Below are 288,358 nucleotides of genomic sequence, written 5' to 3' on the forward strand. Positions count from 1 at the left end.
TATCGCCAGCAGAGCTGAACTCAATGGTGACTACTTATCCTAAAATGAGGACCTTCAGTAGTTTTGGCTTAACATAGCAGTCATGCTTCAGCTCATGCTTTCTGTGCTTCTGATACCCAACTCAAACTGGTGTCAGGCCAGGGGCAGAGGCATTCATTCCTGTGGGTACCTGAAAGCCTAGGAGGTATCCGCCAAGTCCCAGCAGGTAAGGGAGAGGTTTCAGGAGCTGCTGACTGTCAGGTCTGTTCCCTGGGATAATGCTGGCAGCGCACCTCCCTCCTGCAGGTTGCACGATCATCCAAGCCCCTTGACAAGCTTTGCATTCGCTTGAAAACACCGCTTTGTCGTTGACAATCTCCTCAATGCAGTCGCCCAACATCTGAAGCAGTGTGAAGCTGGCTGACAGCGGGGAACGCGCAGACCGAGTTCCTCAGCTGACTGTACGCCTCGTTTGAAACCTCCTGCCTTAAAGCCGAGCGCCCATCAGCTTCGCTACCTGCTTTGCCATTGGCTTACAGGCGGAGGGGTCGCTGAGGCCCGGCCTTGCCCCGCGCCCGGACCCTCCGTCCCTTCACCCTTCGGGGCCCGGAACCTCTGCCGCGGCACGCGGGGCCGCCGCTCCGCCCTCAGTCGCCGGGCGCGGCCGCTGCCCCTGGGGCAGCCCACCAGCCCTGTGGGCAGCCCAACAGCCCGGCGGGGCTGCGCGGCGCCGCCGGGGGGCGGGCGTGGGGGTGTCCGAGCCACTCGCTCCCCGCCTTGGCCCCACCTCCGCCGGGCAGCCAGCACCGCCCGCCTCCCGCGGAGCCAGGGGCGCTGCTGCCGGTGTCCCACACTGGCTGTCGTGTCACGCCGAGCACGGGTTTCGCCGGCTCTGAGGGTGAGTTCCCCCCGGCCAGGTCAGAGGGAGTCCCTGCGGGGCGAGGAGGGAAAGGGGCCCAGAGCACAGGGGGGTGAGAGGCGGGAAGGGAGGGCGGGCCGGCTCCTTGCTGCGGGTCCTCTCGGCCCGGTGTCTTCCTCCCCGGGTGGGCGCAGAGCCCGGCCGTTATCCGGGAGCAGGAGACTCGGTGTAAGCCTCCTCATTCGGGGCGGCAGATGCAGTGACACTTGCGGGGAAGAGCGAGGCTGTGAGAAGTGGAAGGTGCTCAGCGTCAAGTGCCTCAGATCCAAAATATAGAGTGTGTTTTATAGGTATGTCGTAAAATAGCAGTTATTACAACATTGCTCTTCGTGATTATATAGCTGTAAAAAGAAACAGCTCCCCTTGATTCACAGTATGTCAGCAAAGTTTTCGCTCTTTCAGAAGTGCATTAGGCTTCTTTGTAGAAAATGACAAAATACTAAAATACATATGTTATGGAGCAAATACAAGTAAGTAAATGATATAAGTAAGTAAAAACATATGTGGAAATGCATTGGCAGGTGCTGGTCCCATGCTGGCAGGTTGTAGGAGTGCATCCCTTTGCCTGGCGTTCCTTCTGAGAACAACTGTGGGTTTCTTGTGTGTTTCCTATGAGTGTATGTTCATACGTTGAGGTAGGCTGTGAGGTTCCCGGAACAGTGTTTGGCAGTGTTTGTGTGGTACTGAGGGCTTGGTTCTTGTGAGGCCTATGGGTGCTCTAGTAATACGGTTAATGAAAACAGTCCCAGGGTTGATGAGTGTACATGGTTCATGCAGATAGAACTGGTTTGCAAGACTCAGCTGGTTGATTCCTAAGGGCAATCTAAGGAAAATAGGTTCTTATGATTTCCCGTCTGTCAGAGGGTAATGCGGGTAGAGCCTGGAACCGCAGATGCAAAGATCAGAGCAATTGCAGGGAGCCATGTACTGCACCTCTTTCATAAATACAGTACTGGTAATCCCAGATGCTCAGATAATGAGTCAAGTTTCCCTCCCTCAATAAACATGTTTTTGTTTAAAATAATAAAATATTTAATGCTGAGATTGCTGTTTCTCAGTTTGGTTTTGGATCGTTAAGTCTAAAGTTTTTGGGCTTCCTCTATGAACTTCCCTATTGCAGCACCCCATTCTGCCTCTCCTTGGATGAGTTTTTAAGAAAAGGACAAAAACCTAAAGGTTTACAGTGGCAAAGAGTCAAGTCCTCCCTTGCATTTGAGGACATATACACCAGCTTGGAGAAAGAGATTTCAAATCTGAAAGGGTACATCCTCATTCTGGTGAAGCTGCCTTGCCTTGGCAGTGCCAGTAGGACTCCACCAAGTATGACCAGGCCATGTACCAGCGGTACAGTCCTGCAGGTGAATTCCAGAGGTAATTGTGGATGGATGTTTTATAGCAGGGATGAAAGGAGTTGTCCTGTTCGTTACAGCGGGCACGTCTTGGTGATTCATCAATCTCTGCATAGTAATACTTTTGCTCTTCTAGTCAATCCACAATTAACTTTGCTACCATTGTTGCTGATGAGAGCTTTGCCCTCTGCTCATCGTGCATTACTTGCTTTAAGACAATTAGCATTTCCCAGTGTGATAATTGCAGTGCTCTGTTCACAGCCAGCCACATCCTCTCAGTGACATCCCTTCCAGAGCAGATAATCTTAGGACTTTTTGCCTTAGCCTGGTTTTGTTAGAGCTGTATCTCCAATGCTTGACATTCAGGATTCTGGTTATGTGATGTTAACTGTCAGGAGTCAGTAAATCCTGTAATCAGCTTATATAGGACGGATCCCATGTGTTGATCCTCGAAACACTTCTGATGAGTTCCATCCTCTAGCTGGCACCAGGTGCTGGATGCTTTATCTGGCAGAAAGAAGAGGGTTAGCATAGCCAAGGAGACAGTAGATACGGTTTCTTTGTCAGGGAGGCGTGCAGTTGGCAAGTACTAGGTGCTGCAGGGGAAAGAATTTGTGTTACAAGAATGGGCACCTTTTCCTGCACCCTTGGGAGCTCTGAGGAAGAGACATCTGTACCTTGCTAACTCATATGCTGATTCATGCCACACAGTTTGCCACAATCTCTTCTTGCCTTATTTTCCATTTGACCAAACTTGAAAGATAAAGTTGTCATCATCCAGCTTTATTCAGCACCTGTCAGGCCACACCTCGAGTACTTGTTGAGTTTTGGTCTCCACTGTACAAGAAAGATGTGGACAGGCTGGAGAGGGTCCAGAGAACGGCCACATAGTTGATCCAAGGGCTGGGAAGCTGTGTGCGGAAAGGCTGAGAAAGCTGGGCTTGCTCAGCCTGGAGAAAAAAAGGCTCAGAGGAGACCTTATCAGCATGTTCCAGGATTTAAAGGGTGTCTACAAAGAAGATAGAGACTCCCTTTTCACAAAGAGTCACATGGAAAAGATATGGGGTAATGGGTACAAGTTTCTCCTGTGGAGATTCTGACTGGCCACAACAGGAAAATTTTTCACCATGGGAACAATCAGCCATTAGAATAATCTCCTCAGGGAAGCAATGGACTGTCCAGCACTGGGCACATAAGATTCGGCTGGACATGGTACTAGGCCATCTACAGGTCATGCTTGGCCTAGAAAGGTTGGGCCATAGGTAATGTTTTCTTTTACCCTGTTGATACAAGCTGTGTCAGTTTTGTTGGAGAGCCCCATCTGAAATCAGGAGTTGCAAACTTGGGTTTCAGACGAGATGTCACTTGAACTGTTGGGCGAGCTGTAGTACAGCGTGTCCCACCCCTTCCTGCCAGACACCTCCAGTGCAGGCAGCAGGTACGGCACATGGCAGCAGAAGTGAGGGAAGGAGAACTGAGTATTAAGGGTGCTTAATGCCTCTCCAGGAGAACAGGGTAGTTGAAGGGTGAGGAATTTTCCAAAGCTGTTATTTCTCAGTCCAAATGGGCCCTACACTGCACCCAAAAAAACAAACAAGAGAAACCCAAAACACTTCCCCTCTACCTTTCTATCTTTGTAGAGGGGTGATTTAGAACAAAAGTCCTCAATCTGGAAACAGATTCTGGTGCATGAATTCTGATACAGGTTCTCCTTCTTTTTTTTTTTTCTCCCCAAGTCTAAATTCCTCAATATTTTCTTCTCTTTCTTCATGTCTAGGAGCTGGATATTGTGAACTCAGAGGAAAGGAATGCTTCAGTTATTCACATGTGTGACTCAAAGGACTTCTGGATGAGGTGCATGTCTAACAGTTCAGAAGTGGTGGAAAGGTACATACAGTAGGGCCACACCAATAAACTTCAGAAGGAATTTCAGATTACAGCCTTCCTTAAGGATTGAGTTATATTGTATGATGCATGTGTTGCTGACAGTTATTTTTCCATTAATTGCTGTGAGAATCTTTTAGTCTAAGTAAGAGGCTTCATCCTCTAGCCTTTGCATGTGCTTGCAGCAGACATCTGATTACTGGGCTGGTTATTCTGAGTGCCAAATGCTGAAAGGAGGGTTCAGTATAACTGTTTGCATTTGTTGCTTTTCTTGCTCAGAACCTAGTCCCTGTGAGAAGCCAGAACACAAGGCACAAGCTACAGTCAAGTTTCCATGGTTCTACTCTAGTTATGCCAACAAAACTAGATTGGGGTTTCTTGCCTGAAGCTTGGGGCTTTTTGATGTGCCCAGTTTGAACTACAGGCTTTGGCGAGGTACCAAATGAGGGTAAAATGGCATTCATGTGGTCTAGATTTAGCTTTGATATTTAAACAAATCTGAACTGTTGTGTGAAACCTGTTTGAAATAAAATTATAATATCACTTTACAGATCTGGAAATGGGACGGTAAAGGGTTAGAACATGAGACTTAGTGAAAAGGTCTAGGCTCTAGCTATATTCTGACTTGCTGAATGGTTCTAGACAAGTCCATCTTTTTTCTACCTATTTCTTGTCTTGTTACTGGTAATAATGATGACTTTTCTATTTCCAGGGGTTGCTGTGAAAATTGATCAGTTTGTAAAGAATTTTCAGTGCAAACAGCACTGCAGTGATAGCATTATTAAGGGTGTGGGTTTCACTCCAAGGAATTAAAGTACATTGAGCTTTCCGATGTTCCAGTCTAACCATGTACTGCAGTACATATGGGATGTGGAATTCTCTCCTATTGAAGATGGCAGTAGGTCAGGTGGGGTGGTGGGAATGTCTGGGATGAAGGTGTCTACTTGAAAGTTTCTGTAAAGCCTATAGCATGGCTAGAAAAAGTTATTTTCAGTGTCAGATCATCCAGCTTTAAATTGCCAGAGCATTTAAAAAATCCTGCGAACTCTATTTCCTTTTCTGTTTCTTCTCACAGTCCATAAAATAGTTTAATAACAAATCCCATCTCTCAAGAGTGTGGTGGGAAACAGCTGTCTGCCTATTTGAAATGTTGAGATTAAAAAACCCCACATTGTACTGTTTGTTAATCAGTCACTCAGGTGTGGACTGGGACCTCACTAACAGTCACAAAAGTTATTCTGAGGTTTATACATGTGTCATGCAGACTGCTGGTTGAAACCCATCCTGCCCTCAGTGCTCTTGATGAGAATTGTGGACTTTTAGGTCTAATGGCAAGGCTGCGCTTTGTAAATGTTTCCTACACCCTTGCAATCTAAATGTGCCAGTTTGTCCAAGACCTCCTTAAACTGGCATAGCTTGTTTGAACCTCACTGACTTGCAGATCAATCAGGTTGTCACCTCTGCGGTGACCATCTGAGCTGGGGAAGGAGGAGATTGCTGCTCCTGATGGGAAGGCTGGATGGGGCTTGGGGTGTTTCCAGTGACAGCTCCCAAGCCAGAGGAAGGTCCACTGTATCCTTCAGAATGTATCTGGCTAGCTTCATGGAAAGAAGTCCTCATCCTTCATTTTTTAAAATAGGAGTACATGCTGATAAGCAAAATGAGCAGAGTGGCTTGCAGTAAGTATTAGAAAAGTCATGTGTACAAATAGATTGAACTTCTTACTCAAAATTCTGAAATACAATTGGTGTCACACTCTTAATTTGTTTTGCTCATAAATTAGTGTCTGTGAAAAACATTTTCTTTCCTATGTTAAAGTGGCCTTGCGTCTCTATAAAGAAATGTGTCTACCTTCCCTGTAGCCTAAGAAGGCTACACAAGTATTTCCAAATGATAGAGAAGCTAAGACTGAATCCGTAGGCCTGTCTAGGTTTCTGTAGATTGAAAGTTAATACCACTTATAGGAGCGATACTTGGTTTGTACCTATGTATTTGCCCTAGGTTTAGATGCAGGATATTGTAATTTCTGACTGTCATTTAAATGGAAATGTGACAAACATAAAAAAAACCCTCCATAAAATACTCACTCTCTTTAGCGGTTTCTAGGCCCTTGATATAATAATAATCCCTCCCAAAATTGCTCCATAAAATCTTGTGGCATACTTGTAGATTATCACTTATTTATACCTGAAATACAATGTCATATTCAAGCTCTGGACCTCAGAGTGCATTTCAGAGTTTGAAAGAACAGGTTGCCATACTAGACTGGCTCATAATCTTGGATCTGCAAAGTTGCCTCTAGCAGTGATGAATAACTTATGCTTCAGGGAAGACTTATATCCTCTATTATGCACCTACCAAATTGGGCAATGTCAAAAACAGAAAGATGTGCGTAAGATTATCTTTCTGACCCCTGCAGATCATGCCCTGAAGTGTGGTGATTACCCTTCTGAGAGTCTAAACACGCATAAGTGCAGATGGTAGCAGTTACAGTCATCTAATCCTTTTTTTGAAAAATGCTGCCCCAGCTTTGTCTTGATGTGAATAAACCTGTTGTGGCAAATTGCACTAATTCAGAGCTCAACTTAATACACAGAAATGGAGCTAAAAGCTTATGAAGTAGAGAGAAATACAGGCATACATACCTTATATGGCTAAGTTGTAAGCATCAGGCGTATCCTCTCAGTGCTTAAAACCTTTGTTACAGGTATTGTTAGACTTAAACTTCATTTCAGGCCAAATATGAAGACTTTTGGTGCCTACGTAAGGAAAACATGTTAGATGTGAGCTCGAAGAGCTGATACTCCTTTCAACTGGTAACTAAGAAAATCCATTTTGGGTGTAGTTTCTCATGGCCATGTTTCCTTTAGCTCATGGTTTTGTGGCTGCAGCACATCAGGTGAGTGTTCAGGTCCTGACACTGTTCTCTGGCTGGGGTCATCATTTTTCCTTGAAGTCCACTGTCTCCATCTTTTTTGCCTGAGTCAAGTAATGTAACATTTTCCTTAGACCCTTCATTACAGTTGTTTCGGTAGTTCCCAGCTCTCTGTAGCTGCAGGACTGTAGGATAATCTTCTGGTGTTTCATCCAAGAGTGGTGGGACAGAGAACATTGTCAGTTGCTTGATCTTGGCTATCCAGGGTAATGTGGCTGCAACAAAATTTGAGTCTACTCAAAGGGCAAGTCCTGTGTCCGTACTTTAAGCCTACAGGTCAAACATTTAAAGAAACCCCAAGATTACTGTGGTTCTTCCTTCTTTTGGGGGTGTTCAAGAACAGTCTGGTTTTTGGACACTAGTGCACTGGGATTATAGAGTAAATGGTGAATTTTCAGGTATAGCTGAAGACATGACTCTTTCTTAGTCTCTGTTTAGTACATGTCCGTTTAACATTCCACTTGTAGGCACAGGTTCAAGGTGGTGGTATCTGATATGCCTTACAAGGTTTGTAGAATCAAATTAGAGGATGTTTATATAAACATACTATTTTCAAGCATATAAAAAAGCAACAGCACAGACTACAGAAGTCAGGAAAGCAGTTTGTCCAAACAAGCTAGACGTGAGAGATACTGGCACAGCAGCTGTTCCTCTGGGATATCAGTTATTAAAACACCATGTGGTTGTAAGGGCTGGGGAATCTCCCTGTGCACAGCTAATTCTGGGTGTTAATTTCAGTTTTGGGCTGCATTCTGTTCCTCTTAATTGTTTTCTTTTTAAGAATACTACAACATTGCCTGATATCCATGAGATAAGGGAAAGATTACTGCATTTTCAGGAAAACCTTCCTGTGGTGGTGGTTGTTGGTGGTTTGGCTTTTTGGACAGTCCTTTTTCCCTTCAGAACTTCTACCAAGGAGGCTGAACACTCTCCCCACTTCATGCCCACTATCTCCCACATTAGCCTATCATCTTACTGAAAACTTGCTTCTGTTGTCATTTCTAACAGACGATAACCTGTCCTTAGTCCAGTACTTGCCAATAGTGGTTTGAATAGTGCTTTTCTAATAGCACCTCACTGAGGCTACAGTAATGAGTACCAGTCACTGAGCAGCTGCATTCTGATAATTATCATTTTTTTTAATGTCTGGCTGCTGGATTTTGCCTGTTCTGGGGTGGTTTTGGTTTTTTTTTGTTTGTTTTTTTTCTTTTTAATAAGGAATTTTCTTTGGTCAGATGCCATGAAATCAATGCTCTGTGCCTCAATAATTATGTTTCCGATCAATTTATGTATATTTACCAAAATATTGCTTTAAATATGTGTGAGTTATTACCAAAACACAAATTAAACTAAGTATAATGATATTCATTGAGGTATATGCTATAATTTTACAGGAGTTATTGTTACATAGTAGAACAGGATTTGAAAATTCTCATTTGTTAACAGCAAAGCTGAAAAGGGTAATGAATTGTTAGGCTTAAAAACAGTATCACCATTAAGTTCAGAAGGACTTGCTTGCCTCCTTCCTTATAATATTTCAGAATTGGCTGTTTAGCTTCACTGGTATTAGAGGAAGAAGGTAGAAATACGTCACTGGCTATTATCCTTGGAGGATGGTTCACCAAAGGGAACGAGGAGCTGTGAATTGTGTCAAGACAGTAAAAAAACCCCAAACACTCCTGTTCAGAGGACGTGCTGTTTACATTGTTTCGCTACTTCTTCCCTTTCAGCCTACTCACATCCACTAATGTTACAGTTTCTGCACTTTCTGGGTACTAAACGTTTTGTTTAGTACTACTAAACTACTACTACTACTCAGGTATTTAAACTAAAGGTTTAGTTTAGTTTAGTACCTTTAGTTTAAATACCTGAGTAGTCAGACCAGGCTCTGCTACCGACAGCCCTGTGCCAGCAACATTTGTGGGAGAGAGGGTGTGTATGCATACCTAAAGCTGTTTTGTGGTTCTCACCTGCCTCTGGTCTGTTGATTCAGTACAGTTCTTTTGCAAACTGGTTTGTTGAAATGATCCAAATTTGAAACAATCCTATTCAGGAACAAAACTTCCCACCTTTCCTTTCCCTCCCTGAAATAAATCTCACATTTGGAGAGATCACCAGATGTATGAGATTATGGCTGAAAAGAATTTACACTGGCAGAAATTTATGTCTAGCGTGGACAAACTTAAAATAGGGGGTTTTACCTATTAATGAGGTACAGAAGAGCTGCAGATTTACAGCTAATGTGCACAGACTCAAAAATGTCTCCTCTGTGAAGAAACAAAATTAAGTTAATAATTACAGTATAATTAGACAAGAAGAAAGATTTGTCAAGTGAAGTAGGATTTCTACTTCACTGGTTACAGGAAATGAGATATTTGCTGTGCAGAACAGATTCATACCTTTTCTGCCAGAATTATGTGTAGGACTGAGAGTATCATTTGAACTGTACACTGTAATACAGGTACTGGGTTATACTCAAGAGTGAAAACTTTTTGTTTGAACCAGCCTGCTAATTTAACTAGCATCTGCATGGCTTTTTTTCCCTTTTAGAGACAGAGATTAAGGCTATCACTGTCTACTTCAAGTGCCTCCAGGCACCATGAACTCTGAGCTAAATCAAACTGGAATTCAGGGCATCTGGTCTTCAGGCTCAAAACATTTTTCTCCTCACTTGAAACTGAAAATAACCAGTTTTTTGAAAGGATTGGGTATTAGGACTTTGGGCTAATAAACATTTCCTAAGACTACTATACTATCTTAATCTCTGGATATGTAGTGTATATACTCAAGATGGTGTCATCTCGATGAGGACTTGTCATTGAAGTGTATCTAATGTGAACATAATGAAGTGGAATACTTCTCAGAAACAGAACATCTGTTTATACATAGGTATTTAATTTGTGTTATCCCAGCTATCTTCCTTGTGTCCAAGTTAATGAGTTATGATCATGTTATCATGGAATCAGAATGGTTTGGTTTGGAAAGGACATTAAAGATCACCTTGTTCCAACCCCCCTGCCACTGGCTAGGACACCTTCCACTAGACCAGGTTGCCCCATCCAGCCTGGCCTTGAACACTGCCAGGGATGGGACAGCCACAGCTTCTGTGGGCAACCTGTGCCAGGGCCTCACCCTCACAGGGAATAATTTCTTCCTAATAATTGATATAAATCTCCCCTCTGTCAGTTTAAAGCCATTCCCCTTTGTTGTATCCCTCCATGTCCTTGTAAAAAAACCCTCTCCAGCTTTCTTGTTGGCCCCTTAAAGTACTGGAGCCTGCTCTAAGGTTTCCCTGGAGCCTTCTCTTCTCCAGACTGAACAAGCCCAACTCTCTCAGCCTGTCTCCACAGAAGAGGTGCTTCAGGCCTTGGAGCATCTCCGTGGCATCCTCTGGACTCACTCAACAGGTCCATGTCTTTCTTATGTTGGGACCCCAGAGCTGGACACAGCACTGCTGGGAGTGTCTCACAAGAGCGGAGCAGAGGAGAAAAGTTCCCTCCCTTCACTAAAATGGTCCTTTTAGTTCTGTCATGGTTTGGGCAATAGCATTTCACCATGATGAATTCCTTAGTGATACTTGCCAACTGTAATCATTACAAAAATTAGCAGGGCTACTTTCAGTTGGTTTTAAGGGTTGTTCAGTCTTGAAAAATGTCCTGTGGTTTCTAAACACTGGAAAATGTCATTGGACACATGAATTTATTTATGAACAGTCTTTGTATTTCACTGTCATGCTAGAGGAAGTACAACTAGAGATAGATCCTGGGATTTTGAAGGCTGAGTGAATGCATTGTGTGTAGTCCTGATAGTCACAGAGATGCACATAGGATAATTTTAGGCAGTGCAGAAAGAGAAGTATTTAATTCCTTTACTTTGGGCAGCCTTGCATTATTGCTGGGGATAGCTCAGATTTGAGCATTTATAAATGATTGAGTGAAAATGGTTTTAGGCTTGACTTCAAGGTCTGGTGGTCTTGGGAAGGATGCACTCGGAGTCTGGTTTGGTTGCTTATCAGTGAAATAGTCATATGGTTATTATAAACAATGAAACCGGGCAGATGGTGCCTGTAGTTCAAACTGATGGACAGCCGTGAGATCATGGTGGTTCCTCTGGCTGGTGGCCAGAGCAGAGTACAAAGACTTGTTCAAAGTAAGAATCAGGATATTGCTGGCCTTCTCTGGATGTGTACTCAAGAAAATAAGTAGTGCTGACAGAGTTGTTGTACTGGCGTAGTATTTCCAGATTGGTTTTTTTCTGATTTTATTATGTTAACATTCTATCTGGGTATGTTTAATTGTGCAATTCTGTGTACGCTTGAAGACTTTTGATCTTTTAAAGCATAGATCAGTTAATTCTCTGTCTATTTCTGGGGTTTGGAGGTTTGAACAATATTCCTATCTTCTTTAATATTCTCAAGAATGCGGCATTGCTTCTGTAACAATGAGAAAGTCTAATTTGTCTTACTCTTCTTGCTGAGGATTTAATTTATTCTCTGTGGATATAAACCATATTTTTTCCTCTGGTTATAACCAGAGGTGGAAGGTAAACATTTATTGTTTACTTCTGTATGTGGCTTTGTGTGTTCTGAGTGTAGTTTGACCACCACAGTGAAGTAATTATGTGGTAAATTCTTTTAAGAAGAATGTGTAATTGCAAAAGCAATCTTTGCTTGCATACTTAGTTGCCAAAATAAAGGGAATTGAGATCTGCTCTGGATTGTCAGAATGTACTTTTAACTAGTTAAATCCATGTTTACAACTTTGCCTGTGGTTAACCGCCACTAGATAAGATCATGGACTGTCTTATTGTGAGTGCTAACATGTAACAGACTGATAATACAATTCACATTTAAATTCCTTTTCTTTGTGTTTTATTTTTTTTAATTGTCTTTGGCTTTGAGAGGAGCTTTATGGGCTGTGAGGAATGTTATCAGTTTAGTAAGTGGCTGTTTCTCAGAATAATCCACTGCAGCTGGAAAGGTAATGATTTGCCTTCTGCAATACTTGACTACGATGTTTTCCTGCAGTGCTTCCATAGAAGAAACTTCAGTGGTTAAGACTGCTCTGGTAATGTGCTGAATTGCATGTCTGGACATACACAATATATGAAATTTGAAACTTGGCAGTATGTACACTTTCAAGTCAACAAAACTAAAAGCAGTTGCAGTGCATCTCCTTAACTGTTGTTCCTGCTTCTTAGTTATCACAGAAAAGTGAAGAGAATTTATTTCAAGTACTAGTTTAATCTGGGCCTTGTCTGAGCTACTCATAAGAATCTCCTTCAATTTTCACTAAAGTTTATCAGGTAAAGTAATCTTTGAGATAGAGCATTTGGGGAATGCATAGGGCCATCATATTTTAGTGATACTAGTTATTTCACCAGAGTAATCAGTGTGTACATGTATGTGTGTGTGTTCATATATTTAAAAAAATGTATAAAACTTACACATAAATATAATATAAAATCTGTTAAGAAATGCATGAACAGCATTCAGTCAAATCAGCTAGGCAGGTGAGTAGGTTGTCCTCTACCTGACTGTAGCCTGCTGCAGAATTGTTCTGCAGAACATATCTGAAAAATAATGATCTTTGCAGCTAAGTTTCTAGGTAATCTTTTGTGGAGTATATTTCTTAAGTATTTCCATTTGAAACTGGCTGTTTAAATGAAGTATTTTGTTATGAACACCATGAGCATTTGATTGTTCCCCAAAACAGAGGTAGTGATAGGAATTTTGTGGTTTGTGGCAAGTATCTTTCATTTTCATCTGTCTACTTGGTTATAGCTTTTTTTATCTCTTCTTGTACTTTGCCATGCCAGATACTTTGGTTGGTACTGTGTGTAAGCTTACAGTTCTTTGGTCAGTCTCACCACTACTGCTCCTTTGGCTGAAGTGAACGATACATGTTACATGGAGTGCCTTACAGTTCTGTACCTTCTGTTATCAGCGTTATTGATGAGTAATTTTAATGTCAACACTGTGGTTGGAGTAGGATGTGGGCATCAGGGAAAGACAAGCTTTCTGCATGGGAGTAAGTATTGTGCATGCAATTATTATGGAACAGCTCACAGTCCAACTGTTTCTACTCCATCTGGAAATAAAGTACTGTGTGATGGGTATAACAGTATGATTGTTTTTATTTTTAAAGATGTCTGCTGGAATTTTACCCATTGGAAATCAGAGGTTTACACCTGCAGAGAACTTACATGCTTATAGCTTCCGCTTTGCTAGATGGAGGATGTTCAACTTTTCTGGCACTTAGACACAGCCTGGTTTAAGCTTTATTTATTAATATGAGATAATGCAGTCCAGTCTGTATTTCAGATTACTTTAAAAATGGCTGTTGGTGAGATTTGGTTTTCTAGAATGCCTTTTGCTTGGTGGCTTCTGTCTCTGTGTCTTATTCATGTTACCTTTTGTTTCTCTCCATAATGGACTTTGTGCCAAAGTGCACATGCTGCAGAAAGTCTTCGTGACACTCTGTGGGATTTGGCATTCTGCTGTGAAGTTTACTGATGGGTGATGCCTGGATAGTTCCCAGAGCATGCTGTTCCCACGGACAACCTGGAAATGGGTGTGGTTGACTTGAGTAGCAGGAACAAAGGTATGAAGCTAAGATTGCCTTCTGGAATGGCAGTGCATCAAAGGGCTAGGAAAATCTATAAAATGAGCAATAAAGTCACTTTGAAAGTTTCAGGTTTACTCGTTTTACTACTGCAGGAAGATGCTTGTAACACATTGGTTTATATTGTGAATATAGTACATATTCTTTAAGAAAGTAGATAAGGGGAAATCCTGCGAGAACTCTTCTAATAACTGTGCTCCTATAAATGGGTTATTTTCTTCTGGGAGAATCTTAAACCCTGCTTATTCAGGTTTCTTTAACTAAATTCTTTCCTTTCTGTATAAAGAATGAAGTAGTTAATCAACTTCTAAGTCTGCTTGGAAGGGGCTTAATTGTTAATAACTATCACCAATACTCAGAAGTGTCTGAACTAATTTGGTGAAATGCATTTTCCCTGCAGCAAGTGCTGTGTGTTTTCAATAGACTTCTATAACAGCTGTATTGATTACAGCTTTGCCATGTGGCTAAATCCATTAAAACCCTGATAAGGTTTTCAAAAATAGCCCTTAAAATGGTACTGAAATTAAGCAAATGCTGTGTTGGAACCCTAACTTAAGTGTTCACTGTGCCTTACTAACATAAGAGAATTCACAGTAGCTGTCAAGGGCCTGTGTTCTTCCTGTGGGAAGATGCCTGAAGGTATGCAGAAGAGGGAGGCTAGGGAAATACAGGTTTTTAAACCATGACTCTCTTGGAAGTAGGGAGCTTTATTCTGGTTTACTGCAGGTGTTTATCTTCACTAAAAAATCAGATGTTTTATGTGCCAAAGTCATTGGGTAAAGAGTTGATAACTGAAACAAAGACTGGAATGCAGATCTTCCTCCTCCCAGGTGATCATCTGCTCTGTGTGTATGTAGTCTTTCTGTCTGCAGGATGGACCTTTGATGTTCTTGCAAGGTGTATCAGTTTCAACAAGAGAGATCAAGAGCTTCCTGCTATAAATGAACAGATTGGCTGTTTATAGGATACTTTCTTGGAGAAAGGGTTGTCTGAATCCTAGCAAGAATTAAACCAGATCTCCCACATCTGAGGCAAGTATGCCACTTAACTTCTGTTGAATGGAGCTATGGAGTGGGGCAAAACAGCTCTACCTCCAACTACTTCCCCCCCTCACTCCTGACAAGTGAAGGAATCTGGTGTGAGTGCCATCTGGATCAAACCCCTCAGATAAAACCCTCAAGAAGGGCTTGTGAATACAAGTGTAAGACTAAGCTGCAAGATAGGGTGGTAAGCTGCTCAGGCCTGCCAAAATAGGGTGTGCCTGAAAACAAAATTTCGTGTGATTAGGGAATGGAAAACTTTGAGGTGCCTGAGGAATCCTGGTAGTATCTGAGGGGTGAATGTGAAGATTGCAGTTTCTCATTCATGTCAAACTGATTTTTAACTTTTTTTTAACATAAATTCTTTATGTGGTTTAAGACTGAGGTGCTTGAAAAAACTGCTCTTCAAGCTCTGCCAAAAAAAAACCCCAAAATCACATCAGTCTGTCTCATCCGAATCAGCTCAGCTCTAAAGTATAGCTGCAGAAATAATTTCTCATGGTGGATTTATGTATATGAATGCCATGTAGTTCATGAGTAGTATCAGTTCTAACACAGGAATGGTTTGACTGGAGTTTGGTTTAGTTTTTTTTCTGATCTCTGTTGGTGAAGACTTAAAGGATTAGCAGGTTGTACTTGGAAGGGTTTTCACATCCTGAGTATCAACAAATCACCCAAATATTGCTCTCTGCCCGATGACCTGTTGGTACAGTGACCAGTGGTTTACAAACCTAGAATTATCTTCTGTTTTAATGGGAAAGCCTGAGGCTGTGAATATGTATCACAATACAATGCTCAATAGTGTACCAGACACAGCAAAAATTCACTGTGCCTGTAGCTATATTAGTATATTAAATAACAGGGTTATTAATCTTTCCTCACCTCAGAAACTTGTAGTCCATGTGTTAATGTGTTTTTGTATGAAATTTAATTGCTCAGACTTGTAACAACTCAAAACTTAAGATCCTGTTTCCCACTGCAACTGGAGTCTTGAGAAATCAGTTTTATTTAAAAGCAGAATAATATTGTTTTATGTTACATTTTCAGTGGCATATGGAGGTTCATGCGTGGTTGCTCGGAAGGTTAGTTTTTAAGGACAGGTATTAGGTAGCAGAAAACAGATACAAGTTGCAGTTAGGAATCCCCAAAGCCTGGTGGTCCCCACATCTGTGTCTCTCATGTGATAATGGTGTTAATCATATAATGAATGTCAAAGTCTCCCTATTGAAATGGACAGTTTATTTGGATTCTGTGTTCTTTTTCCATAATGGTAGATGTGTCCTTGGAGTTTTCTTCTTTTCTTTGATAATAAAATGAGCATTATTCTATGAGAAGAAATTACTGTTTTCTGTAAAACCAATAGAGCATTTTGACATCACCCCATGCAGTAATACTAGTGAGCTGAGGAAGACATGCACCAGTGCTGGTCCCAGCAGCAGCAAAGCAGTCACAGCCCAGCTTCCTCTTCTAGAGACAGCTTGCCAGGTGCTCTATGGCAGCACGCTTCCAGTCCATGCAACCTTCCCTTGAACTCATTTGAAAGAGTTTTAGAGCTTAGAATACATGTGAGGGTGGTGAGGCCCTGGCACAGGGTACCCAGAGAAGCTGTGGCTGCCCCATCCCTGGTAGTGTTCAAAGCCAGGCTGGATGGGGCTTTTAGCAACCTGGTCTAGGGGAAGGTGTCCCTGCCTGTGGCAGTGGGATTTGGAGCTAGAAGATCCAAGGACAAGGGATAATGGGTTAAAACTTAAACAGGGTAAGTTTAGATTGGATATAAGGAGGAAATTCTTTCCTGTTAGGGTGGTGAGGCACTGGAATGGGTTGCCCAGGGAGCTTATGAATGCTCCATCCCTGGCAGTGTTCAAGGCCAGGTTGGATGAAACCCTGGGTGACATGGTTTATTATGAGGTGTCCCTGCCTGTGGCAGGGGGGTTGGAAGTAGATGGTTTTAAGGTCCTTTCCAACCCTAACTACTCTATGGTTCTATTCTATGATTCTGTGATCTTTAAGGTATCTTCTAACCCAGACCATTCTAGGATTTTATGATATCTCTGCTATAGCTCTACTAGATCTGGAATCACACTGTGGACTAATCTAGCTTATTTTTTTATTGCTCTGATAGAGCCAAGTATCTAATTACATGAATAAATCTGTTGAAGTAAATGAGAAATCCCATGGCAGAGGGCTTTGCTGGTCTGGGATCTGAGTAAGGTTGACTAAAGAACATCCGTGGAAAATTACACTTTAGATGTTTTGGTTGATCAGCGTTTGTTTCTATAACATACACCAGCAGCAGCCCTGAAGGTAAGATGTTTTATAGGTGAGCCGAGACGAAGACTCGGGGTGGTGGTTATCCAAAAGTAAATAGCAGCCAGGAGTGATGTGGGAAGAGAATTCCAGAGTTATGGCTTCCTGCACTTATCTTGAAGCATGTCAGCACCATATTCACTATCTTAAAGAAATTACCACAATAAAACACCTTAATATTTATCTTAACATAACAAAGAAATGTGTTTCTTAAAATAAAATCTGATTAGACCTGTGGAAGAAATAATAGGTTATAAATTAGCTTCAAATGAAGATAAAATGTACCTTTTATTACATGGTTTTGGCTTTCGTATTGTGTAAGCTCAAAGTAACAATGCTTATTTTCAAGAGTTAAAAAAAAAATTAAAGATCAGATTTTTTTAAAAGGTTTTGACATTCAATCTGTCATCACTGTCTTCTCAAAAATGCATGCAGTATTTGGGGAAAAAAAAAAGGCAAAAGGAGAGGGTTTTGTTGAATGACATTGATCTTCTTTGGAGTTCTTGTTTGGTTTTCTGATCATTAAGCTCCTCACATGGAAACAGAGTTGAAAAGGCTGACAACTATGACTTTAGATGTAGCTTTTAGGCATGGCACCAGGTCTAGTAGTAATACAATACAAATTGGACTTTTAACAGCAAGGATCAGTGTTTGAAAGTCATGCTTTTCTTTTGTGCTTCTCTTCACTTTAATGTGCAACACCCAGTATAGCTTCAGAAGATTTATTGAATAGATTTGTTGCAATGTTTAATTGTAATCTTTGAAAATTAGTGTTAGTTCTTCTAGCCTTTACTAAAAACATTTTTGTGGCTCAGTGCATAGTGTTAGAAATGGCACAGGGCAGGAATACATTAAAAAAAAAAAAAAAAAGGAATAGAAATTTGTACTTGAAAAACAAACTGGTGGATATAAGCCCAAGTTTTCATATTGAGTGTCAAAACCAAAAGACCTTAGTACTGCAGGGGTAGAGAGGAGGTGATAGAAGAAACAGTGTAGGAGATGTAATTAATATAGAATCATCATCATAAAATCATCATAAAATGGTTTGGGTTGGAAGGGACCTTAAAGTTCATCCAGTTGCAACCCCCTCCACAGGCAGGGACACCTTCCACTAGATCAGGTTGCTCAAAGTGCCGCCCAACCTGGCCTTGAGCACTGCCAGGGATGGGGCAGCCACAGCTTCTCTGGGCACCCTGTGCCAGGGCCTCAGCACCCTCACAAGGGAAGAACTTCTGCCTAAAGTCTAATCCCAATATACCCTGTGTCAGTTTAAAGCAATTCCCCCTTGTCTTATCCCTACAAGCCCTTGTTGAAAGCCGCTCTCTAGCTTTCTTGTTGTTCCCCTTAGGTACTGGAACCTGCCCTAAGGTCTCCCTGGACCCTTCTCCAGGGTGAAAATGCCCAGGTCCAGAAACACCACTAGATAATATGGGGGGGGGGGGGCAGGGGGGCAGGTGAAAGGGCTCTTCATTTACTTTTTTCTCGTAGTGTGTCAGAAACAGCTAAATGGCATCAGCATAGGAGAGCAGCTGATGTAGGCTAGGACACCGGCACTGACCAGTGCTTCTTTGTGGTGGTTTTTGGAAGTTTCTGTGCCATATTTGGCACGGTTTGTTGCCTCTCAGCCGCGTGGCCTGTTAACAGGGTGTAGTTATTCGTTTATGTGGTGCCTATGGTGGTGAAAATGTTTTGCATATGTACAAAAACTGTCTAGTGGGCGGGATTTGAGGTTTTTTTCTTTATTTGATGTTATGCCGAGGTTACTTAGAAATATTTAGAATACTTGGCTCTTACACAACTATCCTTTTCTTTCTCCTGTTCCCCCTCTTTTTAGCACTGTTTTCTGGTACATATCTATACCCATCCCAGAAGAAACCTCACTGCCTTTTTGTATAGACTTTAATACCTTGTTTTTACAGTTGAGTGTCTGATAGTATTCTGCCTACTACTGAACTGCTGGCACTGATGAAAGCTGCTAGTTGTTACCAAGTTCCCTGTGACCTTCACAGGCCTCTTACAAGGCCATATTGGAAGTATTTTGCATGGTTGTTGGGTTACTATTCATGAATCCTCTCAGTATTCCATGTTTTAATTTGTATTATGGGCATCGAAGTGAATTGGGACAATTAAAGTACTTTAAATATCTGCCTGCTTGTCTTTTTGTGGGGAAAACAAAACAAACAAAACCCAAATAACCAAACCAACAACCTTTTTGTTTTGAAAAGCTAGCAAATCTTTCCCAGAAATTAAATTCTGTTTTTATTTTGTTGTAACACAGCGTCTAGAGCCAGGCAACATGTTTGTAGTGAAACTCATTTTAGAGCAAACTAGGGACCAGAAGGTTTCACTGGAGCTTGCCAAGGGTAAATGGGCTGCATCAAGTGTCTGGATGGAGACTGTGAAATTAGAAGAGGTATCTGAGATTGCGCTGAAGCCTCCTTTGTAAACTAACATACACTGACTGCAAGACTTCAGAATGTGTTTGAAGTAGAATTGTAGCCTCTTCCGAAAGAAGCTAAGCAACCTGTGCCAGTCCCTCACCACCCTCACAAGTGAAGAACTTCTTTCTAGTATCTTATCTCCCCTGTGTCAGTTTAAAGCCATTCCTCCTTATCCTATCCCTACTTGTCCTTGTAAAAAGTTCCTCTCCAGCTTTCTTGTTCCCCCTTCAGGCACTGGAAGGTGCTCTAAGTTCTCCCTGGACCCTTCTCCAGGCTGAACCAGGCCAGCTCTCTCAGCCTGCCTCCATAGGAGAGGTGCTCCAGCCCTGGGAGCATCTTCATGGCCTCCCCTGGACTTATTCCAACAGGTCCATGTCTTTCTTATGTTGGGTCCCCAGAGCTGGACACAGCACTGCAGGTGGGGTCTCATGGAGCAGAGTATAAGGGGGAATCGTATCCCTCGACCTGCTGATCAGGCTGTTCGTGATGCAGCCCGTTTCTGTACACCCAGTACAAACAAGACACTGATGATGTGCAAGCAAGTCCAGCAGAGGTGTTCAGGGTGACCAGGGGGGTTGGAGCACAGAAGAGGCTGAGACCCCTGGGTTTGTTCATCCAGGAGCAGGGCAGGCTGCAGGGGGTGTTACAGCATCTATTCCCTAAGCTGGAATCACTAAATTATTAATGCTTACATTGACAGTGAAACTCTGGAGAAAACTCAGTGATCTAGGAAACGTATCCAAGTGACTGACAGAACAAGAGGAGGTTATGCTAGCTGGTCTGGCAGGCTGTACAGCAGGTTGTCCAAGGGTGTGATCACAAAGTGGGGCAGGGGAGAGTCTTTGTGCTAGGAATATGTCTGTGCAGTTGAGCAGCTGATACACCCTATAGTTTCTCCTAAGTGCATGGGATTGTCCTAAGTGCATGTAGATTGTTCTCTCTTCTGGGAAATGACATGTAACTTGCGCCTTTCCTGATCAGTGATGCAGAGCACTTTGCATCCATAGTCACTCTCTGGTGCTGCAAATAACATTTTTAAATTTATGGAGTGCATATTTTCTTTAATGAATTATGAATGCAAGAAAAGCAAAATGAGGAATTCATTCACTGTTTCCCATCAGCAGGCAGGTGTTTAGCCATCTCCAGGAAAGCAGGGCTCCATCATACCTAACAGTAACTTGGGAGGACAAACAACATCACTCCAGAAATCTCCCCCCATCTTTCCTTTGTGTTCCCCCAACTTTATATGTTGAGCATGAGATCACAGGGTATGAGATATCCCTTGGGTTAGTTGGGTCAGCTGTCCCCGCAGTGTCCTCTTACAGCTTCTTGTGCACCCCCAGCCTCCTTGCCGGTGGATGGTGTGAGGAGCAGAAAAGGCCTTGGCTCTGTGCAGTACCTAAAACATCCCTGAGTTATCAAGGCTATTTTGGTCATAAAACCATAGCACCCTATGAGCTACTATGAAAAAAAATCAACTGTACCAGCCAACACCAGTGCAGTGCATCTAGTGATGTTTTCTGTTAATTTCAATGTATTTTACATAGTTTGTGCTTTTATCACTTAAGAAATCAAACAAATGTTTATTCCTTCTGTGAGGTAACTGCATGCAGTGCTACTTTGGGCAGAAGGCGTTTTTGGTCTTTTCCTCCTCCCATTGTCTACTTCGAAATAGGGTTCCAGATTGCAAAAACAAAGAGGTCTTTCCCTAGGGATTAGTTATCCTGCAAAGACTTCAGATTCTGTAGTGTGTAGTTTTAACTCTCTTGAAGTGTCAGGAAGAGATGTAAATGTGTGCTTGTCTTCTTTTCTTTGTATTAATTTTACAAGTCATAGAGAAATGGAGAAGTTGATTATTTAAATGTGTAGAGTATTTCTCCAAGCCTAAGGAACTGTTTGCCTTAAATGAGCATTAGATACTGTGTTTTACTTCACATAAAGCAAGTAATGCGGTCTCTTTTGTTGCACAAAAGTGTTCCTGAATTCTCATTAAATTCTCCTTGTTTCTAAATTAAGAAAAAAAAAAAGCAGCAATCGTTTAAATAATAACCAGTTAAAAGGTGTGCTTGAAATAAAATGGGATTTGTGTGACTGGAAAAGAGGGTCCTTATGCTTGACATGTTTTAAGTGCAAAGTGTGTGACCTACAGGTATTGAATATGCAGCAATTCTGCTTGGCTTTAGTCCATTAAATTAGCCACCCTGCTTTCTTTAGCTTGCTGGGAAAACTGCAGATGCATTGGTTTGTGGCTCCTTAGCAGTTTGGAGATCAGCACAACAATGATTCTTAGTGGACTTCCAGACAGAGTCCCATTGTTCATCATCAAACTCTGCCAAGAACTTATCAGATGCTGTGTAATGAGCCCCTCCTTTTAGAGATACTCCAGAAAAAAGAAACTGCTAACAAGTATTGATTTTCATTTCGTGATAGTCATTTTAAATGAGAAAAGCTTATTCTATTTTAACTTTTTTTAATGGTTTCATTTGGTATGTTGGAGGACACTTGTTAAATGGGATTTTTCATGGCATTTTAAGCATGGTATGTGGCAGGTATTGATTTGTATTACATTTCTCTGGTGTGGTGTGGTTTAGGGATTGTTGCTTTCTCTACATCAGTGTGCCAGCTCTGTAGATGTGAACTTGGTAAGGAAAGTGATTTAATTAAAACAACCCAGAGGAAAAATCCCCAAATGCAACCAAAATGGTACGTGACACTGTGTGCTCTGTTCCCGTCTGTGATAACTGACAAGGTAAATTAAAGGCTTGTTGCTGTCAAAAGGGGCTCTACAGTTTCCTTGCTCCCTGATTCCCTGGTCATTTTCTGCCAGCCTGTCTGCGGAAACGGGGTGGGGGGGGAATTTGGGTGCTTCTGCGACTGCTTGTGCAACTGCGTAAATCCTTGGAGCAATCCCTGTGATGAGGTGGGAAGGCTTTCTGCTGAGAAGGGGAGCAATCCCTGTGATGAGGTGGAAAGGCTTTACTCTGAGAGCAGCAGATGGTGGCCCGGAGATCCTTGGGGCTTTTGCTGACTTCATGGCCTGTTTCAGCTCTCTCCTACTTGAAGTCCTCAGCCCTGGTGGCAGCTTGACAATGGCATGACTCTGGCACTGCTGCTAAAAGAGCAGCGTTGGTGTGGCATGGTTTAGGTTTGGTGCTTGCGGAGTCTGAGCAGGGAGGTCATTGGGGTTATAGCCAGCCAGTTCAGGCAATAAAAAAAAAACAGTTGAGAACAGGCTGCTGAAGGCTGGGAAAGGCCTCCATCTTTTCAACACAAACACTACCTTAAAAAGTGCTCCTCAGGCTGTGGTGTGAGTGTTTGCTTGTAATACTCTTTCAGATGTCAATTTCTAGCATTTCTGCCTGACTGCCCAGGGTGTTCTGATTTTAGAAATTAGGTATTTCATCAACTTTAAAATATTATTCTCACTGACACTATTGCCAAGTGATATCTAGTGGAAATAAGACTGCAAGTGAATTAGACACCTCTTCTTTCCTTTCCTCTTGGTGTGATAGACCATACTGGATATATTCAGTGTGTGTTTTAAGTGCATCATTTCTGTTTTCTCAATTATAAAATGCAGGAGAAGAGGCTATCAAGTTCCCATTTTTTAAGTTTTTAAAGCCCATCTTAACAGTTATTAATGGCTGTCCTAGAAGAAGCATCATGTTAGAAGTCCTAGAAGATGCTGTATTTTGCTGCAAAACTTCACAGGTGTTTTTATTCAAAGGATGTAAGAGGGGCTTACAGATGACACAATGCAACCGAGCAAACTTTCTTTCCATTTAGAAAAATATTTGACCTGCTACTTCCTTTCAGTGAAAGAGTGATGAATGATCACAGAGCAAAGAAAATTGATCTGTAAGGATAAAAAGCTTCATTGGTCACATCACCTGATTTCAATCCCTCTTAATAAAACAGTACTGCATGGGAATCAGCAAGGCAGGATTCATGTATTGAGAGCCATGCTTCAATGGATAATTTAAGTTCAAATATACTTGCTGCATATTTCAGTGGTGACTACCATCATCACCTGTGACTCCTCGAATGCTTTCATCAGCGCTGCCTCCGTACAATTCTAAACAGCCATTGGACTGACTATGTGTCCAATGTCACTGTCCTCGAACAGGCAGGGGTCACCAGCATCGAGGCCATATTGCTGAAACTGCAGCTGCGCTGGGCAGGGCACGTCTCTAGGATGAAGGATCACTGCCTCCCTAAGATTGTGGTTTACGGTGAACTTGCCACCGGTAGCCGCAAGAGAGGTGCCCCAAAGAAGAGATATATGAAACAATACCTTAGCCTTGGCCATATTGACTACCATCAGTGGTCCACCTTGGCCTCCAATCGGGAGACTTGAAGGCACACCATACATAATGCCGTTGACTCCTTTGAGAGTTCACGAAGAACTAGTCTCGAGGAGAAAAGACAATGTAGAAAGAATCACGCCCCGCCTATACCACCCAAGGAGACCTTTCACTGTGCTTTTTGCATCTGGATTTGCCTATCTCACATTGGCCTTTTTAATCATCAGCGCACTTGTAGTAAGCGTGGGTAAAGCCCTTCCCAAATCTTTGTTCGCGAAGTCAAGCCATGAATGAATGAATGGAATGAAAACATACTTGATCACTATATGCTTTACTGAATCCTGTTATAGCTTTTTCAGTATTGTTCTGTCCCCAGCTGTCACTTGGATTAGCTGTTTGGATGGCATGATGTTCTCGCAACAGATCTGTACCAACTAAAAACTCCCTCTTTGTATCCACCTGCAGACTATGTATTTGATCTAACAGCTGCGTACCTACAAAGCCAAAGAGCAGCTGCAGTGCTAAGTGGACCAGAAGTGAGAAGACTGATCTTTGCATTTGGATAATCAAATGTAAGCTATTCTGGTATGGTTCAGCCATATGTAAATGCATCTCTTCTTTCAGTACAGGCTGTCTTGTCTTTTCTTCTTACTTGTTTCTCCAGCTGTGCTTTCACAGCCACTCGCTGATTTGGTTCCCTCACCGTTTGTTTCCTCCTTAGTCTTACAAGTTGTTGATGAGTTATATCATCTCCCATATATCAAGGGAGATTCATCTTCATTTAATTTAAAATTGTGCCCAATAATATTTCTGTTTTTTCATCCCTTTTTTTGGACTCCAAATTTATGGAAAAGTGCTGACATCCTCAAAAAGGAATCTCAACTGTAATTCTGTGCCCAGATGCTAATCTGGTCCATGAGAAACAGTTTCAGTTTTGTTGTTTGCTTGCTTGTTTCCTACCTCACATCTTTTGCAATATAATAGGCTCGTAACATGCTTGGGCATTTAAAGTTCTTTAAGCTAATTGTGAAAATGCTGTTCATAATTTTATCTCTTTCGAAGTTATCTTTCTACTTTAAATCATCTTTTGATGGTAGCTTACAGCCTTTCTCCTCTATTGTAGGAATACTTCTTCCACACTTTTTTGTTGAGTAACATGGAAAAATTAAGATGAAGATATTATCTGTAATATAAGAATAAAAAAAAGAGTGATCAGAATGACTTAATCTTACCTTCTGTATCAGCATTTAGTTAGATGTATCCCATTCTATAGAATTTCTTTTTCTGAGGTTAAATTCTGGCCCTACAGAGGTCAGTGGGAAGTTTTGATATTACTTTCAATGAACAGGATTATTTTACAGCTCTGGAGTTTTTTGTTGTTCTTACCATAGAGCAAAAATTAGATTTTAATTTTTTTTTTTTTCACTCCACCTTCTCTTTTCCAAAATATTTTGGGGTTTATTTCTTAACCATTTTCTGCTCAACTTTCATTTTAGTTCCAAAGTAGAAACAAACAATATGCCATTAAAGAGTTTACTTTTTTAAGCCTCAAATAAAGTATTTTAGTAAGGTATTATAAAAAATAAAATAAGAAAAAAATAATGCTCCTTTTGAAATCCAGCCCCTGGATTTGTGAAGAAAACTTTATTGTTTTTTTTAAAGCTCCATTTTTTTTGACTGAAGCACATTTTCTTGTGCTCCTGGGATGCTTTATTTTGGGCTAAGCAGATTTCCAGAGGATGGCACAGCCAAAGCAATGCATCCCTGAGGCTGCACAGTGGTTGGGCTGGGGCAGTGAGTGCAGGCATCCTCCTGTGCCACTGCTGAGCACCTTGCAGAGACAGTGTCCTGATGGGGAAAAACACTCACCCCTTTGCCCTTGGATGGGTACAAACTGTATTGCTGGAAGCTTTGTGCTTAGGAGCACAGAGAGCAAAGTGCAGCATCTTGGCTGTGCTAATTAGTATACATAATCTTCAGTTTAATAAGGTGATTTAATTATTAACTTTTTTTTTAGTGTAATTTATGTGTAAATTCTATGTTTGGTTGTTGTTTTTTTTTTTCAAATGGTGCAAGAGTACCCAGGATGGCATATTAGTAACAAGCATTGGAGTGTGAGTTTGCAAGTGCCTCTTCTGTCAAATTAAGACCACTTCAAAATAGCTTCTGCTGCAAGAGGAAATATTTTGCCTGATATTTCCCCTTACAGAGGGAGAGAGAGAAGCATACTCATAGCATGTGCCTACTGACTCTGTCCATGTTATCTTTAATGCACGCATCCGTGGAGAGCCAAGACAAAGTTCATCACTTCTCTGTGAGCACTTGATTTCTTTTTTGAATGACCTTCATGGGCAAGTCCCATTTAATTTTATTTAAAAATTTTATTTAAATTTAATTTTATTTAAACATATTTTATTTAAAAATAAAACGGTTGCTCTAGATATCATGTCTCTAAAAAAATAGTGAGAAGATTGTTCCCTGGGCTTAGTAGCTGACTAAACAAAATAGGAGCAGAGTGGACTATTTAGGTGTTGGCAGATATCAGTGCAGCAGAACAAAGGAGGCAAACACCAATGGAGATTCTAATATAGTCTTCAAGTTATTTAGACTAAATAATAAGTCTCCTAGTCATTTAGACCTAAGTCTAGACCAAGCCATTTCAGTGTGATTAATGGTGTAGAAACTTACTCTGCCAAAATGTTCTCTCTTTGTGCTGAGTGTGGGGTGAGGTGGGTGTGGGGATGATGACAAGGAGGGCATGAGGCTCCTCTCGTTGCTGTGGGTTGTGCAATCAGCTACTTAACCCATGATTGATTGTTTATTTATTCACTTTTTACACTAGGGCTTCTCTACATGATCCCTTCTGATGAAAATGGAAGGCAGCTGATAGCCCAGCACTCACATGGGTTTAGCTGTGCAGCCATCAAATCTTTGGAACACTTTATTTGGGTGTATTTTACTGTGTGTGAACCCTAGAATGCATGATCAGCTACTTCCCAATTTTCAGTTCTTCATGCACTGCAGCTTCTGAGTGTAAAACTGTGCCTTTGTCTTCTGACTAACCCCTCAAGAAATACATTAAGGCAGCACGGCAGTACGTTAAACATTAAAATACTTGCCTTACATGGTTCAGCGACATGATGGTGTTTGGTTGGCAGGTTGTGAATGTCAGCTTCCCTTAATTGCCTAGTCCTTGCAGTGAACTGTTCCTTTTTCTTCCTGAGTTACCTTCTGAGTTGCCACTTCTCTCAGGTTTTTATGTCTTTACCAAATCTTTGTATTACTGAATTGCCATTAAACTGGTGGTCTAGTTTTTGCACTGTGTCCTTTGCTGGCTTCTGCTTTTTTTGTTTGGCTAAATAGCCTATATACTTTCTTGCATATGGACTAATGATAATAACCGTGCACAGCAAAAACTAATGACAATAACCATGCTCAACAATGTCTACAGTATAATCAGGTCAAAATCACAAGCCTGTGCATCACAAAACTGTTTGACTGGGAGTAGTCACATAGCCTTCCATAAATCTGCAGTCATAACCCTGTGGGCTGTTGCAGAGTGCAATTTGCATTCACCTGTGTCTAGTATTTATATCACCTAGGTGTCTAAATACAGGCATACCTGCTGGGTGTTTATTGATCTATTACCAAAGCACGTGAGGAATGCAAACCAGCGACCCAGGAACCGGATCAGAGCAGTGGTGAAAGACCATAGTTTATTTTAAGACAAACTGCTTGGGGGGTGAGGTTCATAGGTAGCTTTCTGACAGCATAAAACAGTAACCACGTTGTCTGTTCCTGCTCATTCCTGTGCTGTGTTTGCATAGGCATTTATACAGCTGCAAAGTGAATGGAGCCAGGAAGAGGAACGTGGCTGAAAAGCAATCTTCTGTGGGTTTATTTTAACCTGGAGCAATTCCTTGGTTTCTCAGGGTGGCCACACACGCCTGCTGGGGGACAAGTCAGAAGTGGGAATGAGCAGTTGGGCACCGGCAGGTGACTGCTGCTTAAGCTCATTTAAGAAGTAATACCTCCCAGTGCCTGACCTGTGATCTCAGGAGGGGGTATTGCCATGCTGCTGGCTGCAGTCAGCTCCCAGAGCATAGCTGCCTTTCCCCACCTACCTCCTCGGCCTCCCAGCTGTCCGTCTGGCCATGGAACACGTCTGACCCAAGCACAAGGCACTTCAGAGTGCTTGATGGCCATATTAGTACTTAGATTCTGCAAAGTGTGGGTCATGCTAAATAGTTCTTAATCGAGGCATTTTTTAGGCAAAAATTCATTATGCTAATCTTTAGGAATCTGTGCAGTTTGGTTCTTACAATTTCTGTAAGAAAGATACGTTTTTTTCCCTTGCATTGTGCAAATGCTGTTAAGAACATGGTGTAAGTGCAGAGAACAAAATTTTGGTTTTTTTTTTTCCTATTTTCTGCCGAGTTTATATTTTGTTTTGTTAGATTATGCAAAACGAGAACCATTTGGTGTTTTCTAAAATGAAATAAAAAACAAAAACCAGAATAGTATGAATATGTTTGTAGGCTGATTATTTAGAAGTAGGTGATATGGAAGAAATTTTTATACTGGAGACAGGACAAAAAAAAACCCTTGTCAGCAACATAATGGGAGAAAATGTCACAGTTGTATAAAATACACAGCACAAAGTGTTAGTTTTTTAGCAGCTGTGACAGTTACCATGATAGCTAAAGCCTTGAAACTTCTGTTCAGTGTTTTTACAAGCAAAACACCAGTAGAGACTCTGCCAAGAGTCATACTTTTGTAAGGGAAGGGATTAGGAAACTTAACCATTTGGATGTTGATTTTCATATTGTCTATCAGGCTTGAATAAGCAGAGACTGATGAGGTATAGCCATTTTTATGCCCCAGATTAAGTTTAGGCTGACATTTAGAATGGAAGGTATGCAGGGTATGTTTCTAAAAAGAAAATTTTAAGAAACCCTCACAACATTTAGTATTCAACAGCAGCTGTTGGGCAGAAATTTCTAGCTGTTGAAACTGGTGTCTTGGGAGGAATTAGATCTATACTGTCTCAATAAACTGAGAATACTCTTTCTGTGTCTGGTATACTATTTTGATAATGAATTTTAAAACAAGAAAAAGATTTTAGCCTTAAAAAGTATCATATCTGTATTCTGTCAACCCAGAACACAAGCCCAGCACAGGCAAGGGCAGTATCTGTGTTTCCACCCTGCAGTGCCATCATTTCTGGTCTAGGACCCAATAATTACTGCTCTGCACAGCGACTTGCAGTGGCTTTGTAGATGGAGCACAGGCAGTACAGGCTGAAGTGGTAGAATCATAGAACCATAGAATAGTTAGGGTTGGAAAGGACCTTAAGATCATCTAGTTCCAACCCCCCTGCCATGGGCAGGGGCACCTCACATTAAACCGTCTCACCCAGGTCTTCATCCAACCTGGTCTTGAGCACTGCCAGGGATGGAGCATTCACAACTTCCCTGGGCAACCCATTCCAGTGCCTCACCACCCTAACAGGAAAGAATTTCCTCCTTACATCCAATCTAAACTTCCCCTGTTTAAGTTTTAACCCATTACCCCTTGTCCTATCACTACAGTCCCTAGTGAAGAGTCCCTCCCCAGCATCCCTACAGGCCCCCTTCAGATACTGGGAGGCTGCTATGAGGTCTCCACGCAGCCTTCTCTTCTCCAGGATGAACAGCCCCAACTTTCTCAGCCTATCTTCATACTGGAGGTGCTCCAGTCCCCTGATCATCCTCGTGGCCCTCCTCTGGACTTGTTCCAACAGTTCCATGTCCTTTTTATGTTGAGGACACCAGAACTGCACACAATACTCCAAGTGAGGTCTCACGAGAGCAGAGTAGAGGGGCAGGATCACCTCCTTCGACCTGCTGGTCACATTCCTTTTGATGCAGCCCAGGTGGTGATGAGCTCTGTAGCGTTTAGTGGGAGCACTGCTGTAAGGACTACCCATGCTGCAGCTGGTTTTGCCCCACTAGCCCCAGCGCCACGGTGGTGTTCCCTCCTTGGCTTTTGTACCCTGAAACTAGGGAGGGGAGCAACGGGGCCAGGGTTATAGTACCAGGATTATGAAGAAATTCAGATGGTGCCTAACGTACCTGGTCCATTTTTAAACTTTTAGTGGGGTTTTCACAAAAAAGATTATGTGAAAATTAATGTAATTTTTCTGTTTGCGCATGTTAATGCTCTGCAAATAATAAGCTCTTTGGAAACATTGAGAGCGTCTACAGCCTTTGTAGGTGTCATGGAGTTATTGAAGACATTTTTGCTATCCCTTATTACCTAAGTAGATGTGTTGGATGATGTTGGTAGCATGCCTCTATAGTGACAAGTGTTGAAAGGGAGATGAAGAAGCAGAGTAAATAGTTCCAGGGCTTGTGATCTTTGTCTTGTCCAATTTGTGAATTTTGGAGAACTCCAGTTGTTGCACTTTGTCTTTGTAATTCAGAAGTGCCCAAATGCTTACTAAAGGGCTACTGTGTCTTCCCTCATGTAACACTTGCTCTCAATTCAAGAAAAAATGTCTAATAAAGCATTGGTTTGGGTTCATGTACAGTTACATCACCGTTAGTTGGAGGCTTTGTACTGTATTGGTAAAATTTACAATACTTTTTGATTTTGAAGGAGCAGTTGAGATTTCAAGGACTAGTTTCATCTGTTTTTTAGCCAATGCATGTTTATATAGCACCTTGAGCAATTTCCTTGATTGGTACAGAGTGCTAAGGTCACCTTTGCTTGCTATCTGTTAAATGTTAGGTTTATCAGTATTTTCTTTCTCTGCTGATATGTCAGTGGTTACATTTGAATCTGAGGGATGCATTTTAAATTAGTTGACATAGAGAATTATAAAATTGTATTTCCTTGCTTATTACACAGATAGGCCAAGGAAAGAAGTAACAGAATTTGGTCTCTATTTGCAGGGAAATGTAAGAGAGCTTTCTATTTAGCAAGTGGAATGAGCTCTCGAAGTATTCATGACACTGTTCCAGTTGGAAGGTATTTCTCAGGATGCCATGATTTATACTTTCCTGAGTGTCATCTTATGTCTTCTTCCACCCCTGACTGCTGCTCCTTCCTCTTACTTAGTCATCACAGGAGTGGCTAAAAACAGTTGAACCTGAAAATAGTAATGTCTGACTGTGAAGGGAGAGCAGGAAGAATAGGGAGAAGAGATGAATTATACAAAAAAGCACAGGCAGCTTGATGTCAGGGTCAAGTAAGAAGGGGAAGAAAGCTTTTGGACATTGGGAGAGTATAGCCATGAAATGGTTTATGGGTCATTCACCAAGATTGCCAGCTGTGGAACCCATATGCTGGTACAGCTTGTGACCCTCCAACTTGGAGCAAAATAACAAAGGATTCTACTAGTTTTTTGAAGGAGCACTTACTGAGGAATATTACCTTGTCCTCTTCACGTGTATTACCACTTAAGAGCCACTCACAAGAGACTCTTTCCAAGTGTTTCCTGTTCAAAGCAGTTTTCTGAGCCCTGGAGGTATTCATGATACAAAGCAGGAGAACTTCCACGCGGATGGGATTCTTAAGCTGTATTTATAATTAAGTTAGGATTATTTTTTTCACTCCACCCCTGTTTTCCCCACCCTACATTTTCAAGCCTTTGAAGAAAAGCCTGCCGTCTGGCATGTCTTTCGTAGTTCGTCTGTTTCTGGAGTGCTTCCAGTGTCAGGGATTTCTGGCAGTTTACAGAATTTTATCGAATAGGAACCATGAGATGATCACACCAGCAGAGCTGTTGCATCCCTGTGTTACAAGAATAGAGCAGAGAGGCAAACTCACATAGTTTCCAACCTGGAAGATGGAACCAAAAATCTCTAGGATGAGCAGTCTTCCCGAGGTGTGTATGTGTGAACGTGGATGTATTGTGTGAATGTGGATGTATTGTTTGAATGTGACAGTAAGCACTTCCGCTTTCTCCTGGTCCTGTACTAAGGCTGTTGAATGCTCTCCATCTGTTACAGCTGAGGAAACCTAGTGGAGCTAGTGGAGACTGATCCTAGCTTTGGACCAGCTCTGTACCAGTTTCTGACTAGCTGTACATCCCAGCCCTAAATGAATTGAAGTGCATATTAGTTACCAACATGGGTCCTTGTGATCATCAACTGCATGCTTTTGCTTCTATTCTTCCAATCTTGATACTTATTTTTCTTGTAGTTAAACTGTGAACAAAATAATCCTCTTTCCTTTGATTCAATGTGTGCCAGCACTGGTGAACAAAATCCTGGCTATTTCTGTTCTTCAAGGAATAGAAGTAGTAACACTAAATTGAATATTAGATTTGTTGAAGGTTTGACTGGGGGTTTCAACAAACTTGCTTCCTTTGAGATTATTTAGTGAAAAATTGAATTCATATTTAAAGAATACAGCATTTATGGCTGTCAACAAATACCTCCCAGTCTGTCACTGATTGGTGTAAGATTAAAAATGTTTAATGTACGCTGTTATTCATTAAATCTTAAATCTTATTATGAATAACTTTTGAAACCAATGGTAATTTCTCATGATCTTTTGTTTTTGGAATCAATTCTGGAGAGTATTGTACAACGCTTAATTTTTATGTCTCTAGTTATTGATTACTGAGATTGCTTTGAGGAAACTGTTCTTGGTTCAGCTTAGCTGGTCCTTTACATGCCTTATCTCATCTTTGACTGGCTGAGTCTCTTACTTGCAAAGTATTTTTTTTCCTCCAAATAGATGGTAATGTGGCTTCATTCTTAAGGGCTTTAGCTATAAAAACCTCGTGCATAAGCTGGGTGAGTTAACTTTTGACCCTCTTCTGGCTAACAGTAGCAACCATCAGCAGATGGAGAACTTTATCTTTCCATGGCACTTTATAGTGTTTACACAGAGTCAGATAAGAGCTGGAGGAATTCTGCTCCCTATTATAGCATCACTTCACCGTGCTCAATGCAAAATTGTTTTGTGGGGAAAAAAAATACTTAGATTGCTGCAAAAGTCAAAATATGCAATTACACTTTTTCTCCCAGATTCGGACTTTACCCTTCATGGAAAACTAGAATCTCTTATGTTCTCTTCTTAGCTAATGAGTTTATTTTTTACCTAAAAATACTTCCACCATACTTTTTACAGTGGTAGTTTGTTGTTGTGATGCAGTTGTCTGACTGTATTTTAAGATCTTTGGAATAGACTAGCGAGTATTTAAACTGGGTTTTTCTTTTAAGGACTGTGTTCTAGATCTGATAGATGAGCTAAAGACCCCAAATAGGCTGCATCCTATAGGTTTTATCTCCACCATTGATAGGGAGAACAGAAGGATGGATGTGGAGTTGGTACTCCGCAATTATTCTGTGGTTTTGTGTTTTAATTTTGTGAATTGGTGTTTGTCTTCTGCATAAGACATGGTAAAAGCATGTGATTTGCATGGTGAATGGGCAGTGTGAATGCATTGCCACTTCCTTGTACCTGTGATGAGCACAGCAGCAATGAGATGTCCTTGATAGGAGAAGTCAGAGATCTGCTGGTGGTAGAAACTCTCGTAGTTCTGTCCCCAGGCCTGTGGGTTGAGATGTGGATGTGTGCAGTGGTTACGTCTGTTGCAAGTGTTTTCCTAACTAGGTCCTTGAAATCATCTGACTGGATTTCCTACCTGCAGTCCACTCTTCAAGGCCATAATATATAGTTCAAATTAAAGGTCAGACACAGACACACATTCTTTGCGGTGGAATTACAGGATGAAGTGAGTGGGGTGATGCACTGCTGAACTTAAAGCTACAAAACATCAAAGAGATAATTCACACTGGTGTGGCAAGTGTGGGAAGTGACATATAGATAATAATTGCAAATTAGCATAGTGCTCTTAGGCATTTCAGTTGAAGCCTCTTCTTGCACCCTTCTGTTTATCAGCAGGTCTGACCGGATCAGCAGTCCTCCCTGCAACTGGGAGGATCTAAGGATCATTTAAACATTTTACAAAAGATTTTGTTGTTGTATTTAACTTCCAATTTTGTTTTGCATTCAAAACATCATCATACTTTATATTCTGGGTATTTTGGTGGAAGGATGTTTTGGGCGGTAAAAACATGATGCTGGAGAAATTCGGTTACCACTAAAGCGTAACACAACTTCTTTCTGGCTTGTGGGAGTTTAGTGATGAGGAAATAGGTCTCTCCTTTTCTGCTCTGTATTATTCTGCAGCAAACTAGGGAAGCACTTGAACTCTGGTGGATAACTGAAGGCACCGACATGATGTTAAGGTGCTGCTCTGTCACCTTAACAACACACGGGGAGCCAGACCCACAGAACTTTAGTTTAAAAGGTTAAACTTTAGCACAGTTACCAGATGAACATGATGAGTTTTCTGGTCATCAAGCAATGATGGTTTAGAGACATTTCCTTTTGTTCTAAGCTGTGTTCCCTTCTGATGTATCCACATCTTGGTAGATATTGCAGTGTTTTTCAGGTAATGTATAAAGATACTTCTTGAAAACAGTGAGGAGGTTTTGCTGATGCAGCATCTCTTTATACTGTTCATACAATTGATAAAAGCATCAGCTGAGAGCTGTTCAGGAATGTTGTCTCTTTTTTCTTTTCCCTGATGCTGGTTTTCAATCACTGAAGCTTATTCATGGCAGATAAGTGAGAGCACAGAACTGCATCAAGAAAGTTCTCTTATTTCAAAAGACTGTTGAACTTCTTTATTTTCCTGTAATAAAGTTTATTGCTTCCTATGTATTTGCCTGGTATTGTGGAAGGGATAGCTTTCCACTTGCTGGGTAATTTAGTTCTGTAGAATTCTCCAGCTTATACCTAAAGCTCGAAGATCTGCTGATTCAGCTCACTTTCTAGATTCTTTGCTAATTAACTTGTCCTGTCCCTTCTGTCCGTATTTTTATTTAATTGTCTTTGTAAGGTTTGTGGATGCAGTCCATTCTGCATTTCTTTTCCCTGCTTTCCCTCCCCCTGTCACCACACAGTGAAGGCTTCTTGCTAACCTTTAGTTTTTAGTGCAGTGATAATTAAGAGTCTGAAAGGATGTTCTTTTTGAACCTTCCCATGTTTGGGGGATTTAATACTATAGCTCAGACATAAAATATTGCTCTAGGCTGACACTTGGAATTGAAGATCTGAATCTGAAAATGTTTTAGTTATGTTCTTATTTTGTTTGTACACAGCTGTAAATCCTTCAAGTAGATAACTAGTTTTCTGTTTGTATCAACTTCTGCATAATCCATACATCATATTAAAGGTACTGGAATGAAAGGAATAAGCTACAAGTTACCATCTGAAACTCTATTTGTCTGTTGATGTTCTCAGAACACATTTTGAGGAATTGTTTGATGCGCACTTAGGACTTACTTTTAATTGACAATTTCTGGAAGTCATTTAACCTCTAAAAAAGTGTATTCCTAACCTATGAATAATTGGTGTATTGCATGATCTACTTTGTGAAAATTAATATAGTTAATGAAAGGAAATTTAGTATACCATTAGCAGTAATGAAAATTTAATTTTTCCTTCAGTTTAGGTATGAAGTCTGTTTAGGTTAGAGTGAAGGGCTTATGAATGTGTATATGTGTATATATATATATCCCCTTCCCTTGTAATAAGTACCCCCACTTTGTTTAGTGGCTGCCTTTCCCTTGATTTCAGAATATATACTATCAACCAAAAAATAAAAATAAAAATTCAGGTCTTCATTTGAGGAAAATGGTTTACATTGTTCAGCTTAGAAGAGGAGACAAACATATCAGGGATGTGAGAGATAACAAATTGTGGCAAGTGTGGAGAAAGGAAGCCTAGAGTGGTCACTTACGGTTTTTCATAGGAGGCAAGGATGAGATGCCATAAAATGAAACACTCAGTTGGGTCTAAACAAAAAGAAGGAAGTGCTTTTTTAAAAGGTATGTGTTTGTACTTTGCAGTTTATTGCCATGGGATGTTGTTACCATCTCTAGACGGATTCAGCAACTGACAGCAATAACCCATGGACAGTTCAATTAACCAAGCCATGGACAGACAACTAAGCACCAACATATGTACATTGTTTCTGCCCCTGGAAGTCCCTGAATTGCAAATTCTCAAGAAGGGTGTGGAGGGTGAATATATACAGGAGAAATTATAGCTGTGAGATGAGATGTTTGTATATTCTTCCCTAAAACAACTCATTGCTTGGCTGTTTTGGAGAGAAGAGAGCTTCAGAGATGTTGTGCAACACAGTTCAGAGCCATCTCCCAAACAAACAAAGCTTCCTTTTCTACAGGGAAGAAGCCTAACAGAAAAAAAAACTTTGAAAAATATAGTCTCTAATGGGAGAAAATCAAGTGAAAAATCTCCTTCTCTCATCCATTAACTGAGAGTATTGAAAGACATTTGGAAATACGTATTGTCAGTCCAAAGAAACAATCAACTTAAACCCTACAAATCCTCCAGAATGAAATGACCTAACAGCTGTGTTTCCTTATACTTCTTTTAGCCCTTTTCATATGTTTGCAAGTGCTGAGGGAAAACTGTGGAGCCTGGTGAAAGAATGTAAACCTAAAGAGACTAGCAATAATAGTAAATAAAGGTATGCAACAGTTTTTGTTATGAAAGACTGTGGTGGTTTCTTACTAGTGTTTATTTTCTTACCAATCTTTGGGGTTTTTTTCCATTTTTAGTGGTTTGTTTTGGTTTTCATACCTTTTTTTTTTTTTCCTTGTGTCTTTCGTTCCAGTTTATCCTGGTGCTAATTTGGTAACGACCTATCTGCCTAAAATACACCCAAGGTTATACAAAGGATTTCTGCAAGGCTCCGAGGAACCTTATGAAAAAGCACATGGTGCCTTTGATTGTGAAGAGTTAGAATGTGAGCTCCTGTACACAAAAGGAATAAGATTTCTTCTTTTCCCTAGTGAATTGCTTTCTGTTTAGAGGGGAATAGTAGTAAGGCAAGTTTTCATCTGTGTTCATTTATACGGATAGCTTACTCAAATGGCATCTGATAGTTCTTGGAACTGGCGTATAGCACATGAAAAGCACAATAAAGAGAAACAGATACAATGAACTATGTATTCACCCTTTATGTTGAGTTGTGCACCTGTTTTGAAATGCAGCATGCAGATATTGCATGGTTTACTCATAGTATTTTATGTGTGTTCTAGCTGGTAAACTGTATCAATAGTCACAATTAGTTTGCTGCAAATGGATGGAGCGTTGAATGTCTGCACCTCTTAGAAAGCTAGAGTTACCAGGCTATGTGAAAATGCATGAGAGGATCTGAAACTGGGGTACGGGAAGAAAAAAATTAAAAGGCAGATGAATCATTTGGCTCTTGAGTTTGCATTTAGTCCTCTCATACCAGTTCATAAATCTTGGAGGAAATTCTGCTGCAAAAAACCTGATGACATTTCATATGCAAAAATTAACATTCACTTCTAAAATACAGTGCTTAATTTTATGTTTTTTTAGTCAGCATTGCCTTACCTTCCAGAGATTTATTGCTTTTAGTAAAGTAGGATTTATTTTTTCACTTGTAGTGCTTTTCAGTTTAGCGTAACTCTTGATTTTGAACAGGAAATGAAGGAAATGGAAAATATGCCAACTTTAATTTGTCAAATTAAACCTTGCACATTGCAGGCAATATGTATAGTAAACAAATCTCCCCCACCCAGAGGCATTCCTATTGTTACTTGTTGTGGCGCTGCCAGTTTATTTAAGAAGGTGGCATTGTCTTGTGAGCAGATAAGGGCAGAGGTGGAGTGTGCATTTTGTCTCTTTCTATTGCTTTTCTAATAGAATGAAAACTACTTTTTAGGTCAGATTATAAATTACTTCCTATGTTTTGCTATATTATTCTATTGACTTGACTGAAAAGAGTAAGTCATGGGATTTCATCAAGTGTTAGACTTTGAGAAATAGAAGCCAGTTTCTGCTCTGCAGAAATACCCAGAAGTTGAAAATTATTTCTTCTCAGAGAGCACCTAAGAGATGGGAAGGTAGGAAAGACTATGAAGTGTAAATAGTCTTACTGTGCTTGGAAAATATCGCAAAGAGCTAGGATGGTACTGAATATAAACAGTTCTGTCACTTTAATTATGAAACTCTTATGTAGCTTCCTCTAGCAAGTGAGAAAATTGCACTGCCTTGATACCATCAAACTAAAGAGATAAGGGGGAAAAAAAGTAAAAGGAAACAGCTGAGAAATGGGAAATGTGTGTCAGGGGAAGGGAAGGTTTGTCCTAGACAAAAACAAGATGCTTAGTTGCTTTCTTTAGGACAAAGACCACAAAACATACCCAGAATCATCGTATCTTTTACAGTGTGAAGACATACCCCTGTCCCTTTGGTGGTAGTAAAAAGGTATCAGGATGGGATTTTTTTCAAGAAATAGACATTTACCCATTTCCTTCCAATATATGCTACTAAGTTGAGGAGGGGACGGACCATTCCAAATAGTTAGGATTTGTAAGATAGCCAGTGCTATTATTGAATTTCTGCAGGAACTGCCAGGGAGATAAGTGGGGGCTAAAGCTGCAAGAAGCAAAGGGACTGTCTGGATGCTGCTGCAACACAAATGGCTGATACTGGAAATGGTTGCCTCCCTGTTTTCTTTGCAGTTTAGATTCAAGCTTTTTGTTTGTTTATTAAAAAAAAAACACTTTAGTGAAAAATATTACAAAAAAAGTGCTATGAAATGCTATAAAATGTTGTGTATCTGTCCTGGACAATGAGGAAAAGACCGGAAATGATGGATGTTTGTTTTTTTCTGAATCCTGCAAATGTTACCTTAATAATAATATTCAAGGTTCAGCCTCTAGCAAATCAAGCAAGTAACTGCAGGATGATGGAAGTGTGATTTTCTTTCAGCTTCTATATATAGTGATGTGATTCCAGTCCTAGAGTACAGATGTTTATTGTGAAGGGCAATGAGAGAAACTGTACAAACCAAGTTATTTTCTAATAACTTTAATTAAATATTATAATCAGTTATTAATGCTTAATACTGTGTCTATAGACATGGAAGCTATGTGCCTCTGTCCCGGAAATTTGAGCCTTAGACGAAGAAAAACAGTGCAGCATTTGAGTTTTGTAGTTGAAGATATGGCATATATGTCAACACAGCTTTTGTTAACGTGTGAAAGGGAGGTTTTTATGTTTGTATTGTCCCTCCTCTTGAAATGAGGGCAAATCACTTTTCTCTCACAATGCAACAGAAGGCCGACTGAAGCTGTTCAAATAACAAATTGTGCCAAATATTGCTTGTGTGTAGGAGTTGTCAGCTAGTAAAAACTAAAATCAGCTTTTTGCTGTTTTCAGCTGTCTGGATTAGCATGTTGATTGGAAGTAAATGCCATCTTGCACTAAGTCAGACTGGCTGGGTCCTCAATTTATTAAGCATAGTTAATTTAAAGCATTTCAAAACAAACAACTCTTAAGCCTTTTTATGTTTGTAACTTCATAAAGAATTGAAACAGACTTTGTTAGTACTTTTAGAAAAATAAAGCCTTTTTCTCCTTACTTCCTTTCATCTCTTGCTTTTGCAGAGTTCATGTACCTCTGGACTTATCTTCCAAGTAAATTTTTCCTTTTACACTGCTGTAAAATATGTGTGTAGATGTATTCTGTCATGTGTATTAAGATTTTCCCAAAAGACATAATCCAAATCGCTCACATCAGTGCTAGCTTCTCAACCTTTGGTGGCAAATAATAGGAGTGAACAGCTCAGCTAGAAGGGGTTGTAGAAACAAGAGTACTGCAGACAGAAACTTGGCCAGGAGATGGGATTTTCACCATTTATTCTCCATTAGTGGTTGAATGAGGTAGAAAAATCTTCCTCTGTAATTTAGGAAGCCACATGTGAAGTATTCACTGCTTCAGAGTGGAGCAGTCTGAAATTTCAGGGATGAAACTGTGTGGAAATGAACAATTTGGGTTCATCTCCTGGGAACTACCTCTGCCATACTATTTCTTCTAGATGTTATAGCAGCTCGTGTAGGGCAAGGCAGAATAATAGGAATTTCTCAAATACTTCTTCAGTTTTCAGTGACGGAAAGTACGTGCCTCAGAAAGAGTAATCATGTGAATGAGGCGGAATTTTGTGCACAAAACATTTTTCAGAAGTGTAATCAGTGACACTATGATAAATTTTCTGCTCAAAATTAGTTCTGTTGCAGTGCTAGTGATGTTATTTGTGATGTATGACACCGAGTGCAGGGCAGCTCTGTAGGCAAAGTGATTTCAAGGAAGGTACTTTTCATGTCAGTTGGAGTGTTACTCCTGTAGTACATCCTGTGTTGACTTTACAGTCAGAATTTCACTCTTTCCCTGCCTCCAGCACATGTGCAATGCAAATCATTCCTTTTAATAAACATAAACAACATGTAGGCTATGCAAATACAACCTGTAAAAGATTTTTGCCTTTAAAGTTACATTTTCAATAAGAAGGTTAATTCAGATATGTGTATTTCTTAGAAATAGGACTTCCTGCCTCTTGAGATGAGTTCAGGTGCTTCTCAACAAAAGATTCTTCTCAAGGAATTCAGTATGAAGTCAGGTTGTTAGTTCTTCACAACTGATTTTTCTGACCTAAATTCATTCAATGGCACAAGTTTATTGTTGCAGTTCCCTGGAAATAGTGTAACAGAACATGGAACTGCTGGTGTTTCTCCAGAAGCATTTGCAGTCATTCCTGGTGCATTTAAGGCTATTATATTCTTTATGATTTCAAGGATTGCATAGTAACAAAAGCTTGATAGGAGGCAAAAAGAGTATCGGACATGTACCAGTGCTATAAAATTTTGCACATTAAACCCTGCCAGTACGAACCAGTAATTGACTTAGTGTGGTGTTTTTTTTTTTTTCTATTGCAATTCAGGTTAAGTTTTTGCTTCTATCGTAAACTGACATAAACTGATGGTGACCATTTTCTGTAAGGTATCCGTGAAGCCTCTTCTTCAGACTGAACAAGCCCAGCTCTCTCAGCCTGTCTTCACAGGAGAGGTGCTCCAGCCCTCTGAGCATATTTGTGGCCTACTCTGGTCTAAGTCCAGCAGGTCCATGTCCTTCTTATTATGGGGTTCCCAGAACTCGATGTGGGACTGGGGCAGGGGGAGAGTTTCACCAGAGTGGAGCAGAGGGGGAGAATTCCTACCCTCTACCTGCTGGTCACGCTGCTGGTGATGCAGTCCAGGACACATTTGGCTTTCTGGGCTGCAAGTGCACACTGCCAGGTCACGATGAGCTTCCCATCAACCAACACCACCAAGTCTTTTTCCTCAGGGCTGCTCTCAATCCATTCTCTGCCTGTATTTGTGCTTGGGGTTGCCATGACTCAGGTGTAGGACTTTGCACTTGGTCTTGTTAAACTGCATGAGGTTTGCACAGACTACCTCTCACGCCTGTCCAGGTCCCTTTGGATGGCATTCCTTCCCTCCAGCTTGTTGTTGAGTCCCTCTAGTGTTGTGTTATTGTAGAAAACTGGGGGTTTAGTAAAGCGACCTGCTATAGAAAGTCAAAGGACATTTTGCCATGAGAGCTTGGACCCTGACACTTACTACAGTAAAACTAGACAAAGTGACCTTACCTTTTCTTCTTATTCTTTCAGTGCAAATCCGTGCATTTGCACACACAATACCAAACCTTTTGTGACTTGGCAAAATTTTGCAACTAAGGCTCAAGGAAGGAGCAGCAGAACAGGTTTATTTTGAACCCATTATTCTTTCTGAAGTGAAGGCTGATGTCAGTGAATTCACTCCAGAAATCAATGTTGGGTAAAACAGCACACTTTTCAGGTTTATGAATTCAACTGGTGCATAACTTAAATCTTAGTTTTGAAATACAACTGAATGTGAAGCTTTTAGAAAATGTTCTTTGTGATGCAGAAGCTGTCAAACCTTCTAATTTTTCTGATCCCATAGGGCCATTCTAGGTTCAAACAGATTTTGGTGTATTGAAGATTTGAAGTAGGTCTGCAAGCAAACATTCTTTTCTCCTAGCAAGCCTTTTTCATGTATATCTTTGCTTTGACATACTAGTTTTAATGGGAATATATTTATTTCACAAATGGAAATCATGTAGGTTTTCATTCTTTTGTCTAGAATGTCCTGTTTTATTGTCTAGAGTGGTATATGTAACTTTATAGCATGCTAACTATGTATGTTGGGCATAGTTTGTTAGAAATGGGATTTCACTTGGAAATGTAGGCATGAAAACCATGGCATATTTCTGAGGCTGAATTTTACTGGCTTAAAGACCTTCATTTTTCATTTAATAATAATTAGTGGATGGTATATGTATTTATATACACAGTGTGTATATATAAACACACACAGAGATGTCTCTTGATTTCATTGGAGCAACGTTGTTGTCCTCCCTTTCTCGTGTTCTAAAATAGGTCTTGAAGAACGTCATTCTTGTGCAACATGCAGTAGTGTTACCTTATAGTCTTGCTGAGTATGGGTATCTTTAGCTTGGCAGGAAAAAAGTCTTTTAAATATTGACTGTGGTCTGGAGCTAAACTTGTAGAAGGATGCTGAAAATCAGAATTTTGTCTTTATTCTCAGCTGACTCGGTGTTCACTGGGGCCTTTAGCTCCTGTAAACTGTGGTCTCAGTAACTTGTGTATGGAGAGCTAGGTCTGCTGAAGTTCTATCCCACCATTTGTAGTAAGGTCTACCTAGTTAATAATGGTCTGATCCACTGGGGTATTTAACAAAATACTCTGTAAAATTAACGTCATTAAACTGATTTTTACAGAGATGCTCTGATGAGCTCAAGGAAAGAAAAAAAGTTGCTTATTCCTATAATCTCTTTTCTCTAGAGTAATATTGAGTTCCTATTTCCAGTCTTGCAGATGAATGGGGGAGAGAGATTTAAAACACTTGCATATGTGATATATAGATGCTGTTGAAAGCTGAAGAGCAAAATTTGGTTTGACAAAGTGCAGTTCTTGGAGGGAATTATATTCTTGCAGAAGGGAATAAGAAATTTATCTCTCATTAGTGTATTCTTAGATAGAATAAATTATTTTCCAAAGATGTTCAGGGATTCTGAATTTTAAAATAAAGACTACTTTTGCTGAGCAGTTTTGGCTATGAAAGGAATGAGATTTAATACTGTTTTCATTCCATGGATCTTTTTTGTATGAGCTTAAAAACAAATGCATGTTTTATCCTTGCAGATACTTCAGTGGTACTGCTCAGATTTATCACAATAGTCATACCTTGTTTTCTTTTTGAAATAATTGCAGTTGTATGCATTGTGTAGTCAGACACCTCTGTGTCTCGCTATCGGCTTGCATCACAACTTCCCATGCCAGCATTATACCCCAAGCCAGATGGTGTTGTCATTACGAGATCTGTATGTTTTATAAGATCATAGATAAAGAGCTCAATAATTTCTTATAATTAAGACCAAATTTAATTCTAGGCATGGTTAAGTGTGCTGTGGGTGAAAATAAAGAAATGTGTTGTATTTAAAAATAATGTTGATAACTTGAATTTTATTCTGTTGTATTACTACTTGTAGATGTCTGTCAAAGTAATGTAAAATCTGTTTTCCTATGTATTGTATACTAATGATAACATGCTGCAAGGCAAAAAATCAGAAAATAGACATTTCAGCTCGGTAGGTAAGGAAAGGTAGAACTTGTATAGCTTGTAGTTTGGATCTGTGGATCAGTAATAGTATTTTGAGATTTTTAATCCTTCATAAGTTTTTCTCTCCTTATCTCCCCTTTTTTTACTTTAAACATACTCTGCCTATTTCCCAAGGAAAATGAAGGTTTTCTTTTATTTGTTCCATCCACTTATTCACTCACTGAGTTTTGAAGGGGAGTAAGTGGTGGCTTATAGATCAAGTTAAATGGTCTCCAGAGAAAAACATAAGAATGGCAGTATTTGTCTAAGAAATGGGAAAACCAAGGAGCTATTTTTGTCCTTTTAGATAAGTTGAAGTGTCAGTTTTGGACTTCCTGATTTGTTGTAGGGAACACCTGATGATGTCAGGTATTGGTTTTAACTTTCTCAGCCCTTAACATACATACCTTTCCACCTATGTATTTCTAACTCTTATGTCCTGAAGTGGTATTTAACAAGCTTAACATAAGCATTTGCAATTATCTAATAGCACCTGAAAATTACTTACTAAATGACAGGAGGAAGTTTCATTTGCATTCCGTATCTCATGTTAAATCTGCTAATCCTCCAGGGAGTCTGCCAGGAAAAACAATGTAGACAGACTCGAATTTTATTAAAATCAGAAATCAAGCATACAGCTTCCTCCTATTCTGTTACACACTGCAAGATAAATCTTAAAACCTCCTGGAATATATTAATTATTTCAGCCATTATATACCTCATTGTTTTCTTGATATGTGCTTCAGTTACAAGTTCGTTATAGAGCATATATTAACAGCCCTTCCCTCTTGGGTCTTCTTCCCTCACCCCAGGAAAGCTATGTCTCCATGTTTGCTCTTGTTTATCTTCTGTGTTGTGACAGTTTTTTCATTCATTAATGAGAGTTCCTAATTGGTCCTAATGAAATGTTTATTCATACTACTAGATAATATTATATGAAAGTACAACAGAGATAAGAGACTATGAAGGAAATAAGCATTTTAAAGATTTTTAGATATGAACAGCATTTTTTTTGCCAATATTTTCCTATTTTATTTAAGAATGACTGCTGGTGCAGCTGTGTAACTAAGACCATGTCGCACAGCATCCATTATTTATTGGCCTGGTTAGCAAACAAGGACACCTTTGACTACATCAAATCGTGAGATCAATTTACTGTGCTTTACACCAACTAAAGACTAGCTTTTTTGTATTTATATTACCTAAAATTTTCCATTTGGCATGAGCTTCTCTGGGGAAACAAGGACAGGAAAGCAATAGGACCTTAGGGGAGGGGAGCAGGAGAGAGCTTGAATTTGTAGAAAGCTGGACCAAGTGTAATTGTGGCTTTTATTTGCTACCCAGGTGCATCAGATCAAGTTACAGGCCAGTCTCCCCATAAAGGCAAATTTTCCTCAATCTAGTAAAAACTGCAGAAAACATGTAAAGGAGAATAATTTTGCAACTATTATGCTTTGAAAAGATACAATGCTTTATCTTCCCACAAAGTAAAATTGAAAAAAAAAAAATTATATTGAGCTGCCCAAAATACACTACAGTATTTGCTACTTGATTAAAACTGGCTTGCCAATTTGAAAGTAACTTGCTTGAGGCATAGTTTATGCCCTTTCAAAGGACATAAATAGAGCTGTTTTGCAGGGGACCTATGAAGAAAGATGTTGGCATTAAAGACACAAAAAAGGTTCTTCTCACACCTTTGCCAGCAACACTTAGGCAGCCTGTGTGCTTTAAGGGCCTGATACTACCCCACTGAAGCTAGTGCGAACTGGATCCCTGATTGCCCACAGATGTAAAAGAAAGTTGACTGGGATCAGGAACTTAAAATTGGCACCTACTTGTGCTGGAGTCACTGGAGTTATGTGCTACTGGACCTCCTGTTGAAGCACGTCCAGAGGAGGCCACAAAGATGCTCTGAGGGCTGGAGCACCTCTGCTATGGGTACAGGCTGAGAGAGCTGGGCTTGTTCAGCCTGCAGAAGAGAAGGCTCCAGGAGACTTCAGAGAAGCTTCCAGTGCCTTAATGGACTGTCAAGAAAGCTGAAGAGGGACATTTTGGGATAGGATGGAGGGAAATGGCCTTAAGCTAACAGAAGGGAGATTTAGATTAGATATTAGGAAGTTCTTCCCTGTGAGGGTGGTGAGGCACTGGCACAGGCTGCTCAGAGAAGCTGTGGCTGCCCCATCCCTGGCAGTGTTCAAGGCCAGGTTGGACGGGGCTTGGAGCAACCTGGTCTAGTGGAAGGTGTTCCTGCCTGTGGCAGAAGTGTTGGAAATGGATGGTTGTTAAGGCCCGTTCCAACCCACACTATTCCATGATTCTACTGTATTTTTAACTTCACATTTTGGCATCAGTTTCTGTAATTTTTTTTAAATAAAATTATTTTTTTAATAAAATTAAATTTGTAGTACTTCTGATTTTCAGCTGGTGAAGACTATGGTGTCTCTGTGTTTGAACTCCAGTAACGGATGACAGGAGAGGCTTATGGGAAAGAATAGCAAAGTACAAGCTGCAAATAGAGTTACAGTGATACTGATGCCAACAGGAGAGACCTAGCTTCTACATCAGAAAGAGGGGACAATACTGAAGAGTTGGCCAACTCAGTTATGCATAATTGCATTTCATATGCTGTGCTTTGGGGTGGTTTTGTTTTTAAATCACCAAGTAAGAATTCTCCTCTGTGTGGGAAACAAAGATCCCTTAAGTTAGACTTCAGTTGTTGCCTTTTTATCAGATTGGCTATTTTCATGGAAAGTATAATTTTATAGAAGTTACGTTAATGTATTTTGCTTCCGGTACTTATGAAATTTTGTTAATACATTGACTTTAAATCTTCAACTGATTCAGAATAATAGTTATGGTATTAATGAAGGGGTTTGGTACACTGTTTTTTATTCTCTTGGTTGTATCATGTAAGCCTGATCCAAAATACCCTAAAGTAGAAGAGCGGGATTGAATAACAGGGGGAATTATTGTCTATGAAGAAAAAAAGAAATTTGTCAGCTGAAGTAGAAATTCCACCATCTCTTGACACTGGGATAAAAGGTCATTTTGTAAGAAAAAGTTTGATTTGAAGAATCTTAAATACTGATGGCAAAGGACGGAATTTTAAAGCACTGATTTGAACTGTATGAAACAAAAGGAGACTTGAAGAAGAGCTGGTGTCTCCAGTTTAAACTGGTAGAGCTAAGAATGCTAGAGAAAGGAGAAATTAGGTTGGAAGGTATTTGGGTCATTCATGAAGTTACTGTAGTGACAGGACAAGGGATAACGGGTTAAAACTTAAACAGGGGAAGTTTAGATTGGATATAGGGAGGAAATTCTTTCCCGTGAGGGTGGTGAGGCACCGGAATGGGTTGTCCAGGGAGGTTGTGAATGCTCCATCCCTGGTGGTGTTCAAGGCCAGGTTGGGCGAAGCCTTGGGTGACATGGTTTAGTGTGAGGTGTCCCTGCCCATGGCAGGGGGGTTGGAACTTGATGATCTTAAGGTCCTTTCCAACCCTAACTATTCTATGATTCTATGATTCTAAGTGTAGTAGCAGCACTGTCTCCTCTTTTCCCTTTCTCCTATCATGTGTAATGCCACATTTCAATGATCTGTTTTGGAAGACATTAAGGGTCATGAAATAGACTTTGCAGGCAACAGCTAATGGCAGAATATGGTGTGGGTTGATTTGTTAGCAGAAAAGCATCGAGTCATGACGTAGAATCATGGAATAGTTAGGGTTGGAAAGGACCTTAAGATCATCAAGTTCCAACCCCCGTGCCATGGGCAGCGACACCTCACACTAAACCATGATACACAGGTTTGTCTCCTGACAAATTAAAAGAAGAGTCAACCACTAAAAATAAGTGTACATTTGAAATGTGCACCTCGAGTGTGTGGTAGTGAGTCAAGTCAAGAGGGTTATAAACAGCCTGTCTTTGATGCTGCAGAATATCACTGTGCAAATAGTGTGTGCTTAATTGGAAAGAGCTGTAACTTTGTTTTAGATTTATTTGGGATTTTGCAGTGGTATTAGGGGTTTGGCCAACATTTTTGTGTTTCTGTTTCAGTGAGGAATGAACTGTGGGGGACCTGTTTACTTTACAGTTTGCTAATAACCTCTAACCTTTAGGTTACCTCGCTGCTGATGAGTGCTTCTATTTTGGTCAAAGCATGTGTTGAAAGTTTTAATATCTCTAGAGTGTGAAATATTTATTCATCTGGTATTGTGTAGTCCCGCCTAGGTCATTGCCTGAGTAATGTTTTTCTCTTGCAAGAGAAATAAACTCATCCTTATGGAAGGACAGAGTAGTCTCATTGCTTCACTTTTTGTCTGTCATTTGTCTTTCAAGACTTCGGAGTACCACAGGAAGGAGGGAATCTATTTCTGCAGTAGGATACACTCCATAAGATAGAGCCATATTTTGTAGTTCAGGCGCTTCTTTGTGTATTTTGTTATGAAAACCACCACACTTCCAGGTTTCTTTCTTAATTCTCAATTTAAATAAGGACACACAGTGTTTCAGTTAATTAGTTCCTTCAGAACAGAATTATGACGATCAGTTGCTATTTGTTTCCCACACATTCTTCTTAATCCTTCCTTAGATCCTGGGCTACAATCAGAAGAAACCTTGAGCGTCCACAGAAAATAGTCTTGGAGGTGCACTGAAACGAGAGGTATGCCACGGCTTTCTCAATATCTACTGAAATATATTCATATTTGCAAAACAAAACTTAAGTTAAGCCCCCAGTGTATAAAGTTGAACTTGCTGTTGATAGGTTTGTTGTTAAAACCATCTTTCAAATAATTCCCACCTGTGTCAATTGCAAAACCCAAATCAACCAACCAAGCAAACAAAAAAAAGAACAAGGAAAAGAAGGAAATCCTTTGACTTCTCTGCCATGGTATGAGTACCATTTTCATTTCAGTGCTTGGATTCATTTGGAGCTTCCTGCACAGGTGTAGTGTGCATCTACACAGGCCTTTGCAGGGGTATGCAGAGAGATTTCTGAATGAATGCATTTGGCAGCTCAAAGTAACATCTCTGGTTTGGCAGGAGCCTCCACTCAAGCTGGTTTCTCCTGCTGGGAATTTGCATGGGCGGGGTGCCATTTAAGCTGATTCTGCCTTTTAATACCTGAACGAGGTCTCCAGTATTATTGCTATTTGCCATACATACGTCTCTGTGTGTATGTGTGTACATCTAAATATCAAACTGACCAAAATGTTCATCAGTTAGTTCTTCGTCTCCACAAAGCCCTTATCGAAGTACCTAGGAGGACCCAAATAAACGTGCCCAAAACCTCTATCACATCCTCCAAACGTGCTGCTTTGCAATTCTCCAAGACTTGTGTACCATCATCAGGTGTCTTCCTTAGCATCTCCGTAGTATGCACTTTAAGAAGAAATAATTTGAATTTACACTTGCGATTTTTAACACTGTGCCACTGGAAAGCACACTTACAATTCAGACGATGTAGCTTATCTGAAAGCAATAGGCATACACTGATCAGTGTCAGATAAGGAATTTGACTTGAGTTCTAGGCTGTTGGTGTTAAAAATGGCATTTGTCTGTGTTTTGCTTTCTTTAATGGTATTGTAGTCTGTCTGTTTCAAGTAAGATATAAAGGAGTTCAGTTTGCATGTTGATTTTTAGGAACTCTCATAAGAATTCTGTGAGATTGACATTCCTTAGAAGGGTAAATGGATTAAAGAGATATTATTAGCTTTTTTGAGTTTGTGGAAGTTTAAAGACTCTGTACAGGATCCTGGCCAGCAGAAGGCAGTAACTGCTCAGCTTTGCATTGATCATCATTACATGTTCACTTGCATTAGCCGTCTTCATAGTACAGACCTACGGACTGAATTTTCAATATTTTAGGAATATGTAATAGGAAATTTCTTGTTCTACACACTCAGTTCTTTATGATTCTAAATAATGTGTTTTCTTTCTTAGGCCCAAGAGTTTTACTTTTCATGTACAATGATACTCAGCATGTTGTTATTCTATCCCGTGCTGGCCGGAGCCTTTCTTCCGTTCTTCATCCTTTCAGGAAATAGGATTTCAGCTGAGAACATCAACTTTTACAATGTGAGACCTCCACTAGACCGTAAGTAGACAGTTAACGCTTTTTTTGTGTATGCAATTGTAGCTTAGCATTTTAGCTACCATATTCTTTCAATCCTTTGGTTTTTAGCTGTTTGTCTTCTTCAAATATGAAGAATAAAAAGTTTAAAATAAAACTGCTTTTCAACCCACAGCAGTTTAGTTTACTTCTAAGATTTTAGAAGTAGATTGAAAGAAAACAAACAATTGCATGCATTGCTTAATTAAAAGAGTGCGTGAGGGCTTTCACATTTTAAGTGCTTTTATTCTTTTTTTTTCTGTCTCTGAAATGTCTTCCTACAGAGCAATTATGCAGTGGATTTCTCAGAAATAATGCAGAACAGATATTTTTGTCTTTTATCTTGTTGGGGATTTTGTAAGGGAAAGAATAGGTGTGCTGCAAGCAATTAATTCAAACTGAAGGTAATTAAAAACCTTGTGAGACCTGTGAAGCCAGTTGTCACTAATAGCATCATTTTTTTTTTTGCCTCTTATCTAGCATCAGAATCATTCTATCCTTCACTTAAGGAGAGAAGATTTTCATTATACATATCATTAAAACAGTCAGGACAGCTAGATATAATAGGTATATATGTGCATCTAGGGAACTGTACACCTTAAAATCATTTATATATTTGTATAATGTAAATAAGGTTTTAAAATAGTCCTCTTCAGAGCTGGAGATTAAGATCTGAAGCTGGTTTTGAAGATGTAGTTTTTTTTCATCAAATGAATCTGTAGACAGTGTTTGTGTATGTGTATTAACATACATGTGGATTTAGTATCATGGGCATACATCTAAGGTGTTCTCTTTTTCCTGTTCTTCCACCATTACTTAAACGGTATTTTGGATTGTGACAGAATGAAAACAAGAGAAGGTGTTTTAAAGTTCAGGCAGGCATAGCAAAACCAGTTAAAAATGTAAAAGTTTTCTACAAAACTTGTTGCATGAGTGTCCAACAGTGATGTATCATTGAAAATATGTATGTAATATGTTTCTGTAAGCAATGTGTGTACAAGCACAGTATTATTTTGAATATTTTTTTTATTAATACACACAAACTTACTATATTTTAATACTTTTAAAGCCACTCCATTTCCAAACAGTTTTAAGTGCTTTACTTGTGATAATGCAGTGGACAATTACGACTGTAACAGATGGGCTGAAGATAGATGGTGTCCTGAAAGTAAGTGCATTTGTACTAAGGAGATTCTTTGTGGTAGTTATATTTCCTTCTCCCTGACTCAGCCATCTTGTAGAAGTTGAATTGAATAGGATTAACCTGACAACACAGTGGTGTCCTAGGTTACATTGTTAGTAATACTGAATCATACGTTTCTGCTGAGGTGAATGTTTTGACCATTTCAGAATGCAAAGCTACAGTGAAAAATTATTTATATCTATATTTATGTATAGAACATTTAATAAAATAGATAACAATACATTATATATGGTATATATAGAGTAGATATATTAACAATATATCAATAATAAATCAACTACATGTGTGGATATATACATATCAGTGTGATTCCTAGGAATTAAAGATGTTTAAAAAAATTCTAGAATTGCCTTTGCAGGCTTATTCCCTTCTTTCTGGATATCATCCCAACGTGAAATAGTCTCCCTATGCTGTAGGCTTGCTTGTAAAGCAGCAAGGCCTGAATGACTGGGGATCGTACTTGTATGAGAGAATAATAGATATGTAGAAAAGAATGGAAATATGCTTCCTCATTTTTCTTTGCAGTCATATTCACAGTAACAGTGGGAAAGTGGAAGAAACAAGCTAGAGGAATGAGGAAACGTGTCCAAAACAAAGCAAGCAAGAATGGGCTGCAAGCAAGTGTAGAGAATGGAAGATAAATGTGTAGATTTTAGTGCTAAAAAGTAGTTTAAGTGATAGCAGCCTTTCTGGAGGTTTGAAGGATTCATTAAGCTGAAGATTTCATCATTAATTAATTTCTTGCTAAATGATATTATAGTTAAGTTGCACAATGGCTTTATATAGCCAAAATAAGTATTTTTATGAGAATATTTTTCTAATTAGTGTGAAGTTTTTAAACCCTTTAACAGAATGCATATTTTGCCTAACAAAACATTTTAAATTTTATTTTGTAGGTACTCGGTACTGTTTGACAGTTCATCTCTTCACGGACCATGGGAAGAGTACATCAGTCACCAAAAAGTGTGCCACTGGAGAGGAATGCCATTTCGTAGGCTGCCACCGTCACAGGGAAAGTGGCCACACAGTAAGCACTGCTCTTTATGCCAGAGCAGCACATTGGTTTTGAGGTTTGCATTTCAGTACTTGTTTTTCCTGCTGAGCTGAAGAGGATGTGCCAAGATACACTCTTCAGTATTTAACAATAGACATCAGATTCCTGCAACAGAAGCATGACTACCCCAGTCTTCCTCCTTTCCTGTTTGTGTTGCTGTATGACAGGATGTAATAACAATTTCTAACTTAACATCTGAGCTTTCTGGGGCACTGTTAGTGTGTACCAAATGCATGAGCCTTGCTTTCTGAGTAAGGTGCCCAGGTAGGCTATGCAACCTGTGCCGATACTTGTGGTGCTGCAGCTGTGTCACCATCAGCACCTTAGCAAACCAGACTGGGAGTAAGGTACTCCAGTCATCTCTCTGCTTGGACAACACTGCCCAGCACACAAAGTGAGACTGTACTTGTCCATGAGGGCCATACTCTTAAGCAAGATACAACTTGAGTTTTTGTTACATGACAAAAAGCTTGAACTGCTGCCTTCTCTCATGCTTTGGATCCTAGGTAAAAGTTTATTCTTAATAATCAGATATACCCTACCAAAGTGTTATTCACTGCAGTAAGTCAAGTCCTGTTGGAGGAAGTCCAGAGGAGGCCATGAGGATGCTCAGAGGGCTGGAGCACCTCTCCTATGTAGACAGGCTGAGATGCTGGGCTTGTTCAGCCTGCAGAAAAGGAGGCTCCAGGAGACTTTAGAAAAGCTTCCAGTTCCTAAAGGGACCTACAAGAATGCTGGAGAGGAGCTGTTTCCAAGGGATAAGATGAGGGGGAATGGCCTTAAGCTGACAGAAGGGAAACTTAGATTAGATGTTAGAAAGAAGTTCTTCCCTGTGAGGGTGGTGAGGTCCTGGCACAGGTTACCCAGAGAAGCTGTGGCTGCCCCATCCCTGGTAGTGTTCAGGGCCAGGCTGGACAGAGCTTTGAGCAACCTGTTCTACTGGAAGGTGTCCCTGCCCTTGATAGGGGGCTTGGAACTGGATGATCCTTAAAGGTCCCTTCCAAACCAAACCAAACCTTGATTATCCACTAATTCTTTAACAGTTGTGAAACTTAGTTATTTTTAACATGAAAGATTTCAGACAATAAAACTGAATTTGTCAGTACAGTTGACATGGCTGTATTACATCACATCGTAGTTCTGAAGCCTGGTGAGAGCACTAGCTGATGAGTTACTTTAGGAAGGCTGTGCTGCATGATTTGGAAGAAGAGTTGTAGTATATATGCTCCATCTGCTGCTTTTGGTCAGGCTGCCAGGCAGAAATGATGAGTCTGTTTAGCTGTAACCTTTGCAACCTGTTGATAGAACATACATCTTTAAAAGCTAACTGCTGAATTAGCCTATGTCAAATGATCTCCTTTTTCTCCACAGGAATGCATTTCTTGCTGTGAAGGGATGATTTGCAATGTAGAAATACCAACAAACCACACAAATGCAGTATTTGCTGTATTGCATGCCCGAAGAACATCAGATGGCAGCAAGTGGACAGTCAACATTGCAGTGCTTGTGTTGGTCATGATGACCATGCTGTTGTGATGCAACACCCTGTTAGATCTGCTTGAGAGGGTCTGCCTGTCTGTGTGCTGTCAGAAACTGTAAGAAGATTGGTTTAGTATGTGCAAGGAGAAATCATTAATACTTCTTAATTATGGAAAATGTAAGGGGACAGTGGAAAGGAAAGGGTACATGATGAAGTCCTTGGATATTTTAGTGAAGATACTTCACATGGCCTGCAGTATTCAAAAAAAAGCTAAACACAACCACCCACTGATTGGGATGAACTCATGTTATTATAATTCACTATTTTATGATAAAAATGCACATGTGCTTGGCATGTTTTTTGAACAGAGAAAGGTAGCTGTAAGTAATCACAAGATAAAAAAGAACTTTCAGTGGATGATGTACCAACAAGTATCTCAACGGCAACTCTTTTAAAACTGGTTTTCATTGTGCATAAATAACAAGGAGTTTCTTGTCTTGATCAACATAAGTATTTAAGCTTATTTTCAGTTATGGTTTTCATGGAGAACATGTATGGTTTTCATAGAGAACATATATGATAAATTTATTTTTCCGTTTTGACCAGAGCTGTTGTTTCTACTTGAAATAATACAAAATAATTCTTTTTATCTTTCCTTCCTGTAAAATGTCTCACACTCAGATTTTAAACCAGTGTGAAATCATGTAGAATTTCTGTCTAAAAATGATGAATTGTTTGAGCACCTAAATCAGAATTCCTTCCCCGTGCTAAAGGGATCATCTTCTTTCAGTAGTGTCTCACCTCAGCTGAATCTCTGTCATATTGTTCAAAGTGGTGGTAGTACCATGACTCTGAAATTGGAGGTACAGTCAAGCAGCTGTGTTTTCATCAAAATTGTGAGCACTTGGTGTAAACAAAGAGAGAAGTCTACCATGTTCTGTATCAATTTGCAGAAGGTTCTCCCATAAATATTACTGTCTTTGATGTTTCTTCGACTTGTAAGTCTGTGCTATTGGATATCCCGGGCTTCCGGACATCGTTCTTACATAGCTTTGGCACCCTCATTTGAAACATTTGGGTCGAGATTCTATTTTTCAGTACAGCTAAGGATTTTACCTGCCTAGCACTTCGCTGTTTTCTTTTTCTAAACTATTTTATTCATTTATTAATATACTGATTTGATTACGAATAAAAGAGATTGTTCTGATCTTTCCCTGTTTTAAATTTCTCATTTCATAAATGAGATGGTTCAAATTATGATTAACTGTTGAAATAATTTTCAGGAAGGACACATTATTAAAACTTACTCTCAAAAAGAGAGTCCAAACTGTTCTCTGAAAAATTCAAGTATCTATAAATTGGATTTTTTTTTTACATAAATGTTGGCTTGAGTGTTTGCTGGTTTATGTCACTAAATTTATGTAGACATTTAGCACTTGAAAAAGAGATTCTGAACCATTTTTGATTTTGTTTATATTCTAAAAATGCTTACACAATATTTTTAGAATATCTGAATATGTCTAAAAACCCATGATTTGTTGACAGCCAATGGTGTAGCTACAAAAACTGGGTGAGAACACTTTTTCCTTGCTAGTACAAAATAGTTCTTGCTGTCTAAAGCCAGGTTTTCCAAGCTGTGGGTTCTCATGACTGTTGCCATGCCATCCCACAGGCAGACATGATGAGGAAGTTCTGAGGAAATTTTTACTTTGTTCAGGGATCACCCCTAGGTAATGTACCTGTAGTATTAGTCGTGGTGTCAGACACAGTGACAAGCACATTAAATATTTTTCATCATTAAACATCATGTTTTTGCTGTATGATCTATGATCCTTGAATTTCTTTGCTTGTGAGAAATTCATTCCAGGTTTGCTCTCTGCTCAAAGTTGTCTTCACGTTTCAGGTCATGGTATTTCTTCTGGGTTTGCCTCTAAGCACTAGATGCTCCCATAATTCAGTTTCTGGGAATAATTACTGCAGTCTTAACAAGGCCTTAAAGTATCCTATAGTCTTCTATGACTTTACTGTAAGTAATTTACAGTAATCTAAGTGCTGACAATTGTTTACACTGCAAATGCCACTCCAGAACATTTGAGAGTGACGGGGAAACTCTGGAAGCTGTCCAGAGAGAGGGCTCAGGGGCAAACAAAATGGGCTGCAAGTTCTCTACAACTGCCAAGAGACCTTTGGGAGGGGATGTCTCCAGGTGTTTGTTTTTCTTGGTTAAACCGAATTATTTTTTTCCCCATTTGCCAGTCTGAAAAGTTAAGAAATTTACTCATAATTTAAATACTTAACGCATTTGGTAAATAATTGCTTGGAATTAAAAAATAAAAATAAAAATGAAGAATTCCACTGACATGACAAAATAGTATGCTTGATTTTAACTGTCATCTTTTTAAAACTAACAATGAAGACAGCAACCTGTCTGAAATATATGAAAGCATTTGGTGATGCCAAAAGTTTATTTTTTAGCATAATAGAATTCCAGTAGTGGAGGATATTAAGGATGAGTTCTAGTCATCTTGATACATCAATACATTTGTTATTGCAAAGATTAGGAATATTGTTTCTAGAAAAAATGAATATGCAAAAGCTGTTAATGCAATATTAATGCTGCACAAATAGGCACTTGGATGAACAAATATAGAATTTAAGAGTGAGTATTAATTTTATCCTTTGCTGTGTTTTATGTATGTAAAAAACTATGCTTCTGCTCACATTTGATTTTAGCCCAATATTAAATGCTAACATTGTAGAAAAGCAGTATGTGCTGATTGTTAGAGGAAATAACCAGAGCACATATTTTTGGCATGGCTAAGGGTTGACTGCATAGACAAACTTAACATTAATTTATGGTAGAATTTTTATATTTTATTAAATAGATTCAAGTATCAGCTGTATTTTCTCTTTGGATATTTGTCTGAAGTACTCATGGAAAAACTTAAAAGAGTTGTGAAAAAAAATCATTGTCAGGTGTTCCATAATGTATGTATTTCATACATCTCAATTTTGGTTCACAGATGTCATCACTATATGACTTGTTAGTGCCTATATTAGCCCCACAGCTTTGGAAAGGACATTTCTGTAAATGCACATCCGTAACTTAATATGTAGAAATGTGTTTGCTCATATTTCTGTGTACATCCAGCTTCCAACAGTAACATGTTAAATACTGTATTGCCTCTCAGTAATGGCGCAAGGTGTTTATCTCTGGAGATAACAGGCACTGGGTAAAATCAGTGGGTGCCAAACTCATGTGCTTTCATGGGCAAAGTGGTCCCCTTGTGTTACCCTTAGAAACTGAAAAGAATTTATGAGTAATGGCAAGTAAATCAATTTGTGCAGTTGAGGGAAGTGTCATTTTATGATATATGTGTAATGATTATTTTTGTTTTACCTTGCACTGGACAGTCTGTAGAAGATTTATTTTTAAAAGCTTAAATATTCTTCACTCTTCAGTGTTGGTTTGTGTGATGCTTTCTCATTGCTGCATTACTGTTGTAAAACTTCTCCAGAAATGTCACTTTTAATTAAAAATATTAAAATGTTTGCTGTTGGAAAATGTTTGTGATGAAAAAGGTAAGAATCCTTTTGCTGCTTAAGACCGGTTGCTTGTTGAACAGAAGTTGCACTGAGGGCAGATTCTGTGGATTTTTTCACTTAAGATTTATGCTAGAAATTCATGGAGGGGCAGGCTAGGAGGGATACAGAGTGTACAGCAAGGTAGGAGGGATGCACAGCCAGCCAAAGATGTGGGAATCAGCAGGCCTGGACAGGAGAGAGCACTTGAGCCCTGGGGTGAAGGGGGGGAACAGATGGTTATTTTGACTTTCCTAGCTGATGTAATTGTTTCCAGGGACATCTGATTTTCCATTGAGTGGAGATTTGCTTTTCCCCAGGCCACATAAGGCAGAACCCTTTCAGTGATGTGAAAGAGCTCTGCCACTTCAGAAAATGGAAATAGTGAGAAACCGTTCATCTCAGCTTGAGCCAGCTGAGAGAGGAGCACCTTCCCATCAGTTTGTCACAGATATATGAGGCTAAACAAGCGTGGTGCATATCAGCAGATGCACATTTAATTCTGGTTTCTAGATGAGAGTCACCCTTTTTTCCTGGCTTTACACTGTGAGGTGTGGTAATGTAAACTGTGTAGCTCTATTGAAGGAAAGATCACTAGTACAAATAATCTATATGTGTAGGTCTGCGTATCCTGGGGAGACTGCTTGTTAAATAAACTCCTGCTACAGGTAAGGAAATGCTGGCAGAATTAATTCAGTATAGTTTATAATTTCATCTGCTTTGATTTTTACTAGCAGTGACTTCAGGAATCTTTAGGGAGGATTATTATTACGCTAGAGGAGTTTATCCTGATAATCATGCTACCCAGAGGCATTGAAAAGGCATGAAGAATACTAGAGCTAATTCGCATGTCTGAAGATGTGATTACTGTGATCATTACTGAAATAATTTTAGGTATAGCTTTATCGTATTTAAGTGGAAATAAGCTTTTACTATTACATTTAATCAGAAAAATTTCAGAGAGATATGTGTTTCTGCACTGGCCACTTATCAGAAAAAGTGAACTGTAGGTGCAGGTTAAAATTCCAGATTAAGAAAACGAGCAGTACACAGTCAGCTCATTTAAACAGGTCAAAATGCGGATGTCAGATTTTTGTAGCAAATGCCATCAAAAGAAGATTAAGATATTAAAAACAAACAAAAAAAACAACAACCAACCCTGGCTATTTCAAAGCACAAAGCCATTTCTGTAGGAAAATACTTGTTTGTTTACCATCTCTAGACTCTGAAAGTCTCCCTAGAAGACACACATGGTTTTACAGTGCTTGCTATGTGCAGGTGCTTCAAATTAGGTAAACAAGGCCAGCAGCCATCTCTTAAAAGAAGCAGGACAACGGTTGGCCCTAGTAATACTGATCCTGGGTTTTAGCTCATGTATCTGGGCAGGATAACCTGGAGGAAGAGCAGTTTCTTCAGTGCTTGAGCCTCTTTCTGGTCCTTGTATTTCAGCTAAGAAGGAAAATTTTCAGCTTTGGAGCTCAGAGGAAAAGGTAGAAATATTGTTGCTCACTGTAGGTTTAGGATTTGCAGTTATACAGATCCGTGTGACCTTGATGGGGAAACTGTCAGATTCTCAGCTGGGGCAAATTTAACCTCCTGTAGGAGTAAGGCAGGCACCAGGTGACTAATTAGTCTGTATTGTCTCTCTGGAGAAAGCATGTCTGGTGTTTTGTATTAACTTTTAGTATCATCTGTTCTAATCTTGTCTTCAAGTAGTCAAGAAGATGCAATAAAAATGGCTGTAAGCTTGGAGGAGAGGATTGGGGAACACTGAGTGTATTTAGTATTCATAATTCATTATTTTAGATTGTTTAGATTTTGTGGTGGTTTGGTAAGGTCATTTTTAACATCATCCTCAGTAGTGTACTAAGCTGCTCTTAAAGGAGGGAAAACTAGATATTTGATATTTGAATAGATTTATGCAAAAAGAAAAGCAATATTGTTATATAGGGGTTTAAAGGTCACATTGCACAGCTCATTTGTGTTAATTTGTTGCAGTCTTATCATTTATTGTTGGGTTTTTTTTAATCTGCCCTTTTGTCTGTGTCACTGTAACCAGGGTTATGTGATGGTGTTCTGGAATGGGAATGTTGTGGCCAAATTAACTGTGTTAAGTAGAAAATACATACGTGAGTGCAGGTAGGATAAACAGAATATTAAATAAGGTGAAAAATAGGTGAATGGCAAGTTCACTTACAATTATTTTCACTGAATTTTTACAAGATCTAGCTCATGTCATTTGAGAAAATGGGCGTTCAGGTCTTGCGTCTTCGTCATGGCTTCTGTTTTGCAGATTCTGTTGTATATTTCCTCCAAAAAAAAAGAAGAAAATCTGTGTAGACTACATAGCACAGATTTGTTACTAACATCACTTTCTGACTGGTGTCTGGTTTTGGCTAGTCTTTGAAGAATTTGTTAACAGAGTCCGCACAATGCACCCGCATTTTGAGTCTGAGTTTGTATCAAAAAGCAAGCTGCATCTGATTTTCTTTTCTATCCATCTGCCTATTTGGTTAATGTTCAAGTGTGTGTTAAGAGGAAATACTGCCAAAGAACTGTATGATACATAAATGATTTCATGAGTTATGTTTGGAAAAGCATTTATTTTCATGACCTGGGTGTCTTAAAGACACTGAATGAGTGTCTTGGTCTGTTGAAGTTGAGGGGTATTTTATCATGATAGGACTGGAATTTAACCAGTTGCCATTGCTCACATGTAGTTGTTGCTGTGCAATTGATTAAATAAGAGAAATCTATATATTGGCCTGTGGTAAATTGTGCTGGAGCATAGTCATGGGGATGTGTTCATTAGGAAAAACTTCTTAAAAGACCAAATGACTTTAAATAACATTGGTTGCAGTTGATATATGTGCTCATTTAATTGGTTCTTGCAGCTGGAAAGATTTATTTGGAAGTTGGGCCTGTGAATTGATAGCAAAAGTGACAAAATAAAGCCTTTTTAAAAAAGTAAGACTAAATTGTCTTCAGTGCTGAAACGCTGCGTGGATCTGACTAGGTAGAGTTTTAAGAAATAACAAGAATCAAACATATGGCTTACTCTAATGCTAATAAGATTAATGGTGCAGGAAACCTTCAGAAGTTTAAAAATTGTCTTGATTTCAGGAAAGAAAATGAAGTAATCTGAAGGCAGACATTTCTAGAAAATATGATCAAAATTGCGTTATTCTTTGAGGTTAGTTTGAAGCTCTTTCTCAACATCTCCAGCTTGTAGCTGTCATCTCTTGGGCTGTGCTTCTTGCCAGCTCTGTCATTGCCAGGTCCTTGTTGTCATTTACATTAAGTTTGGACCCTGTCATTTCAATGATGCCAAGGAGGTCTTTCTCCAAAGTGTATACTCTGGGTGTGTTCTGGAATCTTTGGAAGATAAACTTTCAGTTTAATGAGCTTTTTAATTTGTGGAGCACATGAGGATGTGTGCTTATCAGCTCTTGTGTTTCACAGACTTGTCAGCCCTCTCCTCCCACGCTCCTTTTGGGATGTCATTTATATGCTGTGCAAAGTGCTCTCTCCTGTCCTTTGACTTTCCGAATGAAGTACACAGAGGAAAGCATATTAAGGAAAAAAAAGCCAAACAAACCCCAAACAAAAACCCCACCACAACAACAACAACAAAAAAAACCAAACCAGCAGCATTCTGGGTTTTTCTTTTTTGTTGTGGTGGTTGGTTGGTCTTGAGCTACTTGGTGATAGCAGATGTGAAAAGCAGTGGGTGCCTCTGCCTCTGCCTGGGTAAGCTGGTTAGGGAGACAAAATATAAAAATCTAAGCAGCCAGGGCAGATGACAGTCATGAAAAAGACAAAATCTCTGTTGAAGGGGATAGGCTTTGCAGATATTTTGGGTCTGCAGATGTTTTCATTAGAGTTTGACCTGCAGCTGGGGGTCATTATGCAGATTTTACTGGAAATTCAGGAGCACTTGGTCTTGAGAAAGACCAAATACAATCCTGTTTGGAAGATTACGGTGAGATTTGTAATAAAAAGTCATGTAGTCAAAGTAAAGTAGCCAAACAAAAAGCAGTTACAGATGCTGCATCTGGGGGCTTGGGGGTTGGGTTTGGTGGTTGTTTTTTTTTTGGTTGTTGTTTTTTGCTAGGCTTATTCCATAAGTATATACATGCCATTGTTACACCTGGACTGGAATTTAAGCCACTGCTGTATACGTCACCTTATAACTAATAAGCTCGGAGGTGCTTTGTCAGGGAACATGCAGCGTGCTCAGCATTTTATTAGACCTCAGTGACACAAATCAGTCCAATGTAGTCGTTTCTTACAGCATGCTCTTTGTCAGGGCTCATCTACATTTAAAAATTAATGCTGATATAGGGAAGCTGTCAGCCTACAGCAGCTCTACCCAAATAATCTTGTGGTAATCTTGTTTACTGTAGTCCTTTTACTAGATAGAGGTAAATTATACAAGAATAGTGCAATGTGTCCCCACCTGATATTAATCAGCAATGACTAATGATGAAATCCTGTGGAGGCAAGTTTGTAGCCTCACTGGAAATGATTCCCAGTTATTCCCTGATGAAAGTGTTCTCCATTGCTGCATTTCTTAAAGTACCTTTTTTTTCTTACTCTTTTTTAGGCATAAGAACAGTTTTCTAGAAATCATGAAGATACGTGAATACAGTTACTCTCTACTCTTGCTTTTATTGTCTGCCAACAAGCACTTTGTAAATGCTTCTCCTGGAGTAGTAACACATCCTGAAGGCCACATGCACGGGGAAGCATGTACTTTTCAAACAAGTAGAACTCCATTCAGATATATAGTCTTGGGTGACATGGTTTAGTGTGTGGTGTCCCTGAGCATGGCAAGGGGGTTGAAACTAGATGATCTTACAGTCTTTTCCAACCCAAACCACTCTATGATTCTATACAACCTCTCATAGCATCTTTGCTGTTTTCAAACTCCTTTACCACCTGAGTCACATAAAATGGATTTTCAGTATAAGGCTTTGTGGCATCTATTGAATGGTGAGGTGATTCAAACACAAGGATGCAAAGATATGCAGATGTTTAAAATTCAGGAATTAAAGTCGTTGTATTATTTTCTCTGTAAAGGGTAAATACTTTTAAAGGGCTTGCCTCCAGTGTTAAATATCTGATGTATTTCTTCTATTACTGAATTCACTTCACACTTCATTTATTCAGCACTGAAAGAAAAATACCCAAACCACCCCACCCTGGAATAAAGCCTGTTCACTTACTTTGCCTGTTATATCTTCTGATGCAGGTAGATCATAATAAGATTTTACTTTGCTAAACTCAGCAATGGAGATAATACAGAAGTAGTCTTGCAACTGTGCATTTTTTTCCATTCATGCATGCCAATAACCTTGCAGTGGACAGGAGATGTGCCTTTCATGGAACCTGGGAAGGTGTCCTAGAGTTCAGTCCTGAATGCTTGAAAGTAGGAGATTCATTGCTATAATTGATTAAGAACTGTGCTGAGTGCAAATGCTTTCATTCAGATTGAGAGCGCAGTTGTCACACATAGTTAGCTACCTCATATTGGCAGTAAATCAAATGTTTTAGAAATGCCTCATGGAGAACATCAACATAATGAATTTTCCCTGCAGAACCCCTAAACTGGGACATCATTCCTCTAGTATGGAAAGCAGCCCATGGAATACATCAGTAAAAAGGAATTCCTGGAATTAATATTTATCTCTTTGTTCTTGTGTCAGAACAGAAATGGGTTTTTTGGTGGTTGGTTTTTCATTTGTGTTTTTTGTTTGTTTTTTTTTTTTTTGGGGGGGGTGTTACTGGTTTTGTGTTTTGTTTTTTTTTTCTTTTGGGTGGGTGTGAGGAGTTTGGGGGAAGAAATGCGGATATGCAAAGGTTTCTAATATATTCCTAAATAAGATACTGAAGAAGGAAAGTTATGCTCTCTCCTCCCGTAATTAATACTTTACATAAAGAAAGCCAGCTCTAGAACTGCAGTCCCCTTGTACCTTTAGAAGTTGACAAGTAAGGGTTTAGGTCCAGCTTAATTGGTGCCTTGGGACTTTTACTGCCTGAATTTCTGGGTGAATGAGTATGCAAATACATAACACGCAGCCATTTGTGGATCATGTTTGGTTCAAGAGGGCAGTTGCCTTTCCTAGATACTGTGTGCTATTGGCACTTATTCAAGTTTGTTAACAAAATAAAAATCCTTCTCACGGAAAATGTATTTTACTAATGAGCTTTTCTATTGTGTCATTGTTCGTGATTGCTTACCAGCTCATCTTCAGTCTTTAGGAAACATCATCAGGAAGTTTTCTGCTACTTTACTCTAGAGTAAATAGAAAGACTAAACTGGAATGTGACTATGGAAAGCCCCATCAGGATATCAGGAGTTGATAATTACTTACTTTTTAAAACCAAAATACCCTCTCTACTCTTTGTACTTCAGCTGCTCCCAGGATATTTTTTACTAAATTGTTTAGAGCTACAAGTAACAAGTGTTCAAATGAAAAGCCGTTTTGTTTTTAAAGAAATACTATTTTGTTATAATCCTGTGCCTAAACTAATCTGTGCAGGCAAGTTTCAGAGAGCTTACTTGAACCTAATGTGTTTTCCTTCTGCTGATCACTAGATAGTTTTCTTCTGTCTCTTCTGAAAATGTAAATAAGTGAATTCATGCCATAAAACCCCAATAAATTATGCTTGAATAAAATGCCTCCCCCCTTGGTTTTTAATGCATTGATACCTTTGGTCCTTAAAGCCTTGTAGAATAAACCATTAGACTCTTATCTTGCCACTTACAGAATAGCATAGCAGGCTTGGTAAGAGTTCTGTCTGTTCTACTGTAAAATGAGAGAACGTTGAACATTCTTATTGATATGATTCTCTATTTGAAAATGAGTTTCAAGTCTAAGTAGCCTGCTGGAATCCATTAGTGCAGGCAGTTTTAATAGAGATAAATCAAAACACATATCTATCTTGTTTCACTTTTGATGTACAAATATTTTTGTTAGGCTATCTTCTTGTATCACTAAAACTTTTTTCTTTTTTACTATAATATCCTATGCCAGACTCATGTGTGTTATAGAATCCAAGAATGGTTTGGGTTGGAAGAGACATTAAAGATCATCAGGCTTCAGGGACACCTTCCACTAGACAGGGTTGATCAGAGCCCTGCCCAGCCTGGCCTCAAACACTGCTAGGGATGGGGCAGCCACAGCTTCTCTGGGCAGCCTCTGCCAGGGCCTTACCGCCCTCACAGGGAAGAACTTCTTCCTAAAACCTAATCTAAATCTTCCCTCTGTCAGTTTAGAGCCATTCCCCCTTGTCCTATCCCTACATACCCATGTAAAAAATACATATACGTATGCTTTTCTCTTTTATGTGATGTTGTAATGGCTGGATCCTGCCTAAATGGAATTATCTGGTGTTTATGAACTTAAGGTGATTCTAATATTACTTTAACCCTGTATTTGAAGAGTTAGTATAATTAAAAGTAATAAGATTCACCAGATTAAAAGAATCTGGTGAATACCTGATCATAGAACTTTCCAGGGGTTTCAGCATTTGAAACTTCATATGGAAATTTGTCTTGCTGCAGACAGTGCAAGACTTGGTTTCAGTTAGTGGTTTGGTAATATTTTTTTGCTTTTGCTTTTGCTAACAGTTGTGTGTTTAATTGGCTTGGTCAACATGCATATAGCCACTTGGGGAATTGCAGTGTCAAAACCATGTTTGTGGTTGATACCTGTCTGGAGTTGGAATTGCTGTTAGTGTTGGAATTGCTGTTAGTGTTGTCTCCTAAATATATATACATATATAAATAAAATGAGAATACCTTGTTTTCTGTGTTGCTGCAAGTGGATTTCATCTCCACATGAGAGAAATCTTCAGCTCTCTGCAACTTCCTTCTATTCACTCAGAAAATGCCTTGACTATTCTAAGTTTAAAAGTTTCTTTTTTTGAAGTAATACACACCTAATACAGCTTCTGCCCTACGCGTCAGAAATCAGCAGTGCTAGGGGGGTTAGTTGAGTGACGTTTGATTCATAATTTACTCCTTTCTCTTTGTGAATTATTTCCAGAACTAGGGTTTTTTTTCCTATTCCTGCAGCTATAAATAACCATTCCATTTATATACGTAAGTCATGTCAAAAAATCCCAGACTTAGTCTTGGCATGCAGTCACTCTCCTTTTCTTCACATATACTGATAATAGTTACTAATGGTGGAAGGTTCTAAACCTCATTTGTTCGCTGCTGACCCTCAGGATTTTCAGCAGCTGAAATTTTATGTCCCCTTAAATTCAGTTCTGGAAGTTAAATCTGGATGAGCATGAAGTCAGTTGAGGGCTGGCTGAGTCTTTGTGCTTTGGTCTGCTGCATGCCTGGCATGATTTAAAAATGTGCACATGCAGTCATGCACACCTGGAAGTGTTTGGCAGCTCTACAGCACTGATTTCAGATTTACCTTTTCTCAGTTGAAGTATCCTTTGTACCCCTAATTTTAAGGACATGCAAAATGTGAAGGGATTTTACAATATTACTAGTACAGCTTGCATATAAGTCAGACCATCATGTTTCTGTGCCTGTGTCTGTCAGCAGCTATTTGAACTTACAAAAGCTCCTGGGATTGCAACTTGGTAAAGTTCCTTCTAAACTCTATGAATATTCCTGGAAAGTTCTGAGTTTGTATGAAATGTGGTGATCAATGACCTTTGTCATCTCATTTAATGGGCTTCTTTTTTTTTTTTTTCTTTTAATTCAAATGTTCCCTTATCTTATAATCGGGTTTCTATTTCACCATTCTATTGAACTTCTTTTGAGGCCAGATAGGAAATCTAACAAACCTCCAGAAAAACGTTGGATCAACATTTTAGAATCAAAGGTTGGTCTCAGCCTGTGGCTGTATAGGAAAAAAAAATGGGAGATCTCTGGATTCTCTAAAGGATCCATGGAAAGGTAACATTTTGTAATGGGGAGGAGGGAAGCGAAGATTATTTTTGGTAGGCTCAAATTAGGCCAAGAGGTGGTCCTCTTTCAGGAAACTGTAAGGGATGTATGGATTAGAAGAGGTTAAAGAATGCACCTCCCTCTTCACTTAACGCCTTTTCTCAGCCAGTCTGTGGGACAAGAACTAACGTTTTCAAGGTGACATTCTTTGGATTAGCTCCAAGATAAGGTCTGATCACTGGAATTTATTAAGGATTCTGCATAAAAATGAAGGTGTTCTCCCTCTGTTGTCATGGACACTCAATTTTTGCAAGTTGCCTTTCTGCAGTCTCATTGCTCTTATTATTAGTTAATGTGTATTTCATAATAATGAAATAATTCATGTCCTAAAGGCTGTGTAAAGCAGGAATGTTTCTGTTGTACACATCTCAGTATTTCAGAGTGCAGTCATGGTGATCCTCTTAACATCCCACACATGCATAGACTTAGTTAAGATTTTAGGGTGGCTCTGGATCCTCAGGAAATGGACACTATAGAGATAACACTGTGCAGCCTTGCTTGCTGAGGTAGCATGCCTTTATGTGTGCCTTTACACAAGTCCCCTTTTAAACTTTGGATAAAATCCTTTAGCCCTTCTTTGGCTGTTTAATTTTCTGAAAGATGCTTATCTCTTTATTTATATTCTCCCTTTCTTCACTGAAGGAGTCTCTGCTCCCCTAAGAAGTGGGCATTTAATTTATTTATCTTTATTTTTCTCATGGCCTCATCCTAAGGAGGTCCTATTTAATTCCACCAGAGTGGAAATCTCTCGTTCTCGTCTTTCCTCCTTTGCGTTGTCTTGTGAGCGTAACATGCCTTTTTCATTCTATCATAAAATTGTATTCTGTATGTATAGTCTATTATCTTTTAAAGTAATTAGTAGCCTTACAAAATTGCTAGGTGGCTGTGGGCAAAGGAAAGCTATGGAGAATACTGTTCTGTCTGGGGGTGGGAATGTATTTTTGGCTATAAAAATCAAAAGCAAATTAAAGACAACACAAGAACTTACAGTGCTAGCCATTTTATAGTAGATGCTTCCAAAAGGCTTAATATAAGCTTATTAAACTTAGAATAATCTATCTGTAAAATATTTCACACTTTCTTGTGTTGGTTGGAAACATAGAGCGATTATGTGGTTCTATAGGAAATGAACTACTGATTTTTAAAACATAAAGTCAGTGTTAAACCTTTTCCGCCATCCTTCTCTATATTTGTTGGTACAAAAAGGGTAAGGTCTGCTGTGGGGAGTGAAATAGGATGGTTTAAGTAAGGGATTGTGGTGTTTGGCAAGGTTGGTACTCCATGGTGCATCATAGAGTGTCAGGTATCATCCTAAGCCTAATCATCTCCTGGATCCTCAGAGAGAGCCAGCAAGACCTTTTACTGGGGAGCACTGTTTCACTGCCTTCCTCACTGAGAAATAATCTAAAGTAGGTATGGAGAAGTCCTGCTGAAGTGCACGGGTTAGGAGAGAGCAGAAAAGAGAAGTAGTGAGGAAGCATGGTGAGACTGCAGCTGCTGAGCTATTCCTGCATAGCTTGCCGCAGGGGTAGGAAGGGGCAGCCACACTTGAAAAGCCAGTTACAGAGAAATCTGAGTTAAGTTGGGAAGGAAAGGCAAAAAACCAGTAGTAGCATGAGCAAACTTGACTTATGGAAATCTTCTGTATAGAGAAGGATGAAAGTGTGATCTTGGTTACTGAAATTGCAGTAGCTCAGCACTTCATTGTATAACTGCAGGCTATCAGTTTGATTTGAAACCTAAAACCATTTCGGCTAGGACAGAGGGATAAAGCTAGTATTAAGATAGTTTGTAGATCCCAGTTGCAACAGTGGTTGCACTGACACTGCACTTTTGATTCAGATTTGAACAGAGTGCAATTAACGATGCTTCTTGAGACACCTTCATTCAAGAAAGTAAGCTATCAAAAGGAAAATTAGACCATATGCAAGGACACTGGTGCTGCGTGTGTAACAGAACTTTTATCCATCTGTCATCACCACATTCAAAGCAGTCATTATGCCTGTGCTTTGCTGCGACTGCTGTGGAATTTGCTATCCTAAGGCAAGTAATTTCAGAGCTTCCTTAACTGACCTCCAGCCCTTGCTGCCATTAAGTCCTGTAAATCTCTCTGGTATGAATCCAGCCCAGGTAGATGATTTTGGAGATAGTAACAGCGGCTGGATTGCAGTGGGGTTTTGGGTTTTTCTCTGTTATTTATTTTGGAAAAGAAGCTGAGGGAGTGTCCTTCTCCAAAGACGGTAGCGATGTGGATGGGACAGTAATACAGTGGAATAAGAACCGGGAAGGATTCAGAAGCTAGTGCACTGAATTATTTCTTTCAGGCCTTGTAACTGAGATGAAAATATTCGGATATGTTTAGCTTAGCTAAATTAGTCACAGATCACACCCAGATAACAAAGGTACAAAGTGTTTATGTGGCCCTATTAAGGTCAAGTGCTCTTGTACTGGTTTTGATAAGGATGCAAAAGGCTCATGTCTAGGCATGGTACTGGGATGTGAGCAACACCTGCGTGTGTTCCTTACTTGACTTTCTGTTCCATTTGTGTAATGTGGGGATAAAAGCCTCTGCATCGCTCTACATGCATTTGGGGAGCAAAACCTGTTTGACCTTAATGATCGTGAAGAACATGCTCCCTTTATGTTTCAGTCTTACTGAAGGTATTTAGCTTCTGCTTTCAATATTCATTTAGTAATTATTACACGCTAATCTTAACCTTTACAGAGTATATTGTAAAATTGGTGCTCAGACCAAAGGCTCTGTGCGTGCTGAAAGTACTTATCTAACATTTCCCCATGTAACATCTATTTCTTCCTTCTTACCTTGTTGCAAACTGCCTTAGGTGTTTTTGAGACACGTTATTAGTCTTGCTTTAGAGAAGAATCTTCCATTAAAAGCTAAGCTGATGATGACTGAAATGGAGCCCAAATACCATGCAGAGTATCACTTGTTCATCTGACCTGCCTGCACTGTCTTGTTGCCCTGTTCCAGACTAGCTGCGTGCTTCTCCTCCCCATGTGTGTGATGGCCTGGACAGCCAGTGACTGTGATATCAAAGCTGTGGTACCCCTTTAGCAACCCATGCTTATCTGAGATATAGGGGTCTAGAACTGGTGTAGAGAGACAGAGTTATTGCTCTTCACTTCTAAACCTCATTTGCATATACTGATTGATTAGTTCTAATTTTTATAATATTTGTTTTCCTTGTGATGAACCTTGAGGGAGCCTGCAGCCTCTGTCTGCTTAAACTTTAAATGAAACCCACAGAAGTCTTTGTAGGATGTCATCTGCAGGCACTATTTCCATGACATCTGTCATGGGCCATCTATGATAGCAAGGACCAAGGGACAGGTGAACTTCGTTTGTGGGTTTTTTTTTCCTGTGCAAAAGTTGGAGGTAAACATCTATCAAGGAGAGAAGAATTTATGTGGGGCCTTAGGCTAGAAATACTCAAGTTTCCCTGGCAGTTGCAAAGTGAAACAAAAGGATCCGTCTGGGAAAATAAAAACTTCAGAAAATAAACTGTAGATGGGTGCTGTGCAAGAAATACCCTTTGGTTTTAAAAGAAGAAAAAAATATACATTTTTGGGTTTTTTTTCTCATTACTTTAACCATGAAGTATCTCTATACAACACATGTATGTGTGGTATTAAAATAGCAATAATCTTTGTATTGCATTTATTTTTCCAAACTACAAGTCATAGTATCATTTTTTGTGCCACTGACTTTTATGAAACATTATGAGTTGGTTATTGGTCAGTTTAGCCAGATTACACAGTATATGTGCACCAGAGCTAATGGCATGTAGCCTCGCCTTGCACAGATACCCTCCAGAACTGTGTACATCAGCAGCTGCTTAAACCCCTATACTCCCTAGAATTAACTAGTAATCAGACTTCTGGCCATGGCTAATAAAATAACACTGAAAAGGTTTGCCCATCATAAAGATCTGAGGGGAAAACCCCCCCACAAAACCAAGTGTTTTGAATATTTGGGTAATTCCTAGGGTTTTTTCACGATTGCACTCTGTAATTCTGTCTTTGCTCTTCTGTAAAGTACACAATTCCTGCGTCAGAGGTGTTATGGGGGTGTATCAGAAGGCACCTAGGCTGCCAAAGCTTTATCATTTAATTGTGTAAACAGCCTTGGCCTGAATTTTTGACCATCAAAAGCAGTGTTGAGGGAATCCATTCCAGGGTGTTCAATAAGCTGGACGTACTTGTCATCCCAGCCAACGTTGTGCTACCATACAGGCGAGGCTACTCATGGTGTTAAGAATCTAACTTCTGGGATAACAAAGTACCAATGTCTTTTCCAATCAAGAGATGGGAGGTGGTGGCTAAAGTTCTCTCGCTGTCAGTGAAAGACAGGCTCCTTAGGAGCAGATTTCCAAGTGGCTACATAGCAGTGTTTTTAAAGCCACCTACATTCCAAAGGAATTTACAATACTGTTAAAAGCCCTGGCTAACATGTCAAAGCCAGATTTTCAGACTGGTCAATAGGCTGTAAGTCAGTACATATGCTTGAAAATATTATCCATGGAGAATAAAGATCATAATCATTTATATTGCTAATAAATCCCTGTAGTTTTATTGCTAAAGCTGCCAGAAATGCATTAAGAACGGATTTTTGTGTTTTAATCATATGACTAATCCTAGCTGAATTCAAATAGGAGAACTAGCATGAACATGTATTTCTCAGTGCAAATAAAAACTGAGTAATTTGTCTCCCATGAAAAGCAGCTTTGCTAGTTTTGTACTCCTCCCTCTGATGAGCTGGTTGTCACCAGCCATAATGCAGTAACATGAGTTTTGCCTGAAGATCCAGTGAAGTGTGATGGTAAGAATTTCTGTGGACTGTTTTTTTTCTGCCTTTTTTTCTTTTCTGGATATTATAACTGAAGGTCAAATAATGCTGCATGACTGGTACAGAGGCCTTGAGATTGTCCTGGCAGTTAGATAAGGTGGATGCAGGTGACAATGCACTGTACTTTGGGCCTGTGCCTTGTAAAGTAACTAAATGTGAAATGCAGTCTCCTCTGAAGCTCTTAAGTGCACAGCAATTACATAAAATTTGCTCAACTCTTTCTGGTATCCGTTGAAATCTAAGCGAGGAAGAATGTGGCATTAGACATTAAGATTGATAGAATCCTTGATAGGCCATAGCAGCTCAATAGCTCTGTGTTTGCTTGAAGGATTTCTTCAGTATTCCCATTGTTAGTTTAAACTTGATAAATGCAAGGAGATAGTGCAAATGGAAGGCTGGGCTATTTTGTTTAAGTGGAGGAAAGATAGTATTTTACTTGTTTGCTAGCTAGTCAAAATTGTATTTTTTTATTCTGAATATAAGCTGAAGTGTTGCAGCATTCATTTTCTAGTGTTTGCTTGGTGTGCTGTTATGCCTTTTAAATAACCAAACATGATACTTGACGGGGAGGGGCAATCCAAAGGCTACTTATTTCCAAAGGCAGTGTAACCCTAGTGTTGGGCGCTGATATGTGTGCAACAATGGTGTTATTCATGCTGGTCTTCAGAGATTGAAAATGAGTGATTAGATAGGCTGTCCTTCTTGGTTTGAGAAAATCGGGACTGTGCTCTTGTCCACATTTATACAGGAAAAGGTTTTGGGAGGGTGGTGTGGGTGGGAATTAGCATTTTTCAGTTCCCAGAGAGAGAAGCAAGGTCCGCTGCTGGATGTTAAATGATTTCCTAAGTGCTGGCAATACTGAAAACCAGTTGCAGAAACTGCATCTAATGTATCTAGTAATGCGCTGGACCAAAATACTGATTCTGCTGATCCGATCTAAGCTGCACATTGGTGTTAATTCTTTGTGCTTCTAAAGGGCTCCCTTTGTTCCCCTATCCCCAACACCTCCATCCCCACCCCCTGTTTTGACATCTTATTCTCTAAGGTGGCAAAGCAAGTACAGACGATTTCGGTCTGGGTGAAGTCTGGGTGCTAGGGCTCCATCTCTGACATTCCTCACACTGTGGGTTTGAAATCTGGGCTGACCCCTGAACACATGAAATAGACCCATCTCTGTTTCCCCAAATCCAGCAAATAATGGTGACATCAAACTAAGATATCCTTCCTCAAAAAAAGTACTTCATCGCTTACTACACAGAGAGGGATGGCTAAAGTTTGCTTACACAGCGTTAAAGTAAGTTTTGCAGAAGCATTTCAAAGCTGATTCTTTATGAAAATTCTCATTAAAAATTATGTTTAGATTTGCAGTTTCTCCCTGTATCTGTCTTTTCAGGGATAAAATCATAGATTCATGGAATGGTTTGGGTTGGAAGGGACCTTAAAGCTCATCCAGTTCCAAACCCCTGCAACAAAAAGGGACACTTTGCACTGAACCAGGTTGCTCAAAGTCCCATCCAACCTGACCTTGAACACTGCTAGGGATGGGGCAGCCACAGCTTCTCTGGGCACCCTCTGCCAGTGCCTCATCACCCTCACAGGGAAGAACTTCTTCCTCATCTCCCCTCTGTCAGTTTAAAGCCATTCTCCGTTGTCCTACCTCTGTCTGCCCATGTCAAAAGTCCCTCTCCAGCTTTCTTTTTGGCCCCTTTAGGCACTGGAAGCTGCTCTAAGGTCTCCCTGGAGTCTTCTCCAGGCTGACCTATCCCATCTCTCCCAGCCTATGTCTATAAGAGAGGTGCTCCAGCCCTCTGATCATTTTTGTTGACTTCTCTGGACTTGCTCCATCTCCAATATGGTGTGGCTTTGAGACGTTTCAAATGGTGTTCGGCATGTTCTGCTTGGTTTGGTCCTGCCTGATGTTTGCTCATATTGCCTTTAGACTCTGCTCTTCATGCATAGTTTTCCTGTGCTCTTCACATAGTATATACCTGCCCAGGCCCATGTGTACACACCTGAGGGGATTAGCTTTGCTGTCTTTGATTTTGCTCCCATTCACATGTAACTAATCTGTTAATGCTACAACTTTATGTATATGAAAGAGGAAGAATTCCCTTACTGATCTTCTTATACTGAGAATATGGCTTTTATAAGCGTTGCCCTTCAAAATACTCAGCCAGGTATGAATGACTGCCTGTTTCACAGTCAGGATAACGTAGGACGTATCTGTGACAGGCTGTGTAAAGTTTGGGAACAAAAAGCAGGCGTTTGCTTCCTGTCTGTTGTGCCTTTTTCTCACTGTATTTAAAAACAGGCTTTTGTTTTAAGAAAACTGCTGTGGATTCTTGTATTTACGGCCAGTTAAAATCCATAAAGGGCAGCTCTGGGCTTCAGCCCAGGTAGACCTGGCTTCCACAGCTGATAACATGGCCTGTGTGAGAGAATTTTGCTGATTTAGAAAAGCAAAAGAAGGATGAAATTGCATTCAGGAATGTCAGAAAACCTCTTTCTAGAGATGCAGAAGAGTAAAGGCACTGAGCTGATGTGTGTACATACGGCATGTGGGAGTCACACATTGCCAGTGACAAAACAAGCACTGCAGGAGAAGAGAAATACAGGCTTGGGTTTTCAGGAGAGTACTGAATGAAGAACATTATGAACCCCTGTCTTCAAATTACACACTGAAGATTTTGGATAAATTGGATCCAATGTCTTCATCGGAGCAAGCTAACTTTGGGAAAAGAATAGTTAAAGAGAAAAATCTGTGCTTAGAGGAACAAAGTTTGGCAGCCTGGAAGCAAATAGTCTGAGTCAACAGAAACATCGTCAGGATGCTGCTGGAGAGCACAGGAGTGTCACAGGAGCCAGCACATATCAGAGCCAGCACAGCCAGAAAATGTGGCTTTTATATGAGCTGGGCATGGAGGACAAAAGATCTGGTGATCTGGAGGGGTAAAGCACCATCACTGAAAGGAGCAGAGATCCTAAATTAAAGCTCTGGCTTAGGTAGAGGGTTGAGCACTGGTGTCTGTCCTACTGAAGCTGAGAAAACATAGTGAATTGGGTTTTTTTTTCACTACACTACTTGGAAAAAAAATTAAACAAAATCTATACATGCAGCCCATTGGAGAGGACACTATTCTGAACCATCAAAATCCCTTGGCTACTTTGCACTTGCACAGACTGCCAACTATTGTGTAGTTCAAAATGGTAGAGGATGATTTGCAAGAGGGACAACCTGCCTGCAGGAGAGGTCAGAACTGGGGATTTTCTATACCTGAACAAAAGCTCCTCTGCAGCTGTCTGAGGGTAACAGGAAGGGCAACAGCAAGAGGGGTGTTATTAGGGATAACTGAAGGTGTCCTTCAGATGTTTGAAATGCATAATCCTAAACTACCTCTGTGCTTGAATCTCCATTGTCCATGGAAAGGCCAGCTGGCTATGCTTTGTTCTTGAAGTCTGGGAAAATGTCCGTTAACTTGTAGTCCAGGAGAATGGCAATAATTGTGAAATCTTGAAAGTGGACATTAATAGATTTGCCATTAATATAATATCACCCTTGTCATTAATCATGCTGCACTAGCAGAATATGCTCTTGACTTGAAGGAATTTTGTTTCACTCATCCTACCCCCATTATTAAAGACTGTTGTTGCTTTTCAGGTTAACAAGATAAAATATTCATTAATGAATTGGAAAACCAAGTTAAAGCTCACAAACACTATTTGCAGTGTTCCACCCTTTTGGAAAGGGGCTAGGACAGCTGGTTGTCGTACAGTTTAGCACTGTCCAAGCAACAAGAGATGGAGTAAATGTTCCCCATGGTGTGCAGAGATGTGCTGTTTTCAGAGGATGTTCCAAAGTCTAGAGAACTCTATGGCCATGAATGAGGCATCCCCATCCTTGTTCAGATGCAGCCTTGATTAATGTGTTTGGCTTTCCCAATGCTGAACCAAGGCTGATGCTGTTTTTCAGAGCATTAATTATTCTTGAACAGGGAGTTTTGTGGCAGTTATTTTTTGTGTGAAATGAAGGGATATTGGCGATGAAAATACCTGTGATGAAAATTGTCTGGACACGGTCAGTTGTCATTGTGCTACTTTAAGAACAGAATCATTGAAGTGATAGCTAATGAGCTTGAAAAATATGGAAAAAAAAAAAACCCTAAACAAAACCAACAAAGAACTGTCTCCCAAATAAAAATATTCCATCTTTGGTACTCATAACCAAGATTTCAAGAAAAAAAAACCCTGAATTTTCAAGACTTGAAGAAGCACACAAGCACGTTTAATATTATGAAAAATATCCATGTGTGCCAATGGATCTGAAAGTATTTGGACAGCAGCACTTGGCAGCCTGATTGCAAACATTTTGCACACCCATGGGGAGGGGGCTGGATTTCGGTTGTGGTTTCCTGGGTTTTGCAGCCTAGGGAGCGTTCACATGTTGCCCAGTTACTATCGTTGTGGCGTTTGTGGTAGATCTCATCTTACATTCTTTTCTGCTCGCTGTGGATCCCTGTCTCTCCCAGGTGAGAGCATTTATCTTTACACTGATGCAATTTTACAGCTCCTCTGATTTCTCTGGAGAAGCAGACTGCTTGGCTCCATGGCTGTTAGCATACGCTGGTTACTGAGAAATAAACAGATGGGAGAAGTTGTGTTTGTTTTTCAGGTTCATTATAGATCCTTTAAAATACTGCCTGTTCACCCACTAGATATGAAGACACCTAGGTACAGTCCTAATCCCATGACCTAATTTTAATATTGGCTAGAAAATGCTATTATTAACTGAGTACAGAAAAGCTAAGTTATTTAACAATTGACAGGGGCATCTGGTAGTATTTTTGGATGGTTTTACATGCGTGTCAAAAGCCAGAGTGTGTGAGCATTTTGAAGTAGCTGACACTCGGTCCTTAATTGTGTGTGAAAATCACTAAATCCAAGTGTTTGAGTTCTGCAGTGAGTATTCAGAAATGTTTCAGGCTTGGGCTTTCAAGAGGGAGTAGGTTGCAATCTACCATTTTCAATTCTACTCAGAAATTAGTATCTGAATGTTCCCTCCAGTTTAGTTCAATCTTAGCTCCAGAAGTGAAAGTAGCTTGCAGAAAACAGTCATAGCTCTCTGCATGTCATGGCTCTTGGCAGGTATGTGCAGTATTGAACTCATTATTGAAAATAAGGCATGCATATGTGATGCTGTTATTGGGTCCCTTGGATCTGAGTGGAAAAATGGGGATGACTGGGTGGTCTGGGGTATAACTGTGCTGGTGAGGTTCGTTGTCCCCTGGGAACACTACTGGTGTGTTAGTAGTTTGGAGACTGAAGGGAGAGGAAGGGCACAGAGCGAGTCCTGTGGGTTGGGACCACCTGGGCAAAGAGCTGCACTTTCGAAAGAACAAGCTGCACAAGAACAAATGGGACCTACTGGAGTCATGCGTAGGCAAAGGCATGCTGCCTTGGTCTCTTAGAAGAAGTGCAAGAAATAACTTCAATAACCCGCTTGAACAACATCACAGCATACAATGAATTACAGTGCTAGCAGTCTGGTGCAGACTGCTGTAATAACACCAAGAATGGTGACGGCTGCAAGAGTGGAGCCAGCACACCCATGAAGCCACTGGACAAACAGTGTAGCATTATTTATACCTTTGTTTGGCATTTATTTTTAATTCATATCTAAAGTTGTATGTATTTGTAAGTAGGCACTTAACACAAAGGTACTAGAGCTTATCAGTTAATCAGCAGCTGTAGCAGTGGCTTCCCACTGCACACCAAACTCTTCTTTTGGTTATCTTTCTGATATTCATCTGACAGGTTTTTCTGTGCCCACTTAGAAAATGGCTTCTCTTCAAAGGATTTTTCTTAATCACATGAAAATATCATGAAAAGAAATAATTTGTTACTAGTGATGAAGCAATTATCCCAACTATGTCAACTCATTTCAGTCTTCCATTTAAGAAAGAGGTAGATGGCTCTGTGAAGCAGCTCACTGAGCAAACCAGCTGTGGCCAGTGGGAACAGTCTTGCAGGTAACCCATACAATTACAGCTGCTGCTCAGGATCACCTAGTAAATAATTCGGAATAATGATTGAGATCCTGGGGGGGGGGGGGGGGGGGGGGGGGAGAAAATCCCAAACAGAAGAGAGGATAAATTTGTACAAATGTGCACAGTATTGTAAATAACCAGAAACACTGTACTCAGCCCCAAAAGATGCTGGTAGAGTGGAAGAAAAATACAGCTGTGGTTTTATAGCTCTGTCGACAGCCTCTGTTCTCAGTGACTTGTAGGCTGATTCACTCCAGCTCACTGCAAGAATGAAATAACTGGATCAAATCTGGACTGGCCATCTTTGCATTCAACATTTATCTCATCCTCTCTCTCATAAAGAATCTTTTTAGCCAGCTTGGGAGCAGCTTAAAAGAAAATTAGGGAAACAAAGATGCAATCTTGGAGTGACATATCGTAATGAGACCTCTCAGTCTCTCAAACTTTCTCATTAACTTGCACCAAATGCAGGCTTCAAAAATTACAAAAGGATTTTCTCTCATAGCCCATAAATAGTCTGTGCTTAGAGTATACCACGTTGTCTCAGTCTTCTTGGCTTATTCCCAAAGCAGCTTCTTTTGGCATGCTACGGTTGATGGGAATGATATTGTAGGAAGAACAAAGTACAGTTTTTCCAAAGGAAATAATAAATCTGCTGTGGGCTTTCAAAGCAAGCTAACATAATCAGAAAGTGATATATTTTATGTTTTTTTAAGAATGTAGGAAGAACACAGATGTTACTTCAGACCATTAGCATCTTCACTATAAAGACGTGAAATATTTCCTGTGGCTTTTTCCCTTTCTTTTGTTTGTCACCTATTTTTATTAAAATCAAAGCTTTTTTTCCATCCTGTATATTAAACTTGGCAACATCACAGTTCTGCCAATGCCAGTATGGAAGGGTGAGCAATTACAGCTGAGCATTTTTAAAACTTTCATTAAATCTGCTTGTCATTCCACCATTTCATATTTTATCTCTTTAACATATAAGCCCAAAGAAGACATGTAGCTGGAAAGCAACTCCATCTATAAAACAATGGCAGCAGGCAACATGGTTAGGCTGCTGGCATTAGCTACCCAGTAAGTTTGACCTGAAAGTGAGAGACAAACCGAAGACGATGTTCATAACTAAAAAAATATTAATCTATTGATGGAGTTAACTGGGGAGGGGGGAATAGAGACATTTGAGTTTTTGTTTGGATGGGTTTTTTGTTTGGTTGGTTTCATTGTTTTTTTGGTTTTGTTTTTTTTGTTATGGTTTTGGTTTTTTGCTGTTTGTTTGGGGTTTCTTTTATAGTGTAATGAAGACTGAAGCTGGTGGGAGACTTGCATTAATTCAGCTTCAGTGGGCTTTAGATCAGGTGCTTAATAACATTAGGTGCCCAGTTTTTATCTAAGCAAGGGCTCTTTGCTTTGGGATACTGGGCACTCAGATGGTCCTAATGAAGGCTGGAACTGTCTCTGAACTAAAAAGTCATGTGTGTGATGCTGGGCGTGGGGTTCGGAGATCTTTTCCATTCCCAGAACCTTGCAGAATGCTTTAGGGTTAAAAATGGCACAAGTCTCTTTCAGAGTCCAAGAGGAAGAGTTGAAGCAAATGTGTGTACACATCCTCAGAGCTTTCTGACCAGGGATCAGTTGAATAATTACTGTGATATTTTAGTAACACAGACTGATGTTTGGTCAAAGGAAGATGCTACAGTTCAATTTGTGTGGATGGTATTTTGGGGTTATGGCATTGCTTTCTTTGCCCAGCTTGTTTATGCAGTCTGACACCATTTCCATAGGAAGGAGATGCAACTGCATTTGCATGTGACTTTGGCTCTTTCTTCACTGTCATGTTTGCACCACTCTGTTGTACCTTTTGCTGCTTATCTCTGCACCTGCTTAAAGACTTCTTCCCTGAGGGAAGAATACAGAATTTGTCAGTTGAGCCCCCTTTGGTATTTACTTTTAATTTTTTTTATTTTTTTATTTTCTGTGCTGGAAAACTGAGAGCTGAAACCCAGGTATTTCCCTTGTACTTAGTTAAGGATCTGCCCATTATAAATACCCAGCTAAGACTATCAGAAATTATAGGGAACCTTCTTCAGGCGATCTTTTCTCCTGTGAAATCGGAAGGGGTCATCTCCAGCAATGCTCAGAAGTTTTGCATCTGAATGTTTCAGTGCGTTTGCAAGCAGAGAGATGCTCCTCATGTAACTTCAGCCCAGAGAGACTGCAGTTGGTTAGCAGTGGTTTTGCTTTCTGCTCTAGAAGGAATGGTGAAAAAACCTACCAACCAAAGTGATATAGTTTGGTAATTTTGTGAAAATGCAGGGTTATTTATTACACAGCCTAGATGCTTCCTAGTGTGTGGTGTACAAACACAGACTTGTATGAACGGGATCTGCAATGAGATACTCTAGCAAATCTGCTCTTTTCTTAAATTCAAGGAAGAAACAGAAACACATGGGTAGGAGGGATAAAGAGTGCTGTTTTAACAATGATTCAAGTAAGTATTAATTCCCAAAACAGAGTTCTGGGTTTTCTATTTACCGAACCCCGCAAGAAATGAAAACATCAAGCAGTAAAAAGACTTTGGAGCACTGTCAGAGATGATGGATGCACAAGGATGCAGCACATGGGGAGAAGTAGATGTGTTGTCCACCTTCTGTAAATGTATAGTTCCTTGCAAAAGAAATGACCTTACTGTTAAGCCACTTAAAATAGTTTTATTGTTTATATCAACCTAAACTGTAGTAAATCTTATCTGCTTGATTCCTCTTTTTTAATGTATCCATGAAAATTGTTTAGAATCTTTTAGTTTCTTTGTGCAATGCTATTTCTATATTCACTCACACTGGAGTTTCTAAGATACTTATCAGGCAAACGCAATGAAGTTGATTTTCTTGCCCGATCCCAGCAAATACTGCATTTTGCTTTCTATCTTCTCCCGATCTCTTATTGCAGATAGCATTCATCATTACCGAGCAGGTTACTGAGGGAATTAACATTTACTTGTGCCATGCTGGGGAGGAATGACACTGCTATATCCCACTACTGACCTCAGGAGTAATGGGAGGCTTAATTAATTACATTTTGTGCCGTGCTTTGACAGACCCAAATCAAAGGCATGGCAGGCATAGCAACTATTATTGTGTTAATGGTAAATGAATTTTAATGTTGTAATATTGCAGTGCGAGGCATAAAGAGAAAAAATGGCAAGAAGTTGTCTTCTGGGGTGGTTAAAGTTGTCAGAAAAATTACTAGAAAGTCTCTTTGCAAATACAGGCATGTGTGTTTGCATTTTCACACAGGTCTGAGAGAAAGAGTTAATGGTCTACAGAGCTATCAGGTTCATTTCCAATTTTCCACCAGACTGTAATGAAATGCCACAATGCCTCAAACCAAACCTCTCATTAGTCTCCTTATTAGTTTTCACTCTAGTAAATAAAATAATGGTGCTACTAGCAGTTAATAATAGGCAATCAGGATCTCTTTCATGCCTGTCACTTTTCTCCCTGCTCTTAGGAAAAAAAACAACCCGTGTGTGTGAGAAAAAAAAAAAAATTAACCCCTTTTTAATTCTACTGACTCTCTTTCCATGCACCCCTCCTTTTATTTTAATCCTTTATGATTCTGTGCTTTTTTATGGCTGCCACTGATCCAGAAGTACACTTTCTATGAGGCATCCTTGTTTGTCAGAAAAGCTCCTGACTAAGTTTCTGCAGTTGATACCCACCTCTGGAATTCTCTTCCTGGCACTGAGATGTCTCCTGCCAAAACCTGGCAGCAAAGGAAAAACACACCGCAAGCAATTTGCTGAAATATTGTTCTTGATGCGTCCAATGGGCACGCTGAAACAGTAGTTTATAAATTGTGAAGCACATTGTTAAAACGTGCCACACATGTTTAATACTTCTGCTAGGAAACAGAGTTATGTAGCTGCATGAGGGTATCTTGGAGGTTGGTGCATGGCCAGAGCTTCTGTCTTGTTCCTTACTGACTTGGCCACTTTTTTTATAGCCTAAAACCTTAGAAATTGATTTTGGCCTTGTCCGTGCTTCTCCTGTGGCACAGAACTCTGCACTGGCTAGTTAATCTATTTCTTGTCAGTCAAACGATAGCAGGTCTTCAAGGATACAGGGATTTCCCTTGTCACCTAACCTTGGATTGTCTTAAATCTTCCATTCCCCTTCCTCACGTGTTTATTTCTCCATGTTCTGTTACACCCTTGCCCTTGAAGCATTCCTACTTTTTCCTTCCAACTTTTCTATAGCTGCATATCTTTCTGTAAACCCTACCTTATCCTTTCCAATAATTTATTCTTTATTTGAGGTATAAAGGCTTTTTCTTATACTGGGTAGGTGTTATATGTTGTTCTATTAAGCCATACTTTCTCAAAGGAATGTCCAAAGGGAATTGTATCTGAAAGTTACCAGTGTGAGTTAAGGGATACTGAACTGATACGAAATCCTATTCTTTTGAGGTTGCTTTGGTGATGAAGGTTTATGACTTGATACAGTTAAAAGAAATAATTGATGAGAGATTTTGCTCTTTTCAAGTGATCCAGGCAAAGTTAAATGAAGGATTTAAGAATGCTCTGCATGTCCTGTTCTTCATAAAATGTTATGATTTAATACTGTGTTCCCAGTTTTACCACTGGAAAGTAATTTCCAAATGCTAGAGACCAGTAACTCCATAATTCTCTTTGTAGAATTGGAAAATTCAGTATTGCTGCTATTGCAGAAAGGCACCCATTTAGACTGCTCATTCAGTCTTCTGTCTCTGAGTATCTGTTGAATATTATTAAATGTTGTTAAGTATACCACTAATTCCATATGAAACAAAGGACTGTTGGGGCATGCAGGAACCTAAGTCTAACATCTGTATTATGATTATAAAACACCGATAGCTTGGAATATGTCACCAAGGTATTGCCCTTGAATCTACCACCAAATAAGACAATTTGGTAGAATCTTGTCAGCAACTGAATTTGAAGCTTTAAAGCTCAATACATTCAATCATGTTCCTTTGATGTGACGCTTAATATCATTTCACTGATTTTGAACTTCTTCCCCCTGAGACTCATGGTTTGGAGTTGTGCTTTCTGGGGTTAGCACACAAACACCACAGTTCCCTGAGGTTTGTGGGAAGCAGAAGATAGGTGGAGGTTTGGACAACGTCTTTGTATCAAGACTCTCTCCTATGTCTCTGAAGATGTGAAGATTCTGTTCCCACCAACAAGCAAAATAATCATTATAGCATGTCCAGACTTGAGATATGTGGAAGCACCATCACGTTTCACCATCTTCTTGGAGTCTTTTTGCCCCAGATGGTGAACAGCCAGAAGAAGAAGGGCTGGTAGGCCTGCTCAGAGGTGTTAAGTGTGTGAGCATCTCTGCCATGCCCTGGCTTTTGTACAGCCTGATCATGGATGCCTGGCCCTAATTCCACCAAGCCTAAAGGTTAATGATTTACACTTCCTCTTCCAATACCCTGGCCTTAATCAGGAGGTTATAGAAAACAGGCGGTGTGCTTTCTGGGAGCTATCTGCTACTGCAGTAACTGAGTTGTTCTTTCGAAAACACCAAATGCTGGGTGCTCTTGGCAAAGACATAAAGGTGACTAAAACTGGCAGAAAGCTTTTTAAAAAGGGCATAGCAAAATTTAATTTAGACAGACATGTTATCTTTGATGTGGAGAACTATAAATAGTAATAATGAGGTATACTTCCTAGGAGAGGTACTGTTCTGAGATACAGATGCAAAGAAGTTCAGCCTTGTGCCTCAACTAGATTAGGTCATGATGGACACAGAGAATGAAATTATAGTAGTACCAGTTTAGTTATTTTCCTACTATTTATGGAGAATCTCAGGAATCCAATCTAACAGTGTTAAGAGCCACAGATGCACACTGCTGCTTGTACAAGCTATATGCAGCTAAAGAAATGGCTTTCATGTTCCCCAGCTATAAAGTGATCATTCATAAACCATTGCAAACAAGTGGATGAATAAAATGCATTGAATGTTGGCACAGAAACCAAGGGCTGTACTGAAGATGCTGTTAAATAGTAATGTGTTTTCATGCCTGACCAATTAGGAAGTGTCTGAAGATATGTGAAAATTTAAATCTATTTTTACACAAGTGCACAAAAGCAGAGTCATAGCACTGACGCTCCTCAAAAGCCTCCAACCATTTCTGAAGGACCAGATGTCACTCATTCATTCACCATAAGAACAAAACTAGGATTTGCTATCAACAAAACTAGTGATGCCAGCTGGTTTTGTTCACAATTGTTAATTCTTTCACGTAATCTTTTAAACTAATGAATTAATCATAGCTATTAATAGCTGGCCTTTGATGCTTCAGGATTCCTTAATTTAACTTGGTGTGAGACACCATAGCACTTACTTGGACCTTTGTGGTTAATTACTGCTCATGAACTTGTCTTAAATATCACATCAGTGCTCTGACTCTGAAAGGGGTGCAGATGATGCTTGTCTGTAGTGAGCAATCCTCCTTAGGAGAAGAAATAAATGTCTTTCACAGTACATTACTTAGCTTTTTATGGTTAACATAAACTATTTCTTTAATACTCTTAAAATGCTTTATGATATATTTAATAACTTAAATCATTTTACAAGTTATTTTAATGATGGTTTTATGTATGAAGTTTCCAGGCTGTTTGAAATAACTATGCTTGCGCATACAATCAGGTAGATATACCTTCTAACAGATACCAGTGGAGTGAGTTGGCATAAATTGATTCATATAAAACCCTTTTTAATTAGACTTTTCAACCTCATAATCTCCCTACAGAAAAACAAGGCTTTTATAACCTTCACAAGATTTACAGCCCTTATAATCCTGATACTGTTGCTGGATTTCTTGCCTGTCCTTTTAAGCTTTTCATCTTCAAGATGCAGCCTCATAACCTTGCTGCTTGTTTTGTCTTCCTTTCAGTAAGATCCTTGTCTGTACTGTTACAGTGGATGGGATGATTCACAACCACTGAAAGCTCCAACCAGGTGACTCTGTTCCTAGTAATGGTATTTGTAGGAATAAATATGAAAATAATTACTTACATATTATTAAATTCTGTGTATCAGGCTAAGCTTTTTTTCTTCTGAAGCTTGATATTTGAGCTGAGTTATGAACACTGTCCCAGTGTCCCAGAATCACTGTCCACCTTCTGTTAGCAGTGCTCACTGTTCCACCCTTCTAACCTTGTTTTCTCATTAGCTCCCCTAAAAAGGAGATTTCTTTTTTTACCCACTTATTTTTGGGAGTAAGGCTGGCTATCATCTCAATCCATAGAGGACCATTGAATGCTCGGTCTGCTGCATCCAGTTTTACGGCCACCACCTGATACAATCTGTGAACCAAGGAGTAAAGGTTATCAGATGCCTTTCCTTGGTCCAAGCAATGCCCTGTATCCAATGGGGCTGCCATAGCTGCCTTCTTGCAGCTCCTGATTTCTGGCTCCTGTAGTCTCCATCTAAGCACTGCCAGCTCAGGACCAGTTTCTGCCTCCACACCCAGCCTTGACTAAGGTTTTATGCCCAGAGCTGGCATATGCCTTTCAAATTACCTGCCTAAGCAGTTCATCAGCCAGAAATACGCAGCCGCTCTGGTTCTGCAGCATGGCAAGGAAGGAGATCTTGTCCTGCTCACACAAAGTTTGTTCCTCAGTCCCCTAAAGGCTTTTCTGGACCCCTTTATTGCCTGTTCTTTCCCTGTCACTTCTTTAAGTCCTCCTTCAGCGTTTATCTGACTTGTGGGATACAGTGGTCAGCCTCAGGAGGTCTGTCCTTGATCCTGGGTCTCAGTGATCCATTACATGTATCCATTTTTCATGCAAACCCTAAGGAATCTTTAAAATTAATGTTTATACTATAGTAATCCTAAGAGGAAAACACAGACCTCAGCAAGATGCTGTGTAGGTAAGTTATAAGCAGATAATTCATAGAATCACAGAATGGTTTGAGTTGGAAGGGACTGTAAAGACAACCTAGTTCCAGCCCCCCTACCACAGGCAGGGACAACTTCCACCAGATCAGGTTGCTCAGAGCCCTGTCCAACCTGGCCTTGAACACTCTCAGGGATGGGGCAACCACAGCTTCTCTGGGCACCCTGTGCCAGGGCCTCATCACTCTCACAGTGAGGAACTTCTTCCTAATATCTAATCTAAATCTCCCCTCTGTCATTTTAAAGCCATTTCCCTTTGTCCTATCCCTACAGGCCCTTGTAAAAACCCCTCTCCAGCTTTCTTGTTGGCCCCTTTAGGCACTGGAAGCTGCTCTAAGGTTTCCCCAGAGCCTTCTCCTCTGCAGGCTGAACAAGCCCAGCTCTCTCAGCTTCTCTCTGTAGAAGAAATACTCCAGTATTTTCATGGCCTCCTCTGGACTTGCTCCGACAGTTCCATGCCCTTCTTATGTTGGGGGCCCATGCAATTGGATGCAGTACTGCAAGTGGAGCTTCACCAGAGCAGAGTGGGAGATTCAGTTCAGTTCAAGGGCTGGGCTTGACTTTGCAGCCTTTCCAGTGAGTGTGCAATGGTTATAGCAACAGAGCAACTCTTAAAAAAATAAGTTAGCCATAGGAGTGCACACGCAGCAGTGCTCAAAACCCAGAGGACAAAAACATCTTTGGCTGTGCTGGAGATCTGTTTGAGTGAGCTTATGTTTTGTAGATGATATTCCCATAAACTTTGCAAAAGGAAAAGAGGAAACAGGAGCAGCATGGAACAGGAAAGACTGGTGGTGTCATGCCGGGCTCCTGCTGGAGCCCCTGCCCTGATTTGTGTATGGGGAGCGCAGGATGGGAGAGGGAGACAGGTTGTGTAGCTTCTCCCATCAGCAAGAGCATTCCTGGCTTGATTAGCAGCTTTCAGCTGGCAGCCAGTGCTGATTTAATACTAATGCTTTTTTTATGAATTGTTGTTTAGTCTGTTTTGAATGTTTTCTGCATGACTAATTAATGTACCAAAATGAATTAAAATGTGTTGCTAAACTTTACAGCAGTATGCAAACAAATGGCTGGAAGTCTCAGCTCCTCTTCAATATTTTATCTAAACTTTATGTTCTCAGGGACAGGGCATTACTTGTTATCTAAAATCCACTTAACTGAGCTAAAATGTGATGTCATGCTTCTCTAAATACGCATAGGTATTTATGTTCAGCCTGTTGAGAAACAGACTTGAATATGGTGAGATATATGTAATTACTTTCTTTTAATGATAACAGAACCCACTTAAAATTGGCAGGAGATCAAAACCTGCAGCCACATATATGGGGTTTTGCTTGAGTAAAGCATTCTGTAACATTATGCTGGGGAAAACCGGCATGATTCATCACCGGGAAGACACTCCCAGCTGGAGCAGATAGTTAGAAATCTCTCGCTATTGACCCTTGTGAAGAGCGGTGTCAGCCCCTCCGAGCGGAAAAGCTGCCAGGAAGAAGGTAACCCTGCAGCCGGGGTGTTTGTGTTTCATATTTGAGCAGTGCTGGTGAGGCGCTCGGTTTGCTTTTCACTGTGGAGGGCAGAGCTGTGCCACGCTACAGTTCCTCTCCCCTTTTGGCTGCTAATTCGCTGTGTTTCTGAATTTACGCTCTATTGTCCATAGATAATTTTCTCTCTGAAACAAAGACGATTTGTGTAAGAGAATAGAATAACAGCATACGTGTTTGATATGTGTCTGTCTATGCTTGAAATAATCCAGCATCTAATTTTTAATGAAGCATGAAAGAAAGCTAGAGCTCAGCACAATCCGTGCCCAGTGAAGATCCTAATCTTCCAACAGCGGAGAGCTGCAGCGGGCACATCTGTTCCATGACCGAGCAGCGTGGCTGCCGCTGGCCCCGGGAGGGAGGTGCGCTGAGCCGGCAGCCTGAGGTCCCTCTGCTGGGCGATGGGAACCGGGCAGTGGTAGAAGGCAGCGACCGGCCGGGGAGCGCAGCCGGGGGGACGGCCTTGGGGTCCCCCAGCTGCTGGCTCTGCTGAGGGTGTGATGGAAACCCCCTGAACGACAAGCCGGGAAAGACTTGCTGCAAAGGTACATATCTCTCTCTATATATTCTACAAAATCTCTTCTTTCTAACTCTTTTCTCTATTACAGAAAAAAAAGTGAGTTTCTTGTCTAAAAGTCACATGCTCTTAGGAAAACACACTGTGTGTTTTGCAAGGGAAACCTGTACATTTCCCGTTCATTTAGCTATCTGTTGCGTTATTTCAGTACTGAGTATGGCTTAGTCACTTCGATAAAGGAGCAGAACTGGACCCTGTATTTGCTGGGGGAGACTTGGGGGGAATCTGGTGAGACCCTTCTGCCCACCCTTTTTGGGGTAAGAGCACCAACCCACCCCCCCACCCCCCCACACACACACTGCCCTACAGCAGGCTCATTTATCAGGGAGGGTTCACTTGGGTGCAGAGCTGCAGGAGCGGTTTGTCCGGGTGCTTTTTGTAAGGTGGGGTGATGGAGCGGGCAAGACGTGGTTATCTGTCTGTCTGCTCCTGCCCTGCTCCCCAGTGGGGATGTTTGCATTTGGCAGAAAATGTGGGTGTGATTAATTTTTTTATTCATTTTTTTGAGAGACTGCTTGTGAATACATAGTTCTTTACACATTGTTTTCCAAGCAGAAACAAATGGAATCATTATCTGTGTTGTGAGTCTGCGAAAGAGAACTGCATCACTGGTGCAAAAGAGTTTCCCACTCTTCCTTGTTACTTAAAAAAAATCACTGTGTAAATAATTAATTTCTTACGGAAACAGTTGTGTTTCCAATTGCAGCTAGTGCGCGAGCTCTTTTCTGCTAAAGCACCCTTTCTTTGGAGGGAATATTAACAGTTTCTTGGTTAAAATTACATTTCATAGCTCATGTGATGGCAAACACTACATCGCTTGCCACTACAAGAGCAGGCGGTATAATTATTTCGTATTTCCACCTGATTTCTTTTATATTTACTTGGTAATGGATATTGACAGGCATGAGAACCTGCCAAATTGTGGGACTACCTGCAGCAGTATCTGTTGTGTGTAATAGTGGACGTTGTTAGGTGTGTATTTGCTGCACAGAGGGGCTGTGAATTGTCTTTTTTGCCTGTATGAGATTTACTGTAAGTCCATGCCAGAGCACAGGGCTGATTGTTATTGTGGGTTGTGAACTTTCTATGGGTAGAACTGACACAGCATCATATTCCCTCTCTCAAAAAATCCCAAACCAACCAAAACCCAAAAACCCCTGAACCAACCCAAACCAACAAAAAAAAACCAACAACCCAAACCCCAGTGTGTTGCTTTGGCCACCTTGTTCTGTGGAAATTAGTAGTAAATAACAAAGATCTCAGTGTGAACTGGGTGGAGATCCCCAGCGTGACTGTTAACATACCTTTAAAATGACCTTTGTTGATTTTACTTTTTTTTATTGCCATGGAAACCCTATTTTGCACAGAGATAGGACTATCTCTATTAACCAGAGCTTGGGGCTGCTGCTAGACAGTGGTGCCAGGAGCTCAGACTGGCTCCTGCATCCTGCTCCAGCTTCGTGCCTGCAGAGCCTCAAAGGATTTCAGACCTGCACATTTGATTTTCTGGCATGGAAATGTAATGGAGCCATCCGCTCTGTAACAAGTGCTTAAAGAAAGGTAACTGAAATAAAAACATAGATATTTCCCCTTTAGTAAACTATGAACTTGTGGGCTCCATGCATTGGTAGAGGGGAGGTGTCGGGATGAGGTTTCTTCACTAGATCAGTGTTTGCTTTACTGTGGAACAAGGTAAAAGTAAATCATTGGTGAGGAGCTTATAGGTGAGTGATCACTGCGATAATAATGGTGATTTAGCTTATTAGGACTACTCAGATAAAATGATTCCCAGCACTTAACTGATAAGTTATGCAAGCACGGAGGACAGGCTTTTAATCGGGCTGGTCTTTGGGTCTAACCCCCGGAGGTGCCAGCATGGAGGGAATCTGACCCTCTGGGTTTCCACTGGATTTTTTTAGGCCAGTACTCATAGAAAAACATTTGAAAATTCATCCTGATGGTTTTATAGTAGAAGAATTTTGTTGTAAATCCAAAACTTTATTTATGTGTCATTGATCTGCTTGCTTAATTATCTGGCATTTGTGTGACTGATCTTGAGTCTGATTTCCTCTTCTGCTCTGGTGTAAAAGGTAAGGTATAAGTTACAATGTCGTTTGGAAACAGAATAAATTAAATTGTTTTTTTGCTCATGTGTAGGATTGGGGTTTTCCAAAGAAAACCCAAATCCAAATTGTTTGATTTGTCCAGGTTTCCCACTACCATTAGAAATTGGATTGATCAGCAAGTATAGGGGATTAAGGAGTGCTAAAATAATTGCTCTACATCCTTCAAAATGTTGTTTAGTCATGTATGAAGCTGACTGGAGTAAGCTGTAACCCCCACCCCTTCCTTTTTCTTGCTTCCACGTTGCACCTGATGTCTATCAAGTTGATGCGATGGATAGATAGAACAACATGTAAGGGTCAAGTGATACAACAGCTAGGCTTGGGTGATGGTGAATTCTCCAGTAGAGATCGAAGTATATGTCATTGCAGGTGGTGGTTTGATTTGCTAAAGCTCAGTAAGATGTATTTAGTTAAAATGGACTCATTTCCCTTGAAAACAAACTCTCATTTCAATCCTAGGGTTGCTGATATGGTCTCTGGGTAAAACATGGCATACCTTGGTTGCTGATAGGTATCTTCCTTTTATAAGAAGATATTTACTAAGTAACAATAGCACAGGGTAGGCATTAAGGTAGAATTGTCAGTACTTCTTTGGCGCACTATAGATTTTTTTGGGGGTGAGGAAGCACATGAGCACAAATGTATCCCATGTTGGTGTTTTTTGGGGTTTGGGTTTTTTTGGGTGGTTTTTTTTTTTTGTTGTTGTTGTTGATGGTGGTGGTGTTTTTTAATTCTTTTGGATTCTATGAATTTTTTGGGAGGACAGATTAGTTCAGAGGAGGAAACTGCTTGTTGGAAAGCCTTCTTTCTCTTATAAAGTGAATAACTGGTCGTAGTTTTCCTGGTTGCCATGTATTAAAATAGCTGTAGTAGACCTTAGAGGCTCATTTTTGTCCTGTGAATTTTTGTTGTGTGGTGTGACCTACTCAGAGAGGAGCGTCTATCTTACCCCTCAGTCACCATATGTTCACAGCAATAATCCTTGTTTTCCATAAGTATCCATATTAGTTCTGTGTACTTTATAGTTTCTGATGTAGTTTTTATAAAGAGCTGTGGTGGAAATTGTGAGGGTTTTACAGTAGGGATGTATGTACACAGGCAGGACTGCTTCATCACAGGCTGCATATCACTGTTAGCTGCTTAAATATTTACATTGGTACACTGAATAAAATCTCCGTTTATCATTTGGCATTTGTTAAAAAGGGAAAAGTTCTCTATAAATGGTGCTGTCATTTGAGTGTTACACAGCTCTGTGCCTACGTGATCCCCACTTCAGACCCTTCTTCAGTGCTGCAGAGTGCGATTCAGTCTGAATCCACAATATTGCTATTTATTTGGCTCACAGCAGTGCCAAGGCAGGCGTTAAGACTGGGTCTCAGAAGGGATGCTGCAGATGCACACAACAGGAGCAGCCCCCCATGCCAGGACTTTACTTTGCTTTAATACTCAGAAAATTCTCCGTGGAAACCTTGAAGTTGGCTATTAGTGTGTACTTCGGATGAGGACATAAAATATCCTGCGTGCTCGTCCACCGGCATGTATTTCTGAGTAAGCTGCTGTGGGGGGCTTGTCTGGCTTTATAGAAAAAGCTAAATATGCTATATAAACTGCTAAACCTGGTAGGCAGGGATGGGAGGAATAGAGTCAATTATAATTAAAAGTTTTATTGTGTCCTTTTTCCTTTTATGTGTTCATAATATATAAAATTCCTCTTGCATTCTATTTAAATTCTGGGGCTTTCATCTGACCTTTCATTCTCTTCCTATACAACTGCCTTTCCTGTAATAGAATAACATAAATTACTGTCATCGAATTCTGCCTCCAATTACTTTGTATCAGTCAACCTACTGCTTTTGTGTGTATCTGCTTTCATCTCATTAGCTGTTGTACAGACGAATTATGACTTGTACGTAGTTGACTGACTAGCTGTTGGATGATTCTTTTGAGTACTGAAGGTATTTGGCTGGCAAAATGTTGATGTAGATATTTCAGCATTAGGCAGGTTACAAAATGTTTGGGGTTTGCACTGACAAGGGAGTTTCCGTACTAAGGCATACGCTGTGCAAATATGTAAATGGTTAACAGAGCAGATTATTTGGATTCAGAAACTGGTTTATAGTGCAGTGAATGAAATAATTCTGGAAACTGGAAGTCATGCAAACAGGGTATTTTCATGGTGATTTGTATTCAGAAATGCTGAAGGCTCGTAACCCTGCCTAATTTTGAGCTTATTTGATACAGCTATTAAGTGCCCAGGGCACTTAAAAAAATCCTTAAAAAAAACAAACCTTCTTTCAATGAGGAGTTTTATGAACTGCTGGTGTGTTTGGGGGGGGTGGGGGTGGGTGTAAATTATTGTTTATTTGTATATTTATTTTAACCTTCCAACTCAAATAGTCAGAAATTGCTAACTCCAGTCCCCATTCCCTTGCACTGTTATCATTCCTTTATTCATGCAGAGATTTTCAGATGCAGTCACTTCGCAGTGTGAGTCCATGCTATTTTCCAGCATTCGTGCTGAATCACAGTCTTGGTCACTGCAACTCGTGTTTTTATGCCACGATATTCACATTACTGTTATGGAAAAGATTTACTTTTTTTTTTCTTTTTTAAATTATAATAAAGTATGAGTAAATAATGTTTGTCTACAGTTGTGCTTTGGAAGAGAAAGTAAAGCTATATCATAAAGATGCATATTTATGTATGTATGATCAAGACAAAATATTCTTCACTTAAACCACTGGATTTCTGTTTTCTAGCTCCAAGATTTCATGTGCATATTTTCATTTGTTATTTCCTATTGATGTGGGTAACTTTGTAAGTAAATGAAGTAGATTGAGTTAGGTGACTATTTCAGATGTTATTTTTGAAAAATTGAATAAAACGCAGTTTGGACAATTGTGTGAATAGTCATTTTCCCAAAATACCACTGATGTGAGTGGAAACAATAGCTTGTGTCTCCAGAATAATGGAAGTCCTTGATAAAATGTTAGCGTCTTAAGATATCACTCCGAACATCTGTTGCTAAAGTCATACAGTCTCATGGGCTTCAACTGACCAAAGTAGCAGCAGTTTAATTCCAGCATTCTAAATAAATGTGAACCCTTTCAACTGGTGAATTCTGGTGAGTGCATGCACTTTATTTGAATGCTATAAGCACAAACAATATCTGCCCAGGTGGTAGCTGATATGTTGTGATTTAACTGTTTCTCATGCACATTGGAAGGGTTGAAACATGAAATGCTTTTGTTTGTCTTGGAAAGGTTTCCCTAAATTACAGCAATGCTCACTTAGTTGAGTTGACTGGCAGGATAATCAGTTTGATAGTTCTGATGTGCATGGGCAGTTGATTTAGATTTGATTCATATATACTGTATAAATACACATCTCGTATTTGCTTGAGTGTTGCCATGTAAGGTTTGTGGCACTTCTGTAGGTCTAAATACATGAAATACAATAGACTGAATTTTCATAAACTAGGAAACCTTCAGATAAAGATGGCTTTGACACGAGCATTAGTGGGTTTTCATGACCAATTTGCTAATACTATTATTGTGGTATTTTGTATGCTTAAATATTTAATGGAGTTTAAGTTGCTTTTACATATTTTTACTACAGCTATTGAGCTGTTGATTTTTTTTATGCTAGTGATTAAAGGCATTCCCAAACTTTTCTGGCCTTAAATATTTAGCCAAGGGAGCTTGTTTTGCTGGGATTCTTGTGTTAATATAACCATAGTCTCAAGCTAAAGCAGTACAGGGATGGATTTTGCAGAAATCCCTATTAGTTTTAGAGCACAGTTTCCAGACAAACATTTGAGGCTAAACTGCTGAGGAAGCAGATGCCAGTCTGTAGATACTAAGAGTTAATATCTCTTGAGATGTGTTCATTCTCTTAAGAAGCTTCCAGCCTCAGCAAGGCTTTTCAACAGTGAGAACAGAGGAGCTGGTGGCCAGTGTCTTTGGTCAAATGTTGAGTGGTGCTGGAGGAGCGGGTGAGTGTAGGGTAGGGATAGATCTTTTGGAGCCAACTGTAAATACTGAACTTGAACCCTGCATCACTGGGATAACGGCTGTGACTTTGGGTAGGTTTACATGGCTTCCAAAGAAGTTAATTTGGTGGGTAATAATAGTGGTGCTTCAGAGCATCCAAGAGAATCAACAACAAAGAGCGGCTTGGGAGAAGTGAAAACGTTATTGATTCCCCCCAACACAAGAAAAGACTGAGTGTACTTGTTCTTGTTTTACCTTGTGTCTCTGCTGAATGATGAGTGTGTGCGCATGCATATATATACATGTGTGTGTATACGTATTGTATACGTATGTACGTACTTGTATACATATAATTTGTTGGTTTCATATATAAGTATGTATTTGTTGGTATTCAAGATTTTAAAGTCGTTTTATCAGTATCAGGGAAGCAGCTAAGTGTGAAAGTTTCATTGCTATTAAGTTCTTTTCAACAAGAGTTTGGCTTGTGTAAACGGTACACTATTATAAGATATTATAAGGTACAGAGGGGTTTGTGGTTTGAAAATGTTTTAATAATTCATAATATAGTTTTCTTTTTCCCACATAAAAGAAGTTTTAAACAGCTTCTACCTGAGTATACCTTTGTTCTAGATCTGATATTCAAGTGGTAAAAAGGAAAAAAGCCTTTCTCATTGTATTTTGTTCCCATGAGTATTTTTCTGTGGTACTGCTTTATTGAGCAAATTTCAGTTGAGGCAGCCAAGAGCACTGTTAAACAAAGAAGTATCTGCTTAACAAAGGTAGACCTTTAAATACACTAAAATATTTTATCTGGAAATAACATCTGGTGTTATTTCGTTTGGTGTTCTGACAACAATCTTTGTTGCTTGTTTTTGAAGCTCTGGCTTTCTGGAACTGATGAAATAGAAATCTTTGAGTACAACCCAGCTTGACAGCAAACTAGCTGGTGGTGCACCTTGCTCTGAGCAGACCATGAGGTCTGATGAAGCCCTCTTTCTTACAGCTTTCTCTCTTATGCTGGTTTGTGGTTTGCAATTCGTTTTTTTTTTTTTTTCCCCATGATTGGGATACCTGATTTTTTTCTCTTTCATTCTCTGTTGGGTTTGGGTATTGTTTGTTCTGGGGAGAGTGGTAGTTGTTTCTTTGGTTTGGGTTTGTTTTTCTTTTGTCCAATGAGGTACTAATACAAGCTGCAGTATTTCCTCAACTAAGGCACTTGAAAGGATGGTTCGGTATGTGTGTTCACTAATTTCCCAGCCTCTACCTTCATGTCCAGCCTGCCAAAATACCACCAATGACACAGAGTATTGCTTTGGTTGGGGAAGGGAGCAGAAAGGTACACAATTGCCCATGCTCTGGTATGATAGCAAAATCCTTCTTTCCCTAAGAAATCATGTTGAAGGTAGGATCAGAAGAAGGAGGATGAAAAATGGAGAAAGAAGCAGTAACACAGGCTGAATCAGGTTGCTTTTTCACTCATCTCCAGTGAAAGGGTACAGAAATGCTGGGGTGACCCACTTCGCTGACTGGTGGTGGGATTCATGGCGGGAAGCCATCACATATGGATCTGGATGTTGTTCAGCTCACCATGAGAGTCTGATATCATTAAAACTTTTTAGCACTTTCAATAATAGAAATATATTTATTTCTGAGCTCGATCTTAAATGCTTTTTAGTTGATGTGATTCAAACTAATCCACTAAGAACTTGATCATCTGCCAGCCGCTAGAGTTGGGCCAAAGCTCTGTAAGTTAATGAGCTCAGGGTGATTAGTACAGGTTTTGGTGCATTGGACAGTGTACCAAATTGGTGCCACGCAAGGTAGATGTCTGTCACTTTATTTCCTTTAAAATTTTTATGCTTTGAGGATGTTTTCCTGGCTTGACAGTCAAAATAAACATGAAGGGTTCTGTCTGATACCAGTGAATGAAAATTATATTATGGTTCCAAAAAAGTAGGATCAATGTTTTAACCACTGCTATGTTACAGAGACACTTACTGCTGAGATAATCCTAATCCAATCTCAGTTGAAGACCATTGTGTATTTAGCATGTTTGTATCTGGTATCCATTCACAGGACATGTTATGGGAAGAGGTTAAGTCTTGCAGCAACAGTTCTGCATTGTTTTTGTAATTGGAAGAAGTATTGTGTACTGGTGCATCTATTGTATGAAGCTGTGGAGGCTACAGAGAGCTCCTGTGGACATCAGGTTCATCTTTCTGATTAACTGTTGACTGGTAGCGGGTCAAGGAGAGGAAATGAGCCATTGCAAATTTTAGTGACTGCTTAAGCACACATGTTATCCGTAGATTTAAAAAAAAAACCATGGTAACTTCTGGTAAAATGTCGCTTGCTTTGTAGGCAGAAAAGACTCTTGCATTTCATGAGCATTCAAACAGCTTCAGATGATGGAAGAATGATGTGTGATTCACTCTGGCATTTGACAGAGGGTTCAATGACAGTTTAATGGATTTGGCAGTGGAAGCTCACATTTCTGAGGCCAGTCCCATACCTGTCTGCTGGCTTATACTGAGCATCTTCAGCAGTAGAGGGCACTTCCAAGACATTTGGCTGAGTTTTGTCCAATTTGATCTAGAATACTTGATAACTGTGTGGATATCAGTCTTTGTCTTCATTCCGTTTTTATTCTCTGATTAGTATTCATACTATAAAATCGCTTTTTCAAAATCTTTACAGTCCTCTTCTTTCCACAGATGTCTGAAAATGGTTTACATTTGTTGGATATCATGAGCTTTCTTGAGGGAGGATTATTTTCAAGGTGATTTGCCTTGAAATGATTGCATGTGCTGTCAGCAGCTGTCAAGAGCATGTGGCAGGGCTGGACCACCAGTTAGCAGTCTTAGCTAGATCTGTCTAAGCACCATTCACTTGTTGCATTGTTTGCATTATTCTCAAGCATTTCAAGTAAGACTTTAATATCTGCTTGTTATTTTCAATTCCAAAATACCTGTAAATCTGTGTCAGTTAACTTGTTAGTTCTATTGAAGTTGGTTCATTAATTAAAAGTGAGGCTGTAACTGTGGTCTCCAGTGGGGCACCAAGTCTCCTTGTACCTCTGGGAAGTTTAAGTATCTTTATTTTGTTAGTCTTTATGCCCCATCTCCTGGGGTTTGGGTCCATCTGGTTGGACTCCTTGAACATGGGACACATTTGTGGTCCCTGCATGACTGTGCATACAGCAGCTGTCTTGTGCTGCTGGGTGGCTGGAAGAGCAGTTAGGTTCTGTTGAAGTACTGGTAATGTCACATCCCATGGACAGACCTTGCAAGACATGAGAATTGACTGTATAATACAGCACTTTGTGTCATGTGGAATTTTTGGTCCTTTGACACAATTAAGCACTGAGATTGCTTAAATATCTTTGGCCGTTGTTCACTATTGTTGCTGAGCTCAGCTCAGGCTGTGTGAGCTAAACCTGTTGATCCCCATCATTCATGGGTGGCATCCTCCATGGCTGGGGCATGGGTGCATTTTGGGTGCATTTGTGTAGGTAAAATGATGATAAAGCTATGCAGCCATTGGCTTTAGTCTGAGTTGTAACATCTACTTTACAAATTCTCTCCAATTCTGACCCGTAATCATACTTTTGACTTAACTGTGGTTAAAACTGCCAGGTGTCTACAGCTATCAGGATTGGTTGGCAGTAGTGCTAAATTAAGTTCTAAATGATTCCTCATAATTCAAAATAAACAGTAACGCTTCTGTCTCCAGTTGGGGTTTGAGGTTACATCTTGTACTCCATGCTCTATACTCCATGTCTGGCAAATGAGCAGCAGGGCAGGAATGTCCTGGGGTGGGCAGATCCAAGCTGGTGGTTTGCTGCCTGCAGCTGTTTTGAAGTCTCTCTCTGACTTAAATATAGCCACATTATGTTAAATCCCACACTGTATTTTTGTTCTGTGTGTGTAGAAGCTGATAGTGTGATAAGATGGTAGCTGTGCCTGGAGTTGAACATATATATTACTATTAGCCCTGAGGGTAGTGTTGGAAAAGTGCTCTTTTGTTTCTAGTTTAGCACAGGAAGCTCATTTTGGCTTCATTTAGTATCACTGCTCAAACTGGCGAGGAATCAGAAATGTAGTTACATGACATCATATCTCTGGCACAGCAGCATGGCTTGGAGCTTCATAGAAACCAGCCCCCTGATAATAAATAAAAAATTGAAACATTTCTGCAGTCTGTCATAGCAAGAGAAGGTTGCATGGCACATTTTTTACTACTTCTCTTCCATTCCCAGAAGAGACACAGTTTTCTGAACTGTTAGAGTGACCTTGATACTGGTGTATATAAACAAGTACAGGGGGTGAAGTTATGGGCTTTGTGCTCTGGGGATGCGTGCCTGACCTGTCCCCCTCTGCTGCTGCTGGGACTCAAAATCCACCTGCTCTCCCAGTGCCATGCCTCCACTTTGGCCTGGGTTTGCTTATATATGGCAGACTTGTACTTATGAGGATTACACATTATTCCAGTTACCCTAAAAGATACTAAATCTATGCTGGCAGAGGTTTTCTTGTGTAAAGTTGATTTTACTTTTATTTTTGTTATTTATATTTTATTTGTATAGCTGAAAGAATACAAAGCAAAGACTTAAACCACTGTTTGGTGAATAATTTTCATGTCTACAGTGTGCAAAGTTTTAGGATTTATAGTGAGTGAGTCTGGAAGGAACAAATCACTTGTGGAGTGATGAGACCTTTTCTGCTTTCCTGTTAACTGCATAGCGGAGAAGGCATGGGTGTGCACAGGGAGTAAATACAAGACAAACTCTATAAACTTCTGTCCACTATTTTTTTTTCTTTATTTCTCTAACATTTTTTATCTTGACCCATGTGTTTTTGTGGGTTTTTTTCGGGGGGTGGGGGTTGGTTTCTGTTTTTTTTTGAGGGGGGGCATTGGGATTTTTTTTCTTTTGTTTTTTTTTGTGTCTTCTGGAGTGTGCATAGAGCAATAGGTGTCAGGAGGAGTCGGGTCTGGTGCCCATTTTCCTTGTAAACAAAGCTGTAGCAGAAAGAGCAGACACCTGATCAGACGTGGAAACCTGTTTTCTAATTAATTCCTGATGCTTCTCACGCTGCTGTATAACTTTATAAGGAGTTCAGAGAGATACTGTTCCGCTGGTTTAGGAGGCTTGGTTACTGCACACCTTATCCTGCCACATCTCAGCAGGCCTAGATTTCTTTGGTTACCTGTCCCTTCTCTGCAGAAAGGTATATTTTATAAAGTGCTTGTTGTATTCTGAGGGGGTTTTATGCTGCAGATGAGGGACCTGGCTGATTGTGGGTCAGAGTGGGATGATTTCCTGGTGCCTGACTTTGTGGCATGAGGCGCTAGAGCAGCACTGTTTTGGCTCCAGTGCTTGGGAGAGTTTTGGCATGAGCAAACTATTTTTATTATGCATTTGTAATTGTGATGCTCAGATTATCAGTGTCTGCAATTATGGGCTTACGTGTAAAGGTACCGTTGGTGTAGGAGGGCCAGGTCTGGGTGGGTGCCGTAGCTCTTTGCAGGAGCTTGGCTGTGCTGGCATTGGTCTTCATTCAGCCTTTGCAGGAGGATGTTCATCTTGTCATGACCACTTATTGGAAGTATAGAAACATGTGAGACTGCTCTATTTACATTTTGAGATAAGCAGTATTTTATATATATACATTTTTTGATGATAATTTAGGGAGAACAGTTACTGGAAATGGGATCTACCAGTCAAGGAGTCATGGATAATAAACTCCTTTGCACAGGAAAAAAAGAAGGAAACAAATAGGAAAGGGGAGCAGGGATGGGTTGACTCTTCAAAAATTATATGAAAATATTGAAGGTACTAAAGGGAAACCTTCTCTGCTCATGGATCTCTTGTCTCTTTGGAGGTAGCAGATGCTGGGATGAATGGGCAGACAATGGTGAACCTTGCTGGCTTGGCACTGCTTCTTCTAGTTTCTGTGGTCCAGGCCCAGGATTCTAGTAGATAATTACTGCAAACAGCAACGCTGTGTCTTTGTTTCTGAGTATCACCAGGGTTGATTTCACTTATAAGTTGGGTGGAAATGGTCAGCGCCTGGAGCTTGCAGAAAAATTCCCAGTGCTGTAATTTCATTGCAGTGCTGCAGAAACTGGGGGACATAATGGATTTATAGCACTGTTTTGCTCCATGATACAGTCTCACTTTCTATAGTTCTTTTTAAAAGTCTTTCTTGCATTGGTGGTTTGAAATATTGACAGCTAGTGCATGTCTTACTTAAAAAGAGGACAGAAACGTCATCAGTTTTTTTAGAACGCAAAGAGGATTTAAGCACATAGGTGGTTTTATAGCCAGTGACTTGTGACATAACTAGACGCTTTGGAAATTGAATCAGTCTTTCAGTTGCAAAATATGTATCTGCTGGTGACTGTTGTGTTTATGATCACAGATGTTATCCAAAAGGCTGTCATTCCCAATAAGAACTTTGGCCTGATTAACTTTTCATGAGGTCTCAATTATGTTTATAAGAGAAATTAACTAAACTAATGCTGTAAAAAGCAATTTGGAATTCCTCTCATCAGACATGTTCTCAGGTATCCTTCACGACCTGAAGGTCTGATTTTTTTTTAATTTTCAACCCATTAGCTATAATTAGCCTTTCTGTCAACTTTAGAGAGTGAACTTCTATCTTACTTTAGTCTAGGCTGATTTAATTGTTTTACCAGGCTTTTAATAATCTGTAAAATCTTTCAAATAAGCAGTTCTTACTAGTGCCTGACTTACTGTCTGGGCTTTTTTATGTTTGTTTGGTTTTTTCTTTCTTTCCAAATAATAATGTGTTGTGCTGCCAGCTATGTATCTTGCACTGTCTCTGCTGACCCATGGGTAATGCCTTGTTATTGCAAAGGAGCCTTCAGCCTTTTGGAGGTGGTTTCTAAATGCTTAGGGAGGTCTTTGCTAGGAAAGAAGTATAATGAAATATATTAGTGCTTAAGTTGGAAAGCAAAACTGTACAAAGTTTCAGTTCATTTTTCTTTAATAAAATGGTGTTATTTTTGTCTTGAATATTCCTCTATTGTGGAAAAAATATAGCAGTGTCATGGCTAGGATTGTGAAGTGTCTTTGCTAGAAGCCTGTTTTCTCCCAGGGCTGGAGTAAGAGGTGTCCCCCAGAGTCATTGTTTACAGTGGTATATGCTTACTGTCAGCATTGGAAGTAACTGTCAGAAAACATCAATTTTAGAGAAATTAGTAGATGAAGAGCAGTGTATTTTCAAGTCAGATTAATATTTCACTGATCAGACACAGATTTCTCGACAAGTTTTGGGGGTAGGACTGAGGGTGAAGATCAGGTCTAATGAAAACCAGTAAATCACGGTCTTCCAGCAGTGAAAATGTCAGTGGTGACATAATGAAAGCTATATATTGTGGCCTGTGGAATGCCAGATGATTCATGTGTGAAAATTAAGCAACTGGTTAAATAGGGGGGCACACATTCTGAAAACTATGTCTCCTTTTAGTATGTTCTGTAGGTGAGCATTTAAGTCTGATGAGTTGGAGCATGATTTTGAGGTATTCTTCAGCTATGCTAGAGATAACATCTCTTACCTGGCAGACGTCTGAATTACTGATGATACTCCATAAACACTCTGTACCTTGGGAAAGTGGACTTTCTAATGCCAAGATGATGAGGCATTTGGATCCAGCAACAGGCACAGCAGATGAAGAGATAAACGAAGGAGCAGAGGAGTCTGAAGTGAAGCTTGATCTCTGGGAGGTGAGCGTTTTAGTGGAGCAGATTGAAGATGGAGCAGGAGGAGGTCTGCCTTAGCTCTTAGTTACTGATATCAATTATACTATTTAATATCATATATAATATTTGCCATCTGGTGAACTAGTGATATTAAAGCATCTTAACTGAATGAAATGGACAGTGACAGAGATTACAGTGCATGGAAAGGTGGTCAATGGAAGGTGTTAGGGCAAATGCATGAGACATTAGGGTGTGGGGCTGGTTACAGCTGAAGGCAAAGGGGAGATGAGGATGTCAAAACCCCACAGGGGCTGCCTGATCACCATGATGGGTGCTTGTCCCAGCTAGGCTTATCTGAGGGACAAGACTGAAGGAGTGACAACTCCTACATTGCAGAGATGTTCTAGGGTGGAGAGAGAAATTACTTTTTGAAGTTTAAAGCTTGGCTAATACAGAGTAGGGGTTATGTTTTAATTTGTGTACTGGAGATTGGTAGAATTGCCAGGCAATACATGACCCAATGTGACCAGCTGCAAAATGATTTATGGAGGGGCATGCCTCAGTTTACCTCCCATGAGGGAAGTCAAGTGAACCCGTACCTGTTTGTCCAGGTGTGTCTGTGTGTGAGCAGGACTACAGAGACAGGAGAGCAGACCCATGAGCTTCTGTGGTTTCCTCGTTTTCTTGTGGGTTGAAGTGTGAGGAGATGTGGTAACATTGTTCAGTGACTGTGGTTTTCTCTCTTTCCTGGACAACCTAATCTCTCCACATTTCAGCTCCTGTTCCTTTTCTCTGCTGATGTCAGGCAACGACCAGCCCTTGTACTGGCTCCTAGGCTCCTGATTTTTGTTCACTGCTTTTATTACCAGAACCAGAGTTTACCTGTTATGATGGGCACTGGATAGTGGTCCCCTGACTCTCAGGATACAGTCCACTGAATCTTCCTATAAGGTCCCCAGTGACTTCCTGCCCCACTTTTCCTCTTAGCCCTCATTTCTGCCATGAAACCAAACAAATGTGCAAATATAATATTGTTATTCTGGGAAAATACCAGCTAGCCAGGCACTGTAATTTCAGGGAGATTCACATTTTCTATCTTTGTGCACTGTTCTTGGTTGAAACTTACCATGAATCAACACCGTAAATAATTGATGAGCTCCAGGTAATTATTTCTGGTGGGGCAACTGGGATAAAAATAACCATGAGACAAACAAACAAAAACTCAAACCCCAAACCAACAAAACCCAACATAAAAACCGTTACTGACATTACTTACAGATTAATAGGTCTGGTTTTGTGCAAAATCCAGGAGGATGAGAGCCTGGTTTTGTGCTTGCAGTGATTCTAGTGCAAGTGTTTACTTCTGTGCAGTATCTTGATTTACTGTTACTTAAAAAGAACAAATATAAATACACATATGAGCTTTATGCCATGTTAGCAGACAATCAATGATCCCGAATGTCCTCCTGGTTAACTGGGTCCTGTAACAACAGTATTTTTGATGAGAATGTTGTGTTATGCTCATACCCTTGCTTATGTAATTTGTACACAGTAAAATGGAGGAATGAGTGACAGTGATTAGCTACAAGGGAAATGTAGGCAGGGTCAAAGCTTGTATGAAACTGAATGAAAAATGAAATGCTCAAGGAAACTGGTACAAGGGAATGAATATTTCTCTGCTTTAGTCCTGGTGTTTTCTGTCTACAGTTAATTCACTTTATAAGCAGTTGCCTCCAAACTGAACTCTGAACAGCAAAGTGGTTCAGATCACTTTAGCTTCAGAAGGATGAATTCAAGCTAGCATTAATTCAGCTATTCAGTGAATAGTGTATGCCAAGCTGCAGCAGACTGCACAGCTTTAGCAGTTTCAGTTTGAGTCAGGTTGCAGGGCGACTATTCTGTCCATCTACGAATTGTAATGGCATTAACAAGAGTGGGTGACTATTGCAGAGAAGCTTTCTGTAGAAGCAAAGGGTAAAGATCTTTATGTGGAAGGCACATGTAACTTTGCAGGCCATGTATGTGTGGTTAAGTACCAGCAAACATGCCGAGGTCTCCATATCAGACTTCCACTGGGACCCAATGGTGCAGTGTTGGAAGCTTGAAACAGTCACAGTAGTGGTGGCTAAAATGAGAAGGGTATTTTATAGCTTCCTATCATGATGGAGAAGATAATTGTCTTTTAATTGGCGCTGCACCCCACCCCCCTATCAACAAGTTATAAAAATAAAGCAATTAAATAGCTTTTTCTGGGAGGACAAGTGCCAAATAATTAACTAGCTGTTGAATACAAATAACACTTGCAAGTCCTATGAGGCACGGGGGGGGGGGGAGGTTTGTTTGTTTGGGGTTATGGTGGGGTGGATATTTTTTGGTGTTTTTTATTTATTTTTCTTTTTTTAAGCTGTTGAAAATTAAATGAGTTAATGATGGTAGTGTTTGTTTTCTCCATTAATTAACCAGACAGCTGGAAGAACACTAATTGGTCACTTCTAATTTGAGTTTCTTTTATGTGACTTTAATGATATATAGCTTTTCTACCATGGTAGAAAACACAAAATCAGATTAATTTTGCTCTTTTAATGTGACTGATTATGGACATTTTTGCAAAGAAAGCTTTCCTACAAAGTTTGTTACAGTCCTTGTGGAGTGAAGGCTGGCAGTGCATATAATGAAACAGTGCAAGAGAAGAGTCTTATTTTGATTCACAAAACCAGTTTTGGATGCCACCTCTGACTCTGCTAGATGTGAATGCACACAAACCTGAGCTACTTTTTTCTATCAAGAGAAAATGACAATGAGATACATACTTTAAAGGATCACTAAGCAAAGCTCAGGTCATTGTTCATTAAACTTTGTGTAGGTGCCAAAAGCGTATTTCTGGGAATGGTCAGCCCATTCCCAATTATTTCCCTGAGGGTTAGCTGCCGACATTTTTGTGGCATCTTCTGCAGCCTCGTTTGAGATGCCCTCTTTGGAAATGAGCAACAGCAAACCTGTTATCCTCATATGTGTCCTCTCCCTTTGTGGCTTGCCTATATTTTCGATGCCTTTTGTCAATGGGAATTCACATGTGGGTTGGCAAATAAAAAATAGCATGAACTCTGGGTGAACTGCCAGGGGATGAGAGCCATTCTGCAGCCTAGTCTATGCATGTCTGGGGCTGAAACAATACCACCTGGTATTCATTAACTACCATATAAATATGTTAAATTGTTTTGGGGAGGAAACATGGATATGGCATGACAGTGTGAATAGGCAAAGCAAAGGAGTTCATTAATATCCTGTCTGTTGTGAGGAATAGTAATGGCCCAATGCAGTTTGTATTGACTTTGGTGACAAAACTCTCTTCAGTGGGGGGAAAGCTCAAGTTTTGAATTAATTCATAATAATAAAATCTCATTCAATACACAATATTGTGTATTTGTGACTGATCTCTGAACTTCTACAGAGCCCTCTTTGGGTTGATGCTGAGCAGTCTGTGACTCTGTGCCTAATCTAGCATGTCAAATGTGTGGGGTGATGTCCGAGAAGAACTGTCACAAATCACTCTGGAGAGCTAAGGGGGAAGGCATCAGGAGACTGAGGGCACAATGGTGCAGATTGATGTATGGTTTTATTAAAGCACAGTTTGTTGCATGACAGACAAGCAATTTGGCTCACTCTTTAATGTCTTCATTGGTGTTTAATACAAAAAGTTTCTTGTTGTCAATATTTCTGGTATAAAAATTCTGAACATAGCCTTGCAGTAAAGTGGAGGGGGAAAAAATAAGTATTTTCTCTTGAAGATGTCCCTTTTCACCAATTAGACTTTGAGATGTCACTAAACTGTTTTGTTATGTTTTTTTTTTTTGTTTGGCCCAATCATGCTTGGTTAAATGGGTAGAAATCATTTTTGTAATCAGAAGGGTTTGGTGCTTTGGCGCTCTGCTTTGGTCTCTCCCCAATTATTCTGTGTAACAGTCTCCTTTCACAGCCAGAGATGTAATCCTGCCCATTTGAAAATGATGGTTTTATTTGGAGATCTATTTTTGCCCCAAATCCTACCAATCCTTCCAGCAATTTTTCACAACTTGAAATGTTTGTTGCTGCAGCACAAATAAACTGTTCTGTGAGTTTGCCCAGGACTGACTTCGGGCTAAGCCGTTGCTCCTTTGATCCTTTAAAAATACCGAGTTTGTGCTGATGATCCTCCTGGTCTCTAGATTTTTTTAAAGTGGTCCCAATTTTCTAGACTTAATGAAAATATAACCTTAAAAGCTCAGTGGGATCATCTCATTGTTTTAAAACTGCAATGTGCATGTGTGGGCAGGGGGATTGGAACTGGGTGATCTTTAAGATCCCTTCCAACCCCAACCATTCAATGATTCTATGATCTGCTAGCCTGGTACATGGACTAGAAAACTGCTTTCTTAAAAAGCTTCATGTCTTGGTTGCAGATCAGATCATTTGCCAGCTATCTCTTTGTAAGCATGGGATACATTTTCTTGTTTTGTTTGATTTCACTTGTTTTTAGCAACTCTTATTCTTTGGCTACATGGTAATATGCTGCAATTTTTTCCCCTTTTTCCTAGCAGATTTGTTGCACAGTCATATTGTCAGTGCTTTCCCATGTTTTAACTGGAATGCTCTTGCTTTTTGGGTTAAATGTAAGTAGGAAAGATGGTTCAGGATGATCCAAATAGCTGTTGCCATACCAAGCATCACTGAAATTTAACTTAATAAGCAGCTAAGCACAAGCTTGAGACCTCGTTTCACTTTTCCCTGGGAGAGCATGTCCACCCTGCCCACGGCCAGTGCTGTTTCATGGTGTGGCCACCAACCCTGGCCTGGCAGACACAGGCTCCCTGCTCTGAAACACCCTTCCCCAGATGTCTTGGGGCTGCCTGAATGGAGCCTTGCTCTCCTTTTTCTACAAGACATTAAAGAGGAGCAGAAAGTAGATGTATGTAATGTGTAGTCCACAGAAATAGCATCCCTGCCTTGGGGAGAAGAGCCTTTTCATTTGCGCCAGTGAACTTCAAGGTTTATTTAGCAAATTGTTTAACCTCCCATCCTTCCCCTTTGCAGAGGTGCCTGGCCACTGGAACTCAATGACTGGGGTTTTGGCCTCTTATTAGCAGGAAAATCCCAGGATTTCTGTGCTCACGCATGGTTTCCTTATCCTGCATCTTCATGGAGCCGGTCTGTCTGTGCATTGAGGTCAGCCCTTGAGCTGTGGGACACAGAAGGAGTTGAGCACTGGCTTCCAAAATTCCCAAACTTAGCCAGAACCTGATCTTACACATCCCGTTGAGTTCAAGGCTTGCTGCCTGCTGCTTCTATTGCATGCCATGCAAATACCTGGCAGACAGGTCTTGAAATGATTTCTTAGTTCATCCATGCCCATTTTGCAGCTAATTCATAAGTGTTCATAGCATTACATTTTCTGTATAACTAAAAAACCACCAACAAACGAGTGGTGTCACTGCACCACTGTGTGTTATGTATGGTGGAGTGAAATCAGAATGAATTATGTCCAACTTTTAACACCTCACCTTCTTAGTTAGACAATTAATTTGCATACATTGTATTTTCCCATATGAACATTGTGACCTGCCTGATTTTTAAGGTTTTTTTTCTGTCCTTCACACCAAATACTACATGTCTGAAATACCCAAGTGAAATATCTCTGTTTCATCTCTCCTCTGCATTTATCTGCAGCCAAACTATCCTCTGGGGATGAATGAATGGAAGTGACATTTTACTACGACTCATTAGAAGATGAGGGGTTTGTACATGACCTAAGAAAAGTTAAGCTTTTGCCAGTTGGACTGAAAATATAAGTTGTACAAGTTGAAAATAGAAGCAGTGTGCTACTTTTAAAATAATCTTGAAACCTCATCTTGTTAAAGATTAAATTGTATCTGAAGGAAGACGGCATGAGAGATAACATATTGTACCCCCCTTCACTTCCCCAGGATGTGGGCTTTTAGCTCAATGGACTACAGGCTTTGTAATTAGCAGCAAGGCGATTAGATTGTCCGTGTTTCTGGGAGTAATTTGTGCACTAATTGTTTGATTATTTAATTGCTATTGCTTACTGCAACTGAGGAGAGGTAGGGAACCCTTTTGCAAGAGCTCCTAGAGGTTCCTTAGAAGTTGCATGTACTTCACTACATCCCCTATTATCAGGAGGGTAATATATATTTAAACATTTTAAGGGCCAAACTGCAAAGAAAAATCTCTAAATAGGAAGCAGAAAGAAGAATTCTGTAAATGGCAAGTGGCAGTTAATGTGATTAACTACATATTCTGTAGTTGCAGTAGTGCAAATTCCAACCTATAGCTTTAAGGATGAAGGGCAGAAGGCAAATCTAAAGAACAGTAACTTTTTATATTGTTTGGGAAGGTGATGTGCATAAGGGGGAATTACTGTTGGGTAGACTTTGTATCCAGGAACAGATCTTCCAGCACTGTCACAATGGCTGTAGTTCCTTTGACTTCATTTATCACTGGCGAGTAATCATCATAACATAATTGAATGATAGACCAGGTGACCTTGCACAGTGGAATTCACAAAAGCAAATTACTCATGCTCTGGTTTCTGCAGTTTCTCACAGATATTGCTGCTTTGACATGCTGTGCTTTATACTTTAGGTCTGATAGGTCTACTGCCTGCTAAGAGGGAGTTTTGCTATTTTTCTGAAGGAAGTGTTGCTTTAGGGTGTACTGAGGTGGAGGCTTTTCCAAGTGAAAAGATAAGAGAAAATATCTTCAAGATGAAAAGAGGTAATAACCTATAAAACTTGAAGATACGGCCCAGGCAGTAAGGAGGAGATGTAGGAGGAAAGTGGAGGTGAGAGAGCAGCAGAAGCATCAACCTCCTGTGAGACTAGGCAACCTCTTTCTGCATTGGATGTCCAGAAAGAGCAAGGCAAGGTTTCATCTCACATGGGAGTGGGCACTGACCACCACAGCATGTGCTGTCCTTGCACAAGGAGGACTACAACAGAAATGTCCACAAACTAGGAATTCCTTCATTCATTTTTTCCTCCTGAAATGCTGCAACATTTTCTGCAGCCCAGCAGCTAGTAGCAGCCCAGCTCGTACTGGTACTCAGTACTAATCAGCTAGCAAATATCTATTAAACTTGTGAGAGGGACAAGAAGGAGAAATACATCCTCACAGATAACTCCTTTCCAACAATGTGTCTCTCTCCCAGAACTGGAGATGTGATGGTCAGCAGTGCCTCTGCTCAAGGGCTCCCTGGCCCTTCCTTGGAGGATGGGGACCTTCCCATTTGTCCCCAGCACTGGTGACAGTGAGGATGATATGTTGCTGCCCTAATAAGACCTGACAAATGGGCAATTGGGCTGTGGCTTAGGGAATTTAACGGTTAATTTCCATAGCGCTGTGTCAGGGCAAAGGGCAGGAAGAAGTAATTCTGCTGCAGAGCAGCAATGGGGATGCCTTTCCGTCTGAAAGGTGCTGGTGAAGCTGGAAAGATTGAGTTAACTAGGATTTCTGTGTCGGCGCCCAAGACCTTTTATATACAGACTGTATGATCTAAATACCATGTGACTATTTCCCCTAACTGCAATCTGGTCTCAAACTCGGAGTGGGCCATGCCATTTTATATATGGTTGGTGCACACATTCTGCAATGCAAGAGAGGCTACTATGCCTGTAAAGGAGAGAAGTTAGTTCAGAAACAAAAACTGTGTGCCTGTACACTGGAGAACAAGTCTGCTGCATGAACAGAGGTTTAGCCCTGTAGTAACTGATATGTCAGAAATAACTGTTTGAAAAAAATATTTTTGCACAGCATTTGGCAGTTTTGGCTGAAAACCTTGAACTAAAAGGGGCTTGTGAGTAAAAGAAAAAGCCTTCATGCCCTTGGTGAAGCTTCTGTTAGGGCTTATAGGCTTTGTGAAGACAAGCCATCTTTGCAGAAAAATAACATTTTGGATGATTTATGGAAAAAAAGGAACTGAAAACAATTTTTGGTCAAATGTCTGCAGGTCTTAAGGTTGTGTATCCAAATATGTATGTGTCTCTTTCCTTTAAAAACAAAAAAAGCAATTACATTTGGGTTTTGTGCATGGGTCTAAAACCACAGTGAGTGTGCTGAACAGTAATTATTGAATATGTTTTAGTTAAAATAGTTTTTGGTGTTCCACTCTCTGTGAAATATCAATATTACTTTGAATATTGACAAATAATCAAATATTTTCTCAATTGGATATAGTATATTTGCATATGTATTTTGCCCATTGTGAAAGACAGAACTATGTGTAACCATGTGTAAACACTCAATATATTTGTGAAATACTGAGTATTCAGGATTCTGGCAGTAGGTACTTCTATGTACGTGGAAGTATCTATTTTTATGTTACCTATGTGTGTATGAAATGATCAGGTAGAACATATTTGCTCTAAAGAGCAATGACTATAAGGGTGGTAGGTGTTTTGTTCAGTAAGTACTTTCTACTTCAGTAACCAAAGGGGTTTTTAATTTGCCTATAATTAAACCTGTTTCAAACATACAGAAGTGGGAAAGGGAATTCTATGTATTCATTTGAGGTTCTTGCAACTTGTAAGAAGTGGCGTTGGTAAGCTACTTGTAATTAGAAGCACAATGTATTTTTAGCATGCAGCTGGAAGATTCTTACCACCCTTTTAGACAGGACTAACAGCCACTTGTCTTCTGAATCTGACAACTAGGCAAGTACTAACAGCTACACAGAGACTATATGGAGATGGGCTGAATAAGCAAGTGATCCCATAAAAGGGAAGGTGAACAACAGAGGGAAAATTGGTGTCCTCAACTGGAAGACTGTACTGTGAATAGAAAAGCCTTTTATGATGAGCAAGCCCAACAAATTAATTTCTTATTATACTTTGGAGGAATTCTTAATTATCTTAATCTTGATGTGTTTTAACTTAAAATACTGCTATTTGTCATTTCTGTTGATAATGTGTTAATCATAGGTTTCTGCTGAGAGTTAGTGTTGAGCTATGAAGAGCCTCTCTCTTTGGGATGGGGGTCCTAATTTCTTTGTATTGTAATGCAGGATTGCTGCAGTTTCACTACAAACTGCTGCTTTCTTGAAATGAAAAATTGGACTTGCAAAATTTGCCTTGTTTTTGTTTGGGATAAAAAACCCCACAGCCCAAACCCCTCTCACCTCCAGTCTTTCACTATCTTAACAGTATGAATATCAAGCAATTTCCACATTCAGTTGCCATTGAGCAGCTCTAGTCAAGCAGTGAGTAGAGAGGCTGATGTGTGTATGGTAATGGATGGCTCTCCTTTTGCATAGGAGAGGCTCAACTCAGGAGTTCAAACACATCTTGTTTCCTTGTGCTGAGCATCGCTCACTACATATAGATATGTGCCCTGAAAGCAAATTCTGTCAGAGTAGAGCATGTCTAGCTGGTGACGTTGTTTGTGCAGCTGATAGGTCCTGTTTTCAGACCTGGACAATCAGGACAAAGTTGCCATATGGCCAGCTCACTTCCAGGTGTATTTAGTCATGAGGAACTCAAAAATGTGAATAGTTCCATGCACATATCTGGCTCCCTTGCTGAGGTGGGCTCCAGCTGGCTTTACTGGGGGCTCTTTCCCTGGAGCACGCAGGACATGCTGGCCTCATTTCTTTAACTTTATGTGGCTGGGAGAGGTTTGTTTTATTTCCTTTTTGCTTCTAATCAGGAGTTCATTTAACACTGGCTGATACACATCCATGGAGTAAACCCAATGGAAATCGGCATTTCCCCCTTCATAAGGTTAAAACAACAAAGTTTAATGCACCATGTTGTGTTATCCGTTTCCCTCGCTATTTTTATGATTTCACTGTGTTTTAATAAAAGAGCTGTTTTCAGATAAGAGCCAAGGATGATGACAGCCCCACTGATGGCCATTTGAGATGCTAGTCCTGTGTGGGTCTCCATCAGGAGACAAATATTTGAGGCAGAGGTGAGAAGTTTCACCCCTGCCCCTGGGACATCTTTCCTGGAAAAAAAAAACCCAACAAAACAACCAACCAAACAAAAAAATCATTCAGTAATAGCTCTCACACTTCCAAAGAGGCAATACCTGGGTATTGCAGAGCTCTTGGCCAGTCTGGGTGGAAAAAAACTCCAACCCCATATGTTCTGGATGAACTCCAGCAGGCAGGGGAAGCCAGCGGCTCCTGCCTGGCTCGGCAGCTGCGTCCTCTCAGGGCTTTCTTTTCTCACTCAGGTTTTGAGGCCCTTTTTCATCATTTTTAAGCAATCCTAATAATATTAGCTGTGTATCTAACAATGCACTGGTATTGTCTGCTTCTGGATGGCTCCCCACTGCCTGGGTGCAGGGATTGGGATGCTCCTGAAAGCTTCTGGTTTTGGGAAGCTTCACAAGTGCTACTGCACAGGTATTTCTTTCTCCTTAAATTGGTTCCCTTCGTTCGATGGCATAGGAAAAATAAACTGCATTGTTTGACAACAGCGTCACAGAAGGAGTAAGACCCTTTGGAGCATAGACGAGGAAAACGCAATAGTCACTTTGTTATAAACACTAGCCAGCTGAAGGTAGAAAAAACCTGCAGTAGCTGGAGCTCCTTGCCTTTCCTGAGATACGTTGAAAGTAATGTGGGCTTCTGGCTTGCACAAAAGGTGCATTTTTGAAGGGTGTTAGAGTGTGGGTTTGGGATACCCATCGCTGCTCCCTTGGACATCTCAATGGGTCTTCAGCAGTGCTGTTTCCTTTCTTCCTGGTCTAACTCTGCAAGTTTCCAGTATTCTCTGTTAAGTCCTGTAGCAGCACAGTCTCTGACGAATTTATCAGTGCCCTACTGAGGTTTTTGCAAACCAGTCACTGACCAGTTAAATTGTAAATGGTGACAAGCCATTCTGCCATTCGTCTCAGCTCCTGTTTGCAGCTCTCTGGCCAGGGGAGGGTGTCCCCAGGTCCCTTTCCTAGGCAGTCACAGGGATGTCACTGAGGCGGAGCCAAAGTAACCCCACTGCTACCTGCCCCTGCAGGAGGGCAGCTGGAGCTTCATGGGAACATCATGGTTTTGGTGAGGTTGGGTTGCTGGGGGCTAAGGTGGTGACCACCTTTTGGGTTTGCTCTGCTCACCCCTCTTCTCTACTATTGCCAGGTGCCGCCGCATGAGTACGTCCTCCCCCCGCGATGGCCTCGCAGCCCACACTGGCATGGGTGCTGCTGCTCAGCCTGATGGCCAGCTGCCTGCCAGCCGTGCAGCCCAGGGACTTCACCGTGAAGGACATTGTCTACCTCCACCCTTCCAGTAAGCCACCTTTGCGCAGGCTGCAAAGCCACAGGCAGTTGCGGCATGGGGGTAAGGATGAGGGGAAATCTGTTTCAAGGCAGCAGAAACATCAAGGTTGAGCTGGGAGTTGAGCAAAGATTAAACAAACATCCCCAGTACTCATAAAACCAAGTAGATGTACAACCAGACCATTGCTTCCCAAGGCCTCACAGGTCAGCGAGGGTTACAGGCAGTTGCTGCGCATGTCAGGAGTTTCTTGTCTACTATTTTCTGTTCCTCAATCTCTCTGGCCATGAGACCAAGCTCCATGCCACGCGGTTTGCCCAAGCACATCAATAGCAGCGACCAAGGGGCAAAATTTGACTATTAACAACTATGGCACTAACTGCTCCTGACTTTATTTCAGTAAGTCCCTGAAGCAATGCTGTAGCAAAGTTATGCATCTTTAGGTTTTGTCTTTTTACTAGTCTGTTCACTTTATTGGATACCAAGTTATTTAATTCTGCAAAAAGAAAGCACTTGCTGAATTGTATCTGCCATCTGCCCCCAGAAAAAGCTCATCACCTTTCTGGATTCAGCTGAAAATTTGTATTCTGTACAAGAATACATTCCTGTTTTATGCCGTAATTGTGACCTGATAGAGGTCCAGGGTGACATGAGTGAACTTAGTTAATGGTGGTGTGTTGTTCCACCCCAAACTGTTGCTTGAGGGCAGCACCAGCCCCACCAGGGATGCTCCCAAGGGATTTGGTGGTCCCTACGCAGAGAAGCCTGGGGACACGAGCAGTGAATGCCTCTTGCTTCACCTCTCATACCTGAATGGGGTCTGGCCCAGAACTGCTGGGCAAGGGGAGGAGGTGAATAGGAGGAAGAGGGGAGATGTGGTCCACAGGGCTGTGGATGTTCAGCTTACTTCATCCCATGCAGACAAATGTGACCTGTTCACAATTCAGCTTCTGAGAAGGTGGCAGCATCTTGAAGATGTATTGAATGTGCTACAGAAACTCTGCCAGGAGATCACTTAAGAAGTTACAGTCTTTGTTCGGTGAGATAATAGGATAGATTCTGCTGTTAAAAACTGGAGGTTCAGCTGTTCCTTTGGGGACACCAGCCTGCCTTCAAAAGGGATAGCTCATTTTCTCAGCGGGACAGTTTCCAGAAGTATTTTAATCCATCTGATATTTTGTTATCGGGACTGATAAAGTAGGTGTATTGGATGTGAGCTCTGATACCAAGAGGATAAGTACTCCTTGCTCACATTAACTCCCTTTGAAGTCTGCAGTAGGCACTTCTGCTAGGTAAACAGGCCTGAACTGAATCCTTATTGTGCCTGTATGTGCCTTTCCTGCATTTTTATGAGTGATAGGATTTTTATAAATCAGGACCAACCTGGTGAAGTTAAAAGGTATACTTGTAGAAAGATATGTCTAAAGAGAACAAATGCTGCTGTGTGCCTCTGAAAAGCATAGCAGAACCTGATTAATTGGCTCAATTTAACTGTATATTGTCTATTCCTTTCAGCCACACCATATCCTCATGGATTTAAGTGTTTCACCTGCGAAAAGGCAGCGGATAATTATGAATGCAACCGATGGGCTCCGGATGTCTATTGTCCAAGAGGTAACCAGCTGCAGGCTTGTGTTGAATTTAAACCCACTTTACAACAACCTCTCACTGTCCTCACTACGGGACAGCACTGAGCCCCCATTATTCCTTGAGCACACTTGGATGCTGGTGATTGCTGTTCCTGCTTGTAAGCCATCTCAACAAGAAAGATGTGTAAGCGATATGGGTAATCCTTTAAGCTTTTCTGTCTCTTTGTGATGGATGAAGTTTAGGACTTTCATCTATTCCCCGTACCCCTCTAGCTCAGCTGGAAATTAAATCAGGCTTACTTTAAATTGAAGGGTTGTATTTCTCTTACTGTTGTGAGTGTGGGACCTGTTCTTGCGTTGTTTGCTTCCCCACCCTAGGGCATAAGCCCATGCTTCAGGGCAGCTGAAGCTGCCTCTTTTCACCCAGAATTGAGGTATTTTCTGTATCTTGGGCTCACAACTCTTTAGTCAGAAGCTGGGACCAGCTCAGGAAGGGCTTTGGAATACAGGCACACAAATAGCAGATCCAGGTAACAGGGAGATCCCGGGATCTCCACCTCCCTTACCACTTCTCTTTTTAAGATACTCATCAGGCATTAAGATTGCCCACAGCTGCTGCTGAAGACCATTTAGTGGGATTGGACATGGTGTGTGTCCTCACCAGGGTGTGTGCATGCGGGATGCAGCTGAATTTGCATGGGCAGTGGGATGCTGTCAGGGCTCATTGCTCCTCTAGTGCTTTCCCTGGGCTTGGCAGCCCTGTTCAGCACTGATCCAGGATGTCTGCGGTCTATTGTGAGACATTACAAGTGCTCTCAGAAAATATTTGTTTTGGAAGGTGACAGACAGTGACCTGTGCTGTGGGGACAAACCACCTGTGTTTGCAGCCTCTGTCAGAGCACCTTATCTGCCAGAGAATTTATTTGCTTTGAGCTGAAATTGGTGCAACATCAATAACAATAAAAGAGATCAGCCTAGCTGGCATCAGATGAGACAAACAGTCACGGATACTCCCTGTTTTGACAGGAGTGGATGGTATTTGAACCGTAGCCTGTAGATCACTGTGGAAGGGAGGCCCAAATCTGAGGTCTATCTTAATATAGCCAGCAGAAATGACCTGACCAGAAAAAGTTCTAATCTGGCAAGTCAGCATGTAGTGGCTGTTTAGGGGAGGGGAAAGCCATGCTTCAGTGTGTCTGAAACAAATCAGCTGCATTCATCCAGACCAGAACTGTTAGTTATGGTGATCAGCCCTCCTGCCTGCTGGTACAAACACCCACTGTATGTCCATGAAGCAGGATGGGGTTTTATCCATGAAGAGGGGCTAGCTGGAAATCTGAGTCTATCTTTAATCTTCAGCACAGAAGACTTCTTAATTCCTTAAACTGGAGGGATCTGGTAATGTTTTACCCGGCACAAGACGTTAGTAACCAGGCTGTGTGACAGTGCGTGCTTTGGGGCTGGAGAATGGCTCTGCCTGTGGCATGGACCCACAGCCCCTCACTGCTGGCTTTTGGGTTAGACCAGGACCCCCTGGTGAAGCTGGTGTTACTGTGTGTCAGAGGAGCAGCGACATGGGGAAAGGGAATGGGCACTATGGCTTAAAGGCTGTGTCCTTATTCTGTTGCAGTGGAAGTGAAGACAGGAGCAAAACTGATACTGTCATTGCTCCCCACTCTGCAGCAATCAGCTGTTGCTTTGGGATGCCTCATCACCAACAGCTTTTGTTGATGTCGCTTAGCTTTACATCCAATGCACTTCTACATCAGAAAGCTTTTATTAAGGCAGCTTTTTAATTTTGTTCCTTTTATTTTCAAATGTAATTTTGAGTTTGTGTAAGGAAACCGCAGAAATGTAAGCTTAGGTTTGAGGCATGACTGAGGTCATCTGCTCGGGTAATTGCCTTGTCTCTGGGAGTCAGAGGTATACACTATGCTTTGGTGGGAGAAAATGAGAAAACTCTGTCCAGCCGCTATTATTTTTGAAAAAGACAGAATTCTGTTAAAACCAAAATATTTTTATCAACTGTAATGTAGGACTTACAGGGAACTGCATTTTGTTTATAATAAAACTTGTTATAATGGAGAGTGAACACATGAATCCTGCGTTAAACAGAGATTAGAAAAAGAATTTCCTGAAAGGAGACCTCCTGCTATGCATGAACCTTGGTTTCTGTTATTTATTAGCTTCAGCTCAAGCAGAAACTGTGTTAGTGATCTAATTTGCATGGAAATACTGTACTCAGAATACTCCCAGTACTCTGGTTTTGGATGGCCTATGAGCGGGCTGACAACTTGTGAAGGGGATGGTGGCTGCAACTGCTGAGGTGATGTTTCAGTGTTGTTAGAGTTTTTGGTTTGGGAAGCAGGCTCTCAAAAGTCCATGTGTGACTCTGGGCCCTTTGGAATACCAGATTTGGTGTTTCCCTACACAGTTTAAAACAGAGAGGTCCAATATTTCCTACTGGAGATATGTACCAACCTTGCTGAGTCTCAACATGTGGGGCTGGTTTCTTAAATTTAGCTTGGATGTTGGGCTGCACCATGACTTCTGGTTTCAGTAGCTGGATTCCTTCCTTGTGTTCCCTCTTAAGGGTAAAGGAGGGTGCTCATGAGGTGGATCCCCTGGAGAACATGTGATTTAGCGGTTGGATGATGCTGCCATGGGTCAGCATTGCTCAGGTTGAGACTGAGGTGGTCTGTTGTTAGTAGACATTTGGAGAAACCTCGCTGTCTTTGCAAGACAGCTCTCCCAGAGGAAGGAAAAATGCAAAAGCAGAAGTGACGGTGTCACATGGGTTGTCAGTATAAATCAACAGCCCTCAACAGCACCCCCCCCCCCCCCCCCCCCAATTATTCCATAGAGCAACCATTTGATTTTCAAATGTTTTTGTAATGGAATGTGTTACTGGACAGGTAAATATTATACCACAATCAGCCTGGATCTCAAGTGCCTTTAAAGATGCTCTAGCACTGCAAAGTTTAGGAAACAAAAATCCATGCTTGTTTGGTACAATACCACTGAGACCCATCCTTACAGTGTGGCTGTACTGCTGCCTAGCTTGGGCACCACATTACTTGGAAGCATCAGCTTTCATGTTGCAACACTTTATTTTAACTGCTGTAAGCATCTCTTTTTTTCTGGTAAAATTATTATAGTGTTGGGCCTGTGTTCTTCACAGGCTCAGCTTTGAGCTCCTCTTCCATCACTCTGGCAGTTGTTATGGGTTAGATGTGATAATGTTCCCCAACTCTGCTTTGCTCTGAGCTCTCCCAGAGCTCTCTGGCCACATCCTTTTCATAGTGCCTGTCCTGAGAAGAGCGGCAGGCCAGAACACAGTGAAAAAGTTACTATTAATTTGAGTGGATTTTTTTTTTGCTTATTGTGAACTTACTCTGTAGCTGCAGCCCTGCAGCCATCAATGATGGCTGTGCAAGGAGAAGCATGTGGGGAAAATACATTTCTCAAAGATGATTGCACAATATTTTCTGAAAACACGCTTGGAAGAAAGAATGAAACAGCCTTAAAAGAGTTATGGGATGCTAGAAGCTTTATTTGTTCCATCTGGGACCTGTCAAGAGTGAGCTCCACTTCACAGACAGAGCCATTGCAGAAGAAATAAAGCTCCTGTGATGCATATATGGCTTTGCTGGTGAATGGCACTTCCAGGCAAGTCCTGGGAGAAGCTCAAAGCTTCTGCTTGAGCAGAGAGTGCTGCTTGCCTTAGGGTAAGACCGTGAGCTTCACCCCTTGGGGTGGGAGAGCCTGGAAATCACATTACAAGCCGGGTGTTGCAGCCCTGGCTGGTTTGACGGAAGACAGCATGCCGAGAATATCCAGCCTCTGTTGATAAGCTAAGTCTGTTTGCTGTGGATATTGCACTTGAGTTAAGAGCAGGTCAAAGATATGACAGATGTCTGAGGGGTTTTATTGCCTAATGAACAACATGTTCAGTTGGCAGTCTCGCTCTGCTGTTGCCAAATGCCTAAAACATGTGAAGTATGCAGGGCTTTGCTCATTGGAGACAAGGGCTGAACAGGAATGTTCACTTTAAATTAAATACACCTCTTTCCCCCTCCTCTGCTCCCCCCCCCCCAAAAGCAACAATTTTATTAATAATAAGGTTGATTAATAAGAAGTAGGTTATAATTTAGAGAAGAAATACATAATGGTGTGTTTCCTGTGTTGGAAATCCGGTGTTTTCATCTTGCAGTGCTAGGAAGCGAAACAGCACCTTCAGCTTTCCTCTTATGACTAAAGCAGGAAATAAACCTAAATTCCTTTATGCCTGAGGATAACCACAGCATTTGTCAAATATTCTGCTTTGAATTTTCTGTGTGTTTTACAAGCGTTGCTAGAAAAGTAGCTTAAAAAGGGAAAAGAATGGTCTCCCTTGGGGATGAGGGAGCCCACACGAGAAACACGTGGAAGATGCAATGGGAGTACTAGGGGGACAGTCCGTTTCATGCTGTTTTTTCCAAAGACTGGGAAAGTGAGAAATACATTTATCTTTTAAACTCTTCTGATGGTATTTTATAGATGGTAAAACTGAAGGACAGATTGGTTCAAGGATCTCCTCCAGGCTCTGCAGGAGCTGTGGGAGAGTTGGGATCAGAGCGCGAGCAGCAAGAACAGCTTGCATGGGCTGTTAGGATATAGGGAAAGGTGTCTCCAGTGTGTAATGCTTTAGGTAGCTCTACAGAATTAATGGTTGTGCATGAAGCTAGGAAGAAATAAAGCCTATATAAATGAAAGGTAGCTTCAGATATAAAGAGGTGTGGATGTTTGGGGTTTTTTAAAGACAATTTCTATAAAACTGACAGTGCACAAGGTTTGGGGTGTTTACATGAACTTCCCACTGTGACTTGATTATCCAACATGCACACATTTCTTTATCTGTAACAGAGAGGCCCACATTAGAACTGGGAACAAATCTCTGTGCTCCAGAGCAGTTTGAAGCCTCACATTTGCACTAGAGCTCGGGGTGTGGGTGTGTGTTTATGTATTTTAATAAATATATCAAAACAATCTTTTTTTTTAAACCCAAGATTTGAAAAAAAATCTAAGATTTTTTTCCTGTATCTTCCTATTTATAGACTGTCACAAATCTTAATTTTGATGGATAAACACATTTTTCTGTCTTTCTAGGTACAAGATACTGCTTTAGCCAACATATGATGAAAGTTACTGGGGAGAGTGTATCTGTCACCAAACGCTGTGTACCGTTAGAGGACTGTCTATATACAGGGTGCACATATGTACGGCATGAAGGATACAAGGTACAGGATAAAACTTTCCCTTTTTAAATATGAAAATTGGGTAGAATCCTTCTGGCCTCCACCAGAAGTCTGACTGGTTCAGTGGGTAAATCAGCATTGTCAAATATTTCTATTCTTAATGAGCTCCAGCTCATTTCCATTTGTTATAGAAACAAAGGAATAACCTCTCTCAGAACAAAAGAATTAGCTCTTTAAATAACTCTCCTGCCAGTAGTTCAGGGAAGCAAACCACTCCCTTCTGCTGAGGAGTGCTTTGCCTGCAGAACTGCATCATGTTTTGGCCCCTCTGCTCTGGTACTGATTCCCACAGATAATCTTGTGGGCTTCTTACTGAAATGGGTTGGGGAAAGCCCTGAAACCTTCAGAGCAGATGCTTTATATCTGAATCAAACCGTTATTTATTAAAGATTCTTCAGAAGGTCACTAGCTAACTGCTCTGAATTTCTCCAACAGGTTAGAATAAGAGAGCTTTTTCACCATGTGCACCCCTACATGAATAAATACTGGTTATATTTTTTAGTTACGGCTTGTGAGCTCTGTGTCTTTACTGTAAGGGTGGTGAGGCCCTGGCACACCTTGCCCAGAGAAGCTGTGGCTGTCCCATCCCTGGCAGTGTTCAGTGCCAGCTTGGATGGGGTTTGGAGCAGCCTGGTCTAGTGGAAGGTGTCCCTACCCATGGCAAGGAGGTTGTAACTAGATGGTCTTTAAGGTCCGTTTCAACCCAGATCATTCTATGGTTCTATGATTCTACCAAACAATGTTAGTTTTTTGTCAGTTTAGCTTATTTGATATAGAAAAGAAAATAATCTCTTTGGAATGTGTCCTCTTTATACCAGCCAAAGTACTGTTCTTGTACAGATGAAATTGTTCTCCAAGCAGATGGATTAAGTAGATGGAGGAAAGAAGCAGAGGTGGGGGTGGAATCAGACTGTCCACTGTGGTTCTTTGCAAATACTGTATTATTTCCCTATGTCTTTATTCAGGGTATTGGCATTTTTCATATAACCAAGTTATAACCGGGTTTCTTTCAGATCTGCACCTCCTGCTGCGAAGGAAGCATCTGTAACTTGCCCCTACCAAGGAACACAACAGACGCTGTATTTACAACCCTCTCCCCCCTCAACAAAACACAGAGACTTTCACATCCTGCCCTGCTGACAGCAGCGTGTCTTTGGCTGGGGTTTATCTCACAGCACTGGGTCGTGCTGCCGGGTCCAGGCAGCTGATCTGTGTGAGAACATCTGCGTGAACATCCATCCTCTCCCTACAGAGCCTGTGGTTTGCAGTTATATTTGGAACTGCTTTTCCTCCTGACTTCTTGCTAACCATGAACTAGCCAGCCTGGAATCTAGATGTATTTGAAGGGTGTAAACCTCACCCCCACTCCTCTACTGTTTTCTGAAGAAACTCATGCAAGGTACTCCCAGAATCCGTGTTCGAGATGGATGCATACACTTTTCTTAATGTCTAGCTTTAAACATACTATATTGCCGATAGTATCAACACTTACTCATTTGAAACTTATTATAATTTGTCAGAGCACTAACTCTGGTGTCTCATTAACCCCTTCTGGGAACATACAGTAAATAATACACAGTCAGTGTATGACTTTGCAGTATCCTTGTATCTCTTGCTCTTCTCTGAGCAGGCAGGAATCTGTAGCACGGCAGCAGTAGCTGTCAAGGGAGCACCAGCAGCTTGGATCAGGCCAGCATCATTCACAGATGCTTCCTCTGAGGTTGTCCACCAGAAGCCTGAAGAGCCACCCCTACAACAGCACACACTGGGATGTGCAGAAAATCACTGTTGCTTATAAACTGAACTGGAAAAACTCTAAAACCTCTGTTTCTGAGGCATGGTTAGAGGGGAGGAGGGTGTGTGGCCTCTGACCCTCAACTGCAAGAAGGTAAGGTTATAGGGAACAGGTGAGTGGCCCAGTTGAGATGGTGGTGCCTACCAAGCCAAAAGGTTCTCAGTGTTCTGGGGCTTTACATATTCTGGCATTACTGGATACAGCTGTATTTTGGTGACCTGTGTTGCTTGTTTTGCTCAGAAATCATCTATGCAATATTTATTTTTGTATGTTGAGTAGGATTAAAAGTGTTTAAAAGATTCTTAATACCTATGTTGCCAGGTAAAATGGTTGTTTTGCAAGTAAGCAAGCCTGTAATATATAAATTATCATATAAATATAAATATATATATAAAAGTTCTTAATTTTTAAAAATCAACTTTGTTTGCAAGGTCAGTAATAAAAGCAGGGTGTCATGGACTTGCTTTAAAATTAAACCAAACTCTTTTGTAATTTTTATTTTCCCTTTTTTAACTATAGTCATAAATTGTTCTTTTAGGAGCTAACTCTTTGCTACTTGTGCTCCAAGGTAACTTGTGCTTTATCATGTCACAGTATGGTTATGCTCTGTAGTGCTTTTTTTGGTGAGTTATACAGTGAAAGGCAGGGGAAGGAAGGCAATGCTGGAATGCAAATGCTTTGCAAAGGGCTCCTAGAGAGTACAGGCAAGCCCTCACCTACCAGCCTGTGCATTGGATACCAGTAACAGTGAGAAATCTGCAGAGCTAAGCATGCAAGATGCTGTCCTGAGCTTTGTGGCCTATAGACTGAACCTTGCTTCTACTTCCAGGGAGTTTTACTGGAGGCGAAGGAGGAGGAGGACCAAGAGCAGCACTCCATCCCAATTTAGTTTCAGGTGATTTCTCTGGGGAAGGAAAGCAGGCTGGAAGCCTTGGTGTGTTTTGCTGGGCAATGTTTTTTAAAGACGTATGTATATATCATCATGAAAACTGACTTTGAACACGGTTTCTTTCCTTTTGTTTAACTTTATATATAAACCTAGCCTCTTTAAGGAAAGGATGGCTGACCTTGCTCACAGACAAACCCTGTGTTTTGCTGTCCTTTCTGTGAATTGCTCACAGATCACTAGTACTGAGGGTTGTTGCAATCTGTTATTTTAAGCAAGTTAGACCTATCTGGGGAGACCCCCAGGAAAATCAACTCTGCCCCCCTCTTTGTAAGCTCACTCGGGCAGGCCTATGTGCTGTACTTACAGGCTGGGGGAGAATGAGCTGGAGGGGTTATGACTTCTCTGACAGCAATTTAAACATTTTTTTATTATTATCCTGCAAAATGGATGAGTTTAACCCTGGAAGGACCTCATTTAGGGGTTCAGCTGCTCTCCTGGGGTGGGGTTTAAACAGGTTTTCTGCATTGACTGAACATTTTGGCAGCACTCTCCTGTTGGAGCTGGGCTGGATCCAGAATACGTGCTTTGAGAAGACATGTTGGAAAGCATGGGAAATCTGGGATTATCCATGAACAACATCTTGCTTACCTTTTCCACCAAGGTAGGCTCAAGCCTTGGGCCATATTGATATTGCACACGGGCAGCAGTAGCACCCTGTGGGAAGCTACCCACCATCCTCAGGACTCACACTAGTGATGGCAGCTCGGCTGGACATTTTAAGGTTTTATATTTTTACCTTGGGCCTTGCACATGCTTTTTGGAGCCAGTCCCCCCAGTGTGATACCTAACCAGCAGCAAGAGGGAGATGTTTCCCCCTGACCTCAGTTGGCTGCCTTGGTCAATAGCTTAGTCAGGTTTCTGGCTGTGCTGTATGTTGTCTCCCCCTATTTCCCATATATTTCGCAGTCTCACTGTTACCCAACCAGCCTAACCAGTGGCATGGTAACTCTGAGCAAGATACGTACAACCATGCAGGACGAGCTGCAGGAATAGTCAAGTTTCTTCATAAAATACTGAGACTTTCAGGACCATTACCACCCCATTAAAGGTGTGGTGTCTGCAGTGAGGCAATAACGGCCCCAGTGCTAGCTGGCTCCCCACACTAACAGACAGGATCTTCATGCTGTGTTTAGGTGTACTTCAGACAGACCAGACACGTTTTCTGGGTACCTTTCAGTGATCTCTACCCACAAACAGTGGGTTACCACTGATCAAATGTAGTTATCAGTGTCATAGGGGAGTCAAACCAAAGCAGTTACTTCTGTTCCCTTTGTAGTCAGTGAAGGATTGGACTGATTCACTGTATGCTAAGGCGGTGGTTAAATTGTCTCAGGCACATGATGAATGTGCCTAGGAAAACTAGTTTGGTTATAAATACCACATCCCACCTAGGTTATCCAGCTGCCAGCCACACAGTTACACCAAGACCAGTGCTTTGCAAATACCTGAGCAGGAGCCACTCCTAAGCATATTGCTGGCTTTGCTCTGACCATGACATTGCTGCAGCCAGAGAAAATCCTTGTTCTTGTGATGTGCTGGTCCCTCTCCACCACGGTCGTGCCATAGTTGTGCCCTTCAAAAGGGACCTGAGCCGTGTCCAACTGAGCTGCTACCTCCTGCTGTGGTACAAGGATTATGGACATTGAGCATAAAAGAGCAAATTAAGGTGACTGAGAGCAAGCAAGGAACCCACTAAGAACCACCCCTGTACCAGCAGGTCCATGTGCCCCATCTGCCAGCAGAGCTGTTGGGGGCTTTTTAAAGCACATAAATGCTGAGCTGCACTGTATTTATTTTTAGGCTCTATATATGTGATATTGCTTTTAAATGTCTAACTTTTTAACTCTTGTAAATGCTGTATATTTGTATAAATAAATGTTTTTAATATTCAGATAACGTGTGAGGTGTCTGATAACAACTGACAATCACTGTCACTAGCCCTGCCCTTCGGTGAGGTGCTACCTCCTGTGATGGAATGCTGCTGTCTGCTCCCCTGCCCCCTTTTCCTTTCTGCGACGTCCTGCAAGCAAGAAAAGAAGAGCTGAGCTGTATTTAGAGCATTTCATTTCAGCTCCCCCTGTAGCTAATGATGAGCTCCCATGGTTACTTGTTACAAACTGTTTTACACTGGGCATTCAGTAAAATAAGTGGGAGGCGACTCCTGTTTAGTTTGTGACCATTGGATCTTCCTTTCTCTTGCCTGCTCTGGGAAAGCTTTACAATTTCCATAATGAGACCCAGTGTGTTCTGGGGGTTTTCATGCAGTTATTTCTATTTTCACTCCTGACCCCAATGACTTGGATGTAAACAAGTTCATGTAGCTAAAGAAAGGTTTCAAAGTTATCTGTGGATCAGGTGAAGCAGGAGGCAGCTCACAGTACTTCTGCAGAGCTCCAATTCCCAGGTCTTCAAGTTGAATAAATGCAATTTATAGTAGTACAGTACACTGGCTTACAGCTCCTGAACTTCCCCTTAGTCCTAAACTAAGTTTCCCTCTGGCTGGTTGGTTGCGATTTGGTGCACCTTTGGTTTACAAACATGCTTCGAAATAAGAGGCTCTGTTATCCCATTTCAACAGGTGCCTCTGGAAACAGCAGTTGCTGCTCAGGCTTGGGACATGATGATCCTGGGTACACAGCCTTGCAGCACTTACCTAGCTGCTTGCTGAATCAGTGATTTTTTCAGCATTACAACACAGTGAGCTGAAGGCAGATGTTAGTTAATGAACACTTTGCATTCAATTGTTTTGCAGAAAGTAAAGCACTGCCAGTAAAACAATTAATCTTCACTGCATAACTCTTTTCCTCCCCTTAACCACCACTAGGCACAGCTTTCAGCTACCCAGTTCATGCAAAACACACCTAGCACCAAGGCAGACAAAGCAGTACTGAACCTCCTGATTGTAGTAGCAAGAACCTCTTCTCCACTGCCAGGCAAAATCCAGCACAGTCCCACAAAACCCAGTGTGAATGACCTGGCCAGGCAAACGTTTTGAGAGCATTTTTACCCTCTTAAAGCTCAAATAACTAGCAAAGGCTATGCCCCCCTAGTGTCTCACTAATGCCTGGAGGTTCCTGTATATTCCTGTTCAAGGCTGAGGAGAGGAGTCTGCAACGTAACTTGCTCTTTCCACCAAGAACCTGCCAACAAGTTGAACTCTGATTCTGGTGTATGGTATCACCATACCCACATGCAGATAGTGGGAAAGTAAATGGAAAATGTGCTTAAAATATGTTTTTTATAGAATCAATAATGTCAAGCATAAATTAAGTCTCATGGCCTGAAGATGCAAACTTTGGAAATGGTGATGCCCAAAGCTGCATCAATTCAGACTTTAAACACCAAGATGGGACCCAGCCCTCTGAATCAAAGCCCTTGTACACCCCACAGCATTACACTCCCTGCTGTGCATCAAAACAGGCTTCCAGTTTTTGCTGCATCTTGCCAATACATGTTTTACAATGCCGGCCTCATTAGCTCATTTGATTGGTTCTTGTATCAATTTCTCTTTGCCCATTCCTGGGTGGAATTCCCCTTGACATTAATCCCTGTGTCCTCTCAGCTTTCTCCTTAGCCAACCATCAGCCACCCATTGCCCAGGCTGAGCTAATAACTTAATTCCTTTAGCACTGACATTATTTATTCGAAGGCATTTTGAATATATCTATTTCAACCTACCTATATGTATTTATGGGCTTTAAAGTTTCTGATCCCCTTTTTAAGATTTCACAGGTCTTAGACATGTAACATTTACACATTCCATCACACAGAGCTCAACCTACAAGTTTTAGGCTATAAAAATTAGCAGGATATCTATCTATCTTCAATATGATGGACTGTATCCACAATAAAAGGAAACAAACCCAGCATAGGGCTGATGATACCAGAAAAAAGTGATACCAAGCTGTCAAAAAAGCAACCCTCTAAGAGGTCTTCTTCACACCAAGAAGCAACCTGAGCAAGGCAGCTTCATTGATGTTTATAAACATTTCACTACTCACCAATACAAAAGTTAAACAGCCTTCAGCTCTGCTGCAGATGTTCCTATCAAGAAGACAGGCTAAATCGCAGCTTGCCAGTCCATGTTTGTCAGAAATGGCTAACCCAACCTCCTACCCAAAAGCTCAGGTAGACACAGCAGTAAGGGGCTGCCAGCCAGGTTCCTTCTGTTGCTGGGTGCTGCAAGGAGAATATTTTAAGTAGGTAACTATTTCAAAGGGGTAACTTACAGGTTTTTCTTGTAAAAATGTAAATAATCTTGCTGTGAGTTTGTGTGCCATACGAGGATGATCAGGGGCCTGGAGCACCTCCTGTGTGAAGACAGGCTGAGAAAGTTGGGGCTGTTCAGCCTGGAGAAGAGAAGGCTGCATGGAGACCTCATAGCAGCCTTCCAGTATCTGAAGGGGGCCTATAGGGATGCTAGGGATGGACTCTTCATTAGGGACTGTAGTAATAGGACAAGGGGAAATGGGTTCAAAATTAAACAGGGGAAGTTTAGATTGGATATAAGGAGGAAATTCTTTCCTGTGAGGATGGTGAGGCACTGGAATAGGTTGCCCAAGGAGGTTGTGAATGCGCCATCCCTGGCAGTGTTCAAGGCCATGCTGGATGAGGCCTTGGGTGATATGGTTTAGAGCGAGGTGTCCCTGCCCATTGCAGGTGGGTTGGAACTTGCTGATCTTAAGGTCCTTTCCAACCCTAACTATTCTATGATTCTATGCAGTGCAGTATCTGGACAGCTAAATAAAAGAGCTGCACCTAATGCCTACGGCAGATGTCACCGGGCTGATGTTACTGACCCCATAGTTGACCACCTGGAATGGATATTTCTTACTGTTCACACTCATCTAATTTCTTATCAACCTAAGCACAGGCAGGGTGCAACACGTGTGCTCACACACAGCTTCTCCATAACAAAAATGGTGGGTCTGGTCACCCAAAAACATCCCACTAACCCAAATGCGGAGTTTTCTCCAAGTGAAAATATATTCCAACAAGTTCATTTCCCATCATTTCCTATCAGTACTCACCTAGTCTCTACGGTGTATTACCATGTCTCAGACACGAACCCCTCCCCATGTCCAGCTCTCAGACTACATTTGTTGTCTTAAAGCTTTTCCAATCTGCCAGACACTGCAGTTCTAGCAGCAGAGATTACTTACTCAGTGAAGCGTAACACCCGCCTGCATGAAATTTCAGTCTCATAATCCTGTTAGGTTTTCCCAGACTCCACACCGATGAGACCTTTGTTTGTGCAGCAGCCTGAGCCTCACCAAAAAGAAAACTTAAAGCAAGAACTGCCATTGCCAAGGTGAAGGGCTACTGTTTTAAAGGCACCACAGCAGCTGAGGGAAGAGAAAAGCCACAGTCAGTTTGCAACTATTACTTAGTCTTGTGATTTATGCAAACTGTGGGTTTGGGTGCCAGGCTCAAAGCTCTACCACTTGCCTTTGGCCTTTTTCCAGGTGAGACCATCTTTTCTTTCCTTAACGGATGATGGTTTAAGAGAAAACAAAACAAAACAGCCATTTCTTATCCTTTCTGTGGGCCTTAGTGTGTAGCGGAAAACCTCATTCATTACACTAGAATTTTGGGAAGAATAGATGCTTTTCCAATTAAATTTTGAGATACTTTCAGCAGGCTTTCAGAACCATTTTTTTCAGTAGGAACAGGGATGGAAGGGGTTCATTTTACAGACACCTTGCTCATTGACTTTTCAGTGTCTTTTCAAACTCCCAGATTTCCTAGTTTGCTGCACAAAGACTTGGGCCCAACAGCCTTCTGAGGCTCCTTCCAACACTCTATCACTAAACCTGCTGCAATTTTCCAGCAATCAGATCCAGCAGAAAACCTGACCAGTAAGTAAAAGCTGTCAGAAAAGGGATTATTCTAAAACTGTGGCATACCAGTGAATTTGATCTATTGGCTTTGTTTGTTAAAAACCCCCTTTATAAAGGATTTCTACATTCAAAGATAGATTTTTTTTTTCAGGTTCTGACTGTGGAAGCATGTAAAACCAGCCCCAAAACACAACTAGACATTTTGTGCACTCACTCCCCCCCCCCCTTCTTGCCCTCCCCCTACTCCCAGAGGGACGGAGAGGAGAATCAAAAAGAATGCAACTCCCACGGGTTGAGATAGTTTAGTAACTAAGGTATAACACAAATCACTACTGCTACCACCAATAATAATAATGATAAAGGAAATAACAAGGGAAGAGAATACAACACCTCATCACCAGGCAACCGATAACTTGCCCCCCCCTAGCCTGACCAAGCACCACTTTCCTCATAAAAAAGAGGATGGAGCTAGAAGACCTGGGTTTCCTTTGATTCCTGCTCCAATTCCTGCCTACAAAAATTAGTAACGTTACTGTCTGTGCTTTTGTCTTCAAATTCAGAACTTTCTTGATCTCTTCCTCCTTTCTCTTAGACTCCAAAGTGCTAAACCAGCAACAATCCTGCCCTCTCCCCTCACACCCTAATTTCCTTTTCCACCCCTCCACACTCCTGCACCTCTGGGTCTTCTCAACTTACAATTCATCACCAACCTCTGTTTTCCAATATTCCTGAAACATACGTACTTCTGGATTTAAAGCACACAACACTCTCCCTTAGAGGGAACAAAGGCCTCTGGACAAAATAGAAAGAGAAACATACCTAATTCCCACAAATAAAGAAATAATGGAAAATGACCACATTTACCTGGAGCTCATCAGCTCCACTCCAGCACTTAAGTTCTACTCAAATTAGTAAATTACTTGGTTCAAGAATTTTCAGCTTCAGGTTTTCTTGAGCTAAGACACTATTGTGGTGTATCAACAGCTGGAGGCCCTAGGGCTGGGCAGCTTCCTGAGCAGCAGCCATGTGGTCTCTGCAACAAAGTCAGCCCTCAGGAGCCCCCAACTGGTACAAAACCCCAGTATTTTATTATTGTTTGAGAAACACTTGACTTCACTGAGTGTTTCGCAGCTTCTTCTCCTGTCGCCACATCCGCTTCTCAGCAAAGACTGTAGTAACACTAGGGTACCCTTCCTCAAACTGCTGCTCAGAGGGAGAGATTTGCAGCTGCCTGCAAACTAAACAGGAATTCAGGCAACTAGACTGGACTGCCCTCCTGAGCCCAGTCCTCCCCTCTCCCCAGTACAAGCCCAGATAAAGCTCCCCCAAAACCTGCAGGAGACTGATAGGGTCTCTGCTACCTTCAGACCCAAGTACTCATACAGCAATTTATTCTCACAGTATCCAGACCTGAAAGGCCAGAAGCATCTCACAAACACAACTTACCCACATTGAGGAGATTACATATCAATAGGATCCTCCTGGAAGAGGCAGGATTAGTTCAGCAGCACAGCAAAAGAGGCCGCACAGCAGAGCTGCGCTGCAGGAAGAAGATGGGCAGGGCTGGGGGGGAACCAGCCACAGCTCAGTGAGCCCAAATTACCCACCTGCTGAAAACCTGACTTCCCTGGTATCTGCTGGGTGAGGGAATGGGGTTGGTTTGGTGTCTTGCAGCAAATCCAGCTTTGCCAAGCTGCTCCTAGAATTTGCTAGGTAAAGTTTTTGTGTTTGAGTGTAATGTTTAGGATGCAATCATCAGCAGATAACTTAGCCCAGTCATACAGTTCAGACACATTAGCCTCAAACAGGTTTGAGGGTGAGACCTTGTATATTGACAGGGCACAGAAACCCTTCATACGGCAAAAATTAACTTTGCATCTCTAAGCCAGACCTAAGTGGCATGTATCATCAACACTGCATACATCCCCTGGCAATGATCTGCTCCTGACAAAGACTGTCAGATGCTGTTATTCCCCTGGAAACAAAGAGAATTATAATAGAGCAGGACCCTATGAAAAAGCCAACACATAACTTATTCTTGCAGCTGACACAAGCTGTTATTGTTGTCATCAAGCAGCTGCTGCAAGCCTTGGGGGTGTGTGTGCTTATGGGCATGCAGCTCCTGGACAACTTTCACATTCAGGGAAAAGTTCCTCCATGCAAGTGCCAGCCTGCACGAAAACTTCAGAGCACAAAAGGCTCCGGCTGACCTGCTTGGAACAGCAAGCAGGAAGCATGGCAATATTGACCTTTGTTGAAGCACTAAAGTTCCAGGAGCTGTACCTTTATTTGGTGGAAATGAGAGCAAGTCTGCTGGCTTCAATGAAAACATTTGAAACAGCTGGCCAACTGCCTCAAAAAGTTAAAACCAAAAAAAGCCCAGGTCATAGAAGCGGCATCAATTAGTGCTCAGGTGCAGTTGAGGTCTTGATGGCTGAGAGAAGCAGTTTGGCCAAGGGTTTTAACAGCAGGGTCAAAACTTCAGTGCTTCACCACTCTAACTGCTGCTGCTGTAAATGAAAATGTATCTTTTCAGTTAGTTAGCCCTGCTAACATTATGCTTGAAGAGGAAAGGTAATCACAATAAACTGCAGGAGTTTCATTCTCTATCTGTAGTTTCCTCTGCTGGAAATTATGACTAACCTTAGTGCTCATTCCTGACATAGCAATTACATAGAAGATACTTTTTTGGACCAACCATCACATTACCTTTCATAGCACACCTAGTACCTTCCCATCCAATACTTTTTCAGGCTAAAAAACCCCAACAACCCAAAACATAGAATTGTATCCAGTTATACCAATGACATACAACAAACTACTGACACTAAAAGGCAGAATACAGCCAGCCTGTTAGTATATGCTTATGAGGATTCCCCCCCTCCTCCCTGCAAGAACACATACAAGTTCGTCCCAGAGCAGCAGAACTAATGCATTCTGCTTTGTCTTCCTTAGGAATCAATTTATCACTACATTATTTTGCATTACAGTCCTAGTGTCAGTCTGAGTTACTAACTAACCAAACCTCTGTGATCACAGGAAGATACCTTGGTTTCAACAGTGATTAGCGAACTCAAGAATACTGGCAGAATATGCACTCTTGATCTACTTAGCAAGACTTTGTCAAGACCCTATGGAGGCACAAGCTATGAAAATGTAACTTCTCAAGCTCTGGCTGGGTTATCTGTGGATTTCCTAGAGTGTCCAAACTAACCAGCATTAAATTCTGTTGTTTAAAAGGGAAGCTTAAAGGCGAGTGTTTTCATAACTGTTGTGTTTATGTGCACAGGGACAGCTCAAGCAAGAAAATAAATTCAGAGAGAACATCGGTAACTGTGTATGGAGTTTAGCTTTGTGCAATTAAGAAAAAAATCCCAGAAATATCTGATATTTTTTTTTTCTGAAACCACCCTATTTTACTAGAAGAATCAGTATGCACAAATACCTGTACATGAGATCTTTCACTTTGGATTGAGGCATTTCAGCTCTCACCAGTTAATTCACATTAACATGGTTCATTCTCCTTCTTTCAGCCAGCCTTTCACACTTCTGCTGCCATGCTAACAAGGCATCTATCATCCATTTGCTATCAAATGAAAAGGTGGTTATTGGTGTCCATCAAGTATTATCTCAATAGCAAGGGAAGGAACTAATTTAATACACCTGGTCATATAGGCAGCTTTTAAGTGGTAACACTGTGTCTTAGTAAGTCACCTCATTTCTAAAGTAATAATTTCAGAAGTAAATATGCTATGCATCTGCAACACAACGCAATAACTGCTTCCATGTGGGGCTTTGAGCAACAGGTAAAGTGGAAGGTGTCCCTGCCAATGGCAGGAGAACTGGAAATAGATGATCTTTAAGGTCCCTTCCAAGACAACCCATTCCAGGATTCTACAGTTTAGATCATGCATCCATGAAAATCAATTCCACCCTTGTTCTGAATCAGCAGCTTTCACATCTTCACTCTGGCAGGCAGACTGCAGAAGAACTGCTCTGTTGCTAAGTGTGCAGCGGGGGGGGGGGGGAAGCACAGCAATTGCACTCTCTCTGTTTTGGATCATACAAATCACTCAGATTATAAAAACTTTATTGCTGCTCCAATACTTATTTCAAATTATTATTTGAGTAAGAGCATGAACAATCTTCCAAATTCATGTGGTTTTCCACCACGGATTTAGACTTCTGCAATTAGTTTTGCCCGACCAGGCAGAAGCTTTTAGAGTAAGACAGGATCACAGACCAAGTTTTATGCATGTTACCATGACAAAGCAGCTTACATCCTGCAGCCTCACCTTTCTGGATCAGCTACCTGGAGCTGTCTAAAGTTACCACCGTGCTTTCCTGCAGGTTTATGAACCAGAGTACCTCTTGTTGAATGATACCTCAATTAGCAAGAAAGGGCAATGAGCCTGCAGCCAAGATGGCAGTCAAAGCAAAGGGGCCCTCTCCCCCAAGAAATACCATTGACCCTCCAGATTATTTTGAGAGCTTTCTTCCAGCCAGGTGACTTTCACTGGAAGGAGAACAGAGTTCTTCACTGTTTATGATCTTCTTAAATGCTCATTTTTCCCATTTGCTATAGACGTATGCACAGTTAGTTTGAATGACAATTTTGAGGATGCTGAGTAAAAAAGGGACTTAACAGGCTTTAAAAGGACTGACACATGAGGCAAGCCATACAATTATTTCACTATTACATTTCAGCTCTACATCGCTAACTATTATTTTTACTCCCTTCATGTGACATTTTAGTGTTCATTTGTAACTCTGTGAACCAGAGGAAAAACTAGTTTATTTGTTAGCCCACTAATTAAACACAGTTAAATATAAAGCAAAGTTCTAAAACCTGCACCATTACATAAGGATGTCATGAATAAATCAGTGAATTCCCTGAACTGAATCAAAGTAGTTGAGCAAAAGATTTGGAATAAGCTCCCTCATACACAATCCTCTATATGGTAAAATAGTGTACTTCTGTGCTAATAACACTACATAGCTACCTAACAGTCATCTAGTGCTATTTAGCTAACAGAACAACTCTTACAATTAGCCCTCACAGTAGCACAGCTTAAACATGAACAGCTATGACACTGAAAACAAACTTTTTTGGTAGTTGCTACTTCACATTTGTACCAGAGTCTGAGCAAAAACTATCAGAGTCTAAACTCGAGGAGTCTGCAGGTGGAAAGAGAAAGATCCCCACTGCTGCATTAAAGACTTCATGATAATTAAGTATTTCCCTGTACCGATTCAACCAACTAAGTGATGTCTTCCCATTCCACTGAGCTCACACATGCAGCGAGAGCTTTTATCTTGCACAGGACAGTAAAACATTTCCTTCCAGCTGGGAACTGGACCATTCTCTGTCTTGTTCTATTTATCCCTATTAAAACTTTAAGCATGGTTTCAAATTTATTTTGTAGCTTAAAATTAAATTCCTGTCACCACTGCTGCCCTTTGCAGTGATGCCACCAGCTATTTAGGAGACTAAAGTGGTGTAGAACATCTGTAACATTTCTATGCTTCACCTGTAACATTACTTTAACCTTTTGACTACCACAAATAACTTCAAGTCTTGCAACATTTTAAGTATATTCTCCATGTATATTAATATGCTTGCAATTGTAACTACACAGATAGCACTTCTCTTGTGACATTCTGCATCACTAAATATGGTTTTATGAAATACATTGAAAAAAAAGTCTCGTATATTTGGTAATGAATTAACATCCAGAAATCATGAATGCCTCTCTGAATTAAGAAAAATAGCATCTCTCACAAAACAGTAATCTTTTGATAGAAAGGCAGATGTGACCTTACATACAATTGTTCTTCTCATGTTTGTTTCTTTACCCTACAAAGGAATTAATTCTTTAACACTGAAAGTTTATTATCAGAAGTACAGTTACACTGTATTCAAGAATTTTTATAGCAGCAAGTTAATTAATACACAGTATAGCTCTTCTGATGTGAGGCAAATAGGACTGGAACAGTTCTAGCCTCTTTTGAGAATAAATATGTATCAGAACATTTAGAAATACCAGGAAATCACACCTCCCCTCACATTCTGTCATGGCACATCAGTATTACTGAAGTCAAGCCAAAACTCCCACTACTTTGAGATTTTTGCCTCGCATTGAAGTCACTGGAAAGCTACTGTAAAAGCCCTTTACAAGACAAAACTTTAAAGAACATGAACAAAGAGCCAGCATCCCAAACTTAAATTGAACAGCTACCTGATAGCTCCCACCCTTTCTAAAACATAGGAAGGTAAGCACAGCAAAGTCATCTGAAGGAATGATAGCAGCAAGTGTTCTAGAGAGTTAAAATGTGAACCATTTCATAGAATTTATTTCTCTAATTTTATCTGAAGTTCTCCCCAAGTGTGCTCTATTGACCCAAGACACCAACCCTCTTCTTATCAAATGAGCTAATTTAAGCGTATTCTGCAAACAGAAAAGACACATTGCAGCTTCTCAAGATTTTTTTAATCCTCTTGATGAGAATGAGAAAAAAAATAATGAAAGACTCTGAAGTAATACATCTTTCTTGACAGTAGAGTGGCAGTCAAGAACTTGGGCTCTGGAAATACAGCACAAATTCCAGAACATGGTGATAAGCATATCCTGCCTCGAGAGCCATACACTTCAACCTTGGAAGGTGTGCAGGCTAGAGCCAGCAGTAATGACAATGATGGCAGGTGAGCAGGATCTCTTCTGAGTTCCTGGCTTAGTGTGCGACTTTAGAGTAGACAGCACTCACTTCTCCAGTGGTGAGTCTGCCCCACTTCTGCCTCAGGGATCCGAAGTTACAGGCTTGCAGCAGTCATTAACAAAGACACAGGCACTTGATAAAGGATAAGGTTCTAAACCCATTAAAAGCCAATAAAAATACTTTGGTGATAACTGTCTTAGACCCTGAGCAAGGAAGTATTACACAAACCTAGAACAAGTTTTCAATCTGTGTTAGTCAGCACTGGAAAAAAACACAGTGAATAAAACCCCCAGCTATCTCACAGGAAGCTAAATCTCTCAGATCATCATCTTGTGCCTCCATTATCCAGACAAAAGTTGCACTATATTTTGATGGCATCAGAACTCAAGGATTCCCATTGTTACATGAACTGGCATAGCTACTACTGAGGTGTATTAACAAACGGCCTTGCTAACTGACTGCAAGGAGATTAAAATCTAGTTTGTTACTTAGTCTCTGAAGTGAGGCAGCTGACAGTTAACGTTATTTCATGTGCTTTGAATTTTCTTCACTATGCTTCCTCCAGTAACTTCAATTGACCTCACTGATTTAATGATACCTGAAGAGACTAACTAGTTTACTGGAATCTTCCTGTTGGAATATTTTTATAATTGATCATAATTGCAATAATTGATCATAATTGCTCTTTGCATTTCAAAATTCCAGAGACAAGTCTAAATTGCATCAAAGTACAGGAAAACAACGATGACATCCAAACTTTGACCTATTATCTTTTTTTCTTTCCCCACGATGTATTTAATGACCTAAGAAAGTTACAAAAGCAACTTTAAATTACATTTACAAATATAAACTAATTAAATATATTTAGCTAACACTGAGAAAGTAAAATCCCAAGGAACATAAGGACAATAAAAACACAAACAAACAAAAAAAAAAACTCCAAATAAAAAACCAAAACATTAAGAGATGACTGACTCTACAGTAATTTAAGACTTTTTTACTGAGTTGCTGGATGTAGCATTTGAGTGAACACTTTCCTGATGAATTACAACTTGTAGTTAGAGACCACGGAAAGCTTACTTCATTATTCTCATTTTGGAACAGCAAATGAGGGCTTAGTCCAGCATAACTTCTGTAGTTCCCATTAAGTTTTATATTCCAGCAAAATAATTTTTTACTTACTCCACTTTTCTTTTTTGGCACTTGCTCATTTCAGAAAGTGACAAAATTCCTAGAAACTTCAGTGGCATCAGGATTTTTAGTATTAAGAGCACAGATGTCTCAGACACTGAAGGACAAAACAGTTAAGATAATATTAAAAAAGGGTATGCAGATCACTATGTACATGTATGTTTAAACTCATTCAAGGTGAAAGAAACTCACAGCTTAAAATTTATGTAGCATAAAGGTATCTGAATGCTGTCAATTAATATTCTAAGTCACATGTGGTGGACACATACTCATAAAGACTAAAATAAATTACAGCTACTTTATTATTTGTGGCATTTCCTGACAATGCTTAGAGAGAATCATCAAGGAAGAGAATGCAAAGGTCATAAGAACTTGTGAAACCTTGAAGACTAGTAGTTTCCACTTAGTTTTCTCATGATCGGACTGTCAGGTTCAGCATTAGTAAAAATACTTCCTACAACCACATGAGTACCCCAGATATTATGACGAATAACTTTGCAGCAGCCAAGATCATCAATGGAAAATCCCAAGTGGCGGTAGCGTTCATCTGTTTCAAACAGAGTGTTGTTTGTGTAGGATCCAAAATACTAGGGGAGAAAAAAAAATAATATTTTTTTCACGTGAACATTTCCAAGGACATTTAAAATGCCAGAAATATCCCTTTTTAAAACAATCCCTAAGCCCAGAAGTACCAGCTGCATTTGCTGGGAGCAAATTTTATGTAGTTTTATTTATGAAATTGCGCAGACAAATAAGCTGAACACTTCTGGTTATTATGGTACCCCATATTTACAGATACTTCTTTGCCACTGACAGAGCACTGAAGGCATACCATTGTGTTTCAATATCTGATCAATCATACATAAAAAAAAACCACCCTGAAGTGTTTTGGAAAGGTTCTGCTACTTCTACAGGCACCAAAGACGGAATCCTTCTGTGAAAAAGCAAAACTGAGGCATGGCCCTCTTTAATGAGCCCCTAGTAAAGAAAGGTGCTTTGAAGGCCAAAAATGCATGTTAATTGGGAACAGGTATTTCAGTTACCTCAGGGGGAAGTTTCCGACCAAAAGCCTACTTCTGATGAACAGATTATCAGTAAGGGTGTTACTACTGATTTAGACAGAACCCATTTTCATCGATCCATAACTATTCTTTAAATGCATGGAATTTCTGGGAAGCTTTTAATCACTATAAACACCTTCAACTGCCTGTTCACCTTATAAACATCCCATTAGGCATATTTGCCTCTGTTGACAAAATAAACCACCTGCCTTTTATACTGGTTTTAAATAAAACCCTCTAACCTGAGCTTGGCATGATTATGTTCAACTGGTATGGTTTTACCAGTTCTCAGGCAAAACTGCATATATACTCATGCTTTGACAGGAGCTTTTTCAATTCTTTTTTGTAAGTTTTAAGACTATGTTCCACGGATGTCTTTGTACAAAACTGTCATCTCCCCAGAGAACTGATATGATCCAGTAATAAATGCCAGTGCTGTTTTATAGGAACATGCTATTCATTTTTTCTATGTAACAAAGGTATCATTAACTAGTGCAAAGAGACTTTTTAAAACTCTCCATCTATACAGATAGATGTCAGATCTACCTAGTTACCTTGAGAGGGCAAAACCAGCTTATTGCACAGTGACCAAGAGCTTTTGAACATAAAACTACAGTTATCTAAATTTCAACTTAATTGCTGAACAACATTCTCCAAAATGCCAACTGCAATGACAGTGGACACAGCACGGGAACTAATGCAGGTTTACTATCCTATTTTGATTCATGAAAGGACTTATCCTAACAGCTTTTGAGTCACGTGAAAAAGTTGGATTTAACCCATACAGAATACAAATAACATTGCTAGTTAGGACACAGTGGTGTCCATTGCATATTCGACACAGCACATAACTTACTGCCAGTCCTGAGGATGGATCAATGAAGTCGGCCCAATAGCCTTCTGAACAAATTGCATAGCAAATTTCCTTGGCACCATTAATGAACTTAAAGAAAAGGGAAAAAAGGATATGAAATGAGATTTTTGTTACATACATATGTGTACATATAACATTCTGAAAATGATCAGGCACAGATTTCTTTTGGCCTGACCTAAGAAATTTAGCATACTTTTAATAAAAATATTACTAAGAGGATTAGAATTACGTTAGACTACTCCAATCATACAGGATTTAGGAGTGCTCCTCATGCCAGTCAGTAACGGATTAACAGCTTGTACAAGGAATAATGCAATTGCTTTCATTACTCATGCAGATTGCAATCATACCTGTTATCCTCTTTAAGAAGTCAACCATTACATCAGGCGTTTGTGTTATTTCCACAAGTTTATTGATCTCACCTAAACTCCACAAATTTGACACCGAATGTAGCATTAAATATAGTTTTATAAATATATGAAAAACAGTTTTGCCCTATGGTCTTATTTCAGCCAGTAGGACAACATCATGTAGTTCTTCCTGCACTACAAATGGTTTTAAAGAATGCTTTAGTTTTGCCTCATGATACCGAACAGTTCCATAGGCATTTGACTTTTATACCAATTCTCTTGAATTACTGCCAGTAATTCCTGGTGGTCAGGATGATGATTTCAAACTCTCCTACTATTTGATTGTCAAAGTTGTAGACCATATTTCAGTTATACTGGAGGACACCAGCTGATGTATTAATTAAAAAAAAAAAGTATTTTTAATAAAAACTATATTTTGAAATGAAAATAGTATTGTCAAATAAGTGAGACGTTAATAAGTTCCCTATTCTGCAACACATCACCAAAAAGCTCCCTTCTTTGAAGGGACATCTTAAAGAATCTATCGTTTTAGGTAACTTAAATCTTTGGTGTTATGTTGCAGTTAGTTATCTGCTTGCCAGATACAGAAGAAAATTCAACCAGGTAGATTTAAAGCTGTGCTCCTGTACTGACACCAAAATGCATGGCACAAAATAATCACACAACCTACAGACTACACAGCACATTTTGTCCACAGATAAATCAGCAACAAGAGACCTCAGTTATGTGCTTTTAGTCACCCAGACTAGCAGTTTACAACCAATGTCACAAAGGGCAGCAGGGGCCCATAAAAAAATTCTGAAGAAGACGGCATAGTTGATAAAAAAAAACAGCAAACAACCAAAAAACCCCAAACCAAAAATCACAAAAGTTGAGATTTGTGATGGTTCTAAAACCATCCATGCACTCAGAAAAAGACCAAGTGCAAAACTCTAACAGCTGAGAAGACCAAGCCAGAACAAAGCACACACAGAATTCACGTAACTGCCTCAAAACATGAGAGAAATTTCCTAACATCACAAAAAGTATTTCTAACTTCAGAATAAAACTAATACTTTATTACTTTCAGTTATAAAAATAAGATTGTTCTCACAGTTAGTGCCCTCAGCAGCTCCAAGTTTCAAATTTATAGAAATATTATTATAGTTACTCAGCTTCAGTTCCTCAATGGACCAAAAAAGGAAAGTTTATCCTTTACAGTAAGCTGTTCTATAGTTTGAGGTTGGATGGCTCTGATGATTAACTACGTTTCAAGTATAATTAAGTCACAAATATAAACATCTGAAGACAGCATTTTAGGCATTATATTTCTGGTACAGTACCTGTTTTGATCTAATGCTGTAACAGTGATCACTTAGAACAAGATTAACAAACACTGGAGATTCACTTCTGTAAACATTTACATTTGGCTGTACATAACCCTCATTACTTTAGCACAAGCCTCTCACATTAAATTAGTATTTTTAAAGTTACTCCTACCCAACTATGAAGCAAACAAATAGACCATTTTCTTGTGAATTTGCTGTTAGTAACCTTTAGGCCGGGAGGTTACATCCAACATCCTAACACCCCTACAATGACTGTATTAGATTTGACAGGGAGGTGCACACTGAAGAAAGATGCCAATTAACACGTAATTAGACCAGATTACAATGCCAAAGACCAACAGACCATAAATAATTCAAAGAGAAGAACACACTAAAATGAAGGGAATTTTAATTTGTGTGTATTCTTTATGTCGATCCTTCAGCCTGCTTCTTCCTTTTTTGTGGTAGCCCTTAACACTGCTCCATACAAGCTACATTTGCAATTTACAGGATTGAAAAGGACGTTACCACACTATTTTCAAACACAAATATGACCATCACAGATCTAAGTCCCATAGGACGATTTTTACTAGTTTTAGAAAAATTATAACAAATAATGTACAGGAACATTGCATTTTGAGGTGCCAAGACAAGAATGACAGCAGTGGTGAACAGTGACACCTACTGTACACACAAAAATAATCAAGAACATGAAATTAAGTGATTTTCAATGAGACATCTAGTGGCAACAGAGGAAAAAGACAAAGCTCATGAGGATGGTTAGGACGAAATAAATGTAACTGATACCCAGGCTAAAAATATTAACTGTACTCATTATCAAAATGGGGGGGTAAGGGGGGAATCACAAAACAAACCCCAAAAGACAACAACTGCTTTTTACAAGTAAGCACGTACTTATCCACAGATCCTGTACTGGAATCTCAATTACATCGTACAAAAACAAAGGCAACAGTGAAATCCTGTAAATTACATAGTATTAAAGCAGAATGAAGGTAAGAAAATAGTTGCTGCCCTTTAGCTGCAACAGGACACTGATCGTGTATCTTTGTTAATTTACAGTAGCATTTTACCTTTTAGCATGCTTTTGACTCACGCCACTATAAAGAATTTAATCGTCCTATGAGATTATTTGGTTTAGTGCGAGGTGTCCCTGCCCATGGCAGGGGGGGTTGGAACTAGATGATCTTAAGGTCCTTTCCAACCCTAACTATTCTATGATTCTATTCTATTTCACGTAGTCAAAAACCTACAAAGCTGGAAAAAAAAAAAAAAATCATCATTCTATCAGTAAGAGAACATAGAATTAGTGCAAAAATCCTCTTAAGTAGTAAAACAGATGTACTACCAGAGCTAGAAACAGATCAAAATACACACATAGTTCACAAAAGATTAATCTGCCAACAAAATGAAGCTGATGCTAATGTCAGCTACTTACATTTTCTAACAGCATTTCTCTCTCATCCTCCACTTCTTGACTCCATACAGTCATATCATTTTTAGTCTTCTGGGTGACAGTTAATACTGTTAACTGGTTGGTATTCACTTCTGGAAACATTGACTCAAAATCTAAAAAAAAGTAAAACTGGCACATTATGGCTTGTTCTTATATTTTACTTAAGATTTTTCAGTTTGACACAAATTATCAATCCTACTTTAGAAACCTTCTTTCATTGAAATACATGTGTGTTTTTCATATCAGATCCAGCAAACAGCATGCTGATTTGAAATGCTGATGTTGCTTTTGTGGAAACTAATGCGCCTTGGTAAGGTCCTGTTAAAAGCAGTTTGGGGAGCAGAGTTTGCTAGTTCAACACCTCTTGCTGAATTGCAAGATGATAAAAGCTCCAGGAGCAAGTGTCTGTCTTTGCAAAGATATAAAACCAAGTATAATACTATTTTAGTATTTGGAGTTGAACACCGCCACAGTTCTCCACACCCGCTGAGAACTGGCTAAGCCACATTACATAATGCACTGAATTTTACATTAAATCTTTCAGTAGTAGTGTCTCAGATCTAATTCCTAGTACATGACAGCAGACTCAGTATCAGTAGTACACTATGTGCATGAGTTGTGCATGAGTCACCTGGAGCAGAAAAGGCCCAAACCCATCATGATTTTCTGTACATCATCTTTTGTACTACAGACAAGAATGCACATGAAGTGCCAAAGTCATGATAAGGGTTCATGAAGCCTTATTTTTAGTGTAGGGGAAAAAAGCACTTTCCCAAATTAAAAAGTCCAAAGGTTCGTTCTTATTTAGTCTCTGAAAAGTCTGCTCTCTTCAGCACGTAGACCAAGATTTTAACCAGATTTCAGTCTCTTCTCTCTTTCAGTTTATCACTTTTTAAATCAGAAGGTTTTACTCCTATTTAATTTCAATAATTTCCTTCTTAAGCACATTAATGAAAGATACAAATCCAATGCTTTCAGAAGTTTCATAATTTCAATTTGCTATTTTACTAAAAAGCAGTGCCAGAAAGATTTGACTTTGTCACACTTTGGTTTTTGGGTAGTTAATTAGCTCCAGAATCTACCTGACACAAAAGAAGCCCCTGAAAGTTACTCCCTGCCCCAACTGATCTTGAATTTAAGTGGCACTGAATTTTATATGAAATACTAAGTATTGTCAATAGCAAAATTTCAGTTTTCCTTTTATAGTGTGTATTTACCTTTTGAAAGTATTAACTCTGGATTGCTCTTTTCTATTACACATTTTGTGGCATCAATTACATCAGTGTTTACTTACGTATTTTTGCATTTTAAAAAGTTATGATTTCTTAGTTGTCATTGAAAGTGAAAATATACCTTTTCGTAACAGTTCAGGACAAGCTTGTACTGCACATTCTACCTTTGCATTTTCAAAGTAAGTTTCAGCATTATTTATTTGCTGTTTCTGTGGAACATCAGCACCCTGAAAAAAAATGAAAACTGTAACTTTCTCGTTAATATGTAACAGGAATAACTTTACACACTAGACTATGGCTTTGTGATACACTGATACACTCAAGCAGTTTCACAGAAAGGTGATTTACAATGAGTCTTCATTTTTCAACTACTGGAAGCGGAATATATATATATATATATATAGGTATTACCTGTTAAACTTGTACAGAAATTATAAGTTTTATACCTTATTGCAATCATATTATCTCAAACCCTTAAAGAATACAGAAATTTTTGAAACACATAATTCTGAAACAATGGCCTTAAGTATTCAACACAACACCAACTGATAGCTTTCAGATAGAGACACATTACCTGAGCAAGAACAAAACTTTAAAGTTATACAACAGTTCTAGAGCTCTGAACTATCAGTATCTTGAGCTTTAGCTGTTTTAACTTGAAAAGCAGAAGTTTTCTAATAATAGCAATTTCCAATTTTTATTTTTTATAGTTTTTAGTTCTACTGTTTAAAAAAAAATAACCCCACACAAAACAAAAAACCCACAAACACCAAACAAACAAAAACCAAACAAAAAAAACCCCAAATCCAAACATCATAAAAAAAAAAAAACAAAAACAAATTCTTGTGCTATGTGGTACATATGGAGCACCAGTAGTTAAATAGATAACATGTAAGCTTAAAATACCCTTAAAGAAGGTAGTAACAACAGCTGCCTCCTTTGGGATAGATGTAAAATGCCTTAATACAGTTTTTCTAGCTCAAACTATGCCATAATTTACAATCAATTTCAGCATATTTCTCTAGGACTGGTATTAAAATGTTGGGTAGTACATGAAATCCTACATAACACGTGTTTGTAACTGAAAGTTCTCCTTAGAGAAAACTATTACACTGAAAACGCACTGTGGATAGCATTTTTGTATCAGAAGTTAATGACTGAGAACAGGAGAAAAGAACAAAAATCCACAAAAACACAAAAAAGCAACAAAACCAAAACCCAAACCATTAGAAAATAAACACAGTAATAAACAACAATTAGCTGCAGTTTCAATACATGTCTCCACACATACCTTGCACTATGATTGCAAAGTCACTCGGATAGATCAGTTGGTACATTAAACCCAACAAGCCATGCTGCAGTTCCACTTTCTGATATTGACAGGCTGGTAAACCCATTTACTCTGCTCAGATAAAACTAACACATGAATCTCAAGTACACAGAGGTCAGAGAAGCCTGACATTTCTATGGCTGTTTCAAGGACTAGTGCATGAGCTTCAGTAGCACTGAGCTTTTTTGCAGCTTGCTGCAGTAACCTATGGTTCCAGTATTCAGCTGATGCCACCATTCAAATTGGGGTCCTCTCCTAAGAGGAGTAGCTTGACATTTTTGTTAGCTAAATGCTGTTCAGGGATTCCTAAACACCACTGGTATGGATCAGAACTGACTCATGGTGACTGCTTTATGAACACCAGTTGCAAAACCTGCCTCTGCTCTTTCCAGTTTCTCCTATTTTGGAAAGCAACACATGCACTGGGCATTTTACCATGCAAGTAATCTCACTAGCAAGAGGACCATGCATTCAGTGCATCTAGTTTGCACTAAATGAACTAGACCAGAAATTTTCTGTATGGAAAGTATAATCCACAAGAGCTGCAAACAGGCTGGTGAGCTCAGCGCATGCTTCTGTTTTCCGAACACTTTTGCTACAATGCCACATTTACAAAAATCACTACACAGCATTTCTACACTGGAGATTTGCTAGTTGACTTCCAAAGTCAGAGCACGTCACAAACTCAGAGAGGCTGGAAAGCCAAGTCAGCATCTAGTTCTTGAAACGTTGTGATCACACTAGCAATTATCAAGCTGCCTGATGTTCATAATGCATCTGACTCACTGCAAGCTCTGCCATCACTTACATGCAGTCTCATTGTGAGACCCAAGGTTGAGGTACACTCATCTGTTTCTCCTGTGTGATTCAAATGGTTGTCAGAACTAAATGGGCAGATCTAAACATTGTTGAAACTATGGAAGTCCAGATCCGTTAAATAAGATACTGAAAAAACTACCAATTCTATTTGATAAAAGGTGGTGTGCCTTGGTAAACAGCAAGTTTTGAAAGTTTTCTTTTCCCATATCCATGTGATTAAGTCACTACCAAAATGGTATTTCACTAAGCACTGCCTAGACATACAGTCAAGAACCCCAAACCTTGAAATATTTTTCACCTGAAAGGAGGTTCAGCTATGTTCTATGTAATCTTTTGCTCATCCGAGTCAAGTTCACCTTTCAAGACCATCTAGAAAACCAACTGTACCTTTTTTTCAGGATGAAAAGACATTAGTTACATTTTCTTTTAAACAAGAAATATCAGCTTCACATAGAAGCAGCCTGTTCTTACCTGAAATTCATTTATGTATTGTGCCATTATAAACTCATGCCTTTCACTTGCTGAAGGCTCTGCTAGTATATCAGGCAGACTTTTTGAAACTTGGCTTTTCTTCTGAGAAGCAGTGCCATTTAGGTGACAGTCAAAACCAATATTACCAGGCAACTGGAATCTCTGGTCCTGAGGACCAAATGGACCCATTACTTCATCTGGCCACACAGTTCTTGAACCTGCAAAAGTCAATGCCTTGCTTTAGTCATCACATTTGAAAAAAAAGGAGAAAAATCCTTTCCCACACAAATATAATGTATTTGATCACAATCATATATAACCAAAGTAATCACAACACACAAGCCCTGACATAAAAACCCCACTTCAGAATTCCCAAATTTATATGGGGTGCAAAGTTCCAATAGCACACAAATTCAAAGAAAATGAATTTGTTTTTTCTTACATAAATCAGGAGGTGTAGCAGCAACATGAGGCTCATCTGAGCCAGAGGAACCTGCTGTAGAAAAAGCCTTGGGATTTACAACTCTTTTGACTAAGGAATAAAACCCTGGCAGGTAGGTGACCAATCTTGCTCTGCTACAGAGCACCTGAGAAGACAAAAACAAAATAAGTATTACATACTGCTAGCAAAAAAATGTTAGATTAAGTACAGCTTTGTGGGTCACAAGAGAAATCCTCACTTAATTACAGTTTTCATTAGGATTAACTGTGCTTCTGTAAAATCATGTTTTAAAGTATTTTATGATTACTTTTATATTTTATTAGTAATAGTATCTTAAGTAAAGAAAAAGCCTTGAAAACATTTATTGAAAAGCTTCCTCACGTGAGGGGAAAAAAACCCTCAAAAGTTTAAATAGCACCACTGAAACCCCCCAACCTAAACTGAGTTATGGATGGGGAATGTTTCCATGATTAGTTCCATGCATGTAATTGTTTCTATATCATAATTCAATCACAGGATTGATTAGCAGAAACACGTAGAAATACTGTTAATTAAGCAAATGCTGATACCAGAGACATTTGCCTTGAAAGACAGCACAAACATTAGCCAGCCTATATTCCTACTTCTTAGAAGACGGGAGGGAGACACAAATCGTATCACTCCAGATACTCCTTGTGGCTTTCCTCACCAGAAAAGGACACATCCTAACAGCTCTGAATGATACAGGAAGATATGCATATCAAAACAGGTAAGTATGGTCATTTCAGCTTCTTTCTTTTGCTCATAAGTCCATAAACATTTAACATGAACAAAACTTGCTAGTGCAGGCAGTATTATTTAGATTTGCAAACTCCTTGCATTCAGGTATTTATAAACAAGCATTACTGCAAACAGATCAGTATTGTGGGGAAAATGCTGATAAGCTAAAAAGCCTTCATGAATTCCATGATCTTCAAATACACCAGAAAACCCGCTTCCTACCACAGAGCCGTACTGTCAATATAACTTTCAGTTGCTGAAGATGACTCTCTCAGAAGCTTTCAGCCCCATAGCAAACTGAAAATGCTGCAATGCTACCTTCCTGAGCATGCAAACATCTTGACAAGAGGGCTCCAAAGAGCTAGTAGCTCCTTGCCATGAGGTCCAAGTCCGAGGCCCAATGACAGCATCTTCAGTAGTAACATAAGCAATTGTTACTGCTGGTTTTTTGTTTGTTTGTTGGTTGGTTTTTTGTTCGTTTGGGTGTTGTTTTGTTTGTTTTGGTATTGTGTTGGGATTTTTTTGTGTGCGTGTTTTCTGTGTGTTTTTTGGGCTGGTTTTGGGTTTTTTTAAGAAAAAATATCCAGGTGGTGCAATTAAATCGAAAAGCCTGATTGATTTGCTATACTTTATTTATTGATTTTTATTTATTTTATTGATTTGCTATACTACTATGCACAACTTTCATGATGCATTTATACAAGTGCAACCAAAAAATAACCAATCATACACTCAAAATGGAGTTAGAAATGTAATATTAAAAAAATTAAAGACTACCAAGCTGTAGCACAAAACTATTAATACTCTTGACTATAGCAGCACAAACACATGCATCACTGGAAAATGCAAACCCCACCGACCATAGCATGCGTGCTTTCACAAAACTAGTTTTCAGGTAAGGGAAAGGAATTAGTTCAAGAAACTGACACAAAGATATTTCCTTAAGTGCTGTATTCCTGATTCTGTAAGAGTTTATCCATGAGTTTACCACTAAATATGTATGCAACAAGGTCACTCGAAAGATGCGAGTAAATGGTACTATTTGACATTAAAGATAAACTCTACTCAAAGCTTTAGGACATGAACTAGTAAGCATCAGATTCTTACATACCACCTCTGTATAAGCATATAATATCTAATAAGTTCTACCAGTATCATAGAGGCTCCAACACACAGAGGCACATTTGATTTTCTAACTTAAATAATTACAGTTAAGGCCTTAAGTTGCTTAGTTCTAAAACACCACTGGTTTAAAGGGTTCCTTTAACAACAACATGCTGATTCCTCTTAAATATCTTTTCCTCTAATTTTTGCATAATGATTATATTACATATAAACCAGATGTAAACAATTACAGCTAACATGCAATTATAAGAAAAGAGCATTTTTTCGTATAATCACGATCACTCAACATGGAGATGCTAATGTTAATTACGGATCTGTTGACTGACTCACCTATGCAAATATTTACATACCTAGCACAAGTGAAAAAATACAGCTGAAATCAATAAATTATTCATGCCTCCGTGGCAAGACTAAACCGGTAACAGGCGTTTTATTTTTCAGTCTGAAAGGAGCCTGGCGAACCCCAGTATTTAATCTTAACTCGTGATATTTAAAACAGAACAAAACCACATCGTACTAAAGCCTCAATTCGGTTACTTCCATGATTTCCACAGAAACTGGCTTCCAAAATTTAGATGAAGGATGACAATACTACCGCTTTCTAATAAAATCTACCTTGGTTTAACTCATATTTTTATTAATGACACTTTCTCCATTCCCCCACCCCCTCAGAAAGATGACTGAAAGACAGCTTTAAAGGGAGAATAAAACGCAAGCGTCCCGCAAAACGCGGAGAACCACTCTGCCTCACCGGCGCCGTTTCCCCTCACTCCGGGAGGAAGCGCAGGGAGGGGTTAGCAGCCACCCCCGTGACGACAGGCGGCCGAGGAGGGGGCCGCAACAGCGTCAACTCCCGGGAGGCGGGGGGGGGCGCGTTACTCACGTTGGCCATTGCAAACGGTGGGATACCTCTCGCCGATAGGCCCGGCTGCCCTGGAAGAGAAACGAACGCACTGGCTTCCTGGTCGCCTCTCACGATCCGACGGCACCGGCCAACCCTCACGGCCGCCTTCCCGGTTCCCCGACAAGGCACCTCGGCGATGCCCACCCGCTGCAGACCCAGCCACCCGCAACGGGCTATGGGAGGGGAAAACAGGGGAAGGAGAAGCAACGCGAAATCACACACGGAGGACGGATGGGGAGCACCGAACGCACAGAAGCCACCGCACCTCTCACCTCTTCCTGTAAAATGGCGTCTGCCGCCGTCACCAGACGCACCCCTGCGACGGCGTCCACCCTGCCCGTCGCCAGGCCGAGCGAGCCGATAAACCGACACCTCGATTAGCGTGCCGAGAGAGCACACAGAGACAGGGGGGGCATGTCGTTCGGCGGCCGATTACTTGGGGCCGGAGATGAGCCAGCAGCGGCGGCGGCTTGTTCTTGCGAGGAGCGCCGGGGGCTGTTGGCCGGTGTGTGGCGGCGGCGGCGGCGACAGTGGCAGCTCCTAGGAGCGGGAGGGCTGACGCTCCCGGGGCCTGTGCTTCTGCGTCTTGGCAGGGCGGAGGGCGTCTCAGAGTCGTGGTGTCAGCACCGGCTCGCCGGTGCAGTACCCGCTGGGTGCACCAGGAGTCAGTCATGTAATATAAGCCGGGCTGCCGTTACACACATAACAGACACACGTACTCTCCGCGCCTCTGCTTTTTGGGACTGGGGGAGACAATGAAGTCGAAAATGAGTAAAAGGGGGGTGTTACTGAGGAAAGCGTAGGGGGAGCTCTTCAGCCGCAGAAGGGCCCCCAGGCCCGGGGTTTTCCTGGGAAGTAGGTGAGAGCGGGGTGCATAGGTGCCACTTGTGCAAACAAAACTGGCCCTTCTAGGGGGGCACATGGCTTCTTCAGAAACTGTTTTACAAAATAACAACAAACCCCTTCTTCAATGAACCAAGTGCTGTTTCCCCCCCCAATTTTGCTGTGGAAATGCTTCGTTTCCTCATCTTTTCTCCTTGTGCCTATTTATTGGGGTCTGTGGTGAGGTTTGCTTGCAAAGCCACGTTTTATTTAAAATAAACTTTTCCATTGTGAGCTAGATCGAGGTAATTCCACGGGCAGAGCTCTTAATAATCTGTTAATCTATGTACTTGCTGCTACATGAAGTTAACTAACTGCTGAACATATTAAATGTCACAGAATCAGAATGGTTTGGTTGGAAGGGACCTCAGAGATCACCTAGCTCTATGCATTGAAAGCATTCTCCTTTGTGCAGTGACAGCAGCTTGGGTTACTGTTCTACTCCGCTCTACTCACTGTCTGCCGTGATGTGCTCTAAACTGATTGTGGACAAGTCTTTGTTGCTCCAAGATAAATGAACAATACAAAGCTAGCTTATGCCTGGTATTGAGCCCTACTGACTATATGGGATTCTGCTGAATAGATGGATGGATTGATACCCACAGAATGTATGTTGAATATATACACTAAGTGGCTCAGTTTAAGTACCAATTCTGAAGTCACATCCCTGCATACGTGCACATGCTCCCTCTTCATTTGCAGAATTGTACCGGTTTTCCAGTACATAGCCTGGGTTCAAAGTGCTCTCCTTTTATTTTTTAATGTCATGTGGAACATAACACATTTGTCCCCCTCTGGCCTGAAGTGTATTTGTATGAAGTATCATCTTAGTTCCTTCTTTTTCATCTTTGTATTTCCTTTTTCTTCATCCACTTCACACACTTTGGCCATCATGGCGTATCTACCAAATCCATGACTTCTCATATGCTATGTTTTTCTAGCTTTTCTAACAAAGCTATATTTATCAAGTCTTAATTCTGAGTGTGGGATAGCCTTCCACAGGCACTGTGCTGAGCAACCTCATCATCATTGTCTTCATGATCAGTCTTTTTTGTTTGCTTAGCACTGGTGATCACCCTCCATATCTTGCTTTCTCATAAATCTTGGCAGTAGTGAAAATGGGAAGGGAGAAAGCTTTGTGGCTGTCGTAAGGTTCAGCACTGTTCTCAGATAGCTTTTTTGTTGGTTTTTCCGTGTTGTGATTTAATTTAGATCAAGAGTTCTTTGAGGCGAAACCCTCCCTACTTGTGTATGTGGAAAGTGCTGTGCATACTAATGCAACTATTTAAATGCTGAATTAAAAATGTCAGGGGAGAGGTGCCTAAATCCAAATATTCTTTAAAGTTAAAATAAAAGAGCTGTATTGCTGTTTGCTTCTGCACTAGAGGGTAAATGTATAAAAGCTACATTAGAATACTAGGATTAAGACTCTTCTTTCTTTTTTTGGTGTTTTTTTTGTTGTTGGTTTTTGTGGGTTTTTTGCCATTTGCTGTCTGTTCAAAGCAGCAGTGCTGGTTAAGGAAGGGGCAACTTTAATCTATTGTCATCAAAATAAAATATGGGTGTTCAGATCCCTCAGTAAATGTGCACATGGCCTTTAATTTACTTTTGTTATAAACCAGCTATTTCTAGACTTTTTTTTTTTTTTGCCTTTCTGCTGGGTTATTAGCATAAAGCAGTTCTAATGGTTTCAATACATAATGGCTAAAAATCAGAGCAAGAAATTGGTTTTGTTGTTCATAATAATATTCAGCCCTACCATGTTCCTACTGCATTTAACAGAATTTTTGCTTTATTTTATTAGGATCAAGAGGAAATTCTTCAATCCAATTCTAAACAATATGATATATTAGATAACTATAATGTTGCAAATCTTATTTTCGGATTTTTCCGGGAGAATATTTGCCCGCTATTGCATGCTGCTCAACTATTTTATTAATTCAATGTTAGCATACTTAATTCTCATTTGCTTTTAAATGAAATATTCATGTTGAATCTCAGAACCTCAGCAAAAAAGGCTGGAGAAATTAAACTTTAACTCTTTACAGAATGTAATTTATTTCCTCTACTAGGAAAGCACTCTGGATTGCATTCAGTCTCTACTGACTTGTCCTTAGGCAATCCCAATTTATCTTCTCTCCAGGGTTAGCACTTCAAGATACTCAAATCAATCAATGAGTTATCATCCCCTGAAGTTTGTGGTCTGAATTCATAAAGATTAATTTCAATAAAGTTTTTACCTCTGTTCAAAGGAGAGCGCAAAATCAAACGATCCAATTACAGATTTATCAAATATTAATAATGAAAATCTTCCAGATCTTTCTGATGCCAATGTTCTTCTCCCCTGGTGTCAGGAAAGTAATTAGCAGCTGGCTTTGATTAAATTCTTTCCTCAGAGATTACTTTTCTCAGTTTGGGGAAGAATGATATCTAATTCCTCATTTTAAAGTCTTTTCTGAAAAATACATGTAGGTTCAGTTAACTGGACACTTTTTCTTTCCATGAAGATGGAACTAACCCAGTTTCTGTCCAGAAGCCTGCAACAATTTTAACGATGGAACCTGAAGTGCATGACCAGCTTTTCCTGTTGTTTTACTGAAATACTCTTTTCCTTTATCAGTTGTTTTGGGTTTTTTTTGGTGGCAGTGGCTTCCCCTTGGCAGTTTGAACAAGGTGCAGCATTGGGAAGAGTCTCAGCAGCTGCAGCAACACTAGAGCAAGAGGGATACAAGAAGGAACTTTCTCAGTCCTCACCACCACTGCCTGAAAAATAACCTCTGAGCTCTGGCTGTGTTTTCCTTCATGATTCCCAGACTTTCTGGATTCCTTAGTCTGCAGGTAGAGGAGCCAGAGGTGCCTCTGAGAAGCTGATTTGGTACCCAAGACATTCAGAAGATGAATTTTCATCCCTTCTCCACTCTGCGATTCCAGGGTCCCAGTGAATCTGGGGAAACTCCATTCTTGGAGGTCTTCAGAACTGAGTGGGATGAGGAACTGGAGTGGAGAGCTCCAGAGATCCAGTGTTTAATGTGGCTTTTTCTGTGATCAGGTGCTTCTGTGTTTATGAAAATCAGAGGGCTCTTCTCACACAAACATCAAATGTTCCTGGACAGTTCCATGTTTGTCAGCCTGTCACTGGTACAGATAGACGACATGTCTTCAGTATCTGCTCAGCCCTGTGGCACCACTGTTGTAAACTGTTTCCTTGGATTGTGAGTGATGGACCCATATTGCTGTTGTGTTCAGTACAGGAAGTTTGCCTTCCTTTCTGCAGAGAAGCATGTGCTGTTCCTGAAGCACGTACACTGCTATATAAAGCCCAGCCTCGAGGGGGTTCTCCTGTCCTCTTCACTTGTTGCAGAAAGAAGACCTTAATCAAACCCTCTTCATCTTCATATTTTATTAATTAGCTGACACATAATTTTGTTTTAAGCTTGCCTAAATAGAGGCTTTTGGATTTTTTCCATAAGCATTAGAGTTGCAGGTTTTGCCTATTTTCCCAAAGTTAGGGTTTCATCCTTAATGTGGGGTTTTGCTGCTTATATGGCCCCATTCACCCTGCAGTTGATCAGGTGATTCAGCTGAAGGCAGTGGAATTGTATCTGTTTAAGAAAGAGGTGTTTTTTTCATTTCTGAATACTGCAGAAATTTGTCAAGTGGTCATAAAAACAATGAGATATTCTTAATTCTTATTGTACTTACACGAGAAACTTTAAAATGTGTTTTAAAGTATCTCCATTTCTGTGCAATGATGGATAGTGCTGGTGCTTGCAATCTACCTAATGCATCCATTAAACTTCATTAGGACTTTGTTAAACCGAGGTTAAAATCATTGACATTGATTTTTGATCTCTAAAACCTGCTTGCAGCAAATCAGTAACTGAGCATACCAAAAGCCAGCTGACTATCCTAGCATGCCGGTCACATTCCCTGTGATTCAGAAGGGCATTGTGAGCATGGTAAAGGGAGGGAGAAGGGCCTCAGCCTGTGGTCCTGTGACATTTAGGAACACCATGGGTCTGACCTGCAGAGCTTAGCCCTGGGCTCATGCTCTTCGAGTCAACAGTCTTCACCCGTCACATTGCCTGCCTCGGTCACTGCCCCGACTGGGGAACTTCTAGTCTCTAAGCAATGTCAGTCTCTTTGTTTATTCATTTCATTCACTGTATTTATTTTCTCTTGCATATACAACTGTGGCTCCCCCTTCACTTGACCTGCTAAACCTCGTGTTTGAAAGGAGGAATGTCTGTTCCTAAGTGCCAGTGAAATGGTGATGAAGTAGAAGAGAGGAAAGGTTTTAACATACTCCTAGTCTAGAAAAGTAAACATCCTCTGGCTATAGCAAGAGTAAACTTCCCCTGGAAATGTATGTATTTATATGAACAATCTCTTTCTTCTGGCATTTCCAGATACTAGGCTGGGAGATATGTTTGCTACCACTGGGAAAAGAGGCTTTTTAGTAAGTAGTGCAAATGCACAAGGTAAGTCTTAGCATGGTTTGTTTTCATTTTAGAAAGACGTCCCCCTGGATTTGTTTCTGTGAACCTGAAAGGAATTTCCTCCTTTATCTCAGGGTGTTGCTCAGTGTCTCATTCAGCTCCCCTGCCCATTTGAATGTACATCTGAATGAATGGACAGAGGAAGTGAGCATTTCCTTGATAACTGTCCGGGTCTAACTCTGCCAGGGCTTAGGGAGCTTTACTGGAAATCCCGTACCAGCATAACTTCCCTTGTATCTGTAAACTACCAGTTTACATTTTTACAAAAGAGAGATATTCATCAACTTTGCTAAACTGGAATGTATCATTTCCAAATGTGGTGACCTCCTTCGAATAGGAGCCCTGATGTGTGATTACCCAATTGGATCTGAGGCTGTAAGACACACATTAATTCATCTAAATTCTTATTGTAGCTTTTAATGTTGGTTGAAGAGGGGGATATTGAACTTTAAAAGCTTTATAGTTTGCTTGGTAGGGATTAAAAAGCAATATTTTTTCTGTGGTGGCAACATGAGCCTCTGCCTTCAGCCATCACCACTCACATGGTGGGGATTCCTGTCTTATTTCTCCCCACATATAACTTCATCAGCACTTCTGGGATGTTGCCGCATCCAACTTGGCCAGGCTGCATGGAAAGTGGAACAGGGGGTGTTTGTAGGTTGGGTATTTTGGGATGTATTTACATTTACAACTAGGAGGTATTGCTCTCACTCTGAATCTGTCTCTTCGTGAGAGCATATAGGGAATTTAGGTATCAAATGTATTGTGCTGAGACTGTCACCAAGGCTGGAGGCCAGAAATAACCTGAACTAGCCTTGGTGTGACCTGAATTTGTTCTGTATTGAGCCCAAACTTGAAAAGGGACTGTTTTGCATCAGGACTGCACCAGAGTGTTGCTGTTCTGCTTGACCGAGGTCCCAGGTCTTGGATGAAGACATCTGCAAGAAGGACAAGGAGGAATTGGAGCTCTCACACTTGATCTCCTGGTGGGAAAGACATCAGGCTCAGCAAGCTGGAAGCACTTGGAGTCCCAGCTCTTGGCCATGGTGGTTGTCAGCCATGTATCTGCTCTGAAACAGTCTTCCAGGCGCTTGACTCTGGATCTGGGTGCCAGATGTGCTAGGTGGCAGGTAAGGAGACAGGTTCCCATCAGAACTGTATCAAAATCCCTTTTTATAGGGTGTTTCTATTTTGGTAAATCTTTATTTTTCCATCTGGAAAGTGTTCTCTCAGAAAACCTGAGAAGTCAAAATTCATGCTTAAACATAGCGCCATGCTTAATGGGCTACTTACTCCACTAGATTCCCCTTTTATTGTTTCTTAAATATATGTGGTCATACTTTTTAAACCTCATGGTTATGAAGTATGTCTTGCAAAAAGGTTTATGGCATCATGTGTTGCCTGTGAGTTATGAGGCTCTGTTCCTGTCTGGCAGTGAATGAAAGAGCCCAGCATCTGGCAATGTGTAAAACCAGATATTGCAAAACTTCCCACTTTGAGGAGATGGCCTGGATGATGGATGTTGTGATAAAGTATCTCTTTTGACATACAACTCAGGACAGTTGGAGGCCCTTTCTATAAAAATTTACAGAGCTTATCCAAACCTCCTGGCTGGAAGCTTGAGGAAATCAGTCACTGTGAAGCATGTCACTGCCATGCAATAGCAGGGATGCTGCCCTTAAAATCCTGCCCCCTTTTGTCTGGTGTGTTAGGAGCAAATCCACGATTTGGCTCTGCGGAGGGGGAGGTGAGTAGTGCCCAGAATTTCAAGGATCAGTCCAGAAAACCTTGCGAAGTCTCGTCAGGGCTTTTGTTACCCGCATTCAGAGCCCATTAAAGTCAGTAGAAGACCTCCCAGTGCCTTTGGTGAAAATTGGAATAAAAAATAGACACTAAGATACATTGCATATTAGCAATTCCCCAAATATTTCTTTTCATGAGTCACTGGGCGAGACAGATTCCACATGCATAGTCTCACTGTCCAGGCTCACCAGCATCGATCTTGTACTTCAGGGTAAAATAATTACTGAGGAGCAGCCTTGGGTAGAGGCAATGAGATGAACTACTAATAACTGAAATTACTGCATTTTACCTTGAAATATATCTAGAGTTAACCTACTAACTTAGAGAGCATTTTTATTGTTGACAGTAAAATGCTGCTGACAAATCTGGTTAGGTGCTGTTATGTATTTCTATCATCAAACTCTTGTTCCTAATTTGCTATTTTGCTGATGCTTTTTTTTTGTGTGTGTGTGTGTGCTTAATTCCATAGCACAACACTTATTTATGCTTTAGAAAAAATAAGAAATAACATAATTTCCAGTACACATTCCTGCTAGGTTTCATATTCTCTTTTGCCAGTTTAGGAATAGCAAACAACCTACTAACTTGTCACTATCAGATTCCTTTGCTTGTGTCGAAATTGCTAAAACAAATGAGTGAAAACTACATTTTGCATGTGTCAACCTCCTCCTTTGTAAAGGTAACCTAAAATAAAGGCTCTTCACTTTCTTACACGAACTTCAGAAGAAAACATCAGACATCCTCTTCAAAAGTTATGATATGAGCAGATGAGACATGTAAGACGATCAAAGGGAGACTGACGTTAGCTGAAATGCCCTGCTCATATATTGAAACCACAAAATGCTAGTGGTTCACGTGCTGTGTTTCGAATGTAAACCTGCAAAGAGCAGCTGAAATTGTGTTTAGTACAGATTGTTTTGCATTTTTATTTGTCAGTATCTTTAAAGCTACTGTTAAAAAAAGGAAGAAAACCAGTGGTGTAAATAATCAGCTGATCCTGTTTTCCCCTTGGATAAATACTGATCAGAAGAAATGGGTGAAGTGGGGACAAACTGCAATGCTACTTTGGAAGGGATCATTCCTGTTCTGAATTAGTGATTCTCTGCTGAGTCTTTAATTGCATCTCCAATTACTTCCCAGACAGGCTAACACCACTGTTGATGCACGACTTTGACAGCCACAGCTTTGGCTGAAGTATTGTTTGGCTGGAGTTGAATTAGTATTTGTTGCAAACCTATAGATTAACTGTGTGAGACCCAGAGACAGGCAATGTGCATACAATTTTCTTGGACATAAAGTTTTATTTAAGCTCCATAGCACAGACCCAACGTTTTATGCTATCTCTAGCTTCCATTTGACATCTAGTATAAATCAGTGACTGGGGTGTTTAACAAAAAGCACCATCAAGCATATCTCTGTGTACTTGAATATTTAAACTTGCATGTTTATTCATTTCCCTGCAATGGTTCCAAATTGCTCATCACCAACTACGGTGATAAACCGTATCAGCTATGAGCTCATTAAGGGCTTCTCCATTCTCCATAGACAATCAAAGAAGTCCCATGTGGTTGTGGTAAGATCATTTCATCATGCTGAAACTCAGCTGCAGTATCCCCTGGGAGCAAACCTGGCTCAGCTGCTCGCAGCCTGTTCTGATCAACCTATGTGGCAATGTATAGCTCAAGAGAAAGGACCAGTGAGGCTTGTGATCCCATGTGCCAGCCTTCACCCATTCTTTCTGCCTTAAATAAAACAAGTTTTAAAGTGAATCAGTTTGAGAGAGGAATGCTTTGGGGCAAATTATTTAGGTGGGTAAACCAGTTTGTTGTTGAAATCCAGCAGACGGGCTGAATCTCTTTTAAAGCTTTATACTTTTCTGTAGTGTTCACTTTCACCAGGGAGAAGCTTTTGGCAAGCTGCCTTCACCTGGTGGGTCTTGCTGCTCAGTCCCTGTTTACACCAGTGGCTGCACCTATTTCACACATCTGTGCTGTCCCTCTGAGAGCTTTTTGTGAGTGAAGTGACTTGTAGAGAAAATTAAATTTCTGGTAAGTGTGAGCACAAGGGGATGACATTATGGAACCGATAAAGCAAATGTATTTTGAAAGGTCACTGAGGCAGGGTGGCTGTAGTGTATGCACATCTCTTTTGCAGGACATTATTGCCTGACAGTCTTATTTCAAGCTTGCCTTTCCCTCCAGTCTTCCCGATGATGTAGGGAAAATGTCCGTAGCTCGACGAGGGCAGGACTGTCAGTGAGAGGGCAGAGGAAATGAAAGCACTGCTCCCTGGAGCGCCTTGTGAATATTTATTGTGGCAGCGCTAAGCATTTCTATCGAGCTGTCCAGCCCTTAAGGGCCTGGAGCTGATTTTACTGCTGATTTACTTTAGAAAGTACATGCCAGGAAGCATCCCAAAACACAGATGAAATGTTTTGGTGCACAGCAGTGACAGGGGACCATGGCAGGCATCTTAGCAAAGACCCCACATGTTTGTGACAGTTGTTGACCCTAATGAGCCTCGCCAACAGCTTCAGGAGTAGGGATGGCAGAGCAGAGCTGGTTATAGACTGATAATCCCCCAAAAGACCCCAGGGTGCAGGTAGAATGAGCAAAACTGATTCACATCAGCTGAGGACCTGATCGGCCAACTGTGAGCTCCTGGGGAGACGACCCAGCTCTGCAGTCTGCCAGCTGTGCCCCTCTCTTATCCCTTATAGCTAACCCAGGTAAGCCCATAAGCTCTCCTGCTTGGCTGTGCGTGGATGTGGAGTGGTTTAAATACTTGCCAGTATTTAAACTGAGCACATGAGCCCTTAGCAGTAACAAAAGTTAGTGATGTGTGTTTGTGCACTGACTGCAGATAGCCTGGGTAGAAAAAAAGTGGGTTAGACTTAGGCTATTGCCTTTGTCCACATTACTGACCTTTTGCCTTGCATATTGCATGGCCTGCGGGTGGAGGAAGGAGGATGAAAGGTTAAGGAGCCTCTCCTGAAAGAGTTAGGATTGCTAAATGTTTAAAATGTTTCCTTTCCTCAGCAATTCCAATCCATATTAAAGTTAAAACCCTTCTGAGAGGTAATAGAAGAGCAGAGGAGATCATTAGGAAGATTTGGAAGAAGAGACTTAAGAGCTTACTCTTGATGCGTTCGGTTTTATACTTTGTTCCTATTTTACCCTGTCAATCTCTTCTAGTGTTTCTCACTGTGATTTTTATTGTGTTTTTATGGAACAGAGATGGCGTTTCAAACTACCAGGGAAAAGCTTGTTGTCGTTTAGTGGAGAGGGGTGAACATTCCTTTGCACATTTTTCGGTGTTCCTGTTCTATATCAAATTTAGAAAGTAACAAGAAGTAGCATCCAGTTTTCATTAATGCTTCAGGGTTCTCTTGGCTCATATGTTTTCATTTCCAAGTGTTCACATGAGAGGCAACGGAGAAGATGAAATTCCTTTCTTACCCATCAATGGAGTACACATCTTGTCATAACCAGGGAGATCCTTGGACCTTGGTGTCAGATAGCAGGCTGCTAACCTGCTCTGTTTGCTCTAGCTCTAAAACCAGCCATGGGAAATATGGTGACGGTTTACTAGGACTAAGGGCCACAGTACAACTGCTTCCCTTATGCGAGTGTTCCTCTTGACACAGCCTGGCTTGTGGCCCATATTAATTTGCTCAAAAGAAAAAAAAAAAAAGATGAAATTCACATTCTTGGCGTTGTGTGTTCCATCTGGATGCTGCAAACCTGCTAACCCTGTCCAAATAACTCCCGCGTTTGCCGTGCTCAGTGAGTGATTTTTATGTATCTTGTCAGTTAAATACATATTTCAGCTCCTAAGGCAAGAGCTTGGCATGAGGGTGTCTCGTGCCTGTCACTGCTTCCTCACAGCTGGAGGAGTACCCTTGGGAGATGGTCCTGTGAAGCATTTGTTCCCTGATTAAATCACAGCAATGTGTTTGTCAGTTTAGGTGCGAGTGAGTCTCAAAACTCCAGGACTGGTGCTCACTGCTGTGCTGGCGGGTGTGTGGACTGGGTAATGTTAAAAGTTTTCTCTCTCTCTTAATCTCCCTGTTCCTATGGAAACAGATACTGAACAGGAATTGTTCTTTCCTACCTTTTTCTCGTCATGGTTTCTTTGGTGGGAAGATGAAAGCCAGAGCACCCAGGAGTAGGTTTTTCAGCGAGAGCAGGACTGAGAAATACAGACTCAAAAAGATTCAGTTTGTATTTGGGAAATTGTTTCTGAATTTTAAGCACAGATTTTGACTGTGGCTTCAGTCAGAGTGTTGCCACCAGCTGGAAAGGAAGGAGGCTTCAGGGTGGAGACTCTGGTTTGTCAGATGACTTCTAACCAAACTGACCTGGAGCACTTCTGGTTTGGGTTTCAGCTGGAATAGAAACATGGATAGGCTCTGAGCTCTGTACCTTTACAGAAATAAAACAGTCATTCAGGTCAAAGAGAATTTTGATGAAAACCGTTTGGGGACACAGGAGCTGGACGGTTCTTATTGTGAAGACGAAAGCCAGCTGCTTTCTGCTATCTGAGACGTTTTTGGGTCTCATCTTCACGACCATCTGAACAAGAAGTACAAGCTAAGCAGGTGTGTTTTGAGGTTAAAGCTGGAAAGAGAAATGCCTCTATAAGTTGCCAGTGAAGCAGCTTCCTGGCAATAAGAATTTTAGGTGTTTTTTTTTTTCCCTTTGGTGATACACTTGTAATCAAACATGCAAGTTTGATCACAACTTGTAAAATGTTGCATGTCTTCTTGGCTGGAGAAAAGCTAGAGCTTCTGTCCATGCAGTAGAGGCTCCACAATGTGGTACAATCAATCAAGAACTTGGTGCTTTTGAGACATTTTTCATACTCATGATGTCTGTCACTCAGTACTGAGGCAGGCTGACAGGTTCAACCATGGTCCAAATGTCCTTATCTTTATTGCAGGGTGTTTTCAGTGAGTCTCTCACAGGCTGGTTTGTTAATTAATCGCTTTTTAGAAGATTATACATTACTGTGACATTCTGTGGCAAAAAACACATCTCGGGCAGACCATCTGGTCCTGATATCTGCGGTGGGAGGGAAAGCCCTTCCATTACCCTCTTAGCCATATCTTTCAGCTTCAGCCAGCTTGTCTTGGGTGTCTACTCCTTCAGCAGCTTGCTCTCACTGGTCCCGTCCTCTCAAAAGGGAGACATTACTAGAAAATCTGTTTATACAGAAAAGAAAGAGTTAATCTTTCTTTTTTATTTATTTTTTTTATGGTTGTCTTCCTGTAAGTTTTGGTATTTAAAATTAATGAAGAAAATGAGAAAAAAATGTGGCTCAGATTACTCCTTCTCAGTTGTATTTCTGGCAAATTGTTTCTTGTAGAGATCTGGCCTTTTATTTCCTTTTTTCCTTTTCTCTTTTCCTTTTTTTTTTTTTTTTTAATGCGTTGACATCTCTCATTATGCTCTATATAACTCTTTCTTGAGAATTATATGACGGGTGGATGGCCATTCACTCCTGGTCCTGCTCCTCAGGGCATCCTTTTTTGCAAGCCGTTCTCCCCCTCTTTCTTCCCTCCTCCAACCTGCGGGCATCTGATTCAGAGAGCTGGAGACTCATTATGGAGTTTTCTCATGTAACTTACCATTAACTTGTGACTCAACATAATCCAAACCAGTCTGAGATTGTAGTCGTAATGGCAGTACTGCTGTGCTAGATGCAGGCTCAGAAGAGAAAGGTCTTCTGTAAGCAATGAGTTTCTTGCACGAGTGCAGCCACACTGGACGAAACTCTGCTGCAGTGACCTGCAGTTGTTGGCCATGCTGCTTTTCTCCTTCAGCACAAAATACCGGTGCTGAGACGCTTGCTATGTGCCAGCACAGTTGGGCATCTTCCATCAGCAATGGGTCCAAAGTCCTGCATATCCCATGAACAGAGGGGCCACCCTCCCCAACCATTAGATCTGCAAGTGAAGAAGCATTAACTGCTGGTAGCAGTTTCAGTTCTGCTGAGGTTTGGTAAATGCCAGGTTTCTGGATGCCACCTCCCTCAGAGCAGTGCAGGGCAACGGGGACTATTGCCAAAGGAGACATTGCAAATAGCTTTCTAAACATGCTTGTAGGCATACATGCTGGTGTTCATCAGAGGGGACCTCCCTTCTGTGACCTTTAAATGGCCATAAAACCCCTATATTTCTTTTTCTTCCAGTTTGCAATTTAGGACTGTTTTGAAAACTAAAGCTGTTAGGAGAAGGAAAAATTTTTAAACTGAAGCTTAAATTGAAGCAATTCAGTTGAGCACTGAACTGCAAGCCCAGGGCCAACATGCTGACAAGAAAAATCACTAAAGCCACTCACAAGCTGTTCAAAACACTCCCACACCCAAATAAGTACAGTAACTGCAAACCTAATCTTTTAACTTTAGCTCACAGTATTTGGGTTATTAGAGTTATTAAAATCCAGTTGTTGGAGGGTTTGTGGACTATGTTAAGGTATCTGCAGCTCATTGAGCCTCATGCAGGAATTTTGCCTGGGGGGATTTTCTGGTTAATGTGTATGTTGACTGGCAAATTGCTTTCTGTCTGCAGAGCTGGCTGAGTGAGTAGCTGGGATGCTTCCATATGGAGGTACTGTTGCTGCTGATGAAGGTGAAGAGGACAAAGTGGGAAAAACTCACAAGTAATTCAAAACCCATGTGTGATTTAGCCCCCTGGTGCTCTAACCCAGCTATAAATATTAAACATGGGTTTGGATGGGGTTTCAGCTTGGCCCATTGGCTCCTCTTCCTGGCATGCAGAAACCTCATCCATATCCAATCCAGAGTGGTGGGCTGCTGGCTGGGCAGCTGTGGCTCGGAGGAGGATGCCTCTCTCCTCTCCTTACCCATTTTTTTTTCTCCTTCCATTAATCACACTAATAGAAGACTGGTGAAAAAAAAAATAAAATGAAGAAATTAAGGTTTAAAGATCTCTATCTGTAGTAATGGGTCAGAATTGGAGCCATTTCTTTCTGCCCTACTGGTGGGGACACAGAGTCCCAGGGGTTGGGAAAACGCTGGATTACAGGGTGTGGGGAATGAGGGATCCCCTACTGTTGTATGTCAGTGGGGGTGCAACCTGCCAAGGGTGCTGTGGGGTCACAGTCTGTGGGATTTATTCCTTCTGATGCCTGTAAGCCATCTTTGCAAGGGGTGCATCTGAGTTACTAGTTGCAATGCAGCACAGAACTGTATTTGCACTGAGTGCCAAAGTCTGTGCAGAATTTCTTCCCCTGTTCATTGTAAATACAGGCATAGTTGCATTAAAGAGGATTCAATTAGAAGGAAAAAGCTTAGAAAGCCAGACTTCTAAGACTTCTTTGCAGTTATAAGGGCTGGGAGGAAGGGAAGAGGGCCATGGTGCAAGCCCTTGGGAAGGCTGACCTGGACCTTAATGCCTGATTCATGCTGCACTGAATAAATCTCTCCCTCTATCAAATGCATACAAGGTCAGAAACTAATCTGTCTAATTTAAGTTGTACCAGGCTAAATTTTGAATTCCAGCTATAGTAACTTTTGATAATGTTGCCTGCTAATCTGCGGAACATCATGTATAAGATACATTAGATATTATGGCCAAGTCTCTTGTTAATCTTTCCCTTCATGAGAAGATTATTCTATTGAGTTTAAATCTTTTGCTATAAAAATGTATTTAACATTGTTCTTTGAGTGAACAAGCCTTTTAGGCCTACCAGCACCTTGTATTCTTGGCTCCAGAAGTGGGAGATAATTTTTCATGTAACAGTTTTACAAAGTGAGAATGCAAAAGTAAATACTCCTTCACACCTTCCTCCCGAGGAGACATATTGCTGCGGGTGCTTTTGGTCAAATACTACATCTAATAAAGAATATTGCATTTTGTCAAAGCATCTTTTCCCAGACTCTTACATTTTAATTATTTGCATTGTTTGATCAGAAGACTTGGAGTCTTCACTGAAAACACACACCTTTCCAGAAAATATTTTTGTAAAACCTGAAGTTATTTAATTTTCTTGGAAAACCTGTCTGAGGGGTGAGGAGGGGACTGGGAAAGGAATTGAAACAGTTTTCCTGGCTAAGCCTAAGAAAAGCTGGACAAGTCTGTGTTACTTATTCACTTGTATAAATGTGTTTAGTTCCACAAATGCAAAGGTGCTGGCACTGCAGGTGTGTTACTGGGTGATAAGTGCTGTTCATATACTTAGTAATGCAGTGTGGAAATAAATGACCACATTTCAGATTATTTTAAACTCCTGATGGGTTCCGTATGGAAAGGAAACAGCCAGTACAAATAGATTAAGCATAGAAACTATGTTTAATGTGTGAAATGCTCTGAAGGTTTCTAGTGCTAAAAAGCACTGCAGGAAAATGCAAAATCCCACATGTTTGAACTGAATTGTTACAACTTGTGGGATTTTGCAGACAGAAAGGCTAACAGTCATTGCACAGTGACGGCTTCCTTTTCTTTCCCATCCTTGCAAGGCTGCTGTGATAGATACATGTCACTCCCAGACAGAGAGCATCTCTAATGATAATGAAAGCACCCCATAAAGCAGTGGGTATTGGCAAAGCATAATCATTAAGATGATTTTACTCCATAATGAGATGTTGTGGAGCGCAGCTCCATTCAAAACCCTTTAAATAATGTTAACATTGAATATAATAGCCTTACAGGGAAATAAAATCCCTCTCCAGGTCTGTTTCTGTCTCTAAAAGGGAACCAATTTTCTTTGCCTGATAGCTTTCCCCAGCACTTAACACAGATGGGGGAAGTCAGTTATTGTTAGGGTCGCCCATGAATTTCCTTCTGAAGGTCAAACCTTAAAAACAAAAATAAAAAAAAAAAAAAAAGGGAAAGAAAAGAAAAGAAAAGAAAAGAAAAGAAAAAGAGGTCTGGTGACCCCTACCCTGATGGGAAATGTGGGCACCCGGAACATCCCATCTGATGTAGATCCCATGGGAAGAGTTCACCACAACTGCTTTGGTGGGGAGAGGGACTGCAGAGCAGGGGTGACAGCAAGGCTTATGGTAGGGTAAGGTTACAGGTCTTAATTAGATGTATGAGGAATCTCTGTCTTGCTTAAAATACCAATAAGGAACCCAATCATAGCCTGACCAGAGTAATGTGGGCTCTGAGGCTGTGTGAGTAACGCTTTCAGATGTGGCATCCTTGACTTACAGAGACTGAGTCAGCTGGTGCATCCAGCACATTGCTTCTATCGCTTTTGAGACAAAGCAATGTAAAGAACAAAACTTACAATTACATATTCCTGTCTTGCAAACCTCCTGGGATGTCTGGTCTGTGGCTGCACAGGGAGATCCCCAGCAAAATCAGAGAGCCCTTATAACAATGCATTTAATTTCCCTTCTCTTGGAGGGGTTGAGAGAGAAAGGGTGCCTGATTCCCCTTGGTTTGTTCCACTCTGCAGGTGTCAAAACCACAAGCTGACATTTTTGCGGTAAAACCATGACTGTTTGGGCCAGCTTCAGCTCCCAGTTACAGTAGCATAATGCCCATGAAGTCAAGATCGGTACCCTTTATCAAGCTTCCCATGGTTAACAGAAGGCAGAATTTGGCCCACAATGTATCTTCTGTGACATGCAGAGCCCGAGGAATGTGTACATCAGGCAATGAAATGCCTGCGGTCGTCAGAGTGGGGGTGCAGGTACTGAAGGGGGAGCATTTAACAGGAAAATACAACTCGGAAGTAATTTTCCTCATAAAATCCCAACTGCAGAGTGTCACCATAATGCATCGTAATGACTGGGAGGGGGTGTAATTTTAGAAAGTGGTTTTAAAATGCTGTTCTGGAATACATCTGGATTCTCTTAGGAACAAGCAAAATCTCATCAGGGACCACTTCAAAGACTATTTCCTCATGGTTAAATTATCTCGCGTGAGCTGCTGTTGCATGTACATTGTTACATTATGTATGATTTTTGACTGTTCCTAATATGAACAAACTGCACAATATTCCATCAGTGATTTTCAATTTGTTCTGAGCCTTAAGTCCTGCGGACAGCCTGTCTTGCTGGCGTAGCTTTGTAGGTGTACCCCAGGGAAAATTTCACAGCCCTCTGGCCTGGTGTCCTGCCTAAGGCGTTGGAAAAGGGGGTTAACTGAGGGTTTTAGTAAGCCTGCCAATGTTATATTTGCAATAGTGTTTAAGTTGCTTTCAGATTTCATATTTTTATACAAATTAATTTAGATGCTGCTATTGCATACCATGGCCGCATTGCACAGGTCTGATGGCCAGTCTCCACATCACCTCTCCAGGATGTAGGTACAACATGCCACTGTCACGCTAGGTAATATCTGCTCAGGTTTTCTTTCCTCATTTTCCCTTTTTAGCCTGCAGGTGGGTAGGTGTCCTCTGTGAGGAAAGTGATGCTTGGACAAAGCCTGTGCACTGGCAGGGAAGAGAAAATGATGTTGTTTACTTCCCGGTGAGGTACACCTGAATGATACAGATGTCTTTTTATGCCAGTACCATGATCGCACAACAGTGCATCAAATTAAACCTATGTAGCTGCATAAAGCCTATTATCTGCACATATTTCTCAGTGTACTCTTGTGGAGCAATGTTTTTGTCAGTTGGCAGATTAAGGGAGTGCAATTGCTCCCCCATATTTCTTGCTGCGGCATGGTCCAGAAATTGCTGCATGCTATATAGGAGGATTTGGACAGAAAATATAAATGTGAGGTCTTAGAGTAGCTGTTCGGTTCGAATACAGCAGGGTAACTCATTCTGTTGTTTACATCACTAGTGAATGCCATTAGCTTCCTCTTTAAATCAAATCCAAGTCCTTTTATCTCACTTGGGCCAAACTTTTTCAAGTTGATAAAATGCATCAGTGCTTTCCTAATATTGATATTCCATGGAATTTATTGCATATTATTCACATACTAAAGGGATGGAAGACAGAATATAAAATAGGCTTTCTGAAGATGTAACCGATGCTATGAAAAAGCTTTAAAATCTAGATTTTACATCATCTTCTGTCTTTTTGGCATATAATTTGTGCCATGGTATCATCCTTTTTTACTCCCTCATGTGTTCTTTGTTTAGGGGAACAGATCTGACAGTGTCACCCTCGCTTGTCACATTGGAGCTGGCCACACACGTGTACCTTGTGCCTGGCACAACTGTTGCTCCACAGAATCATTTTTGGGTACCCTGGGGTTTTCTCTGGAGGTGCCAGGCTGACCACCATCCTTGCACACTCTGCTGCAGGCAGGGACACCCATAAGGATGCTGTGCCCCAGCCCTGTAGAGGTGCCAGACATCCTTGCAGCTGTGGGCCAATGGCAGCATGATCCATATGCAATCCCTGCCAGGGAAAACTCCCCTCCTTCCTATTTAGCTGTGAAATACCAAAGCCCCCCTTTCTTCCCAAGATCCACAGCTGAGCTCTGCCAGGCATTTGATTCTCTTGGCTCGCTGGTGTTCAGAGGTGCCTTTTTGCAAAACCATAGCTGAAGCCTTTGTGCAATCCCTGAGTGAATTGGTTTGAGCAGGTACCTCTCATATCTGCCTGGGACTAAGAACACAATTGCGGAAATACAGAACACAACAGAATAGGAGAGGGAAAGGAGAGGAGAGGAAAGTACAGGAGAGCCAACTGCTGTAGTCTGCTGTCTCCCACCATCAGGACAGGGAGGTTTGCTGGCTCCCTGCATGTGTGCATGCAAGCACTCTGGTGAAGCAGAGCTCTCTGATACAGTGTGGAAAGGTGGAGGTAGAAGTAGCAGCCTGGAATAGGGAGTAACCACGCTGATTAATCGAAGCAACGAAAGTCAAACTGATCTTTTACTGCCTTGAAAGGGTTCCAGCTGTACCTTAAAGGATTCCTGAAAGTGGTTCTGAGATACAGAGAAAAATAATCTGTACAAGGAGCATGACCAACCCCCTCTCTAAGCATCTGCCTCCCCGCAATTCCCTCAACACTCCTGCACAGACAGCTTCATGGAAATGTGGGAATGGGTGCTCTTTGCTTTGAATTGCTCCTGTTGTTCTAGATTTCAGAGACCTTCTGGTTTGGGTCCATGAGTAAGGGAATGGGACAGTCTCAGTTTTCCTGCCCAGAATGACTATCATTTAAATTTATCTTGTTGCAGTTCCTCCCGAGAGTAGAATATCAGTCAAGAGTCACATCCTTCCTCCCCCTAAAAACATGAATTACAAAGATGTAGTCTCTTTTTATCAGTGAATAATTTTGTGTGCAATCTGAGTCACTTTTGTGTGAATCAAATATAATAATCCTCATAACACAAGGTAATTAACTGAATCATAAAGTAGTGGCAATTACCTTCCTTCTCCTTGGGAAAGCCTTATCAGGGGTTTGGGAGGGCTGTCCTGCAGGAAGCTTCTGATTCTGGGGGTGTGCATTTGTGTGTGCAGCACTGTTCAGAAGATTGAGTGGGGGTACAGGGTAAAGGGTAAATGGGATGGGATCTGAAAACAGGGACAGAAAATTCACATGGAAAATTAAAACATGGAGTGGTAGAAGAAATTTGGGATTCTTTTGCCAGGTCTTCTCTTCCCCATGCACCACGTGGCCAGCGTGGAGGAGGCTGTGGTGAAGGGATGTGCTTAATGATGGTGGCCACTGACAAACGCATTAACCAGTAACCAAAATGGGCTGAGTCAGGGACTAAAGGCCTGGTTAAATATGTCATGGAGGAGAAAGGTGGTGTTGGAGAAATCTCTGGTGGTGTTAGGTTCCTGGAAGAACTTTTCTCTTAGATGCTGGAGGTCTCTTAGAGGCTGCAGGTCTACTGCCAGTCTCAGCGTCTGGTGCTTTCAACTAGGCAACAGCCCCATGCCCTGAGAGGGTATCAATACTGCTGCATTTATGTCACTGCTCATTGTCCCAAACACCAACCTGCCTGTGCAGAGAACCTGCCTCGTCAGCTGATACTGTGTCCCTGCTCCTCAGCGGGATGTTCCTGAAGGGGCTGAATGGGCTACATAATGAAAGAGGAAAAGAGAAAAATACCCATGCTTAATTTAACAGAACTTAAATAAGATACTTTCATGGATCATCAACACACAGGACCTTTTTGTTCAACATACTTTAACATATACAGTGTATGTATCCGTTAATTTCAGTTCTAGTGTTTTTTAGCAATCCTACAAACCCTGAGTAGATTGCAGGGTTTTTTTAATTGACTCCAATATAGCTTGAGGTACACATTAGATATCCTGACATCACTTCTGATATAATGCCATGTGCAATTTTCTCAAAGCTATTTGACTTCCAAATCAGCACTTCTAGCTATGTTATGTTTTTTCTGCCATTGGTGGTTTTGTTGAGAGTTTATACCTCTCCAAATTTTTGTTCTACCATTAAAATTCATGGCTTGTGGATGTTTAAAGAAATAAGATTTCCAGGTAGCTCAAGTTTGCCCATACTGAAAGCAAAGTAAAGCTGAAGAGATAGTGGATTTTATATAAAAATAAAAATGGTAGTCAAATGAAGAGGAAGTAGATACAAGTGAAAGATTTTTTTTCTTATCTAGATGAAATCTGAGGGGGTATTTTGGGGTTAATCTTGCTGTTTAACCTCTTTTTAAGTGAACCAATTTTTGCATTTTGAAATGAAGCATCAGGAGGAAACATTCTGCTATTTCTGAATTTGCTAAATTCAGCCAGGATTCATACACATTTTCATTCCTCCCAAAACGCTATTCTGCTATTTTTAAATTAACCTCTGAATTTATGCTCCACAGAAGGAAACAAGTGGGAAGAACACACTTTCGATTGATTTTTGCTGAGACCTGGGAGGTGAAGCTCTGGGGCAGTGCTAGTAGATGCTAGTGGGTCCCATAGAAGCATAGGAGACAGCACCTTGAAGGTCTCAGAGAGGTTTTGCACACTTTCTCCCCATGCCCCATATGGCTACAACCTCTCTTTTTGTCTGAGTTCCTTTTAGAAAAGCAAACAAAAGATGAACACAGGAACATAAAGTCTGCCTTGAAATGGTGGTGGGGCCATCCACTGAAATAAGCTGATAAAATTCATGCAGTTTCGTAAGGTATATCACGTATTATTTCCAACCTGGCTATTTGATAATTCTGCTGAGAAAAAACCAAAGTAGGAATGAAATTTTTCACAGCTCTTTTTGCTCAGTGAGAAGTAAAGAAGATGTAATGTTTATAATCTGTTTCAAATCAATATAAATCTGGAAAGTCTTTGACACATTCGTATTTTTTATGAAAGGGTACGAGAGGATGGAGAATACTAGAAAAAACAGTATTACAGAACACAGACACCTTTGTGATCTGATGGGGTATGACTGATGTACCATCAGCTGAGAAACCTAGCAAAACACGACCCACAGACAATGAATTGAGAGCTGAGATGAAGCCAATTCCCTGGTGGCTTTCCTTTTATTAAAATAAATGATATTCATGTTTTATGAAGTGCATGGAAAATCTATCATATAACTGAGTAAGATGAGTAAGAGAAAGATGATTTTTATTCTTTGGCTTGATAATACATAGTTTTATTCACTTTAGGTATCTGAGATTTGTAGCTGAACTGTGGTGAGGACATATTGCAGTGTCCTCAAAGTGGTGGAGCCACACTGTAAGGCATCACTTGGGCCAAGGGGCCATGGTAAAAAAATAAACTGTGGGGGTTTTAAAGCCAGTTGGAACTATGGTGGCACAGTGTTACTGAAAACAACTTCTACTCTGTTGTTTTGTTGTAAAAAAGGGTGTCTTTATACAGTTTTACAGTTTGCCTACTTAGAGATGTTTTGTAATTTAACATCCTGTGCTAAAATCAGCCAACATTCTGACAAGGGTTGGGAGGAATTTTTGACTAAATGTTGGTGAAATTTGACAAGGCTTTGACAAAGAACCAAAGAAAATCAGCAGTTTGGGCTGAGCTTTCCTCTGAGTTTTGGATTTGCATTCAGAGCAAGGACGTACATAGACAAGGACATTTTGCTGAGAGGCTAATCACTGCTCATTTGGACCACTGCAAATGAAAAATGAGAGCTGCTGACCATGAGCCACCTTCTTTGAAACGATGGAGAGGAGGGAGCAGATACTGCTGTGCTTGATGGAGAAAGGCAGTGAAGAGGAGATATAGGCAGGTTCTTGAATGCTCCTTCTTGTCACACAATCTCTGTTTATTATTAGGGCAATGGAAAGGGTTTTAAACTAATGCAAAGTTTGATAGAGCTGCCCCATGCCTCATTTCCACTTGCGAGTTTACTTCAGGCGATTCTGGTTCTTACAGAGTTAGTTTGGTGTTTTAAAGAATGGAGAGTTTAGGTGACTGCAGTGCATACTGGGGATTTTCAGCATTCCTCACTTGCATTGTGGCATGGATTATTTAAATAAAGCAGTGATGGGAAACTCGGTTCTTACTGTGAAGACATTGAAGGGAAGGAATATGTGTGGACTGCATTTAGACTTCCTCTGATTTACATGAAGCTTATTACTTAAAAAAAATGGAGTACAAAGAGACCAAAAATAATGAAGGTATGATTTCCTCTACTGACACTCGTGAGTTTGTCCTATGTCATTTTGAAAAGCACAAGACTGCTTAAAAATATCTTGCAATTGCCCATCTTTGTTTTCTGTCAGAAACATTTATGGCTTGTTATACTCTATACTCTTGGCTTTCCTGCAATCTTCCGCCTGTTTAGCACTGAAATAATGTAATCCAATTTTCTTTGTTGCCATAAAGGCCTTAATTATGGCTCCATGGGATATTGTAATCAGAATCCGTTGGATTTTCTCATATGTCAAAGTGACGTCTGCTTCAAATTCATCAGTGTCCTTGTATTGTTGTAAGCACTCGGATAGTCTGGAGGTCATGCCTCACTTCATGTGTCATTGCCAAAGATGAATTTATTCAGTATCAGTTCTCCTACAGCAACATAAACTATCAGCTTGGTTTGAATTTTTGCCTTTATCTTTAGGTTATATCCACAGAAATGTGATAATCTCTCATCTGTGCCAGTGCTGATAATGTCTTTTGTGCTTTGATTTTTCTGTTGATGTGTGCAGGAAGAGTTTTCATTTTGCTTGGCTGTATGCCATGAGTTGACCTTGGGAGGTGGGTGTGCAGGGGCCACGTGTGCTGCTGCAAAGCATGGGCACTGCAAAGGTCCACCCTGATCACTTACAGTTTTGCTCAATTAACTCAGGGGCTTGGAGTCTAAAACAAAAAAAAATGCAAAAATATTGTCAGAAAGAACCATTATCTTGCATTTGCCAGAGTACGTATTTATCACAAACACATTCTTATTGCAAATAAGGTGTTGGCTTGCCTCCAGCCCATGTATTTTCAAGTCACCTTCCCCGAAGCAGAAGTGATGGGGATGCAACCAGGCTCTGCAGGGCTTCCAGGATGTACCTGAAGCCTTTTCCTATGGGGCACAGGCATTTCTGAGAGCTGGAGGGTTTTCAGCCCCAGCATGGGCACAAAGAAGTGGATTCAATGCTGAGCATGTGCCTTGTGGGTGAGGCAGCAGATGTCAGAACAGAAACGATGCACCTGAACAGGAGAACTGTCCTCGGGACTGTGAATTTGTTAAGATTTCCAGCAGTGCGTGTGAAGCCTGGCTGAAGACAAGAGGCAACAACATACTGGGGGCTGCAGCACCTCACTCTACCTGAACCTTGCTAGTCAGGCTCCTCCTGGGTGCAGGCTGGCAAGCTCTGGGCTAGTTTCTTTCCTAGGAAAGCAAATTGAATCACTTTGGTTACTTGATCATTCAAAGTGCCCTGCTCAGTGTCGCTTACATGGACAAAGAACCTATCCATATTTCTCCCATCTGACTTCCAGTTTGCCCTTGCTGGGTAAGGGTGGGAGCTATCGTCTTTTTAAATACTGCTGTAGGATTTTCCAATTGGTTTTCCAATGCTATTAAATCTCCCATTTTAAAATAAAATCCCAAGATAGATTATAGCTATTTCCCAGGTTTAATCACTAAATATACTATGTATTGTTTTATTTTCCCAGAAATACCATTTGAGTGGTGCGTGGCTGACCCAAGGGAGCCCCTTCAGGAATGTACTCCCCAGAGCGAATCCAGCTGGGTGTGAAATGAGCCCTTTTGTCTGGCGGAGCTGCGGGAGGGGGTCGGTAAGGGCAGATCGATACAGCCGTGCATCTGAAACAGCCCAGCAAGGGACCTCACAACAATAGGAAGTAACATTTAAAAGCTCCGTGCTGAATGCAGCCAGTTACCAATAATAATAACTCTAGCAGGAGCTAAAATTGCTCCTCATGCTCCCTTTTTACGCAGTTTAGCTGAAGCCCAGAGGCGGTAGGGTGCCCTTGGATGTGGTTAGTCTTTTCCAAACCTGAGTGCTACAGCAAAATCACAGCTTCATGCACATTCATCCAACCTTTGGTATGTTTGTAAACAAGTTTCCCTTCCTCTAGCAACCTTGTTCTTCTCATTCTAAATGGTATTACTTCATCCTGCAAAAGAGCCCATCTTGTTCTTAGCAGCATACTGTGTTCATATCTATTTGTACCATATTTCAGATTAATTATTCCAAATTTCTCAAAAGTCCTAATGACTAATTCTTTGCTATAAATTGTTGCAGTACATATGATATTCAGCTTATTGAAGCTTCCAGTATTTGCAAATATTTATCACTGAATGCAGGAAAGGCAAAGGCAGCTGGTGTTTCCAGCAGGGAAAATACTAATTGTTGTCTGCATATATGCAAAGTGAGTATTTCTGCAGGTGTTCTGGGAAAGGCAGCATGTTGTGCAGATGAAAAGCCCAGTGTGCATGGGAGGGACAGCATCAGGCTGGGACCTCCTCTGATCAGCAGAAGTGTCTTGTCTCCATTCTGAAGCCAATCCATACAGCAGCTTAGGTAGAGCTCCCATAACAGTTTCCACTGGAAAAAAAACAAATAATAAAAATTGGTGCTTGCTGTGTTTGGTTTTCCTTGTACATGACATTTATTTTCCCATTTTATCGCCTTGCAGGTGTAGGAAGCCACTTAGCGGTGAAGCAAAGTCGTTTCGCTTGGCTGTGAACCATGTTTTTTTTGCATTTTCTCAAGTGGAGCTGCTTGCAATTTGTTGGTAAAATACTTCCTATTCAGAGAAAATGTGAACTCAGATCTGTCACAGTTATTTGCACAGTGTTCTGTAACTTACCAAGATACTTTGGGGGCTGGAAAAAAGTCTTTAAAGTTCACTTCAGCATTTCCCAGGTCCATCACTCTGATATTTGGTTTCAAGGCTTCATTTAATTTACCTATTTTTATCCTAAAACGCCAACAAGAAGCTGTGATGAAGCTATTCATGGGACAAGAATTTAACATCGATAATGAAGGAGTGAATGAACTTGAGATGATTTTCTCCCCTTAGTGTTGCAGACTAGCAGGCAAGTGAGAGCCCATTCCTTCCCAAAGCTCCTTTTGGGACAATGTCCAGGAACGTAAATCACAGCTGCAGCCCCTCACAAGGTGTTACCCCCACCAGACTTTAGTGTGGGTATAATTTCAGCCTTCACAGACTGTGATTCTTACTAGTTAAAGTGCATTCACCCTGCCTTTCTCTCTCCTTATCACTCTTTGGACATGGTGCTCATGCTTAGAACATCTCTGTTGGTTCAGCTCCCCAGAAGTGCTTGCCAGCTGGAGAGGGTTTCTGGTTTCTGTGTGCCATAGCTGTAACTTTGGGATGTTTCCATCTTGAAAACATGAAGGAGTATTTTATTTTCTAAGTGGCTTTTGAGTTGGAAATTGTCAGATGAGTGCTTTGCATATAAGTAAGAACTTAGCATTTATTTCATTTGGAAGAAGTTCCCTTCAAAATACCCTGTATTTGCTTGGCTTTGTTTCTCCCACAAGATCCTAGGCTTGTTTACTCATATCCTTTTTGCTACAGTGTCATGACCCTGCCCTTTTCTTCCTTCTTCCACATACTGTGCTTTGCCATTAAATCTTAAGATTATTAAATACAGTAATTTCTACTTGGTGTATTTCCCCTCAGCTTCCAGCGGTCTCCTCAGGGAGATGGGGATCTATCTGAGGATAGCACGGCTCTTAAGTAACACTTAAATAATACTTAAAGAGCACCGTACACGGTAATTGCTGCCATTAGTGCACTAATGCATCCTTCGCTCATACTCAGGATGTGCCATCCCTGACACAGTCTCAGGCCACCAAACCCTTCCCAATGCACCCACTGCTGGATTGGGCTTTTTTTTTTTTTTGCAAATCATCTTTTTTATTGCTTTTAAAAAATCACGGAGTGGGCATGGAAGAAGGCAGCATATGAAAGATTAATGGTGCTATTGATCATGCCGGTGTGCTGTAACAACTCGGCAGCAAAGCTGCTGTAGACATCTGAGGACTACCAGCATTCCCGTACATAAAAGCTGAAGCAGGCGTATGCATTTGTCTGTGTGACACCATTTTTCATGTTTTTCACCCCTTTATATTTTTGCTTATCTTCTGCATATGTAAAATGAAGCACTGCAGAAGGAACCAGAGAATAATGAGGGTCAGGTGGCATATTTCTTATTTATGAAGAACCCCCTTGTAGCCTCCAAAATAATTTCCAGTGCTACTGGGTAATGAAAGCCAAGGTTAAAAACCCTAAGATCAAATAAATAACGTAGAACTAACGAAGCTCTATCTACATGCTAGAAAATGTCAGGAAAAAAGGGCTGGGCATGCAAATGCCTCTTCATCTTGCTCCCCGGGGAAAAGTTCAGAGAGACTGAAGGTCATCTTAGACATGGTAGATGGGTATAATGTGATGCCGGAAGAAAAAAATCCCAACAGGAATCTTTCCTTTGTTTGCAGGATTCTGCCTCCAAAGCAGCCTTACCTCTGAAATGAGCTGGGGCATAAATGCAATTCTGGGCTGTAAACTGGAAGGTGTCCATCTCCGTTGATGGTGAACTGGTGGGACAGGTGCCTCCCCTCAATCTGCTGGTTGGAAACTAGTCTTGTATCAATACATGTGCGGGAAGGAAGAAATCATTCCTGATTATAGATGTCCCAAAATAGAATTTGAGATATCTTTGTGTACAGCTCCAATTAATTATATTATTAGCCCAAATTAATTGTATTATTTAATGGTGCACTGGAGGATGCACACAAAAATATAAGGAGCAATTCCGCACTGACAGAAGGGATGAATTAGATGACCTAATTCTCTAAAGTATGAGATTTTAGATTGCTGTATCAGCTCCATGTCTTTGGGTAGGTATTTCACACTGCACCGTATCATACTCTGAGTTGTGCAGCCGTAGCGTTGTGTTTGGCTGCCAACAGGTACATTTTTCTGACACTCTGGAAATGTAGCTACATGCTTCCTATATAGGGTTTGTTTTTTTTTTTTTAACATATCTGGGAAGATATCTTGAGGTCTTTGATGAGCATCTTGAGCAACAAATGTATAAGCCTTTTAGTCCTTTCCTTTATAAATAGCTTAAAATAGTCAGAGCAACACTGATGGAAAACAAGTAAGCAAGAAAAGCATCTCACAAATGCAAATAAGTACCTTATTTAGTACATACAAAATACATGAGTGAAAAGGCTGAAACATTACACAGGTCTGGAAGAAGCCTCTTTTTTATATCGCAACTAGCTGAAACATAACACAGGTCTGGAAGAAGCCTCTTTTTTACATCGCAACTATCCTAACAAGTAGTACATCCATACAAATGTAGGGATGCAAACTCCTAGTCTCTATTCTAGAGCTACAAACTGGTATATATTTCAACAATGGGGAACTCCGTCATTTTGAATTGTGAGATGGGTGAAACTCTTTTCTGATTTTAATGTGGTTTTGTTAGTTTGTTCGGTTTTCATTTTTTTAACTGTATTTTCTTTTCTCCCCCCCCTTTTCTTTTTTTAAATTACCTACATCCTCTTCCTTATAAGCTTCTATATGTCCTTATAGAATCATAGAATCATTCAGCTTGAAAAAGACCTTTAAGATCATTGAGTCCAACCGTTAACCAGCATTGACAAATCTGCCACTAAAATGTGTCCCTAAGTGCCACATTTACATTTTATATACCTTTAAATACTTCCAGGAGTGGCGACTCCACCGTTTCCCTGGACAGCCTTTTCCAATGCCTGACACCCCTTTTGGTGAATAAGTTTTTCTGATACCCTATCTAAACCTCCTCTGATGCAACTTGAGGAAGTTTCCTCTTGTCCTATCACTTGTTACTTAAGAGAAAGAGACCGATCCCCCCCTTGTTACAACCTCCTATCAGGCAGGAGATGCGATTGTGAAGGTCATCTGACTTAGCTCTCAATGCAGTCAGATTTTACCACCTCCATAGAAAAAGACCCAGCAAACTGTGATGTTGCATCCCCCACCCTCTTCCAAACCCAAACCCAAAACTCAAACCACCCTCAGCCAAAACTTGTATTAAATTTTCCACTGCCAAAGCAGGAACTTCCAAGAAGCACAGATGTATTTTGTTATCAGTTAGCCCTTGCTTGCCCCTGTAGGTGGCTTGATCTGAAGGACTTACTGCATTGCTTACTTGTGCCCAGCATACTTTCTAACATCGCATTTGGTGGCTGGGGTGGAGGCTGCATGGCTCTATGTGTGTTTATCACCACTGGGACAACCAAACAGCAAGGTTTGGGTGAAGAGTCGAGTGTGTCCCTCCTGTTAGCTCAGGGGCAAGGGCTGGAGCCCCAGTGATAACCTGGGGGCAGACCCTCCAGGAAGATATCCTGTCTCAGCATGGATTTGCTACCAACATTAAGCTACCTCTTGGCTGCTCTCCAAAATGTAAACAGACTTCAAGGCCGGGACTTGGGAAGTAATTTAAAATGTGTTAGCTCTAATGTTGGGAATTTGGGGCTCCTGAAGCCCAGGGCCTAAAAGGAACATTGTTTGCTGTCTCATTAGTCCTTTTGCTGAACTCCAGCAACAGCCTGCCTGGATTTTCCCACCAGTATCTCATTATCTAATGGGCCTGAGAAGGAAAACCTGTTGCAAGCATTAAGTATTTTCTGATCAGTTATATGCTTAATTGTGGCCCTGTAGGATCATATTTATGGTCTACAGCGCTGTTATGAGTATTTCTTATATTACAGCTTTAAACTCTGAGGACACTGGCAGCTGCAGAGGTGAGCTGCCTGGGGACGCGTGAGCAGGGTTCTCTGGGAGAAAGCTTCCCTTCCCATGCTGCTGGCAGATGACTTCTCCTAGTGCAAGGACACTCAGTCAACATGGATTGTGTTTCTTTGCTGCACAGAGAAAAAAGAAGCCTTGAGAACTGCCTCTGCAGGGGGGTAGGTAGGGTTTTGATAACCCTGCAGCAGAAGCCTCCCCAGGGCTGCCTGGGATGTGACCATGTGCTTTTGCTGCTGGCTCTGCCTATATTTCTGATTTTCATACTAGTATTTTTGAGGCCCTGTGCTCCAGGGACACCTCCCTCCTCCTGACTATGGAGAAACATCTGGGCAGCAGTTTCATCCACTTGTGTTCTACTCTTATTCTTGTCTTTAAACTATTACTCCCCCTGCAAAATAAGCTGAAATTAAAGCTGCAGTAATGCTGATGGATAAAATGAAGATGTGGGCCACTAATTTACTGAAGGGCTTGACAAGGGCCAAGTTGACTGTTCAGATGTGCATAGCCTGACCCATCGAATCCTGATTTGCAGTGTGCCTGCAGGTGGTGGTCTACCCACCACTGGTATCAGGCTGGCACTGAAAAGACCACATCCCCTCCACCGAACACAACCACCACTAGGAGTCCTGGAGGAAAATTGCAGGCCACCTGCAGGTGTGCAGTAACAGGAGCTGGGTGTATTTGGGAGGGATGCTCCTTCATCATGAAACAGAACTCTTTTGTCTGGGGTAGTTTTGGAAAGATCCCCCTGCAGCAGCGGAAACCCGATGTTAGGATCTGCAGCAGGTCAGGGGTGTGCAGCATCACATATGTGAAGGAGGCATCCCTCACATGTGGTTCACCCTCCTGCATCAGGAAACTTGTGAGGATAGAGGTTGTAGAGTGGAGGATGCGGTTGGAAAATGGAGGATGAAGGATGGAAGGTGAAGAATGGAGGGTGGATTCAGGGATGGTTTTGCCAGCAAAAGGCTGCAGTTTTCTGAAGCTATCTTAAGGTGGCAGGGTTGCAGTCTCCTGAAGGCTGAGCCCTGGGGCTGATTGGTTTGCAACCCAAAGGGAAGAAAGGTATTTCAGAAAAATTATCATTTGTTTTGCAAAGCAGGTTGAGCTTTACAGGAAAGAAAAATATCTGAAAGCATATTAGCCATACTAATTAGAAATGTGCCAGCATTGAAAGATTCAGGTCATTAGAAATGTGTAGCTCCCTTTGAATTGCTCTACACCAGTGAATGAGCAGATGGTGAGTGATCTTCTGCAGCCGGCATCCCACCCTGCCTGTGCAAACCAGTGCTGGATGCATGCCCCATCCTGGGCTGGGTGCCACAGTGAATCCTGTGCCACCCCAAGGCTTTCCCAGCACTTGTGGGACGTGACTGCGCCTTCTCTTCCTTGGCAGTAGCCATTAAGCCAAACATGCTGTAAAATCGATGACATTAAGGGCTGGAGGAAATGATAACATTCACTCAATCTAGTTGCTGAAAAGCTGAGTCAAACTGCATGGTTTCAATGCAACACTGAAAAATTAGCTTGAAATGGCAGCTGATCTATGCAATGTGTGTTGAGGTTGCTGATACCTGTAAGGGCACCTGCAATCCCTTCCACATATACCTTCTCTTCCAGCAGCAGGGATATATGAATCTAGGAACATTTTGTTTCCTGAGAAAACATAAGATGTCAGCGTTAGTTGCACTGTTGTTATCACTGGTTACATGCTAGTTTAAATAATAGTAAATTCTATCCAATGTAGCTGAAGTCAGTTCATTATCTACCTCTAAGACTTCCTTTTGTATGTTTGCAGCATTTAGAATAAAAATTAATATAGTGGAAATAATCCCTAGTGCTTTGATGGAGCTTTTGATGTATGTACTTTGGAGGTGATCAGCCTCCAGTGGAGGGCAAAGTCATGCCAATATATGGAGAAGATGGTTCAAGGCTATCTGCTCCTCTCTAGTTTATGCAGCCCATAAAAGTGAGAGTTGTCTGGACACACCTGACCTGCCCTTTGGAGTCAGAAGGTAAAGCAGAACTGAAGCTACTCAGGGAAAGCTGTACACCATAAAGAGTAAAAATTAGGAATAGGTCTATTTCAGGTATGATTCCTTCCACCCTCTGGGAAGTAGCATGCATGTGTCCATCATACATATTGCTGGTATAGCAATAGTAAATCAGGAAAGCAGGATCCCTGCATTGCAACCAGATAAGCCCCACAGCAGGCTGGCAAGCCTGCAAGCACCAGGGAGATATGCACAGCTTTCAAAAGGGAATGCTAAATGGGAACACCTTCCACCAGCTGCCTTCAGTGGAAGATGCCACAGTTAGTGATAAAACCACCATGAACGATGTTTGGTCAGCTATCAAATATGGGGCTGTTGAGCTGCTGACAGTACAAAGAGGTCCTTGGCTTTCAGAAGGTGAGGTCCTTGGCTTTCAGAAGGTGAGCTCCTGGAGGTGGAGGGCTGTGCTTCAATCCTCTCTGGGGACGGGAGGCTTTGCTGTTTAACTCAGCTCAGAGCACTCAGACAGCTGTGTTTCAGGAGGAAAGCAAGTATGGCTGTGTAGGCTGCGGCACAATGGGAATTTCTCAGTGTGTAACAACTAGAAAATAAATAAATTAAATAATTTAGAGCTGTGTCTTATCTGTTGCGACTATTTGCAGTGTTCAATAAGCCATGAAATTTTTCATTTCTCAGCAGGGATGCAATGGGTAACTGCAACATGATGCATTGCAGGCTCCCTGCGTGCCTGACTGCATGTGTTCAAGAATAGAATCATAGAATAGTTAGGGTTAGAAAAGACCTTAATATCATCTAGTTTCAACCCCGGTGCCATGGGAAGGGACACCTCACACTAAACCGTGTCACCCAAGGCTCTGTCCAACCTGGACTTGAATACCACCAGGGATGGAGCATTCACAGCTTCCTTAGGCAACCTATTCCAGTGCCTCACCACCCTAACAGTAAAGAACTTCCTCCTTATATCCAATCTAAACTTCCCCTGTTTAAGTTTGAACCCATTACCCCTTGTCCAATACTAGAGTCCCTAATGAATAGTCCATCCCCAGCATTCCTATAGCCCTCATTCAGGTACTGGAAGGCTGCTATGAGGTCTCCACGCAACCTTCTCTTCTCCAGGCTGAACAGCCCCAACTTTCTCATCCGATGTTCATATGAGAGGTGCTCCAGTCCCCTGATCATCCTCGTGGCCCTCCTCTGGACTTGTTCCAACAGATCCATGTCCTTTTTATGTTGAGGACGCCAGAACTGCACACAATACTCCGAGTGAGGTCTCATGAGAGCAGAGTAGAGGGGCAGGATCACCTCCTTCGACCTGCTGGTCACGGTCCTTTTGATGCAGCCCAGTATATAGCTGCTTTTCTGGGCTGCAAGTACACATTGCCGGCTCATATTCATTTTCTCATCGACCAGCACCCCCAAGTCCTTCTCCGCAGGGCTGCTCTGAATCTCTTCTCTGCCCAACCTGTAGCTGTGCCTGGGGTTGCTGTGACCCAGGTGTAGGACCTTGCAGTTGGCATGGTTAAACTTCATGAGATTGGCATCAGCCCACCTCACAAGCGTGTCAAGGTCCCTCTGGATGGCATTCCTCCTCTCCAGCATATCAGCCGAACCACACAGCTTGGTGTCATCAGCAAACTTGCTGAGGGCGTACTCAATCCTGCTGTCCATGTCACCAACAAAGATGTTGAACAAGACCAGTCCCAACCAGTCCCTCAGGGACACAACTTGTTACTGGTCTCCAGCTGGACACTGAGCCATTGACCACAAGTCTTTGCATGTGGCCATCCAGCCAGTTCTTTATCAAACTGATGTCTCTCCAATTTAAAGACAAGGCTGTCATGCAGGACTGTGTCAAACGCTTTACACAAATCCAGGTAGATGACATCAACTGCTTTACCACTGTCCATCAGTTCTTTAGCCCCATCATAGAAGGCCACCAGATTGGTCAGGCAGGATTTCCCCTTAGTGAAGCCATGCTGGCTGTCACCAAGCACCTTGTTGATTTTCATGTGCCTTAGCATGCCTTCCAGGAGAATCTGCTCCACGATTTTGCCAGGCACAGAGGTGAGACTGACTGGTCTGTAATTGCCTGGGTCATCCATTTTCCCCTTCTTGAAAATGGGGGTTATATTTCCCTTTTTCCAGTCATTGGGAACTTCACCCAACTGCCACGATTTTTCAAATATAATAGACAGTGGCTTAGCAACTTCATTTGCCAGCTCCTTCAGGATCTGTGGATGGATTTCATCAGGTCCCATGGACTTATGCACATTCAGGTTCTTAAGATGGTCTCAAACCAGATCCTCTCCAACAGTGGGCCTAAGGTCTTCATTCTCACAGTCCCTGCATCTGCATTCCAAGACTTGAGTGGCGTGGTCAGAGCATTTGCCAGTGAAGACTGAGGCAAAGAAGTTATTAAGAACTTCAGCCTTCTCCAAATCCAGGGTAGCCAGTTCTTCCGATAGCTTCCTGAGGGGGCCTATGTTGTCCCTAGTCTTTTATTTCCAATGTAATTATAGAATCCCTTCCTGTTACCTTTCACATCCCTAGCCAAGTTTAATTCTAACTGGGCCTTAGCTCTCCTAACCTGGACCCTAGCTTCCCTGTATACAACATCAATACAACATCCTTGTACTCTTCCCAGGCTGCCTGTCCTTGCTTCCACCTTTTATAAGCCTCTTTTTCCCCTCAAAGTTTTCTCAGCAGCTCCTTGTCCATCCAAGGAGGTCTCCTGGCCCCCCTGCTGCATTTCCTTCTAGTTGGGATGCAACACTCCTGAGCTTGCAGCAGGTGATCCTTGAATATCAGCCAACAGTCTTGAGCCCCCCTGCCCTCTAGGGCTATATCCCATGGAACCTTACTGAGCAGGTTCCTCAAGAGGCCCAAGTCTGCTCTGTTGAAGTCCAGGGCAGTGAGCTTGCTGCACGCTCTTCTCACTGTCCTGAGGATCTCGAATTCAACCATCTCATGATCACTATAACCAAGGCTGCCCTGGAATGTCACATTTCCAACCAGCCCTTCCCTGTTGGTGAGCACAAGGTCAAGCATGGCACCTCTCCTTGTCAGCTCCTCTGTTGCCTGCAAAAGGTAATTGTCTTCCACGCAATCGAGGAACCTCCTGGATTGCTTGTGCCGGGCCATACCGTCATTCCAACAGATGTCAGGGTGGTTGAAGTCCCACATGAGGACAATGACCTGCGAGCGTGAGGCTGCTCCTATCTGTCTAGAGTGCTTCATCCACAGATTCCTCTTGATCAGGTGGTCTATAACATATCCCCACAGTAATGTCTGCCATAGCTATTTTCCCTTTAACCCTGACCCACAGACTCTCTGTTGACTGCTCACCTGTCCCCAGACAGAGTTCCATACTCTCCAGCCTATCCCTAACATAAAGGGCAACTCCCCATCCACACCTTCCAGGCCTGTCTTTTCTAAGGAGCCTGTAACCTTCCATTCCAACACTCCAGTCATAGGAGCCATCCCACCATGTTTCTGTGATGCCTATAATGTCATACCCCTGTAGACGTGCACACATCTTTAATTCCTCTTGTTTGTTCCCCGTACTACGGGCATTTGTATAGAGGCATCTGAACCGAGCTCCAAATGAAGCCGGCTCATTGGCTGGAGCAGCTGGAATATCTCTACATTGCTCTGAGCATTTATTATAAGTGCTGGCAACTGACTGGGTGTGTTTGGATGGAATGATGCCCCCCGCCCCCAACACATCTAGTTTAAAGCCTCCTTGACCAGTCTGGCAAACCTCCTACCAAAACTGCTCCGTTAGACCAGCTCCCACCAGCCCCGCCAGCTCCCAGTAGACCTGGCCTCCTAAACCGGGTCCTGTGTTCTAAATACCCAAACCTCTGACTATGGCACCACTGTTCTAACCATTTATTAGCCTGGCCAATCCTCCTAGCCTTTTTAAGGTCCTCCCCTTTATTCTGGAGAATTGACAAAAAGACAATCTGAGCTCCAGAGCCCCTAGCCACCTCTCCCAGGGCTCTGTAGTCCTTCTTTATATTCTCCAGACTACTGCTATCTATATCCCTAGCACCCACATGTATCACTAGAAGTGGGTAATAGTCCGTGGGACTTAATAGAGCAGGCAGCCTCTCTGCAACATCCCTGATCTGTGCCTCTGATAGGTAACACACCTCCCTTGAGACTCAGTCAGGCCGACAGATGAGTGCTTCTGTGCCTTTCAAAGTAGAGTCCCCTACTACTACAACCTGCCTCTTTTTCCCGGCAGCACCAGTATAGATCTTCTTTACCAGTGCATCAGCTGATTGTTCATGGTGTGAGTGCATTTCCTCATCAGCCCCCTGCAGGACAGCAAAGTGGTTCTGGGTGGGGACAATAGATTTAGGAGGAAGTCCCTTGCTTTTAATTGTCCTTTTCCTCCTTTTTTTGTTGGTTGCTTTTGTTACTAGTTCCCAGCTTCCTGGGTTAGCGGCCTGCTTCTTTCCTCCATGAGGTACAGCAGACGCTTGAGGCCGGGGCAGCCAGAGCAGAGCTCCCAGACCGGGCCCTGGTCATATGATGAGGGCTCACCATCCGCTTGAACTGCCGCGCAAACTGCCTCAATCCACCCATGTCACTCGCACTCCCTGGGGCAGGCTTTTAACCAGTCAGGGCTAGCGCCATTCCTCCTGGATCTGCCCCCTGTGAGTCCCTGCTCGCGTCAGCTGAGCTGCCGGCTCCTGGGCAGGTCCTGTCGAGGACCTGAGGCTCCCTCAGTGGCTCTTGTCGCTCTGAGTTGAGGCTCCTGGACACTGAGCTTTCCCCCACGTGGTTTTGAAGGCATCCTCTCTCGAGCTGCTCACCTCAGCAATGTGTAAAACACCCTTAGCTCACACTGTCAATACCTTTATGAGCACTGAGAAATGCAGGGAAATATGAGCCTGGCTTCAAGGGGTGCAGAAGAAAATGCAAGTTTGACTCCCTGTTGGTATTTAACCCATCTTATGACAGCTATTTGCTGATCCAGCAAACTGCAGAGCTTCGACTGCTCTGGGCAGGACTGTCCTTTGATTAGGTGTTGGAACAGGCTTCCCGGGGAGGTGGTGGAATCACCGTCCCTGGAAGTTTTTAAAACCCATGTAGATGATGCCGTCAGTGACGCGGTTTAATGGTGGACTTGGCAGTCCTGGAGTAAAGGATGGACTTGATGATCTTAAAGGTCTTTTCCAATGTAGTTGATTCTATGATTCCTGAAACCATGAGCATCTGGTCACTTAGAGGGTAAGAAGGAAGATGGTCAGTAGCAGCCCTTCAAGACCCCTCTCCTGCGCCCCATTGAGGGCACAAATTCCCTGATCAAATGGCAGCGAGGGTGGTTGTTCATGCATTTAATTACAGTTACTTGGCCTTGGCTGCAGAAGCACTGAAAGGACAATTTAATCTAAGAGCTATTCATGTTTTCAGGTTTAGTTCCCTCTTTGTTCATACAAAGAGCCCTTACCAAAGACAAGTATCCTAAATTTTATCTCTCATGTTTCTGGACTGCATCTGATCTCCCATGAACATAGATATCCTCTCCTGCTTCTAATTTCATTAGCAATGCCCTCTTGAGAGCCCATCCAGATATCTCACATAGCCTCAGCTGAGGTGCAAACATCCAAATGACTCGAGCAGAAGGGGCGGTGTGCCCCAGCTCTGATCACAGCCTTTCCTCGTCATTATGTGCTTCCACTGGCTTGGAGCAATCAAGCGTAGCACTATCAAGGACATTGACGGATTAGCCTCATCAGTTCCCTGCTGTGACCACCAACTTTCCATATATTAATCAGAAAAAATAGCTCCCTGATTGCCATTTAAATTGCACAAAAGATATATTTGTCTTGTGGTAGTTCATGGCATTTCAACGTGATGCAGAATCACAATGTCTTGATGAAGTTTTGTTGCTGTTTCCCAAGAGGTTGGAAAGCAGAAAGCTCGTCAAAAGAAATATTTTGCTTTGTTCTGTTTGTATCATGCTGAATGTGCATCAGGATAAACAATGCAACACCTCTCTGAGGCTATCGTGACAGCAAGTAGATTTTACTGGATAATATTAAGCATATACACTATTTACTATGACTTGGCTTCTGATTTGGGCTCTTGTGTTGGTTTTGTCTGGGATAAGGTTCATTTTCTTCATAGTATCTGGTATGGGCTATGTTTTGGATGTGTGCTGGAAGTACTGCTGATAACACACTGATATTTCAGTTACTGCTGAGCAGCTCTTACAGAGTCAAGGCCTTTTCTGCTCCTCACACCACCAGCAAGGAGGCTGGGGGACCACAAAGGGTTGGGAGGGGACACAGCTGGTACAACTGACGCCAGTGATATTCCATACCATATGGTGTCATGCTCTCCCTGTAAAACTGGGGGAAGAAGAAGGCAGGGGGATGTTTCAAGTGATGGCGTTTGTCTTCTCAAGTCACCATATTGTGTGATGTAGCCCTGATCTCCTGGAGATGGCTGAGCGCCTGCCTGGCCATGGGAAGGGGTGAATGAATTCCTTGTTTTGCTTTGCTTGTGTGTGCAGATTTTACTTTACTTATTAAACTGTCTTTACCTCAATGCATGACTTTTCTCACTTTTGGTCTTTCAGTTCTCTACCCCATTCCATTAGGGGGAGTGAACAAGTGGCTGTGTGGGCTCAGTTGCTAGCTGGGGTTAAACCGCAACAGCTCTCTGGGTCCTCCTGCTTTTGGCTGTGGCATTTGTACTGCCTCATATTTTCCCTCCGAGCCGGCAAAAAATGCAACCTGCCTCCTATAACTGAGATGATTGGGGTGTAGAGTTGCAATAGTGTTTGGTTTTCCTCCTTCTGCCCCTAGGGCCGAGACTAGTCACATCATATTAATTTCTGGGCACTTTGAGTTCATGGTACCCTCCTACCATAGCAACAGCTGCTGTTAAACATCACAGACTCACAACAGGACTTTGATTCAAATCTGAGGTTCAGAATCTGATGATCAAATTTGACTTCTGTTCATCATGCACCAGGGATTTTGATTTTCTTAACAACCTTAAGAATTACTGTAAGGTAAGACACTAAATATGGGATTAACTGTGCAAGGTAAGCCTGATGCAACAGAAGCACTTCTGAAGCATCCCTTGAGGAAGGATGCACATGAGAACATAAAACTTCTGCAAAGTGTGAGGGTGAACCCATTCAGCATGCGTGTGCTCCAGCACGTCCTTGTTAAGTGCTGGGTAAGCATCTAGCAAAACGTCTGCAAGGTTTTGTAAACCACCTTGGAGCAGCAGCAGCTGCCAAACATCTTCCAGCACAACTCCTGTATCCCCATGCATTGTGAGGGTGTGAAGCACAGGGGATTTGTTTTTGCAAGGATGCTTTCACTGCCTTGTAGAATTATTTAAAGATTGTAAATCTACAAAAAGATCTGTTATTCACTGCCCATTGGTGTCTGTGTAGCACCTTTTTGTAAGCCAGGTTTATGTGCTCCCCTCAGGCAGTGATAGGTGAGAAATCACACGCAATATACTTTAATGTGCCAGTATAAATTATTCATTTGAAGAATGACTGCACCTAAAAGATGATAATGTGTTTGTCCTGTGTTAATTACTGTGGCAGGTGATGCCTCTGCCACAGGAGCTGCTCAGTGTTGTGAATGCCACATTGGCTCCGTCTGCACCATCTTTTCCAGCTATTTATCCTGGGAGCAGGTCCTGCCCTAGGTGGGTCCCTGGGAGCTCATTTGCACAAGCAGAAGAGCTGGCCCCTGCCAAATTTTCCATGTATAAGGTGAAATAATTTCAAAGGTGTCTAAAAGCTGCTGAAAGAAGCTGATGGATTCTTCCAGGATGCCCCAAGAGACAGGCATGTACCAGGCATGTTGGATGCCCTGCATTGTCTGGGTTATTTCACTCCAGAGGTCTATCTTGTGCCTACATTTTCACCTTGTTTGTACAGAGCCAAGTGTCTGGGCAACACTCTGATTTCAGTCCTTCAGGAATTTATTTTCTTCCCTTTCTCTCTAGTATTTGCTTGTTTCATTAGCTGCTTATATGCTCTAATCTCATTTATGCACTGACCTTGAGGACTCCCATCATTTCCAGGACATTACTTTGCAACCTTATTTCAGATGATCTTTCAAAGATCCAGTCATAATGTAAAAATTATACATTAGGCCTAGATATTATATAGAAACTTTTTTTTTCTTTCCAGAGAGAAACCAGCTTTCAACAGGCTGTGGAGTGATGTTGGAGGAAAAATCTGTTTCCATCAAGCTTTATTTTGCATTAAATTCTACAGTAAGCTATCACTAATTTTTTTGTTTGGACAACTAATGTCTCCTCTTCCATCTGGAGATCATGCCTGTGAAGGATTAGGGAATTTCCTACACTTGTCCAAGAGTCTCCAGATGTGTCATGGACCAGGATGTCCACATTCACCAGCGTGGCCTTTCTGGTACTTGCACGTGTGGCTGTGGCCAAGGAATCCCAGCCATATATACTGTCCTCTTTGTCCAGAATTTTCAACCAATAATAGCTACTAACAATAATTCATGACAAAGTCATGGCTTCAGAAAAGCCAGAAAGTCTATTTAAAACTTTTCTGACTGCATTGATTGCATTAGTAAATGCTTTCCCTGTGGCTGCCAGATAAAAAACAAAGATAAGAAACAGATTGAAGCTTTGTACCTTAGAATGCAGCAGAGTATTTGGAGCAGAAAGTTAAGATATTATGGATTCTTTTTTGCCGTTTGCTGGGTGAGAGCCAGGGACCCATACCAGGCTGCCCATTACCTGGATGCTTCCCATGTGATTGATGTGCTTTTTGCATGCAGAGAGGATTTGCCATCTTTGCTGGTGGGGCTCCCACAAGGCAGCTCAAATTGCTGGTGGGGCAGTGGCAGGTGATGTATGATGCCGGGGAATGCATGAAGTTATGCTAAGTGGACAGGCTGCAGTCCCAGCACACTGGGAGTGGCTGAAGTTTGTGTGGTCCCATGCAGACCCCGTGGCAGCAGCCACGCTCATGGAAAACCTATGGTGGGTGAAGTCTTTGCTCTGTTTGCTGAGAAAACTACAGAAAATGGAGTAAAAAGTATATTCCTGAAATCTGTGCATGGTACAAAGAAATAAAGAAATAAAAGAAAATTAAAAAATAATGGAGAAATTTCTCTGATATGATCTCCAGTGTGGTTTTGGGGGATGCTACTGTCACAATTCACGAACATTGCTGCAGCCCCATGTCAGTTAAAGAGCAGTTAACCAGCTGCATGACCCATATGCACTTTGGGCACAGCTTTACACAAAGCTGTAGGACAGGTACACCTGTGCCTGCTTTGGCCATGTCCAAAGCAGGGAGTTTTTGACTGACACCGAGTTATTCCTGATCCAAACCCCAGCCCAGGGGTGGTGGGCAGGACACACTAACACCCAACAGCAGCCAAAGGCTTTGCCCTGATCAGGTTAATACTTCTTTGGGTGTGGGTTCATCAAGAATATCAGTGTTTTTCCAAAGTTGCCCATGCAGATGTGTTCCCTGCTGAAGAGCCTGGCTTACTTTCCTTGTTTGCTACAAGTGTTTTTTTAGGGGCATTAAATAAATGGGGACTGTTTGTTTTGATTTTTTTTGAGATTAAAATTCTCCCTAGTGCACACGTCTTTTTAATAGACTGAGTAAAATGAAATCAGCAATGAAGAGTGACTCTAGAAGTGTAGGAAATATAGTGCCTAATGGGTTTGTATGAATACCAATATTTTGTCTTAGGAAAATATGCCGACATTATGAAAAGCTCAGGATCACCACAGAGTATCACCCTGCCCATGTGTTTGAAAATGTGTTTTTATTTTATGAGGAGAATGTCCTGTCTTATATCGATGAAATTTTCACAAGCTATAGAATTGTCTGTTTCTATTTTAAAGAAGAAAATGTGTTGCAGAATAAGTAGATCTCATAGTTATTAGCATGGACATGTTTATGCTAAGAGAAACTGAAGATAAACCTGGTTCTTCCTTTCCCACTGCATGTTACATTAGACCTCCACTGTGCCTATTCTTGCAAAGAGCTGACCAGAGCTGTCCTGATCTACCTCCCATTGTATCCTTCCCCAAAGTATTTCAGCAGAAGACCAGAAAGACTTAAAGCAACTCAGTCCTTGTAAAGTCTTTGAGAGGGGAAACATCACCATCCTCTTGTGCTGTGCTGTGCTGCTGATGGGTTTGCACACCATACCCCTTCCCTGACCTTGCTCTGCCCTTTTATCACCTTCCAGCTTCCTCTCCTAAAACATTCTCGTCTCTACTCTTCTGGTCCCTTCCTGTATTTACTTCTCTTTGCATTTATTTTTGTGGACCCATGTTCCACTCATGCATCCTTTTTCTGATGGGGAAAGTCATGGGATGTTGAGTTATTTATCCGCCCAACTATTGTCTGTATGATAACCTAAATTCAGAGGATGACATAATTTGCCTCAAGTGTCTTGGGAAAGATTTCAGCTGCACCAGCTAACATGTTGTTATTTCAGTCCATATTGTGTCATTCTTCTTCTTACGTGTACTTCTACATGCATGACTATAATGGCATTGAGATAGAGTCAGAAACACATGGGTATGTAGGTATTAGTCACAAGTACAGCTCTGAAGCAATTAACTCCAAGGTCAAGAATACATTTGTATACACCAGAACTGCAACAAGATGTTTTAAGTAGCTATGAAAAAATACATATAATTGAAATCAATTGTTGTCTATCTCTGTTTTATTTGTTCATGAACCAGTCCTTTAATCTGATTCCAGTTTTTAACAACAGAAAACTAAGGATGATTTTCATAAAGACATTTTTGTCTTGCTATGTATCATTTTCAGCTGTTGGTCTTTCTCTGCGTGGGCAAAAGAGACATTGAAGAGGCATTCACCTCTCTGGGTAAAAGAGGAAAGAACCAGGTCCCCCATCAGCACTGTGGAAGATGATGGTGGTGCCAGAAAACTCATCCCAGTCACCAGCATGGGCAGTGCATGTGATGATCATAGAATCATAGAATGAGAGAATGGTTTGGGTTGGAAGGGACCTTAAAGACCATCTAATTCCAACCCCTTAATGTCAGAGAGGAGTCACAGGGAGATCCTCATTCCTCCTGGGGCTGTAGAAATGATGCACCCCTGGATTCATTTGCCTGGGCTTTTGGGGAGTACAAAATCCAGCATGATTTCCTGTGATTCTTCTGGCCCTGGATGCCAGCTGGGGCTGCAGGAAGGCTGCACAAAACAATTTTCTCTCTGGTAGCACCTTCCTGCAGCAGCTCCTCATTAGCAGCACTGAAAAGCTATAGCATCTTCCCTGCCCTTGCAAACTGTTATGCAAATAGCTCTTGCTGACAGCATAAATACATTCATTTTGGTGTTGCACTAATTGATTTTAGCTCATTAGGAGTGATTTTGCCCTAATTTGATAAGGAAGTGTGAAACTATTTTTCCCAACAGCAGGTTTGTAATTTGTTGAGGTATTAAGAAAGTGTTAATTAGACACACTTCTTCTGTCATGTTGATGGTTTGGGGAGTAGTCACCGTACAGAGCAATAGGCTCTGAGACAGCCGTGCCTGTTGCTTGATGCAGTTTGTCAAATTAACTTAATTATGTTAACGCAAGTGGCATGTGGCACATACGGATGTGTGTGTGTTAAAGGCAGCAGTGTGCCCTTTTGTCTCTGTTTTATGTGAATTTCTAGAGCAGGAAGCACAGATGCTGGTGGTACCTCTTATGGTGAGGTGAATATTGAGTGGTCTTTGAGTGCAGTCTTCCTTAGACGTTGTTCTATGTCCTGTTGCGTACACAGACACTGAAATCTTACTACAGAAATGACCAATCAGTAAAACCAGCGTAACATTTGACTCTTCAAGTTATATGCTGAAGGAAGACTTTCCAGTGCATTTATTTCCCAGGGGCACTGGGGCCTTAGGGCCTAAGATCCTGCTGTAGAAGTGGGATTGTATTTGATGCATGAGTTGTTTGAACATACATATATAGCAAACCCCATGGCTTGAGAGCAAAAAGAAGTTTAAAATATGTAATTTTGCCACTGAAATGGAAAACCAGCAGCTTTGTGTCTCTGGGGTGAATAGTCCCAAGTGTTTCTAAGGACATCCTGAATCCAGAGATGTCTGAAGGCTGGAATGATTGTTTTACTGTAAATCTGGATGGTTCAAAACCAGATTTCATCGTGTTTGAAATAAAGCCAAATATCTGCAGACTTACATGAGCAATGACAGTTTTTAAAATAAAAGTTGGGCAAGCATTGTTTTCTTACAAAAAGAGAACTTCCCAAAGCATTTTTTTTTCCTGTAGAAAATGTCATTGACTTTTTTTTTGTTGTTGTTTTCATTAAAAGCTGTTACCATATGAAGGAAAAAAAAAAAAAAAACAGTGAAAAATTTTGCATAGCTTGAGCCCTTGCAAAGGGCCTGTGGCTCATGGGGAGCGTAAAGCAGAGGCTTTTTCATACAAGCCGTAAGAAGAAGCCAGGGCTGTGGTCTGGTGACACTCTGCTGGTACAAGCCTGCACACATGGAGGCATTTTAAGCTCTCCTGAATCAGAATTAAATACATACCATGAGTATAGAGTATACGATTGCACTGTTTTCAAGAAATGACACAAATTAATGATGAGGCTGGGAATGTAGATTGCTCACAGATGGCAGCTGGAGACAGAAGCAGTGCTGGAACATGGACTAATCAGGGGAAGAAAATAAAGGGAAAAAACGCAATAACTTCATAAAGTTCATTAAAGGGCAGTTGATGCACTAGAGAAATCAGGGTTTTCTGCTCTGCTTTCCACTGGCTCCCTGGAGGTTGCTTTTATTGTAGTAGTTAATGCCATGAGGCTGCTTCAGTCCCATTGCTCAGGACTGCTGTGTTGCCATGGGGGAGTTGTTGGAAAATTTGAGTGAGCCCCCCTGTGAAAGAGGCTGATTCCAGACCAAAAAGGATGAACTGAAAAAGAAATGGTCAGATATAAGCCCTGACACCTCTGTAGGCATTAGCCACTGCGTTGTCTTACCACGCTAACCTGATGCTGACCTAGCCCTTGGCCAGCCAATGGTCTGTAACCGTGGTGGGCAATATACATATTTCTCTATGTTACATCCTTTGAAAAAAATAAATTTCTACTATAGGTGTTTCCCATATTCTTTTCTTCCTTCATCAGCTGTGGTTTCTTAAGTTTTGCTGAACTTACTCTAGATTTATGTACAACAAAAAATGGAGGGATCTATTGCTCCTGGCAAGGTACCTTGTCCCACGCCGTAGACTGATCCATGCTGGACTGTAAATGCAGGTTGCAGTAACACGTTGGAGCTAACTAAGTGTGACAGCTTGTGCAGTGACCCCAGATACCTCTCTTAACAACTTTATTTGTTCTTTTTTTTTAACAGTTTTTGTTACAGCAAATGTGAAGGGACTGAAGCCACAGACTACAGATGGGTTGAGATTCAGATCTTAGTTTTGTGCAGGAGTGCTTGGATTGGGTTTTTGCTTTTGATCACTTACAGGTGTGGGCTCCAACACAAGAAAAATTGGAGTTTCACTGATTTTCTTCAAGGAGGCTGAATTGGGTACAGGTCATGGCCTTGCACAGCATGCCAGTGTGCGCAGAGAGGTGCAAATAATGCCCTAACACGTGCACAGAGAGAGGGTATTCAAGCAAACTCTATTTCAACTGACGTCCAGCACAGCAGATCACTCATATTACTCATAGAATCCATTATTTTTATTCTTACTGCTCTCTCTTTTTTAATCTCCTCTGGTTTTGAGGTTATATTTGGCTGGCAGTGAAGTGCCAGGTATATTTTTATGACTACTTCTTCTAGTAGTCATAAAAAATGCATCTGTTGTCAAAATGAATGTGATTGGTCACATTATCATATTTCCAAAATGGAGTGAGTAGCATTAGAGTAAATTATGTATTTTCCCCAGCATTTCCAGATCTAAGCTTTCTAGTATGCTTTGTAAGCCACTGTATTCTCTTGTGAGAGCAATTATTTCTACTAGGTCAGAAGCACTGAGCAAGGGCCCTGGGAAGTGACACAGTAACGGGCTCCTGGGAAAGGCAGAGATATTGCTCTGTCTGGGGCTGAGCCTCTGTTTTCCAGGTCAAAAATCTGTTTTTCACAATCCAGCCTGTATCAACAATAGTAATAAATGTGCAACTATCAACAACTGCTTTCTTCAGTCCTGTCTTCTACCAGACTCCAAGATAAAGTCATAGAATCATAGAATAGTTAGGGTTGGTTTAAATAAAAAGCATTTGCAGCAATAGCTAATAATGTACCGATCTTCAGTAGGAGCATACAGATCAAGGTAAGAGCTAAGCCTCCATAAAACACAAGCCAGCAGCAGTGCAGTCAGCTTGTACTAGCAAACCCTGCGTCAGTCTTTGTTGCACAACAACATCAAAGGGATAAATTTAGCTTTTTTGGTAAAACACTATAGCATAGTTAAAATATTTGAAAGTAAATATTTTGGAAAGTATTTTCCAAGTGTATATGCTCAACAAAGAACATTGCTAGGAATCCAAAAAGACTGTTGCTTTCTGGGCTGAATTCGTCTTTCAGTTGCTGTAGCAGTGGCAGGATAGCTTTGGCACTGGAAGTCTCTAGGACATTTTTGGGGAACACCCACCCTTTCTGGTGTTTAACCTCCCCAGACTATACCAGACTTTGACCCATCACCAGCAGTTGTTCAAGCCAAAGGTGTTTGATCCTTATCTTACTCATCTCAAACCCAGAAAAAATAGAATTAAACCCTTAGAAATAGAAAATGCTGCATCAGAAAGAGAGAATTGCAAGTTTATCATTCTGCCAAGGCTGTGAAATTCCTGAATATGCCAGATTTTCACTAACTGAAAACCTAAGCTCTTTTTTCTGGAATGGAAATTTCTGATAATTCTGCAGCAGTGATCCAAAGGCATAAAAAGCCCACAGTTGTCCTTGCCCCACCTTCCTCTCTGAATATTTGTTCGAGGCAAGGCCAGAGAATATTGTGTCAACATATTGATCTTGCTAAATCTTATTAAGAGGTGCAGCAGGTTCAGGCCTGTCTCAGAAATACGTTTTCACCCTTCCCCTTGGTGGTTATTTTTTTGTTCCTTTTTCTCTATTAAGTTAAATCTAAAAATAAACACTATGCAAATACCTCGCATGCATACACACATATTTTTCTCAGTGATGTTTGAATGGAAACAAAGTGAAAGCCTGGGTTAAACGTAGTTATCCAAGATAATTCCATCTGGGCAAGAGGCTGCTGTGGTCTTTCCCCCTGAAGGTAAATTTAGCTGCTGCAAGAGTGACATCCTCTTTTCTCTACAGAGGTTGTAGTCATTATACAGGATGCAATTTGGTGTACAGAGCTCTGCCCCAGGGAGGGGATGTCCTAAATCCCAGTGAGTTCTCTCCTGAGACATGTAGGACATAAAGGCATCTCAGTGCACTGTCATAATAACAAATTTCCTTACTGGGCTTGAGAACTTTGTTTAATGTCTCCGAAGATGTGAGCATTGATCAGATATACTTTGCTTTTTGTCTGATGCCAAAGGTGCTCAAAATTTGTACTGTGCTTTGAGATAGCTCCCAGAAAGGACCATCTGAGGGCAATAATGTCTGTTCTCTTGCATGGAATGATAAACTGTAAGGGGAATGTCTTCATCAGCTCAGGTGTGCAGATACTTGTAATTACAGATGTAACCTTCTGGGGAGATTTTTCCTCATTCCACTTTGTAATGCAGATGGAAAGACACACAGCAGATACTAGCAATGACCATGTGGGCCTAAGACTGAACCTCTGATTACCTGATGTAGTTGCAAGACTTCCAGTGCCTCTTAGGCAGCTTGGAGTGGAACCACTCTTCTCTCCCAGTACTGGGATGCTCTCTCTTTTGTGGTTTTCTGTCTTGCAAATGGGTTTACTAATGTCTTTAATATACCTCTTTCATCAAAATCCAAGTATCATGTTTGGCCCATTTCTAAACAGTTTACTGAAGTGGCTGTTCCAGCTAAGAAACTCACTAACCTGACTTCAGTATCATCATTAAAGGACTTGATGGTACTCGATGGTTGCCCTGATTCACTCTCTTCTTGCTGCACCCTAACTCATTACAGTCAAGCAGAGAAAGCATAGTCTGCAGTCTGACTCTGCAGCTACAGTTGCCAATCCATTAAATTATCCCCATTGACTGGGGGAGCCCATGTTAGGTCTTGTTCCAGCTAAGATGTCCTGGACCAAAGCTGGACCTGAGATGACAGTCGTCCCTGTTTTTTACTTAATTAAGTGGCTGTCTAACTTGGGTATTCACAGCTCATCACACACTGTAAATAAGATAGTGAATAAATCAGATATGATTACTGTACTCACAAAACACAAAATAAATCTACACTGAATTTTACCCTCAGATAAACACAGCGAACTCCTTATGACTTTGGGGAGAAATCTGTGGCTTTGGGTAGAGCAAGAGCCTAAAAACTCATTGCCTATGGTCTGTTCCCTTAAATCTGCCACACCTCATGGACAGAGGGAATTCATGGTCATCAGAAAATATACATCACTAATTTGGTCACATAGATATTGGAAAATGGTCATCTTCCTCCACCATTTGAGCTACCAAAAAAAAAAAAAAAAGACTCAGAAAAGGCAAGCATTAAAAAAATTATCATCAAACTCTCTGAGCATTGACACCCATCCATCCCCAGCTTGCCCATCTACACACTTTCGTTAGGAAGGAGCTCGGTATGAAAAACTATGGATTAAAATGTGATAAGATCACCAGATGACCTATTACAAATGACAAGGTTAATACTCTCCTAATCAATCACCATAGATTTCACAACATGACAGTTCAGATAGCTGCAGAAGTGATTTGTGCATTCATCATCGAGAAGGCAAAGGCTATTCCCCCACCTCTGCAGGCCATCTGGGTCTAATCTAGAGCAAGGGGCCCCATTGCCTTCCTGCTCACCATCCCTGCATTCTTTCACTAAGCTAACTGATGTGTGGGTTTTTTAAAAGCACTAGAAGTTCTTGATTTTTCTTCTGGAACATGGTGAAGAGTGTATCTTTGACAAGCTATGAAGTAGCTGTGCTTGGACAGGACTATGTAAGCACTTGGCTGATGGTTGTGTGCCTATGGGCATGAAATGTTCAGCTCACCAGAGCAGAAACTCAAGGATGTAGTCCCACAACCATGTCTGAAGTTACCAGACTTTGTCACAAGGCATCAAAGAGAAGGATTTGGGTCCCACCTCCAAGGATTTCTCAAGGAGGGTTGTAAACCACACTTCCTGCTGGGGCCAATCAGTCTGTGATGCTGAAGGATTTCTTTAGCTCCAAGACATTCTCATGCCAAAAGTTGCTGCTACTGTTCGTTACTACTTTTATTATTGTTAACATTTTCTCCCATCTAACTATCAACAATACAAGCAAAACATCTAAACAGCCATCCCTTCTTACATCTAGTCTGTGATAGAAGATAGATTCACAGAGGCAATCATTTTTATTGCTCCTCAATTAACCACTCTAGGGAAGATTTAGAAGAGCTTTCCCCACAGAACTCACAGGTGTTGCCTGCTCAGAGGCAGCTCCTGAGTAGACCCTGCACGCTTGCCACACCACAGTGAAACCAGTGGCTTGTTCAGTTTCTGCATTGCCAAGGTCTGTGGTAGGAAGATGGTGTGGGAACAAGGAGGCTGCCAGCGGGAGGCTGGGAGGACCGCAAAGATGCCCTGAAGAAGCTTGTACAGTGTGGCAACCCTGAGGAAGTCCCTACCTCCTGGAGGCAACAATGGGAAATAAACTGGTATGAGCTTCCAAGCCTGTGCACCACAGATAAGACTTGCAAACCCAGCTGGAATAAGTGGTGCAGTTGGAGAGCGTAATGGGATCAGACATATAGTTACTTCCATGCATGTCTGCCAGTCAAGCAAGAGGAAAAATAGCAAGAGAATAGGCACAGGATGCCTGATTGATGCTGAGAATTGGCAGAGGTTGGCCCCAACAGAGGCAGAGAACCATTTGTAGTCAGAGTTGCAGTGGTGAAAGACAGAGGATTACAGTGAAGAGTTAATTGCTGTTGTCTGTATTATGCATGTGGCTGTTGATTTTTACATACTTTGGTCTTTTGTCAGTATGAACATGGCAATTGGGACAAGAGGCAGCGTATCATCTAGCAGCAGAGACAACAATTTCCCTCCCAAAGACATGTACAACGGGACACATCAATAGCATGCGCAACGGGACACATCAGTAGCAAATGTATACTGTATTTATTCATCACTCACACAGGAAAATGTATGTTGGTGTCAGTGCACAGGATTAGGTTCATCGCTGTTTTTCCATATTTAATCCTTATTGTGAGTCAAACATTGTCCAAACTCTGGAGGTCTGCAAAGTCTTTTTTCTGACATTGTGGGGAGCTTCACACAAGCTTAAAGTTTTGGAAATCACACTGTAAGCAGACAACAGCTTGGACGTAGTTGTTGTTGCTGGAATAGCATTGTATTTGTTATGTGTTATGAGATATAACTAGTCAGAATCTGCCTTTTGTTTTTTTGCTCTCACTAGCTACAGCAGCTCCCCTGAATGGATAAATCAATCGTAAATCAAATCGTAACCACAGGAGTGTTTTTTCTGGTCAGGGACCTTGAGTATTGAAAAAGATAGCTTCATGATTTAGGTAAAACAGGTAAGTGTAAAACTGGAAGGTAATCTTGATCTGGTTCATGCTGAGAGATTTTGGAATGAAGACAAGCCAATGACCATAGTGATGCTCTGCTCAGGCTGCACGGCAGATGCGCAGCTCATGTTTCAGGTACATGAACCCAGAACTCAAACTGTTTATTGTCCTGCTCCTTCTGCCTAGGCTTTGCATTGAATGAATGAAGAGCAAGAAATAACTTAGCTGTGAATGGCAGATAAGAGCAGAGCTGCTGTTCTCACCTCGATGAGGGCTAACAAAGGGGCAAAGGGGCAAAGGAACAAAGGATGGGAGAGAAGTGAAGATGTTTATATACAAATTAGTGTTGGATTCTGATGTGTGTCTAATAGCTGATGTATCTGGTTTTATATAAAAATTCAGTATTTCTTATGTGATAATGATTTCTGGCTTTGTAGGAGTGCAGGGTCCCACAGACATCCCCAAAACAGGGAAGTGAAGGAAGAAGGGACCATAAGGTCTCCACCAAGAGAGCAGTAGGCATTGAAATGAAAAAGACCATGAGGTTTTATTGAAAGAAGAGCTGGACTTCTGATCATTATCTAGTTTTCCTATTACAAAGTGATGTGATTTAAATGAAAATGTAACATTAGTAGCTTCTGGGGACTACCACATAGCCTCATTTCTCCTACTGATAGCACCAATGCTCTAATTAAGGTGATGTGTGCACACACTTAAATAGACATGCCTCGGAGGCAGATGTAACAGCATATATTTGGGCTCGAAGTAAAAGTTATTTAATGCATGCTGATTTTTGTAACACAATGCCCTTTAATATCTAATTTTCTGTGAAGAAGCACCCATTGCTGATAAATATTTGGTTGCACTGAGGAGATACCCAGTAACTACTTTTTTGAATTGTGTGGGTGCATCATCCAGGTGGTTAAAAATGTACCCTCTTGCAGGAATTTATGAGACCAATAAAGCAGTGGTGGAACAGAGCTAAGAAGAGCATTGCTATGTCCTCAGCTGTTAGTGAAGACTCTGCAAGTGGCAGCAAGGAGCCACTTTGCCTCCAGTTGTGCACCCTACAGCCGAGACACATAGGGTCCCCATCCACCTCCCTCCTGTTTGCTCTTCCCAGCTGTGCATGTGGGCAAACATAAATCCTGATAACTGCTGGTGGTTAATCAGAAAAATATCTCTGGACAGAGAGTGTAAACAGCTCAGTGAGTGTATATGTTCGTAGACCACAGGAATGAAAGCCATGCAGACTGCCTGTGCCAAGAACCTCTTGTTAGATGCATTAAAACCAAAACAAAATTCTCTTTGCTTGGAAGGGGACTAAAATCAGGAGCAATGTGCAAGTGTCCATCTCCCACTGTCTCGCAGGATTAATCTGAGGGGCACACAGAGTAGGGGCTGCAGGAATGTGGACCATACACCCAGTGAAAGGGTGGTTTACTTGTGTGCATATTTACATGAATGTAGTGATGGTAATAAAGCTCTGCATTCTCTTTATCCTTTTTAATTTCTCAGTATGCAGCTTTCTTACCACAAGAAACTGGAAATCATTTGGCAGTATGGAATAACTTCGTATGCGAGGCATTGTTTCAAAGCTAGATTTCTCAAAAAAATTTTATTAAAAAATAATTAAAAAAATAATCCTGAAATCTTCCTTTTAACTGCTTCCTCCAAGCCCTTACCCTGCCAAATTTCTTGACTGTTTTGATTTTGGTTCTATTACGACTTGCAGACGTCAAGATCAAAAAGAAATCGGGTGCTAGTGGCTTTGTGTGGGTTTAACATCCCATTTCTTTTAACTCAGCTCAGAATTGAATGAAAGAGGAGACCCTAGTGTTATTCCCAAGGGAGGGCATTCAGAGAGGCAAGAGCACAGTGAAATAAAAGTCAAAACCTTTGGAGCATTTGAAATGGTGATGAAGGGAAGAAGGTATCCACGCCTAGGGAGATGTGGGGAGTGAGGGAGGAAGGTGGATGGTGTGACAAGACAAGAGAGGAGACATGAAAGGAAAACCAGGCAGGGATGAGAAAGGGAACAAGGCAATTAAAGGCAGATGCTGTCTCTTTGGGCCCTATTCACTGTTCCTGCCTACATAAACCAGGGAGCACATGTGCTGGCCTCAGATGGAGCCTTCATCCCTCTTGCACCAGCAGCACCCCTTGCTCTTTGTAGAGATTGCTCTATGTTCTCCCAAAGGGCAGGGATCAAGGTCCTCCTCAAATGCAGAGGCACTGTGCGATTCTGGATGGAACATGTCCAGCTGAGAATAACTCCTCTGCTGCACACAAAATGAGAGACACAAACCATTCTCCATGCCAGCCTTTTCCATCAGCATTTTTCCAGTGATTCCTGGTAAAATCCAGTGACTGCTTGGTTGGTGGGAACAAAACCTACTCAGACTGAAATGACCCAGCAACACTGGTGAGGCAACATGTGTGTGTACAATTGTGCCCAAATTTGGGACATTATGGGCCCAGTGTGATTATTGTACAACTCTTGCTCTGTTATCTTTTGGGCTGCAGAAAAGATCTGTGCATCACATCCTGACCACCTTGCCCAAGCCCTGGAGTGTTTCCAGCAGAGCTGAAATGACTTTCCGCACCCTGAGACAGATGGAGGGATGCTGGGCAGTGACAGAGTGACGGTGTCCTCGGAAATCCCATTTAGAGCTACAGAATTGCCACCAACCTCCCTCCAACCAGTTTTGCACTGCTGGCTTAGAGGAACTACCTATGTACGCAGGAGAGTTTTGCATATAGGGTTAGAACCCATAACCCAGGGAAGTCAGATTCACGCTTCTAGACAACTGTTTGCAATCCAAACCTAAATATGAGGACCAGAAAGTCTCCTGGGACATGTGCTACTTTGCTCCTCAGTGGTTCCTGCAGAGCAACAGCAGACTGAGAAGCAGTAATGGGCTGCTGAGGCTGGTGGGACCCATTGAAGGGAAAAATGAGAACACGATGGGACAAAGGAAATGCAAACAGTGTGGCAAATGGCAAAAATTGTCTGGTTTTCTCCTTTTTTTTTTTTAATTAAGCTTGTGTCACTCTTGCATCTGTGGAGTGAAGCTGTGTGGGGGAGTTATCTGTGCCCCTTGGAGCACAGCTGTCTGGCAGGCTGCTAGTGGGATACAGGCATGAGAACACACTAGTTTTTCTCAGCTGAAAATGAGGGAAAACAGGCAAAAGCTTGAAAATATAACCAAATAGACACATAAATGCTTACGTGTCATGGGGTTGCATCTTAAAGGTTGCTAAACTTCTGCACAATGCATTGGGTATTAAGGTTATGGTACATCTTATCCCAGGATAGTGTCTTTACCAGGGGGTAAAGCAATGCAGGGCAAGAAGAAATGGGGAATTTCATTCCCCTTAAGAAGGAACAGGCATTCACAGCAAATCCTATTTCCTGCATTTCTGAGTGCTAGATGAGAAGTCACTCACCCCAAGGACAGCCTGTTTGTAGCCAGTTTTACAGCTGCCTTTATGGTCAAGCAGGGGAATTAGCAGACAAAACATGTCAAATAAAGCAGCTTTGGAGAGCTTCTGGAAGACATTTATGCTTCTTCTCATAAAATGTGGCAATATTTTAATCTGTTTGTAATGTTTATGCAGTTTTATCTTCATTTTCCATTCTTCAGCAGGCAGGCACAGCTCCCACTCTGCACGGGGCTGGGACTCTTTGATATTAAAGCACATCCAAGCATTAGAGCCCAAGGCAGTTCTTTATCTACACAGTATAGTAAAAAACACCTTTGTTTTCCACCTAGGGAAAATAAGCCAGTGTGTACGGTGAGTTTGACAGAGCAGAGGTTGCAGAAGCATCTGCCATACACCTGGCAGGCTGGTGCCACTTTGAGGAGCTGCTGGTCCTCATATGGCGGGGATAAGTATTTCTGAGCATTAAAAATGCTGCTGTAGCTGTGCTGGGAAGCCCAGTCCATTTTTACTCTCTCCCCCTGCAAAGCTCAGTTGCTAAAAGTAGTTTGTCTTGTTTAAAGAATAGTGTGTAAAAAGCCCTGAAATTCCCTTGCCATTTAATGATGTGGAGATAAAGGACTGAAAATTATGACTAGACAATATGAATGGTCTGGCTAAGTAATTTAATACAGTGAGCAAACCTCCATTTTTCCAGATATCCCCACTGTGTGCTAACATTTCCATCAAGGATGACACAACTCACTTGTTGGCAGAACAAAAGTAGACAGATATGCACAGATCTCCTCATGCAGATGTCCTTTGCTGTGCTGACAGCAGAACTAAGATCCATCACAATGGATGACCAGTCCTGATATCTGTTTGATTTATACCCCAGCTGGACTGCAGTAAATATGAAAATAAGACTCGTAGGAGTTTCTCTTGATCGTTGCAGCCCCACTGAGGTCACTTATTTTCTCCTAGTGACTGGCAAGAGCCAAGGGGATATGCTGTGGGCCAAGATATTTATGAGACTATATAACAGTGTCTTCATTAAGATAACAGGGAAACTTTGGGAAAGATAAAAACCCCAAAACTATATTATCCTTTTAGTAAGAAATTACTGAAGCTACAGTAGTCCTAAGATAGAGCTGGAGGGGAAGGAGGAGGAATTGCTGGCACAGACTCCGGCGTTTCCCTTGGCAAACCAGTGACACCAAAATACCATGAGCAACATTTGCGAATAACAGGAGTTTGCAAACACAATGTTATGGTTTCCAGGGAAACCCAACCTTGGCCTTCAGTCCCATATTTCAGCAGATTTCATTATCCTCTCTGGATTTAGTATAATGAATTGGCTGTTGATGAATTCTGCTGCCTACATGACACCTTGTTTACAGAGGTTTCCGTTGCAGGCCAGTAGAGATAGGATGCTGATCCCAGCAGAGATTTGCTGTGAGCAACAGAGGCACGGGTGCTCCTTCAGAGCAGTCTGGGTCCAGATTGCAACATATCAGGGGTCCTCATAAGTGAGTTGAGTTTTTTCTTTATTGAAGGCTGGCTGTCTAATTTCTGCATAAATAAGAGGCATTCATGGCTTTCTCATACCTTTCCAGCACTGAAGCTCTTACTCAGCCAGTCATGTGAAAGTTTTTATATTATTCCATCCGTATCTCATATGGGTTCTTCCAGCTGATTGCTTTAATAATTATCCCATTAAGAAAAAAAACAAAAAACAAAAACCCCAAAGAGTATTTTTCCAGAAAAGCTATTTTTGAGTGGAAGATCATGAGCAGGTCTGGAAATAGCAAGTCCCAGTGTGGGTCTCCCTGCAGTGTCCCTGCAGTGAACCCAGGTCTTACTGTGGCATAGACCTGCCAAAAGCCCAACAATGACCTCTGCAACTCTCTGCTGGGTTCCAACTTCAATTGATTTGGTCTTTTGAATGCCTCAACTACATCTTGGCCTTCTCTGTTATTTTTTGCCCCTAAAGCGAATATATTCAATTCTTGACAGTGGTGACCGTGGCAGAACTGTGAGTCCGCCCTGCTACTTCCAAACGAGCAATTCAAGCACCTCCAGCTGCCTATGATAATCTTGCTAACCTTTATTCCAACAATGTGAGGGGTGATCTCCATCCTTCTTTTTGCTGACTTTCCAGCTCAAAACTTTCTGTGTTTTATACAATGGATAGAATATACTCTAGGCTGTTATTTTGTATTAATATATTTTTCTGTCCATTCTGGAGCAATGAGTCTATTTTAGTAAAGCTTCAGACTTCTTGAGAGATCATTTATTCTTTAAAGAAATGCATTTATTCGCTTACTTTATTTATTTTTGGAAAAAGAACAGCAGGAAGGAAAACACGAAGATTAAAGTTTCAATATGTAATGATCACTTACAATGACTGATTCAGGCTTTTGGTAGGTGAAGTCATCTGTTGTTCATTAAAGCTAACCCAAAAAATTAAAATAGAAGAAACCTTGAAGAGAGTCTAAAGAATTGCTTATATTTCTTCTTGTGGGAAAGCCTCATGGAGACATCTGAAATAGCTAAAACTACACCTTCTAAAATGGCAGGATTTGATACTGGATGTCACAGGCTGTGTCACTGGCACCCCAAGGTAGACTCTGATGTTAGAAATAACTCTTGTAAGAAGAAAGTCTGCCAAAACACACTCCTCTTGAGTTGAACATTTCAGTATGATGTACATTAATGTGCTAAAATTTTTATAAGTCATCTTGCTACTGACATCCCCTAACGCAGGCACCATGCGGATGGGCCACCTTGCTCTCCTCATGCCCATGGATCTCATTCTGCCCCTCACAGGCTCACTCTGTGTGTTTCTTGGCTCATCCCACGGAGTTCACTGGAGCAAATGGGGGTGTGAGATATTCTGTAATGAGACCATGGACCAGCAAAGCACCTACATCTTATTAACTTCACTATGTCTTAAAGTCTTGTTTAAGTGCCTAAGGGTGGAGGCAATGACAGAAGTTTCTGTGTCCAGCTTTAGGATGTGAAACCCATAGGAATGTCTTTTCCCCCTTGCCCTTTAATTATACCTGAGCTGTAGGTTAATTAGAAGATGTTGGAGGGAATTTGCATTTTCTTCACAGGATGGGAAAAAAATAACTGTTACAACTGAAACCAGGACAATCCCAAAGAACATACTTGAGATTTGCTTTTTTCACATGTTGGTATGCAAGCAATGGTCTTAGATCAGCAGGGAACTACTGACTGTAGCAAGGGCAGGGGACAATGAGAGAGAATGGAGATAGCCCCTCTCACTGTCACTGAAATCCCTGTATGCACCTACCTGTGCCTGGGAAAGGATGCTCCCTTCAATCGTGGCCACCTACACCAAACTTTTCCCTCCTTTTGCAAACACTCTTAGGAATTTATTTTTACTACAGTATTTTGCAGCGTGGGCCCAGGATTGAAAAGTGACTCATCATTTTGAGTGCCAAGGGCAAGAAATGTTATTTTAGAAATTGAATGCTCAACACGCTCAGAAAACAAATCCCCTTTAAGGTGTCTTCCGAAGTGGCTCACAAAAGGCAAGTGTTTGCAATTATGTCATTTTACAAAAATGTCGGCTTCTGTGCTTAGTTGCTGAACTTCTTTCATCTTTTCTTGGTAAATATTGGTAGTGGCTTTTGGAAATTCAAGCAAATTTACCATTTCACCTCGTAAATGAACTGACAATGAAACAATATACTTGAAAATGTCAGTTATATTTTTTTGGTTAATTATGTGGCTTGTGACAGCTGGAGTAGCCTGTAAAATCCAAACCAACCAAAGAGCTCGGATCAAATCTGGTCTTCGTTTTTGGATGTGTATGGCTGGTGTCTCTGTGCAATTAAGGTAATCCTAGAAGACACAGTTCGCTCTTCAGGCTGGTTCTTTTACATTTCCATATGTATTTCATTTTGTAAGCAACACATTTACACTCTTCCTGATTTTGTACTCTTTCATCCAAAACCAGCAAAATGCATATTCACAAAAAGGATTCTTATGTGGTGGCTTCATTCTGTCATAACATCATGGGGACAAAGTTCAGAACAACCCTTACCTGCTCTTAATTTACTGCAAATATGATTAAAATCTTATCTGAGGTCTTTTTTCTCTGTACTTCACTGCTCTGTGATTTCATCAAGCACATAAAAGAAGGTTTCTGTACTTTTTCCAGCAGTTTAGTGGTGCAAATGCTCTTGTGGAGGAATTTGCTTTCTGAAAATGACTCCTCTGAAAGCTTCCCATTAGTTCACTGTGATTTTCCCATCTTAAAAGCAAACTAGAAAACGGATGAGTAATAAAAAGACAAGAGATGCTCAGTGCAGCACATCTGAAACAGCTGCCCTGTAAAATTGGGGTGAATTACAGACAATTTCTCCCTCCTGGAGCACCTTGTCTTATCAGATGGGAAGGTGATGGCTCTGTCTGGATTTTTAGCTATTCCATGCTTCACAGTTAAGCCCTTTTCCCTTACATTTTAATCTGTCATGACAGCAGTCAAGCTCATTCTTTATTTGTGCATCTTCACCTTCATTAGAAAAGCAAGCTTGGCACTGAAAGGAAGGTTTATAAACATATTGCAGTAGGAATTATTAGATCTAAACCATACAATAAACGTCATGTAAACAACAGGTAAAATAATAAACAGCACTGAGAACCACTTAAAGAAGTCTTCTGTGGCTTGCAACTGCTCTTCTTGGGAATTTCAAGTCTCTTTAAATGAAACATAACAGCAAGAAGCCTTTTATTTTGTTAATGTTTATAGTAGCTTGGTCTTTTGCTCTTGTGGAGGATTCATTCTCCATAGAGCCACGGAGATGTGACTTTCATATTCCTGGCATGGCGTTTCCCTCATACACAATATAATATTCTGTCTTTTATGAGCAATCTCAGGTGACTGCTTCCTGTTTCATGATCACTCTTGTCTTTCATATGGTCAAGCAAGCTGGTCAGCACCAAGCCTGGGCAACTGGATAGTCTGGATGAGGCTCAATTTTGGGATAGCACTTTCTAATACATTACAGTTCAACACAGAGATATATTTTACACCCTGATAAGCTGGTGCAGTGGCCTTTGCACTGGATCAAGTGCTCTAATAATAATGAAAGTGTTTTGCACATTTGTTATATAGTATCTCCTAACTGATCATTCCCGAGAGATCTGGAAAAATTAATTCAATCTCATACAGGTCCCTTGAGGCACATGAGCGGTAATATTGCCATCCCAGAAATATAGACACTTAGAAAGGCTGATGATAAACTCTTTAATTGAGCCATCAGTGGAGTAGTTGCAGCAGCAGCCCTGGCTGGTGGGTAAAGGGGAAGAAAAGGTCTGCTTCCCTCCTCCATGGGGAGAGAGTGAGCATCCATAAGGAAAATGCAACTGCTCTTGTATGTTTCTAGGCTGTCAAAAGGGAAATACATTCACTCCATTGGTTTTGCTTCCTTACACCCATTAAGGTTAGGAAAGCCACATTTCATTGCTTCCAGCTAGTACCACTTTGGATTGCAGATGTCATGAGATAAACTGGTGGGAGCTGCATTAAATTAGTGATAAAGTCTGTAATGGCTTTTGTGCAGGGGCAATTGTGCTTTAGTTCTTCCACAGAGAAGCCTATTTTCCTTTGCTGTAAAGGAGCAATAACAGATCTAGTCAGGGAAGAGCTGATGCTGGATCTCTGGTCTTCCATCAGCAAGCTGTCAACCCTCAGGAGAGCCACAGTTTTTCCCATTGACAGAAGGAAGTTTGGGAGCACAAACTCAAGGAAGGTGAAGACAGCCCCAAGCTCCGTGTGCCAATGTAGATCCCAGCATGCCAAACTGGGATAAGGCAGAAAACTGCTCAGAATACAATGAAATTGTTATTGATTTCAAGGAAAGGGATTAATTAACTGTGTATGGAATGAGCCAGATAAATCAAGCATGACAGGCAATGTCCAAGTCGAATTAATACTTCAAAGACTACTTTCAAATTATTGCAGCAGGACAGGGTTGCAGCCTGGGGTTCCCACATAGCTCTCCAGGTTGTCACCTATACTGCTTTTTACTTTGGGGCTCTCATCTATAGGGCTATGTAATGATGCACCAAATCACAGCCTTGATAGATAAGCTGGCTGACCATTTGAGGATCCAGTGGGTTCAGAAATCCTCAGAGCTGAGGCTTGGCTGGGATGACCAGGGATGGTGGCCCACTCCCATTATATGTGTGCATGCCCTACTCAGCTCCAGGAGCTGAAGGCACCTAATGATCCTCCATTAATTAACCCTCAGGATATGCCTGTGAGCTAAGTGCTGTTAGTATCCCTCTGTTTCCCACCTTTGGGGAGCTGGATGATGTGCTGCCAGCACACCCTCTTGATTTTCCCATTGCAGAGGAGGAGATCTCAGCAGAAAGATAGGAGATAGGAGGTAGCCTCCTGTAGGAGGCTGTTCCGGGGGTGTATTCAAAATGCTTCCACACTAAATGAAATTGGAAAAAACATGTCTTATATCAAAGATCCCAGTGAATGAGCTGTGACTCATGAGTCCTGAACAAGAAACTTGCTACCATCTGTCTATATTTTACCAGCCCGCCTGACTTAGCTCAGCTGTGCAGTAACAAGCTGCTACCAGTGCAGCAGTGGCAGCAGCAGAGGGGGTGGCACCACTTGGAACTCTCCTAACAGAACACCCCTGCCGGACATTTCCCCTTGCCTGAACTGTACAGAGAGGTCAGGAGGGCTTGGGCAGGTGGTGGAAGTTCCTGACACAGGGGGGTACTGCAGCACCGCTGGGGGATGATCTGTGTCCTCTCTTGTCACCCATCCTTTTTCTATTGAAACAACAGGCTGAGGTGGACTTTCGCTTCCAGTTAACAACAAAAATAAACAGGGAAAATACATCATGCATGTACAGAAAAAGTCTGATTTAATGAAACATAACTGCAGTCTTCTGGACTAATATAACATTTGCATTTTTCTAACTTTAGTAATTTGCCAGACTTTGGCTCTGTCTTCAGTGAGAGAATAATTACTTGTTTTCATAAAGAGGAGTGTTGATTTAAAAACGCTAGCTCCACTTTGTGAATTCAAGGGGAAATGCTTTACTTCATATCAATCAAGCTCTTTTAAGTGATGCAAGTTCATTTCACGCTCTTCTCCTTGATTTCAGTACCCTGTGTTCAGCAGTAAAAGCAAAGCACAGAAATAAAACGAAGCCTGTTTTGCAAAAATAGCTTTTGCAGAAGCACATAGAAGAAATGGAAGGTTTAAAGCTAACGCCTCGCGTTGTCCAGCCTTGTTTGGCAGGAATAGGCAGGAGAGTGATGAAATGGAGAAGTATCTTTGTGCAGCTAGTCCAGGTGTCCAGCTGAAATGCTACTTCCAGGTATCTTGTGAGCTCTGTGGCACCTCCAGAAGACAAAGGTCAGGCAAGGGTTTGGCCATCATCTGGAAATACTCCACTCCCTCAGGAGTTTGGAGTACCCAGTCCCATAATTTGGCATCACCTGAGAATGGTTGAAGCTGACTTGAATTTCAAATTGAGATACTGGTGAAACTGTGGATAGGTCCCCGAAGAGGCTGGAGAGAATCTTCCAACCCACGTGACTGCTGAAGGACAGGTGAGGACCAAGGGACAACATTCATGCTAATCATTTCACTACCTTCAGCCTTGGACCAAGGGACGCTCACTGTGTCCACCAGGGTTTCAGGAGTTGCTTTTGGCTGTAAAAGATCTTTGAGTTTATTTACTACTGTAAAGCCTTGTTCTGGAGAGTGGAAAGTCCTCAGGAAGAACTATAAAAATAATGTACTTCAAAAATGTACTTTACAGTATCTGGCTAATGAAATTGATCCGTCTGGCTTAGCAAAGCATGAAGTCAGAGATGAGCTGCGAGGGGCTCAGGATGGCAACATATGGAAGAGATTTCTGAAAGCTGTCTAATCCAGTGGAAAATGGCATGAGATCCTGAAATTGGAATGGCAAATTTGGACTAGGGATAAGGGGCAACATTTTAACAGAAAAGAAAATACATATAGAAATAACCTATGAAATGATGCAGAGGGAAATTGCTGTTCTCTGGCTGAGAGTCCATGGTCATCCCAACAACTGCTACTCTCTGCTAATGTTGCATTTTGGAGAGCAGAGTTAAGCATCTCAATTATTTGGATAAAAAACATCTGGTTTTGCTTATCCACTTTACATGCTGGAATATAGGGTGCACTTTCTCTTTTCTCATCCTTAATTATCTTGGTACAATTCTAATTGTTCCTGTAAACCCTGGTTCCCAGAGAGTGTGATGCTAAGCCGAAAGGGCTTTTTCCACTTCTAAAACTGATGGCTGCAGTGCTTCACTGTGTTTTAAGATTTCTTTCTCAGCTACTGTTTTGTAAATTCAACATTCTTTAAATCGGTTTCAGTTTTGATATTCCTGTTTATTGCTCATGAAAGCAAAGAAATGAGAATGCTCCTCTTCCTTGTCTCCTTTCCCAAGACACAAAATGAGCAGCTTTCTTACTGGCTTTTGTAAATGATCACCAGCTGACATCTCTTATCAATGCGCTTCCAGGAGTGACATAGCGTAAAAAATAAGAAAGGACCATGAGAAGAGCATCCCATTCAGCACGTCTCTGCGGCAGCCAGCCATGGAGCACTCAGCACCCACGCATCACTGCCTTAGAGTTAACTCTCCTTGTGGGGAAAGAACAAAACAAAACAAAGAGAAATGAGGAAACTCGCAGCATTCAATCTGCTGTTCATTTTAGCAGTTATGGAACAATAGTTGTGTATATTCCCAATGGTCAAGAGGGGTGATAGTTGTACTAGATATGGGCCAGAGAATACAATTGCAGAGCAATTTCTCTCTGTCCTTAATGGACTTGTATTGTGCTTGTAGGCAGTAGAGTGTCCTAATGTCTTCCTAGTGGGTCTCACCATGGGGTCATTGCAGATACCCTCTCAGCTTTGCCTGGTATAGCAAATTCCTTACGGGCCAGATGCTGCAACCTTTATACACTCTAAGTGGTACCCACCCTAGGGCCCCCATCCAAAAGGAGGGGAAAGGGCACTGCAGAAGAGTGAAGAGGAATGCTGTGGGGGGTCCCTCAGAGCTGTGTCTTCTCAGCTGCTCATTTTAAGGAGGATTTATTTGGAAGCTGAGCAAACCAAAGAATTTCTTCTCTTCCCTAAGTGAAGAAAAAAATAACAACTCAGTAACACACCAGCTAAAGAATGATTCTTCCTAACCTGTGTTCTCCTTCATGGATATTTTTCTTCAGTGTTTTTTGCTAATTATGTTGTGAAAGACTGAGCACTCCTTCCCAAAGTCTTTCTGCAGCCTTTCCCAAAGATGTTCTTAAAAGAAAAAAAATTTTTTTAATTTTTTTTAAGCCTATGCCTGGAATAAATTCTGTCGAGAGAGTAAAACAGCAAGAGACCTTCACCTTTTCATTGTTTCTCTGTGTTATTACTACAAAGTCGCATTGAAAATAGTAGGATTCAGTAAGAATTGTCTTTAACTCTCCACCAGCACATGGAGAATGTGATACATCACAGCTGTTTGCAGGCATTTAGCACCATTAGATGCTTTTTTTTTTCTTTTTCTTTTTTTTTTTTTTTTATGGGGAGCAAAGTCCTTGCTCCCAATTTGGGCTAGCTATTGCTGCAGAGGAAGAAATGAGGTCAATAGGCCACCATAGCAAAATCTCCAGTTCTGAGGAAAAAAATTAGTTCTGCCTTCCTGTTTCCTCCTGGCTCCTTAAATATTCACCCTTGATTGCAACCTGGGTGTCAATGCCCTTCCTCACACAGGGCACTGGGTCCCTGCCTCCTGTAGCTCTCAGGAACCTTCTCTCCTTTCCCTTTGCAAACCATATGGGAGATGTTCTAACTCTCCAGGGATGATACCTCTCCTTCCTTTCCATTTAGTTACTCATCTAGCATCAGTCAGGGGTATCACTTCCATCACAGTTACAGTATGGAAGTAAACGACAGAGGTATTCAAGGGTTGTCAAGAGCTGAGCTGCTGTGCACTCAAGAATCTCTAACATCCACCTCACTAGGTTAATTGAGTGATTATGGCTTCTGCAAACCCTGAAAGAAAGATAGAATCTGAAAATCATGGAAAAATACTGACTAAATGGCTGTCTTTGTGTTACTTACATGACCTTAGGGATTGACAGTGGTGTCAAGGATAGAGAGAAAAATGGAAGTGACTGTAAAACCAGACAGCTCAAGGAAAAGCCAAGAACTTGGTAGAAGACCTATCCTTATCTTTTGCCATACAATGAGACGTTAACTACCTTTATCTTAAGTTCAGGGTAACATTTAGGGAGAACACATTTTATTCTGCCATTTCATCAATTTTTTTAGCTGAATCTTGAAATGTGGCTATACTTCTATCTGATGTTCCCCTCTGTATTATATAAGAGATCCGAAATCAGAGTTGGATTTGGTTTGTAAAGATTCAGAAAGGTTTAGGAAGTTTGTGGTTTCAAAATGGATGCTGTTTAAGCTATGGAAACCCGACTTGAAAGAAAGGACATGTTTTGTGAAGTATGACGCAGAGTGGCTTGGCAAGAGCTGTGATATATTTACCTTAAAAGGTAATGATGGAGCACTGGGATGACAGCCTAAAGAAAAAGCAAAAATGGAGCTGGCCTGTGCTTTAAGAGCATTTATGTCCCATTTTATGTCCCGAGGTATCTATTTTGCTGGTGAAACTCCTCTTGTCTAAGCCTCCCAAGGCTCACAGAGGCATCCGCTGTTGCGTATCTGCCCGAGTTCCTGGAATGACACCTTGTGCGTTATGTTCCACCATTGCCATTAGATCCTCCCATAAACGTGAACATTTTTTATGTCTGTCACGGGCCTCCTTTCACGTAGATTGCCTTCAGGCTGAACTTTTGTGTAATATATTTTGACACCCCATATGGTTCCCACGGCTCTCTCAGGCACAAGCTGAATTTGTGCTCATGTTGTTGGCAACTGCCGATATCTGGAAGCAGTCTGTCTTTTTTTCTTCCACAGCGATATTCACATTTGGGAAGATTAATGTGACGATCAGGCACTGGCAAAGAGATAGAGTAGATGACCTAGTAGGCCTTTTCCATCTCTAATTCCTGCGTTTTATTAAGAGGAATTCTTTGTTGCTGTGGCACTAATTTATCTGAGCTGTCACCACGGAGGGAAGGCAGAAAAGGTGGCACTAACAGTGTCATCTAAATCCATCTTTTTTTTTGGCACCTCTGCCCCTGTGAATCAAGTGTACCATCTGGTGAGCAGGCAGATTGCCATGCCAGCAGATGGGCAGGAGTATATCTAGCTATGAGACCATGTATGATTATCAAATGTGTTGTTGGGCGAGGATTTCCAGCAGGAATATCAAAACAACTTTTCGTAATGAGCTTCTGGTTCCCCGGGTAAAGAGACAGGCCATTTAGCTCCCCAAGAACCAACCAATATTCAGCCCCTGGGCTGAGCGGCATTGGGGCAGGCAAGAGGGAGGAAAGCCAGTGATGCTTCCCTGCTGTGCCACTGAGTACCGGCCATTTGCTGAGTGGCAGCCGGATGCTGGCAGCCAGCACTATCCGTGGCAACACAATGTGATCCCTCCTGGATGGAGATCAGAGTACCAAGGGATCCTGCTTCTCCTCTCAGAGCTGCAACCCATGTCTGGATGTTTTAATGCAGAAAACTGTACGTTTAGTTGACAGGTTCTTTGAGGGTAGGGATTTGTGATTAAAAAAATAACAATGTAACTGCTATGCACAAGTCTTCCTTTCACACCAACAGAAGCATTTGCCTTCAGGTTTTGTCCCTGTAGCTGTGACATAAACACAGACAAGGTGTTTGGTGCTACAGAATATTTTTAGCAGGGCATCTACTATTGCAAACTTTTAACTTTCCCATGAGATGTAGAAAGCTGTTTTTCTCTTGACATCTAGTTTATTTCTTTTGTTTTCAGTCACCTGACAAAGCCAAATAATGTCCACCCAGGGACAGTATGATGGCAGGGATTGTAACCATCCAGCTTCTCTGGATGAGGCACACTGGGCATCCTAAAGGATGGGGGCACCAGGGTTCATTTTCTCCTTCTCACACCAGTCCCCTTTGATTTAACCAAATGCTGTGCTAGGGCAAATGCACATACATGCAGATGGTCCTCACTGCCCACCAAATCTGGAGTTGTTGGCTTTCTGGTATGACAAGGAAGATGAGAAGGATGATGCTGGTGCTGCAGCAACCTGCACTCATCCAACAGGCTTTATTAGCATGGGCTCTCTGCCACCCAAAAGTGGCTGAATTTAGTCTGGGTCCAAGCTGATGCTTGATGTGGCACAGCTCTGCCCATGTCATGCCGCGCCTGGGCTAATGAGCCTGGGCACTGCTCACTTGGTATGGAGCTGGTCCTGGTCTGCAGAGCATGGTGCAATTCAGCTGAAACTGGATGAACTAACCAGGAATCACATCCAAACAGAAATTCATTGAATGGCATTTTTAATATGCAGTTGTGGTGCTCAGTGCAGGAGATACTGATTAAATAGGAAAATTGACAGTCTCTTCCTCCGTACTGACCTGTACCTCCTGTTATACAGACCTGGGGGTTGGACATTGCCAAGCTCTACAGGTGAAACCTTGTCTGATTTCAATAGACACAGGATTTCATGTTGGCTGTTAAGCAAAAATCATGGCATACTTTTAGTTAGATAGTTTGAAGGCAGATGGGGGTATATGATCTCTATGTGAGCCCACAGAGGCAAATGGGGAGCATCAGCATCTCCAGCCATATGCTTTGTTTTGCTTTGCAGCAGCTGAGCAGGGTTTGATAATGAAGGAATGACAGTTCTTGCCTCACTGTAGCCAAAGGGATCTATATGGAATAATATCCTGTGATGTAAAGCTTTTTTAATCCTCTCCAGATTGCTTTTGAGGTTGTTTCAGTGACCCTTATCACTTCTCTGTCCAATACACCTTCTGAATGGCAGATCATTGTGCCCCAACACCATTCCCTCCCCAGAGTGAGCCAGTGAAGAGACCTGAGCACCCCTTTTCTTAGTGGGCTGTGGTGAGTACCTGTGGGAGCTGATTGATCACTATGGTCACAGCTAGTGCTACATCCAGGGACACCCTTCAGGAAAACCTTCACAGAAGACCTCCATGCTGGCTGGCTTGGAGTCTGTGGTGAACTGAGCCATGCCATAAGACTGAAACAGCATCAGAGGAACTGTAAGACTATGGAGATTCATGAAAAAACATGTTATTTAGGGGTGTCTTCTGCTTGGTCCTCTCTCTGTCTGCTTTTTCATCAAAAACATCAGCTCAGGACATCTCCTTGCTCCTTCTTCTCAGCCCAGAGTCTTCAGGGCCTGCTGGAGGAGTGTGATGAGTACCATGTTTAGGAGCAGACCTTTCCTTCACACAAACCCCACTGAAATAAATGTCATAATTAGCCCTTTGTAAAAACCCATTTGTTACTGCTGATATAGTACAACCCGTGCTCTCTCAGCACAGACATCCTGTGGTCTTTGGGGTCCCACACCCCAAAAAGATGTGTGATCACCTTCCAAGATAATACTATTATGGCAGTTTTCAGGCTAGAAACAAAAAGATTATGTGGTTTCCTTCCAAAATACGATAAAATATGACTAGAAAATGGCTTGTGGTGACATTAAAAAGTGATATGAGCTGGTACTATGTGTTACGGAAAATGGAGATGCTCCCAAGTCCAAGAGTTCTGGGTGGACAGCTGGTCATGGTGCTCCCATGCACACCAGCCTGCAGGAGCTGGACCAAGCTGCTGCTGGAGGAAATCCCAAGCCCCTGCCACCAACCTCAGAGGCAAAGGCAGAAGCAGATCTGAAGCCAACGCTGCACCACAAAATTTTGTTGACCTGGCAATATCAAATCCAATAACTGGGCTGGAAACAGTTGAATTCTTCCCTGTTTTTCCAAAGTCTATGTATATTCTAGGCTTGAACAACTAATTTTTTCCACTTCATGCCCTGTATATCCTGGAGCTATGAGCAGAAGGTGGCACTCAAATGGATGGTGGGCTTCAACCATGGTGTTTCCTACAGAGCATAGATTGATGTGTTTCTCCAAGCAGAAGATTTCTGTGGTCAGAGAAGGCAGAGCCAGTCCTTGAGGGCTCAGTATATGATCAAGTGTGAATTAAATGAACTAAAATAGAAAAAGTAATGGAAAATAAAAAGTAGAAAAGTAGAAAATGAGAAAATAAATGAACAGGAAGGAAGGAAGGAAGGAAGGAGGGAGGGAGGGAAGCAGGGAGGGAAGGAGGGATGGAGGGAGGGAAGGAAGGAAGGAAGGAAGGAAGGAAGGAAGGAAGGAAGGAAGGAAGGAAGGAAGGAAGGAAGGAAGGAAGGAAAGGAAGGAAAGGAAAGAAGGAAGAAAGGAAAGGAAAGGAAAGGAAAGGAAAGGAAAGGAAAGGAAAGGAAAGGAAAGGAAAGGAAAGGAAAGGAAAGGAAAGGAAGGAAAGGAAAGGAAAGGAAAGGAAAGGAAAGGAAAGGAAGGAAGGAAAGGAAGGAAAGGAAAGAAGGAAGAAAGGAAAGGAAAGGAAAGGAAAGGAAAGGAAAGGAAAGGAAAGGAAAGGAAAGGAAAGGAAAGGAAAGGAAAGGAAAGGAAAGGAAAGGAAAGGAAGGACTGTGTTAAATGGTTTTCATTAGCACCACAAAGCTGTCCAGGCAGGAATGATTTGTAATTTGTATAGATTTTGCAGTAGAAATGCAAAAAGTCTAATTATACAGAAATAGTGAGGACAAAAAGAAGAGCAATTTCCAGAAACAAATCTGCCATGCAGCATATTAATGTGCTAAAGGCATCTTTTCCAGGCTAGAAGTCAGATCAATTCATATTTATTCCTCAGACCAATGGAAAGTGTGGTCCTATGTGTGGGATTAGAGTAGAGAAAATACTTTTTGCTAATAAATAATCCACTTTGGAAAAGCAAATAAGGGAAAAAAGCAGCATAAAGACCTGGAAACGTTTTTGGGTGAAACAAAGAGGTAAACAGCATGAGTGGGTCTTCACAACTAAAGCTCCTCCATACTGTTTGATTTTAATTTCAGATCTCAATCAGAGGTTAGTCAAAGGTAATTGAAAAATAGCTGAAATGTGGAATTAAATGGCAGCTGCCCATGCATCTACAGACTTCAGTCAAGCAGCCCCTCAGCATGGATGTGTTTTTTTACCACAAGCTGGGCAGATTTGTTCCTGCCTTATTAAGAATAATTCTCCCAGAACACCAGAGCCCTTTGCTACAAGCAGAGAGACTAATTATAATAAAAGACCCCTTAAACATCACTACCCTGAGTGTGTTTGGAATTAGGGACTGTTCTTAACCAAGGAAGTAGCTGCATGTAAATAGGAGGGTGAAGATGTTGAGCAGCCATTCCTTTCCGAGCCCATGCACATCTCTTCAAACATCAACTTGTGGTGTTTTGCACTTTTGTTCAATGCCTGTGCCTATGTGTGACACAATACACTGACACATGATTTTAGACATAACAGCAAACAGCCTGAATTAAAGAGAGCCAGATAAACCCATATGAAGTCATTTATTAATATAGGTTCTTCCCCTGGAAACTCTGCATGGGTTTTTAAGCTCTGCATGAGTTTTTTCTCTGCCAAATTCACTTTGTGATGTTGAAAACTAATTTTTTTTTTTTCCTTATCAAGATAGTTATTTTCCACTTGGCAAACACTGAGTTTTATTAGTTATTCCTAATGGAGTCTGAAATGATTATGGCTTTTTTCCCCCCTGTTTATTTCTCTCATATGTTCATCATGACCAAAATCAACTCATTTCTTGGATCTGGATGATTTTGGAAACTATTACCATGGGGCTGACTGTGTGAGACTGGGGACCAAAATGCTAGAAGGGTTGCTATTTTACCTTTTGCTGTGCTGAAGCAATACTGGACACTAGTGTGTGTTTCTGGGTATCCATGAAGACATTTACATCCAAAGAAGGCATTCAGTGTGTTAACATAGCCTCAGCACATGGTATATCTGCACACTGCATGCATGGCTCTGATAGTGCTGCGACAGATCTGCTTACTTGAGAAGAAAAGATATAGAGCTGAAAGAGAAGGCAAAAGAGTCATAAAAATAGCTTGGGAGAAGAGAATGTTTTGTCCTGTGTAGTGCAACTGCCCTTTGTTTTTTTTCCTTCATGTTGAGATACAGAAGCTCGGGAGAATGGCTGAATCAGGGAGGGAAGAGGCAAGCTGCCCTACAAATCCGCTGAGATGTGGGTACCTGCAGAAGCCCCTGTCAGGCTTCCAAAGCCCCAGGCCACCCAGAGCCCTCCCCTCTGGCCACCCTACAACTCTGTGAGAATGAAACAGCCTGGGCTAACAGGCAGGTGTTTGCTAAGGTATGATCAAAGTGCTCCTTGGCATCCTTCAGATGCACTCTTGGATGAGTGGACCATTGCTGATACAGGTCTCACGAGTGCACATAGTGCACATGTTCATTTGTCCTGAGAAAATATTCCACCTGCTGTCTCCTTAAACCTCCAGCTCCATCCATTATCACTATAAAACCTCAGTGTCAGATTTTCAGCCATTTCACTGTTCCATGCCCTAACTTCTATTGTGGTGTGCCACATTTCCTGGACCAGTCAGTCTCCTGGAGCAGCCTTGGGTCCTCTGTGTATTTCCACGGACAAACAGCTGACTTTCAGCACATTTTTGCCCACAGTAAGGGATCTGATTAATGCAGATGTGACTGTGCAAACACATACTGAGAGATCTTGGTATTTCCAGTCAGACAGATTCCTACCTCTAGCTCTGTGATCTGAGCAGGAGAACCAGCCCAGCATGTGACTGGACAACCACTAGAGGCACATCCTATGGCAAAGAGAAAAAAATGCTGATAATGGATTTTCTGAGTGCAGGATTTGAGTTTTAATCCAGGTCCCTTTCCTCTATCAGTAAATCATCATGTGCTTTTGTCCATATTATCCTTTGTGATGGACTTTGTGCTAGGCACATAGCTCCATAAGCATAGACTCCCCAAACAGCCCTTGAGCTGGCCTAGGCAAAAGGATGAATGCCTAAAATGATGTCCTGCCCCCCTGGAGCACTTTGTGGGTGGTTCAGGCCAGCCTCAGGAAGGATGTGCCCAGAGCTCTCTTCTTGTGCCCAAGAAGGCCAGAGCCAGCTGGTTTCCATCCTGGGGCTTCTCTGGAATGGAGGATGGAGTCTGGTACATCCTGGAGTAAACCTGGGTGCAAACATTAGCAGCTGAACTGAGTCCCATGCAACAGCCCATGAAATGAGTATGGAAATTGCTGCAGGCTCTGCAAGGCAATTTGCAAGCCCAGGATGGTCCAAGAGCAGAAGTAAAATTCCCAGGACTGCTTCATAGATCTTTCTTATATTTTTCATTACTGTGATTTATCTTGCCCCTTTGCAAGGTGAGCATTCCCCATGTTCATGAAGGTTATTTATTCAAGTGGTGCTTACGGTGTTCCTCTGGATAATTTTTCAGATTTCACAGATGCCCACATCTGATTAAATCTCAGTTCTTGTCAGAGCTCTTCCAAATTTACATGCCATGATGCCTGGGGAGGGAATGAGGGCACAAATCCAAGGTCTGTGACTGCTTGTGAGCACACCAAGAGTCTTTCCCTGCTAATGGCTACAGCTCAGCTGTTATGAGGGGTGTCCGATGAGGACATTGTGTCCCACCCGTGGAGAAAGCTCTGTGTTTGCATGGATCCCTGCAGTGCTGCTGGGGAGAAGGGGTCCTGCTGCAATGCCTGGCTCCACTCACCTGTGTGGCAGGGGATGCTCTGAAGTGCTCTGCTGGGACTTCACAGTGTAGAGCTAGTTTTCCTGGGTGGGGAAAAACTAATCCATGGTGAGCATGCAGCTCCTTTTAATCCTTTAAGGAATGAGTCACAGTGCTATGGAGCACATTGAGGCTGGCTCCTTCCCCTACTTAGAGCCCTGTCTGCTGCCTCACCCCTTACTACCCCACAGCTGTGGAGGGCCCTTGCCTGTAAAGCAAAGACCCCAAAAACCTGGAGTCAAGTGTCATGAATTTTCTTTGATGCAAATGCTCCCCTCAGTAACTGGATTCATGCAGTTTTAGCCTAGAGTTTTCTGTTTTTTTTCCTTTTTCTCCCTAGAAAACCCTTACTAGTTTAAATTTTTCACTGCTTGTAAAGTGTCCCATTATAGCACTCCAGGCAGGAGAAGATTAATGTCAGGTCCCATTTATGCATCACTTTGGATCAGAATAGCTTGGGAAGCCCTTTGTAACTCTCTGTTCTTCTGGAGGGAGGGGGGCATTAAAAGTTTAGTATTGCAAAAAAATACCGTATTGTCACTGCCTGAGTTACGGCTTTTAGAGAAGTTCCCTTTGCCATAATAACTGATTTATTTTGGTTGGCTGGCTACGAAGCAGCTGAAGTGGGTGATCCCTGCCAGACTCATTAAGTGATTCCTAATGTTGATGGAGGACCTTATATTGTGGTTATAAAAGCAGAAGTTTCGGTATTTGCTGGAAGAGCCTCTTTCCCGAGGGCAAGCGTGGAGGCCGGGAGGAAGCTCTCCAGCGGTACCCATGTGTAAGCAATAAGCAGAGGAATGTTCTCGGAAACTACAGCTTGAAGGATTTACTTTGGCATTGGTTTTGGTTGCCTGGGAAGGGAGGGAAGCTCTCAGGGAGGTGCAGGGGTTCTGGGCCCTGGACTTTGGCTCTCTTTCTGGGCTGGGAAAAAAGAAAAAGGAAAGCCTTTTTGTGGTGCTGTACCAAGGCACACTGGCTCCTTTCCACCACATTGGATGCTGCTGAATAAATCGTGATTGGAGCCACGAAAGTATCAAGGTCCTCATTTCCCTGTGAGCCAAGTTCTTGTGACTATGAAATGAAAATGTGGTCATGCAGTGGAATATCACTTCTGCATACAAAGGGTTCTGGGCGAACACCAGTGCCTCCCATGATTCCTGACTCCATCTCTGCTTGGTACCAACTTCTTGGGAACATCACAGCTGGAGAACTGAACGCAGTACCTCCTGTTTTTCCATCAGACTTGTCATGCTTTGCTCGCATGCAATGCTTTCAGCAGCCAGCATGGATTTTGGTGGGAAGCTCAAGCTTGGTGTAGCTTTGATGCTGCAAAAATGATCCCAGGCAGCATCCACACTTAACTGTCTCAAAGCAAGTCAAGGAAGAAAGAGTGAACCAAACCCAAAGTATGGTCTGAAAATTATTATGGCAATCTGACCAATCTCAGCTGGTGGTGATGTGGATGAGTTTCCATTTTCTCATTCATCACATTCAGGATTGCTGCTCAGGAGTGGGAGCGGGAAGGAGCTGCCTGCAGCATGGCAACACGGGCAGCAGAAGAAGCCCACGGTCTCTGTGGGAAGCAATGGAAGTAAAAAGAGGTCTCAGAGAGGAAATCCAGTTTGATTAAACCCTTGGTTAAAATAACAAGGAGGCAACTCTCCAGTGCTGGTATTCGGAAGTGGTTTTTTTCTCTCTCCTTCTTGATCCTGGATTTCCGTCTCTCTGAAGTTAATAACATTTCTTGTCCCCTTTTTCTATTTCAAGAAAGTTTTTTCTTTCCTGAGAGGGGCTGTGGCATCTGAATTGTAACCAGAGTATTGGAGCTGTAGTACCCCATGGGTTTGCAGGTAGGTTTGCATGAGGGTGGCAGGATGCTTTGTCATCTCTCTCTGCTGCTGTCTAGTCCTCCCATTCATGTTTTAGCTCAATATTTCACCTTTTTGTTTGAATTTATTAGAGGGCATTTTGAAATTCACAGCCTTTCTTTACCCAAATTTTTACATTATCCTTTTTTTTCCCCATCTCTTTCCAACCCTCACTTCCCTTTCCATTTTGCAAAATCTAGAGAAAATACTTATTTTTGCAAAACACATTTCTCTGGTGTAAAAAAAGAAAAAAAATTAAATTTTGAAAATGCTCTTCTTTTTCAAGGCAAAAATCATGACCATTTGAGTGTACAACTGGATGGATCCTAAAGTGAAGGCTCAAAGCATCTCATTCCAGAAAGAGAAGCAACACAGCACGACAATGGGGCTTTATTGCTAGCACTTGGCAAAGGCCCCTCTGAGCACCACCAAAATCTCTGCAACATGATATTGAAAGAGTAAGGGCAGAGCGTTGTACTGGGGATTCAATCTTCCTGCCCATGAGACCTCTTGCTGTCCCCTCAGGTTGCAGCTGGAAGGGAATACCAGCAGCCTAACCACTTTTCACTTCTCAGTGATTTGAAAGCAGTGATTTGTCATGTTTGCAAGCAGCAAGACTTGATGGCACAACTGGGGGCCAGGCATTTCTTTATGGGACAAGGGGAGCTGGCAGCTCTTGTCCTAGAGCACATCCCCTGCTGCCAAACCCTCCCCAGGTTTGTCTGTCAGGAGCATAACCAAACCAGATCAGCAAAATGTGAACATCCTGAATACAACAGGATTTTTGGTGGTATTTACCCTTTTTTTGTGTTGAGGTTGTGCTGTGGAGGAGCCACTTAATTTGTGCAAAAAAAGAGAGAAAAAGATCGACACAATTACGGCCCAAGAAATTCCACTCAGAAAGTGACAAAAATGATCTGAACTCAGTTATCAAATGTCATCACACAAAAAGTGCAAGCCTACTCACCCTTTATGGATTTTATTTTATAGTTTTGAAAAAGTGTTTTGGTTATCCAATGGCAGTGAGGAAACTACGTTTTCTATTCTTGCCTATGTTGCCCTTCTAAAATGCCATGGGATGTCAGGTGTTGCTTGCAGGGGCTGCACAGCCACTGTTCTGCAGCACCAGGCTGAACTGGGAAATACCCAACTGGTGGGGAAAAGAAAAAGAAAAGCAAAAGGAAAAATAAAAAAAAAAAAAACAAAAGAAAAAGGAAAAAGAATAAAGGGAAAGAAAAAAAGAAAAAGAAACCGAGAAAAAAAGGAAGGAGAAGGGAAAAGGAACCAGGGAAATGGGAGAGAGAAAGGAAGAAAGGTAGAAAGGACAAAAGGAAAAAAGGAAAAAGAGAAAAGGACGAAAGGAGGAAGAACAAGGAGAAGGAGGAAAAGAAGGAAAAAGGGGAAGGAGCCTCGCAGAAGTGCTGGCAGTAGTGAGGGGAGCTCTTTCTGCCTCTCCAGCACAACTCCCAGTCTGCTCCCCATGGAGCCCCATAAAGGGGCTGGGGTCTTATCAAACCCCTTCCCTGTCTGGATGCATACACCCTGGGGAATGGCAATGGAGGATGAGGAGGGTTTCAGCAGTCCCAGGGGCTCCCACAGCTGTTGCCTGTGGACATGGAGCTTCCTGGGCACCTGCCTTTTGATTTTCTCTTCAGAGGATTCCTTCTTTCCTCTTGAAAGGGTTGTTATTTTGTAAAGACAGAGCTAAAAATGAAGTTTAAACATGTACTTACATACAGAGCTACTCCTTAATAAGCAGAGATCTGAAAAATGAGCTGTAGTCTGGTCATAAAATGTCTCTGTTGGATTTTATCCCCCCCCCCATTGCAAATCACTCCAGTCCTGAGCCTTCAAATAATTCTGTGCCTTCTTCCATTTTCTTACACATTTACATTGAATTGCTCTTAGGGGTATTAGGAGGTGGAAATGTGCAACTGGGGCTTTAGCATCATGTTGTGCTGTGCTGCTGGGGACGATGTGCGCGCGCACGGTGAGAGGAAAGCTGCAGCCCCTGGCATCCCTCACCTATGAACAATTCTGGAAATACGAAGCAGAAAAAAAGAAAAAAGAAAACCCAAGGGAAAAGAAGTATTTATAAGTGCACCAACAGCCCACTTCCCAATCTACAGAGAATTTCTTGATTATGTCCTTCCTGTAGTTCTGGTAGGAGAATTCCTTATGGTTAAAGCCTGTGTTTGAATCCCATGTAATAACATTTTAGAATAGGCTCTTATTGAAAAACTGGGGGGTGGGAGGGTTGGGGAGGGAAAGAAATCATCTACACAAATTGCTCTGCTGAGCTATTTTCCAAATTGCCTTACCAGTGCTGTTTCAGATGTGATTTCTTTGCCTGACATTAGGTACACTTACTGCTCACTTGAAAGCCAGGAGAAGAATTGCAGATGTTAACAGTCATCTCTGAAAATATATCTCAGATTATTCCAAATTACTCCATCGGAAGAGAAATCTGAGGACATTACCTTTAATATTAGAGCCATAGGAACAGCAGAGAGGCCCATTTCCATTTTCTACCCCCAAATTAAAATATGCCAAAAATATATACTGAGCCCACCTTTATTAAAATCATTTCACCTCCCCATCCTTGTGCATGTGTCTCCCACTCATAAGTGTTTATCTTGTATTTATTAATTCATGGGAACTTGCTGCTGGGGAAATTTGCTGCCCAGATTGGGAACCTGCTCCTAGTTCACATCCAGTTTGAGATGTGGGCTGAGAGGAGGACATAGCCAATGTGGAAAAGGTGCAATAGCATCGTTTGCATCCTCAAGGGCACAGCAGAGCCAGGCAAGAGTGTCCAGCTGCTGGGACAGTAGAGGGCTGAGCCCCTTCTTTCCCTGGAAAGACCTGCTCTCCCCTCCACATCTCTGTCTTGGCATCAGTCACTTCCCTGCAGTCCTTTTCCTGGTCACCAAGGGGGGTGGATCAGCTGCTGCACCACATTTAAATACTCAGCTCAGGATAATACCACGTTCGATTCATGGTGTCTGACAAACGTCTACCAAATTCCTTTTCTTCCCTCATTTGTGTCTCAATTTTTATTCCAATTATGGCTTACTGGCTTCTTTTCTGGTCAATAATCAAGGGCCAACCACCACTATTCATTCTTTGCTGTCTTCCCTGCTATGCATCACAGCAATGAGCCACCCCACCAAAGACAATGGGAGCATGTGAAGGACCAGAAAAAGCCCTGTGCCATCCTCTCATTGCCTGTGTTTTCAAAGGAAAAATGCTTTGTACTGTTTTCCCTGTGCAGAAGTGTGGCAAATGGCTCCAGGAGTGGTGCTGAGGCCCTGGCAGCTGGTGGATGCCAGGACAATGCACTTGAGAAACAGGAGGAACCTCCCAGCCATGGTACTACCAGCCCCATCATCTCCTGCTGCTTCAGAGGTACAGCAAGCATTAAATTCAGCCTGTAAATATATATCTTTAAAATATTAAAAGATCCATGTGAACTATACCAGCTCCCAGAGGTATTTTTATTGTGTAATAGAGTAAGAGCTGTAGTATTTATCACTAGCCAGGCTCTTCAACAAATGCCAGCATTGAGACTCCTCTGAGAGTAATGCACAACTTATAGGTAACTTCTGTGTACACTATATAAAATCTAACTGTTTTGGAGGTGTCCTGTTACTTACTTCTTAAGCCAAGATGCCCACAGCTACCAGACTCCCACCTTGTGCAAATCTTGGCACTGAACAGAAGTACTGACTCAGCATTTTACGGCAAATCATACACTTGAAACGGCCCTAAAGTAACATTTCTTATCAATGTTTCTCAGTCCTCTGGTAGCCTTGGCGCTTTGCATGTGCCACAGCATTTTCTGGGGGACCAAGAGCACAAGGTGAACATTAATGAAGCTTGATGTTACTGTGCCCATCATGCTATGACTTGGTGGCAAAGTGAGCCATCTTATCTTTAACCTACTGGAAAAAATGTCATAGGCAAGGCATTTAGACTAGAAGAATCTGGAGGAATGTAACGTTTCAAATTGAAATAGTAATAATCCAAAGGGCAGGAAAAAAATGCTGTGTGTATTACATGTGTAATAGCTCATTATGGAAGCATTGTAGAGTCATTATTTTAAATAACCGTATTTCATTCCCGTGGCTGGGATGGAAAGTAGCATGTATTTTGTGTAAAATAGATTTGCATTATTATTTATTCATGAGTTTTAAAAGGATCATTATTTTTGATGGACAGCTCCTGTCAAAAGATTTATATATGGAAGCTCGTGTTTTTCCATAATAATGATTAATCAATAAACATTTGAAAAAGGTGTTTAAAATTCAGTGTTACCAGGATACACATTTACCTCTAATTAGAAACAGGTTTTTATTTGGGAAACCAGATCACTTTCAAATTCCTTCTAATTGCACACAAACCAAGGTGGCAGGTAGCAAGCTGCAAAGCGCCTCTCACCCGTTGCCTGCCACAACAGTACCCCAGGGAACTACTGTTTGCTTTATGCCCCTCAAACCTGGGACAATGGGAGTGGATAGGGGATGCTGCGTGCCCAGAAGCATCCAGTTGTATGTCTGTCCACGTACACCGCAGCTCCTGGAGTGATACTGAGCTGCCAGAGGAGAAGCACCACATCTGGATGGCAAAACTGGTGCCAATAATTATTTTTAATGGTGACCCTGCTAAGGGTGGGAAACAAGCAATTTAAATGCTTTACACAGGTGAAATCCAGAGCGTACTGTAGGAAAAGATACAGCAGAGCCCATGCCTGCTGCTCCTTTGTATTTCATCGTGATACCATGAAGTAAATGCTGCCAAGAAGGAAAATACATTGCTTTTCTCATAACTCTCACATATTTTCTCCCCATGCTACCTTGGAAAGCTGGATTTACAGTGCAGGTATTGTCCCTTGTTACACAATGGTTGGAAACAAGGATGTTGAGGGACTTGCTAACACATCCTGTCCCAACCCCATCATTTACACCCTGTCCAGTGTTGATGCTGCTGAATCCAAGGTGCACATGTGCTACAAGCCTAAAAAGTGGGCACTAAACCCCTCTTTTCCTTGCCTCTGAGCTGTCTTGTAAGAGCATCAGTACATACAGTATATCTGCTTCTTTTGCATTTCCCTTGACTTATGTTTAATGAATTTTCAAGACAAGACATCTCCTAAAGAATGTGGTGTCAGACTGCCTGGTCCACTAAGTGTGTCATTTGCAAAGTGTGGTGCAGACTGAATGCATCCCACCTCATAGCTTGGAGCCAAGTGATAACAGGGCAGCGCAGAAGTGACAGTACATCCTTCACAACTGGAAATGAAGGGTTTTATAATGTTGCTTTCCCAGCCGGAAAACTGTTTGGGGTGCAGTGCAGCTTATGCCTTCAATCAGTCCATTAGCTGACCCATGGATTAGTTCATGGAGCTGATTTTCTCTTTCCCCAAATCACAAAGCGAACAGAGAACTCCGTTTTTGTTTTGGCCCTTTTCCGTGTGCCAAATCACGTATCCTTCACACAGGCTGGTGAAGGGTGCATAGATGGCATGCAAATGCTTGTGAGCAATAACAGCAATGGCAATAAGCATTGTAATATTAAAGAGCCAGCTGGTAATTGGTGTCAGCCTTGATGAGGAGCGTGGCCATTACAGGCCATTATCCTGCCTGCTAATGGAAAAGAGTGGCACCACACAGAGCCAATGACCAGAAGAAATGTGTCGATGTAGCCTGGCTTTTCATATGCATCCAGGTGGTTTTGCTCCTGGGGATGTGTTAATCCACAGGGCTGGGAGCAGATGAAGTGGGCGAGGGACTCCTTCGGCTATGCAAACCTGGACCTGAAATAGCTAGAGCATCCCCAGCTGGGCAGGGCAAGGGAGGACCAGCCAGATTTCTCCTGGGCATCTGTGAATTATTCAGCAGGGCATCACTGCTCTTGCTCTTCCTGGTCTCCCCAGTGCATTACAGTGCCTGGCAGCATCTCCACTCACCATTTACTAAGGGAATTACCAGGCGAACCCTTCCGTCAAACCAATCCACCCAGAACCTAATTTTTTTCCCATAAACAAACCTCAGATCATACATTTTATGTCATTTTCCCATTACCATGAATAGAACCAGCTCAAGCAGATGTATTTGGGGTGCTCCTTGCCGGTGTGCTACAGCTTTACAGCTGGGTGTTGCTGCTGAAAGGACAAAGTGGGGACTCTGAGACGGGCAGGCAGCCCCTGTTCCCCTCTCTACTCCCAGCACCCCAAAACCCACGGTGGGGAAACTGAGGTCAAGCACCTTCGCATACAGATATCCCACAGCAAATTTCCCTTCAAAAGCGAACAGTATTTGCTGATGTAACTCTTCTTGTGTGCCCCCACAATGTATAGGAGAGAGGTGTGAGAAGGAAGGTGCTAAATGTTTTTAGAATAATTTTAATACATTTATGACTTGAATAGGTGCCCTCACTAGTAATAGTTTGTATCTTATGTGGTGTCTTGAGCCTTTTCAATGTACCAGGGTGAAATCTGGAGGTATTGTGCTGGCAAGAAAAACAGCCAGAAGTCACACAGTTGCTATCTAATTAAAGTGGGTATTAAACCCTAATCATGAAAGTCTTCTTCTGAGAAATATGTAAAAAATCCAAAATTCATTTCAAATTAGCTGACTTGAATATTTTGTACCCTAACAACTGTACAGCAAGAGAGATGGCTCAAAGGCAGAAAGAGAATTGACCTGAAATGCTCATTAAAAATCACAATAAAATGAGGCTTTAAGAAAGATGTTCTTTTCTCTTCTCTAGGTATGATGTGAGAGAGTGGAAGCTCCAAACCATTTCACATCCTTTCCTTGCTCCACTTCAAATCTCTTCCTGCCAGTGCTTGAAAGAGACATTGAGGCACTGTTAGCCCTGAGGGTACCCAGCTCTGAGCTCAGGAATGGTGTTCTTCTGAGGTACAGCCATTTTCAGCACTGGGGACAAAATTCTTAGCAGGTGTGAAGGGGCTACTTCCATTCCCAATTTTGGGGTCTGCAGAGGCTGTAGAGGGGTGCAAGATTTCAGTGCTGTCCTTCTTTGCCCCTAGTACTTACACAGCACAGGTCATCATCCCTGTGCTGCCACTGGCATAACCCTGAGCATCCTCAGGTGAGCCAGGAAGGATTTCACCAGCAATACCAAGTGTCATCCCAGTCTGCGGCTATTAAAAGCTGGCTCTGGGCCCATAATATAATACACTGAGATTAAAGGAAGCACATTTGTCCTGCTGGTAATATCAACATTTTATGAATGAGCGAGTTCTGATATCAGCTAATTAGGAGCAGGTTTATTGCAGCATCTGTCACCTGGAGTTAAGTAATTTATCCTGGGAGGCTCCTTATGGGGAGGGGGCTGTCAAAAGCTGGCAGTGGGGAAGGTTCAGGATGTGGGATAATGTCTGTGCCTCAGCACTGCCAGGGGAAATCCCCACTGGAAAAGTGGGAAGGGCATGCTGGAAAATATACAAGCAATTAGATGCGTTGTGGTAGCCTAATAGCCTAGCTTGCCAATAATTTTGGAGAGAGAACCATGGCAACAGTGGGATCACATGCATGGAGCCAGTGGGCTTCCTTCTTCCCTTGGATGAGGCACTGTCTGTCCTTTCCCTTAGAAAAGCATCTTGGTTTAAACTGCAGCTACAGGTCAGCATCCTCCAGCAGCACTGGTACCTCTCGCAACACTGGTACCCATTGCCTCCCATCCTGCCAGCCAGGGCTCACAACTGTGCTCAAGAGCACTGTCATCCCCACTGCTGGCCAGAGAAGCATGGGCAGGAAAAAGATGCCTCTTCCCTGGAACTCCAGTGTTTGAATTCCCCACCATAAGCTTCCAGAAGACATGGGAAAAAAAGTCCCATGCAGGACATTATTTGCAGAGAGCACTTGTAATGATGTGTCAGGGCAGCTCTCTGTGATTTCTATCTGTTCTGCTCAGCTTCCTGTTCCTACCACAGAAAAAAAAAAAAAGTAGTCCTCTTCATTTACAACATGTCTCATATTCAAAGTTTTTTACCTTCATTGCAAGAAGCAGCATAAAAAACGAATATGCAAGATTTTTCCTTAACCCATATCCCAGATCCTGGTTTGTAGGATAATCCAGCACTCAGTTTGAGTCCAAATTACTAAAATTCACTGATGCATTTTAAGTAAGTCATAAATACTGGTGATTGTAATAAAAAGCCTGGAGTAACCCAGCACTGAGGTTCCCAAACAGTTGGGGTGGAATAAAGAGGGATTTAATCTCCTGGCAAAGGTTGGAAAACTTGAAGGGATTCATGATGAGTCCCTAAACCTTCTGGTCCTAATTTTAGGCTTGCAGGTGCTGTGGATTGCAGATGCTAATTTCCCTGTGATGTACAGCTCCATCATTCCTCCCATCCAGTGCTGCTGGGTATCAGGAGCCCCTGTCCCTGTTTTCTACAATGACCCCTGCTTTGGGGCTGGCACCTGACACATTCCTTGCTTCCACTTCTCTGCCTGCCCTCCTCTGTATTTTGTTCTCAGTACTTACAAGCAGGACGAATGTTTTGTTTTAATACTGTTTCCTGACAGTACTTATGTTTCTGCTTCCTATTGCTGGCTGCAGGAGTGGGATTTGATAGCTGGAGCATGACTGGTGTAGCATAGATTTCATCTGCTCTACAAATACCTGGTGGCTTGCTCCTCTGACCACACTTCTGCAGGACATTTCACCATCATGAGTGTGTTAAACACAAGGAATTATCTCCATGTGCATGGTACTTCTTTAGCATCATTATCCCTTGCATGAGGCTGTTTTTTTTTTTGTGGTGTGCAAGGAGATACCAAGCTTTTGTAGGTATCTTGTTAAAACAAATAAACTTGAAAAGATGCCACAAACTTTTACACCTTTTATCCCACCCCTAATCTTTAAAATTAAGCAAAGCTTTAGATTCAAATGTTGATTTTGGTGCTGGATAATGGAAGGGCCAAGGTAGAGTTTTGAAAACCAGCTGTGCATTTCCTTTCCTCTGCTCTAGAACAGCATATTGTCATCAGTGTTTCTTTTATTTGCACATCTGGAACCAGGCAAAGCACACAGCTGGGAACAGTTGCTAGCCATTCCTGATGCTTTGCTTTCCTCTGGAGAGATCAGAAAACTACCATCACTAAGAAGTAATTAAGCAGGATAGTTAATAAAGATATAGTATAGATGAAATGAGAGTTACGGTACCACCAACGCTGAGAACATGAAATATTTTGGAATTTGTTGTGTTTTCAACAGTTTAGCCATTTGTAGAAAGCTGTGGTGGTTACAGCTGTGAACACAGGTTCCCCAGGACTGAAGCATCTTCCTACGTTGGCTTTCCTGGGGCTCAGAATCATCCCATTAAATTCAAGCAGCTTGAGCTGCTCCTCAGAGAAATTCAATAGCAAAGCCAAGGCTGAAAAAAAACATACATTACAAAAATATGTGTGCAAATACCCTCCTGAATGCAGCCTCCTATGGAAATGTGTTCAAGAGCTGAGGAAGGCTGGGGGAGCTGGGCAGCGCGTTCACCTTTTCATACTTATGTGTGCTTCTGTCTTGTTATACAAGGCACAAGACTTACAGAGATGTTTCTTAGTCATTAATAAGAGTGAAATCACTACAATAACTGAGGTTTTACCCGTGCTCAACTTCACCAGAGGGTGTGGGCTGTTGGCAGTTCCATTTTTCAGCTAAGCAAATACCAGATAAAAGAAGGAAAAACCACATTTCATCTCTCTTAGCCTCAGGCCAGAGAGACTTTGTGACCCATCTCCGTATTAAAATCCAGTTAAGTGTGGCCTGAGACTCAGCTGACATCATTAATAGAGTGCATATGCTGTTATTTCATCTTCAGTTATGTGAGTGTTGGGGGTAAGCATGGCCCAGTAATAACACAGCCCCCACCCACAGGTGACTGTTATCCTGGAAGATGCTGAACAGGTTTGCAGAAGTGTCCTGGAGTAGGGGTGTGTTTTTTGCAAGCATCAAGTGCCTAGTTGACCCTCTGCTGAAAGTGTTCCCCACCTCTAAGGCACTGCAAGTGCCAGCAATGCTGTGCTGCAGGTTATAAGAATTATCCCCCCTACCATGGGGTGCTCTGCCTTCAGAAATTATGTGCCGGGACAAGGATGTCTCAGGGAGAAACAGTTTGGGCAATATAATCTCCATTTTCAAAATGCTGATTTTAGGGCAGGTTTAAATGATGCTTTCCAAGCAGAATTACCAGCCTGTACTCTCTGATATGATTATCATTTTCTCTCTTATTTGCCTGCAACTTTTTCTAGCAGTGCTCCATGCCAGTATAGGCACAGACCTGGGTTCACAGGACATTATGACCCATATTCTCCTGCTGTCATTGCTCTTGGGACCTACTTTTGGGGTCTTCATTCCCAGTAAGGAAAGGAAGGCCAGCAAACTTTTATTATCATGAAATACACATATTTAAGCATCCAGTTACCAGCACAGTGTGGGTCCTGCACAGTTCATCTCACCTTGGAATGCCGCACATGGAATGACAGACTTTTCTTTCAGAGAGAGTAGCTCCAGCATCTTTAAACCGTACATTTGGTGTATGCAATAAATCTGGTAAATACTACTAAAATCAGCACTGCCAAAGGCCAAATTAAGGGCTTATGCTTTAGAGTTTCTGAGAGTAACACTGGGAATGGCCCGTCTGTGAGTGATTTGAAAGCAAAGCAAGGGCTGCATAAACGTAAATACCAGAAGATGCCAAATCCAGGTGTGTTCACCCAACTGAGATCCTGTAAATCCTAATTTATGCAGGAAAGCTCTCCTCAGGGCAGAGCCATGGCAAGCAACAGAAATGTCTGCATAAGTAAACCCCTGGGCAGCCAGATAGAATTTAATTCACTTGGAAAATAACCCCACAATAAAAGAACACAATAGCTGAACAAAAAAAAGGGACAAAAAGTTAAGTTAAAATATAGCTCTATAAACAAGTACCTATAAAACAGAAATGTTCAGAAAGGAGTTTTTTAATGGGTTGGGAAAGGTACATTTATGTTATAGAATTTATTTTGCTGAGCCCTGTGACCAGATCCCAGGTTGCCTTACATAAGAGTGACCAGTCTGGCAGTGAGAAGCAGCTTCCTTATCCTTCTGCCTTGCGAGGGTTAGCTGAAAAGAAGGCAGCATCGAAGCACGTTGGCAGCTTTTTATGGCTCTGAAGGCTGGCATGGGGTTTTGTAACTTATTTTGTAGGACATAGAGAAGCAGAGGCTCCCATCAGCGAGCAGATTACACGTGTCTTCAGTCTGTGATGTGCCTGCATTACTTCGTCTCTGCTTTCATCTGTGATGCAATTGAGGATGAGCAGCAATAGGAGACATTAGTAGATTTCCAATGAAGCACCAAATCATTAGGGACGTAAAGTAGGATTAAGCAACACAGCTAATTAATTGTAACAGCTGACTTGAGCGCCGAATTTGGAAGACTGCATTAGACTAATTCCCCTGCGCTCATATCCTGGGGGCATGCTCTCCCGAATACAGAAGGATACAAAAGCCCATCTGCAGGTGCATACCTTAAATAACCCAGCCACATACAAGGCAGGAAGAAAGAGAGGCAGGGACCACCAGGGAACATCAGCAGTGGTGTCCCTGGCCAGATAGTGAGAACCATTGACCCTGATACAGGTGATGGAGGTGGCCATGGTGACATGAAGGTAGCAGTGACATGAAGAACATCATGATTTGCTCAAGTGGTTATATTGGGATAAACATCCTGTTTCAGGCTACTTACATGCAAATATGACTGTGTACCTAACTTGTTCAATGTTCCTGAGCACAAGGGTGAGCAAAGGTGAAAAAGCTGTGATTGAAGGTGTGTGATTCATCTTCTGGAGCCACAGAAAGGGGTTATGAAACATGTGGAAATACGTGGAGGAGTTTGCTGACCCTAAGTCAGAGCTCTTCAGTGAAGGGGCTTTGCAGCTTCTCCTGAATATGACTTTGTACCATGTCATGATTCCCACATTTCCAGGGCTTTGGCATTTTGGCTGTTTTTCATTAAAAACCTAGCCTATTTCTGAAACAAATATTTTATGATGAGTGGATACAGCCTGAAAGAAAATGTGGCTTTTAAGTAGCTTGTGTTTTCAGTAATGTTTTCATTCAAACCATCCCTGACATTCTACTCCTGTGTTTTTCTGCACTAAGCATCAATTTTCATACGATGCTGGGGAGATGTTCTGTGTAGCTTTACCCTACCCATGAAACTTCCCTCTAAGCTTTGCATCTTGAGGATGGGCGAGGACATGTCTTTATCACTTGTCCCTGCCTCAAGACCATGCCAAGGAGGGCTAGGGGCAGAGGGTCAATGCTTTTTTCTAAAAATAAATGTATCATAATAGGAAGTTATTACTCAGAATCGCTCAGGAAAATGGACTTTGGCCATAAGGCAACAGAAAGACGCTTGGAGGTAATTAAATGTAACTTCAGTGAATCGGGGTAAATAATAATTTGCACAGGTAATTCATTTTCAGAGGTGACACAGCACTAATGAGTGAATAGAAAGTGTCTTCTTTCTGTGGGAAGGGCAGAAAGAGGCTTCTTGAAAAAGTATTTTAAAGGTAGAAGCAACATGGGAGGGGAAAAAAAAGTACAAAAAAGTACAAAAAAAAAAGGATTTGAGCGAAGCCAGCACAAAGAGGTCTACACGTAAGTGTTTTTAATGGCATTTATTCAATCTCTGCCAAATGTATCGCTTTTATGAAGAAATACACAGTACTGCTCACCTTTCATTAGCTGGAAAAAAGCTCCAGATTCAAACCTGGTATCATCTTAAAACCAAATAAACCTCTATCTACCAACATATTTTACATTGTTTTGATACACCACCACCTCCCCCCAAAACCAAAACCAGTTGGGATGGGGCTCCAGCCTTCCATTAGCTGGATGCTGCTGGAGTGAGCATGGCATTACATGAAGCTTCATCAGTCAGCCAGGAGGCTGCTCTTCCTTGCCAAATTCAAAAACTTCCCTGTGTTCCTGTTAACTGTTTTCACCATGCAAAATTGCACCAAAGAAAGCATCGAGCTCATAGAATCAGAATCATTTGGATTGCAGAACACCCTTAAAATCAGGAAGTCCAACTGTTAACCCAGTACTGCCAAGTTCATCACTAAACCATATCCCCCAGTGCCATATCTACACGTCTTCTAAGTACCTCCAGGTATTCAGTGACTCCACCACTTCCTCGAGCAGCTTGTTCCAGTGCTTGACAACCCTTTTGGTGAGGACGTTTTTCCTAAAATCCCATCTAAACGTCCCCTGGCACAACTTAAGGCCATTTCCTCTTGTCCTATTGCTCATTACTTGGGAGAAGAGACCAACCTCCACCTCAATACAACTTCCTTTTCATGTAGTTGTGGAGAGTGATAACGCCTCCCCTCAGTGTCCTTTTCTCCAGCCGAAACAACCCCATTTCCCCAGCTGCTCCTCATGAGATTTGTGCTCCAGAGCCTTCACATGTGGTCCAAAGAAGGACCATCAAGGATCATCTCCTGGACAGCAGGGTCACATGTACACTGCAGAGACCCAAAAGGTGCATTAAAATGTTGTGCTTTGCTTTTGGAGCTCTGTGTGGGGAATAAAGTGGTTTGAAGGATGTGCCTACTGTCAGGGTGAGGAGATGGGCTTGGGATTAACTGGTATAAATATGTTGTGTGCACTCTGCAAGCAAATCTGCTTCAGCAAGACTTTTTATTTGCAGTGATGTTAAGCTGAGCTGGTGCATTAAATCCTGTTTTGAGACCAGATCCAGGCAGGGAGAGCCAAGCAGCCTCAGGCTGCCTGCTGAGGATTGCACTCATCTCAGGAAGGCTGAGGAGCACCACTGTGAAATCCCAGGGTTTGATACTGTGGGGACATAGGCTGGAGTGCAGCACAGCCAACATTTGCATCACCTTCATTTTACAGACCTTCCCAGGTCTCCCCTGAATTCATGACCCAATGCAAAACCCTGAGGAGGGGTGGTAGGACTTCCACTCATGCTCCTCAGCAACTTATCACCAACATTAATAGTCCATTACTTAATTAACCTCTGCCATCTGCTTTTTCAGGTGTAAAATCAATCCTACAGTGGTGTGGAGATGGTGCAGGAATAGACAGAGCAATCAGTGCAGCAATTACAGCTGGAGGGCCAGTGACCCTGCAGTGAGCCTCCCAGGGCTGCCGGCTGCCCGTCAGATGTGTTATAGCACTAAGATTTGTGTGCCATAAATAAATAAATGAATAAATATTCTCACTAGCCTGTGCTCAGGGAAATAAACAAACAGGTGTCTTCTCCCAGCTGAGAACGAACAGTATTGCCTGCATGTTAATAATTTACCTTCAGCTCTTGCCAGCTCCTGTAGGTATTTATTGCTGCCCAGCTCATTCCCACTGGTACCAACAGAGCCTGGCCAGGTGAGCCTGTTACAGGCACCAGCTTCATCTATAGTAGCCTGAGAACAATCCCCCTAAAAGACAATTACATGTTCTTCCACGTGCAGGGACTCCAGGATGTTTGCTGTTAGCAAGTTATTTTAACCCTTCTTGTAGTGAATGCTGTCATTTCCTTTCCTGTTGAGTTCTCCAGCTTTTGACCCATAGATTATTGTTTGCCAAAATCACCCAGGTGTGCCGAGAGCCCCCAGAGCAACACTGGAGCAGCTGCCAGGGCTGAAACCCTGAAGCAATGCTTCGCCTGGCAGCATGGACTGCACCGGGATCACAATCACATCCCATTTCTCATTCTGAGGATAAAAAGCAGAGGACATCTCTATTTTGCTCAGTGCACTCACAACCCTTGTGTCTGACCCCATCCTCCTGCCCACCTGGATGCATGTGCTGGTTGCAGCAGGGCTGTGCTCTGCAGCATAACAAGCTCATTAGGAAACATCTCATTAATTGCAGCAGGCTCTGGATCAGACTTTGTTTGACATCAGCAAGCATGCCCCACATGGAGATGCCGGGTGCAGAGCATGCCCATGCTGGGAACTCCCCCATCATGGCCCTACCTGTGGGAGGGGGAATGAAAGCCAGATCTGCCTTGATACTCATTTCAACCATGTGACATTTTTTTCCTTAAAAAAAAGAGAAGATCTCAGATAAGAGCACCAATGTTTTTCTTCCCCCAGCTCCAAGCAAAGAACTGTTTTATAAATCATTTCAGACAAACAGAGACAATCAAATCTTTGTTTTCAATTCATGCTGGAGATGCTGTGCAGGCACTGATAGCCTTGGATTGCTTCACTCCTCGCCAATAAATCTGCCATTTGCAATACAGGGTCTGCCAAGAAAATCCCCTTAGGCTTGGTCTGGCTTCAGCAGAGGATATGTGAGCAGGACTGTATAAATATTGCAGTTTAGGCGAGTTCCCTCTCTTGCAGCTTTTGCAAACCCAGGAAGTTTCCTCTTGGCAGTATGCACATCAGATACGAGTGATGGTTCGTGTTTGCTCATGAAACCTGATTATTTTTTTGCTTGAAATTCACTGTGTTTTTAGACACTGGTAGGAGGAGAGCAAAGAGGGCAGTGCCACAACCCTTCTGCTGGCCCTGGCCCTCCCCAGCCACTCTGCAGCTTTGTGACCGGGAGATGATGGGGAGGCTGCATTGTCTCTGCTACAGGGTGTACCTGGGGATGGGGAACAGTGACCTTGAAGGGCTCCAGCAATATGCTGATGCTCCAGGAGGAGGGTAGAAGAGTTTTCTTCTCTGAGTAAAGTATTTCTAGCAAAATCAGAGTCCTGCAAATGTTGGTGCTGAGTCAAAACCTATGAACTATGCCGTGCGAGCCAGGTTGGTAGGCTGGTTTTGTTCAAATGTTAGAAATTAAGGAAATTCCAGAACATTTCACTTTTATTTTTTTTAATCCACTCTTGTGCATAGAGGCTGGACCATGCAAAGCAACATCAGTGCTGGGCAGGGCAGCCTCTGGACTGTGCCGTTCCTGCCTTGGCCCCTGATGCCAAGCAGGATGGCCACTTATGTGGCATTAGAAAAGACATTTTTATCTGCTTAGAACAGTTTATAGATTTTGCATGAACATACGACAGTGTGATTTGGGTTTTTTGGGGAAAACTGTTTTTCCCTCTGGTAGCAGGATTTGTCTCAGTGAAGGGAATATGGTGATCTGGGGTAAATCAAGAACACTTACATATAAACCTATATGTATGCTTTCATATATATTATATAAATGTATACTATATATATTATATAGTACATATGGTCAGCACACATATGTTTAGGTACATAAGCCAGTGGAAGTCAAGGTATGTCTGTGCCACACATAAGAGCAGCAATAAGTTATGCCTATCACTGACTAGGATTTTACTTCTAAAGGATTCAGGATTGGTGATGCTCAGTTCCCATCACTGCGTCCTCCTATCAAGACTCCAGTTTTAGTCTGTTTATGGATTGTTGGCAGTCAGGATTGAAGGATCAGTACTTGCAGAGTTTGTAGTCTAGTAACACATTTTATAGTTCAAGTAAAAGGCTATTTTCTAGCTTTCAGGAGTGATTCTGGGGCAAATCCTACCGTGTGACCAAGAGACAGCTAATTGCAAGCCTTGACAATGCCAGCAATGGTCAGCTTGTCCCTCTGAAAAAAGTGCATTAAATGCAGCAGTCTATAAGAACTGATACCATGCAGCAGCTCAAATAAATTAAGGCAATAATGCAGCTCATAAAGAATATCATTTGCAGCCCTTAGGATTTTGGGGGTAATTATTTGTAGCACAGTACTGTACTCAAAGGGCAGAGTTGTGCTTGTCAAGGGCTTTCTGCGTGGGAATTTGAGGGCACTGGTATCCTGGGCACAGGATTCCCAAAAGTCATCTGAGCATGTTGTTGGTACATATCTGGGCCTGGAGCATGGTCATGATCCAGCTTTGGCTGCAGGAGCAAAGCATTCTCCTTTACATTCATGGAGAAGTCAGCAGGAAACCTGGACTCAGCGGCTTCCTGGACAATGTGAGTGAGCTTATGTGACAAGAGCACTGCCTGCTCCCACAGCCGTTTCACTGGCGGTTTTTGTTTTTTTCGTGGGAACTAACCAGCAGTTTTTTTCCCTTTGGATTAGGGAAATGAGCCATTCTTGCTGCAGCCACCTGGGGAAAACCTCCCCAAGCAGACACCTGCCCTGGGAAACCGCCCCACAGCAGCTGAACTGAGGCTCCCCAGGACTCTCTGCCTTTCACGGGGGCTCCCAGGACTTCTCGGCACTCTGATTTTGTGCAGAAATCAGGGCCATGAAGCACAGGGCTTTGCTGAGCAGCCCTGGAGGAACGTAAACCCAGGCGGATCACGGAGAAGGAGAAAATAAAGTTAACTGAAACGTTTTCCTTCGTGGCTTAACCCCAATCACACCCCATATACGGAGGCAAAGCTCACAGGATGAAGTGCAGAGTAGTGTAATAAATCCTGCGTCCATCACGGCTCTGTTTCCCTCTCCACCTCCACCCCCCAGTCCTGATTTATGCCATAGCGGAAGAGAAGCAAGTGTGCACCTTCATGCACAACTTCTCGGGAAGGGTGACATCTGTGGCAAAGGAACACCCAGGAAAAAATAGTTGGGGTGCAAAACAGAGATGTCCTCTGCAGATGGGATGGAGGTGGGAACTCCGCAAAGCCAGACCTGGGAAAATCACAGTACACCCCCAGTTCCTCTGCACAACATGCTCACACATCCCCACCAATGTGTAATTCATCTCTCACCTGCTCTACTGCAGGTGATGGGGTGGACCTGAACAGCACTTTTAGGAGACACATTGGTCTTGAAGCAAATCTGATTGCTGGTGCAATGCAGCAGAGATTAATTTTTACTGAACAAGATCCTCTTTTGCCTTTTCTTGCAGATTATGCCTGTGGCCCTCTCTGAAACCTCTGCCCAAAAGCATTCCTGAGGTCAAAGTGTCCTCTGGTCCTTGTGTGATGTGGGGTCAGCACAGGTGTGAACCAGGGCGCTTGGACCCACTCATATAAAGAGGGTTCCTCAACACATATAGGGGGTGCAGCAGCTCCCAGGTTTACAAAACAGCAGCATCCCAACCTGCATGTGTGCACCTCCTCAAAAAGGCAGGGACTAAAGTCAGTGGGCTCCAAAAATGCCTAAAACAGGTAGGAAAGAAAGGAGTGTAGGTCTCTCTTCTTTCACAGGCTCTTAACTTTCTCTGTATTTCGACATCTTTCTCTCCATTGATTGTCCTAGGCTGGTAAACTCTTCTAGGATTGAGAGGGTAACATATTAATCTATCATTAATTAGAGCCTTAAATTTCTTGTGTCCCTTTGAACAGATTTGCAGCTTTGGATTTCAGGGTCCAGGGAATGCAGAGAGCTGGCTCTACATTGCCCTTCAGTGCTCTGTATTGCAGGATCTTAAAAATTTAGAAAAAAGTGCTCAAGCCCCAGTTTCTGATTTTTATTGAGAATATCTCATATGAAAATAAAAGAAAAGGTGGAAAGCAATATTAGGAAGAGAACTTCTTCCTCCTGGGTTGCTAGAAGGAGCAGAGAAGTTGGGCTGCAGTCCAAAGGAGCGCCCAGTGAGGCTGGACAAGGCTCAAGATGGAAACCAAAGTGTTGCTGCAGCGTGTGCTGTTAAAGAAAGGCGTGGGATTAGAGAAACGTATAATGTGCCATTATGTGCAATTTCCTTTTAAAATTTCCTTTCTTAATAATTATTCCTATTATGTAGGTGGACAGTCTCTTAATATAGATAAAGACCTTTGCAGCTGCTCCTTCATTGGCCTTGTGTTTAGTATGCACTTTATAATTAGCCTGGAAGGGAAGACCCATGCTTACAGTCAGCCCCTGTTCTCTCAGATCATTTTTAATCTGAGACGGGCTCAGCTGGGAAGGGCTGATAAGAGCTTCTGTACATGACAAACAGGGCTTTAATCTCTTCTTTCCATTTCTAGTGCACTCATTACACAAATTTGTCTCTGAATGACCCCAGCACATTAAAAATTACCCATCCTGGATGCTGTATCCTTTCTTTTAAACTTCCTTAAAACTGTCAGTTTGACCCTGGGACTTATAGAATGGCAGGGGGGGGGCTGCATTCACAAGGGGCTGAACAGCAAAGGTCACTGATTACTTCCCATAACCTGGTAAACCGTTTGCTTTGACTTTATTTGCCAGCTGCCAAACCTCGAGAAAAGCTTTTGCTGGGTAAGGACCATTATGATCCCAATTGCATTTAGGAGGGATGCATGGAGGGGTTCCTCCTGCAGAGGGTTAGTAGCAAGAATAATGAAGTCCAATGGTTGGAGCTGGAAGCTGAGTGTGCTCCAGCTGCCAGTGATACACATCTTCAGTCATGAGAATACTTCTGACCCTGGGTCAATTCTCCATCAATTTTGGCCAAGCCAGACTGAATTTTGCTGTAGAAGAGATGTCAAAAGCTCAAACTGACACTTTAAACATGATGCCAGATTTACCAGGAAGAGCTTTTTTCTTGTCACCTGGAACAGGTCAGGTGGGAGGACCACATATTTCATCCTTCCCATCTCTTGATAATTACATTAGCAAACCAGTTTCGTGTTTGTCTGGGTGAGATAAAGCTGTTTCTGATCAACAAATTCTACACCTACATTCCCCCCCCTCCCCCCCCAAAAAAAAGCTTTTTTGGCATTTCTGCAAATCTTTATCCCATGGATGGCTTTTGGGGGTGCTCTTGCATTGTTTCACTCAGGTCCTCTTTGGTGGGGAGGAGGGCTCACAGACCCCCCCAAAAGATTTCAAATTGCTGTAGAGTTAAGTGGGGCCCTGATGGGGGTCAAGTGTAAGGCCATCCCAAGAAGATGACATTGTGGGACCTCCCATGATGCCAGCAGCTTCATGCCCAGCCATGGCGATGCCAACCACACCACCCCTGACCTCTCCCGTGACTACAGCCTGGACAAAGAGACAATAAAAGACAACACTTAATCAGTCCTTAATTAATTACAATAGAATAAGGAGTCTGAAAGGATATGGAAACATATCTGAACTTTTTAACAGTGTTAGAAAAATTGCTGTTTGCTCCTGGTGAGTTAGAAATGTAAGTGTGAGTCTAAGCCAAAGTTTTATTAAATATACAATTTTTTCCTTTAATAAACCATCCAAGCTGTATTACAATGAACGAGAAAGGGTCTTTACAACATCCCCAGTTACAGCAAGCTCACTCAGGGCTCTGGTGGATGTAGGTATTAAAGTGGTGTGATAACTAAATAAATTGATAATTTTTAATTGTCAAAATTGTTAGACTTGGTCTTGATGTTAATTTTCTGAGAGATACAAATAATTATTTGTGCTTTTGAAATATTTAATCTTAACATTAAAGATGCTCAGTTCATCAGCCTTAAGCACCTCGGAGACCAGTAGGAGCTAAAGATACTGCAAAACTGGCACCAGGAAAGACTTCACTTCCAACAAGGTTTAACTTTGATCTGTCATCTCCATATTGGGAAGCATCAATGTGAGCAGTGCCATTTGCTCTTCTGAAGGAAAACCATCATTTGTCTCTGGCTAAATCACAAAACTGATTTTTTTTTTTTTTTTGGTAGGAAACTACTCCTGGAGTACAGAACAAAGTTCAACTGTAATAATAATTTCTCAGTGTGCCACCAAAAACCATCCCAAGCAATGCCACAATTCCCTGTGTTTCCATTACACCAATTCCCACTTTGCTTTTATTAGTGTAAAGAGGTTTACATCAAGTTGCACTAAATGCTACCATATTTATTAAAAATTCAAAGAAGGCTTCAAATTAGACTTGAAGCGGTAGAATGGAGTATTGGCATGGGAGTGGGAAGGTGCACTGGGCATGAGAAAGCAAACATCATCACTGACATTCTGCCTTGAAGGACAGGAGATGGCTCCGTGAAAGCCCTCTTCCAATGGTGAAACACTGCTGGGCAGGGTGATGAGGTATAGGAACCCCACCAAATGTCCACCTGCAACCCTCAGCCTAGTTCCCACCAAATGCAACTGCCAAGGTATTTCTGGAAGAATTGGGACAGCAAGTGTGTGCAGCATCCTCCTCATTTTTCTGGTTCCTCTCCTTACTGACTCCAAATGACAGTCCTTACATGTCCTCAGACTCCAGTTTTGAACAACTGCAACAGCATGGGGTTCCAGATAAAAGTTGAGTTAAAATGGCTGTGTTGACATCTCCTGCAGGAAAAAATACATGAGTGTTAGTTAGGCTGGAGCTGATATTTTTCCAAGATAAATTTTTGCTTTTCATGAAAGCATATGGTTTGGAAGAACCCTCTGCACGCAGATCTTGACCTGTTCACCGCTCAGTGGAGATAAACCCTTCACAAGGGTATCCACCCCTGTTTGATTTTAATTTATCAGGTGTAAGGGTGTCTGATGCTCCTGAAACAGTAGTAAATAGAGATGTATGTGTCATCGCTCATGAGTATACAAACGGGCACAGGCTTTTCATTGCATGGTGAGTGGCTCTTCTTTGCTTTGTTGTAGTCAGCTGAGCTTTCCAAACCCCGAAATTAATGTGATCTTATGAAGACTTGTTCAGCATCACAAAGACTTCTGTTCAGATAGTGTCAAGGAAACAATCCAAGAAAATGTTCCTTTCAAATGTCTTCTGTGTGAGTACATTCAGACAGTTTCTTGAACTCACAACCAGCTACAACACTGATTTAATTCCATATTTGTTTAGAAAGATTTATCTATTCATGCAAGTTGGATAAAGGGAGAGTTTACTGGGGTGCCTTGAGTGGCACCATGCAGCATGAGGTTACCAGCACCTCAGTATAACCTGTTTCAGTCTTAAATTTTATCCTTAAAACCTTTTTTCATGACTGTTTTCAGTCATAATTGATTTTTAACGAGAATGTGACGACAGTTCTTGCTTGCATTTAAAGATTTTGTCCTTGAGAAGAAATGTAGGAATCACATGAATTGAAAAGAGAAAAAAAATAAAGCTCTTCACTCAGGCTTTCATGGCCTGGGTAGCATCAACATCTACATATCAATTCCTTCTGCTCTGCTAGCTGAAGAATAGTTTTGCATTCTTCAGACTACCATACCCCTGCCTGAAAACAAGACATCTCTGGAGATCTGTTTTCTTGAGCTTGAGGTCATGTGTAAACCAGAGGCTCCACTGAAAAATAATCCTACACTTTGGGAAGTCTTTTGAATAAATGATTCAATCTGTTTTCTGACCAAGTAGTTTGAAGGCTCCAATTTGCAGTGATTTAACACACTTGAGAGGAGAAGTTCAATAAAAAGCTCATTCAAGGTGGAAATCACAGCAGTAGTTATGCATGCATATTTCAAACATCACAGTGAAATAAATCGATATAGAAAAGTAACGTGAAATAGAAAACAAACACATCCATTTGAAGGCAAAAATAGAAGACAAATGTTTTACAGAAATAATACAACTCCAGTTAACAAAAGCAGTGTTAGCTTACCACTGCCTTTATTACCTTATGTACTATTCTTGAATGCACAAACGAAGAGCTACCGCAGTTTTGCTCAGCAGCATCATAAATATTCCCCCAAATTCACTAAAGGTTAATAAACAGGTAGAAACAATATGACACAAATAATTCCAGACTTCCAGCAGGGATAATGTGCCCTGATAACACCGTGAGCAGCCCCTGCAATTCTCCACAGCGCTTGGTGAACAGAAATTTCTGCAGGAGAAAACTGGCAATGGTTTCCCATGTGGTGCTCCCAATTGTGCTTTGTGGGGCCAGGCTTTGGGTTTGGGGTAAGAGCCCTGGGTTTTTTGCATCATGTCCCTGCACTGAATTTCAATGAGGGTCCCAGCTGGCAATGGTTAAGCCGGAGGTTAACTTTGGAAAAGTTGCTGCCAAAAAGATAGTAATTTATCCAAGCATGCATAGCAAAGGTTCATACATTTCTAATCAGTATGTGGCAGGAGCTACCACACCACAGGAATTTATACCCAGCTGCTACAGGGTATGGCTCTTAACGCTTTTATAGTGGTGGTGCATTGCTGGTGTGTGTCTTATCATCTCCCCAGCTAGTGCTCTGTAGAGCATAACTTGTGCAGCTGAGCTCAGCCTAGAAAAACATCTGCTGGAGTTAGCAGAGTAAAGCTCATATATGTACATGTGTACATGGAGGGAAGACTTTCAGCATCCCATTTTTGTTATCTTAAAAAAAATTGGCTTGGGAAAAAAAACCCTGGGGAGTTGGACCTCCCCATTGGAAGCCAGGCAGAGGCAGTGGGGCTCAGGAGCCCTTTTCCAAGGATGGCTTTGTGTGTATCATCTTTTGCTGTTCATGTGTGTCACCTCTTGCACTTCTTCCAGCTCTCCAGGCTTGACAAAGGCTGTGTTTTCAGCTGTGCTCAGCTAAGCACTGAAGCACCTGCAATACGCTTGGCATCCCATTTCATCCCCTAAAATTCAAATTAAATGTCATGCTCTCCAGCTTAATTGTTGTCAGATCTGAGTCATGGTGTCTTTTAAGCACTATTTGTCACCAAAGTATATGCAATTTGATCAGAATACTGATACTACCTTAATAAAAGTTAAACTTAATTTTCGATGACCATTATAAACATTTTAATTGTGAACTAAATTTCTGAGGCTAATTTCTGGTAGCTACAGTTGTCTATGGTTAGAGGTGAGTTATACTGGAAAAATTAAGCAGAAACTGGTCACTGTCAGGTTATTTTGGGTGGAAGAATCTATTTTACTCAAACTTCTTTTGTTTTTAAAATCTCATTGACAAGGAACAAGAGGGCTTCAAGGAATATGTTCCAGTGTTACAGTAATTCAGCTAATCCAGTTTGCACCTTGAGCTGGCATGCCAATGTCTTCACACAGGTTTATGCAGGCACAAAATACAGTATATAGCATGCATAAATAAATCTTAAACAACCTTAGAGAAGGTTCACAGCTATTTGACAACACTTATTAGGCATTCAAACTTCTTTTCTCCATGTTCCTAGTAAGATAGCTGTAAAAAATCCTGCCTCTCTATGTCTGAGTCACCACTGACTCACAGATAAAACTATCCACGCTTGTTTTGGATCAGCCAAGAGTAGGAACACAGTCTGTGGCATGCTGCGATACCTCAGAGCATCTGTCTGCCCAAACAGAAATTAAACTTCTTAGCATGAAACACGCTGGCTCCCGCCAATCGATTTAATGAGCTGCACAAGGCTGCCAGAATATCATCCCCACTTTGCATCTACTTATCCTCTCACCCAATGCACTCCAAGACAAATTCATTACAGCAGCGTGTTTGGATTTAATATCCACCAGTTTCTGGACTGAAAGATGTTTCCTCCTCTTTTTCAAGTCTGCAAAGCTTTCCACTTCATTGTCCTTGCCACAGAAACACCCAAGTGATGTTGTTCCCGTTTGACGAGTGCCCTTGGGATTTCTCCCTGCCTTTAATGCACATTGTCTGAAGGACCCAGAAGTAAAGAAAACAATCAGGCTAGCTTTGTGGGGAATAATAGCAGGATGAAAGGGCTCTTTAGGGAACAGAAAAGCAGAGGCAGTGTCTAGTCCCCTCCACCCCAGATGATGTTCATAGGGATGCGCACAGGCTTGGCTACTTATGCCAGGAGGAGTGAGCTGGCACATGCAGCTAGCCTGGGACCTTCACCCATGCATGGGACCCTCCAAGCCCAGCCCAGATTTCCTGGCAGGACTATTTTCGGTGGAAAACTTTGTCCCTGGGGGGCAAGTGTGTGCCACCACCCTGCTTACATCTTGGTCTTTCACAGAGCAAATGCACCTTCATGGTCTCATCTCTGAGGAGCTCCAGATGCTGCAAAGCATGGATCCAGCCCCTGAGGCAGAAACGCACTTTTCCAGGCTGAGCTTCCCACCAGTGCTGTGTCTCTGGAGTACAGGACAGTTTCTTTTTTTATGCATTTTTTATTTTGCACAATATATTATTAACTCTGTGGGTTGTTCTGTGTCTTGCTGAAGACAAAGTCTCCTTTTGCAGTGAACACATCCAGCATTTCTCAGTTTGAGCATCGCTCCCCACTTCTTATTTGGTGGGGCAGAGGATCTCATGCAGTGCTGCCCAGATTCTGCACTGGCAAAGGCCAGAAAAGCCTTGAATTCTCTGGTTTTAAATGTGAATTATGGAGAAAAAAGGTAATTTGGTAAAGAAAATGTCTCTCTGAGTTTTCCTGTAGCAGAATTGCTTCCCTTTAGGTAATGCCAAAATCTCCTGGCATCTCCAGCCAGCACTGCTCTTATTACTGGATTAAACAAATCTTTTGCTGTGCAGCTGCCTGTTGGAGGGTCTTCTAGTTTAGGGGCTACTTGTGCATATTAATAGTTGTAAAATTTGCCATTACCAGAGGGGATTGGAGCTGGAAAGGAGAGGAGAGAAAGAAAGATTGCCTGATAAACTCCATTAGCCAACTCTGCAGTCTTGAACACTGAGAATTTATTATAAGGATTGCTTGAAGGCTGCAAGTGTGAATAGCAGCACCTAAGCAGTGGGAGCACAATTATATGAGTGGCAACTCCATCATGCAAGTTCCCAGCAGAAAGGTGGAAATGAAGCACGCAGAATAGCTGCCTGAGAAATTGGCTTTTCCTTTATTTAATCTCATTTACCAGCATTTATATGTTTAGGGTTAGGAATTGCTGTTCCCCACAGAACCCACCCAAAGGTTTGAATAACCTTGTCTCCAACACCCCAGAAGACTCCCTGCAGTTTTAAGAGTGGGTTTGCTCCCATGATCCCAGCAGGACACATCCCAGGATGTCCTTCAGGCAGCTGCAGACACAGCAAAACGGAAATGGGATGATTCAGCTTGGGGTGATTTTTCTGTGCAAATGGCCAAAGTTCACAGTGAGTCACACACAGCTCCTCCCAGCCCATGCAGGAGCAGAGTTTTGCCCTTTGCACTTGGACAATGATACTGGGAAACTGCAAATCTCTTGAGCTTTTGCCCACCAGAGCATCAGTTTCACAGCCAGAGTGGATTCTTCTCATAACAATGATGAAATCTCAGCTTGTATTGGCTCTTTATGCAATACTGTCATATGCTTTCTTGGAAGGAAAGCATTTAAAAAGAGGAGAAAAAGGAGTGTTTCCCTCCAAGGAGTGAAACTCAAGACCTAATGGGTCACCTGGTAGTCTCTTACCCTGAGAAAGTGCAGGATTCCTCCCCGTAACATTTCAACAAGCGTTTCGTCTAGTCTAGTTTTCAAAGTCTCAAGTGGAGAGGATTTACTCAAGATCTGGCATTGCTCACTTGCCTCTCTGCTTAATGTTGAAGCATCCCTGCCAGCACACTTTAATCTCCATCTCCGTGAGGGATTATTATATTTAAACCAAAGTGAAATAAAGAACAAATACAAATAATCTACACTGAAAAGAAAATAGCAGCTCACCACTCTCTGCTTGCTTCAAGTGATACAGATTTCAGTGGGATTTAGAGGTGGTACAAGTCACAGGATGGGTTGTGCTTCCCTGGGATCCCACTGCCTGCAGGGGACTGTATTTTGTGGTATATGGTCCCCGTGGCTGGGATTTGCATTGGTGTCCTGGTTTAACTCCAGCTGTCAACTAAGTACCATGCAGCTGCTTGTTCACTACCCCATGCTTCCCATCCCAGCCGAAATCAGAACAACTGGGGACAGAGGAGAGGACATCCCCAGCACGAGCTGCAGGGTAGGTGAGTCAGATTCATTGGCTGTTGTCATCCATGGAGAAAAGAAGTTCCAAAGGAAGATTATTATAAGCATCTATTTAATTATTTTTTTTTCTGCTTGATTATTGCTTGATGTGATGATGTTTGCCTATCAGACAGCAGGAAATGGATGCCTGGCACTGTCCTGCACTGGCTCCTCCCTGCTGTGTGGCCAACATTTGTGGAGCTGAAACCAGAGCAGCCTTCAGGAAAAACACCTAGCAGGTCCCACCCAATCCATAAAGCTCTGTGCCATTCAAAGTGAACACTATCTGCTTGTTTGTTTGCTTTTAAAATTAAATTGAAATACCATAGGTAATTATACCCAACCATTTTCTTTGGAACGGCTTTGCAAACATCTTTCCTGGTGGGTAAATGCCATTTAAGTCATGTGATTGAGGGCAAACCCCTCATCTTTGACTCTGCCCTTGCTAGAAGATTCCTGTTTCATTAGCACAGTATTAATGAGGCTGGATTTTAAAGCAGGTGTTAAGTGCAATCAGAGCAGCTTTATTAGGCTACAAATTGTCTGGAGCTGACAAAGGCAGTTGGATCAGTCCATGCTCAGTTAACATTTGCCTGCATGCATGACTTGGTTGATTAAACAGCAATTGATAATGACCTTCATCCCGGGGAGCCTCTAAAGGTGATGTCGCATGGACTCTGCTGTGCGGAATGTAAATCTTTAGAGGATCATCACCTTTTCAATTTAGGAACCCACACAATCATTTTTAAATTACACAATATCATGCTACAGCAAGGAGCTAATTTACTGACACAAAACTGGTATTTTTAGTGCAGACTGAGAGAGGGATGTCAGCTTAGTTGTATGTAACAGAAACAAATATTGAGGATTCAAGGGTACCAATATCTTAAACAATATCTGGTGATTCGAGTACCATAAGTGTATATAAAAATGAAAGTGAGGATTTTATGGGAGCCACCCTTCCTCGGTCCTGACCCCAGCTACACTGATGTCAAGGAAAATGTTTCCCTTGGCCATAGCAGAACGAGACTTGGGACTGGTGTTTTGGGAGGCAGTGGGTGCTGTGGAACCCAAATGCATCAGTTTCCTGTCTTCCCACTAAAGCCAAGAGAGTCATGGTCTTTCCTAAACAAAACAAGTAGGACACCACAAAGATACTCGGTCCTGGGCATTTCTGATGCCCGTATGACAGAGGTGCCTTGTGTAAGTAATGGTGAATTATTAAGACTCCAACAGCCAAGATGCAGTGCTTTAGCTAAAAATACCACATTAATAATTCTCCTTTTCAGAAGATATTGATGACTTGTTGTTAGATAACTGTGCATTGAAATAATAACATAGGCAGTTACAAGGAAAAGCTGCAGAAATGTCTTATGTAGGTGAATCTGGAAGGGAAATCTGCAGAAGAGGAGATACTGATAATAAGTCAGTATGTATGGCCCAGGGTACACAGTGATAACTGGATTTGTCTAGTCCACTGGGAACATGAGCATAAAACTTCAGATACCCTACTCTCTCCTTTGCAATTGTGAGAAAAAGTACTTTGTGAAAAGAAACTACGAAGAGTGTGGATACAGTGCAGAAGTAGATGCTAATGATGTTCAGGTGGAAACAAAAGGATTTTATGGATTTGTAAGTGGTCAGGTCTTGAACAGAAACATTTAGACTTGCAATAACCACAAAATAAAATAAGCAGATGTGGCTGGTACTGTTGAGGGTTACAGGGTGCACTGGTGCTGGCAGCAAGACTCACCAGGAATAACACCCTGTGCTCTGAGCTCCTCTCCTTGAGATTGACTGTGATCCCCATTGTCATGCTGTGGTCTATCCAGGATGGGTCCACCCAGTGCTGGGGCTGCTGTGGGGTGGCTGGTTGGAAGAGGATTTAAGGAATCCCCTGAACATCCCTCTGGCAGCACTTCCCCAGTGTTCTCCAAAGTTTATGTTTTATTACTTCCTTCCAGAGCTATTTATTTTGCTGCAAGTGTTCAACTTTCCGCACATTGCCATGCCTGATGGGACAGATTTATGCTCCCTGGCATCAACAGCTCCACATAGGCATCCTCCCCAATCCCAGCTCATTCCGAGAGCAGCAATCCACCAGTCCCACTCCAGTGGGTCTGGAAAAAGTCAGAGCAACCCCCAGACCTGCCCCTCAGATAAAGAAGCTTGGGACTTGTTTGTAGCACTTCATAAAGCCCACCCCTTCCTTCCCTGTGTGCATGGAGGGGGTGCAGATGAGGGGGCTGTGCAGGACCCCACACCTCCAGCTCACTGGCTGTGTATGCTTCCAACCTCCAAATACAATTTTATTTCATGGGTTTTGGTGGTTTACAGCAGGTCATGATTTTGCTGCGCAGAGGGGTCAAGATGGCCACAAAGCATCAACTCCTCCTGTTTCTAACTGCTAGGCTACATTTAAAAATACAGTTAAAATTCAGTTTACCTCAGGCTTTCCTCATCAACCACTGATGCACTTGCTGGTGTGGTGAACTCTGGAAACCTGGGGGCTGGATGAGGTGGAGGGGTGGGTGATTCTCCCCGTCTCCTTAGCCAGAGCATCCTCACCATCAGCCCACCATCAACCCCTGCCCAGAGTCTGCCTCCCCAGAGGGGATCCTATCCTGAAGGATGGGGTAAAAAACTGACTGTGCTCTAACTAAACTAAAATACATGTCCAGTTGCACATTTCTGACCTGGATGAGAATAATGGGGTGAGATCCCGGGAGGTGTGCATTTTCCCTCCCTGTGTCAGTGCTCTTCGGGAGTGCAGGCAGGGTGGAACCTCCAAGAAAAGGTCTGTTTCCAAAGAAATGCTTTTCAAAATCCCAATGGTATTTCCTGAAGCACTCATACATATAAACATTTGTGCTGGCCCTGTGCAGAGTGTGTCAGCACGGATATGGCAGGCATTGTAGGATACCCGGGGAGCCAAGCCAGCCCTAAGACCCCCTTGTGCTGGCTGTGCCACCTCTTTAGCTGCCCAGAAACAACCCCATTTTGGGACACACAAACTTCACCTTTGTACTTGCTGACGTGGTTTAGCTTCAGAGCACCCCCCTCTTTGTGACCTAAGTGCTTGCCCCCAGGGCTGATGCTGATGGGCTGTGGGAGCTACAGCTAAAACGTAAGATACCCTCCAGCAGCCCCGGCACACCACTTAGGTGCATGTCTTTAAAACAGCTCCTCAGATTGGGCAAACCCGAGGGTGACCTGCGACAGGCCAACTGCCAGCAGCACTTCCCAAGAGCAAATCTGGCAGCTCCCCCTGCCCGTCAATGGGTACAAATCCCCGCAGGCCATGCTGCCGAGCTCTTGTTTCACTGCAGCAGTGACAGTGTGCTCACAAGTAATGCTTTTTTTCAGTGAATCATCTTTTTCTTTCCCTTTTTCAGCCCTCCCAAGCCAGCTGCTGCCCTTTCATCAGTAGCTGCGACTCCCACATAATGAATGAAGGTGATGGATGTGCCCTGGCTGCAGTCCCCATCACTGTCATCCCTGGTTGTAGAAGGGTGACAACATACCGTTAATTCACTGGGAAGCCCCATCCCCATGCTGGCCTGGCCTTGTCAGGGAGCAAAGCAGGAGGAAAGATGCACAGGAGAGGGACATTCTCCACGAGGCTAGTAAAGCTGGGTGTTTACTGAAGTTCCAGCAGGAGGGAAATGCAAAACCATGGCAAAGCATCTGCTGGCCCTCTTACCCAGGGCCAGCAGAGACCTTTTCATGTGCTCACCTCCAAATCCAGGTTCTTGGCTTGCTTCTAGGCTGCAGAGCCAGGCCAAGCTCTTACTCCGCTTCATGCTCATACCCCCTGCTTTGCCAAAGCCCACTGCAAAAGCAGTCTCTAACAGACAAATGTCTGTCTCATCTAATCCTGGCACGCAAGATTATCTCAGAATAAAGGGTGATAATGAAAGAGGAGAAAACCTGAGTTTGCCTCCTGGAGGTTTTGACTGTGTCTGGCTGAAAGGCTGCTGGACAGTGCTGGGCAACGCTCTGGTTTTATTGCCAGGTTAACACAAGGAGGTTGATTATCCTGACTTCCTGCAGCAGCAAGGTGGGAGGGATGCTCCTGTGCAGCCTTAGTGCTGTGCTGCATGGGAGCAGGCAGGGAAAAGCATCCTCCAGCATCTCTTACACAAAGAGTTAGGAGCAAATTAAGTCAAGAGGCTGAAAGACATGGCTTTTCTCCTTACCTCATCATCTGTTCACATCCCTGAGGTTTGGAAATGACTATAGGAAGTTGGTGGAAGGACAGAGACATCTTTTCAACTGATTTGTAACAGGACTGTGGCTGACAAATGTTTAAAGAAATGCATTTATGTAGGGTCTGGTTTTCCCAAATACACGCAGTCACTGCTGAACACAGGTACAGCTGCACACAGCAAACCGCAAGGCCAGGGTGGCAAAGGTAACCAGGCTGCCTCAGAAATGTTTTAAATGGAAAGAAGTAAACATGGGGGTGAATATGATCTACTCTTCCTTTACAACTCTGCTGAGACTCATATACAGCTCTGTGAAATACAGCCCACTATTAAATACAGTCCAGTGTGATGCTCTACGGAGAGTCCTGCTCAGAGAGGCTGTTTCTAAACTCTGCTCAGGAAACCAAGCAGAAAAAATTGGCTGCAGATCTCATGCAAAGGAAAATCATGGGCTGCCAAATGGAGCACCATAAATCAGTTTTTAATTTCAGCTGTATTATTTGTTCATTAGTTCATTTTTTAGTTCATTGACTGAACCCAACGGTTTGCCACTCCTCACTTTCCCATACATGTAAATAGATACCACTGTTAAGAAGACTGCGCTCCCCAGCTTAGCAAAGCTTGCTCCTGGCTAATGTGGACATCACCTCTTGAAGTAGTGAGGAAAATGGCTTTTCTCTGCCACAGTGCTAAAGTAAATAAGGATTAATTCATTCTGCAGCTTCCAGAGCCAGATGCATCATGGCCATGTACCAGTCTTTCCCATGGCTGACATCTGTCCATTAAAATTGCTGCAGAGATTCAGATCTGCAAATGTAATTATGCATCTCAGTTCTAATTTAAAACTCTCATTTAACAACTGACTTAGCAGCATCCAAACAGTTTAAGTCACATGTTTAATGTATGAAGATACACAACTCAAAAATAAACTTAAACCCCTTAGAGACTCCCTGGCAACTTCTTGCTGCTGAATCAGAAAATCCGCCACAGCAAGTATGGAGTGAGGGGACTCTGCTCCAGAAGCTAAGCCTGGCTTAGAGCTGCTTTTCCCAGAAAAGACACTGGCCCCTGGAGAGCCCAGGGGGCTCTGGTGTTCTGACCACTGCGCGTCTGCTTTAGTAGATCTTGTCAGTGAAAGCCTGGAGATCAATTTATCTGAAGATGTTAGGACATGGGGGATTATAAAATCAGTGAGTTGTGTTTCTACCATCAAGCAGAAATCCCAGTGGTGCTCAGATTTATTCCAAGTCATAAGAAGAAGTGATCTAATCCTGTTTGATAGTAAATGCTGGCCTTTGATCTGTGTGATCAAGTTCAGTTTGGGAGCAACCAGCTGCGCTTTTGGCTCTGAAAGAGAATATAGTATTTCACACCTCTGAAGTCAGAGACACCTTCTGTATTCAAGGAAAAAAACTGAATTGCTCACTGTTATTTCCTCAGGCTCATCAAGGCAGCATCGGCACCCAATTCTCCCTAAAATACTAGGTAAGTTGACGCTGGGCTCAGGGGTTGTGCCTGGGATACAGGAGGCCAGGGGGGTCTTGTAGGTACCAGTAATGGAGGTGACATGATGCAGCTGGCAGCTCTGAGCTTTGGATTCTTGACTGGTGCTTGCAGGTGTTTGTGTGACTCCTCACTTGTCTGTAGGCAACGTGCAAACTTCGTTCGACCTGGTTTTTGTTGCAGCCTGGATCTAACCCAGCTTTGTGCCTCTGTTCACCTGATGGGGAGTGCACACTTGAATAAAGACTGCAGGACCAGAACTGAAGGAACAGAAAACTCTCTAACCCACTGCTGCTGCCCTGTTACAACGCATTTTCCTATTTTAATGCGTTTTCCTGCTTCAGCACATTTTCCTACAACAATGCATTCTCCCGTTTCAATATGTTTCTTTTCATCTGTCTCAGTACCTATGGTTTTCTCTACTGAGAGACTTCCTCCCAAGACCCTGCTGCCCTGTGCAGCCTTGATAAGAAGCACCAGCCAGCCACCATCCTGCCTTTGCTTATATTCGTCTCTGCACGGGGACCGCCCACCCACAGCCTCTCCCCGCATCTGCTTGCATTGGAGCCACCCGTCCCGACGGCTGGTGTTTAATCTTTTGGAGGATGACTCATGGGGAAATGCCAGCCTCATCTGCCGAGAATTTTAAACAGAGGCTTTTTTAAAAAGGAATTGAAGAAAGAAACCATCTGTCTACGGGGAAACGTGCTGTTTTCTTCTCTTTCTACTGGAGAAGGGACAGAGGGAGGGAGGCAAAGCTGTGCCAGGCCTTGGGTCTTACCCACCAAATGTGCTTCACCAAGTTTTGCCACCAAAGCCACTCCAGCGCCGTCTCGCTGCATGCTGATGGCATGGGTTGTCATGACAATATCCCCTTAATAGAAAAATCCCAGGGAATTTAATGGGGATTAAACCACTATGAGTCCATAGAAGTGAGCCAAGATGTGCCATGGGACCGACTGGCACCTGCGCACAGGTTTCTCTCACCATAGCCCTCCATCACAAGGAGGATGTTTGTGCTTGGCTAGGGTGGGTTTGTGTGCTTCCCCCCATCCCGGGGCAACATCCATGCCATCAGAGATCTGTTTGCCTCTGGGTTAGGGTGAGGATTAGCTGTCCCTTTTGCAGGAGGAGGGGTGAAGCCACATGCCCCAATGCTCAGCTTTTAGGGCTAAAGCCAGGCGTTGCTTTTCCTTTTGCTCCTGTAGCAGAAATCTAAAATAGAAAGAGTTGCTGGGAAATTGCAAATGATTAATTGGAGAACTGCCATTGGACAGAATCAGCTTTTATCTTACTGCTTGAAATTAGGGACTGAGGAAAAGGGCCATCTCAGCAGCTTCAAGAAACAGATTTTGGAGAGCAGAGGAGCTGGGTATGATTTAGTACAGTATTCACTCAAACCATCCCATGTCTTAAAGTATCACATGGCTCCAGCTCTGCACCCACCCCTGCCAGAAGGGATCTGCCCAACCTGCAGTCAGTTTATTTGCCTCACAGGCACGGATGACTTTAATCTGATGCTACAAAGCCACAGGGAAAATACCCAGGGCTGTAAATAAGTAACAAACAGAAAAGAAATAATGAGGACCTCTGCAAAATGCTTGGAAAGGAAAAAATCCCTCCTTCACCCAGTGCTGCCACGGTGCAGCAGCAGGTGGGCTGGCAGCACAGATCCAGCCCTGGGGGTGCAATGACGAGCTTGAGGAAAGACATAGTTTAGTGTGAGGTGTCCCTGCCCATGGCAGGGTGGCTGGAACTAGATGATCTTAAGGTTCTTTCCAACCCTAAACATTCTGTGGCCGTCTGCAAAGGCTGCTTAAATTCCCAGCACACTTGCTGGATGGACTGAAGGACTGAAATTAGTCCAAGGGCTCCCTCGTGACTTATATACATACAGTGCTGGCATCAGCGATGTTGTCAAGTTAACAAACGGCCAGAGTTCTCGGTAATGGCAAATACTATCATCTGCTTTTCATCAGTCTGGCCATTTCAGAAAGCCATGCTTCCTTCTTGCCCCAAGCCCCTGATACCCTGAGCACGCCCTGGCACAGGACCTCACATTGCTTGGTTGGATGGATCGCACCAACTATGTTTAAAAATGAAACTGAAAAAGCTGTTTTCCCACAAACGGCATCAAAATCTGTTCAGGATGTGTTTGAGCATCTCATTTTAGTCTATGCCCATTCATTTTGGCTAGTTTGGCTTGTGAAAATAGCACTCAGATCACTTCTTGAAAGCTTTTAACAAAAGCCCTTTGTTTTTGTTTGAACAAAAGCCTCCATGGGAGCCAGCTCCCATGCCCGTGCTATCAAAGGTTGGTTTTTTTTCCATCTGCAAATTAAAATTAAGAAAATTTAAAAAAATGGACAAGAAGCCATGCTGGTGATGTGCTGCTGAGGCCAGCTGGACCTGCTGTTCACTAGCATTTGTGGGGCTGAGAGAGCTTTTGGGGAGCAACTTAGCAAAGCTCAAGTGTGTCGTTCCTGATGATGCCCAAGTCAGGTAGCCCTTCTGGGAACAGTACACTCACTGTGGCCGTTGCAGGGCTGGCACAAGGAGGCACAGCAGATGCAGCAAGCACTCCCGCTTTCTGTGTGAAAGGGATTAATTTCCAGGACACATCACTTTCTGTTGGATGTATACGTACAGATCTGTCCCTGCTCCCTGTGTCCTTCATCCATGAGCCTGCCATAGGAAGTGTGCGGGCAGCCAAAGGTGCTCCAGCAGCCACACTGACAACTTTCAGTGTGCTTGTCACTGCTACATGAAAACCAGGAATTATTTATAACATTAACTTTATCTTTCAAAAATTCCAGATTTGAAAAAGCAGCAATCTGTCTTCAGATACTTCACGGAGGGGAAGGCAAGGCCACATTTGTGGTGCAGTAATTGTCCCTGGCTTTGGTGAGAAGGGATACACTGTCAACCTCTGGGCAAAATGCTCTCTAGAACATGATTGGGAAGAGACCTTTAAGGAGATGCCTGTGGGCCAGTGGGAGGAAGCAGGTCTCCTGGGCAGGGGCAAAATGTTTTGGGAAAAAAATATACCTTCTGCAAGCAGGAAGTCCAGAGGTGATGGAGAAGCAGGAAGGGCTCTATCCCCTGCTTCACTGTCGCCTTCTGTCCCCATGCTGGAGGTGCCTGCCCGGAAGAAGAGCTGTCTCTGAGGCAGCCAACCCTATGGCGAATACAACTGCCCGTTGGCAGCATTTCTGCTATTTGAGCTGCTACGGCTCACAGGAAAAAGGACTGGAAAAATATCTGGAGTTGAGTTTGTAAGTTCGATCTTTTGGGGGCTTCGCTTTTCTTTTTACTTCTTTAAATTTTTTCTTCTCTTTTTTCTCCCCAGAAAACCAGGAGAAAATTTGTCTCATTCCTTCCAGAAACTTGTGGCCCGAGTCAATGTCAGCTTCTGCCTTTGCCCTGCAGTAATTCAGCCAATAGCTCCAGGACTGCTCTCCACTTCAGCCTGCGGGAGCAAAATGAAATGGAGAGGATTCTTAAAACCATAAAAAGCATCCAAAGCATCATGCAGCTTTTCCCATCTGCGCCAGAGCAGCAAGGGATGGCCTTTTATCTTGCCGCTTCTGAAATTTTAGGAGAATTAGCTAACTCCCTGCCTTTGAGAGTCTCTGTTCAAATGCTCACCGGAGCTGCTGTGGGCCTGTTAGGATAATCAGGAGATGGACAGGCACTCCTCTGCGCTCCCGGGTGGTCCGCCTGGAAACTCCCCAGCCCTCCATGGCTTTCTCATCCCACTAACTGAAGGAAAAGTCAAGTAGCTCTGGGGAATAGTCCCAGCATTTTGACAGACATGAGTTATAGCCCAGTTAAGCCCCTGTGTCCTTCGCTATACCATGAAGCCTTCTTGATGGAAGACTTGTGAAATAAGCCATCAAAACAGGACCTCCTAGGATTTATGTTCTTCTCCTTTTTTAGTGCACCAGGGTATGGGAGATTTTTTTTCTTTGCACATGCCTGATGGGTGTCAGGGGTGTGAATCCCAGGATGGTTGAGTTCCCAGGGTGCTGCACCAACTTTCTGGGATGTTGCAGCACCTTCCTGGAATTAAGCTTAAAAGAATTTGCTTTGGTCTTAATCTCAATTCAAAGCCTGTCTGGGTTATTTAACAGGTGCTGGGACAAACGATGCATTACACCAGCCATGTGTTTAAAGTGCTGGTATTGCAGTATTGAAAGTCCATCCTGCAGAGGAGGCGCCCCTGAACACCCCAAGGGCTAACATGCAGTGACAGCGGGCAGTGAAATGCAAAGCCTGCAAACACTCACCAAGTATCCCTTTACACCAACAAGCTGTTTTACCACACAGGTTTTGCAGCATCTCACTCTTAAACATCACCATTTCTTACTCAGTCTTCCTTCTAACAGGTGGAGGGAAAAGTGACGTCAGAGGAGGAGCTGGACTCACCAAGGGACCAGGAGGATGTTCAGCCCAGGAAATTGTAGGTCTGGAGTAGAGACAACGCTGCAAGGAGTTGTCTTGGGTTTTTTAATTTATATTCCTGGCACCTACAGAGAAAAGAACATCCAGACACCTGCTCACCAGCAAAACATGTGGACATGATTTTAAGGATGCAGATTTGGTCCAGATCCCACCAGAGAAAGCACGTCCCTACACGCAGGATAGGCAGCACATCAAGGAGGCTGCGGTGCTAAGTGGAGCCTTTGTAACCTGGGGATCTCACAGCAAATGGAGAGGAAAACCCAACTGCAACTTGATCCCTGAGTGTGACCGCTACCTGGTCCCCTCCTCACCTCTTCTGCTTCTGACCACTGCTGAAGTGGCTTTCCTCATGTATTATCTGCAAATGGGAGATAAATCGTATATTGTATGTATATATACGCACATAGATCTATCACATATAATACCCAATTTTAAGACTATATATATAAATAGGAATTAAACATAAATGTGCGTTTCATAAAAATGTAAAATTACAGCTAAAACCGGGGAAATAGTAGTGTCTTAAAACAGTAAATGGCCTTTGCCAAGCCTGTTGCTATGCTCCTCCCTGAGACGCTTGAGTGAGCTGTGGGAAAGGTCTACTTTACTGACTCCTTCATCGAGACTGTAAAAATCTTGTCCTTCCCAGTATTTGCTCACTTTGCATTCACTTGTCATCCAAAATGAAATATTAAATGTTATTCACCTAAAAACTCTGCCTTGTGTAGTTGGGGGGCAATGAGAAGTGCTGGGTCTCTGCAGTTTCCTCCTGTACTGCATGATGGTTCACCTGCTAAGCAAGCTCTGCTTTCCTCCCAGAAAACCTGTTCCCCTCTTTCTCCAGCCCTGGCAATGAGCATCTCACCTGGTGAGATGCTTATCTCATTGCACAACTCCCATTTTCCATCCTTTCCTCTTGGGCAGGTATACCCATCACCCATTCCTGAGGACATCGGTTTAAGCCATTTAAATGAATTTCGCCCTCAGTCACCCACAGTTGTTGATAAGATTATTGCAAATCACTGCAAAGGTGATGCTGCAAGGACTGCACAACACAGGGCAGAGTACCTGAAAACAGCTGGGGATGCTGCTGCTGTACTGCGAAGAGAGGGAGCAGGATGGACTCCATGCCATGGGCCACTGCACCCAGGTTATGATAGGTAAAACCAGAGTTATGATTAAAATTAGTATATCCTGCAAATGCATACCCTGCAAATTTATTCTGAGATTTTTCTCTTCCATTTCTGTCATTAAATATCCTTGGAGGGAAAAAAAAGTGACTTTTAATATCCCCAAGTGCCTGAAATGTGAACATCTTGAAAACGCCTTGAATAGACTGGAAATGATCCAGTCACAGAGCACAAAATCTCACGCTCAAACTTACAGCGAGGGTTTCAAAAAGTGAAGGCTTGGAGCTGTAGTCATGGTGAATGATTTGCTAAACCAAAATATATTGGGGGGGGGAAGATGGGAAAAGGGGATTAAGGGCAGGCCTTGATGGGAATAGTGGAAAAGGGTTGATGGGAGGCTGCTGTGGAAATCTGGCTGTGGCACAGGGGAGGATTGAAATACTGCATGTGGGTGACCTGAGTTGCAGAAATAGGAAAAAAATCAGTGGTGTAGAGATATGTTATATGTGGGGGTAAGTACCAGAGCCCTGTGATGACACACTATCCTTGGGAAGCAGCACAGGAGAGGGCAGCTGTGAAGCACAGCAGGCACACTGCCCAAAATAGCCAGAAATTTCCATAGCAAAGTGGACCTGCCACAATCAAGAAGAGGAAGAATAATCAGAGTTTGCCACTGGCTGAAAACTGTGAATTAGGGCCTGGAGAGATTTTGAAGATGGAAGAGAAAAAAACATCCTGAGAGCACTGGCTGAGCATCGTCCCCAGGCTGGCATGGATAAGATGCCTGTCGGTTCCTGGAAATTCCCGCTGCCGACAGTGAGCCCCTGCCTGAAAAGGGAAGGCTTGGCACCGCAGGGAGTTGCTGGTATTTTCCCGAATATGCCATATGCAGAGAAATCGAAAAGGGGAGGGATAATGACCTTTAACACTAAAATTACAAAAAAACCCCAACCAAAAACCAAAAAAACCACAACCCAAACCATTACCATGATCATTGTAGCATGAAACACAAAACCTTCCTCTCAGAGCCACACAAAGCCATGTGGAGCACACCAGTGTAATTAATAAAATGAAAGCCCCGTTTCTTGCAGATGGAGATGTGGGGAATAAAGGAGCTACACTGCACTGAGCTGTCATGCATCGCATGTTACATCTGTTATGGAAATCAGTGGTAGTGGGGCCTTTTGTTCGGGCTAAAGCCCTCCCAACAGGGATTTGGCTGAAGTAGATTTTCTTGTTATTAAACATGATTTCTAGCTAGTTGAGAGCAGATGCTCCTGCAGCATTTGGAACTAATAACCAACCTTCAAGTGTGCAGCATCCCTGAAAAGTCTGGGATCGCCTGCAAGAGTGATTCCAGCTCAGAGCTAATGTGCTGCTCTGGGTCCCTGCTTTGCACATGAATGCTGCTGACACCAGATGAGCCTTCTGGCCTCCCTGCAGCCATCGCCCTGCCACCCCCTCCCAGCCTTTTCATCGCCTGGGCTGCCAGGGAACTGAGTGAGATGCACACACACACATGCACACACATATCTCAATGCCCTCCTGCATCCCCCCAGCCTCACAAAACCCTCCTCAGTTTGGAAAGGCACCAAACTCCATGTACTTCCCCCCTCATCATCCCCTAACCTTAACAAAATTCCGCTGATGTCCACCTCCAATGCATGTTCGCTCAAGACTCCTTGGCTATGTCCTATGTTGAGCGGGAAAGGACCAGTGCACCCCACCCCGCGGCCACCTGCATTGGCCAGAGCCATTGCAATTACTGCTGGAAGTGCAGAAGGAACAGACAAAGGGGAAAGACAGCAAAATCTTCTGGCACATCCTTTGAGTGGCACACCATCGACACAGCACCTTGGGTAGTAAAGTGTGGTGTTTCAGGGGGGTATTGTCTTTGTCAGCACCAGAGACAAGGGTCCTGGGGAGATGGGATGTACAACAGCTCCGAAGTTTGAGGTGACACAGAGAGAAAGCTGCAGCTTGGATGCATTACTCAAAATTTAGTTGTAGAACCACGCCTGTGTGTTTGCACAAGGTGATACTCTGGAGCTTATTTGGGGGGTGTGGGAGGGTTTAAATCTACAGAAGTGGTAACAGAGAATGGGCGTTTCAGAAGGAGAAGGGTTTCTCAGAGCTGAGATACCCCATAAAATGCTGCCCATCCACCTTGTTGGCTGCCCCTGCTCAGAAGTACACACAGCTCCCTGCTGTGAATCATGGCAAATAAGCAGAATGAAGAGCAGCAAACCACTTCCAAAGCAGACAAATATCAATAAAAATATGATGCTGTGCTGGTAAGGAGAGGGCAAGACTGCAGTGCTACGGTACAAAGGTCAATGCTGTGCATCCCCATGCATGCTGAGCTTCCATCCAGCCTTAGTCACGGGAGCTGGCAGCATAGAAAGGAAGATACTTCCCTAAACACTAGACATGCTATAGAATAAGTGACTCACTGTCTGGTTTCAGTAAAGTCTTGAATGTAATTTGCAGTTATTACAGCCAGGATAAGGCTAATGGCTCTTCAGTAACTTGAAGCTAGCAGAGCAATCTCCAACTGAAAGTCCTTCCCTAACTTTGGGAGGTCCATTTTTTGGGGGGTAGGAAATGCCCTGCAGCCCTGTAAATTGCTTTTGTTCTCCTCTGCCCATGTTGGAAAAGATGTGCGGCACAGTGCAATCAGCACATTCCCAAGGAGGGGAACGTATTCCCACTACTCCTGATCAGGCTGTGGAGGCGCAGGGTGATCCCTGCCCCTGCAGCTGGAGCAGTCACAGGAAAAAAGCTGAGTTTCAGTGTGTAGCTCCTTTTCTGTTACATCCCCAGATACATTTATTCTAGCAAAGGCCTTGTCCCTTGCCCCATCCCTCTGTGGTTGCCACTGGCTTGTCCTGAAAACGAATATATCACAAGGACCCATTGTAACTCTTCTAGCAGCAGTGGAAGGTGTCCCAGGGCATTACACCCAATGTTCACAGCTTTTCTTACAGCGCAAATGTAGAGCCCTTGGTGCTGGTGGGTGATTAGGCATCCTTCTGCTCTGTTACAGGCCCGCCAGAACCACCAATGGCATTTGCTGGCCTGGTCCCCAGCCGTGAGTCTGTACCTTAGAGCCATTCACAGTGCTTATTAATTCTCCTCCTTCAAATTGCTTAAGCCAAGCCTTCTTGTGCAGGGAAGGAAGGATTTTTTAGGGCTTTCCCACAAAGAAAAGCCAGGTGACCCCGCAGGAGCCATAGAACAGCCAATACACAGCCCCACCAGCCAGAGCCCTTCCTCTGCTGCTCATGGTTTACCAGGGATTGTAAGCTGAGTCCTCACGTGTATATCTGTCATGGTTTAAACTGGAACCAGGACATTATCTCTATTAATATTAAATAATATGAGCATTATTTCATTGTATTGCACATACTCTGAAAACCCACTTTTATTTCAATAGTACATGCCATTGTGGGTTATTGACAACTCCCTACTCCAATAGTTTACATTTTCCCTGCTAAAGTGAGTAAAACAGCTACTTTCATCCCAAAGCGACACCTGGGGTGGGCTGGAGGCCCAGCACCAGTTCCCCGGGGGGACTGTTCCCACCCATTTCTGAGCACTGCAAGAAACAGGACCCCAGGAATGCGGTTTAACCAGGTGATGCCTCCACTCACTGGGCAAGGACCCACGGGATTCCCACGGGAGGCTGAATGCCCGCTGAGGGGGGCCCTGGCTCAGCCCCTCCTTGCTCCCAAATTGTGCTGATGTCACCTCCCCATTCAGCATGGGTGGCCCACATTGAGCAAGGGGGGTGTCCACCCCCCTTCACAGCCTTTCTGTATTTGAGATACAAGCAATCTCTTGCCAACTTCAACAACAGAAAAAGATTTACAAGCTTTAGGAGGACTGTGCAGAATTTGTGCCATGGTGCATATGTAACAGTAAAGAGCTGGAGCTGCCAGATTAGTGCTTCTGCGAAGTGCATAAATCAGTGGGCTAAAAAACCATTTGCCAATTGACAGCTGTAGGAAATCTTCCTTTTTCACAGATCCTTTTTAAAATTGGAAAAGATCTATTTTATTTTCCACAGATTGCTTCTCATCCGTAGTGCTCCAAACTAATATAAGGAAGATAAAAAAAGAAAAAAGACACATTTGGCAGAACATCCCTCTTTGATAGCAAACAACCTCTACCACTGCAGGGCTCTTGTGATGGGAACCTGGTCCTCAGCATCCCCTTGCTGGGGCTCAGCACAGCCCAGCAAGGTTGTTTTGGGCATCTATCAGCCTCCTGGGAAGCTGAAGGAGCTGAACAGGCTGCAGGAAAACAGAACAGTTGTTCCTGTTTAAACATGAACTGGAAAGGTTCATTGTTGCAGCCCTGTGGACTCCACTGCAACTCCAGCATCCCAGTGGCTTTTGCAGAAAGGCTGGCAGTTAGAATGAGATCTGAATGAGATGGGAAGTCCCTGGGAAAAAAAGATTAATAAATCTTCTGTTGTAAGAAAGGAGTTTGGTAGGAAGAAACCCAATGATCTGAGAATTACTAATTACTTGCTTTTCAGCAAATAATCCTTCCCTCAGGAGAGCCAGCACTTCTATGTGAGGATTAGGCAGCGAAATGCCATACTGACAACATCAAACTATTCATTAGCCAAGATCTCCCCATTTCTCTCTGCAGATCAGCTACAAGAAGCAGCCCAAGAGACAAGGAACAAGCTCGGCCTCTTCCTCAGGCTGTCCTCCCTGCCTGCAAACAGCCCTGGAGGCAGGCAGGTCCTGCCTGGGGGAACACAGTGCCACCAGACCGACCCGTCTGCCAAAGACCTAGCACCACCAAGCCCCACACCCACAAAATGAAGTAACTGTACCTGGTAGAGGTGTAAGCAGCGACCAGTCTAGGTGGAAACACACATATCCATCAAATAGCATAACTCAGACCAAGCGCAAAGTGCGGTACACAGGCCAAGGCAATCCCAAGCACAAGTACAGGCTGGCAGAGAATGGACTGAGACAAGCTCTGAAGAGGACCTGGGGATGTTGGTCGATGAGAAGCTCAACCTAAGCTGGCAGTGTGCGCTCCCAGCCTAGAAAGCCGTGTCCTGAGCTGCATCACCAGCAGCATTACCAACAGGTCAAAGGAGGGGATTCTCTCCCTTCACTCTCAAAAGACCATTTGGAACACTGTGTTCAGCACTGGGGCACAAAGTTAAGACAGACCTGTTTGTGCAAGTCCAGAGGCCAAAAAGACAGAGGGCTGAAGCATCTCTCCTATGGAGATAGGCTGAGAAACCTGGGGTTGTTCAGCCTGGAGAAAAGGCTCCAGGGAGACCTTAGAGCAGCTTCCAGTAGCTGAAGGGGCCAACAAGAAAGCTGGAGAGAGTCTTTTACGAAGGGCAGGTAGGGTAGGATGAAAGGAAAAGGCTTTAAACTGACAGCTTTAGTAATTTTAGCAATCTAAGATTTAAATTAGACTTTAGGAAGAAGTTCTTCATTGTGAGGGTGGTGAGGCACTGGCACAGGTTGCTCAGAGAAGCTGTGGCTGCCCCATTCCTGGCAGTGTTCACGGCCAGGTTCGATGGGGCTTTGAGCAACCTGGTCTAGTGGAAGGTGTCCCTGCCTGTGGCATGGGGCTTGGAACTGAATGAGATTTAAGGTCCCTTCCAACCCAAACGATTTATGGGTTTAAAAGCGAGGAACATAGGATGGGTTTGCTTTTGTCACCCACCTCTTCCTCACTGTGCTGGCATCCTATTGGCTCCTGCCCCTTGCTTGGAAGGATGACGCACTCCTGAGGAGGTGCTGAATTGCACATAGTCAGCATGGTGAGAGCTTGCCATCCTGCTGAGATCTATTTCTGTACTACAAACCAGCCCACCATGTCTAGGAACACCGCTCTGCGGGGGATCCCCGGGATCTTCTGTAAGGGATGAGCTGCAGTAAAACACCTCAATTCCCTAAGTTATTGCACAACTCAGTTGTGCAATGAAAGAATAGAAAAATACTGCAAAGTGCTTTTTAGGAGTGGACAAACCAGCTTTTTAGACGTAAGGATGATTAACCAAACATATCCTGCCACAGTAGCCTCACCAGAGGACTTTTTTACATCACAGCAACATGTTGCCAGAGACCACCTCCTGCTCCAAGAGGAGCTGCTGCAGGGCTGATGCTTCAAGGATGTGGGAGGACAAGCATCTCCAGGAACTCACAAGCTGTGGGAAAGGCGCTGTAACAAGGAGAGGCACCACAAACCCAGTCCAGCCCCCTCCCACCAGCATGGGCTGCCTTCTCACAGACTGAGGCATTCACGCACATAATTACAGCTTCTACAAATCCTGGGAAATAAACGTGATTTGTCACCAGAAATGGAAAACCATGAACTCAGCAAACAATGGTCACAAGCATTAGTGAGATACCAATTGCTGGGGCTTCTGTCTGACTTCAGAGATGTGAACATGTGTACTTCAGTAAACTCAAAGGGAGACATGAAAAGGCAAGGCAAGAGAGCTTCTATGAGAGAAGACCTCACAAAGGCAGCAAGGATGATCATGATGCTGCACTCAGTGTCATGTCCCGTGTGTTCAACTAAGGAGCACAAAGCATGGGACAGACCTCTTTGAGCAACTCCAGAGGCCACAGACAGTCAGAGGCATGGAGCACCTCTCCTAGGGAGACTCAGTGTCACGTCCTTTGTGTCCAAATGAGAGCCTGACACTTCGCAGAGCTGATGTGTTTGTTGGGCCAACTCTTCCAAGAGAGGTGACAGAAAACTCATCCCTCAGTTCAGAAAGTCTGTCTTTGCTGAACTCACAGCAGGCAGCCAAGAACATTTCCTAGGAACAACCTGAATATATGAAACCTTTTCAAAAGCAGTTTCAATGCGTCAGAGGCAAAGCAAACCAAGCTTCACATGTTTGCTTGCTCCAGTCTCCTCTGAATCTGTCAATTTCGGGAAACATAACTCAGAAACCCACACCATGTAGTTAAATATAATGCCAGAGAACCCAAAGGGCTGTTTCAAGTGTAAGATTGATTTCTATTCAAATCAAATCCCAATTCCCAGCAATGCCTGACCTGTAGCTCAGTACAATTGTGTCCAAAATACACAAGTTTTAATGAACTAACACACAAAGGCCATTTCCACTACAAGTCAATCTTTTTTTTTTAATTCAAAGAAAAAAAATGGTATTTTAATAAATACTGCAGAAACATTAACCAAACATACAAAGTGACTTCAACAATTAAAAATAAAGTAATGAAGGTCCTGCTTTAACAGTTATAACTTATTTTTCCACAATATTTAAATACAGAAAGCACTTACCAGCTATTTTGTAATACTGCCCTAAGCGCACTGTTGCATCAGTCAAAAGCTTATTGTGGTGGTAAAAATGTCTTTTTCTGGGAATAATCAGAATTGGTTTTGAGTTTTTCTTCTTCTTTTATCAGATGAAACAAAGTGCCGGGAACACACAGAACTGAATTTTAGTTATGGTAACCCTTTACCTTTGCACAAGTTAACATGAACACAGCTTTAACACTTCAAAAATGAAGCATTACCCTTGGGAACAAAATGCTTGTCCTCAACAAGAGATAACCACACCGGTTAGAGCTTACAGTATCCTTCTTTTGAGAGAAGCTATGAAGTTAAGTCAGTCAGCAAGCAGTTGCAAACAATTTTAAAGGCCCATTTATAATGTAACAATAGTATTCAGTAAGCAAAAAGGAATTTGACTTAACCGGTTCACCGATCTTTCATGATTGTTGTCTGGATACATATCTATTAATCTTAAAGACTAAGGGCAATATCCAGTTTCCACTGGGGACCCCTTAAGGTGTCACAGTTCTTCAGACCCTATTTCCTCACCATGAGCAAACGCGGTCCGCAGCGAGAGATGGCTGCCCCCAAAAATAAGAGCATCACAAAAGATAACCTGGCTCTGCTGGCTCATTTGCAGATTTTTGGGGATTTTTGCAAAGATAATTGCAGTGAACCACATCAAAGAACAGCACTTCTGTAACATGTACAGAGGGCTAGATCCTGGGACCCACCTGGCTCTCCAGCTCTCACCAGAAGAGTCTCAGGGCTTCCCCAGGTGGGCAGTAAGGCTTAACAAGTTATCACGGTTGTAAAACTAACGATCATTTGTCATCATAGCTCTTAGCACCTTTCATTTGAACCTACAGCAACATACCCACACAGTACACCAGAACTGGAGACCATTTCCACTCTAAATTACAATCACAAGGAGGAATGTCAAGTCAGAGTCCCGCAACACATAGTTTGCCCGCACACCCCAATTTGATCCATTTTAATTTCCACAGTGCGAAGACATCTATTATACTGGGAAATCTCAAACGGTTCTCTTTATTACCAACATGCTCAAGTGCAGATTGCGCTGCTGTCTTGAGAAGGCAAAACTCCAGACTTCTCACATACAGTGTTTTCCTCTAGGTGACGCACAGGCCTTGGTATACTCTCCATTTTTACAATCAGCTACTAAAAAATTAGATCATATCCTTTGGAAAACCAACTATAAGGTCACAGGGATAGTTCCTTAATAAGGAGGGCATATTGATAATGTCTTCTTTAAAAAAATTATTTAATTAAATCAAAGTGGTAGCATCCAGGAGTAGAGCGTTAATAAAAGAAACAAGCACTGACAGTGACATCTCTCCTCCGCAGTGTTCTTTTCCCCATTCGCCCTCTTTTCTCAGCACATTCAAACATTTTCTCTTTTGGGTTTTGTTTTTGGGTTTTTTTTTTTTTGGCATTTTCTTCAATGTATCATTTCCTGATGCCACCTCATTTAGAGCCATTTCTTCTCGCTGCTTAGCTCCTAAGTACAGTCTCAAACAAGAGGTGAAATCTCCATTAAAGCACTGGCATAAGCCCTCATTAAAGACCATGTGGCTGTATACTTCATTGAGCCTCCACCCCTCCCAGATGCTCACTTCCTCCTTCGCTAGAAAATCTAGGTCCTTCACATCACTGTGCAACTCTTTGCTTTGTCCTTTCGCAAGTCCGTTGCCACTGTGGAAAGTTCTGGCCTGCCAGGCATGTGTGAAATTCGCTTTGTTGCCCTCTGCGATTTGTTTCGTTTAACATTTTTATTTGTTTTATTCACACACGCCAAGGTGGCAACATGAAAAATGTCTCTGACGCTGTTTTCTGACTGTAAGGCTGAGCATTCAATATATGTAGCTGCTCCAATCTGTTTGGCCATATTTGCACCCTAAGGGAAAAAAGAACACGCAATCAATACCAAGTTTCCACAGAGAGCCAAAGCAAACCATACAACTACTTTTCAGTGCTGCTTTCCATACAGTGTTTTGTGAAATACAAAGCTAAAGCTCCAGCACTACAGCCAGCAGCTGATTTTGCAAAATAAACAAAGCTTTGCTTCCAAGATGCATTAAATAAGTATCCAACATTATCTCCAATGTTGATAAATACAAGCTGGAAGAGAAAAGATAAGCTCAGTGACCTGCAAACAACTTCAGAAGACCAGAAGAGTAGGAAGAGGACCTGTTTAGCAATTTCACCCTTACACCTTAACTTCCATTTGTGAATCACATGCTCACTGGGAAAGGTCTGAACCTGGCACCTTCCAGATTTAAACCTGCTGTTTCCAAAGACAAAATGTATTCTGACTGCCTTAAGGGCTAGCCAGCGTGCCCCTGACCTGGAGTGGAGCCCATGTTACGTCTCCATGAAGGAGTCAAAGTTCACAGGGAAATGGGCTGCGGGTTTCTGAGTCAGGGATAGTTATATCAACTTGTAGCTAGAGAACAGGGGAAAAGGAACACAGTTACATGAAACCTTCTTTTTTTGATTTTAAGTGAATTAAAAGTCAAAGCAGGGCTACTTGTTCCAGCAGCACAAGGAAAACAACACGACTCCAGCAAATGACAGTACCAGGGTATCGGGTTGTGGATTTTGCTACTGGAAGACAATACAGCCCTATGTGGAAAAATTGAGTTATTTCAATGGAATTTTACTTCCAAGGAACGAATCTTTTCATTAAGTTATGAAATCCAACCACATCCTTGATGTGCCACTCCTCACACACTCATAGGCCTAAGATACAGGCACAAGTCAGTCCAACCCAACCTCTTTGCTCCAATGTATTTGGACTCACGTCTTCAGTATGCACTATTTGCAAAGCAGTGATGCAGCTATCTTATCAATTTCAGGTTGGAGTGGCTGATAAAGGAGTATTAGTCTGTAGGACGAGCCCTCCCCATGGTTAAACCATCTCAACTCCTACTAACCAAGCCTAGCCTGTACCCTAGAGCCTCAGAAATGTTTGCTTGGGTGTAGCTGACGGGAAACTGGCTAGCATACTGGAGGCAGGGTGTCACCGTCAACTGGCTTTATCCTCCTAATGCTTCCTCATGAAGTTAAGAGGAATGGGAAAAGCCCCACTAAGCTCTTTGCTCCCATGACAACTTAGCAAGGCAAGGGATTTAAAAAGAAGCTGTGCATCTTAGCCTCAGAGAACCTTCCCTAAAACTAGCGCAGGAGAGCAGTGGGTTGCTTCATGACACCAGGGATTTGGCAACCACAAGAGATACCTCCAATGCTCAGTTTAAGCTGTTGCTTATGTAGAAAACAGATGAGACTATGGGAATTTACTGAAGTATAGGCTTCCCTGTAATACCTACAATTTTCCTTTTGGCTGCCAAGTAACAGCTTTTGGTTTAGCCCTTTGTCTTCAGCTGACTCTTGTTCCTAAGGGGTACAGGCTAAGCTGTCCAGAAAAGATGCCTCCTGGGGTGAAGATTCACAAATCCACTTGTCAGCAGATTTTTGATCACTATCTGTGGAAGAGCCTGAGTCTTGGCGATTTCACTGAAATATTTCAAAAACCATAATATATGAAGTTACATATGTAATATGTGGCAGAGTATCTCCTTATAGTTGCAGGGCTGAACATTAATATATACACATGCAATAGCGGTAGCTTGTAACTGGGATGACAACTTCTGCAACAAGCAGGACCTAAGGACACTTCTGAATTGGTTTACACTCAGGTAAAAAACCCTGGCATTTAGTTCCATTTGAAATTGTTTGAGATAGAGAGATGTTTACCGAGACAGAGAGATGTTTACTGAGTGAAGTGTAGAAAAATGCCATAAGCAGCATAAACCATCACAGTGGAACACCCAGTTTTAATCAAGGTACTCAGCTTATGGTATCTTTGTGTTTTCCAATTTAAACATGCTGCAGGATACTGCACTACTTGTAATAGCACATTAGGAGCTGTTGGTTTGAAAAAGCTCAGGTTGTGGATAAAACACCAAGAATCAGGTGATAGCATGAGATATACACACTAGCTAAAGTTACTTCTGGAAGTACCATTCTCGCTCTTACAACCTGTAGGGTGTATCTGAAAGCATCACTGTGATTCAGCTGCAATGCATGATACATATGTGTGAGTAAGAAGGGGAAGTTTACCTTAGAGTCAAGTTTTCCCCTGTTCTCTATCTCCTGCTCTCCCATGGCCTGATTTCTTTCCCTTTCACCTCAGTCTCTCTATCCTCTGATGCCTGCCTCCAAACTTCTGATTTCTCCAGCAGCAGCAGAGAACAGCTGCCAAGAATCAAGATGCTTTCTGGATTTGCTGTCACCTTCAGAGAGAGCTGCAAGATGCCTTCACAGGTATTTTAAAGCAACAAGATTTTAAAAAGGACAGTTATAGGCAATACTTGTCTGTCACAATGGTAAAGTCCAATGAATGACATTTAAATCTAAAGTCTAAATACAATGATTTCACCAATTCGTCAGTATATAAACACCTCTCAGTTACAGTTTTGGCCCAGAAAAGCAATAAGCTTATTTTCAATTAACTTAAAAGTTAATTAAGCTTAACTTAAAAGGCTCTTTGCAACTAACAAGGCTATCACCTTATGATGCTTGAAGCATGCATTGTGAAGCAGCATGATTTCCTGCTGCATCCAGTTCATGGAATAGGCTTTACCTTTACTCCTAACAGCTTTCAAATTCACCTCCATCTCCCAGCAGAGTGCACATCTGCCTTCAAGGATGCACTCATATAAACAACATGAAGAAGTTGTTCATAAAGATAGCTACAACAGAAAAGTTTTATTTTCCACCCTTTAGTACAAAGAAGGACATGGCACGTACCTGATCGTAGGACACAGGAGTCTGTCTGTGGTTGGAAAGTTCCACTAGTGTGCTTACATCTGTGCGCAGATCTGACTTGCAACCAACCAAAAGCATTTTGGTGTTTGGACAAAACTCCTGTATTTCACCTTTCCACTGTAAAATTTTAGGTTGTTATTATAGTCAAGTAGTTGAATGTTTAAATCCAAAGCAGCAATGGATACAAGATGAAGTTTAATAAATCTTGACATTTTATTTGGAAATATTCTTATATAATAGTTGCATCTACCTTCAAGCTAATTTCTTATGGCATTAGTTCCAGCAGAATCTGGTCAAGGATGAAATCTTACGACCTTGCACACTCATTCATTCCACTGATGTACTAATCAAGAAGGAATGAATTGAGATTGTTTGCCTACATGAGTAAAGGTTTGGATATCTGTCACTTCTCAAGCAGTAAACACCCAGCCATTGCCACGGGCAGACAGGAACCAATGAAACCTGGTGCCACCACATTTAATGGCTCCTCAAGACAGAGCTAGAGGCAGGTCTTGCATGCAAAATAAATGTTGCTATATATTAGCCCCTGGCTAAATCCTCACGCCTAAAACTAACACAAATCTGCCAAGGTTTCAGTTTCTGTGATACTTTCCTCAGGTTTTTTTTTCCCTCTACACTGTTATTCTGAGAACACAAGAAAGCCAAAAGTTTCCCAGCATAATTTGAACAGTTCATACAATCCCTGAAACTTAAAAATATCATTTGAGTTTAAAAGCACATTAAGAAAAATCTTACAGAATTAAACAACAGTATAGTAACCAACATTATCAGGGATAGAAAAGACAGTTCTAGATGCTTGCTGGCACAGTTAGTAGCTGGAGAAAAATCTTCAGTATTTTCTGTAGCCTATTCAGAGGATTGTATGCCATTTGATTCCCAGTGACACAAGAATCACTGGCCCCAGCTACAAAAAGAAAAAGGAACTTCAGGTCATTAAACCTTAAAGATAACACTGCAAAGTTGAGTCATGCCCAGTGACCAAGGAGAGGACCACAAGAACTTTGCAAACAGAGCATGATTATCAAGATTCAGTGTTTTAACTCAGGGAAAGTCTGCATTGAATCTCAGATCACTGAGCTTGTGAAAAAAATCTGAACTCTGGCACACAATTCCATTTCTATGCCACTGTTAGGTCTCCTGGTGGCTTCCAGAAGCGTTTGTCACTGCTCCTTCTAACTTGGAGCTGAGAAATGATGTAAAGCCATGGCAAATGTCCAAACACTTGGCAGGCACATCTTAGCCATCTCTGCAACGTGGAAAAGTTTCTCAACCTTGCCTGTTACATGAACATAATGTGAGAGACAATTTCTTGCTGCACCCAGCCTTGTACCTCACACCACCCTAAACAGTTCACTAGTGTCTAAAGGCTGAGGAATGAGAATTTACCTCACCCCTGAGTGTCCATTAGGGAGGAAGGTTTTGTTTTCAATTAACATTCATCCCTTTCAAACAAATTATCTCATTCTGCCAGTGCACAGCACAGTCCTGTCATCTCTGCATTAAAAGAAACAAACTGTACAAAACAGCACCACTCTTCAGAGATTTAAGGACAAGCTACTCATACAGTTCTGTACTCAAATGTTTCTCAAACACTTGCCTTTTTTAGAACACTGTCAAGAGTTTCTGGTCGACTGATGTCAAAGCAAATCAGGACAGCATCAGAATCTGGATAGGAGAGCGGGCGGACATTGTCATAATAAGGAGACCCTGCAGGGAAGCAAACAGCATTTTTATTAGATTTTTTTATTTTCTGCAGTCATTCAAACTTATTCAGAAAGTTTAGAAAGGTTTAGTGAAGCTCTCTAATAGCATCTAGCTACCATCTTTTCTTCAATAGCACTGTATTCCCAAAACATTCATTGCAGTTGCTCATTTCCCCACTTTCCTTTTGTTTCTCACCTACAAAAGCACGGCTTTCCCAAATAATTAAGAGTGATGGTACCCCAGTGATCCACCTCCAACCAAAACCTTGTGATGCCCCCAATAACAAGAAAAGTGAAATTGGGTCAGCCCAAGTTTAAGTTCCAGCATTAACCTGCGGTGATTAGATTTTGAGAACAAACCAAACCAACCCTTAACCTCCAAAAAGCTTATTAGGCATATTAGTCACAGTTGCACTTCCATAGAAAAAAATTAGGCACTTTTGAAAGAAATTACCTTTGAGTCTTCTAAACTTCGTTTAAAACAAATAACTCCAAGTGCAAAATCCCTATTTAATTGTCACAGGTATAAGTAATTTTTAGAAGAAACTCTCGCTTCAAATCAAAGCATTTGCTGAAATACTTTGTCAGGAAAGAATCCTAGTCCTGTATACAGGCATGCATATTAACTGTCACAAAAAGCCTCACCAATCTGTAAACCAACATACACTGGCAATAAATGTTTATGTTTAGCCCATAAACCAGATTTTTATCAATGAGATCAAAGCTAATCTAGTAATCTGATGGAACATAAGTAGGTTCAGTACTGACTTTGTGAATGCTTTACTTACAGAGCCCTTCTCTTTCAGAACTGTCATGTTCTGTGGACTTGTAGCTACACCTCCGGGGTCAGAAATCTCCCTTTATCATCTGATGACTCTGGTTACCAGATCCGGCGGGGGGGGGGGGAATGTTCCTTTTTCTAGGAAGTGCCAGTCACTAAGCCACATCTGGTTTGGTCCTAACCCTGTTGAAGCTTCACTTACTGAGAAGAATGCATTTCTGATTTAGAAGGGTACTTAAACAGTTAAGTGGTCCAACAGGTTAACGGCTTAGGCTTTAAGATGCATGCCTGCAACTTAAAATTATTTTTTTAGTCATACATTCCTATTTCTGTATTTTCTCATGAACCTAAAATACAGCACTGAACAAATGTAACAAGGATACACCTTTCAAGAGTTTTGGGGTTATCAGCTAATTATACCACCAATTTTCCAACTATCTAGAACTAATTGGCTGCAGGATCTCAGAGGCTGAGCAGACTATTAACGGGATTAAAGAAATTCCTCAAGTTTTTAACTGACAGACAGCTCACGCTGTTGCACAAAGCAGAGCGGGGAATGGTGTGAACGTATCGCAGATGACTTTGGTTGGACAGCTTATACTGGAAGAAAGGAGTCAAGAATCCTAGGAATGTTGTTTTTGAAATGAAGAGTAACACATGGGGAATGAAGCATTACCAAACTAGGTAGCAGAAGGTAATTTGTTAGACGAGACTATTTTATTCAAATGCTCATCTTCATAAGTGATGTCAATCTAACAAAGAGGCAGCTGTCAAAAACTGCTCTTCAAAAAACAAGTTAGCCGTCTTCAGCAGTAAATGACATGCTAGAAAGAAGTTTAAGCATGATGACTGAGCTGACCACTAGTTAGCTATTCATATGAGCTCAGCTTTGCTTGCAGTGATTATCAATACGCATTTTCCACTACCAATTATTTCCCAGCTATCTCCAGCACTACTATTACAGTGCCTCTACCCTGCAGCCCCAGGGCCAAGTTATTTATCCCAGAGCCCTGGGGCAAGTTATTTGCCCTGGCCAGGTAAACTGCGAACAGCATGCCGTTAACTAGCCACCTGCACTGCTCCACAGCCTGTGACTGGCCGCAACACAAACTGCTGCCCAGCCACCAGCCTGCGTGTTGGTGAGAGCCACTGCCTGGCTAGCACATCTCCCTGCCAAGCTCCAGCAAGTAAGGGCAGGACTGAGGATTAATGCTTGGCCACATGGTTGCTGGCTAAAAAGGAGTCTCAAAAAAGCCTCACCCAGAAACTAATTCCTTAGACACATACCTATCTTCTCACGCACCAGTCTTCAGGGATACAACACACCATATATGTCCATCAGCACATATTTATGTATACATACAGTCACCAACTCCAGCCCAGAGACTCCTTTCTACTGTGTCAGCTGTAGCTGTGTTTGTTTTGAGGGTTTTTCTTTTTAGGTTTTCCTTCTGAACCTCTCATTTTAGAAGATGTTGAGCTAGAGTAAGTGAACTTTTACTGGCAGTCCATCTACTCAGATGCAAGCTAGGAGGAATATTTGCCACCACCTTTTCTTCAGGGTACTGTGTGACAGAACAAATGGGAACCATTTAAACTACTCGGGCTGCAGTATCAACAACAACAGTTTCCTGGTCTCATTCAGCAGCAATAACTGAACCTTTATTACTGCACAAATAAAGAGGTGCTACAGCCCTCACTGTGCGAGCCCATTCAATCTGGCATTTCATCGTTTCGCCCAGAGAAACCCTCAGAAGGCAGGAATCCCAGGAATGAGGCTCAAGTCTGAACAGACAACTTGAGCACAGCCCAGTATGGCTGTTCACTCTTTTTCAAGTTAGTCTGCAGATTTGAAGCCATGCCAAACCTAGAAAACAAAAGGAGAATGTGGAGCTACAGCAGTGGTATTTGGGGGGGGGGGGGGGAAGGAGGGGGAAGCTTATCTGTTATTTGTGATTCCGTTCCTACAAAATAAGAGATTTTTTGTCAAGGACAAGGATGATTTTTCAACTTTATTAAGGAATTGCTGACAACACTGTAGGTCATCTTACTCTGTGATATGAAAATAATCCAGCTGCAATACCCCTTTTTTAACCTGTCTGGCACTTTAAAGCCAAAAGAACTTAATCATTAAGAATGATTTACTTTTAAAATCATATTTTTCATTTGAAGTACAACATACGTTCAGCTTTTAAACTGAAATAAAGCCCTCTCCAGTAATATAGCTGGATTTGGTCTACAAAACACACCAAGCTCAAGCTTAAATGTTATCTTGATAACTAATAGAATTACGTTGCTAAAAGCTAAAGCATACTTAATTTTTTGATTGCTTAGTACTACTCTTAAGACACTAGATCACACAGAAGCCCTATTTGTTTGCAAGATCCAAAGCCACCACCAGTTCCAAGCGGGAACGTTCAGCCCCACATCCCACACCTATGGAGATGAACCTGAGCAGCTCCTGCTCGCAGCACTGCTCAGCCTCTGCTTGCTGGCAGGCCCTAAGGGAAGCGGTGCTCAGTAACAGGCAAGAATACTATTTACACACCACCAAGCAGCCATCAGGCATTTGTCTTTGTAGCCTTTTGGACTCCAGTCAACTGAAAGAACAACAGATGAACAGCAGCATTCTCACTCCCAAACCCTTGGGCTCGCTAATTATCAGCTACATAGAAAACACATCAAATACTGCAGTGGCTGCTCTAAGTAGCTGATTCACTGCTGATGGCTTTCCTCCTTCAAAATCCACCTTGGTTGTTTTGGAGAAAACCCAGGTGATTTTGTATACTGAGCATCACAGAACATGTCACCTCCAAGCACAGGAATATCACAATATTCCCGGCCTTTTGAGTGTTTACATTTCTGCACCTCAAACAGAAAACAGGGATTCAGTAGATGACTTGGGATTCCCAGTTACCTATTCTATTTCCTTTCTAAATGGAAAAACCCCAACTACTAAAGACTAGTTACTGCTACTCCCCCAGGAAAGGGAAAAAAAAAAAAAAGTATCAAACGGCTGTGTCCAGCAAACTTTGCAAGTGAAGTGGAAAGCAAAGACAAAAATTTGACATTTCTTTTATAATCCTTATTGCTAGAGAATTTGAGGAAATAGCAACTTTCTGTATGTTTCATCATAATTTCAGCATGATTTCAGCACAAAACTATGATTAATGTTATGTTTCTATATGGACACTGAATAGATTGTACAATTTCAAATCACAGTAAAGCTAACTTGACTTAATGCTCTAAGGCCCTTCTGGATTTAATTATATGCTAATCCCCAGCAATGTGTAAGTATTTATGCCCCTGTTGAGAATTATTTTATTGGTGTATCCAGTACAGTTTCCATAGTTCAACCAATAAACCCCTCTAAAATGTTTTAAGGAGACACAGGTATGTATACCTAATTAATGGTATGTGACTTCTATGCTGCAGCTGGTGGTGTACTGGCAAGAATATAAACATCAAAGCACTCACTTTAAACTGAGGAAGCCAAAAGCTCAGTAAATACACATTACACCATGCCCATGGTAGACAAAGATGTCTAATACAGGAATGCTCTTCACAGTGTCCACGAGAGTACAAGATGAAGCTTTAACCTGAAGAAACTTCTACTACTTTACCTAGCAAAATATGCATACAGCTCCCAAACAGCTCAAAACTGCCATACTATGTTACCACAGAGTGGAGTAATTTATGGTGTAGTTAGACTGCAACCAGACATTCCTGCTTTGAAAGAAGGGTTGGTAGTCGAAAAACCAATTGAAATTCAAGTTGGCAAATGCTTTCCTTAATGCTGTGGCTAATTTAAATCCTTACAATGACTTGCAGAACTAGACAGTACCAGAAAAATATTTGAATAATGAATCTTCCCATTCCACTCTTACAAGAGTGTTTTGTTCCATATTTCTAGGGGCATATCCAACATAGGACATTTTAAAGCTAGCTGTAAATTTACTGGGAAGTTTCTGTTGTATCAACTGTGTGACTCTCTCCATTTTGTATTTAAGAATTCTCTAATAAAAACCACATTATTATAGACAGGATTGCAAATTAAAACTCATGACTGCAAGTCCTGTTCTCACCCTAACACAAGAATATTTTAAACAACGCCATCAGCTTTTCCCATTTTCTCAATAAGCGAAAAAAAGACCACTCCAAGTGACTGTACTTTCCTTCCAAATGATTCAGTGCAAAGAATGACATTAACTTAAGTTAGGGACTAATTTGCAAGGCAGACCGTTGCATTCTCCCACTTGGAAATAGAGTGTTAAAGATGTATACTAAATACTGATCAAGTCATCTTGAAATAGCTGCAGTACATTGCAATCAAATTTACCTAAACAGCATCCTTACTCCCTCTCCCAGGAGATACCGAAGTACCTCAAATGACTTCAGCTGTTACCTCACCCCTGTTGCAATGGATGTTGCCTTCCATTAGTATTTAGCAGTTAATTAGTTGTATTAAATTAACTAGATCTAGTCCTGCTTTAAAAATGGTATTAAGACATTTATTCTAATGCAGCAAAGGACTATGACAAAGACTTCTAAAAAACAAACTGCCAAGAATTTAAGCTAATGCCAAAACATCTTCTAACGTCTTTTATCTGGTGATGTGATTTTGCATTGGGTTGATGGGTTTGGGTAGTGTTTGCTCCTGCAGTCAGTGAGAAGGGCTGTTCAGAGAGGTAATTCTTCACCTGCAGAGTCCCACAACTAGAAGATCTACAGTAATACTTTCTTTGTAAGACCAAGCACTGGATCTTTCAACCATTTCCTCTTCAGTTTTGGATTGCAGACAAATCAGCCACTTGATCTCAAGCTTCTGACTCAAGTCAAGTTTTCTAAAAGTTCCAGGACAGGCTTGAGAAGATGACATGCACATGCAAAGGCTGGCAGGTGTTCCTTCCACTGCTTTTGTCTTTTGAAGTGCTATAGAATATTCCATTACATGGGTGTCTCCAGCCTGACATACAGATTCCAAACCTTCCCATGAAAAACAACTTAACCTACAATCCTGTTGTATTTTAATAGCTAAGATAAAATTTTCCAAAATAACTTCACTATTAATTTTTAATAAGACCATACTCTATAGTTTTTTACTGCCAGCTTAGTAATCAGGATGAAAGCTCAAACCAGACACACACTAGAAGTCTGCAAGTCTTACTTGGCATGAGATGAAGAAAAAAATCAGTTCAGAGCTACGCTGATACTAGTTGTGGGCGCAAGGACTGCCTTTTCCCAGTAATCATGTTGCAAGAATTTGGAATCATTTCCTGAACAGCAAGAGGAAAAAGCCAACTCTTTGCCTTAACTCCTTTTTTTAAAGGGGGATTAACATTTTAGTTTCTGGTAAAAGGACTGCTATCACATTTAGAAGGACCTGCTATGTCCAAATTCAACATTAACAAGCTATCTACACAACTTCCCCAAAGAAAATAGGGCTTGTAACTCTGTCAAGCACCTCCAGCTTTTTCCCAGTGAGTTCTGAAGAACAATCCTGACCCACATCTATGTTAACGGTTCAGTGTCCTTTACGCTGACCACCTCCCCCAGAGTGCAGAGGTACTGCAGACTTGCTGGCTGTCCACACTGCTCTCCAGCACTGAGGTGGCAAGTTTGGGGCGCATCCTCACCACACTGGCAGTAAACTTAGTCCAAGTATTAATGACAGCAGGATCTAGAGTTGTTCCTGGCCTACCATGAGGTCTAAGACAGCCAAGCACCAAGAATCTCAGCCTTTGTGGCATGTGAGCCAGTGTTTTTGATATGGCCACTGAAGGTACAGCTGGAAGAATGACGATGACAAGCATAACCGCTGCTCTTGATACGGTAAGAACGGACAGTTCTCTCCGCAGCCTCAGAAGGCCAGAGATGCCTACCTCCCTTATCTTTCCGGGCTTTAAAGACTCTCTAAATCACAAGGGGGGGAGAAATAGTACTGAATCTTGTAGGAATCCAAACAGGCATTAAGGAGTCACAAGGAACTCCGATGCAAGCTGATGTAATATACCATTAGCATGTATAACCACTTCTTCACTCTTCTACTAGGTAAAGCGGGGCACCTTAGCAGCAGAGGAACAAAGGTATCCCCTTGGAGCTCCTCGGATCAGCTCCTTCCAGTCAGGCAGGTGGGAGCACATACCCCTGCCCTGCCTGCCTTCCCCTGCAATGCTGACAAATCGCTTAATGGAGGGCTGTCCACACCCTTTTCCCTCCCCAAGTATATGGCTAAAGTATACCTCAGATTTTAAAACAACAAACAACAGAACAGCCGAGCAGCAGCCTCTCGTCTCGGACAGCGGCCGCTCGCCTCTGGAGACAGGCAACCCCGCCACGGCGCGGCGGTGAGGGGCCGCGGGGCCACAGGGACGGTCTGCTCCTCTCCCCAGCTCCGCCGACCGACAGGGGCTGCCGCTCTTCACCGATTTACCACACACACACACGCACACCGCCTTCGCCCCCGGGGGACCGCTTACCCGAGGTGTCCCAGAGGCTGAGCTCGATCCGCTGCGTGTCGATCTCAAAGCTGGCCGTATAGTTCTCGAAGACGGTGGGGACGTAGCTCTGTCGGGAGACACCGCACAGTCAGCCCGCGCCCATCGCCCCTGGCCCGAACCCCGGCCCCATCCACAACCCGCCTCGGCCCTGGTCCCGATCCGCCCCGGCTCACCTCGGGAAAGCAGTCCTTGGCGAAAACGTGTAGCAACGCTGTTTTGCCGCACTGGCTGTCCCCGACCACCACGATCTTGCACTTTACGTTCTGGTTGGGATCCATCACCGCTTTGCTCGATAACTTCTGACTCGCTCTTCTCTCCTTCATTGATCTCGGCTTAAGTCCCTCGGCCGGCCACAACAAAACAAAACAAAAAAAAAAAAACCAAAAAACCAAACCACACAAACCCGGTTCCCCCCAGAAAGATAAAAATAATCTTAAAAACAATAAAAAACCCAACAACAAACACCCCGGCAGAGGTGGCAAGGCAACCCACTGCCTGCCACCCGCCGGTCCCGCGCTGACTGCTTTGTCCCCCCGCCACCCGCCCTTAGTTATAGCCTCGCATCCGCCAATCACAGCCCTCTGCTGGTGCGAGGCCCGCCCCCTCGCAGCTCGCTGCCGGCAGGCCGCCGGAGCATCGTGCCCCCTAGGGGTAGCGCCGTAGACCCGAGCGGGAGTGGGGAGCGAGGTGGGGTAGGGGGGGTTGTGGTGCCTTGTGGGGAGCCCCTCAGCCCGGTAAGCCCCGCTGCTCTCCTGGCTCCCCCCGCGGCCGGCCCATCCGCCGGAGGCTGGGATGAACCTGTGCCAGCGGCAGGCCGGTGTCATCCTCTCAGAGGCCTGGTGTGGGACCATGCGTGGAGTAAAGAGTGGTCTTTGTGGTGGCTTTCCGGTCATTTCATACAGGCCGTCTATAAACCTGGGTGCTACGAAAGGGAACCTGAGGCGCTCTGTGGCCTCCAGAGGGGCAGCGAGGCACGAGGTGCCGCCTGCACCGTCCCCCCAGTACCCCTCCCCCGATGCCAACAGGGCCCCCACAGATCCAGCTGGGGAGAGTCACTATCCTTCGTCCCTGGCTGCACCGCAGGAGGGTTTTTTTGTTCGAAACATGGTCCCATGAAGCGTGTGGGGATCTCGGCGAAGCATCCCCACCGTTAACGTGCTTGGGTTTTAGCTTCCTGGTCGCAAACCCGAGCTAAACTGGGTAATGGCTTGTGTTCACCCGAGGACTGAACGCTGTTCTGGCTGAAACAGCACTTCTGTAACAGCGCGGGGTGTATCTTTCCTGAAGCGACAGCCCTGAACAAGGGACGGTTTGTGAGCGGTTCGTAGCACACTTCTCCAGCAAGTGCTGCTCTCCTCTCCCGTATGGCTCTGCGCGGCCAGCAGATGGGCACCCTCGGGAAGGGGCTGCCAGCCGGCGGGAGGGCTGGGACAGAGCTGCCTCACCTCCTCGCTCAGCCCTTCTCACCTGACAGCTTTGCTGGCACAGCCGAAGACAGGAGTGGCCTTCGAGCAGGGGGGTCTTGGCCTTACTTACCCCTAAAGTGGGTTATCCAGGTCACAGACTAGCTCCGTGTCAGTTCTGGGCTGAAACATAAGCAATTAATAATGTTTACAACATCCTGAAACGGAAAGCATTACCATCTTGTGCATGTTTGACCACAGGGAGAAACTCCAGTGACGCAGACAAGAGAATCCCAAGCATGACATTTCAAAATTCATAGCTAACATTCTTGATTTTGTTCTGATGTGTCACATCTTTAGCTGGTCGAATTACTCAGCTTTAATGAATTTTCCAAAGAATTTAATCCGTGGTTTCTGCAAGTAAATAATGATAAAACACTAAAATTTGCTGTGTGTGCGTTATTTATAAAGCTGTACTGAAAAGGCGGAACAAGCAGTTTTCAATTATCATCTTTTTTTTCTTTTTTTTTTTTTTTTTTTTTAATGAAAATCTAGTTGGAGCTGCTTTGCAGTCTCCATGCCTGCTGTCTGCAAATAAGGCTTGAGCTCTTTGGAATGGGAGAACAGTGAAGAAGCAGTGAAGAAGCTTAGTGCTTGCAGCAATTTGGGTTTTTCTCTTTTGTTCAACTGTGTGTATCTGAATAGGAGATAAATCAGGTAAAAAAACAGTTGTGTAAATCCTCTTGTGTCTTCTCCAGAGTGTAGAAAATGCTGTTTCTTCATTCCCCTCCACCCTGAAACACGTGGCAGCCTCATGGACAGATGCAGGTGGGATAGAGCTCTGGAGCATCAGCTCTGGCTCTATATTCTTTTTGAGTCCCACATACCAACTGAGGTATGGTATAAGGAGAGAACACAGGGTTGAAAGAGCTCTTTGTTACTCCTGAATGGGAGCCAGGTATGAGCATCTGCTCCCTGTCACTTCCTCGGTCACCTCTGTACAGATGGCGACAAGATGCACCAAAGTTGTTGCTGATGCTTCCCTTTCCTTGGCAGTGGCTTGGCTTGGCCAGGACCAAAGGTGCTCAGAAGAGGAATTAGTGCTCCTGGGCACTGTGCACTGGGCTGGGGAACACAGCTCCTTCGCACATCTCACATGGAAAATTCGCCTGCATCTGGCTATGTCAGGAATGTGGAAACTTCAATGCGCACAAAACACTCATCATGACCGCAGAGCTTCAATCAGCAGACTTCACAGTAACATCATGTTTACATGTTTGATTTGCTCTCATGGTCCAGAGGCTGCCAGTTGCCCAACTAAACTCCCAGGCTTTCAGGGTGCCCCACAGTGCTTTGGGCACTTGTGTCACCCCTGCCTGCTCTGAAACCCCCTGCTTGTTGTCATTCCCTGGGGAAGCTGTTCCAGATATGTTAATCCCCATAAAACTATTATTCATGTCATACTGTTAAGTTTAATGCCTTTTCCCGTATCTTGATAACTAGGGGGATAATGCAGTGGGGGTTAACATTTCCATCGGTATTTTTCGCATGCAGTCTGGATTTTGATTTATAAGGCATCATTTCTCACTTTGCTTATTTCAAATTCCCCATTTTTCTTCAGATCTGATTTCTTTCTAGACTTTCACAGTTTCTCCGCGTATATTAATAACATATATACAATTTAGTATTATCGGTGGTAATGACTACTGATCTAGTATAAGATTTTATGGGAATATCAAAATACGTTTCTCTCCTTTCACAAGTAATCTGCCTGAACACTTTCTATGACTATAATAAAACAGCTGAGAACAAGTGCTTTTAGTACCAGAATGACTGCTTGATTTAAATCTAAAATTGCCATCAGAATATCTCTCCCTGCTATGCCAACTACCAAAGCATGGGTGGAAAGTATTAAACAGTATACATAAAACATGAACCTCACACATCCAATCCCCTCCTCCTTTCTGCCTGTGTATGTGAAGCTAAATGGGATGTACATTAAAAGAACATTATTAAGGTTTAAGGTCAAACACTTGTGTATTAGGAAATGCGTATTTCCTGTGTGTCGGAAATGTGGGCTCCCTTGTGAGTATGCAGTGATAGTCATTAATTTCATGATCACGTATTATTTTTTCCCAAGAACTTATTCAGCCCACGGAAAGATATTGTCACCTTAACGAGCAGCTATTCAGAAACATCTGTACTTCTCACAGGCCAGCGTGTAATCCCTGCCTCATTTAGGGATGCTATTCAAAACCTTCTTCTGAACACATACCCGTTTGTTATCTCTTCCATGGGACTTATCAATGGCAGATTTGAGTTCTTAACAGATGAAAGGAAATTATTTTTTGCTGCTGCCTTATGAGATGACATGATCTGAGGGGGCCTGTTCAACAGATGAGAAACAGTAAGGTCACTAGTACCTGCTAATGCTGGTTGGGCCTCAGTTCATTCCCAACACATAATGTGATGCAGCACCACAGATGTTTAAAACAGAGCTCCCACTACTTTTGTGTGTAGCTGTGAAGGTTTAGGACTTCAAATCAGAAAGCACTGCTCTGCATTGTCTGCGTAGGGAATGAAAATTTCTCACTTCGGAAAAAACAGGGTTCAAGCAGCACAACAGCCATGTGTGGCACAGACCACTGCCAAGGGTCCAGAACTTTGGCTGCCAAAACCAAACCCAAATATTCTTCTGTCACAGTGATGGTTTAAAATTGATGGCAGTAGGGTAAGAATGAGCATGTTCTGTTTCATGATGTTGGTATAACAACATGCAGGAACAACGGCAATTGTGAAAAGAAATGATAATTACCTGTGAACTGAAAACAAAATGAAGCCTGACATCTTATAATTTGTATTTTGGCATTTAGAAATCTGGCCATCACTACACTACCGAGAAGGAATTACATAAATTTATGAAATTAGTTGAAGACATCAGTGATTCTTCCTCACCTGACTGACAGACGGTACAGTGCTAAGACTTGAGCGGGAGCTCAGCTCTTCCAAGTTTCAGGAGCTGAGGGTGATGCTTTAACAAAGTTATAAGCACTCTAAAATTACTTTAAACCTCCTTAATAACTAAGGTTGGATATTAAGACAGAAGATAAGGTATTTTAAAATACTGACTGTAGTGCAATTAGTCACATGTTGGCAGGCATCCTGTATCTCATGCAAGCCTGGTGCATTTTTCCACAGTGTCTGCAGCTCCACAGTACATCTGCTTCTGAGCTCCATCCATGGGGTCTTTTTTTAAGGCATTTATTCACATAGCACCAGTGGAATGGCGAGTGTGTTGCTCTTGACCATTTACTGAGAGGTATTACAGTGGTTAAATGACTTCTCCGGGAGCACTGCTGTGGAGTCTACAGCAGTGCTGGTGAAATGAGGACCTGTGGGAGGTGCTCACCCTTTTCCTGCATTTGCTGTCTTCCCAACGCACCACACACCACCCAGCTAAGGAGACTCAGTAGAAGCCATGAAAAATATGTGGATTATTCACACGAATGTCTTAATTCTGTCTCTGGAGAAGCTTGATGTTTTGAGAACAGGAAAAAGTCTCTATTAGGATCCAGGTGTACAGAGTTGCTTCTTGCAAAGGGAAGGGTTTAGGGTTCAGATACACTCCTGCTGTGGCCTATGGCCACTTGACATTCTTATCCCACCAGCTGGGGAAGTGCCTCAAGTCAAAACTTCCCTGAAGCAGAACTTATTCCTCTTGGGTAAATACATCTAAACCAGGAAAACTCCCAGATCAACACAGTAAAAGTATCTCATGCAAATCCAACATTAGCTGCTTTGCTGTTACATTATGTATGATTTGTTAGTGCTTGCAATAAGAACAAATTGCACGTCAGGGGTGTTCAGCCATCCGTGAAACCATGTGCAGCTCAAGGACGTTTCCTGCTGCAAGATGGTATAGGGAGCAGCCTTCAGGAGCAAGAACACATGTGAGAAGCCAAATCTCAGCATTCAGAGCCAACAGCTTTAACTTTGGTATTTTGTCTAAGTGCCTAATGCTGTAGTGCATTCCCCACGAATACAAAATCAGCACAAACATCTTATGAAGTACTTCTATCCACAGCATCAAAGAGTAGGAGTCCTTAATCTGGATGACAATATAGGGTTTAATTTCAACAAAAAGGAAGAATTGTTTTGAGATTTATGTTTTTCAAAGCTCCATCTGAATTTGAAGAAATGTCCAGAGATGCATTAAACTGCCCTGGATCTGAACTCTGATCTGAAGATCCATAGACTTTTGTGGAGAAAACCCTATTGAATTGATTGTGCTTTAGCTTAGAGCAAAACAATTTCTGGGGTTTTTTTGAGAATATCCTGTAGACAAAAAGATTTAATTTTCAGTACCTGGAGGTTAATCATGGAAATTCGTTATAGAGGATCAGGAGTGCCAGTAGCTGGGGAGACAGTAAAACTATTTGGTATGAAATTCTAGCCTTAAGCTGTATAAAAATTTTCTGATGGAGTGGTTTTCCATCAGAAATATTGATATGCTGTAGGCAACATGTTTTGCAAATCTGCTTCAGTTTCTGTATTGGTATTAACAACTTTCTGTTACGAAGCTGTCTGCTAAGGTCACACCATTCTGATTTAACCTTTTTTTTAATGACATATTCAATTCCAAGCTTTGCTTATAATATATTTTCTGGAAGTACATACAAAATATATAAACTTGAACATTTTGACTTTAGTCACAAGACTGTTTTCATTTCACAGGGAATTTTGAAATCCTTTTTTTTAAATCCCAAATTGGGGGTGGAAAAAGCAACCAAAATTGTGTAATCCCCAGTTCTCACCCAGCTCTGGCCTATCCCAGTGGGTGCTGGGGGCCAAAGGCAGATACTGGGAGCAGCTTCCAGGGCAGAGTGAAGTGGGTTAGGTCAGTACTGCATATTGTTAACGATTCCTGTGAATGCTGCACTTCACAGGGCTTCCCTGAAGGCGGAACGGCCTTAAATTATTGCTGAAGAGCAGAAGGAACTCAGCAAATAATAAGCGGGGTGGGTTTTTTTGGCTGCAGTACCACCAAGGCAGCTTAATTGTCCTGAGGAAGTTAAAACTGTTTCTTCTCTGCTCAAACGGCTGCCGGCTGGAGCCGTGCTCCCCACCCCTTCATACCATACCAAGCCTCAAATATTTGGTGAACCGAAGCTTTTCTGGTTGCAGACATACTTGTAATTCTTGCCCATGTGAATGAGTAACAGCAGTGTCCGGGGCAGCAGCACAGACCCTTGGAAACATAGCAGGCATTTTTTTGGTGCCATTTGAAACTCTTAACACGCTTCAGTGTTGATTTTTATTGTTATTTTCTGTCCCATAGGCATTGCCTTTCCCACCATAAAGTCACAGGGCTGAGTTCTGCACTGAATTTCACCACTTATTAGGCTTCTGAAGCTGGTAGCTTTAGCCTCATGGGTGACTACTACCAGGCTGTGATTAATCTGGCTCTGATCTTCAGAAAAACCTCAGGAATTTCAGGGGGGAATGCAGCACGGTTCAGCAGGCTGGCCACGAGCACCCATGTGGGTAAACCATGCTTGCCCCAAGCAGTGGTGACTGGCGAGTGGTGGGGTTTGCATGTAAAGAGCCCAGCACTTCTGAGAAGCAAATAGCAGAGAGGAGAAATCCTCTGCTCATTCTGAAGTTCCATGTGGGGATTTGGGAGATGCAAGGGCATTCATGGGAATTAGGCATCTAAATCTCTGTCCCAAAATAAGAATAGCAAATGTTCAATCTTGTTAAACTTCCCTTGAGCCAATCTCTGGAAAAGCAAAAAGTTGATAGCGCAATTCCTTGCCCCCAAATTTCTAATTAGCAAAAATTTTCGAGGCAGCTCCTGCATGGCTGTGGCTGTCAGCACCGAGGGATTACTGCTTCAGAAGGAGCTGCTCTCCAAGGCTGTTTGAGTGAGGCTGCGGACCAGAGCTGCAATGCAAAAATGAGATTTAAGTCAAGCCCCTGGGTTAAACAGCACATTTCTGGGTCATGATGACCCTGGCCTGAATTTTCACTCATGCTACCCGCATCTGGGAAGACGAAATGCAGAGTTTTGCTCCATTTCTTTGCTTACTTTGAGGTGCTGTAGTAGTACATGGAGAGATGCAACATACCCCGCCCTGATGCCTAGACTCCCTCTGTGACAGTTCAGGGACCTGCACCTCAGAAAACACCAGCACTGCTCAGTAGTTTCATCCCGTGGAGGGAGGGAGGGAGGGAGGGAGGGATGGATTTATGGATGGATTTATGGATGGATTTATGGATGGATTTATGGATGGATTTATGGATGGATGGTGGTGGGCAGCAGGCTGGAGGCTTCACATCTGCCACTGCCACCCTGCCCCAGCGAGAAGAGCCTGTCCCACCTTGGCAGCACCTAAACCAGATTAGGCTGAAAAAGTGTAAATGTATGTGGGTGGCACACCTTTGCCTCCCTTCAGAGGAAGGCAAATGCGTGGCTAATCAGGCAAGTGTTGGTTGCAGCAGGTTTCAGACACTTTCCACCCTGAGATTTCCATAGACAGGAAAAGTTAGTCCCTCTAATGAAATGACTCAGAAAAGACTAGCTGGTCTTCTAACACATTTTGCATTTATTTTTGTAGTTAGGTATTTTCAAAGTTTTAAATGTCTTCTTCCTACACTGCTGTTTACTAAATAGAACAAGTTGTATAGGAAGTTTACAGAAAGCAAGAGCTTCTGGAGCAGCTTCACTTTATTTGCAGTTTGGCGTGATGTTGTGCATTGTAAAAGAAGGGTTGGAGGGAACCCGCAGGATGTCACTGCTCCATCCCTTGACCTCCAAACCCCACAAAGTATGTGGGCTCCATGCTTGCAAGACGTGGAGTCTGAGGCTTTTTGAGCTCCCAGCAACTGTCACTGTGTTTGACTGCATTGCTCTGGGCTCTGTGCAGTGGAGCGGAGGCAGCAGCAGGGAGGCCCTGGGAGAGTGGGGCTCTCTGTGGGGTTTGGGCATTGCTGCAAGATTCTCTTTTGCCTCTCCAGCCCCAGGAACAGACTGGCAGCAGCAACAGGACTGAGCATAAATCACTCCAAAACTCTCACTGCTTATATTGGATGCATTAAAAATTAATTACTTAGCTTAGTTATTTCATATTGAAGGCAAGACTGAGCAATAAGAACCAAATCCTGTCCTCAGATAAAACTATTACATCAGCCTGAGTGGAGCTGTCTGGGAGCCTCTGGGAGCCTAGAGCTGTGCTTTCTCTTTTGCATAAGCCTGTGCTCAGCACATCCAGGTGAGTGGCTGCACACGCTCGGCTGGGTATTAACGCACAGGTTGGATTTCAGCTGGA

At 42.0% G+C, this 288,358-nt stretch overlaps 4 protein-coding genes across 7 annotated transcripts; 2 read left to right on the top strand and 2 right to left on the bottom strand.

Moving 5' to 3' along the window:
* Positions 1 to 1,064: 1,064 nt before the first annotated feature.
* On the top strand, positions 1,065 to 56,787 carry LYPD6B (LY6/PLAUR domain containing 6B). Its single transcript, XM_061363738.1, has 7 exons — positions 1,065 to 1,188; positions 4,025 to 4,134; positions 47,977 to 48,048; positions 49,329 to 49,482; positions 50,567 to 50,665; positions 51,598 to 51,728; positions 53,127 to 56,787. Exons 4-7 carry the CDS (start codon positions 49,356 to 49,358, stop codon positions 53,289 to 53,291), a joined length of 522 nt encoding a protein of 173 aa, XP_061219722.1. The 5' UTR covers positions 1,065 to 1,188; positions 4,025 to 4,134; positions 47,977 to 48,048; positions 49,329 to 49,355; the 3' UTR covers positions 53,292 to 56,787.
* Positions 56,788 to 58,009: 1,222 nt separating this feature from the next.
* Positions 58,010 to 121,539, top strand: LYPD6 (LY6/PLAUR domain containing 6). 2 transcript variants are annotated; one of them, XM_061363730.1, is made up of 5 exons: positions 58,010 to 58,318; positions 111,752 to 111,952; positions 113,405 to 113,503; positions 118,627 to 118,757; positions 119,789 to 121,539. In XM_061363730.1, the coding sequence occupies exons 2-5, from the start codon at positions 111,784 to 111,786 to the stop codon at positions 119,981 to 119,983; spliced, it is 594 nt and encodes a 197-aa protein (XP_061219714.1). In that variant the 5' UTR covers positions 58,010 to 58,318; positions 111,752 to 111,783; the 3' UTR covers positions 119,984 to 121,539. The 2 variants fall into 2 exon arrangements, with proteins under 2 accessions (XP_061219714.1, XP_061219715.1); XM_061363731.1 differs by having other exon boundaries at positions 58,013 to 58,318; positions 111,752 to 111,901; positions 119,789 to 121,538.
* A 14,012-nt stretch (positions 121,540 to 135,551) lies between these two features.
* Positions 135,552 to 147,938, bottom strand: MMADHC (metabolism of cobalamin associated D). Of its 3 annotated transcripts, none has more exons than XM_061363737.1 (8): positions 147,709 to 147,938; positions 147,416 to 147,465; positions 144,649 to 144,793; positions 144,207 to 144,424; positions 141,708 to 141,813; positions 140,337 to 140,467; positions 137,185 to 137,271; positions 135,552 to 135,854 (listed from the first exon to the last, which is right to left on the bottom strand). In XM_061363737.1, the coding sequence occupies exons 2-8, from the start codon at positions 147,422 to 147,424 to the stop codon at positions 135,657 to 135,659; spliced, it is 894 nt and encodes a 297-aa protein (XP_061219721.1). In that variant the 5' UTR covers positions 147,425 to 147,465; positions 147,709 to 147,938; the 3' UTR covers positions 135,552 to 135,656. The 3 variants fall into 3 exon arrangements, with proteins under 3 accessions (XP_061219721.1, XP_061219720.1, XP_061219719.1); XM_061363736.1 differs by having other exon boundaries at positions 147,702 to 147,938; XM_061363735.1 differs by lacking the exon at positions 147,709 to 147,938 and having other exon boundaries at positions 147,416 to 147,672.
* A 117,651-nt stretch (positions 147,939 to 265,589) lies between these two features.
* On the bottom strand, positions 265,590 to 280,023 carry RND3 (Rho family GTPase 3). The gene is made up of 5 exons (XM_061363739.1): positions 279,801 to 280,023; positions 279,607 to 279,694; positions 272,241 to 272,350; positions 270,605 to 270,739; positions 265,590 to 267,689 (listed from the first exon to the last, which is right to left on the bottom strand). Exons 1-5 carry the CDS (start codon positions 279,948 to 279,950, stop codon positions 267,438 to 267,440), a joined length of 735 nt encoding a protein of 244 aa, XP_061219723.1. The 5' UTR covers positions 279,951 to 280,023; the 3' UTR covers positions 265,590 to 267,437.
* Positions 280,024 to 288,358: the final 8,335 nt, after the last annotated feature.

Source organism: Neopsephotus bourkii, unplaced genomic scaffold (assembly GCF_033783945.1).
Source record: "Neopsephotus bourkii isolate Nb327-2 ecotype Australia unplaced genomic scaffold, CSIRO-AGI_Nbou_v1 NB_1181, whole genome shotgun sequence".
NCBI lineage: Eukaryota > Metazoa > Chordata > Aves > Psittaciformes > Psittacidae > Neopsephotus > Neopsephotus bourkii.

Bases quoted from the DNA above. Each gene is read 5' to 3' on its own strand.
- LYPD6B (XM_061363738.1), top strand. From the start codon at position 49,356: ATGATACTCAGCATGTTGTTATTCTATCCCGTGCTGGCCGGAGCCTTT. The intron at 50,666-51,597 runs GTAAGTGCATTT...TTTATTTTGTAG, and splicing joins AGATAGATGGTGTCCTGAAA to GTACTCGGTACTGTTTGACA. The intron at 51,729-53,126 runs GTAAGCACTGCT...TTTTCTCCACAG, and splicing joins ACAGGGAAAGTGGCCACACA to GAATGCATTTCTTGCTGTGA.
- LYPD6 (XM_061363730.1), top strand. From the start codon at position 111,784: ATGGCCTCGCAGCCCACACTGGCATGGGTGCTGCTGCTCAGCCTGATG. The intron at 113,504-118,626 runs GTAACCAGCTGC...CTGTCTTTCTAG, and splicing joins GGATGTCTATTGTCCAAGAG to GTACAAGATACTGCTTTAGC. The intron at 118,758-119,788 runs GTACAGGATAAA...GGTTTCTTTCAG, and splicing joins TACGGCATGAAGGATACAAG to ATCTGCACCTCCTGCTGCGA.
- MMADHC (XM_061363737.1), bottom strand. The intron at 144,425-144,648 runs GTAAGAAAAAAC...TGACTTTTGCAG, and splicing joins TGCTACACCTCCTGATTTAT to GTTCAAGAACTGTGTGGCCA. The intron at 137,272-140,336 runs GTAAGTAGCTGA...CTTTTCTTTAAG, and splicing joins GAGAAATGCTGTTAGAAAAT to TTCATTAATGGTGCCAAGGA.
- RND3 (XM_061363739.1), bottom strand. From the start codon at position 279,950: ATGAAGGAGAGAAGAGCGAGTCAGAAGTTATCGAGCAAAGCGGTGATG. The intron at 270,740-272,240 runs GCAAGTGTTTGA...AAAATTTTACAG, and splicing joins TTGACAGTGTTCTAAAAAAG to TGGAAAGGTGAAATACAGGA. The intron at 267,690-270,604 runs GTACGTGCCATG...TTTTTCCCTTAG, and splicing joins CTCCTGTGTCCTACGATCAG to GGTGCAAATATGGCCAAACA.